General features: G+C 35.6%; 3 protein-coding genes and 1 pseudogene across 6 annotated transcripts in view; 3 read left to right on the forward strand and 1 right to left on the reverse strand.

Annotated features, from left to right (window-relative positions):
- Window positions 1–15,636: 15,636 nt before the first annotated feature.
- LOC148951238 (putative zinc finger protein F56D1.1) lies at window positions 15,637–105,933 on the reverse strand. Of its 2 annotated transcripts, none has more exons than XM_089090749.1 (6): window positions 105,882–105,933; window positions 65,504–66,226; window positions 62,977–63,108; window positions 46,176–46,346; window positions 42,118–42,301; window positions 15,637–20,731 (listed from the first exon to the last, which is right to left on the reverse strand). In XM_089090749.1, exons 2-6 carry the CDS (start codon window positions 66,223–66,225, stop codon window positions 20,525–20,527), a joined length of 1,416 nt encoding a protein of 471 aa, XP_088946875.1. In that variant the 5' UTR covers window position 66,226; window positions 105,882–105,933; the 3' UTR covers window positions 15,637–20,524. The 2 variants fall into 2 exon arrangements, with proteins under 2 accessions (XP_088946875.1, XP_088946876.1); XM_089090750.1 differs by lacking the exon at window positions 105,882–105,933 and adding an exon at window positions 100,547–100,660.
- On the forward strand, window positions 94,785–95,507 carry LOC148951239 (uncharacterized; annotated as a pseudogene).
- Window positions 105,934–108,949: 3,016 nt separating the features above from the next.
- On the forward strand, window positions 108,950–146,730 carry LOC148951240 (cysteine-rich PDZ-binding protein). 3 transcript variants are annotated; one of them, XM_089090754.1, is made up of 4 exons: window positions 108,950–109,007; window positions 116,976–117,263; window positions 130,462–130,522; window positions 145,964–146,124. In XM_089090754.1, the coding sequence occupies exons 2-4, from the start codon at window positions 117,108–117,110 to the stop codon at window positions 145,975–145,977; spliced, it is 231 nt and encodes a 76-aa protein (XP_088946880.1). In that variant the 5' UTR covers window positions 108,950–109,007; window positions 116,976–117,107; the 3' UTR covers window positions 145,978–146,124. The 3 variants fall into 3 exon arrangements, with proteins under 3 accessions (XP_088946880.1, XP_088946879.1, XP_088946878.1); XM_089090753.1 differs by lacking the exon at window positions 108,950–109,007 and having other exon boundaries at window positions 117,243–117,263; window positions 145,964–146,730; XM_089090752.1 differs by lacking the exons at window positions 108,950–109,007; window positions 116,976–117,263 and having other exon boundaries at window positions 130,487–130,515; window positions 145,964–146,730.
- Window positions 146,731–159,644: 12,914 nt separating this feature from the next.
- The window catches only part of LOC148951241 (trophoblast glycoprotein-like), a 219,317-nt gene continuing 90,603 nt past the window's right edge, over window positions 159,645–288,358 (forward strand). The window contains exons 1-3 of the mRNA XM_089090751.1: window positions 159,645–159,699; window positions 234,899–235,456; window positions 283,385–283,768. Coding sequence (XP_088946877.1) covers window positions 159,685–159,699; window positions 234,899–235,456; window positions 283,385–283,768 — 957 coding nt within the window. The 5' untranslated portion in view covers window positions 159,645–159,684. The remainder of the gene's footprint in view (window positions 159,700–234,898; window positions 235,457–283,384; window positions 283,769–288,358) is intronic.

Genomic DNA, 288,358 nt, shown 5'->3' on the forward strand with positions numbered 1-288,358 from the left:
CCGCTAAAAACGAAATTTTTGTGTTAAATAAGTAATTCTTGTATCTTTTAAAAGAGCTTTACGGGGTTTGAGAGAGACTCTGTTCCCTGATTCCGTGTGGTTAGAGGGGGATTCTTTGTGCCGACTAATTTTCTCTTCTGTAAAAAAAAGGGAATTGTTTTGTCCATGCTAAATTTTGCCTTCTTTTTAAGGAAGAGGATTCCTACAATTACTCCCCCCGGAAAAGAGAGCTAAGACTAACGGCACACACACACACACACATGCGCACACACGCTGAAATATTCTTACAGGTCGAAAATACGTTTCTAACCCCTATATACATATTCCATTAGCCTATAAGCTATTATGTCTCTGCAGTCAGATAGAAATGCGCCACGGAAACAAATTATAGGACGTCAAAATTTCTACTTAAAAAATTCTTAATTTTCTCATAACTTTCGATGGATTAAGCTAAACGAAATAATTTAAAGATATTCAAAACCAGCATCCAAATACAATTCAGTTGATATGTATATTGAAAAAATTACAGCACCCGGATCAAACATAAGAAATAATGATATGGAAATATATGCCATTCAATCATTATATCGATATTGAATTTGAACTATCTCAATGAATTATTGAGTAGACGTGGCGCATGCACCCCTCACACACAAACACAAACACACACACACATGCGCACACACTCACACACACACACACACATGCACACAAACTCACACATGCGCACACACTCACACTTACACACACACACACACGCACACACACACACTTTTACAATGTTGAAAAAAATGGCGAAAATGATAATTCATTAAACTATAGAACAAAAGTTTGTATTTTCTATGTGAAATAGCGATTATTTTATAAAGTTAAAAAAAAAACATGTTCATTTTTTCACCCCATCCTCAAAACTCAATTCCTCCTAGAATTATTTAAACTAAATACTTGCCTCCACCCCCCTAGCACAGAAAGTTCAGAAAGACGCAAAAGAGTGCTTTCTCTGCTAATAAAAAAAATGCAATATATTCAGCTATCTCTGAGGGGAGCAAAGAAATTTAAAACAATGGTTGGGGGCTAGGGATTAACATTTTAATATCTCTGACATACACTTTTACGGTGTTGAAAAATGGCGAAAAGAAAATACTTAAAAAAAACAAAAAAAAGTTGGATAGAAATAGGTAGAAGCTAGAGGTGAAAATACTCACATTTCCAAATTCAGACTGCTGTTGAGTGCCGTCCGTTTCTTGCATAGATATGGTGGTGATGTCACTGGCTTTTACAGATGAGCCAGTGGGGCTCCCCATCATGCGAGCAACCATCCATTCTCTTTTCAGCTTTCTACCTGGCTGCATAGGAGTTGGCACTGGTGGGTTTTGGGCAGGCAGCACCGGTCTGGAATGGATGTGAGTGGCCCCCAATGGACCGCCTATCTCCACTTGTTGTATTGGAGCAACGCCGTTAGTCTTAGCTCTCTTTTCCGGGGGGGGGGGAGTAATTGTAGGAATCCTCTTCCTTAAAAAGAAGGCAAAATTTAGCATGGACAAAATAATTCCCTTTTTTTTTTTTACAGATGAAAAAATTAGTCGGCACGTAGAACCCCCCTTTAACCACACGGAATCAGGGAACAGATTCTCTCTCAAGCTCCGCAAAGTTCTTTTAAAAGATACAAGAATTAATTATTTAACTCGAAAATTTCGTCTTTAACGGGTACCAAGTAAAGAAAAAAACAGACAGAATATGACCTCGTTCTATCTTGACCCCCATCAATTCTGAGTTCTTGACTAGAATTTCATACAAAGCCCCCGTCTTAATCACCAAGCTTTTGTTTTCAGATGAGACGCGTTTTGAAATTGGGTTCCAAAAAATGACCCTGTTCAGTAATTATAGACATATATGGTTTTAATCTCTGTGGTAACATGAGCGTGCGAAGCCTGTTCTCCAAAAGTGACCGTTTCTTTTAACAAAGAAGCTTATATTTATATCGGAAAAATATTTTTGATAACTGCAAAAAAAGCACATTTTTGAACTAAATAACTATTTCTACTGAGCAGGGTGGGGGGGGTTTTTGTTTACATAGAGGAAAAAAGCGTACTTTGCGTTTTCTAACGAGTATACAATTGTATGGGTTGTTATTGTTAGGGGTGGGGCGAGGGGGGCTAAGTCCCCCTGAAATTTGAATTTACTGGTAAATGCTTTTTATCTGGAAATAAATTAAGAAATTTAATAAGCCGTACTCACATTGACAATTGACAAATCCATTGTTTTCAAAGTTAATAATATGCAGTGTACTATGCTCGATATGTTAAAACATAATGAAAATTAAATTGTAGTGCATGAACATTTTATACAGTTTTTCAAGGACGAATAAAACACGGATGTTGAGTTACATAATTTCATGCGTGCTCCCAAAACATGTTTGACTACTTTGTAACATACCAGTTTTTTTAAGAAAAAAAAATGTGCACGTGAACTGACGATGTACATTCATTGTGCAATTCTTATCAAAAACAGAAAAAAAACTGTTTGACCACATTATATTATTACGACCATACTCTCAAAAACATGTTTTTGACTACATTATACACTGCCAAATAACCAGTCTGGTAATCTGCCTTGGAAAGGTGCCATGGGAATTGCTATACCCGTGAGCAAATAACATGGGGATTGCTATACCCGTGAGCAAATCCAGACGAGGCACCCTACTAGTATCATACATAATCTGCTACGTTGGAGTATTCCCATTGCAATGTGCACTCCTTCATCAAGTTTTACAGCATTGGCGTTCCTATGGAAATTGAGTTTTGAGAGGAATCTCGGATTTACATTTTGGTGGATCCGACTTTTTTCGGTGTGTGTGTGGGGGGGGGAGAGAACTATAGAAAACATATTCTAATAGCCATTATAAATCGAACTTTAGTCTCATGATTGAGGAGGGGGCATTGCCCCTCCCCCTCTAGATTTCGAAACAAATGCCTCTAATAGGGGGTATTTTCATTATAAAATGCCCTTATTTGGTATTTTTCATCAAAAAACAACAAAATTGCCTCACTAGATTTTCAAAAATTTACCCCCTCCCCCCTAGATTTCCTTATGGTGATGCCACTGCTCAAGATGTCACAATTTTGACTGGTGGGAGTTATGCATCCTTTCCAATAATTCTTGGAAGAAATAATAGTTAATATAGTCCGCAATACCAACACAGTGCGAATATTCTGAAAAATCGATTTAGAAGCAATTCGTTAATGCGGTTATTTTTCGTCGAAGGAGCACAGGTGCACAAGAGCAATTTTTTTTTAAAGGAAGAGAAAGGGGGGTTTAAATTCTTCAAAAAAGATTATTAACATGTAAATTACAGGAAAAGTATAGGCAAATATACAGTGGCGTCAGATCACAAAAATATGACGGGGGAGGGGGCAGTGATATTTTTGAAGGTCTAGGGGGAGAAACTTTATTAATTCTTTAAACATTGAAATCATTTTTTGATGAGACTATATAAAAAAAGGTATTTTTCATAATAAAGGGGGAGGAGAAGTGGAAGCGAAATTCTAGGGGAAGCCAGTAGAAGGCTATCTTATACTCCGAACGGGGCACCAAATATGGGCATAGAGTCCCTAAGGAGATGGTTTTCTCACTGAGAATGAAAAAACAGGAATTTTCTCACTTGAAAAAACATGAATTTTCTCACTTTTATGGATGTTTTCTTGGATGGTTGTGTGTCGGTCAATTTATTTGATGTTTTTCATGGATGTCAACAGCAATTCATGTCTGTTTTATGGTTTTTGTCAGTGAGAATGAAAAAACAGGAACTTTCTCACATTTATTGATGTTTACAGCAATTTAGGTCTATTTTATGGTTTTTGTCAGTTAGAATGGAAAAAACAGAAATTTTCTCACTTTGATGGATGTTTTCTTGAAGGTTTATGTGTGTTGGTCACTTTATTTGATTTTTTTCATTGATGTCAACAACAATTTATGTCAGTTTTAGGGTTTTTGTCAGTGAGAAGGACAAAACAGGAACTTTCTCACATTCATGGATGTTAACAGCAATTCATGTCTGTTTTATGGTTTTTGTCAGTGAGAATGAAAAAACAGGAGCTTTCTCACATTTATGGATGTCAACAGTAATTTATGTCTTTTTTATGTTTTTTGTCTGTGAGAATGAAAAAAAAGGAACTTTCTCACTTTTATGGATGTCAACAGCAATTTATGTCTGTTTTATGGTTTTTGTCAGTGAGAATGAAAAAACAGGAATTTTATCACTTTGATGGATGTTAACAGCAATTTATGTCTGTTTTATGGTTTTTGTCAGTGAGAATGCAAAAAAAGGAAGTTTCTCACATTTATGGATGTCAACAGCAATTTATGCCTGTTTTATGGTTTTTGTCAGTGAGAATGAAAAAAAAGGAACTTTCTCACATTTATGGATGTTAACAGCAATTCATGTCTGTTTTATGGTTCGTTGTCAGTGAGAATGAAAAAACAGGAACTTTAGGCGAACCTAACCTGAGAAATTGATTTAGATAATCGGCGGGGGAATGTATTGATTCACGAAAGGGGAATTAAGAAACATTATGGTTTCTTTGGTCTTTAGGCTAACCTAACCTGAGAAATTGATTTACAAAATATGAGGGGGAATTATTGGTTCACGAAATAGGAATTAAGAAACAAATATTATGGCTTCTTTAATCTTAGATCTGAGGGATAAACGCTCTTTAGGTCAGAGAGAAAAATTAATATTCTATTTTTAAATAGGGCTTCATTGATCTTTAGTGTCAGGAATTAAAAATGACATCACTTGTTATCTTGGAATTATGCGGGAGTCTAAAGAGATAGAAATTCTATTTTTAAATACGGCTTCACTGAGCTTTAAGTCGGAGAGATAAATTGATATTCTAACAAAACCTTAATAGTGTAGCTAGGAACATTTATGAGATGAAGAGATTAACGTAGGAAAGGGTATCCTAGAAATTTGAAATGTGACAGCACATGGATACCAAAAACAAAAGGAACACACAGAAATTACTTTTAGGGGATTATTTGGGTGAAACGGTTTTAAACATTTTAGGGAATTATTTCGGCGAAACAGTTAGAGACATTTTAAAAGATGACTTTAGAAAAGGTTTTAGAAGAGGTTTTGAGTGTGGTCGTTATAGTAAACAAGCTCTATTTGAACAGTGTCGTGAGGTCCTCTACCCCAACCCCAAAGGGCCCCGATCGCCCTACCCCGACCCAAAGGGCTCCGATCCCCATACCCCAATCCCGAAGGAACCCCCCGGTCCCCAAAGGCTCCCCGGGCTCCCACCCGGCCCCCAAAGGCCCTCCCCGGGCCCCGTCTTTCGTTGATGTATGTTGTCTGAAACCTATGATTTGGGGTGTAGGGGTTGCTATTTTTGACTGTTCTGAGTTGGATTTCTTAGTTTTTCATAGCTATGTGTTGTCTGACACCTATGATTTGGGATGAATTGTTTGCTATTTTTGACTTTTCTGAGCTTGATTTCTTAGCCTTTCATAGGTGTGTGTTGTCAGAAAATTATGATTTGGAATGTGTAGTTTGGTATTTGGACTTTTCAGAGCTAGGATTCTTAGTCTCTCATAGGTGTTTGTTGTCTGAAACTTCTAGTTTGGGATGAGTAGTTTGCTATTTCAGACTTTTATGAGCTAGGCTTTCCTAGTATATCGTAGGTGAATGTTGTCAGAAAATTATGATTTGGGATATCTAAATTACTATTTCGGGCTTTTCTGAGCTAGATTTCTTAGTCCCTCATAGGTGTTTGTTGTCTGAAACCTATAGTTTGGGATGAGTAGTTTGCTAGATTTGACTTTTCTGAGCTAGGTTTCTTAGCCTTTCATAGGTGTGTGTTGTCAGAAACTTATGATTTGGGATATGTACATTACTATTTTTGACTTTTCTGAGCTAGATTTCTTAGCCTTTCATAGGTGTTTGTTGTCTGAAACCTATAGTTTGGGATGAGTAGTTTGCTTTCGGACTTTTCAGAGCTGGATTTCTTAGCCTTTCGTAGGTGTGTGTTGACTGAAACTTATGATTTGGGATATGTAAATTACTATTTCGGGCTTTTTTAAGCTAGATTTCTTAGTCTTTCGTTGGTGTGTGTTGTCTGAAACCTATGATTTGGGATTTGTATTTTTGCTTTTTGGACTTTTCAGAGCTAGGATTCTTTGTCACTCATAGGTGTTTGTTGTCTGAAACCTATAGTTTGGGATGAGTAGTTTGCTATTTCAGGCTTTTCTGAGCTGAGGTTTCTTAGTGTTTCGTAGGTGTGTGTTGTCTGAAACTTATGACTTGAGGTGTCTAATTTGCTATTTCAGGCCTTTCTGAGCTAAGGTTTCATAGTATTTCGTAGGTGAATCTTGTCTGAAACTTATGATTTGGGATATGTAAATTACTATTTCGGGCTTTTCTAAGTTAGACTTCTTAGTCTTTCGTTGGTTTGTGTTGACTGAAACCTATGATTTGGGATATAAGGTTCTTAGTCTTTCGTTGGTGTGTGTTGTCTGAAACCTATGATTTGAGGTGTGTAATTTGCTATTTCAGGCTTTTCTGAGCTAAGGTTTAATAGTATTTCGTAGGTGAATGTTGTCTGAAACTTATGATTTGGGATATGTAAATTACTATTTCGGGCTTTTCTAAGCTAGATTTCTTAGTCTTTCGTTGACGTGTGTTGTCTGAAACCAAAGATTTGGGATGGGTGGGTTGCTATTTTTGACTTTTCTGAGCTGGATTTCTTAGCCTTTCATAGGTATGTGTTGTCTGAAACCTATGATTTGGGATTGTTAATTTGCTATATTTGACTTTTCTGAGCTAGGTTTCTTAGCCTTTCATAGGTGCGTGCTGTCAGAAAATTATGATTTGGGATTTGTAGTTTGCTTTATAGACTTCAGAGCTAGGATTCTTAGTCCCTCATAGGTGTTTGTTGTCTAAAACCTATGGTTTGGGATGAATAGTTTTCTATTTCAAGCTTTTCTGAGCTAAGGTTTCTTACTATTTCATAGGTATGTGTTGTCTGAAACTTATGATTTGGGGCATGCAATTTGCTATTTCCGACTTTTCATAACCAGATTTCTTAGTCTTTCGTAGGTGTGTGGTGTCTGAAACCTATGATTTTGGATGTGTGGGTTGCTATTTTTTGACTTTTCTGAGCTGGACTTCTTAGCCTTTCGTAGGTGTGTGTTGACTGAAACCTATGATTTGGGAATGAGTGGTTTGCTATTTTTGACTTTTCTGAGCTAGATTTCTTAGCATTTCATAGGTGTGTGCTTTCAGAAAATTATGATTTGGGAGGTGTAGTTTGCTTTTTGGACTTTTCAGAGCTAGAATTCTTAGTCCCTCATCAGTGTCTGTTGTCTGAAACTTCTAGTTTGGGATGAATAGTTGGATATTTCAGGCTTTTCTGAGCTAAGGTTTCTTAGTATTTCATAGGTGAGGCTTCCACGTCAGTTTTAAGTTCACCAAGCCATACGAAAACTTAGGTTCAGTTCAAAGTTTTTCCATAGAAGATAGAAAAAGTTATAATACGATTTGGATTATTTTCTATGCAGATGGAAAGTTGTACTTTAATTCTAAATTTTCTTAAATTCAGTTCAGACTCTTCTCAAAGAGATGAAAAAATTTAAAGTTCGGCTCCAAATATTTTACACGTTAGTTTTAAGTTCACCAAGACATAAAAAATTTAAAGTTGACTTCTAACTTTTTCCACAGAAGATAGGAAAAGCTATACTATGATTATGATTATTTTCTATGAAGATAAAAAGTTTCACTTTAATTCAAAATTTTCTTAAATCTTAAACTGACGTGACATATGCTTACGGCTCTACCAATCGTACTCTGTGCTTGTTCATAGACACGACGCGACTTTTCCACTGATACTCTATGGCAGGTTATCGACACTACCGAGTTTATTGCATGCATTAAATAAGTATTTTTTACGCAGTGGAAGGATCAACATACAATTCATATCTGTAAAAAGTGAAGATGATTTATTCGACGAAAGTATGTGCACATGAAAAAATCATCGTCGTGTTGAATGCTGACAAGGAGAAATACCTGAACTATGAAACGAGTGCAAGTGGAAATCTTATTGGGAATGTATGCATACGTTGTCATGACAGTGAGGAGTTAAATTCCTTTGGTGTACCCAAGAATTTCCATCATGCAAGTGGTGGATATGCGAGAGTAACATTACCAGAGAAATTAGTAGTCAAAGAGAATGCCAACTTAAAAATAATAGTTCAATTCTAAAAAAAAAGTTCAATTCTAAATTTTTCCATAGAAGATAGGAATGACAATACTATGATTGTGATTATTTACCATGAAGATAAAAAGTTTCACTTTATTTCTAATTTTTCTTAAATTCAGTTCATTCATCTAACCACCAAAAACAATAGGTTAGGTATAAATAAATATTAATAAATAATTAGAAACATCTCTACATGTTTAAGTTAGGTTAACTTATCATGAGCGCTCATGATAAGCTAACCTAACCTAACTTAAACATGGTAAAAAGGTTAAATTAGGTTAGCTTAAGTTAGGTTAGGCTAGCCTACGTACGCGCGCGTACGTAGGCTAACCTAACCTAACCTAAGCTAGCCTAACCTAACCTAATTTAATCTTTTTACCATGTTTAAGTTAGGTTAGGTTAACTTATCATGAGCGCTCATGATAAGTTAACCTAACCTAACTTAAATATGTAGAGATGTTTCTAATTATTTATTAATATTTATTTATAACTAACCTAACCTATTGTTTTTGGTGGTTAGATGAATGAACTGAATTTAAGAAAAATTAGAAATAAAGTTAAACTTTTTATCTTCATGGTAAATAATCACAATCATAGTATTGTCATTCCTATCTTCTATGGAAAAATTTAGAATTGAACTTTAAATTTTTTATTTCTTTTAGAAATTAGGAACTGAAATGGAAGCTTTTTCATTTTTATTGGTAAATTTCAGAATTGAGCTAACTTTTTTCTCTTCTCTAAAAAAATTCAGAAGAGAACTTGTACATTTTGAACTTCTTCGAGAAAACTCAGAATTAAAGTAGAGCTCCATATCTTCATGAAGAATGTTCACAATCAAAGCATTACTTTTCCTATCTTCTATAAAAAATTTATAACAATATTTAAAATTATGTCATCTCTTTGACAAAAATCTGAATTGAATTGGGAAATTTTATATTATTTTAGGAAAACGGAATTGATCAATAACTTATTTCATTTTCATTGTGAAAATTCAGAATCGAAGTTTAACTTTTCTTTTTCCGGGAAAATATTTGGAACAGAACTTCAAGTTTTTTCATCTCTTTGAGAAAGGTCGGAATTGAATTTAAAAAAATTTAGAATTAAAGTGAAACTTTTTACCTTCATGGAAAATAATCACAATCATAGTATAACTTTTCCTATCTTCTATGGAAAAATTTAGAATTGAACTTTAAATTTTTATGTCTTGGTGAACTTAAAAGTGATATAGAAACTTTTTATTTTCTCTGGAGAAATTAGAAATGAATTATGTTCTTTGGTAAAATTCAGAAAAGAACAAGAACTTTTTTATCTTCTATGAAAAATTTGGAACAGTATTTTAAATTTTTTCATCTGTTTGAGAAAAATCTGAACTGACGTGGAAAATTTTTATATTATTTTGGGAAAATAGAAATGATCAATAACTTATTTCATTTTCATTGAGAAAATTTAGAATCGAAGTTAAACTTTTCTTCACTTCTTTGAGAAAATTTAAAATTGAAGTGAAACTTTTAATCTTCATAGAAAATAATCACAATCATAGTATAACTTTTCCTATCTTCTATGTAGAAATTTAGCATTGAACTTTAAATTTTTTATGTCATGGCGAATTTAAAACTGAAGTGGCAGCTTTTTATTTTCTATGGAGAAATTAGAATTGAATTGTGTTCTTTGTTAAAATTCAGAAGAGAACTTGAATATTCACGATCAAAGTATAACTTTTCCAATATTCTATGAAAAATTTGGAACAGAACTTTAATTTTTTTTCATCTCTATGTGAAAAGTCGGAACTGAATTTAAGAAAATTTAGAATTAAAGTGAAACTTTTTTATCTTCATAGAAAATAATCACTAACATAGTATAACTTTTCCTATCTTCTATGGAAAAATTTAGAACAGAACTTTAAATTTGTTATGTCTTGGTGAACTTAAAACTGAAGTGTAAGCTTTTTATTGTCTCTGGAGAAATTAGAATTGAATTGTGTTTGTTGGTAAAATTCAGAAGAGAACTTGAACTTTTCTATCTTCTATGAAAAATTTGGAATAGTATTTTAAATTTTTTCATCTCTTTGAGAAAAATCTGAACTGAAGTGGAAAATTTTTATATTATTTTGGGAAAATAGAATTGATCAATAACTTATTTCATTTTAAATGAGAAAATTCAGAATCGAAGTTGAACTTTTCTTCTTCCGAGAAAATATATTGAACAGAACTTTAAATTTTTTCATCTCTTTGAGAAAGGTCGGAGCTGAATTTAAGAAAATTTAGAATTAAAGTGAAACTTTTTATCTTCATAGAAAATAATCACAATCAAAGTATAACTTTTCCTATCTTCTAAGGAAAAATTTAGAACTGAACTTAAAATTTTTTATGTCTTGGTGAACTTAAAACTGAAGCGGAAGCTTTTTATTTTCTCTGGAGAAATTAGAATTGAACTGTGTTCTTTGGTAAAATTCAGATTAGAACTTGATCTTTTCTATCTTCTAAGAAAAATTTGGAACAATATTTTAAATTTTTCATCTCTTTGAGAAAAATCTGAAGTGAAGTGGAATATTTTCTATTATTTTGGGAATATATAATTGATCAATAACTTATTTCATTTTCATTGAGAAAATTCAGAATCGAAGTTGAACTTTTCTTCTTCCGGGGAAATATTTGGAACAGAACTTTAAATTTTTTCATATCTTTGAGAATGTTCAGAACTGAATTTAAGAAAATTTAGAATTAAAGTGAAATTTTTTATCTTCATAGAAAATAATCATAATCATAGTATAACTTTTCCTATCTTCTACGGAAAATTTAGAAGTGAACTTTAAATTTTTTATGTCTTGGGACTTTTCTTGTTCCGGGAAAATATTTGGAATAGAACTTTAAATTTAAATCTTTGAGAAAGCTCGGAATTGAATTTAAGAAAATTTAGAATTAAAGTGAAACTTTTTATCTTCATGGAAAATAATCACTATCATAGTATAACTTTTCCTATCTTCTACAGAAAAATTTAGAAGTGAACTTTAAATTTTTTATGTCTTGGTGAACTTAAAACTGAAGTTTAAGCTTTTTATTTTCTCTGGTGAAATTAGAATTGAATTGTGTTTTTTGGTAAAATTCAGAAGAGAACTTGAACTTTTCTATCTTCTATGAAAAATTGAGCCTGCTAGTAGTATCATTATCTCTAAAATTATTTTTCTTACATCTGACCTTTTTAATAGATATTCTGAACGTTTGAAATTCTAGCATACCCTAAAAATAATGAACACTTAACAAAATAATGCATTAGATATTTTTAATGAAATAACAACATGTAGAATATTAATATAAAAATATGTTAAATACATTATTATACATTATTAGTACACTTGCGCTTCACTTTCCGTCAATTCATCTTTATATTCATTGATGATATTGTCTGCTAATGTCGTTTTTATTCTGCCTGCGATTTCATTGTCTATTGTCACATTATTTTTAAATAGATAGCAGTTTTGGCACATTGACATGATATGATTTATGATGTTGATTCAGCTGTATGCATGTCTTCTTTTTGCTTTTGCTTTCATTCGAATGCTAACACTGGAAAGATTGCGATAAGATCTATCAACGGCTAACATGCTACCAAAACCATTAGCTAGAAGTTGTCCCTCTTCATCAACTATTATTTTTAAGTTGGCATTCTCTTTGACTACTAATTTCTCTGGTAATGTTACTCTCGCATATCCACCACTTGCATGATGGAAATTCTTGGGTACACCAAAGGAATTTAACTCCTCACTGTCATGACAACGTATGCATACATTCCCAATAAGATCTCCACTTGCACTCGTTTCATAGTTCAGGTATTTCTCCTTGTCAGCATTCAACACGACGATGATTTTTTCATGTGAACATACTTTCGTCGAATAATTCATCTTCACTTTTTACAGATATGAATTGTATGTTGATCCTTCCACTGCGTAAAAAATTCTGATTTAACGCATGCAATAAACTCGGTAGTGTCGATAACCTGCCATAGAGTATCAGTAGAAAAGTCGCGTCGTGTCTATGAACAAGCACAGAGTACGATTGGTAGAGCCGTAAGCATATGTCATGTCATTTTAAGATTTAAGAAAATTTAGAATTAAAGTGAAACTTTTTATCTTCATGGAAAATAATCATAATCATAGTATAACTTTTCTTATCTTCTGTGGAAAAATTTTGAAGTGAACTTAAAAATTTTTATGTCTTGGTGAACTTAAAACTGACGTGGAAAATATTTGGAGCCGAACTTTAAATTTTTTCATCTCTTTGAGAAAAGTCGGAACTGAATTTAAGAAAATTTAGAATTAAAGTGAAACTTTCTATCTTCATAGAAAATAATCACAATCATAGTATAACTTTTTCTATCTTCTATGGAAAAATTTAGAACTGAACTTTAAATTTTTTATGTCTTGGTGAACTTAAAACTGACGTGGAAGCTTCACCTACGAAATACTAAGAAACCTTAGCTCAGAAAAGCCTGAAATATCCAACTACTCATCCCAAACTAGAAGTTTCAGACAACAAAAACCTATGAGGGACTAACAATCCTAGCTCTGAACAGTCCAAAATGCAAACTACACCTCTCAAATCATAATTTTCTGAAAGCACACACCTATGAAATGCTAAGAAATCTAGCTCAGAAAAGTCAAACATAGCAAACCACTCATTCCCAAATCATAGGTTTCAGTCAACACACACCTACGAAAGGCTAAGAAATCCAGCTAAAAAAAGTAAAAAAATAGCAACCCACTCATCCCAAATCATAGGTTTCAGACACCACACACCTACGAAAGACTGAGAAATCAGGTTATCAAAAGTCAGAAATAGAGAATTGCATAACTCAAATCATAAGTTCCAGACAACACACACCTATGAAATACTAAGAAACCTTAGCTCAGAAAAGCTTGAAATAGCAAACTATTCATCCCAAACTATAGGTTTCAGAGAACAAACACCTATGAGGGACTAAGAATCCTAGCTCTGAAAAGTCTAAAAAGCAAACTACAAATCCCAAATCATAATTTTCTGACAGCACACACCTATGAAAGGCTAAGAAACCTAGCTCAGAAAAGTCAAAAATAGCAAATTAACAATCCCAAATCATAGGTTTCAGACAACACATACCTATGAAAGGCTAAGAAATCCAGCTCAGAAAAGTCAAAAATAGCAACCCACCCATCCCAAATCTTTGGTTTCAGACAACACACATCAAAGAAAGACTAAGAAATCTAGCTTAGAAAAGCCCGAAATAGTAATTTACATATCCCAAATCATAAGTTTCAGACAACATTCACCTACGAAATACTATGAAACCTTAGTTCAGAAAAGCCTGAAATAGCAAATTACACACCTCAAATCATAAGTTTCAGACAACACACACCTACGAAATACTAAGAAACCTTAGCTCAGAAAAGCCTGAAATAGCAAACTACTCATCCCAAACTATAGGTTTCAGACAACAAACACCTATGAGGGACTCTGAATCCTAGCTCTGAAAAGTCCAAAAAGCAAACTACAAATCCCAAATCATAGGTTTCAGACAACACACACCAACGAAAGACTAAGAACCATATATCCCAAATCATAGGTTTCAGTCAACACACACCAACGAAAGACTAAGAAATCTAACTTATAAAAGCCCGAAATAGTAATTTACATATCCCAAATCATAAGTTTCAGACAACATTCATCTACGAAATACTATGAAACCTTAGCTCAGAAAGGCCTGAAATAGCAAATTAGACACCTCAAGTCATAAGTTTCAGACAACACACACCTATGAAATACTAAGAAACCTTAGCTCAGAAAAGCCTGAAATAGCAAACTACTCATCCCAAACTATAAGTTTCAGACAACAAACACCTATGAGTGACTAAGAATCCTAGCTCTAAAAAGTCCAAAAAGCAAAACTACACATCCCAAATCATAGGTTTCAGACAACACACACAAACGAAACACTTAGAAATCTAGCATAGAAAAGCCCGAAATAGTAATTTACATATCCCAAATCATAAGTTTCAGTCAGCACACACCCACGAAAGACTAAGAAATCCAGCTCTGAAAAGTCCAAAAGCAAACTACTCATCCCAACCTATAGGTTTCAGACAACAAACATCTATGAAAGGCTAAGAAATCTAGCTCAGAAAATCAAAAATAGTAATTTACATATCCCAAATCATAAGTTTCTGACAACACACACCTATGAAAGGCTAAGAAACCTAGCTCAGAAAAGTCAAAAATAGCAAACTACTCATCCCAAACTATAGGTTTCAGACAACAAACACCTGAGGGACTAAGAAATCTAGCTCAGAAAAGCCCGAAATAGTAATTTAAATATCCCAAATCATAATTTTCTGACAATATTCACCTATGATATACTAGTAAAGCCTAGCTCATAAAAGTCTGAAATAGAAAACTACTCATCCCAAACTAGAAGTTTCAGACAACAGACACCTATGAGATACTAAGAATTCTAGCTCTGAAAAGTCAAAATAGAAAACTATACATCCCAAATCATAATTTTCGGAAAACACACACCTATGAAAGGCTAAGAAATCCAGCTCAGAAAGTTCAAAAATAGCAACCCACCCATCCCAAATCATAGGTTTCAGAAAACACACACCTACGAAAGACTAAGAAATCCAACTCAGAAAAGTCAAAAATAGCAACCCATACACCCCAAATCATAGGTTTCAGACAACATACATCAACGAAAGACGGGGCCCGGGGAGGGCCCTTAGGGACTCTATGCCCATATTTGGTGCCCCGTTCGGAGTATAAGATAGCCTTCTACTGAAGCCCCCCACCCCCTCTTGACGCTCCTACAAAATACAGAAAATGTAGTAGATGTCATGAGATGTTGATGGGACACCGACGATTTTAATAATCTTAAAAGGGTATTTCAAAGGTGAAAACTTTTCCAGCTTGCATCTATCTGCTCCCATACTAGGGTAGATAAGAAAGTAGCGTCCCAAATCGTGTCCCACTAAATACCTGATTTGGCTGGGATACGATTACAAAAAGAAAAACGACCTGAAACTTTGGGAGAATTTTTTATAGGCAGTGAAAACAGGGAAAGATGGAGAAGCAGTGATCGTGAGTGTTTTGGACTCTTGTAGCACAACGCTATGGTGCGTTTGCAGCAACACGACAAGGCTTATTGACGCTCGATTCTCTTTTATGACCAGGCCCACGATTTACTAAAGCCAAGCCCTCTTCTTCAAATTTGAAATCTTCTGAATCTAACCATTTGATTAATTTTTCACACTTATATACACCATTTTCACGGCGTTGACACAATTCTGACATTGAACAACTAGAAATATTAATTTCGAAACAGTTTCGTTGACTAAACAAATTTTATTTCCTATAAATTCAAGTATGTTACAATTTTACACATATTAGAACACACTTCAAATTAATACCAGTCACTGATTCTACACGGCTAGCCGAGATCTGAGTTGCAATTTCAAAACTAGTTGGCACAATCAAATAACTAAATGACAATAAAAAAAAAAAAAAAAAAAAAAAAAAAAAAAAAAATCACAAACAAATCCATCGTAAACCTATTTAGCTAGGTGCAGCAGGATGAAGGGTGGGCCAAAAAAGAATTTTTATTTATTTACACTCAAAGTAGAATCAAAATCATAATATGACTGAGCATAGGAAGAAGGATGGGATGGGAGATAGAAGTTGTTCCCTGAAATTCTTATGCTACTACACATTGTAGAGACAGTCTCATCACAAACAGTCTGAAGCATGGGGAATATTTTATGAAACGTTTTGATATGCAACCACAAATCCGATCAAATATCATAAACTTAATTATTTTGCTAGCTTTAAAGAGGGCTACAAACAATAATATACCAGAAGAAAAGGGACCGTCATCCATGCATAAACACTTAATGTATAGTATGTAGAGAAATGTGAATACAATACTAGCAATATAAGTTAAGCATAAATGCTTGACATTCTAGACTTATCCAAGTAGATAAACATTAATACAATAATAACTAACAATCTACACAAATATCCCAACTTTGTATTACATTTTGGCATTCCAAAAATGTGACTTAGATGACTTGCTTACCGCAAAAAGCGTACGATATTAAGGGGATTCGATGCCTCAGAATCATTTTGCGAGTCAAAGCATCAGCTGGCCGTCTCAAAGAGATAGGGTCCATTAACAAATTCTCCTGGGGACTAGCCACCGTACAGGGCTATTGAGAATATGTGGTTTGACTATGAAATTTGTTTGAAAAGACAGTAAAATTTTATGTTTCCTGTGTTGGCAAGGCTTTCAGTCAAAGCGGGTAGCATCGCATAGAACCATAAAAGTTGCCAAAGTGCTGAAATAATATTTCCTTTGGGCTGACTTTTAGGGTTTTCCTAAGAGGTATCCTAAAACATTTTTAGGGACTGTCCTTTCCGGAACTTTAAAAAGAAAATTCTGCTCCGTTTAATCGAAAAAAAGAAATCAAATTTCCTAATGGTGTAAGTTTCATTAAAACTGATTATCTCTATCTCCAGCACAAAACGGGAGAAGCTAAAGAATTTTTCTAAGATTTCTGAGAAAGTAGGTGTCGGCTTTTTGTTTCTATCGTTTATCCGGATCTCTTATCCACAGGTTATGGCTCTACAGGTTATGGCAGGACCACCCAATCAACTCTAAATACCTTAGTCCCTTAAACTAAAAAAGTTAAAAAACTTTCAGTCCCGCAAACTAAAAAAGTTTAAAAGAGACGATATAGGGTGATCCTTTAAGGTATAGCAATCCCCTTAACTAATTATTCATGCAATTCAACAACTTATTAAAAGTTTTTTTTTTAGCGTTTTTGGAAATACAAGCAATTTATTTTCTCGTTACTTGAAAAGCTTCCTCCAGAAAGTTCAGGGGTTCGGGCACCAGGAGCAGTACAGAAGTGAATCTGAGTTCTCGCTGCAGGTCTGGACGATAGCAGCTCTGGCATTCCTTCCTATTAGCGACGCTATTTCAGCATTTGAAGGTCCCCAAGAGACACTTGTTGCTGATTTTGCCGAGATAGCAAACTATTTTGAAGACACCTATATAGGTCACCTAAGAAGAAATTGGAGGGTCACCCTCCTCTTTCATCTTCTCCTGATATACAGAATAGTTGCAATCGATGTGCCCAGAGCTTTCCGCGAACTAATAATTCGGTGGTGGGCTGGCACTTTCGGATGCAAGGTTTCATTAGCTGCCACCATACGACCGTCGGGAAGCTTTTGGAAATCTCGAGCGCGAACACGGCTATATGAGTACTGTTATTACTCAATTAGCTCCAGGCTTTCTCCCCCCCCCCAAAAAAAAACAACACTTGTATATCTTAATCTTTGGATCAAAAAGATTTTGTAAACGTATGACCACCCTTGCCATTTTTGAAAACCACTGCCTATAATATTAGTAGACAGTTCCAATTTGGCATGATGCCCAATGCTTTTTGTGAACAGGGTTTGACAACTCGTAGGAAATTTTATTTGCAAAACTATTGCTTGATTATCCCAAATAAGGAGTTTTGTCCATTAAATTTGTTTGGTTCTACCTCTGAGTTTGACTGCATGTTATTTAAATTAAATGAAAAACGTCCTTAAAAGAACTTGAGACGGGAAACCCTTCTGATGTGCACCTAGTGGACGCGTTCTCGATCGCAAGAGGTGAACTATAGATGTTGGTGCTATGTCAAGTCCACGGGAATGAATAAATACGTACCTTATAAAAAAAGTACTAAAAATATATTTGTTCAAATTATTTCGTCAGGCTGGAACTGTTTTGGTGATTTACGTTTCCACTTCACCGTAAGCTCCATTCTCCAACCCCCCCCCCCCCGATTCCCTGAAGAAAAATACCTTTCATGAGCTCGCCTAACCAGAAACACGACTGCGAACAGTGTTGTAAGGGACCGTCAAGAGTAGCGCCTCTCGAGGAAACTACAGCTAAGTTAATCACATTCATCACTGCTGGAGTATTGGTACTATAAAAACGAAAAAACAATACTTTGTCCATTTTACTACTGATCCCTCCAAACATCGTCAACTTCTGTTATAAAAGCTGAATTTCAACTAGTTCCAGATTTCCATACGAAAGAAATCTTCAATTATGTTAGCTAAATCATGTCTAGGTGAAAGAGGTCCAGTCTCCTTTTTTTTTTAAAGAGGAAATAGAAAAGTGTACATAAACCAAAATTTGAAGACTAGAATAGACACAGAGGTATAAAAACAGAGAATCCAGGCTCTAACTGAAATAGACTAGAAAAAGTAAAAACTAGGAACATTTGAATAAAAACTAAAAGCACATAAAACTAAAAGCACAAAAGGAGTTCTACAATTCCTGTGACATGAAGGTAGCCTTTTAAGTAGGTAAAGAAGAAGAAGAAAAACAACAAATTCAGTCAGTTTGTAGTCAGTTTAACGTGGATAAATTGTAAATAATGTGACTTGTGTAGCTGAAGATTGAGCCTACTTATTTGTTTCCTCACTTTCTTCATTTTTAAGGACTTGGAAAAGGTACAAACTGAAAATTGCCTTTCTCGACGAGAAAACATTTCATTTTATTTATATCAGTAAATAAAAGATAATAAGAAATTCTTTATTTGTACAGGTTACCCAGGAGCTCCCGTATTGGTTAAACTATTTAATATCAGAATAAATTATAAGAGAATTCTCACCAAATATGGCACATCGTAAGAGGGTAATTTCATATAAATACTAAATAACAAATATTATATTTTATTGTAATAGGCTGTTCCGGCCAGTCCATCAATCAACTAGCCAGTCGACCGAATTCCTGGATAGCAAAACAGTATTACAATTGAAAAGAAAAAGATTCATTTCAAACAAAACGCACAAGGGGGCATTCAACTTTTTTTTTGGGGTTGGGGGGGGGGGGGGGGGTACACAAAAAACTTCAATTATTTGTTTATATGCATGTTGTTACGTTTTTACGAACCGGAAAGAAAATTTGGGAGGTGGGAGGAGGTTCAGACTCTGTAACCCCTCCCCCTGGATACGGTTTTAAAAACACTTCTTATGAAGTGCGACAGATGGATTCATTACAATGCGGATGCATGGAAACTAGGTTAGATGCTGTGATGGTATCTAATACCACTTAGGCCAGTAGTAAGCAATGCAGATATGGAATTGACTGACAAAAAAAGAGACCATTGAGATCATTTCAATGTGCGCGAAGCGCGGATACACATACAGTCAAAAATATTCTAGACAATTTTTTTCGAACGGCATTAAGCATAATAATTTGTAACTACATCACAAAAAAACTAGAGGCACTTGGAATAGATGAGAAGAAAGAAGAGACTATATTAACAGTTTACGCACCAGAAATATCTGACCAGATACACTATGTAAAAAAAAAGAAGAAAAGATTTAGCCACTGAAATAAATATAGGGTCTAATACAAGCTAAATGAGTAAAATTAATTTACAAAAATCGGTATAGTCGAGATCACAAAATTAAAATAAAATTTAAGATGTTATCCTAAACATCATTCCGTCCCCCTTTCAATAGGTATGTGTAAGAGGTATAATCGAGATCATCTAGTACAAAACTAAAAACATTTCGGCTTATTTTCAATAGCATCCACGGATCTTTCCATGGAGAGAAGGGGGAGGATGCCAAGGTTTGAAATAAGTCCTTTTTCACGAAAAAATGTTACACTTGGGTAGAAAGTTATAAACTCATTTACTTCGTATGTAGATCAGCTCAGGACGACAGCCCCCTCTATCTCCCCCGTGGACGTCCTTACTTATATTTAAAACATCACATGACAAATAACATCTCTTTTAACTACAACGTTCAAAGAGTTTGGACGTTTTGGACGTTCAAAAGTTTGGATCAAAGATCATAGACGTCCAAAGTTTGGACGTTCAAAAGTTTGGATAATTCAGTTAAAAATCTAAAACCGACTTCTATTCAAATGAACTAAAGACAATTCAATTTCAATATTGATATTTGGTTAAGCTCCAAGAGACAATAGTTACAAGAGAATTATTTTCTTTCGAAATTAAGCTTCTCCCCATTTCATAAAGAAACTGACAGCATTTTAGTAATAGATTGATCAAATCAAGAGTTTCTTTTAAGAAGAAAATTGAGTCAAAATAAACTTATTTTCAATGATGTCGACAAATCTCACAAACACACAGGGTAAAATGAACAATTTAAAACCTATAATCGAAGGCTTGAAAAGTTTCTTAGAACAAATATTAACTAGGCTTTAAGCGGACAATCCATCTACAAATTCTTTTTCTCAGTTGGGGCAAAATCTGGCTTCAGGGGTAGGTGCCACATGCTTTTATCCAAACAAGACTCTTTCATTTTTCGTATTGTAGAATCGTGACGACTTCGAAGGTGCATTGCCAATGCGGCTTTTGAGGAATGTTGAGAACCGCAAATAAGACACTTGTATGGCTTTACTCCTTTGTGAACATTTATGTGATCCTGAAATGGTGAATGATACAAAACTAATACAGACCCTAAACTTATTGCAGACAATATACACTCGCTGAATCTTTAAAACCAAACAATGGTAACAGCATTTGTTTGTAGTTATCCACAGACCATCCAACTAACGGGGTCCGACGGAAATTAAGAGAAATAAAAAGAACGGAAAAAACGAATAACTGTACATAAGTTATTATGAAGGAGGGGCTGTGGGTGATTGTGTGGGGAGGGGGGGGGCAGACACCTAAGTGAGCGCATTTAAATGCCCGAATTGTCTAAATCTCTATGGGGCTTCAGATAAACATAGGAAGAGGAATGGGGAGGGGGTTGGAATTGATTTATTATCTCCCTTCACATAGACTAAGCATGAGTAAGGGTGATTCGGGCTGATACATCCCTTCTTATTACAAAAAAATATTTCGAACATTCATTTTAAAGTTATACGCAATGATGTGTAAGTATGCATCAGATATTACGAGGGGTCGCAGGACATTTTTAGGCGGAGGGGGGGGGGGGGGGCAGACGCGTCAAAGAGCGCATTTTAATGCCAAAACATTGTAAGTATCATCGAACCTTCAGGTAAATATAGAATGAGTTCTAGGGAAAGGGAGGGAGGGAGGTAGATATTGATATCTAATCCCTCTCGATTACCATGAATATTTCTGGTCAACACCTTTATTATTAGTGATGGAGGGGGGGGGGGGAGGGGGTGATAGTGTTCCCCTTTTTGCGGCAATATTTTTCTATGTGGCATAAAATATTACGTTCACAGGTCTAAAGACACAAAGATGGAAAAGGCAAAACGGCCATCCTGAGCCTTAACAGGAATTTTTTTGGGGCATGGGGGGGGGGGGTCGCGATTTCTACCAGGAGCTTTATTTTCAGCGATTCTATATGATAATATTTCTCTTTTCCTATTTATTAATTCAATGTATTTAAACATGTGTATACAATGCATTAAAATAATATAGAAGCCCTATTGTAGAGGTTGCGACGGTTCCGGCAGCGTAGAAGATTGAGAGTCACGCAGAATTTCAATCCATATAATTAATAAGGCCCCTCTTCGTCCTCCCGAAACTCTACAGTAAAAATATTATCAAGAAAATATTATTCACCGACAATGTCGACTAAACATGCAAATTTTGTCCTAAATGAGAACGACTCCTGAACCACAAGGGTCCGTAATTTGGAATAACAGGCTTATTGAAAGCATTGAAAAGCTTTAGCGTAACAACCAAGGTGTTGAGGAGGGGTAGCCTGAGTATGGAATAACTTTTATATTTATTTCTTTTAATCCTTTTTTTCATGTTTTTTGGGACTGGGGTTGTGATCATAGCAGGACAAGATAAAGCTTCAAGAAATTAATTTGCTTGCTTATTTGAAATACGCATCTACGCATCTTGCTTCTGTTCATATTAAATTTTCTTGATTCTGACTTGAAATTCGAATCCATGTTATTGAAACTGAATAAAAAAAAAACACCTCTTAGCTACTTTAAACCTTACTAGGAGTAAGGAGTTCAGTCAATTTTAAACTTTCTTGGTTCTGACTCAGAGTTTAACGCTAACTAATTAATTAAATGTTAATCAAATTAAAATATAAGAATACCACAAGGCTAGTCTTTATAAATGAGAGTAATTCCGCCCTTCTTATTTCGATGACTGGATACACATAGTCTTTCAGGTTACCTGTGCTCCCTCCCTTAATTCACAATTTCAGGTCCAATTGATATCCGACCCTCCTTGGAAGTTTTAACTCAATCTCCCAAGCAGCTCAGGGGAAACGGCGGACATGCAGCTACGCGTGTCAGGTCCATGGAATACACATGAAAGTTTTGATATCTTCACCTAGCCACTGATCACTAGAAGCTACTATTCCGTCCTAGAGCCTTTTTTGATATTCGGCCCTTTTTTACCCTTTAGGACATCTGATTAACATTTCAAGGTAGCCATTCTGTTCAGAATAGTTGAAAAGATGTACAGAAAATTATCAAAGGATTCGTTCCTTTGAAATTGATCTATGCTCAACCAAAGGGGGCTGAAAAAGGGCAGAACTCTTTCGATTAGCCTGGGACGTGTATGAAACCTTTTTTTTTAATCTTTTTTAGTTTTCGATTACTATTTGATCGAGTCGTTCCTTACTTACAGTTCGTTCACAATATTTTTGATCATGTGATCATTAAGAGACATGATGGGGTTATGAAAACTGGCTTTAACTTTAATGACTCGGCTTCTCTTTGACTGGCAACTACGAATGAAACTGGGTATTGCCATATTTATTTTTTTGGCTTTAAACAGAGATATTTGGGATACTTTATGAACCGTATTTATGATCAATCCTGTTAAGGAAATACTGTAGTTAAAGTGAAAAGAGACGAACAATGATGTTTTAGGGAGGGGAGGGGGAGGGGGGGTACGTCAACCAAATTTTCACTCTTAAATTAATAACTGAGAAGTGTCTTTAGACACCTTTAGTCCAGAGTTTTTATAGATTACGAACAGGCCTTTGATTCAGCTGATAGAAAAGCTTTAGTGAAGGTCTTGTCCTTTTATGATATGATAAAATAAGATATTTATTTAAAAAAATCACTATCACAAGCACACAAGAGGCCGAATTCGAACTTCGGAGTCAACAAATCATATGATTACACGAAAACTTGAAAAAACAACAACGAAAAGAAAAATCACAATGAATATCATTTGTGAGTTAATAATTCAACTGTAAAAAGTCAATTAGTAAAAACTGGTCAAACGAAACTAAACTTTAACAAAGACAAGTCAGAATTTTAAAAAAAAGGGTCATTAAAAAGAAGTGGGGGGGGGGGAAGACAAAATAAGGGAATAAATACAAAAAAGGAACGAAATATGAATATATATATATATATATATATATATATATATATATATATATATATATATATATATATATATATATATATATAAATTAAAAGGGACACTAAAGAGTGTCAATAACTTAATTGCATAAAGTCAATAAAAAAAAAAAAATTAAGATCGAAACTGGTCAAAAAAGGGGAGGGGGGGGGGACAAAAGTAAGAGAATGAACACAAAAAAGATAACAAAATATAAATATAAATAAAAACTAAAATGGACACTAAAAAAGAGTGGGGGGGGGGCGGCAAAACAAGCAAAAAAATTCAAGAACCTGGGCAGCGCGCCATCAGCCAATAAAAAAGAAAAGAAAAAAGGGAGATGCTAGTGGGATATTTTAATCATTTTTTTCTGTGACGAAGGGGACAAAAGTTTTTTTCATATCTGGAAGCAACGCAGCGAATGGGGGACACAATAGGGATGGGCACAGAAAGAGCTCGCGGCGGCCATAATCTGGATGGGGAGTGAAAATACTTGCCGTCCGATGGTTTTTGCAAAATGGAGGCCCAACGAAACTCTCCTGCACTCAAGGGTTTCCAAACTAGCTTTTCTTAGACGCAGGGAGTATGGCACCTTGCCTTCTTAGTAAATTATTAGCACGGCTTATTCTCGGATTGGCTAAATTTTTTCCGACTCTTTGCGTGAAATACCAGGGTGCCAAACCGGATAAGCATATTCGAGATGCGGGTGGACAAAAGACGTGTAAATCCTTAAGGAATGGGAAGGGGGGCGCTAAATTTTTTTAGGAACTTAAGGAGGGCGATAGACACATTAGCTCTATGGGTGATGTCTTTATCGTGGATATCCCACTTTAAATTTGAAGAAATTGGGACGCCAAGTAATTTATAGGACACAGAAATTTCAGGAGGGATAGGATTAAGAAAACAGGGCAGTAGGAATGACACAATTGATCCCACGAGTCACCCCTGCTGCCATCTACAATTTAGTTTAATGCCGACGGGGCTCCATATATGGGCATAGACTCCCTAGGGGAAATGGATTTCCGAGAAATTGATTGCGTAACCTAACCTAAACTAACCTACATATATGGGCATAGAATCCCTAGGGGAACTAAATTTCCGAGAAATTGATTGCCTAACCTAACCTCATGATCTTGTGACGGGGCACCATATATGGGCATAGATTCCCTAGGGGAACTAAATTTCCGAGAAATTGATTTGTTGGTGTTCGTCCAGAAGAATTGTCTCCAGGCGAAGTTTGCACATGCGCTTTCAAGGTCAATTGATTTGTTGGTGTTCGTCCAGGAGAATTGTCTCCGGGCGAAGTTTGTACATGCGCTTTCAAGGTCAATTGATTTGTTGGTGTTCGTCCAGGAGAATTGTCTCCGGGCGAAGTTTGCACATGCGCATTGATGGTGGGGAGAATGTTTTGATCTATGAGATGAAGAGATTAACGCGGGAAAGGGTTTCCTAGGAATTTCAAATTTGACAGCTCAGGGATGCCAAAACAAAAGGAACACGCAGAAATTACTTTTAGGGGATTATTTGGGTGAAACAGTTCGATACATTTTAGAAGATGATTTGGGCGAAACAGTTTGATGCATTTTAGAAGTTGATTTAGAAGAGGATTTGAGGGTGAAACTCCACGAGTACAAAACCACACCCTCTTTCTAGACCAATCATGGAACTTGGAAATACGGCGAGTACAAGATCAATGACCCTTTTTTCAAGGTCGATTTATTTGTTGTTTTCAAGTGTATTGTCTCCGGAGTGAAGTTTGCACATGCGCATTGACGGTGGGGAGAATGTTTTGATCTAGGACAAGTGAATTTCAGAAAAATTGATTGCATAACCTAACCTAACCTCATGAGCTCGTGACGGTACTCCATATATGACCATAGAATCCCTCGAGCGGAGAGGATTTCCGAGAAATTGATTGCGTAATCGAAGGAAGAGAATTTCCGAGAAATTGATTACATAATCGGTAGAACCCTACCAGAAGGTCGTGACGGGAGGCCATATATGGGCATAAAATGACGTAATCGACTAGGGGAAATGGATTTCCGACAAATTGATTGCGTAACCTAACCTAACCCAATATCTCCGAACGGGACTCCATATATAGGCATAGACTCCCTAGGGAAACTAAATTTCCGAGAAATTGATTTGTTGGTGTTCGTCCAGGAGAATTGTCTCCGGGCGAAGTTTATTAATGTCAGATGGATTATATCAAGGTCGATTGATTTGTTGGTTTTCGTCCAGGAAAATTGTCTCCGGGCTAAGTTTGCGCCTGCATATTAACGGCGGGGAGAATGTTTTGATCTTAGAGATGAAGAGATTAACGCGGGAAAGGATATCTTAGGAGTTTAAAATGTGACAGCGCAGGGATGCCAAAATAAAAGAAACACACATAAATTACATTTAGGGATTACTTGGGCGAAACCGTTCTGAGACATTTTAGAAGATGATTTAAGCGGAACCGTTTGAGGTATTTTAGAAGATGATTTGAGGATGAAACTCTGTGGTCGTTATAATACACAAGTTCTATTTGAACAGTGTTGTGAGGTCCTGTACCCGAACCCCAAAGGCCCCCCCCCCAACCCCAAAGACCCCAAAGGTCCTCAAAGTGCCCCTGGGCCCCCAAAGAGCCCCCGTCACTCCTTACTTTCAGTTAAAAAAAACTAGTTTTTTTTTTATTTAATCTATTAAAGGGCCTAACAATTTAGGTTCTGCATAAATCTTTATACACAAGTTATTTAGTGAAATCACATAATAAATCGTCTGGTGTGGGGTTCGAACCTACGACCCCGAATGGCGACCAGATCTTAATTATGGCGCCTTAACAACTCGGTCAACGTGACTTGTAAACAATTCTTGATCATATTCATGGTTTGATTCAGTTTTGTTCCTTTTCATTTTAACAAAACAAGAAATAGCCTCATAAGCTGCCAATAGCTTAATTTCGTCAAAAATCTGGGGGGTAAAGTTGGAGCCAATTTTCCCAAATCAAGTGAAAATAAGTAAAAACTAAAAAATGAAAACATAGTTTTAGCTTGGAGTCTTAGCTTAGAGTTTTTGTTGAAGTTCTAGTTTAGGTTAGTTTTAGTTAAGAGTTTAGAGTTTTACCTTAGAGTCTTAGATTAGAGTTTTAGTTAGAGTCTTAGCTTAGAGTTTTAATTAGAGTTCTGGTTTAGTTTAGTTATAGTTAAGAGTTTAGAGTTTTACCTTAGAGTCATAGCTTAGAGTTTTAGTAAGAGTTGAAGTTTACTATAGTTTTAGTTAAGAGTTTTAGCTTAGAGTCATAGCTTAGAGTTTTTACCTTAGAGTCTTAGATTAGAGTTTTAGTTAGAGTTGAAGTTTAGTAATAGTTAAGAGTTTAGATTTTTAGCCTAGAGTCTTAACTTAGACTTTTAGCCTAGAGTCTTAGCTTAGAGTTTTAGTTAGAGTAGAAGTTTATTTTAGTTATAGTTAAGAGTCTTAGCTTAGAGATTTTGTTGAAGTTCTAGTTTAGTTTAGTTTTAGTTAAGAGTTTAGAGATTTACCTTAGAGTCTTAGCTTCGAGTTTTAGTTAGAGTTGAAGTTCACTTTAGTTTTGTTTAATAGTGTATATTTTCACCTTAGAGTCTTGGCTTTGAGTTTTAGTTAGAGTTGAAGTTTAGTTTAGTAATAGTTAAGAGTTTTAACCTAGAGTCTTAGCTTAGACTTTTAGCCTAGAGTCTTAGCTTAGAGTTTTAGTTAGAGTTTTTGTTGAAGTTCTAGTTTAGTTTTAGTTAAGAATTTAGAGTTTTACCTTAGAGTTTTAGTTAAAGTTGAAGTTTACTTTAGTTTTAGTTAAGAGTTTAGAGTTTTACCTTAGAGTCTTAGCTTAGAGTTTTTGTTTTAGTTTAGTTTAGTTATATTTAAGAGTTTAGAGTTTTACTTTCGAGTCTTAGATTAGACTTTTATTAAGAGTTTAAGTTTACTTTAGTTTTAGTTAAGAGTTTAGAGTTTTAGCTTAGAGTCTTAGCTTAGATTTTTAGTTATAGTTGAAGTTTAGTTTAGTTAGGAGTTTTGAGTTTTACCTTAGAGTCTTAGCTCAGAGTTTTAGTTAGAGTTCTATTTTAGTTTAGTTTTAGTTAAGAGTTTAGAGTTTTACCTTAGAGTCTTAGATTAGAGTTTTAGGTAGAGTTGAAGTTTACTTTGGTTTTAGTTAAGAGTTTAGAGTTTTAGCTTAGAGTTTTTGTTAGAATTCTAGTTTAGTTTAGTTTTAGTTAAGAGTTTAGAGTTTTTAGCTTAGAATTTTTGTTGAAGTTCTAGTTTAGTTTAGTTTTAGTTAAGAGTTTAGAGTTTTACCTTAGAGTCTTAGCTTAAAGTTTTAGCTAGAGTTGAAGTTTAGTTTAGTAATAGTTAAAAGTTTAGAGTTTTAGCTTAGAGTCTTAACTTAGAGTTTTTGTTAGAGTCCTAGTTTAGTTTAGTTTTAGTTAAGAATTTAGAGTTTTACCTTAGAGTCTTAGCTTAAAGTTTTAGTTAGAGTTGAAGTTTAGTTTAGTTATAGTTAAGAATTTAGAGTTTTAGCTTACAGTCATAGCTTAGAGTTTTAGTTAAAGTTGTAGTTTAGTTAAGTTTTAGTTAAAGAGTTTAGAGTTTTAACCTAGAGTCTTAGCTTAGAGCTTTAGTTAGTGTTGAAGTTTATTTTCGTTATAGTTAAGAGTTTTTACCCTAGAGTCTTAGCTTATAGTTTTAGTTAAAGTTGAAGTTTAGTTTAGTTAAGAGTTTAGAGTTTTAGCTTAGAGTTTCGTTAGAGTTCTAGTTTAGTTTAGTTGTAGTTAGTTTAGAGTTTTAGTTTAGAGTCTTAGCTTAGAGTTTTTGTTAGAGTTGAAGTTTAGTTTAGTTTTACTTTATAGTTTTAGCTTAGAGTTTTAGTTAGATCTGAAGTTTAGTTTAGTTATAGTTAAGAGTTTTAGCTTAGAGTTTTAGTTAGAGTTGAAGTTTAGTTTAGTTTTAGTTAATAGCATTATCTTAGTGTCTTAACTTAGAGTTTAGTTAGAATTTAAGTTTATTCATAGTTAAGAGTTTGAAGTTTTTAGCTTAGAGTCATAGCTTAGAGTTTTTGATAGAGTTGAGGTTTAGTTTAGTTTTAGTTAAGAGTATAGAGCTTTACCTTAGAGTTTTAGCCTAAATTTTTATTTAGAGTTGAAGTTTAGATTAGTTATAGTTAAGAGTTTTAGCTTAGAGTTTTAATTAGAGTTATAGTTTTAGTTTGGTTTTGGTTAAGAGCATTATCCTAGAGTCATAACTTAGAGTTTTAGTTAGAATTTAAGTTTAGTTTAGTTAAGAGTTTGGAGTCTTAGCTTAGAGTTTTTGTTGAAGTTCTAGTTTAGTTTAGTTTTAGTTAAGAGTTTAGAGATTTACCTTAGAGTCTTAGCTTAGAGTTTTAGTCAGAGTTGAAGTTTACTTTAGTTATAGTTAAGAGTTTAGAGTTTCAGCTTAGAGTTTTAGTTAGAGTTCTAGTTTAGTTTTGGTTAAGAGTTTTAGCCTAGAGTCTTAGCTTAGAGTTTTAGTTAGAGTTGAAGTTTAGTTTAGTTATAGGTAAGAGTTTAGAGTCTTAGCTTAGAGTCTCAGCTTAGAGTTTTTGTTGAAGTTCTAGTTTAGTTTAGTTTTAGTTAAGAGTTTAGAGATTTACCTTAGAGTCTTAGCTTAGAGTTTTAGTTAGAGTTGAAGTTTAGTTTAGTATTAGTTAAGAGTTTTAGCCTAGTCTTAGCTTAGAGTTTTAGCCTAGAGTCTTAGCTTAGAGTTTTAGTTAGAGTTGAAGTTTAGTATAGTTATAGTTAAGAGTTTTAGCTTAGAGTCTTAGCTTAGAGTCTTTGTTGAAGTTCTAGTTTAGTTTAGTTTTAGTTAAGAGTTTTACCTTAGAGTTTTAGTCAGAGTTGAAGTTTAGTTTAAATTTAGTTAAGAGTTTAGAGTTTTACCTTAGAGTCTTAGCTTATAGTCTTAGTTAGAGTTGAAGTTTACTTTAGTTATAGTTAAGAATTTAGAGTTTTAGCTTAGAGTCATAGCTTAGAGTTTTAGTTAAAGTTGTAGTTTAGTTAAGTTTTAGTTAAAGAGTTTTGAGTTTTTGTTGAAGTTCTAGTTTAGTTAAGAGTTTAGAGTTTTAGCTTAGAGTCTTAGCTTAGTGTTTTTGTTAAAGTTTAGTTTAGTTTTAGCTAAGAGTTTAGTTTTACCTTAGAGTCTTAGCTTAGAGTTTTAGTTAGAGTTGAAGTTTAGTTTAGTTATAGTTAAGAATTTAGAGTTTTAGCTTAGAGTCATAGCTTAGAGTTTTAGTTAAAGTTGTAGTTTAGTTAAGTTTTAGTTAAAGAGTTTTGAGTCTTTGTTGAAGTTCTAGTTTAGTTTAGTTTTAGTTAAGAGTTTAGAGTTTTACCTTAGAGTTGTAGTCAGAGTTGAAGTTTAGTTTAATTTCAGTTAAGAGTTTAGAGTTTTACCTTAGAGTCTTAGCTTAGAGTTTTTGTTGAAGTTTACTTTAGTTATAGTTAATAGTTTAGAGTTTTAACCTAAAGTCTTAGCTTAGAGTTTTAGTCAGGGTTGAAGTTTAGTTTAGTTTTAGTTAATAGTTTAGAGTTTTTAGCTTATAGTCTTAGCTTAGAGTTTTAGTTAAAGTTGAAGTTTAGTTAAGAGTTTATAGAGTTTTAGCTTAGAGTTTCGTTAGAGTTCTAGTTTAGTTGTAGTTAGGAGTTTAGAGTTTTAGCTTAGAGTCTTAGCTTAGAGCTTTAGTTAGGGTTGAAGTTTAGTTTAGTTATAGTTAAGAGTTTAGATTTTTTAGCTTAGAGTCTTAGCTTAGAGTTTTAATTAGAGTTGAAGTTTAGTTTAGTTAAGAGTTTAGAGTTTTAGCTTAGAGTTTCGTTAGAGTTCTAGTTTAGTTTAGTTGTAGTTAGGAGTTTAGAGTTTTAGCTTAGAGTCTTAGCTTAGAGTTTTCGTTAGAGTTGAAGTTTAGTTTTACTTTATAGTTTTAGCCTTGAGTCTTAGCTTAGAGTTTTAGTTATAGTTGAAGTTTAGTTTAGTTATAGTTAAGAGTTTAGAGTTTTAGCTTAAAGTTTTAGTTAGAGTTGAAGTTTAGTTTAGTTTTAGCTATGAGTTTTACCTTAGAGTCTGAGCTTAGAGTTTTAGTCAGAATTGAAGTTTAGTTATAGTCAAGAGTTTAGAGTTTTTAGTTTAGAGTCATAGCGTAGAGTTTTTGATAGAGTTGAAGTTTAGTTTAGTTTTAGTTAAGAGTTTTACCTTAGTGTTTTAGCCTAAAGTTTTAGTTAGAGTTGAAGTTTAGTTATATTTAAGATTTTAGAGTTTTAGCTTAGAGTTTTAGTTAGAGTTCTAGTTTAGTTTTGGTTAAGAGTTTTAGCCTAGAGTCTTAGCTTAGAGTTTTAATTAGAGTTGAAGTTTAGTTTAGTTATAGTTAAGAGTTTTTAGCTTAGAGTCATAGCTTAGAGATTAAAGTTTAGTTTAGTTTTAGTTAAGAGTTTAGTTTTACCTTAGAATTTTAGCCTAAAGTTTTAGTTAGAGTTGAAGTTTAGTTATAGTTAAGAGTTTAAAGTTTTAGCTTAGAGTTTTAGTTAGAGTTCTACTTTAGTTTAGTTTTAGTTAAGAGTTTAGAGTTTTAGCTTGGAGTCTTAGCTTAGAGTTTTAGTTAGAGTTCTAGTTTAGTTCAGTTTTAGTTAAGAGTTTAGACTTTTACCTTAGAGTCTTAGCTTAAAGTTTTAGCTAGAGTTGAAGTTTAGTTTAGTAATAGTTGAGAGCTTAGAGTTTTAGCTTAGAGTCTTAACTTAGAGTTCTAGTTTAGTTAGTTTTAGTTAAGAATTTAGAGTCTTAGTTAGAGTTGAAGTTTAGTTTAGTTATAGCTAAGAATTTAGAGTTTTAGCTTAGATTCATAGCTTAGAGTTTTAGTTAAAGTTGTAGTTTAGTTAAGTTTTAGTTAAAGAGTTTAGAGTTTTACCCTAGAGTTTTAGCTTAGAGTTTTTGTTAGAGTTGAAGTTTAGTTTAGTTATAGTTAAGAGTTTTAGCTTAGAGTTTTAGTTAGAGTTGAATTTTAGTTTAGCTTTTGTTAAGAGTTTCAGCATATAGTCTTAGCTTAGAGTTTATTTAGATTTGAAGTTTATTGATAGTTAAGAGTTTGTATTTTTTAGCTTAGAGTCATAGCTTAGAGTTTTTGATAGAGTTGAGGTTTAGTTTAAGTTAAGAGTTTTACCTTAGAGTTTTATCCTAAAGTTTTATTTAGAGTTGAAGTTTAGTTTAGTTATAGTTAAGATTTTAGAGTTTTAGCTTAGAGTTTTAGTTAGAGTTCTAGTTTAGTTTTGGTTAAGAGTTTTAGCCTAGAGTCTTAGCTTAGAGTTTTAATTAGAGTTGAAGTTTAGTTTAGTTATAGTTAAGAGTTTTTAGCTTAGAGTCATAGCTTAGAGATTAAAGTTTAGTTTAGTTTTAGTTAAGAGTTTAGTTTTACCTTAGAATTTTAGCCTAAAGTTTTAGTTAGAGTTGAAGTTTAGTTATAGTTAAGAGTTTAGAGTTTTAGCTTAGAGTTTTAGTTAGAGTTCTACTTTAGTTTAGTTTTAGTTAAGAGTTTAGAGTTTTAGCTTGGAGTGTTAGCTTAGAGTTTTAGTTAGAGTTCTAGTTTAGTTCAGTTTTAGTTAAGAGTTTAGACTTTTACCTTAGAGTCTTAGCTTAAAGTTTTAGCTAGAGTTGAAGTTTAGTTTAGTAATAGTTGAGAGCTTAGAGTTTTAGCTTAGAGTCTTAACTTAGAGTTCTAGTTTAGTTTTAGTTAAGAGTTTAGAGTTTTAGTTAAAGTTGAAGTTTAGTTTAGTTATAGTTAAGAATTTAGAGTTTTTGCTTAGAGTCATAGCTTAGAGTTTTAGTTAAAGTTGTAGTTTAGATAAGTTTTCGTTAAGAGTTTACAGTTTTAACCTAGAGTCTTAGCTTAGAGCTTTAGTTAGAGTTGATGTTTAGTTTAGTTATAGTTGAAGTTTAGTTTAGTTAAGAGTTTAAAGTTTTAGCTTAGAGTTGCGTTAGAGTTCTAGTTTAGTTGTAGTTAGGAGTTTATAGTTTTTGTTAGAGTTGAAGTTTAGTTTTACTTTATAGTTTTAGCTTAGCGTTTTAGTTAGAGTTGAAGTTTAGTTTAGTTATAATTAAGAGTTCAGAGTTTAAGCCTAGAGTCTTAGCTTAGAGTTTTTGTTAGAGTTCTAGTTTAGTTTAGTTTTAGTTTAGAGTTTTACCTTAAAGTTTTAGTTAGAGTTGAAGTTTAGTTTAGTTATAGTTAAGAGTTTAGAGTTTTAGCTTGGAGTCATAGCTTAGAGTTTTAGTTAGAGTTGAAGTTTAGTTTAGTTTTGGTTAAGAGTTTTAGCCTAGAGTCTTAGCTTAGAGTTTAGTTAGAGTTGAAGTTTAGTTATAGTTAAGAGTTTAGAGTTTTTAGCTTAGAATCATAGCTTAGAGTTGTATATAGAGTTGTAGGTTACTTTAGTTTCAGTTAAGAGTTTAGAGTTTTAGGTCAGAGTTTTAGTTAAAGTTTAAGTTATAGTTTAGTTTTGGTTAAGAGTTTAGAGTTTTAGTTAGAGTTTTAGTTAGAGTTCTAGTTTAGTTTTTGTTAAGAGTTTTAGCCTAGAGTCTTATCTTAGAGTTTTAGTTAGAGTTGAAGTTTAGTTTAGTTATAGTTAAGAGTTTAGAGTTTTTAGCTTAGAGTCTTGGCTTAGAGATTGAAGTTTAGTTTAGTTTTAGTTAAGAGTTTAGAGTTTTACCTTAGAGTTTTAGCCTAAAGTTTTAGTTAGAGTTGAAGTTTAGCTTAGTTATAGTTAAGAGTTTAGAGTTTTAGCTTAAAGTCTTAGCTTAGAGTTTTAGTTGAAGTTGTAGTTTAGTTTACTTTTAGCTAAGAGTTTAGTGTTTTAGCATAGATTTTTAGTTTAATTTCTAGTTTAGTTTTAGCTAGGAATTTAGACTTTTAACTTATAGTCTTATACTAGAGTTTTAGTTAGAGTTCTAGTTTAGTTTAGTTTTAGTTAAGTTTAGAGTTTTATCTTGGAGTCTAAGCTTAGAGTTTTAGTTAGAGTTCTAGTTTAGTTTTAGTTAAGAGTTAAGAGTTTAACCTTGGAGACTTAAATTATAATTTTTGTTAGATTTGAAGCTTAGTTTAGTTATACTTAAGAGTTTAGAGTTTTATCTTAGAGTCTTAGCTTAGAAATTTTGCTCAGAAGTAACAATTTTTTCTTTTATGAGAGCAAGTTTTCTGTCAGAAGTAGCAATTTTTCCTTTCACACTAACAAATTTTCTCATCAAAGTAACAATTTTTTCCTTAACACTAACAGAGTTTTAGTAACACTAACAAATTTTCTCATCGAATCAACAACTTTTTCCTCAATACTAACAAACTTCTACTTAAAAATATCCAATTTTTCTTAGAAGCATAATTTTTTCCGTTCATGATAAAAAGTTTTCAGTCAAAAGTAGCAAGTTCTCCTTAACACTTAAAAATTTTCGCATCAAAGTAACAATTTCTCCTTAACACTAACAGAGTTTTAATTACAGCTATCTAATTTCTCATAGAAGTAACAATTTTTCGTCAGTGATAATAAATTTTCTGTTAGAACTAAAAAGTTTTATGTCAAAGATACCAAATTTTTCATCAGTGATAACAATTTTTTGATTGTGATAACAAGTTTTCTGTCAGAAGTAGCAAGTTTTCTGCCAAAGATACCAATTCTGTCTTAAAAGTAACAATTTTTCGTCACTGATAACACGATTTCTACTAGAACTAGCAAGTTGTCCAGGAAAAAAAAAAATTTTTTCTTAGAAGTAGCGAATTTCTTCTAACAACACCAAGTTTTTCGTCAAAGATAACAAATCTTCTCTTCAAAGTAACAATTTTCTCCTTAATACTAACGAATGTTTACTTAACACATCCCAATTTTTCTTGGAAGTTATATTTTTCATCAGTGATAATACGTTTTCTGCTTGATCTTGCAAGTTTTCTCTCAAAGATACCAATTTTTTTCTTAGAAGTAGCAATTTTCATTAGGATGACTAGTTATCTGTTAGAAATAACAAGTTTTAAGTCAAACATACCAAATTTTTCTTGGAATTAGCAATTTTTTCATTGATGATAACAATTTTTTCTGTCAGAATTAGCAAGTTTTGCTTAACACTAACAAATCTTCGCATCGAAGTAACAACTTTTTATTAATACTAATAAACTTTTACTGAACACTATCAAATTTCTCTTAGAAGTAACAGGTTTTTAACAAGTTTTCTTTCAAAGTTAGCTTTCACTACGTTTAAGTTAGTTTCATCTAACCTCCAAAACCATAGGTTAGGTTAAGTATAAATAAATAGAAACATTTCTCCATGTTTAAGTGGTTTCTCTACATTTAAGTTAGGTTCATCTAACCTCCAAAACCATAGGTTAGATTAGTTATGAATAAATATCAATAAATAAATAGAAACATTTTATCATGTTTAAGTTAGGTTAGGTTAGCTTATCATGAGCGATCATGATAACCTAACCTAACTTAAACATGGTACAAAGTCGACCTGGGGAGTTTTTCCGGCGAGTATGGTTAGGTTAGATTAAGTTATGTTAGGTTAAGTTAGGTTAGCTAAGTTAGGTTAGGATAGCTAGTAAACATTTCTCCATGTTTAAGTTAGGTTAGGCTAGATTAAGTTAGGTTAGTTTAGGTTAGCCTACGTACGCGCGCGTACGTAGGCTAACATAACCTATCCTAACTTAATTCAGCCTAACCTAACCTAACTTAAACATGGAGAAATGTTTACTAGCTAACCTAATCTAACTTAGCTAACCTAACATAACTTAACCTAACCTAATTTAGCCTAACCTAACCTAACCATACTTGCCGGAAAATCCCCCCAGGTCAACTTTGTACCATGTTTAAGTTAGGTTAGGTTAGCTTATCATGAGCGCTCATGATAAGCTACCTAACCTAACCTAACTTAAACATGATGAAACGTTTCTATTTATTTATTAATATTTATTCATACCTAACCTAACCTATGGTTTTGGAGGTTAGATGAACCTAACTTAAATGTAGAGAAACCACTTAAACATGGAGAAATGTTTCTATTTATTTATTAATATTTATTTATACTTAACCTAACCTATGGTTTTGGAGATTATATAAACCTAACTTAAAAGTAGAGAAACCTAGCTTTGAAAGAAAACTTGTTAAAAGCCTGTTACTTTTAAGAGAAATTTGATAGTGTTAAGTAAAAGTTTATTAGTATTAAGAAAAAGCTGTTACTTCGATGAGAAGATTTGTTAGTGTTAAGCAAAACTTGCTAATTCTGACAGAAAAAATTGTTATCATCAATGAAAAAATTGCTAATTCCAAGAAAAATTTGGCATGTTTGACTTAAAACTTGTTATTTCTAACAGATAACTTGTCATCATAATGAAAATTGCTACTTCTAAGAAAAGAATTGGTATCTTTGAGAGAAAACTTGCAAGCTCAAGCAGAAAACGTGTTATCACTGATGAAAAATGTGACTTCCAAGAGAAATTGGGGTGTGTTAAGTAAAGGTTTAATAGTATTAAGGAAAAAGTTGTTACTTCGAAGAGAAGATTTGTTATCTTTGACGGAAAACCTGGTGCTGTTAGAAGAAATTCGCTACTTCTAAGAAAAATTTGTTATCTTTCCTGAAGAATCTGCTAGTTCTAGCAGAAATTGTGTTATCAGTGACGAAAAATTGTTACTTTTAAGAAAGAATTGGTATCTTTGGCAGAAAACTTGCTACTTCTGACAGAAAACTTGTTATCACAATCAAAAAATTGTTATCACTGATGAAAAATTTGGTATCTTTGAAAAAAAACTTGTTAGTTCTAACAGAAAATTTGTTATTACTGACGAAAATTTTTTACTTCTATGAGAAATTTGATAGCTGTAATTAAAACTGTTAGTGTTACAAAGAAATTGTTATTTTGATGCGAAATTTTTTAAGTGTTAAGGAAAACTTGCTACTTTTGACTGAAAACTTTTTATCATGAACGGAAAAAATTATGCTTCTAAGAAAAATTGGATATTTTTAAGTAGAAGTTTGTTAGTATTGAGGAAAAAGTTGTTGATTCGATGAGAAAATTTGTTAGTGTTACTAAAACTCTGTTAGTGTTAAGGAAAAAATTGTTACTTTGATTTGAAAATTTGTTAGTTTGAAAGGAAAAATTGCTACTTCTGACAGAAAACTTGCTCTCATAAACGAAAAAATTGTTACTTCTAAGAAAAATCTCTAAGCTAAGACTCTAAGGTAAAACTCTAAACTCTTAACTATAACTAAACTAAACTTCAACCCTAACTAAAACTCTAAACTCTTAACTAAAACTAAACTAAACTAGAACTCTAACTAAAACTGTAAGCTTAGACTCCAAGATAAAACTCTAAACTCTTAACTAAAACTAAACTAAACTAGAACTCTAACTAAAACTCTAAGCTAAGACTCTAAGGTAAAAGTATAAACTCTTAACTAAACCTAAACTAAACTAAAACTCTAACTAAAACTATAAGTTAAAACTCCAAGATAAAACTCTAAACTATTAACTAAAAGTAAACTAAACTAGTACTCGAACTAAAACTCTAAGCTAAGGCTCAAATCTAAAAACTCTAAACTTTTAACTATAACTAAATTAAACTTCAACTCTAACTAAAACTCTAAGCTAAGACTCCAAGCTAAAACTCTAAACTCTTAACTAAAACTAAACTAAACTAGAACTCTAACTAAAACTCTAAGCTAAGACTCAAAGCTAAAACTCTAAACTCTTAACTAAAACTAAACTAAACTTCAATCTCTAAGCTATGACTCTAAGCTAAAAACTCTAAACTCTTAACTATAACTAAACTAAACATCAACTATAACTAAAACTCTAAGATAAGACTCTAGGCTAAAACTCTTAACCAAAACTAAACTAAACTAGAACTCTAAAAAAAACTCTAAACTCTTAACTATAACTAAACTAAACTTCAACTCTAAATAAAACTTTGGCCTAAAACTCTAAGGTAAAACTCTAAACTCTTAACTAAAACTAAACTAAACTTTAATTCTATCAAAAATTCTAAGCTATGACTCTAAGCTAAAAACTCTAAACTCTTAACTATAACTAAACTTCAACTCTAACTAAAGTCTAAGCTAAGACTCTAGGCTAAAACTCTTAAATAAAACTAAACTAAACTTCAACTCTAACTAAAACTTTAAGCTAAGACTCTAAGGTAAAACTCTTAACTATAACTAAACTAAACCAGAACTCTAACTAAAACTCTAAGCTAAGACTCTAAGCTAAAAACTCTATCCTCTTAACTATAACTAAACTAAACTTCAACTCTAACTAAAACTCTAATCTAAGACTCTAAGGTAAAACTCTAAACTCTTAACTAAAACTAAACTAAACTAGAACTTCAACAAAAACTCTAAGCTAAGACTCCAAGCTAAAACTATGTTTTTATTTTTTATTTTTTACTTATTTTCACTTGATTTGGGAAAATTAGCTCCAACTTTATCCCCCACGCTTTAGACGCAATACAGCTATTGGTAGCGTCTGACGCTATTTCTTGTTTTGTTAGATTAAAAAGAGATAAAGATGAATTACAATATGAATATGATCAAGAACTGTTAACATGTCAGGTTTTCCGAGTGGTTAAGGCGCTAGACTTAAGATCTGGTCCCCATACGGGGTCCTGGGTTCGAACCCCACACCTGACGATTTTTTATGTGATTTCACTAAATAACTTGTGTATAAAGATTTATGCAGAACCTAAATTGTTAGGCTCTTTAATAGATTAAATAAAAACAACTAATTTTTTTAACTGAAAGTAAGGAGCGACGGGGGATCGGGGGGCTCTTTGGGGGTCCCGGGGCACTCGGTGGCCCTTGGGGGTCTTGGGGGTGGGGGGGCCCCTTCGGGGTTGGTGTAGAGGACCTCACAACACTGTTGAAATAGAAATTGTGTTTTATAACGATCACAGAGTTTCACCCTCAAATCATCTTCTAAATCATCTTCTAAAATACCTCAAACGGTTCCTCTTAAATCATCTTCTAAAATGTCTCAGAACTGTTTCGCCAAAATAATCCCTAAAAGTAATTTCTGCGTGTTTCTTTTGTTTTGGCATCTCTGCGCTGTCACATTTGAAATTCCTAAGAAACCCTTTCCCGCGTTAATCTCTTCATCTCTAAGATCAAAACATTCTCCCCACCGTCAATATGCATGTGCAAACTTCGCCCGGAGACAATTCTCCTGGACGAACACCAACAAATCAGTCGACCTTGACATCATCCATCAGACATTAATAAACTTCGCCCGGAGACAATTCTCCTGGACGAACACCAACAAATCAATCGAGCTTGACATCATCCATTAGACATTAATAAACTTCGCCCGGAGACAATTCTCCTGGACGAACACCAACAAATCAATCGACCTTGACATCATCCATCTGACATTAATAAACTTCGCCCGGAGACAATTCTCCTGGACGAACACCAACAAATCAATTTCTCGGAAATTTAGTTTCCCTAGGGAGTCTATGCCCATATATGGAGTCCCGTTCGGAGATATTGGGTTAGGTTAGGTTACGCAATCAATTTCTCGGAAATCCATTTCCCCTAGTCGATTACGTCATTCTATGCCCATATATGGACTCCCGTCACGACCTTCTGATAGGGTTCTACCGATTATGTAATCAGTTTCTCGGAAATTCTCTCCCTTCGATTAAGCAATCAATTTCTCGGAAATCCTCTCCCCTCGAGGGATTCTATGCCGATATATGGAGTCCCGTCACGAGCTCATGAGGTTAGGTTAGGTTACGCAATCAATTTCTCGGAAATTCACTTGTCCTAGATCAAAACATTCTCCCCACCGTCAATGCGCATGTGCAAACTTCACTCCAGAGACAATACACTTGAAAACAACAAATAAATCGACCTTGAAAAAAGGGGTCATTGATCTTGTACTCGCCGTATTTCCAAGTTCCCTGATTGGTCTAGAAAGAGGGTTTGGTTTTGTACTCGTGGAGTTTCACCCTCAAATCCTCTTCTAAATCATCTTCTAAAATGCATCAAACTGTTTCGCCCAAATCATCTTCTAAAATATCTCGAACTGTTTCGCCCAAATAATCCCCTAAAAGTAATTTATGTGTGTTCCTTTTGTTTTGGCATCCCTGAGCTGTCACATTTGAAATTCTAGGAAAGCCTTTCCCGCGTTAATCTCTTCATCTCATAGATCAAAACATTCTCCCCACCGTCAATGCGCATGTGCAAACTTCGCCCGGAGACAATTCTCCTTGACGAACACCACCAAATCAATTGACCTTGAAAGCGCATGTACAAACTTCGCCCAGAGACAATTCTCCTGGACGAACACCAACAAATCGATTGACCTTGAAAGCGCATGTGTAAACTTCGCCCGGAGACAATTCTCCTGGACGAACACCAAGCAATCAATTTCTCGGAAATTTAGTTCCCCTAGGGAGTCTACGCCCATATATGGTGTCCCGTCAAGAGCTCATGAGGTTATGTTAGGTTATGCAATCAATTTCTCGGAAATTTAGTTCCTCTAAGGATTCTATGCCCATATATGTAGGTTAGGTTAGGTTACGCAATCAATTTCTCGGAAATCCATTTCCCCTAGGGAGTCTATGCCCATATATGGTGTGGGGTCACGAACTCATGAGGTTAGGTTAGGTTACGCAATCAATTTCTCGGAAATTTAGTTCCCTTAGGGAGTCTATGCCCATATATGTAGGTTAGGTTAGGTTACGCAATCAATTTCTCGGAAATCCATTTCCCCTAGTCTATGCCCATATATGGTGTGGGGTCACGAGCTTAAGAGGTTAGGTTAGGTTACGCAATCAATTTCTCGAAAATCCATTTCCCCTAGGGAGTCTATGCCCATATATGGAGCCCCTTCGGCATTAAACTAAATTGTAGATGGCAGCAGGGGTGACTCGTGGGATCAATTGGGTCATTCCTACTCAGGGTGAGGATTAGAGAAAACAAATCGGCATTATCATGGACTTAGAAGGGTTTACTGTCATGTCTAAGTCCGAGGCCTCATCTCCAATTTCATTGAGGAAACTCATAGGGTCGCTTATTACATTTCTGATGCAAGTCTCAACAACCGTTAGGTCATCAACAAACTTCCATCGGTCAGGAAATTCCTTCGCGAGGATGAATTGCTGGATGAATTAACGTTTTTAATCAATATTTTGATTTGGGGAGTACCTTTGGTCTAATACTTAGCCAGAGGACTTCATCAAACTTGGATAAACTAGGGACTCGAATGACCTTTGGGTAGAGGTTGCTCTTCGCCTCTTAGTAAAGAACACAACACCGCCACCTTTTTTTCCGAGTTGGTGGTCTAAAGGACGGAGTTTAATAAACTCCGAATAATTTGTCAAGCGCAAGGACCCTGAGTCGTGGGACTGTACTTCAGTAATAGCTATAACATCTATTTCCTTTCATTCGGAAAGCACACCGAGTTCAGAAGGCTTTTCAAAATTAAGACTTTCCGCATTAGGAACAAAAAGTTTAGGAAAAACAAACCGATTGGGGAATCGCGACAGGGAGACTTGAAGAGTTTGAGAAATTCCTGGGTGGGGTTTTAATTTAATATTATGGGGCCTTGGAGAAGTAGGGTAAGAGACGGATTTACCTTTTGGATTTGGAGGTGGGGGGATGGGCGAGGGTATAGAAGAAGCATGATGAGAAAGGTGCAACTTGTTTCCAGTTGACGGGAAGTGACAACAATTAGGACTTATTACAAGACAATTATTAAATACAAAAAGTCTCAGACCTGAGTCACATTGAGGAACTCTCAAACCAGAGTCACACTGGTAGGGTACCTACGGGGAATAAAGTGCCAGGGATTGGGGAAAGGTTTCCTGGTGATACGGGAAGAAGTCAAACTGGGACTGTTCTTTATAGGGGGGATGATAAGGCAAGATGATGCTGGGAAAGGGAGGTAGGGTGGAGGGTGTCTAAGAGTAGAGGGGTCAGGTTTATTTCGGCAAATAGCGGATGGAAGCCAGTTCCAGTTATCAAATTTTTGGACGCACGGAGAGGATCTAAGTCTATGGGATGTGGATTTATGGAATATGACAGAAAAGTACATCAAATTGTTTAATGCTATGTAAGAGAATAATACTCATCTTTCGTCTTAAAAGGGTTCTACAAAATTTTTGGGCTATTTCGGCATCATTCATGTTGCCACTTGCTGATTTGATATATTCAATAAAAAGCATCATTTATGATCTTCTCCTAAGCTATTTTTTACTTAACACGTTCGCACGGAACTTCATTAAAATTATGAAAAAATCAGTGTGCAAGCTTGAAGTACAAAATTTAACGAATGTAACAGTCGATATTATACTCAAGCTCAGACGGGGGGGGGGGGATACATGTTTGAAAATACACGCTTTTCGCGTTTTAATCCACCTAGCTTTCCCCAGGCTCAGACCTATGTTCCTCTAGACTAATAAATTTGGATAAGATGTGATATAAAGAAGACATAAGAAGAAAGACAAAGAAACTTGCCATTAATAATCTGGAATCCTTGAAACTTTCTGTGCAGAGCTCACAGTGAAATAGACGAGGAGAATGAACCTGCTTCATATGCCTTCTTAAAATTGCCTTCGATCCCATCTCTTTACCACACACATCACAGGTACGGGAGCTAGAGGCGCATGCATGGCGGAAAGTCATTGTGTAGCTTGTTATTCTAAAGAAAATACAGAGGTACATAAATCGATAAGTTTGCCAATGGTTTAGATACATAGGAAAAAGGGATATATATTAGAGAAGAGAGAGACAAAGGGGTTAGGGAGACGAAGAGAGAATCCAAGAAAAGAGAAGAAGACGAAGAAGAGAAACGCACAAGAAACGAAACATTTTAAGAAAAAAAAAATTCTTAAAATGTTTAAAGAGAAGACTTATACTAAAAACATACACAAAAATTGGCAAAGGTAAGGAGTAAAATGCATCCCCTAAAAGTTTACTCGCTCATCTTATACAATCAAAGATGTTGTCAGCGAGATAACCTGTTCATTTATGTATATATTAATACAACAAAAACCGAAAACCAGATTTCAAGTGTGGCCAGCTCAGGGGTTAGAGCATTATCGAGGTCATGGTTTTAATTCCGACGTTTTTCTTTTTTTGGGAGGGGAATACATTCCTTTTTGGGAAAATCAACACCAGACTATTTTATGCCTACAAATAGATAAAGAATTCGACTAAACAGTATATGAGGAGCTTTTATCTTCGTAAAAGAGCGTTTCCGAAATTATAAATTTGGAAGACTTACCCTGTTTGTATCATGGCTTGGGGTTCGAGTTAAAATTTCTAGAGATTGTTTTGTTGTGTTGAGTGTGAAAAGGGCAAGGCAACTTTAAATTTTCTGTTGGAGGGGAAGAAGGGATTTTTGCCAATCCCCAAAAAGGTATAATCTAGGCTTTTTTTTTACCTAGCGTCAGACCATCTCTTTGGCTAGTTGTAACAGATTGGAGGCTTTACTGATAGTACGCGATATTGCATTGTGGTTGGACATTTTGACATCTCTTGGTCTTCAAAAAAAAAAAAAAAAAAAAAAAAAAAAAAAAAAAAAAAAAATCCTGAGACATGTGACCTGGTACGTACGTAGGGGAAGGAGTTTTCTAGCCTCTGCCTAAATGCCGAGATTTCTACGATTACCTGTAAGAAAAATCCGAACATAATAAACATCAGAAAATTTCCAGAGAAAAAACACACAACATATTAAAAAATACGGAGAAACTTTTGGGGTGTTACATACTACTCTTTACCTTGGGTATTTTGTGCTGATTTTAAGTTTGAACCTCATAATTTCTAAAAAAAGCTGTTTTGTTCTGTAAATTCTGCTCGTTTTTCTTTGTCTAGTTAAAAACACAGGAGTACATAAACAACAAATAAACAGAACTAAAGGGTTAAATACGTTCCCAAATAGCAGTCTATAACTTGTCTTGTGAAATGTGAAATTGTCTGAACAAAGTAAAAAGTCAGTGATTTATTTCAAAGGCCTGACACCTTCCTGGTGGGACGGGGGGGGGGGCCAGGGAGCAGCTTGGTCAACGCCTGTATGTAATATCTGAAATGTTTTTGGTTTCTTCTTTACCAATTTATGTTGATTCCATCTGGTTGATAATTATGCAACTTCTCCGATGGTTGAAACTTTGTTCAAGTGTGCTTGAACTATACTATGACATTCAAACGTTTTTTTTTCTCTATAATTTCGTTAGCCCACAATATAAATTTTTAGCAACAATTGTGATTTCAAGTATAGAGTATGCATTTTCTTCCGAATATCGCATATGGAAGGATTATTTTTATGGCAGTGTGGATAATTTGGACTGCCGTATTAGCATGGGAGGTGAACCATCAGGCCAGATAGGAGATTCGCAGAACCATATGCTGGAAGTATATTTTTGATGATTTCTGATTGACAACAAGTTTGGTTTTTCTCAATAGAACATTCTTTTGTATATGTACTATGTACTTCCTTTTTTCTTCTTCTATTTTTCTTTGTTCGAAACACTGTACAGATCACGACTTTGCTGCCGTCGGCTGTCCTATTGGTTTTAGTGCCTTTCCTTGGATTCTTCTTTCACTAAAAAGGCTTTTCTCTGCTTTACTACTAAATTTCTCCTTTCTTTACAGTTCTGTTATCTTCCCTCTGTTACTATTAAAATTTTTCCTATCGTTTTTCAAATCTCAAAACTCACTTTCTAATTTGTGATGCGTGTCACGTTCTGTGCAAAATACTTGGCGTTTATGTCCAAATTTGTCATTGTGTGCCGGTTTGTCTCCTTGAACATCTCACTAATGACTGGGCACCGATATCTTATATTTTTTGCTTTCTTCCCACATGAATGAATTCCATTGTTTCCATAATACTTGTTTTACTTTACCATAATATTTAAGAAAACAGCCGCTAGAAAAATTTATGCATTCGATTTAGTCTGGACGTAAGTCTAAAGACTAATGTTCAGAATCAGAATCTCTTTTTAGACTTTGTCCCAACCACCTCTCCACTCCCAGAGTTTTGCGTAAACTCATGGCAAAGAGTAATATTGCTGCCTTGTCTTTTTTTTTCCTCTCCGGATCATATTTATTTTTGGGCATAACCATTTCGCTCTGTCGGTGCTATCCCCCCCCCCCCCGCGAAAAATTTCCCCTGGTCTTAATTTCCTTTTGGCTGCTCAATTTTACATTTGGGGAGAATTTTCCAGAAGGGGAATTTTCCGAAGGGAATAAGCCGGACTCCCCTTTTTCTATCATCGCAAAGCATATCATTACATTGGTTTTCTTGTCCTCACTGCATTACAAAATGTGCCATTGTTTTTCTCGGTTGTTCCAAAAGTATCATTGTAATATATATATATATATATATATATATATATATATATATATATATATATATATATATATATATATATATATATACATATATATTTATTTACTCAAATGAGGGTATCATTACCCTTCCCCGTCACATGAAATATTTTTATTTTGCCCTAGATTATTCTTTCAAGCGGATAAGTTTGACCTCAATAGATAAAACACTTACAGATAAAGACGACGATACTTTTTTTTTCCAATGACTGATAAAAACAATGACAATTTTTACAACAACCAGATATAGCAATGGCACTTGTCCTGTAACAGGAGAAACAATGATGCAGCTTTCCAATGACAAAATCGACGAAAAAAGCAACTGATCCAACGACAAAAAGAACAACGATGATACCCATTGCAATTGTCTGAATAAACAATGACACTGTCAGAGAAAAAAGTTAAAATGCTTCGCAATGACAAAAACTGATGACAATACATTTTTTTGGCGAACTGTATGGACACCTTTAAATTTTACCCTTTTTAAAATTTGTTCTTGTAATCTTTTACGGCCTTATTCATGGCTTTGTTGCGCTTACTCATTAGATTGATTTTAGTTTTACTTGCTATCAATTTAATTTTGACGTAATATGGATTTAATTTTAGCTTTGACCTGACAAAAAAAGTTCTTACATACCTTGCGATACCCTTTTCCTCAACTAATTGGTTTCTATTTTTACATAGGAAAATTAAACATAGATCAGCAGCTTGAGGAATTCTCGGATACACAGAAGACTCGAAAGTATTCCACTGGCACTAATTCGGGAAAACATAATGGGGAAGCGCAATTTTTTTTTCGACTCAAAAGAAGCTATTTTTCAAAATCCAGAAATTGCACGAGGACATTTGCCCCCTTCCAGCCCCTAAACTGGCGCCCCTGTTCTACTTATGCTCTCAGGAGGAGGAGGAAGGGTTCCCTAGGAATCCTCAAACGGACCCCAAGGAAAAATGGACAAACAGTGGTCTAAATTTGCACTTGTTCGAATTTTGACCCCCTCCTCCCCAGAAAAGATAATTCCCTCGCCCCCCCCCCGAATGATTCGATCAGTGTACAACTATCGAGGACCCAAAAAACTTAAAAAGAACTTAATTTTTTTTTTAAAGCAGTAAATAGAAAAAGTAATACGCATAGAATTAATAAAGGAAATCATAGAAACGGAAAGATACAAGAAATGTGGACTATTCACCTTCGACCACATTTCCTGCAGTCATGAGGATCAAAATGCGCTATCTTGTCATGCTGCTGAAATTTCCGAAGAACTCCAAATATTTCTGGACATTTTTCACACTGAAAGATGGAGTCATTGGTTCCATGGGCAGAATGGCAATGTCGAATAAACTCATTGGCGTTCTTAAGCCTAAAATAGAAAGAAAAGCTGCTGCTAGGATGAATTTGATTTCTGGTAGAAATCGATTTTACAGGCCGTTTTTTTTTATGACAAGAACGAAGCTCTCTATAAAATTGTCCCTATCATGAATATGAAGACTACTTTTAGAGAACAATCAGGAATACTTTGAGACAAAACACTTCACCCTTCACTTACAATACAGTACAGCATGGGCGCCCATAGGATGAATTTTAGGGGGGGGGGCTTACCGGGTCTAATCGGCACTTCCATTGCTGTATAATTGAAATCTCAAGACAAAATATCATATGCAGCACGATAGCGCTGCCTAGGTAAAGAGTGATGTGGACACAATATATTGTTTTGTTTTTTTAGACCAGGGCACTTCTTAGTAGAAAGAAATGTCATGGGAACATCAAAAGAGCTCAGGGAGGGCAACCAGCTCCCCTTCCACCACGTCAATCACTTCCCCAAACACATCCAATCACAATTTTGAGATAGCCATTTTGTTCAGCGTAGTTTAAAGGTCCGCAAATTATGACTTTGATAAGGACAACCCCCTCCACACACACACACAACCCTCAGAGCAAGGGCTGTAAGTTATGCCCTGTGGGGATATAAGGTTTTTTATAGGAAGGGTGGTCGCATAAACCTCAGAGGGGGCTCATTTGAATGGTAATCAGAAGTTCTAGAGGCCTTTTTAACTGTCAAAAGTGATTGGAGGTCATCCAGTCCCCCCCCGTACACCAATCATTTCCCAAAACACATTCAATCATAATTTTTTAGATAGCCATTTTGTTCAGTGTAGTTGAAAGGTCCAGAAATTATGTCTTTGAAAATAATCCCCCCCCCCATATAGCCCTCAGGTCAAGGGGTGTAAGTTACGCCTTGGGGGCATATAGGGTTCTTATAGAAATGGTGGTCATATAAACTTCAAAGAGGACTCATTGGATTAGTAATCAGAAGTTATAGTGCTCTTTATAAGAGTCAAAGTGATCAGAAGGCAAATACCCCCCCCCCCCCCCCACAAACACACGTATTTTCCTGAAACACATCTGATATAAATTTTAAGATGGCGATTTGTTGTTGTAAAACTTTGAAAAGGATTAATTTGGTTGGAAATTTAAAGGTGCCTTCTTTAATAGTCAAAAGTGATTGGAGGGCAACCATCCCCCCAAGCCCATGATTTCCCCAAACACTTCCAGTCAAAATTTCAAGTTAGTTATTTTGTTTGACGTAGTTTAAAAGTCCAAAAATTAGATCTTTGAGGATGAGAACTCCCTCATAGTCCTCAGGGCAAGGGTTGTAAGGTATGCCCTGAAGGTATTTAAGATTTTTCTGGAAAAGGTGGCCGTAAAAACTTCAGAGGGGACTCATTGGATTGGAAATAGGAAGTTGAAGAGTCATTTCTAAGAGTCAAATTTATCGGAGGGCAGCTATACCCTCCCCAGTCATATTTTCTCCCAATGCATCCGATAGAAATTTTAAGATATATATTTGTTCAAAAATATTCCAAAGATCTCATAACACGGTCTTTGGGGTTGACACAACCCCCCAGAGTATGGGGATAAGGGTTTTAAGTTATGCCCCGGGGGGAGGGGGGGTGTCAGGTTTTTATGAAAAGGTGGTCTTGTGAACTTTAGAGGAGGCTCATTTGATTGGAAATACATAGTTCTAGTTTCATTTTAATAGTCAAGCATGATGGAGAGAAAATAGCTCCCCCCCCCTTCCCCTTTCCCTGATATCCTCTTTTCCCCAAACACATTTAATAGAAATTGTGAGACAGCCATTTTTAAGCCACTAGTCCAAAGAGAATATAACAATGCCTTCAGTAATCAAATGTAAGAAATATTTAGGCGGACGTTGAACTAAATCAGAACAAACTATGAGCATGTGAACTTTCAAGAAGGTGACAAAGCAGTATCTCAAGAACAACTTATTAAGTTAGATCTTTAAGAATACGTTGTGGGGGATTTTGAACAAGCCAGGAGGCACATGTGTATACTTTTAGTGCTACAACTACAGGTACTGTAAGTAGATTGTACATATGGAATTCCATCGCGCCCCTAGGAATCTCCATGTTATTCTAGCACTGCTCTACACCTTTTCAAAGAGAGTGAGTATCCTCTCACATGGCCTTACATTTCTATAGAAGCTATACGAATTACCATGCTATTCTATGTTCCTTCCATTGTTATTCTATGGGACCTCTACACGTGATTAAACACGTTATGAAACTATGTGCTATTTGCTTATGTCCCTTTGGTACCATTCCAAACGAGCGGGGATTCCCCGCCTGTTTCTAAACATTGCAAAAAAGATAACAGTATGAACGGGGGATTCCCCACACAAATTTGTTTCAACTCCAAGTTTTTCAACCAGACTGTTTTTTTTTACAATCAGAATTGTTTGATTGACAGTTAAAAAGGGGTAATGAGATTTGCGAATTGGAGTGTAGGAGTTGCAAATTTGATCCTAATAAGGATCGACTTGAAATAAAATTTTTTAACAAGAAATGACTGAAAAGTGTTTTGGAGGAGATGGGGTGATTGTGTACTGTATAATACACAAGTGATGTTTTGGACAGTGTTTTCAATTTAAAATAGTTTAGAAATAAAAATTTTTAAACAAGAAATGACTGAAAAGTGTTTTGGAGGAGATGGGGTGATTGTGTAATGTATAATACACAAGTGATGTTTTGGATAGTGTTGTCAATTTAAAATAGTTTAGAAATAAAAACAAATTAACAAGAAACGGCTGAAGTGTTTTGGGGGAGATGGGGTGATTGTGTACTGTATAATACACATGTGATGTTTGGACAGTGTTGTCAATTTAAAATAGTTTAACGTTCCCTCCTTCCGCCATTTCTGAGGGCAGGGGAGGGGGGGGGTCAATTTTGGAGGGAAAACCAAAAATACTCAGAATCGAAAATAAAAGGGATCTGCCTCTAAGGGAAGGCTCAGCGGCCCTTCGTTCCCCCCTTTCTGAGGGCAGGGGAGGGGGGGTCAATTTCGGAGGGAAAACCACAAATACTCAGAATCAAAAATAAACGGGATCTGCCTCAAGGGGAAGGCTCAGAGGCCCTTCGTTCCCCCATTTCTGAGGGCAGGGGAGGGGGGGGGTAAATTTGTGAAGAAAAATAAAAAACACTCAGAATCGACAATTAATTGGATATATCTCAAGGAGTAGGTTCTAGGACCCATCGTTCTCTCCTTTCTCAGGGCAGGGGAGGGGGAGGTCAAAATCGTTGGTAACATAAAAAATACTCGGAATCGAAAAAAAATGGGATCTACCTCAAGGGGAAGGCTCAGAGGCCCCTCCTTCCTCCATTTCTGAGGGCAGGGGAGGGGGGAAGGTCAATTTTGGAGGGAAAGCCAAAAATACTCAGAATCGAAAAAAAAACGGGATCGGCCTCAAAGGCAAGGCTCAGAGGCCCCTCCTTCCCCCTCAGAAAAAGTTTTAACAAGAAATGTCTGAAAAGTATTTTTTTTTGGGGATGGAGCGATGACAGATTGGATGTCTCAGACTAGTGATAGTGCTGTACAGTGGTACGAATTGTTTGTGAAAAACCCAAATTAATTAGTTGAAAATAAAGTTTTAACAAGAAATGTCATAAAAGTATTGTTTTGTGGGGGTGGGGGCGATGACAGAGTGGATGTCTTAGACTAGTTATAGTGCTGTACTCTGTCATGAATTGCTTTCGAAAACCCGGATGAAATAGTTGAAAATGAAGTTTTAACAAGAAATGTCTGAAAAGTATTTTTTTTGGGGGGGGAGGGCGATGACAGAGTGGATGTCTTAGACTAGTTATAGTGCTGTGGTACGAATTGCTTGTGAAAAACCCGGATGAATTAGTTGAAAATAAAGTTTTAACAAGAAATGTCTGAAAAGTATTTATTTGGGGGGTGGGGGCGATGACAGAGTGGATGTCTTAGACTAATTATAGTGCTGTACTCTGGCATGAATTGCTTTCGAAAACCCGGATGAATTAGTTGAAAATAAAGTTTTAACAAGAAATGTCTGAAAAGTATTTTTTTTTTGGGGGGTGTGGGCGATGACAGAGGGGATGTCTTAGACTAATTATAGTGCTGTACTCTGGCATGAATTGCTTTCGAAAACCCGGATGAATTAGTTGAAAATAAAGTTTTAACAAGAAATGGCTGAAAAATATTTTTGGGGGGGGCGGGGGTGAGGGCGATGACAGAGTGGATGTATAGACTAGTTATAGTGCTGTACTGTGGTACGAATTGCTTGTGAAAAACCCGGATGAATTAGTTGAAAATAGTTTTAACAAGAAATGTCTGAAAAGTATTTTTTTGGGGGATGGGGCAATGACAGAGTGGATGTCTTAGACTAGTGATATTGCTGTACTGTGGTACGAAATGCTTGTGAAAAACCCAAATGAATTAGTTGAAAATAAAGTTTTAACAAGAAATGTCTGAAAAGTATTTTTTTGGGGGGTGGGAGGCGATTACAGAGTGGATGTCTTAGACTAGCTATAGTGCTGTACTCTAGCATGAATTGATTTCGAAAACCTGGATGAATTAGACGAAATAAAGTTTTAAAAATAAATGTCTGAAAAGTTTTTTTTTGGGGGGTGGGGGCGATGACAGAGTGGATGTCTTAGAATAGCTATAGTGCTGTACTCTGGCATGAATTGCTTTCGAAAACCCGGATGAATTAGTTGAAATAAAGTCTTAACAAGAAATGTCTGAAAAGTTTTTTTTTTGGGGGGTGGCGGCAATGACAGAGGGGATGTCTTAGACTAGTTATAGTGCTGTACTCTGGCATGAATTGCTTGAGAAAAACCCGGATGAATTAGTTGAAAATAAAGTTTTAACAAGAAATGTCTGAAAAGTATTTTTGGGGGGACGGTGCGATATCAGATTGGATATCTCAGACTAGGTATAGTGCTGTACTCTGTCATAAACTGTTTTCGAAAACTTGGATTAATTTGTTGAAAATAAAGTTTAACAAGACAGGTCCTAACCGTATTTTTTTGGGTGTGGCGTGATGACAGAGGGGATGTCTTAGACTAGTTATAGTGCTTTACTCTGGCATGAATTGCTTTCGAAAACCCGGATGAATTAGTTGAAAATAAAGTTTTAACAAGAAATGTCAAGTTTTTTTTTTTTTGTTAAACACAATTGGCTGAAATAAAATCGGAAGTCTTAAAATCAAAACTCAAGGTCATTAAATAATTCCTTTTTTTTTTTTTTTTTTGTTAAAAACGATTGGCTGAAATAAAAGCGAAACTTTTAAAATCAAAAAAACTAAAGGTCAGTAAATAATTACTTTGTTGTTTTTTTTTTTTAAAAACGAGCTATTGTATAAAATATTATCAAAGTACCAAGTCACATGATAGTTACGCTATTATAGAAAATAATTTCAAAGTACCAAGTCACATTAAAGTTACGCTATCGTAGAAAATAGTTTCAAAGTAAAAAATCACATGATAGTTACACTTCTATATAAAATAATATAAAAGTGACAAGTCACATGATAGTTACGCGATATTAGAAACTAATTTCAAAGTACAAAGTAAAAGTAAACTTAATATCTTATATACAATAATATAATATTACAAATTCACATGATAGTTAATCTCTTGTATAAAATAATTTCAAAGTACCAAGTCACATTATAGTTACGATTTTGTAGAAAATAATTTCAAAGTACCAAGTCACAGGATAGTTACGCGTTTGTAGAAAATAATTTCAAAATATCATGTCACATTATAGTTACGATATTTTAGAAAATAATTTCATAGTACCAAGTCAAATGATATTTACGCTTTTGTATAAAAGAAATTCCAAGTACCATGTCCAATGATAGTTACGGTATTATAGAAAATAGTTTCAAAGTATCAAGTCACATGATAGTTAAGCTATTATAGAAAATAATTTAAAAGTACCAAGTCACATTATAGTTACGCTATAATAAAAAATAATTTCAAACTACCAAGTCACATTATAGTTACGCTTTTGTATAAAAAAATTTCAAAGTACCAAGTCACATTATAGTTACGCTTTTGTATAAAATAATTTCAAAGGAAATTGTCACATGATAGTTACTCTATTGTATAAAATAATTTCAAAGCAGCAAGTCATATGTTAGATACGCTATTATATAAAATAATTTCAAAGTATAAAGTCACATTATAGTTACGCTATTGTAGAAAATAATTTCAAAGTACCAAGTCACATGATAGTTACGCTTTTGTAGAAAATAATTTCAAAGTATCAAGTCATATTATATTTCCTCTATTTTATAAAATAATTTCGAAGTACCAAGTCACATGATAGTTACGCTATTGTAGAAAATAATTTCAAAGTACCAAGTCACATGATAGTTACGATATTATATAAAATAATATCAAAGAAACAAGTATCAAGATAGTTGAGATATTGTAGAAAATAATTTAAAAGTACCAAGTCACATGATAGTTACGCTTTTATAGAAAATAATTTCAAAGTACCAAGTAAAATGTTAGTTACGCTATTGTAGAAAATAATTTCAAAGTCCAAAGTCACATGATAGTTACACTTTTGTAGAAATTAATTTCAAAGTACCAAGTCACAAGATAGTTACGCTTTTGTAGAAAATAATTTCAAAGTACCAAGTCACATGATAGTTACGCTATAATAGAAAATAATTTCAAAGTACCATGTCACATTATAGTTACGCTATTGTAGAAAATAATTTCAAAGTACCAATTCACATGATAGTTACGCTATTGTAGAAAATAATTTCAAAGTACCAAGTCACATTATAGTTACGCTATTGTAGAAAATAATTTCAAAGTAACAAGTCACATAATAGATACGCAATTGTAGAAAATAATATCAAAGTACAAAGTCACATGATAGTTACGCTATTTTAGAAAATAATTTCAAAGTACCTAGTCACATGAGAGTTTCGCTTTTATAGAAAACAATTTAAAAGCACCACGTCGCATGATAGTTACACTATTAAATAAAATAGAATTAAAGTACCAAGTAATATGATAGTTACGCTATTATAGAAAATAATTTCAAAGTACCAAGTGTCAGGATAGTTATGCTATTATAGAAAATAATTTCAAAGTACCAACTCACATGATAAATACACTATTGTAGAAAATAATTTCAAAGTACCATGTCACATGATAGTTACGCTTTTGTAGAAAATAATTTCAAAGTACCATGTCACATGATAGTTACGCTATTGTAGAAAATAATTTCAAAGTACCAAGCCACATGATAGTTACGCTATTGTAGAAAATAATTTCAAAGTACCAAGTCACATGATAGTTACGCTATTATAGAAAATAATTTCAAAGTACCAAGTCACATTATAGTTACGCTATTATAGAAAATAATTTCAAAGTACCAAGTCACATGACTTGGTACTTTGAAATTATTTTCTACAAGAGCGTAACTATCATGCGACTTGGTACTTTGAAATTATTTTCTACAATAGAATAACTATCATGTGACTTGGTACTTTGAAATTATTTTCTATAATAGCGTAACTATCATGTGACTTGGTACTTTGAAATTATTTTCTATAATATCGTAACTAAAATGTGACTTGGAACTTTTAAATTATTTTCTATAAAATCATAAAAATAATGTGACTTTGTACTTTGAAATTGTTATATGAAATAGATTAAGTATCATGTTACTTGGTACTTTTAAATTATTTTATAAAATAGCTTAACTATAATGTTACTTGGTACTTTGAAATTATTTTATATAATAGAGTAACTATCATGTGACTTGGTACTTTGATATTATTTTCTAAAAAAGCGTAACTATCATGTGACTTGGTACTTTGAAATTATTTTCTACAATAGCGTAACTATCATATGACTTGGTACTTTGAAATTATTTTCTACAAAATTGTAACTATCATGTGACTTGGTAGTTTGAAATTATTTTCTATAATAGCGTAACTATAATGTGACTTGGTACTTTTAAATTATTTTCTACAATAGCTTAACTATATTGTGACTTGGTACTTTGAAACTATTTTCCACAAAAGCTTATCTATCATGTGACTCGGTAGTTTGAAATTATTTTCTACAATAGAGTAACTATCATATGACTTGGTACTTTGAAATTATTTTCTATTATAGCGTAAATATCATGTGACTTGGTACTTTGAAATTATTTTCTACAACAGCGTAACTATCATGTGACTTGGTATTTTGAAATTATTTTCTACAATAGTGTAACTATCATGTGACTTGGAACTTTGAAATTATTTTTTACAATAGCGTTACTCTCCTGTGACTTGGTACTTTTAAATTATTTTCTACAATAGCGTAACTATCATGTGACTTGGTACTTTGAAATTATTTTCTAAAATAGCGTAACTATCATGTGACTTGGCACTTTGATATTATTTTATATAGTAGTGTAACTATCATGTGACTTGGTACTTTGAAACTATTTTCTACAATAGCGTAACTATAATGTGACTTGGTACTTTGAAATTATTTTCTATAATAGCGTAACTATCATGTGACTTGGTACTTTGAAATTATTTTCTATAATAGCTCGTGTTTAACAAAAAAAACAAACAACAAAGGAATTATTTACTGACCTTTAGTTGTTGTGATTTTAAAAGTTCCGCTTTTATTTCAGCCAATCGTGTTTAACAAAAAAAAAAAAAAAAAAAAACAAACAAAGGAATTATTTACTGACCTTGAGTTGTGATTTTAAGACTTCCGCTTTTATTTCAGCCAATTGTGTTTAACAAAAAAAAACTTTTCAGACATTTCTTGTTAAAACTTTATTTTCAACTAATTCATCCGGGTTTTCGAAAGCAATTCATGCCAGAGTACAGCACTATAACTAGTCTAAGACATCCACTCTGTCTTCGCCCCCCCCCCCGAAAAATACTTTTCAGACATTTCTTGTTAAAACTTTATTTTCAACTAATTCATCCGGGTTTTCGAAAGCAGTTCATGCCAGAGTACAGCACTATAACTAGTCTAAGACATCCACTCTGTCATCGCTCTATCCCCCAAAAAATACTTTTCAGACATTTCTTGTTAAAACTTTATTTTCAACTAATTCATCCGGGTTTTTCTCAAGCAATTCATGCCAGAGTACAGCACTACAACTAGTCTAAGACCTCCCCTCTGTCCTGGGCCCCACCCCCCCAAAAAAAAACTTTTTCGACATTTCTTTTTAAAACATTATTTAAACCAATTCATCCGGGTTTTCAAAAGCAATTCATGCCAGAGTACAGCACAATAGCTAGTCTAAGACATCCACTCTGTCATCGCCCCCACCCCCCAAAAAATACTTTTCAGACATTTCTTGTTAAAACTTTATTTCAACTAATTCATCCGGGTTTTCGAAAGCAATTCATGCCAGAGTACAGCACTATAACTAGTCTAAGACATCCACTCTGTCATCGCCTCCCACCCCCAAAAAAAATACTTTTCACATATTTCTTTTTAACAATTTATTTTCATCTAACTAAATTAGATTTTTCACAAGCATTTCGTTCCACATTACAGCACTATAACTATCCTAAGACATCCTATCTCACAGCGTCCCGTCCCCCCAAAAAATGCTGGTCATACCTGTCTTGTTCAAACGTTATTTTAAAATCGTTAATCAGGGGTTTTCACCCGAAATTCATACCACAGTACAGCACTATAACTAGTCTAAGACATCCCCTCTGTCATCGCCCCCCCCCCAAAAAAATACTTTTCAGACATTTCTTGTTAAAACTTTATTTTCAACTAATTCATCCGGGTTTTCGAAAGCAATTCATGCCAGAGTACAGCACAAACACTCGTCTAAGACATCCCCTCTGTCATCGCCCCCCCCCCCCAAAAAAATTCTTTTCAGACATTTCTTGTTAAAACTTTATTTTCAACTAATTCATCCGGGTTTTTCACAAGCAATTCGTACCACAGCACTATAACTAGTCTAAGACATCCACTCTGTCATCGCCCCCACCCCCCCAAAAAAATACTTTTCAGACATTTCTTGTTAACACTTTATTTTCAACTAATTCATCCGGGTTTTCGAAAGCAATTCATGCCAGAGTAAAGCACTATAACTAGTCTAAGACATCCCCTCTGTCATTGCCCCCACCCCAAAAAAAAAATACTTTTCAGACATTTCTTGTTAAAACTTTATTTCAACTAATTCATCCGGGTTTTCGAAAGCGATTCATGCCAGAGTACAGCACTATAGCTGGTCTAAGACATCCACTCTGTCATCGCCCCCACCCCCCAAAAAAATACTTTTCAGACATTTCTTGTTAAAACTTTATTTCAACTAATTCATTCGCGTTTTCGAAAGCAATTCATTCCACAGTAAAGAACTATAACTTGTCTAAGACTTCCACTCTGTCATTGCCCCCCACCCCCCAGAAAAAGACTTTTCAGACATTTCTTGTTAAAACTTTATTTTCAACTAATTCATTTGGGTTTTTCACAAGCAGTTCGTACCAAAGTACATCACTATAACTAGTCTAAGACATCCACTCTGTCATCGCCCTCCCCCCCCCCCCCCCCAAAAAAATACTTTTCAGACATTTCTTGTTAAAACTTTATTTTCAACTAATTCATCCGGGTTTTCGAAAGCAATTCATGCCAGAGTACAACACTATAACTAGTCTAAGACATCCCCTCTGTCATCGCCCCCACCCCCCAAAAAAAATACTTTTCAGACATTTCTTGTTAAAACTTTATTTCAACTAATTCATCCGGGTTTTTCGAAAGCAATTCATGCCAGAGTACATCACTATAACTAGTCTAAGACATCCACTCTGTCATCGCCCCCACCCCCCAAAAAATACTTTTCAGATATTTCTTGTTAAAGCTTTATTTTCAACTAATTCATTTGGGTTTTTACAAGCAATTCGTACCACAGTACAGCACTATCACTATTCTTAGAAATTCAATCTGTCATCGCTCCATCCCCCCAAAAAAATACTTTTCAGACATTTCTTGTTAACTTTTTCTGAGGGGAAGGAGGGGCCTTTGAGCCTTTCCTTTGAGGCGGATCCCGTTTATTTTCGATTCTGAGTATTTTTGGTTTTCCCTCCAAAATTGACCCCCCCCCCTCCCCGGCCCTCGGTTATTGTGGACGGTGGGGCCTCTGTGCCTTGCCCGTGTGGAAGATTCCATTTATTTTTGATTCTGAGTTTTTTTGGTTTTCCCTCCAAAATTGACCCCCCCCTCCCCTGCCCTCAGAAATGGGGGAACGAAGGGCCTCCGAGCCGTCCCCTTGAGGCAGATCCCATTTATTTTCAATTCTGAGTATTTTCGGTTTTCCCTCCAAAACTGACCCCCCTCCCCTGCCCTCAGAAATTGGGGAACGAAGGGCCTCTGAGCCTTCCCCTTGAGGCAGCTCCCATTTATTTTCGATTCTGTGTATTTTTTGTTTTCCCTCCAAAATTGACCCCCCCTACCCAGCCCTCAGAAATGGGGGAACGAAGGGCCTCTGTGCCTTCCCCTTGAGGCAAATCCCATTTATTTTCGACTCTGAGTATTTTTTGTTTTCCATCCAAAATTGACCCCCCTCTCTCCCCTGCCCTCAGAAAGGGGGGAAGGAGGGAACGTTAAACTATTTTAAATTGACAACACTGTCCAAACATCACATGTGTATTATACAGTACACAATCACCCCATCTCCCCCAAAACACTTTTCAGACATTTTTTGTTAATTTTCTTTTATTTCTAAAATATTATAAATTTACAACACTTTCCAAAAAAACACTTGTGTATTATACAGTACACAATCACCCCATCTCCTCCAAAACACTTTTCAGTCATTTCTTGTTTAAAAAATTCTTATTTCTAAACTATTTTAAATTGACAACACTGTCCAAAACATCACTTGTGTATTATACAGTACACAATCACCCCATCTCCTCCTAAACGCTTTTCAGTCATTTTTTGTTTAAAAATTTTTATTTCAAGTCAATCTTAATAGGATCAAATTCGCAAATCATACACTCCAATTCGCAAATCTCATTACCCCTTTTTAACTGTCAATCAAACAATTCTGATTGTAAAAAAAACCAGTCTGGTTGAAAAACTTGGAGTTGAAACAAATTTGTGCGGGGAATCCCCCGTTCATACTGTTATCTTTTTGCAATGTTTAGGAACAGGCGGGGAATCCCCACTCGTTTGGAATGGTACCAACGGGACATAAGCAAATAGCACATAGTTTCATGACGTGTTTAATCACGTGTAGAGGTCCCATACAATAACAATGGAAGGAACATAGAATAGCATGCTAATTCGTATAGCTTCTATAGAAATGTAAGGCCATGTGAGAGGATACTCGCTCTCTTTGAAAAGGTGTAGAGCAGTGCTAGAATAACATGGAGATTCCTAGGGGCGCGATGGAATTCCATATGTACAATCTACTACTGTAATTAATGACACTAAGAGTATTAAGGTGAAACTTCTAGGAAGTGTTTAGGGGGCATTCAAATCAAACAAAAAACTGTATACATGCAGGTTTTCAAAAAGACATATAAGCAATATCATAGGCAGCACCACTCTATATTAGCTAGAAATTTAATTGAAACATTTAAAGAAGCTAATTCAATTCAAAATTAAAAGTTCTAGGGTCTCAAGCCGATTTATTTCCCAAACACATCTAGTCAAAATTTTGAGACAACTATTTTGTTCAGCATAGTAGAACGGTCCAGCAACTATGTGTTTAGGGATATTGGGCATGTCAAACCCCCACAATTAAGCCAAACTATAGATTCTTATAGAAAAAAATTAAAGATATAAATATTGTTTTTGCATGAAAATGACTTTGTCAATAAAAAACAAACAGAATTTCATTTAAAAACACTTTTTCACAAAACAAGTTTTTCCAAGAAAATTAAAGAATTCCATTAAGCCAAAAATGGGCAGAAACAAAGTCAAGCAATCATCCAAGCGTAAAACTACCACAAATCACTATCAATAAATAAATGAAACTCAAAACGAACAGAAATTAAAACAAATAGCCAAGTCAAACTCAAAACGAGCAAAATTTAACATTAGTAGGGCTGATAAGCCCAATGCCTTCACAATACCAGAACATAATTTGCGCTTTACTGAAAACAAAATATGTTTAAATGTTTTCACTTTTTTTTTACTTAAATAAGTAAAAAATTTGTGCTCATTTTTATTACCCTTTTTTATTTTAAGGAATGAATTTCAGCATAGGTATATTAAACTGACAATCCACGTTCATTTTTTTCAGTAAGGTCTTTGTTCTGGTCTTCAGACGGCATGGGGGTTGTCAGCAATAGTAATGTTAATTTTTGCTCGTTTTGAGTTTTGACTTGGCTATTTATTATAATTTATGTTCGTTTTGAATTTCATTTAATTGTTGATAGTGATTTGTAGCAGTTTTATGCTTGGAAGATTATTTGACTTTATTTCAGCCCCTTTTTGGCTTAATAGAGGTCTTTACTTTTCTTTGAAAACTTATTCTGTGGAAAGTTTTCTTTTAAATTAATGCAAATATATGACACCATCATTCAGCCAGAGGGGGGGGGGGGCTTCCCCCCGCCCTTGCCCCCCGTATGGGCGCCCAGGCAGTACAGCAACAAATGGTTAGCTGAAAAGCAGGCCTCAAAAAAAGTAAAATTACTACAGATTACTGCTATTTTTTCACACAAATATGTAGTCTACGGGCAATATGCAATACATTGGGATTAATACGAAAAAACCCATATCGTTTCTCAGCCTACATAACATTTATTTATGACATTAGCGTGAATCAAACAACTTACAGTATTTATAGGATTAAGCTAAACCAGCGGCTTTACTGAAAACAAAACAAGATTTTTCTACAGTAGAAACATAAAGCTTAGAAACAGTACAGACGGTAGAAACATACAGTTTGTCTTCAAGGGCTAAACGAAAAGTAGATCGTCCCCGAATGGGGTGGAAGGATGTCGCAACGAAAGAAACGGGGGAAGGGAAACGGAAACTTCTTGGGAGGGTGTAAAGAGGGAGGCTTTGATCAGATCGGGATGGAAGAGTAGCGTACGTAGCTGAGTTGGCCTCAGGCAGCTTAGTGCAGCAGTGAATTGTTAGTAGTAGTAGAAAAATAAAGCACTTCAAGATATTTTTACGAAAAAAAAAGCATTTTAGGTTGCTTTTTTGAGGCTTGAGTTTACTTAATTTGGTAAGATAAAAAAAAAAAAAGTCCAATCCAATGATCGGCTCACTTTTCGTTTTATTTGGCGAGAATATATATATATATATATATATATATATATATATATATATATATATATATATATATATATATATATATATATATATATATATATATATATATATATATAGCATGTCCCAAGCCAGCGGCTTGGGACATATGCTTCATGAAAGCATTTTCTGGCACCCCCACTTTTTTTTGGCACTTTCGATAGTCTTCACAACGTGCAGGACAGCCGTCAAAAAATGAATACACAAGAATAACAAAGTTGGAACTTTCTTCTCCGAACGCCTGAAGACCGTTCAAGAAAGCGTTATGGATTATATGGATGTTGCAAGTACCAATCTTCAACATTCCCTTTTCCGTCACTTTCTTTTGGTCGGCATTGAACCTGTTCCAAACGCTTTTGTTGCCGTTTGGTCCATCACCTCTAAGCGTGATCAGTTTTTCAAGTGGCAGCTGATTCTGCTGAATGGCAGACATAATCTTCCTATACAGGTCATCACTTGTCGCGTGGCCCATAAAACTTGTGCATAAATGTCTGCTCTGGATTTCGTTTCCGTATGAGGATCAACATCGAGAACGTATCTATAACTCTTCCATACCAGCGTTGTTGGTTGTCTCGTCATATTCTAGTACAAAATATGACTGAATGTCCTTGCCAATCATTTGCATACAGTACGGATGCAGCGCATCGGTGATCAGATACGTGAGTTTCTTCGCACATAGGGACATTCTATCGGGAATCTTACCGGGGAACATTGCATGGAAGGTTTCGACAATATGGTCTGAAGAGTTAGCAGACATGGAATTTCATACCGTCTGAAGTGTCCATATTAACTCAGCTTTATAAGCGGCATCACGCTCACAAAACATGTTTGTACCAACTAATGGTTTATCCTGGGTTGTTTCATCAACTCGAGATTGATGAAAGATGATTCACCTGATCTCGAGATAAGGTGAAGCTGTAGTGGATGTAGTTGAGCAGTAACTACGGCTTTGTGTTCTGCAGGTCGCACGTGTTGGTTTAGCTGAGCAACCACAGCTGTGCAACCAAGATTTTTCAAGCAGAGTTTGCAAAAGAACGAGTACTGGTCGTTCCCAGTCTTACATCATTCGTCAATCTTTCTACCGCTGCAATCCGTCCTAGCAAGCCATGAACTATTAAACTTGGTAGGTCCCATACTTAATTACAAAGCATCACTTGCAAAATAGCATCCCGCGATTAAAAGGCCATAAAAAGGAAGATGTGGATATTTCCGAAACTGGGCCGTATTCGCATCAGTCTTTTATAGCGTTCGTTCAGCCAGGAAACGCATAAGTCGGAAGAAAGAACTCCAGTCTCATTAAGCAGAGACTGCTAGCCTATATACTGATCTTCACTCATTTCGGACAGGCCCAACTGACAAACAACAAAACATAGGCTACTAAGCCAACACAACAGCATAGCCTAGGCAGAAGCAGCTTACTAAGCCCAACACAAAGCAGTAGTTAAGTTCAAACAGCTCAACAGTTGTAATTAATTATCGATCTACACCGAAAGACAGCACAGTTTACAAGCAGAGTCAAAAGAAAAGAAAAGCACATCTTGACTTACTTAACGAGCAGTCAAAATTACAAATCATGAGCAATATTCTCAGTGCTCTTCAGCCAAAAATATAGGAATAATAGGATTTTAGCCAAAATATAGGCATTTTGTAGGAGTGCATTAAAATATAGGAATTTATTGGAATTTATAGGCGAGTCCGAACCCTGTAAACACTGTTTTGCATTCAGAAACACAAAAAAAAAAACAGACAAATTTTCTCTTTCACCAATTTTAACCAGATATTCTTGCTTGAATCCAGACGGTACTTGCATTTAGACCACAAAGTAGTCAAGAATTTCAGAATACCTCACAAAAAAGTTCCTATACAAAATAGTGCAATATTAATTCTTACAGAGAAATCATAGCGAAATGACAGTTTTCTTGGCGAAAAAATTAACCGTCATTAAACTCCATCAGAGAGGTAAAAGTGTAAATGTTATAGGAAATGTTCTAAACTAGAGTAGAATTGTTGACTCTCCTGGTTAGTAGTTGCAACTTGGAATTCAAAAATAAACCTAATCAGCCATCAACACAAGAGGTAGAAGCAAGGCAGTACCCAGAAGGGGGGGGGGTTAGGGGGATTGACCCCCCCCCCCCGAAATGTTTGTCAAACTCGTAAAAAAGTAACAAAAATGGATAAAAACAAATTTTGTATGCTTTTTTTTAGTTTTTTTTTGTGTACCCCCCCACCCCTAATTTTTTTTTTAGTAAAACCCCCTCCGAAAAAAAATCCTGGGTACGGCTGTGTGTAGAAGAGTAAAATAGTAATTGCATAGTTTGTTTATTTTCAAGATTAGCCTAACAATATATTGCGTTTATGATATAAAAATGGTTGTCAACTTAATTATAAAGAAATTTAACTTACGTTTCATTTGGGCATTTCTTGCATTGAAACCTCGTAGCATCTCCAAGAACAGGAAAGGAATTTGTTACCTCAGATATATCAAGATGATATGAAATATGAGACTTTCCACACCAGAGATCACACAATGAACATCTGAAAGATAAATTTTGCTGGGGGAAAAAATAGAGAACTATTTAGGTTGCATTAAGAATTTTTTTTTAAAGAAAGGATTTCAACTGAAAAAAAACTTAAAAAGTAAAAGAAGAGTTACACTGCAACTTCTTCCTTACAGACCTTGCTTAAGGACTAAGGGACAACAATATATGCACTAAGTCAGAATCCTAGGAGAGGGTATTGGACAATTTTCCCGAATTTTGGATGATGCAGGTTGAAGGTCTAAACACAAATTGGCACCTTCTTGGCCAAGCTGACATTCTTATCTTGGACACGAGTCACCAGAGGGAGGAACAGGGAAGTTAATTTCCACCAAAATCACATATTGCAAAGAATTAGCCCACAGGCCAAAAAACTTAGCCCTTCTGAAATTTTTTAGAGGCCCCCCTCTAATAAAAAAAAATCTGTAACAATTTAGTTTGAGCGGCAACAGACACTTAGGAAAATCCTTGCTAAAAACAAGTTTAGAAGGATCCCAGCAATACTTTGAAAATTTAAGCCTAAAAGCACACTTCTTGATGGTTTCAGACCTTTCCTTTGGGTTTAGGGGATTATTTTTCCCAGCGAAAGAGACAAATTCCCTTTGAGGGCAATGTGCCTGAAACAAACCTAGCATGCTCATTGTATATCTGACTGCAGGTCGTCTTGCATACTCGAATGGGCAAAGACAGGGGCCTTCTTTAATTTTAGCATTTTGAAAAATCTGTCATTGGTACCAAATCGGTAGCCTATCAATTTCCTTTTGGCAACAAATGTTTGCAACATATACAGTTATTTATATCTTATTGTTCTTTTTTTCAACAACCTTCAACTATTATGAACATGTGACCTATCTAATGAGCTATTTGTCAGCTTTTAATCTAAGGCTTCCTTAATCACAATATTATATCTGTTTAGCGTTTAGTAGTAAATGTCTCACATAACATGGTTTATATTAGTGATCTGATGGGACAACGAACCAGAATCAAGAGTTGGGGTTTTACAATGGATCAACATTGAATGATGAATAAAGTAAATTACTTTGATTCTCAGAATCATTCCTCCGTTAATTTCCACGTCTCGTAAAAAAAGGTTACACACTTTTTTCAAATAAAGCTGTTACTTGAACTCTCTGAGCTGGATATGCAGATTTGCAAGCAGTAATTTGCATGCAGAAATACTGCTTAATTAGCCGACTCGTTATGAAACACGTCAATTTAATATTAAGAGAATGATTACTGTTGCCAGAGGCATAGCTCCAACATTTTTATTGGGGGGACATGAGGGGTTTAGATCCGGAGAGTCAAGGGGCAAGGGCCATATAATATTTTTTTATATTATTATACACATACACCCACAACGACGCCACTGACTGTTGCTTGACAATACTTGTCTTTTATTGGCCTTTTTTTTATTAGTATTACTAAAGAAATTTCGATTATACCTTCGACATTTAACAGTGTTATTGCTCATTAAGTCTACATTTTTTTGAAGGTGTTTTTATCCTTAAGAAAGCCCCTGCAATCCGACAATGAAGTACAGTGGTATTTTTTTCACATTTTGGAATTGTTTTTAAATGAGTAAAAATTTATATAGCCTCACCCAGGCACATTTGCAGAACTTTTCTTGGAGGGGCACACATTTACGAGTAAAAACCAACTTGGGAATATTGACAAATTACATACAAAAATCCAAAGGCCACTGACCGGAACATCCCTTTCCCCTTTGTATGTCTCTGATTAGCTATTAATAGGCCAAACATAAAGTTTGTTAGATGGATAAACCAGCAACGGTATAGAAAATATAAGCACCTATTATGGAAATTCTGGAAATTCAAAAATTATGGAAATTTTTGTGTATAAAAAACGCTATCATGTGATAGTACTCGAGCATCTTCATCTCATTTTATTGACATGGCAACGGTCCTTTTCGGTTTGGTTTTATCTTTGTTGCTTGTAAAACCTCATTACATATGACAAAAACAAATAGAATGATTCTATCAACCTCATATTCAGGATATTCTTCTTTTATCATTATTTAATTGACCATAAATACAAGTAAGGGAGCCTTTAGGACCAGGTTCTCAAGAAATCATGAAGTTCAAATTCCCCATCCCCCTTCTCCAAAATTCTTCTGAGCACATGTTTGTTCTTAGTTTTTAAGCTTGAAAATTGGAAACAGAAAATGATCAATAGTCAGCTGCCATACAAGAACATGTCTGATACCAATTTGATTAGATAATGTGGCCAAAAGTTTGCATTGTTCCGATTAATTGACTAAGAAGGAATGCCTCAAAGAAAAACGAGGGCACAATAATGTACCATGTTGTTTTGGACCCCCCCCCCCCGAAGGGCAGGCAAGCACATATGACAATAAAATAAGCTAAGCATCTTACCCGTTTTCCATTAAATGAGCTTTTATATGGTTTTGATGTTCTTTTGGACTTCTAAACTGTGGACAAAAATTGCAGCTAAGCAAAGGTTTCTCATCTGAATGCCACTCATTAAAATGCACCAAAAATGCATCCATGTTCCCTTCAACAATTGCAGTACAATAATAGCAAATCCATCTGTGGTCTGTTTCTTTGCACATATAAAGCTTGTTATAAACTTTAGTACTACCATATGTATTTCTCATTAGTTTTGTCCATGCAAACTTCTCATAGTATGTAAGCTGCCTCTGAAGAACTTGTTCAATAATTTCAATAGTAAACACAGATTTATCATTCGATTCTTCTGTTTCTTCATGATTTTCATTGCTGCTTCCTGATTCTTCATCAATGCTTAAAGACTTCTCTTCATCTTCATCAATCTGCTTATCACTGGGTATAATCTTATTTAATTGGCTTGTCTCAAGAATCTTCTGAATTTTCCTATCTAATTCTGTTCTTGATTCCATTTCCATAGGAATTACTGATTTGCTTACTACAGGTGTTACTTCAATATCTCCACACAGCAGATCAATAAATGCAGACAAGTCTTTTCTTTGGTAGGCATTCTCTGATTCACTGCCATATTCAACCGAACAAAATGCGATTGGATAAATATCATCTTCTCGTAAAGTTGGACAGCTAAGTAATGGTGATGATATCTTTTCCATCATGTGCATCACCTCCATTCTATTAAGCAAAAAAATTATATTCAAACACAAACAAAAAATTCAAGAAGTGTATTTTGGAGGAATGAAAAAACAGATTGTCAGGTAAAGAGAACTAAAAAAAATTGAACCCTTTTAATGGTCCTCGTATACACACCTGTGCACACGAGAGAGGGTGGGGAATCCAGAGGATCCACGCCTCAAAGGAGAACAGTAGAGAGTAGGCCATAATATTTTTTATGGAAAATTATGTTACAAGCTTAACATAAGTAGAGATGCCTTAATGAGTCCCACCGGGGCTCCTTATATGGGCATAGAACCACGTGGTTAATGGGGTCAATGATCTCTTTCTCCAGGTGTGATTTTGGCACGCCCTCAGCGAATGTCAATGTTGTTATTGATTCCGAGGCAAAATGTCAAGGTCAATGTTGTTGTTGTTTTGAACAGAGTCATATGGAGAACACGTGGTTAATGGGGTCAATGTTATTGCCGTTCGAAGCAAAGTTAATGACATTTCCTTCCTGTTCGAGGCAGATGTTATGATCCGGAAATAGTATTTGTTATTGTTATTCGAGCCAAATGTTGTTGTCGTTCGAAGCAAAGTTAATGACATTTCCTTCCTATTCGAGGCAGATGTTATGATCCGGAAATAGTATTTGTTATTGTTATTCAAGCCAGATGTTATGAGGTTCCCGGAAACAGTTAATTAATGTCTGACAGATGACGTCAAGTTAATTAATGTCCTTGCATTTCCAAAGAGAATTGTCACCGAGAAACAGTTAGATCACACATGATGTCATGATTGATTGATTGGCACAAAAGGGGAATTAATTTGTTGTTCTATAGAGAATTGATTCACGAAAGGGAAATTAATTTGTTGTTTCTAACAAGAGAATCGTTTCCGAGCAGACGTATTGATCTTAGCGCACGAAAAGGTTTCCAAATAATTTGAAATGCATTGGCGCAGAGATGCCAAACAAAAGGAACATGCCGAAATTCCGTTTAGGGTTAATTTTGGCGAAACCGTTTTAGCTATTTTATGGAACTATTTTGGCGAAACAGCTAGAGACATTTTAAAAGGTGATTTTTGAAGAGATTTTGGAAGAGGTTTTGAGTGTGGTCGTTATAATACACAAGTTGTATTTTAACACTGTTGTGAGGTCCTCTACCCCAACCCCAAAGGCTTCTCATACCCCACCCCAACCCCGAAGGAAGCCCCCAGTCCTCAAAGGTCCACCCAGACCCCCAAAAGCCATCCCCGGGTCCCCCAAAGCCCCATCGAGCTCCCGAAGGACCAACGGGATCCCAAAGGCCCTCCACCGGTACCCGAAAGTCCCCAAGGCCCACCACAGCCCACCCAGTGCCCCGAAGGAAGCCCCCGGTCCTCAAAGGCCCCCCAAGCTCTCAAAGGGCCACCGGAGCCCCCAAAGGCCCACCCAGACCCACAAAGGCCATCCCCGGGTCCCCCAAAGGCCCATCGAGCTCCCGAAGGACCAACGGGATCCCAAAGGCCCTCCCCCGGGCCCCAACTGTCCCCCAGGCCCGCAACTGCCCTCCCTGTGCCCCGAAGGAAGCCCCCCGGTCCTCAAAGGCCCCCCAAGCTCTCAAAGGGCCACCGGCGCCCCCAAAGGCCCACCCAGACCCCCCAAGGCCCTCCCCCGGGCCCCCAAAGGCCCCTCGAGCTCCCGAAGGACCAACGGGATCCCAAAGGCCCTCCACCCGTCCCCTAAGGTCCCCCAAGCCCTCAACTGCCCTCCCTGTGCCCCAAAGGCCCTCCCTGTGCCCCAAAGGCCCTCCCTGTGCCCCAAAGGCCCTCCTCCGGCTCCCCAAAGGCCCGCCCACGTCGCAAAGGGCCTCCGGAGCCCCCCCACGCCCCCCCCGCCCCCCAAAGGCAATCCCCCGGCCACCCCAAGGCCCTCCCCAGGCTTTCAAAGGTCCTCCCTCGGTCCCCAAAGGTCCCCCAGGCTCCCAACTGGCCCCCTGGACCCCCAAAGGCCTTCCCCCGGCACCCAAAGGTCCACCGGACTCCCCAAGGACCAACGGGGTCCCAAAGGGCCCCCAGACCCCAAAAAGGCCATACCCGAGCCCCAAAGGCCCTCCCCGGTCCCCAAAGGTCCACCCGACCCCCAACAGCCCTCCCTGTGCCACAAAGGCCATCCCCGGGCCCCCCAAAGCCCCTTCAAGCTCCCAAAGGACCAACGGGGTCCCAAAGGCCCTCCACCGGTCCCCAAATGTCCCCCAGGCCCCCAACTGCCCCCCCGGACCTCCAAAGGCCCACAGGGCTCCCAAAAGACCACCGGGCTCCCAAGGGCCCTCCCCCGGTCCACAAAGGTCCCCCGGGCTCCCAAAAGACCACTCAATCCTCAAGGGCCTCCGGATCCACAAACGCCCTCCCTGGGCCCCAAAGGTCCTCCCCCGGTCACCATACATGCACACACAAACTTACACACACACAAAAACTTACACGCACACACAGAGCTCGATGGGCCTTTGGGGGGCCCGGGGATGGCCTTTGGGGGTCTGGGTGGGCCTTTGGGGGCTCCGGTGGCCCTTTGAGAGCTTGGGGGGCCTTTGAGGACCGGGGGGCGTCCGTCGGGGCACCGGGAGGGCAGTGGCGGGCCGGGGGGCCATTGGGGGCCCGGGGGAGGGCCTTGGGGAGCCCGTGGGTCCTGCGGGCGCGGGATGGGCCGTGGGGGGACCGGGGTTGGGCTTTTGGGGGTCTGGGTGGGCCTTTGGGGGCTCCGGTGGCCCTTTGAGAGCTTGGGGGGCCTTTGAGGACCGGGGGGGCTTCCTTCGGGGCACAGCGAGGGCAGTTGAGGGCCTGGGGGACATTTGGGGACCGGTGGAGGGCCTTTGGGATCCCGTTGGTCCTTCGGGAGCTCGATGGGGCTTTGGGGGACCCGGGGATGGCCTTTGGGGGTCTGGGTGGACCTTTGAGGACCGGGGGCTTCCTTCGGGGTTGGGGTGGGGTATGAGAAGCCTTTGGGGTTAGGGTAGAGGACCTCACATCACTGTTAAAATACAACTTGTGTATTATAACGACCACACTCAAAACCTCTTCCAAAATCTCTACAAAAATCACCTTTTAAAATGTCTCTAGCTGTTTCGCCGAAATAGTTCCATAAAATAGCTAAAACGGTTTCGCCAAAATTAACCCTAAACGGAATTTCGCCATGTTCCTTTTGTTTGTCATCTCTGTGCCAATGCATTTCAAATTATTTGGAAACCTTTTCGCGCGCTAAGATCAATACGTCTGCTCGGAAACGATTCTCTTGTTAGAAACAACAAATTAATTTCCCTTTCGTGAATCAATTCTCTATAGAACAACAAATTAATTCCCCTTTTGTGCCAATCAATCAATCATGACATCATGTGTGATCTAACTGTTTCTCGGTGACAATTCTCTTTGGAAATGCAAGGACATTAATTAACTTGACGTCATCTGTCAGACATTAATTAACTGTTTCCGGGAACCTCATAACATCTGGCTCAAATAACAATAACAAATACTATTTCCGGATCATAACATCTGCCTCGAACAGTAAGGAAATGTCATTAACTTTGCTTCGAACGACAACAACATTTGCCTCAAATAACAATAACAAATACTATTTACGGATCATAACATCTGCCTCTAACAGGAAGGAAATGTCATTAACTTTGCTTCGAACGGCAATAACATTGACCCCATTAACCACGTGTTCTCCCTAATGACTCTGTTCAAAACAACAACAACATTGACCTTGGCATTTTGCCTCGGAAACAATAACAACATTGACATTCGCTGAGGGCGTGCCAAAATCACACCTGGAGAAAGAGGTCATTGACCCCATTAACCACGCGGTTCTATGCCCATATATGGTGCCCCGGTGGGACTCATTAAGGCATCTCTACTAACATATTTGTATTTAACTCATAATCAGATTTCAGATTTTTTCCCCCGTTTTTTTCTTTTCTTTCTTTACAGTAAACAAAAAACAGAAAAGGATCGTCTGTTAAAACGCTTGATACAACAATCTAGAAATACAACTAAGTTTACTTTTCAAAATAGATACAACATATGAAACTAATATTTTTATTTACGTTTTTATAATCAAGGCTATGATTCTGCATAGTAACACTAGGTGACGTTGACTATTGTTTACCTTTTCACCCAAAATGAACTTGAGCTTTCCCTTATTTCAGTTACAGTACTCTTTAGATGAAAGCACATAGTCACTTTGACAAATTCTTTGGGTAGAAGAAAGCAGCTAAAGTAATTAGGAAAACATTGCTACATTAGAACTTATTATATGATTAATTAAAAAAAAACTTTTCCCAAGAAATGTGTTTTTCAAAGAAAAGTAAAGAAATCCATTAAACCAAAAATGAGCAAAAATAGAATCAAATAATCTACCAAGCGTAAAACTTCCACAAATCAGCCTCAATTAATAAATTAAATAAAAAAAATCAAGTTTTTTCCAACTGAAAGTAAGGAGCAACATTAAAACTCAAAACAAACTAAAATTATTGCGTATATGAAAGGAGCTATCCCCTCCTTCCCAATTCCCCCGGGAACTGTGGGGGATTAAGTCATCCCCAAAGATATGGTTATTAGATTTTTCGACTATGCTGGACAAAATGGCTATCACAAAACTTTGATTGGGTGACATTGGGAAAAAAAGAGCGTGGGAGGGGACCAAGTTGCCCTCCAGTTGGTTGGTCACTTAAGTAGTAAGGGCCCTATTCGTTTAAAAGGGACAAGGAAACCTACGCCTGAGGCATGGATATGCGTGTAGTTTAACCGGTACATTGGGTTATCAGGGTCAGTTACCTATTAATATGAACCCTACATGGCTTGGCAGACAGGTTTTCTAGTGTGACACTCATTTTTTTTGTGTCTCACTCGGTTAGAGAAAGCTGGCGGTTACTCCATATGATAACTTGATTAGTTGTTTTTTTAAAAAACTTGGCAAGCTATAATGTACTCAATTACTAAATTAAGGGCCTATAAATCCTTTTCTACCTACTATTTGTTTAGAATGAAGTGTTTTTTATAGCAGATATCAAGATTCTTAGCAGTTCTTAGCTATTATGAGATAGCCAGACACCTAAACTAAGGGCCTATTAATCTTTTTGTATTTACAATTTGTTTAGAATGAAGTGTTTTTTATAGAAGATATCAAGATTCTTAGCAGTTCGTAGCCATTACGAGATAGTCAGATACCTAAATTAAGGGCCTATAAATCTTTTTGTATTTACAATTTGTTTAGAATTAAGTGTTTTTTATAGCAGTTATCAAGATTCTTAGCAGTTCGTAGCCATTAGGAGATAGTCAGATATCTAAAGTAAGGACCTATAAATCTTTTTGTTTCTAAAATTTTTTGAGAATGAAGAATTTTTTATATCAGATATCAAGATTCTTAGCAGTTCTTAGCCATTACGAGATAGTCAGATACCTAAATTAAGTGCCTATAAATCCTTTTGTACCTACAATTTGTTTAGAATGAAGTGTTTTTTATAGCATATATCAAGATTCTTAGCAGTTCGTAGTCATTACGCGATAGTCAGATACCTAAATTAAGGGCCTATTAATCTTTTTGTATTTACAATTTGTTTAGAATGAAGTGTTTTTTATAGCAGATATCAAGATTCTTATCAGTTTGTAGCCATTGGGGATAAGGCGATGACAGAGTGGATGTCTTAGATGTGGATGTCTTAGACTAGTGATAGGGCTGTACTATGGTACGAATTTCTTGTGAAAACCCAAATGAATTAGTTGAAAATAAAGTTTTAACAAGAAACGTCTGAAAATTTTTTTTTTTTTGGGGGGGGGGGGGTGGGGGCGATGACAGAGTGGATGTCGTAGACTAGTTATAGTGCTGTACTCTGGCATGAACTGCTTTCGAAAACCCGGATGAATTAGTTGAAAATAAAGTTTTAACAAGAAATGTCTGAAAAGTATTTTTTTTTGGGGGGGGGGGGGAATCTGAGCTAATTAGGGTTTATGACCGTAAACTCTAGTTTTTTTTGCAAGAAAATTATGGAAAATACAATTCTCTGGTTCAAATGTGAAACTTAAGTCCTTTTTAGGATCGAAAAAATTAAATATTTCTGTAAAATATGAGCTAATAAGGGTTTTTGACCGTAAACTATAGTTTTTTGCAAGAAATTTATGGAAAATACAATTCTCTGGTTCAAATGTGAAACTTAAGTCCATTTTTGGATCGAAAAAATAAAGTATTTCCGTAAAATCTGAGCTAAAAAGGACTTTTGATCGTAAACTATAGTTTTTTTGCAAGAAAATTATCAAAAATACAATTCTCTGGTTCATAGGTGAAACTTAAGTCCATTTTTGGTTCGAAAAATAAAACTATTTCTGTAAAATCTGAGCTAATAAGGGTTTTTGACTGTAAACTCTAGTTTGTTGAAAGAAAATTATGGAAAATACAAATCTCTGGTTCAAATGTGAAACTTAAGTCCTTTTTGGGATTGAAAAATAAAACTATATCCGTAAAATCTGAACTAATAATTCAATATTTTTTTCATAAAAACAAACTATTTTTTTTTAAAATTCGAAATTTTTCAACTTTATTTATTTTTTTCTTTTTTTATCGATCTTAAAATGTCAAAGTATGCTTACGGTTCTAACAATTGTGCTCTATGATTGGTCAGAGACACGATGTGGCTTTCCCATTGGTATTCTATGACCGCTTATCGTCACTACCTAGTCTACTGCATGTATTAAATCAGTATTTTTTACACAGTGGAACGATAAACACATAAGTCATATCTTTTAAAAAAAAGTAAAGATGGAACATTTTAATAGAGTGTGTTCACATAACAAGGTTATTATAGCATTGAATGCCGACAAGGAGAAGTATTTAAACTATGAAACAAGTACAAGTGGTAGCACTATTGGAAATGTATGCATGCATTGTCATGACAGTAAGGAATTAAATTTCTTTGGGATACCGAAAAAATTCAACTCTTATTCAACTCTTACGATGCGCGCACGTAACCTCGTCTAAATGAACCTTAAAAAATGAAATAAAGCTATGTCGACTTTGCATGTTGATTTCATGACATTATTTTAGGTTTTTTTTTATTTACTGACCTTCAGTTGTTGTGATTTTAAAAGTTCCTCTTTTATTTCAATCAATCGTGTTTAACAAAAAAAAACAATGGAATTATTTACTGACCTTCAGTTGTTGTGATTTTAAAAGTTCTACTTTTGTTTCAACCAATTGGGTTTAACAAAAAAAAAACAAAAAAAAGTAATCATTTACTGATCTTTAGTTGTTGTGATTTTAAAAGTTCTGCTTTTATTTCAGCCAATCGTGTTTAACAAAAAAAAACGGAATTATTTACTGATCTTCAGTTGTTGTGATTTTAGAAGTTCTGCTTTTGTTTCAGCCCCTCGTGTATCTCCCCCCCCAAAAAAATACTTCTCAGACAATCAACTTCAGACTAACCAGAATTTTTTTTTCTACTCTAAAAATATGCGCTATTCTCTACTATAGAAAGAAAAACCGGTCTAATCTAAATTCAACGTAAAAACAAATGAAGCCAAAATTAAAAGAAAAACCGGTCTAATCTGTTGTTGTGATTTTAAAAGTTCCTCTTTTATTTCAATCATTCGTGTTTAACAAAAAAAAAAACAATGGAATTATTTACTGACCTTCAGTTGTTGTGATTTTAAAAGTTATGGTTTTGTTTAAGCCAATTGTTTTCAACAAAAAAAAAAAAAAGTAATCATTTACTTATCTTTAGTTGTTGTGATTTTAAAATTTCCGCTTTTATTTAAGCCAATCGTGTTTAACAAAAAAAAACAAAAAAACGACGGAATTATCTACTGATCTTCAGTTGTTGTGATTTTAAAAGTTCTGCTTTTGTTTCAGCCAATCGTGTATCTCCCAAAAAAAAATATACTTTTCAGACAATCAACTTCAGAATAACCAGAATTTTTTTTTCTACTCTAAAAATACACGCTAGTCTCTACTATAGAAAGAAAAACCGGTCTAATCTAAATTCAACGTAGCAACACATGAAGCCACAATTAAAAGAAAAACCGGTCTAATCTAAATTCAACGTAACAACACATGAATCCAAAACGAATAGAACTTGGATTTTATGACTGTTATGTGATGTATCCGATAAAAACTTTGAAAATGAATTTATTCTTTCCGGTACTTAGATTGTGTCAACTTTTTCCGATGTATCCAAGAAATGGATGTTGATATTGAATTTAATCACTCTTATACTTATATTTTGTGAAATTGCTGTTTTGTCTGTCTAGGAAGCGAGTTCAATCGATAACGAATCTTAATAGAGAGTTTCTTCAATTTTTTTTTATAATTTCCAATCATAAAATTTCTGTATTGTGTAACCAAGAGATGAATTCAAGAAATAGTTTGTTACTTACTTACCTACTTACCTACTTCCTACTTACTTACTTACAATTTTTTCATAATGACATAATGACATATCCAACAACGGATGTTGATAAAGAATTTATTCATTCTGATACCTAGATTTTGTCAATATTACCCCATGTGTCTGACAATAGATGTATACAAATTCCTTTTCTCTCATCTCCTATGTTTTAATTGACATTATAAACTTTTGATATGCTAGCTTACTCTAAAAATACTGGATACATAACAATTTAATACATAATATATTTTTAGTAAAATAATGAAATGTATAATACTAATACAAAATTATGTCAAGATGCTTAGTCACGCACCCATTCACTCTTAGACATCCAGAAATGATGGCCCCATGATGTAGAAGAGTTTTTTACAATGTCTTATGCATTTATCACGATCAGGCATGCCCTTAGGTATCCAGTGCGTGAAGAACCTGACCTCGTCTTCAGGACGATGATAAACCCCTTCAAATTTAGGACACTTAAATTCTTCTAGATTGAAAAGTGGAATCCTAGGGTCACACTTTTGAATTAAGACTTTATCTGTAGGTACATTACCCTTTACATAGTGCTTCAACTCCGAAAAAGCTGCAAATTTCACTGACTTCCTCCTGGACATTTCTCAGTTCCTGACCACTATTATTAAGTGGTGTAATCACTATCGTAGAATCCCAGTCTATTCATATGATGTAATGTAGTACTCCACAAGCTTTTATCATACTCAAACATGTTATAGTTCACCATCCAATGATAACAGTCAATTTCTTCGAGTTCCATTGACAATAATAAAAATTCACATTCAAATATAACACCACAAGATGATTTTTTCAAACCGATAAATTCTGTGTCATACAGTCTTATCATCTTGGAAGCTATTAATGTAGTTGTTAAGAAGAGAAATACATCATCAAACTTTTATACCTTCGCTCAAGGTTGAATGGAGTTATGGCTAGGAGGGTGACTCCTAAAACCATCTGAATTCATTGTCGGGAGGAGTCATAAAACCCTTAGAAGTCATTGCGGGGAGGAGTCATACAACTCTCGGTTTCTATTGTTTGCAAATGAAGTCTGGAAATTGCAATTTGTTTTATAATTTCTGTATTGTGTATCCAAGAGGTGAATTCAAGAATGATATTTTGTCATTTTAAGATACGTACAAAAATGTATTTTACATAATTTTCTTACAAGAAACTAGAGTTTACGGTCGAAAAAGCCTTATTAGCTCAGATTTTACGGAAATACTTTTATTTTTCGATCATAAAATAGACTTAAGTTCCAAATTTGAACCAGAGAATTGTATTTCCATAATTTTCTTACAAAAAAACTAGAGTTTACGGTCAAAAACCCTTAATAGCTCAGATTTTACGGAAATAGTGTGTCTGACAATAGATGTACGCAAATTCCTTTTCCTACATCTCCAATGTTTTAATATACACTCTAAACGCTTGATATGCTAGCTTACTCTAAAAAATAATGAACACCTAACAATGTAATATTTTTAATGAAATAATGCTATTTAGAATATTAATACAAAAATATTTTATGATACATTATTAATATCAATGATTAACTTTGGATATTTTGAATATGTTCCATAAAATAGTTCACCATGTTCTCTCTTGATGTTGTAGTTATTGTCTTCTCTTAGTTCGTAATCAGTAGAATAATCATTATTCCATTTTGAATCATACACAATTTTTACTGGTGTCTCATGAACAGGGCTCAATATGCTTTTCGTCTTTGCTATTATTTGATTCATTGACTGTTTGATCAATGCCAGTAATGTTTGCTGTTGCTTTGTTCTTCATCGTTTCATCTTTATATTCCGTAGTGATATTTTTTGACAATGCCATTTTTATTTTTCTTGCAATTTCACTGTCTATTAACACATTATTTTTACACAGGTAACAGTTTCGGCACGTAAACAAGATATGGTTTACGATATTAGTAGCAGAGTAAGTCTTTCTTTTATTAGCCTTTCGTTGAATGCTAATACCCAAAAGCTGATGATTGGATGTATCCGTAGGTAATGTGTTACCTGCAGCAGTACCAAGGAGTTGTCCTCTATCATCAACAATTATTTTTATGTTAGCATTCTCTTTGAGTGCAATCATCTCTGGAGATCTCAATCTCGCATATCCACCATCATAAGAGTTGAATTTTTTCGGTATCCCAAAGAAATTTAATTCCTTACTGTCATGACAATGCATGCATACATTTCCAATAGTGTTACCACTTGTACTTGTTTCATAGTTTAAATACTTCTCCTTGTCGGCATTCAATGCTACAATAACCTTGTTATGTGAACACACTATTAAAATGTTCCATCTTCACTTTCTTTTTTAAAAGATAGGACTTATGTGTTTATCGTTCCACTGTGTAAAAAATACTGATTTAATACATGCAGTAGACTAGGTAGTGACGATAAGCGGTCATAGAATACCAGTGGGAAAGCCACATCGTGTCTCTGACCAATCGTAGAGCACAATTGTTAGAACCGTAAGCATACTTTGAAATTTTAAGATAGATACAAAAAGAAAAAAATAAACAAAGTTGAAAAATTTCGAAGTTAAAAAAAAAAAAGTTTGTTTTTATGAAAAAAATATTGAATTATTAGTTCAGATTTTACGGATATAGTTTTATTTTTCAATCCAAAAAAGGACTAAAGTTTCAAATTTGAACCAGAGAATTATATTTTCCATAATTTTAATTCAACAAACTAGAGTTTACACTCAAAAACTATTATTAGCTCAGATTTTAAAGAAATAGATTTATTTTTTGATCCAAAATTGGGCTTAAGTTTTACCTATGAACCAGAGAATTGTATTTCCAGTAATTTTCTTGCAAAAAACTATAGTTTACGGTCAAAAACCCATATGAGCTCAGATTTTACGGAAATAGTTTATTTTTTTGATCCAAAAATGAACTTAAGTTTCACATTTGAACCAGAGAATTGTATTTTCCATAATTTTCTTGCAAAAAATCTAGAGTTTACGGTCAAAAACCCTTATCAGCTCAAATTTTACACAAATAGTTTATTTTTTCGATCCTAAAAAGGACTTAAGTTTCACATTTGAACCAGAGAATTGTATTTTCCATAATTTTCTTGCAAAAAAAACTAGAGTTTACGGTCATAAACCCTAATTAGCTCAGATATCCCCCCCCCCAAAAAAAATACTTTTCAGACATTTCTTGTTAAAACTTTATTTTCAACTAATTCATCCGGGTTTTCGAAAGCAGTTCATGCCAGAGTACAGCACTATAACTAGTCTAAGACATCCACTCTGTCATCGCCCCCACTCCCCAAAAAAAAAACTTTTCAGACATTTCTTGTTAAAACTTTATTTTCAACTAATTCATTTGGGTTTTTCACAAGAAATTCGTACCATAGTACAGCACTATCACTAGTCTAAGACATCCACATCTAAGACATCCACTCTGTCATCGCCCCATCCCCAATGGCTACAAACTGATAAGAATCTTGATACTTTCTATAAAAAACACTTCATTCTAAACAAATTGTAAATACAAAAAGATTAATAGGCCCTTAATTTAGGTATCTGACTATCGCGTAATGACTACGAACTGCTAAGAATCTTGATATGTGCTATAAAAAACACTTCATTCTAAACAAATTGTAGGTAAAAAAGGATTTATAGGCCCTTAATTTAGGTATCTGACTATCTCGTAATGGCTACGAACTGCTAAGAATCTGGATATCTGCTATAAAAAACACTTAATTCTAAACAAATTGTAGGAACAAAAAGATTTATAGGCCCTTAAATTAGGTATCTGACTATCTCTTAATGGCTACGAACTGCTAAGAATCTTGATATCTGCTATAAAAAACACTTCACTCTAAACAAAATGTAGGTACAAAAATATTTATAGGCCCTTAATTTAGGTATCTGACTATCTCGTAATGGCTACGAACTGCTAAGAATCTTGATATCTGCTATAAAAAACACATCATTCTAAACAAATTGTAAACAAAAAGATTAATAGGCCCTTAATTTAGGGGTCTGGCTATCTCATAATAGCTAAGAACTGCTAAGAATCTTGATATCTGCTATAAAAAACACTTCATTCTAAACAAATTGTAGGTAGAAAAGGATTTATAGGCCCTTAATTTAGTAATTGAGTACATTATAGCTTGCCAAGTTTTAAAAAAAACAACTAATCAAGTTATCATATGGAGTAACCGCCAGCTTTCTCTAACCGAGTGACACACAAAAAAAATGAGTGTCACATTAGAAAACCTGTCTGCCAAGCCATGTAGGGTTCATATTAATAGGTAACTGGCCCTGGTAACCCAATGTACCGGTTAAACTACACGCATATTCATGCCTCAGGCGTAGGTTTCCTTGTCCCTTTTCAACTAATTGGGCGCTTACTACTCACTTAAAAATGGCATAGATTTTTTAATTTCCGTTTGAATGAGCCCTCTAGCGATATTCTATGCCCACTGGGTCGATACGATCACCCCTGGGAAGAAAAAAATCAAATAAACACGCATCTGTGATCTTTCTTCTGCCAAAAAATACAAAATTCCACATTTTTTCAGATAGGAGCTTGAAACCTCTACGGTAGAATTCTCTGATATGCTGAATCTGATGGTGTGATTTTTATTAATATTCTATGACTTTTAGGGGGTGTTTCCCCCTTTTTCGAAAATAAGGAACATATTCTTTTGTTCGTAGCTTTTATGGGTATGACTAAACTTGATGAAACTTATATATTTGAAATCAGCATAAAAGTTCGATTCTTTTGATGTGTCTATTGTTATCAAAATTCCGTTTTTTAGTGTTTCGGTTACAATTGAGCCTGGTCGCTCCTTACTTACATTTCGTTACCACGAACTGTTTGATAAATGAAACCCAAAACGAACAAAAATTATAATAAATAACCGAGTCACACTTAAAACGAGTAGAAATTAGAGTAGGGCTCACAACCCCTATTGCTTCTCAAGGCCAGAATATAATTTGCACTTAACTGAAAAATCTTTCCTAATGTTTTAACGTTTATAACTTTAATAAATAAAAAAATATTAAGATTTTAAGGAAAAATTCATTTATATTATTTTTTTTTAGTGAAGTCCAAATTATGTTCTGGCCTTGAGAAGGCATAAGGGTTGTGAGTCTTAATCATGTTAATTTCTGCTTGTTTTGAGTTTGACTCTGTTATTTATTGTAATTTCTGTTCGTTTTGGGTTTCATTGATTTATTGATGCTGATTTGTGGTAGTTTTACACTTGTAGATTATTTGATTCTATTTTTGGTCATTTTTGGTTTAATGGAGTTCTTTACTTTTCGTTGAAGAGCTTATTTCGTGGGAAAAGTTTTTTTTTTTAATTTATTTCCGTTCGTTTTATTTTGACATAATCTTTTTAAGGGAAAAAGAAAACAATAGTTTAAATCTAAACGTTCCCTAAAAGTTTCAACTTAATGCCCTTAGCGTCATTAGTTACAGTAAGAGAAGTATTATTAAAAGTATACACATAGTGTCTTCTGGCTAGTTCAAAATCCGCCAAAACTTACTCTTAAAGGTTTAATTAATAATGTAAGCCGTTATTGAGATACTGCTTTGTCACCTTTTTGAAATCCACATGATCAGAGTTCGTTTTGATTTAGATTAGCAAGTTCAACATCCGCCTAAAATATTCCTTGAAGACTTCACCTTAATACCCTTACCTTGTATAGTAGCAATAGTTGTAGTAACAGTAGCAGCATTAGTAGCAGTATACAAATAGCATATTTGGGTTTTTTTTTTTTTTAGCATCCCCTTCATCACACAAGTTTCGACTTAATACCATCAAACGTTCGTGAAGCATTGCTGATACGTCCTCTAGCAGTTGGAACAATAATTAATAGTAGTAGTCAGGGTCGTTACTAGCCAAAATATTTGAGGTTGGGGGGGGAGCAAGGGATTTTACCGACTGGTTGGTAATTTTTACCGACTGTCAATAATTGGCATAATGTCCGTTTCAAATACAATACGTAAAATCACTGCACGAGTCAGTAAAACCGCTGCATTTAACGACCGAGATTCAGATTTCGTTACATATCATGTCGCTATTTTAATGCTCTTTTTCAACCAAATGGAAAATTGTGGCGCCATGTGTAAACTCACGGCAGGAGTCGGTAAAACTGCTACGTTTACCGACCAAGTTCGAACTTTCTGCAGATGAGATATCAGTATTTTCGTGGTCCTTATTTAAGCGAACAAAGAATTATAGCGGCGTTGGAAAAATCATAGCGCTTCGCTTCAAGCTAAAGTTTTTTTTTATTGTTTTAAAAAATAGAGTGGTGAGAAAGAGTCAACTTTAGCGTAAAGAGCGAGGCGTTGAGGAGGGGACAGCCCCCTTTTATATACGGAATAATTTCTGTTCGTTTTAAGTTTTAATGTCGTTTCTTACTTTCAGTTAAAAAAAACTTGTTTTTTTTTAGTCTTATTTCTGAACGTTTTTGAATTAATGCAGGTTTTGGTTTTGGCTCACCGTACATGAATAATTAAAATGAAACATGCATATTAATTTTACTTTTTTGGGCTAAATGGCTTTCTCGAAAGTTGTTTGATTTTATTTACGAACGTTTTTATTAGTAATTAAATAAAAAAAACAAGTTTTTTAAACTGAAAGTAAGGAGCGACATTAAAACTTAAAACGAAGAGAAATTATTTCGTATATGAAAGGTGCTGTCCCCTCCTCAACGCCTCGCTCTTTACGCTAAAGTTTTTTATTGTTTTAAAAAATAAAGTTGTGAGACAGAGTCAAACTTTAGCGTAAAGAGCGAGGTGTTGAGGAGCGGACAGCCCCTTTCATATACGAAATAATTTCTGTTCGTTTTAAGTGTTAATGTCGCTCCTTACTTTCAGTTTAAAAAACTTGTTTTTTTTATTTAATTTCTGATCGTTTTTTAGTTAATGCAGCTTTTATTTTGGCTAACCGTCATTGAATAAGTAAACAAAATTTGCATAAAACTTTTACTTTTCTTTTGCTAAATGGCTGTCTCTAAATTTGCTTCTGACGTAATTTACAAAATTAACTTACGTAACGAACTTCTATATTCGTATATTTTTCTACTGGCAAAAAATACAAAGTTGCAGATTTTTGCAGATATGATCTTGAAACCTATGTAATAGGGTTTTCTTATGCGCTGAATCTGACGGTGTGATTTTCATTAAAATTCTTTAACTTGTAGGGGATGTTTCCTCCCTCTGTAAAAAATCAGGTAAATTTTCTCAGGCTCGTAGCCTTTGATGAGTAATACTGAACTTAATAAAATTTATATATTTAGAATCAGCATTATAAGCCCATTCTTTTTATACATTTATTGGCATCAAAATTCCGTTATTAAAAATTTTGATTGCTATTGAGCCGTATCGCTTGTTTTTTTTTTATTGTTTTTTTTATTACGTATATGTTATTACGTATATGATGGGTTTCTACCTTTAGTCAATACCACGCACTTTACTTTTAAAGGTAAAATAAAACATATTAATTAAAAAAAACCAGAATAACAAAGGACGGTTAAAAATAATATATGTATATTGTTAAAGCACGAAAAAAAAAACTTTACCGCAAAGAGCGAAGTATTGACTTGGGGGCGAACACCCTCATATACGTAATAATTTATGTTCTTTTTAAGTTCTAATGTTGCTTCTTACTTTCAGTTTAAAAAACTTGGTTTTTTTAAATTTAATTTCTGATCGTTTTTTAAATAATGCTTGGAAATCTGGCGCGCCCTTCATAGAAATGTCCCTTACCCCAAAGAAACATCCTCCACGGAAAGATTCTCCCGAATAACCCCCTCCTCCAGCCCCCCCCCCCACCAGAAAAAAAATCATCCCTGAAAATGTCTGTATACTTCCCAATAACCAATACAACACGTAAGCAATGGGCAAAGTTCATAACTTGCAGCCCTTCCCCTGGGAACTGTGGTGGATTAAGTCATCCTAAAAGACATATTTATTGGATTTTCGACTATGCTAAACAAAATGGCTATCTCAAAATTTTAATTGGGTGACTTTGAGAAAAAAATGAGCGTGGGAGGGGGCCCAGTTGCCCTCCATTTTTTTTGGTCACTGAAAAAGGCCACTAGAACTTTTAATTTCCGTTCCAATGAGCCCTCCTAAGATATTCTAGGACCACTGTTTCAATACGATGACCCCTGGGGAAAAGAAAAAAAAAAAAAAATAAACACGCATCCGTGATCTTTCTTCTGGCAAAAAATGCAAAATTCTACATTTTTGTAGATAGGAGCTTGAAACCTCTACAGTAGGGTTCTCTGATACGCTGAACATGATGGTGTGATTTTCATTAAGATTCTATAACTTTTAGGGGTCATTCCCCCTTTTTTCGAAAATCAGCCAAATTTTTTCAGGCGCGTAACTTTTGATGGGTAAGACTAAATTTGATGAAGCTTATATATTTGAAATCAGCATTAAAATCTGATTCTCTTGATGTATCTATTGGTATCAAAATTCCGTTTTTTAGAGTTTCGGTTATCATTGAGCCGGGTCGCTCCTTACTTACAGTTCGTTACCACGATCTGTTTGATAAATATACGCAACATACGAATTAACTTACGTAACGAACTTCTATATTTGTATATTTTTATTATGTATATTAGGGGTTTCGCTCCCTATTCAATACCTCGCTCTTTACGCTAAAGCTCAAATTTTGTTCCAATTCTTTAAGAATGACCCCATAATCACAAAGGCCGTTCATTAGAATAAATAGATTTTATGAAAGTACTAAACAAAACTTTATCGTAAAGAGCGAGGTATTTACTAGAGGGCGAACCCAATCATATACGTAATAATTTCAGTTCGTTTTAAGTTTTGACGTTGCTCCTTATTTTCAGTTGAAAAACTTGTTGTTTTTTTTAATTTAATTTCTGATCGCTGTTTTAAATAATGCTGGGAAATCCGGCACCCCCTTCATAGCAATGTCCCTTCCCCCATGGAAAGATCCTCCCACATAACCCCTGAGACCCCCCCCCCCCCCACAACCAGAAAAAATCCCCCTGAAGACGTCTGTATACTTCCCAATAACCAATACTATATGTAAACATTGGTCACTTAAAAAGGGCACTATAACTTTTAATTTCCGTTCGAATGAGCCCTCCCGCGATATTCTAGGACCACTGGATCGATACGATCACCCCTGTAAAAAAAAAAAAAAAAAAAAAAAAAAAAAAAAAAAAAAAAAAAAGCATCCGTGATCTTTCTTCTGACAAAAAAAAATTACAAAGTTCCACATTTTTGCAGATAGGAGCCTGAAACCTCTACAGTAGGGTTCTCTAATACGCTGAATCCGATGGTGTGATTTTCATTAAGGTTATATGACTTATAGGGGGTGTTTCCTCCCCTTATCCTTTTTCCCCAATACTTCTGATCAAGATTTAAAATAGTCATTTTGTTCAAAATGTTTGAAATGTCAAATAACTATGCTTCCAGGTTTGAACCCCTCTCCCCAGCCCATGGGGCAAGGGATGTAAGTTATGCAAGTCACTTATTGTTCACATATAAGGTTTTGTGGAAGGAGTGGTCATGTAAACTTCAGAGGGGGCTCATTCAATTGGAAATAAAAAGTTCTAGTTCGCTTTTTAGGAGCCAAAGATGATCTCAGAGGGCAACCAGCCCCCCCTCCCCCTACCCACACCCTTTATTCCCCACATACATCCAATCAAAAAACTGAGATAGCCATTTTGTCCATAATAGTCCAAACAAAAAATAACTATACCTCCAGGGTTGACAAAGCCCCCCACAGCCCCCAGGCCAAGGGCTGTAAGTTATGCAAGTTGACCATTGTAAAAATACGATGTCTTTATGAAAAGGGTGCTTGTACAAACTTCAGAGGAGGCTCATGCCCTGTTTTCCCTACGTAGATCCAATCAATATTTTAAGAGAGCCATTTTATTCAAAATAGTCCCAAGAGATAATAACTAGGCCTCCAGGGTTGACACCCCCCCCCTCCTTCATAGCCCCTGGGACAAGGGCCCTAAGTTAAACAAGTTGCTTATTTATGTTTGTTTATTTTTCAATCATATATACATAACATACGTACTAAGTATACTAATGTCTGGCAGAGAGACAAGCTCGTTTTGCACAGATAAAACAACTAAATTAATAAATAACAAAATATATGGATAACCAATCAAAAAAAAGAAAAAAAAATTCATAGACAAGAAATTATTAAAATATAGTGATTTATAGAAGAAGGGGTCGTGGAGGGAGCTCATTTGATTGGAAATTGAAACTTCTAGTTCCTTTTTAAGAGTCCAAAGTGACCAAAGGGCAACCAGCCCTCCCGCCATGCCCTTTTTCCTCAAATACATCCAATCAACATTTTGACATTGCCATTTTGTTCAAAATGGCCCAAAGATTAAATAACTATGTTTCCAAGTTTGACCCTCCCCCCAATCTATGGGACAAGGGCTGTATCTTATGCAAGCTGCCCAATGTTAACATATGAGTTTATTGTGGAATGTGCAGTGATATAAACTACAGATGAGGCTCATTCAATTTGAAACTAAAAGTTCTAGTTAACTTTTTAAGAGTGAAAAAATGATCAGATAGCCCCCATTCCTCCCCCATTTCCTCCTCATGCTCTTTTCCTCCAAATACATCCAACCAAAGGTCAATGTATATGACAATTATATGTGTAGAGAATGTTCTGAAAAGGCTTTAAAAACAGGATGCAAATAAAGCTGCTGGGCCAGATAATCTACAACCCAGACTATTAAAAGAAGCACCTGAACAAATTGCTGAGCTACTTGAAGTGATTTTTGGGATGTCACTCACTTCCAAAGTGCTCCCAAGTCAGGCCCAGTGCTCATCAAGCCCATCTTCAAGAAAGGGAGAAAGGATCAAGCCAATAATTATTGTCCTTTAAGTCTCACTTCTGTTGTGTGCAAGGTCTTTGAGAGCATAATAAATGATGCACTGGTCTCTCTCCTTGAAAGAAATCAAGTCACTTTCAAAAATCAGCATGGTTTCTGTAAAGGTCACTCAATCAAAAAACCTTATTGAAACATATGACTTTGTGACCAGACTCTTAGATTATGGCCTTCCAATGGATGTCATATTGCTTGATCAAACAAAAGCCTTTGATAAAGTACAGCATCAACTTCTTCTCCTGAAAATGGAAGCATACAGCATGCATGAGGATATAGTTGCCTGGATTGAAGCCTTTCTTACTGGAAGAACTCAGAGGGTAGTAGTTTATGATGCCACCAGTACAACTGTTTATTCTGATAAAACTCATGTCATTAGTCAGGGCACAATCCTGGGGCCCATATTGTTCAGCATATATATTAACAACTGTACAACTGACCTGAACAACCCATTGATACTATATGCTGACAATTGCAAGCTCTTAGGACAGGTTCAAATTCGCCCAATCACTCAATCATGCAGGAAGATTTTGATCAACTAGCCAGATGGTCATCTGAGTGGGGTTTGTAGTTCAACGTGTCAAAATGCAAAGAAATGCATCTTGGAAACAACAATCCTATACAACCATACCATATTGTAGGGGACCTACTTAAAGCTGTAAGTGAGAAGCAGGACCTAGGGGTTATTGCAAATAATGAATTCAAGTTCCACAGCCACACACAAGCTCAAGTTGCTAAAGCAAACCGACCCCTAGGGCTCATAAAACGAACGTTTATTACCATGAAACTGTGTGTGGTCAAGAAGCTGTACAAAGCTATTGTATGTCCACACCTGGAATTTGGAATGACCCTTGCGCGTCCCCATTATAAAATGGATGTTAAAAGCACTTGAGTGTCCAAAGGCAAATGAGGAATCCCTTGTATCCCTTAAACTCCCCACCCTAGTACATCAAACAAAGAGAGGAGACACAATAATTACTCAAAAACTGCTAAAAAACGACCTCTCTAGTCAAGTTTTCTCCTCATCCCTCACAAATACAACAAGAGGTCATACAAAGAAGCTACAGGTCCCCTGTTGCATTGACGTGAGTGCTGGCAATTCTTCTCTGTACATGCCAGCCTTTACTGGAACAGCATCTCTGAAGCCACCATCCAGCCCCAAACCATAGATGTGTTCAAGAAAGGAGTTGACCAGGACTGGGCCAATGCGGAGTGTAGACTAACCTGGGATGCCAAACCATAGTAATGTCACACCACGAGCAAGATGTTCCACAGGAGGCTCATCACCATCTTATCTTGCTTGACATGCAATTTAAGGTAAAGTTTTGAGATAGCCATTTTGTTCAATATAATTCAAAGGTCAAATAGCTATTCTTCCAATGCAAGTTGCCCATTGTTAACATATATGGTTTCAATGGAAGAGGTAATTGTATAAACTTTCGAGGAGGTTCATTCAATTGGACACCAAAGAATTTTAGTGGCCTTTTTAAGAGTCAAAAGGGGTTAGAGGGCAACCAGCCCACCTTCCATGTCCTTTTCCCATAATACATAGGATCAAAATTTTGAGACAGCCATTTAGTTCAAAATAGTCCAAAGGTCAAACAAAGCCATGCTCTCCCCCATGGTAAGGATTGTAAATTATGCAATTTGCCCATTTGCAGGGTTTATCATTAGGAATATAGGAAGTATTTGAATCTGGGTGTATGCAAAAGACATGAAGGTGAAACTTTAGACAATGTTGAGGGTTATGTTCTACTAAATCAAAAAGGCACTATGTGCATCCATTTTAGTGATAGGGGTTTTTAAGATACCTGCAATGTCTTAAAAACAGCTAAGGGTATTAAGCTGAAACTTTCATGACATGTTAAGAAAGATTTTGAAACAAGATTGGAGGACTACTGTCCCCCCCCCCGCATGCCCTTTTTCCAAATATAGTTGATCAAAACTTGGAAATATATATCTTGTTCAAAAAAGTCAAAAGCTCAAGCAACTATGCCTATAGGGATGACATAACCCTCCACAGCTTTGGAGAGGGATACCAAAGACAATTAAACACACATGCGTGTAGTCAGAGGGAATGTATAATCAATATCTAAGGAACGGTTGAGGATATTAAGTTGAAAATCTCAGGAGATATTGAAGAGCTGCCAGAGGGCAACCAGTCATATTGCCCTTTCTAGATACTCCCTTCCCTCATCACTGACCAAGATTCTGAAAAAGCAATTGTATTCAAAACAATCAAAACATCTAGTAACTATGCCTCTAGGGATACAATACCCCCCCCTAGCCCCCAGGGAAAGGAATAGAAAACTATGCAATTTGCCCTTTATAACATGCAAGATTTGTCATTAGGAAAAAGACGGGGCTTGATTCTAGGTATGTTTGAAATGGCTAAGGGTATTAAGGTGAAACTTCAAGGAATGTTAAAATAAATCTAAAGGTACTATGTGTATTCTGCTTATGAAAAAGGGGGATCTGCAATATCACAAGAACAGCTGAGGGTATAAAATTTAAACTTTCAGGGCATGTTGAGGAGGATATTAAAAAGTGATTGGAAGGGCAACCACTGCTATCCATGTTTTTAAAACATTTCAAATAATGTGGGAAGTATTTCAAATACTTCCCACAGTTCCTATCTACCTCTAGAATTTTTAAGGCAGTAATTTTTTGGGCTATTGACAGTGTTACTGCTAAAGAATAAAAAAAGCCTTTGAGAGTGCTGCTAAAGAACCTTGAGAGTGGATCTAGTGAAAGTTAAAGAATAGTTTTCTCTACAATAACAGGACAAAGACTATTTTTGTGGATGAAAAGTGATAGACTGCTTCATAAGAGACTTGCTGATCCATCCTGGACATTTTTGCACCAAATTTCAGTGGCTTTTTGAAACCTGAGTTCAAGGAAAAAGTGCATATGTGACCTATAGTACCCACCTGATTTTGAACATTTTAATCCCATTTGCTTGTTTGTGACCAGTGCAGAAACTTTGCTCTGCGGTCTTTGTTTGTGTACTCCTGGGTTCTTGGAGAAGAAACAGAAAATGCTGCCCAAAACAAACAATAAGAGACAAAAAACAACAACGATATTTAGAAGAAATAAATAGAATAGGCTTTATCATAATTAATTAACTTTGAGCCAACAGCAACAGCAACCTTATAAGAAAATCGAAATATATTTTCTTGTGATTATTATCGCTTCTAATCAGCAGTTGTACCAAACCAATCCTGCTCAACTCATCCTCAGGGCTATACTGTGGTGTTTATCCTCCCAATAATATGGTGCAGATGGTTTGATATCGTTGTATTTTCCCTTCTTGTTTTAGTTTTATTTTTATGTTTAAAGCTTTTTCCAATAGGCAATTATTAGAAGTCATAAAAAAAAAAAGTCCCCCCAGATCCCAAATCAAATTCCAGTGAAAGTGTCATAGTGAAAGATACCCATCCTGGCTGGTCAAGCACGCTATCTCAAAGTTCTAATGATAGCTCCAATTTGGAGAATAGGACAATGATAAGTGTAGGGGCTAATGTAACCATAAATGATGATAATGGGTTTCAAGAGGTCCTCTCTAGAAGTTCTAAAAAAAGGAAAAAAATCTCCCCAATTAAAAGCATTTCCCCTCTCCCTGCCCAAGGTCCTCCCTCCAAAAACTTAGGAATCTTCCTTAAAATTACACCCACGACCCCCTTTGAAATAAAAATGATAACTGCAATAAGAGTTGCAATTTTTAAATTGCTAAAATCAATGTTTTCTCTTAACATTAACTGTGATGGATCTCTTCTAATAGCCGTAGAAGATCAGAAATCAGCAGATACAATAATTAACCTTAAATCCCTTCTGAATACCCCAATTATTGGATCTAATTGGAACCCAAAACAATCACCAACAAAAATAGTAGTTTATAATGGTCCCCCAGAGATATCTACTCAGGAGTTAAAAGGAGACCTCTCAGATAGGGCTGGAAACACAATCCCAGTTGAGGATGTTACCCAACTTGGAAAACCTTACTCTAATGGCCTAAAAACCAGTAGATCCTTCTCATTCACACTGAAGGATAAAATTGATATCCCAGAAAAATTATTCCTATTTGGGCAAATCAAACCAGACAAGGCATACAAACCTAAGCCTATCCAGTGTCAGAAGTGTTTCAAACTGGGACACACGACAAACAAATGCAATGAAATTCTCCAAGAGTGTAGTAATTGTAAATCGTTCCATCCTAAAGAGCTGACAACTTGCAACAACGCTCAGCCTACATGCATCAATTGCAAAGGCCCACATGAATCTACAAAAAAATCATTATGCCCTGCATACAAAAAAAGAGCTCTAACACTACAAATATCAACAGAGAAAGCCATCCCATACCCCTTTGCAGCAATGAAAACCAATGCTCCCCAACAATACAAAATAAAGCCTGTAATGAACCCAACCAAAACCCCCCCGTCAAATGCCCCCCATGCGTCAGGCACCCTATATAAAACACCTTCTGCTAAGCCCCCTAGCTCAAATCCCTATCAGAAGGAATCACCAAGCCAACAAGCCTCCTTGTCCGGTGAGATGAGGTCAGCCTGGCCCCCCCCTCCCAAGAAGATACAAACCAGTAACACTACCAGGAATCAACTCCTTAACCAACAAACAGGATGCACAACCAAACATGCAATCCCCAAATATATGCTTATTCATTCTAAACTGTAATGCAGTTCAGGCCATGAACATACATCAAATACAGAAAACAAAAATTATTGCAGAATTGGCAAAAATCTACATCCCTGATGATACGCTCATTCAAGCAAAAAAAGATCTTGCTTTACTTTTAACAAAGCTGAACATTGATACACAGTCATATGAAGAATAAATCAACAACATAACATATATCAATACTCCAATGGAATGTAAGATCACTCACAGAAAATAAGCTAAATGGACTAATATCATTAATGAATAATAATTCCATTAATATTGCTTGCTTCCAGGAAACTCATTTAACCCAAAATCAACAAATTAAGTCTCCGGGATATTCTATCCTGAGAAAGGATAGATCTTCAGAGAGAAAAGGAGGTGGGGTAGCTTTATTAGTTAATAATAATATAAAATTTTGTGGCATCAATTTTCCAGATTTTGCAAATGATGTTGATGTAATTGGTATCAGTGTTTGGCTGAATAATTTAAAAACCTACATAATAAGCTTTTATAACCCTAATGGCCAAACTACAAATGCCATGGATTTCTTTAATTATATAAACTATTCTATTATTTTAAAACGTATCATTATCTGTGGTGATTTAAATGCCCACAGCCTTTTGTAGGGGAATAAACCAGCAAATAAAGCTGGTAAATTCATTGAGAATATGACTTCAAATAATAATGAATTAGCTGTTCTTACCCCTCCAAACCTGAACACATATTTCAACCCCAAAAGTGGCAGATTCTCCACAATTGACCTACAAATTGTGTCATCAAATTTGTTGAACAAAATTTACATAAATAAAATTGATAGTCTATGTACTGACCACTTTGCTATAGTTTGCTCCCTAAATGAACCTGCTGAAACTTTATCTCATACCTCCAAATATATGATCACTAAAGCAAATTGGTCTATGTTCCAAAATAAGCTAAATGATGAAATTACAAGTTTCACCCAAAGTTCATGCATTTCTAACACAACAGTTGACACACATGCTGAAGCCTTGACATCTTAACTAGTAAATACAGCTAATCATGTTATCCCCAAGACAACACCTAAGAAAACATGCCCTAAACAAATTCCTAAAGCATGGTGGACAAATGAGTGCCTAAATAAATGGAGGATAAAAAAGGCAGCTAGGACAGAATTCATAAAAAAAACCATCACCTATTACATACTTAAAAAAATTACAAGCAGAATCTAATCTAAAAAGGACTATAATAGATGCTAAATATAAATACTGGAATAATTTTGCAAATAATCTCTCCAGAGAAACTCATGAGCCAATTATACATAAAGTCATAAGCCATATCTGTGGGAAAAAGACTTCCACCAACCCACTCCTGTATGAGCTTATACATAATAATACCCATTATGAAAATGATAATGGTAAAACTAATCTATTTGCAACTCTTTTTGTTAATAAGCTAACATCAGATAATCAGAGCAAACTGTCCACAATTCCTATGAACCCAAGTTACCTACCACGCCCAGGATCCGAGTACATAACCAATCTATTTTCTATCCAGAAATTGAATAATCCAATTCATCATATTAGGACCAAAACTAGCAGCAGTTATGACAATATACACCCTACATGGATAAAGAATCTCACACCTTCATACAAACAAGAACTGCTAAATTGTTATAATCATGCTTGGGCATCTTCTAGGTTCCCCAATATATGGAAATGTTCGTCCCTCATACCAATCCTAAAGAAAAATAAACCAAAAGATAACCCTGAGTCTTATAGGCCCATAATGATTACACCTATGATGGGGAAAATAATGAAGAAAATGATACATCAAAGACTCCTCTGGTTTGTTGAAAAACATAATATGATCCCACACACTCAAACTGGATTCAGGAAACACCACTCCTCAACAGATGCTTTCATTTTGCTAACAAATGCAATAAATGAATCTTTATAAAAAAATAATGTCCGAGTGGCAGCTTTCCTAGATTTTGAAGGGGCATATGATAATGTGAACCACCAAATCCTTTTAAATAAACTTGCAAACCTTGGAGTATCCCCTAAGCTAGTATTCTTTATTAAATTGTTTATTTAAGTGTGAAGTTTCATTATTTGTGTTGGTTCAGCCTCTTCATCCCATAAGACAACAACCAAAGGCCTACCTCAGGGAGCAGTCCTCAGTTGCCTCCTATTTACCCTATATCTCTGGAATATGAACCTACCCCACACGAATCTACAATATGCTGATGATCTGGTTCTACTGTGATCTGGCAACACCTTTCAGATAGCACAGTCAAATCTGCAAAAGTCACTTTTCCAGTTCGAAAAATTCTTTCAACATTCAGATTTACCCATTGCACCCACCAAGTCAAAAATAATCCAATTTCACCGGAAGTGAAACCATGTTCATGCAAAACTAACTCTAAATAAAACAACTATTCCAGAAGATAATCATATTAATTACCTAGGTCTCATGCTTGACCAAAAACTTAATTTCCACCTCCACATTTCAAACACAATAAAAAAATGCTATAGAAAAGCAAATATACTAAAAAGACTGCTTTCCACACCCTGGGGTTGTAAGGAGAAAAGCTTACTCCAGTTTTATAAATCACATATAAGACCCCATATTGACTATGGGCTCATTGTCTATGGTGTATGTGCAAAGACCCAGATGCAAAAAATTGAAATAACACAAAATGATATAATACGTCTTATATTTGGTCTTATGAAACCCACAAGCACCAAGTTTCTGCTTATGGAGAGTGGATTAACAACAATAAGGGAGAGACGTAGCTTTCTCTTGACAAAACATCTTACAAAAATTGAATCACATAGCTCACACACACTACATAATTGGTTAAGAAATCCAGCCATGTATAGAGGTATTGCAGATGAGTATGCCAATATTCAAAAGAAGTTCCCTGTACCTGCAAATTCTATTGCACCTACTTTCCCCCAATCCCCTCCATAGAATTGGTCATTTCCCATAATAAATACTGAATTTTCAAAATGGAATAAAGATTTAACCCCCATTGCTTTTGTCCAGAAAAAATTTGCAGAACTTAATACAATTACCTATAAAAATCATTTCCAAATATTTGTTGATGGGGCAAAAATGAATGAGAAGATTGCAAGTGGTGTTTTCCTTCCTCACCTGAAAATTGCAATGGGTGAGAGATTATTTAATAATTTATCTATAATGTCTGCTGAGTTAAATGCCATAATCATGGCATTAGAATACATTAAGCAAAACCAACCTTTGATTGCAAATTCGAATAATATTATCATCTATTCCGACTCTTTATCAAGCCTTGAGTTGCTGGCCTCAGCTCCACAATATAAGTTGGACATTGACACTTACCACTGTCTCAGTACTATAGATAATCTTGCTTCAAGTGGCATATAAACTTATTTTCAGTATATTCCTGGCCACTCTGGCATAAGTGGTAATCATCAGGTTGATGAAATAGCAAAAAATGCTATAAATATTGACCAGCCAAGTGGGAGACCAATCCCAATTAGAGATATTTTCCGATGGAGGCTATCAGATATTAATTTTAATAAGATTAATCATATCCTTTCCCCCTCTCCCAATAAGTATCTTTCTAAAATCTATCATAGAATTCGTTCTGGAACAAATGGACTAAATTTCCTTGCATTCTCATATAAGCTTTCTAATTCAAGTGGTTCAATTCCCCTGTCCCCTGTTTGCAGGCATTGTAATATGAATAATGAAACAATTGACCATTGCCTATTTGAATGTAATATGCTGACGTCTGCACAACATACCTTGCTTTGTAAACTGTTAAAATACTTCAAACGCCACAAAATCTCACAATCAGCCAAGAGCTTAGCTAACTATACCTGCACACAGAGCACAGAAATCGATATCTATCAACTTATATTTGAACTCCTTGAGTCAAAAGATCTACTGAAAGATATCTGAGAATATCTAATAAATAAGAGACAACCAAGACAGTAGCTCTGTAGCCCACAGAGTGAAGCAAAAAGAAGAGGGCTAAATAGTACCAACTGAATAGCCCGCCTGCAGTGAATTAGAAGAAGAGAATCCAGGTAAGTGCTAAAAAGAACAAGGATGAATATGGTAGTTGTCAGGTTCAACTTGATGAACAGTCTTCAGCCTTATCATGTGATGTTTGTGCACAGAGTGCATTGAAATCTCAAAGTCAAAATACACACTGTTCCAAAAAATGACTGATAGTCTCACATGTGAATGGTTTTGCCCAGTATGTACAGTTAGTAGAAAAAGCAGCCTAGGTTCTGACACCACCTAAAAGCTAATTGAAACAACTGTCTCAAAAGCTGTGACTGCCTTGCTTGATCAGTTCCAAGAAGATCTCAAGCAAGAGCTAGTGAACATGAATAGTAGAATTTTGAACTTAGAAAGTGATGTTGCAAGCAAATGTTCCCTAACTGAAGCAGAAACTAGAAGACATAGTTACAAGTAAGCTGAGCCAGTCTCATAGTGACAGTACTAAGAAGTTTGAAAGTGACGTGAGATAAATTATTAATGAGGTCAGAGAAAAACAGAAAGGCCAGCTTAACATTGTGGCATATGGAATACCAGAATCATGTGAAGAGGCAGCTGGCATTCAAATGTTTGTTCAGGACCATTTTGCCCAATCATACAACCTGCCATCTGCCAATGTTCTGAAGCCACTGCAACTTCAAAACAATTCTTCAAAACCAGGTGACTACCCTAGGCCTGTTCTTTTCCTCACAAACAATTACAAAGTTAAAAAGGAGATTGTGACTGAGTCAAGAGAGCTGAAGGGGGATGTGCAGTTTCACTTTGATTGCACCAAGGCAGAAAGAGAAAAACAAAACAGAATCAGGTGTTAAAAAATGGGGCAGCAATTGAGCACTGACTCCATTGCCCACTGGAACAAGCCCAAGTGTAAATAGTTCATTTTCTAGTAGTTTTAGTGTTGATGATGATAATAGTGATGCTTTCTATTTGTGCTTGTGCTCTAGCTCCACAAACATAGGTTACGGAAGTTTACTGAAAGTGATACATAATAACAACTCAGTCAGTGGAAAGAAAGTGTTGAAACTGTTTTACAGACATTGATACAGTGACAAATAAGCTTCCAGAATTAAAACTGGCAGCCACCACAGAAGATAATGATATACTGTGTAGGCTATTTGTGAATTGACCCCTCAGAACTCCACAGTCCACTGGCAGAAAACCATATCATGATACCTGGATATTGCCTGTTCTCAAATCTGTCTATTAACCGCAGGAGAGGCACTGCCACCTACATAAAGGAGGGAATACAGGTTAGAGATTTATCTTTCAATCATGACTATTCCCCATGAGTTGAGAGTGTTTCTGTCAGTACTATTAATGAGGGAGAACCATTACTAATAGGTTGCACATATAGAAGACCCAGATGCCCTTGCATCAAACAGTTTGTGGTAACAAACTGTAAGTAAGGAGCAACCCAGCTCAATAGTAACCAAAACTCTAAAAATGGAATTTTGATACCAATAGATACATCAAAAGAATCAGAATTTTATGGTAATTTCAAAGATATAAGTTTCATCAAGTTTAGTCTTACCCATCAAAAGTTACGCGCCTGAGAAAATTTGCCTGATTTTCGAAAAAAGGGGAAACACCCCCTAAAAGTTACAGAACCTTAATGAAAATCACACCATCAGATTCAGCATATCAGAGAACCCTACTGTAGAGGTTTCAAGCTCCTATCTGCCAAAAAGTGGAATTTTGTATTTTTTGCCAGAAGAAAGATCATGGATGCATGCTTATTATTTCTTTTTTTTTATCTTCCCCAGGGGTGATTGTATTGACCTAGTGGTCCTACAATATCGTGGGAGGGCTCATTCGAACGAAAATTAAAAGCTCTAATGCCCTTTTTAAGTGACAGAAAAAAATGGAGGGCAACTAGGCCCCATCCCACACCCATTTTTTCCCAAAGTCACCCAACCAAATTTTGAGATAGCTACTTTGTTCAGCATGGTCAAAAATATAATAGGCTAACTACGTCATTAAGGATGACTTAATCCCCCAAAGTCCCCAGTGGGAGGGCTGAAAGTTATGAACTTTGCCCAATGTTTACATATAGTATTGGTTATTGGGAAGTATACAGAAGTTTTCAGGGGGGATTTTTTCTGTTAGTAGGAGGGGGGGGGGGTTATGTGGGGGGGGATCTTTTCATAGAGGAAGGGACATTGCTATGAAGGGGGCGCCGGATTTCCCTGCACTATTTAAAAAACAATTAAAAATTTAAAAAAAAAACAAGTGTTTCAACCAAAAGTAACGAGCAACATCAAAACTTATAACAAACAGAAATTATTACATATATGATTGGGTTTGCTCCCTAGTCAATACCTCACTCTTTATGCTAAAATTTTATTTAGCACTTTTATAAGAGCCATTTATTCTAATTAATGGCCTTTGTGATTAAAGGGTCATTTTTAAAGAATTAGAAGAAAATTCGAATTTTAGCATAAAGACCTAGGTATTTATTAGGGGGGCAAACCCCCCTAATATACATATTAAAAATATACGAATATAAAAGTTTGTTACATAAGTTAATTTATAAGTTACATATATTTATTACTAATCAAAAGGTTTGTAAATAAAATTAAACAACTTTCAAGAAAGCCATTTAGTCAAAAAAAGTAAAATTAATATGCAAATTTCGTTTTAATTATTCATATATGGTGAGCCAAAATCAAAACGTGCATTAATTTAAAAACGTTCAGAAAAAAAAACATGTTTTATGTTGCTCCTTATTTTCAAATAAAAAAAAACTTCTTTTTTAATTAATCTTACCAAGCTCTAATTCAGTTGGCTGAACAAGCATCCAATCATGACAATCAGGGCTTAATTCTTCTGGGAGACCTGAATCTACCAGATGTTAAATGGGTTGAGGGCTTGGGTTATCAACAAAGCTCTGTTGTCAGTAATCCATTTGTCTAATATTGGGGTAGCAAAAGCCCATATTACATAATAGACCTACTAACCCAGTATAAGAACAACCAGATGCCATCCCTACTAGATTTGACAATCACTAAAAACCCAGGATTGTTAGTGAACATTGAGTACCTCCCTCCCATTGGTGCCAGCGACCACGTCTGTATCTCCCATGACTTTCTGCTTAGTCAATGAACAAACAATTGTACTAAACAAACTGACACCGATTACAGCAAAATCAGGGAGATAATACGGGCAATAGAATGGGACCAAGTGATTGTCAAGGGAGACATTGAGCTAGCCAGGCAAAATTTTAAGAACACTCTGCTCCAAGCTGAGAGGACATGCACTTCAAGTTCATTTGTAAAGGCACCAAAAATACTGCCACATCTGAACCAGCCTATTAAAAGGGCTTAGAACCATAAGAAGAAGGCTTTTCCAAAGTATAAGAAATGCAAATGCACACACCACTGGGATTGCTTTGCAAAAACAAGGAATAAACAGAGGCAACTGACAAGGCACTTCATAGGAAGATAACTTGGCATTGAACATCAAAGACAACCCAAAAAGGTTCTGCAGATACATATCTGCTAAAGATAAGAGTAGATGAACTATTTCATTCCTGCTCAGCCCTGAAGGAAAAAATCTAGAAGATCCAGAGGACATTACAAATTTCTTGAACTACACATTTGCATCCAGCTTCTCAGTGGACCGCCCTGACAAGTCACTGTGCCCTGCCCCCAGGGTGGTCAAGCACCCAATCCAAGGAATTTACATCACAATGGACAAGATTAAGAAAAGGCTGAGAAAACTAGACACCAACAAAGCTAAAGGCTCAGATGGTATACATCCTAGGTTCCCTAAAGAACCTGTGGATATAGTGGCCAAGCCACTATGTTTGCTATTCAAGCTGTCCCTTCAAACTAATAACCTACCTGCCAATGACCAAAAAGCCAAAATTACTCCAATATTAAAAAAAAAAGATATGGAACCCAGCCTGAGAACTATATACCCAATAGCATGACCTTGGTTGTGGCCAAACTTAATGAAGGGATAGTTGATGATGCAATCATAGAACATATGACCAAGAATGACCTACTTTTTGGTGGTGAGCATGGCTTCAGAAAAGGCATGTCTATCAAAACAAATCTAACACCAGCTTATGAATCTATAACTGATCTACTTGAGCAGGGTTTCCCAGTTGACATGTTCCTACTGAATCAAACTAAGGCCTTTGATAAAATATCTCACTGCTACCTGATGATCAAGCTGTCAGTACATCAGATAGAGAATGATTTTGCCCAGTAGATCCACAGCTTCTTATCTGATAGACTCCAGATTGTCGCTGTATATGATGAAAGAGGTGACCTAGTCTACTCAACACCAGTTCATGTTAAAAGTGGTGTCCCCTAAGGGACCAAACTAGGCCAACACTGTTTATCCTCTATGTAAATGACGCTCCTGAGGTGGTCAAGAATGGCTTGGAACTGTAACAAAATGATTCCAAACTCTTTGGTTTAGCAGCCTGAACAGAAAATTGCTCTTCTCTATGTAAAGATCTTAACAAACTGTCTATGGGCAACAACCTGGATGGTTCAACCCATGCAAATACAAAGTCCTGCATCTCAGTCCAAACAACCCCTGCCATACTTATCATGCTGTTGACTCTGCAGGTGACAATATACCCATTTAGAGTGTGATCTTTGGGTAACCATTGACAATAGGCTTAAATTTCATAGTCACTGTCAGAACCAAGCAGCTAAGGCAAATATGGTCCTTGGTTTGATCAAGTGCTCAGTGACAAGTCACCAACCAAGACTTATCAAGAAGCTTTACGCAGCCCTTGTTTGTCCTCATCTTGAGTTTGGCATGTTGGTTGCCAAGCCACACTTTAAGTGTGACACAGAGATACTTGAGGAGGTCCAGCATAGAGCAAACCAGCTCACTTTTGCCAAACAACAAATCTCCTATGAGCAAAAACTAGAAAAGCTTGACCTGCCTACCCCAATGTACTGTAAAAAGAGGGGGGATGTCATCATCACATTTAAGATGATGAACAGTGACACCATTAAGCCCTTTTACAATGAATACACAACGAATTCACAGTGAATACACAAGAACACAAGGAAACCCCAGAAAACTGCATCAACAATTTAGCAGAACCCATGAGAAGTTCAACTTCTTCACCAATTGCATTGTTCCACTGTGCAACTCACTCAGCAAATCTACCATGTTGGCCAGATCAGTTGACAGCTTCATGATTGCAGTGAGGCAAGGTCTATTAAGTGTGAATGCTCAGTTATGGCACTCAAGCACCATGTGCAAACTGCCACTTGTCACCCTCTACCACCTGGGCCACTCATCCAAAGTTGCTGTTGTGCTGTGGCCTCAACTTTAAACTGTCCCAATAATGGCTGGCAACTAACAAGAGGGTTTAAATTGTGGAGCTTACACCACCTGAGCCACCTGCCCTTTTAGCCCTCAAACATGCCCAGTTGACAATACAGTTAGTGACACCCAACAAAGAAAACAAATTGTCCTGTGTTATATGTAAATAGTGATGATCCACCCATGAACTAAGAGATGAATATCAAGTCAATGTTACCTGGTGACATCTACAGGTTCTTCAACCATAGTCGCTAGAAGATGCAGTTTAAAGTAATATTTATATCTACAATTCTATTGTTATCATTCAGGCAAAACTAGATTTCATCAAAAATGCAGAAACCCAATTTAACAAAGACACAGGATTGAAAGAATAGAAGAATATATTAGGGTATTGCTCATAGAACTTTGACACCACCAAATCTTAGAAAAAGATGCTGATTATAATCATAGTTTTATGGAAGTGCATAATTTACAGAAGATGTAGAGGAGATATGATCTTGACTAAGAGGTCATTAGCCAGTGACAACCATTTATCTTATCTCTAGCTAGACACCCAGCAAAATACTAGAGGTCATTCATTGGAAGCTGTTTAAGAAGAGAGCAACATATGTACAACCAACTCCTTCTTCTCTAATAAATCATGTCCTACTGGAATTCACTGACTGATGAAACACTAATGGCCCCTATCACCAATGCCCTTAAACCTGGAGCTGATCATAACTGGCAGATGCAACAATAAAGGACAAAGTGAGATACTGCCAATTTGAGTCATTGTCATTGCTCACAAGCACCATTAAAGGATCTACCTAGTCATTGGACAATGCAATTTAAGTTAATAAACATAGACAGTAGGTTTCTAAGCTTAGGTAGGCTATAATGTAGATAGACTACTGGTTTCTTATAGTCAGGATTGGCTGATATTTAAACTTAAACAACAGTTACCTTATATCCTAGCCTATTTAAACATAATTTGGTAAATTTTCTGATTATCTCACTAATGCAATAGAATAGCTAAGAACTAGATACAGCCTACCTTTAGAATCAGAATTTTATCTTGAATCTTAATATCCTCCTGAGATCTGGTGTCCACGTCCATGGACACCCCCATAAAATATTTTTCATGCAAAGGCCTCACCTTCTAGCAAAGGTTTTGTTGTTTCAACATGCTTTTTGGACCTGAAATGCCATCAGTGATTTTTTTCAGAAAGTTTCTGCAACTTTTAGTGGTGTTTTTACAAACTAGAAAAGGGTAAAATAAGGAGGTGAAAAAAAGTAAAGGTAAGAAAAAAGAAAAAAAAGGTGGTGAGAACAAGTTCTGAGGAAAATCAGGTGTACTCTCTTGATTGTAAACAGTGCTTAGATAGTTTTAAAAGCAGTTAGTTTGATAAGTGCCATCTTTTGGAACTTGGGAAACCTCCATGTCCACCTCTGTGGAAAGGCAGTTCCAATTGAGTAAAAAGCTAGGGTTGATTTTTCATAGTTAAAATCTTGATTCTAATGGGGATAGCAGAGGCCAATGATTGTTTTATTTACTAAATTGGCAATAACCTAGCCGCCACTCACCCATAAGAAATTGCCACCCCCGTATAGTATCCCAACCAACCCCTATCCTTTCTCCCATACCCTTTTCTACCTTACGTTATACAAAACTTTTATTCCTTTTTTTTTACAAATAAAATCAACCAAAATCACAACCCATAAGTTTGCCAAAAATTTAAACTGTTTTGTGTATATTATTTTTTCATTTTTGAATATTTGGTTATTTTATTTGTTACCCTTTTTATCTTTTGATACTATGACCTATAAAATATTTTATAATTATGCCCTATATTTATCACTTTTGTATTCTGTATTTTCTGACTGTTACCTGTTGTGTTTTTGTTACAGTGGTAACTATGTGTTGTTATTGTATTTTTTTTTTTACTAAGAAATGCAAATTTGGCCCCCTAGTGGTTTGTGATAGTTCTTTTACCAATAAATATCTATCTATCTACCATTAGTTTTAAGCTTACAGAACCTGTTCCTTCATTGTAGTTTCCCTTGATGACACCCTTGGAATGCTTGATGAGAGCAACCTGGACCTCTTGGATTTAGATGATGATAAAGAATGGATAAAAAACCACTCTTTGTTGTCTTCAGACTCTGATGGTGAACCAGCTGTTGCAGCCATTCCATCATCAAGCAGTTATGCTGTTCTTCCAGATGCTGAAAGTGAAGAATCTGATGATGATGTACCCTTAGCAACCCATGCCAAAGGCTTGAAGGCTGACAAAGTAGCAGCAACCTTGTCCTGGAGGAAGTCTTGGCAGTTCAATAATCATCATGGCCTGGATGTGGGCCCTGCTCATTTCCAGGACCACAACAACTGGAGTACAGAACAATTCTTTTTGCAACATTACCGAGAGAACTTCTTCATATGTACAGCTTTTTGCATGAACTAAAACTATCAGTTGGCCCACCACAAAAGCTTGAATGTAACTCCAGACAAGCTGAAAACTTTTGTTGGCATTGTCATCCTGATGGGGAACCTCAAGTTTCCTTGGATCCACATGTACTGGTCTGAGAAGTTTAAGGTGGAAGCCATATTGCAAAACATGAGTCAAGACAGATTCTTCACAATCCAGTTGAACCTTGTTATTGATTCAGAAACCTCAGATGAAGAAAAAACAAAAATAAGCTTCGGAAGGTGCAGCCAATCCTTGACAACTTCAGGAATATCTGTCTCCAGTTGCCATGTGATAGGAACTGTTCAATTGACAAACAGATGATACCCTTCCAGGGTATGTTGACTCTCAAGCAATATGTCCCTAACAAGCCCAATCCAGTTGGATTAAAGAATTTTGTCATTGCCAGCTCCTCAGGGCTGATACTTGACTTCCAAATCTACCAGGTAGCCACCACCCTGGGAGAACAGCTGGTAGCACATTGCTTGTCAGCTGGGATTGTACTGTGCTTGTCTGAGACCCTACCAGAAGGTACATACCTCTATTTTGACCAATTCTTCTCATCTGTTAAGCTCCTCAACATGCTGGCTGAAAGAAAAACAAATGTGACCAAAACTATCATGAAGAACCATTTGAGTGCCAACAACCCAACACTTTTTACCAAAACAGAAATGAAAAAAAAAGGGCAGAAGACCTCTGTCATGTCTGTGCACTCAGATAGAAAAGTAGCCATGACCCAGTGGTATGATAACAAAGTGGTTCTCCTGTCTTCAAACTGCAAAGGCATAAAAGAGGAGACAGAGGTCAAACAGTATGACAAGCACCAGGGGTCTTACATGCAGGTCGAATGTCCACAAGTAGTCTCTAACTACAACACCTACATGGGTGGGGTCAACCTTGTGGACTGCATGGTCAGCTATTACCAGTTTGAGATGTGTAGTGAAAAATGGACTGTGCATCTGTTTCATCATTTTGTGGATGCTGCACAATGCATTTCATGAGCTGAAGGGCCATGTCCCAGAAGTTTCTGGTGACCTCAAACAGCTCATGGACCTTTGTTTCAACGTGGCCAAGTTTTTGCTCAATTCTGGAAGCTTGGATTCATGAGGTCAAGAAAATAGCAACAAAGAGCTCTTGGGTGAAACTCAGCACTGCGTTTTGAGTGTGAAAAAGAAGACCAATCCCTCCACCACATGCAAGAGCTTCACTGCATCTACCAGAATTTTGTGACTTGGCAAATGCAGCCCAGTGCAGAAGGCCTGGATACTGCAAAAGTTCAAGATGGATGTGCTTGCAGTGTAGAATCATTCTCTGCTTGACACAAGACAACAACTGCTTCAAGAAATTTCATGAAGAGTAATGTTTTGTTTTAAACATTTTGACAAATCTCTTTTAATAGACAAAACAGATTTTTACTATACTCTTAGCTCAACAGGGACCCAATGTCCACGCCTGTGGACATCCTCCAGAGGGAGAGAGGGGGGTCAACTTTTTTTTTTAGTTGTTCAATGGTTGTCAACTACAAAGAAATGAACAAAATCAGAAAAGTATTTCTATGGTCAGGTCTCAGGAGGATATAACATTCCTTTAGCATTGGAGATCAACTTTAGCCCCACCCCTCCCCTAATGTGGAAATATATACACTCAGTTGTATATATATCCTATAATCAATTTTTGGTAAATATTTGACAGTTCATATTATTGACTTATGAATAAAGTAAGCACACCACTTGAAGCCTTTTTTTATGCTCTTTCCAAATATACTAATTGTTTTTGTTAGAAATGAATTTTACCTCCACCCTATATATACCAGTTCAGGGTATATATTTGCACATTAAGGGGATGGGGGTAAAGTTTATTTCTGATACACATGAGAGGTAAGTTTAAACTGAATAAACTAATTATTTTAAGTGAATTATGCTATCTTAAATAATTTTAATAATAACCATATTGTTGCATAGCATAGATTTTTAGCTATTCATTGGCCTATAAAAACTTTTTCTATTCTAATTTGATAACAAGATATGAGGTTTTGAGGGTGAAAATCCACTTAAACTACTTTAGGCCATCTTGGAGAGGGGTTAGATTAGGATAAATAGAACTTTCAGGGATGTTTCTACAGGCTAGAATATGTCCCAGGAAGGTATTTTGAAGTACCTACCTCCACTCCTCCCTCTAGAGGGTCCTGACCTTTGATGACCTTTAAAAATCTTTGTGTTATAAAAGTGAAACCTTGCAAAACAGATCTTCTGCTTAAATGAAGTACAACAAAATTGTTTTCAGCTTCACAACTTTGTTCAATCCCAATTATAAGGTTTTAAAGATATGTATATAGGCTACATTTCTTAAATAAAAAAAAGAAAAACATTGATATGGCTTAAAATTCAGTAAATATATACCAAATCATATTATTGAGTTTCAAATAAAGTGAATATACCATTTGATGCCTTTTTTTGGTAAATATCTACCAAATCATATTATTGACTTACTCAAAAAGTGAATATACCACTTGATGCCTTTTTTTATGCTGATTAGAAACATAATGATCATTTCTATTGGAAATGAATTTCAGCCCCCCCCCCTATATATGCCAATTCAGAGTATATAGTTCTACTTTAGGAGGGGGGGGGGTGGGTAAAGTTTAAACTTACCTCTCATTTACATCAGAAACAAAATTTGCCCACCCCCCTAATGTAGAAATATATACCCTGAATTAGCATATATAGGGGGGGGGGGGCTGAAATTCATTCCCAATGGAAATGATTATTATATTAATAATCAGCATAAAAAAAAGGCATTGAGTGGTATATTCACTTTATGCATAAGTCAATAATATGATTTGGTAGATATTTACCATTTTTTTATGCTGAATACAAATATAAAAACCATTTCTATTGGAAATGAATTTTAGCCCCCCCCCCTATATATGTCAATTCAGAATATATATTTGCATATATGGGGGTGGGGCAGTCAATATATACCAAATCATATTATTGAGTTAGGACTAAAGTGAATACACCATTCTATGCCTTTTTTTAATGCTGATTACGAATATAATAAGCATGTCTATCGGAAATGAATTTCAGCCCCCCCCCTATATAGGCTATACCTAACCTAACCCAGAATGGACATCCATAGGGGGGGGGCTGAAATTCATTTCCAATAGAAATGCTTATTATATTCATAAACTGCATAAAAAAAGACAACAAACGGTGTATTCACTTTATTCCTAGCTTAATAATATGATTTGGTATATATTGACCAGTGGGGCTTAGGTTAGGTTAGGGGGGGGGGGGGGGGCTGAAAATCATTTCCGATAGAAATGATCATTATATTTGTAATCAGCATAAAAAAAGGCATCAAATTGTGTATTCACTTTAATTGAAACTCAATAATATGATTTGGTATATATTTACCTAAAATTCTACTCATATAGGCCTACCAGAAATTGCATTTTCAGTACTGAAGCCATAGAAAAAGACTGATAGGCCTAACTGAAAATTAAGGTAAAATGTTTTGTCAAAATCTCAATGGGTACAGACCTGTCATGTTGACAAATTTCAGGACCATGTAGTGGGAGAAGGAGTGAAGGTAGGTACTTTAAATTACCTTCCCAGGACATATTTTAGCCTGTTGACACATCCCTGAAAGTTTCATTTTCCTGATAACACTTGCCTTAGACTGAAAGTATCCATGATAGAGCTTGTCTATGATTTAAAACTGCTGTAACTTTAAGATCGAATGTCTAATAGCCTATTGGGATGCATTTTTGGGTCAAGTTTAAATATTTGTCCATGACTAGGTTTACTGCTGGCCATCAGTAGCCTACATATCTAAGGAAAAATAATGTTAATAAACATTGTTCAAATGTTAAAAAAGATTTAGTCTGCTGGGAAGGAACTTCAGCAGCCTGCTCATACTCACTTTATATTTGGTTTTAATAGTTCTGTTATGATTAAGATGATAATAATGGGAATTTGCTAAGCCGCGTTTTAAGGCTCAGTGGGTTCTAACACGGTTTGTTCTGGTCTAGTGCATCAAGCGTTTTCTCAAAACGGGTTCTCGAGGAAAACACGGGGTTGAAACTCCGAACCCGCTCAAACTAGACGAAAATCTAGAAACTTGAAACTAGACGAGAACAACCAGTGTTCGAACCCACTGAGCCTGAAAACGCGGCTCTAATAAAATTTAGCGGAGCACTGCCGATAGAAAAGATGATTAGCAGTTTGTAGTGTGAGTCATAAAATATTTTGTTCAAAATTTTTGAATTTTACAGATCATGAATAGGCACTATATAGCAAGCCATTGAACCAGAGTCAAATGGTCTTATCTTTTTTTTCAAATATATACAGAGACTGCAAGGAATTTAAAGAAGTTTTACTGTATTTTAGTATCCAATAAGAAAGTAAACTAGTTGTAATGGGGAAGAAAAGACGAATTGAAATAATCCAAATATATTCATAATTGCTATTTCCGTAGTAGGGATACCTCTGTGCCACGGTTTGTTGATAAAAACACAAGGGGCTCTGCCCTTTGGGGTCCTTGATGCCCTTACACTTGCTTTGTTGTGTGTTTTTTGGCCTTTGGCTTGCTTTGACTGTTAATGTGCTGGCTGCAAACTCTCTCAGATTCCTGCATATTGCAACTACCGGTTGCTTGAAAGGGCTTATCAAACCTTTTTTTTACCCTGCTTTGACATTTAGTCCTGAGCCTGCTTTTGACTTATATTGCTTGCTTAACTTATTATTGACTGAGGGTCCCCCTCTGCTTGTAGCCTATTCATTTTATTTATTTGACAATTTATTTCCTTTTTGTGATTTAATTTAACTTTGTTGTTTAAATTGTTTTAGCCCTTTGGGGTTCTATTTGTGATGACTGACAGGGGGGTTAGTAGTCCTGTCACCTCTGACGGTCTGACCCCAATAACTCTAGTGTAAGGATTTTGGGTTTAGGTATTGAAGGTCCAAAAGAGACCAGTAGGCCTAGGATGTTGATATCGGGCTGTAGAACAGTTATTGCCAAAAAACTGTTTCAATATCTCCATAATCATGAGTGCAGGGGCCATTATCGTTCAATGATGGCTCCAGATGGCTCCATTATCGTAATAGCTGTGAACCAGTCAGTAGCTGCTGTGATACTTTCTATTTCAGATATAGCAGTAAATGGCTGTAAGGTAATGTTTGTGCTTGGTCCTACCTCTAACCCTACTTTAATCAGAAACAGAAAAGGCATTGTATTTATCCCATCTGAGGAGGTCACCCATCTGGATGATTTTTTCAAGGAGCCCCAAGTTGAAGACAAAATTTAACAAGTAACATTGGCCTTTAAATATCCAAGCCCAACAATTGTCCCTTTGATTTGCACCTTTAATCAGAATGTTTTGTTCCCTCTGAAAATCTCTGTTTGGGGTGCAATGTATACAGTTAAGCAGTTTATCCCCCAGCAATTCAGTGTTTCAATTACCAAGGGTTTTGGTCACTTGGTCTCAAATTGCCACAGAGGCAGAAGATGTTTACTTTGTAGTAGACAACACACCCTTGATGAATGCCCCAAATCTAAAATAGTAAAGGAAGATCAGGTACTCAAGTGCCCTAACTGCAATGGTAACCATGCTGCTAATGTCAAGGAGTGCCCAGTATTCATAGAGAAGAAAGCAATTATAAGTTACTCTTTCACCAATAATGTCCCCATGAGGACTGCCGCTGAGGTCTTGAAGAAAGGACTTCCTAAACATAGAGAGCACATCCCCATAGTACACACAGACTCTTTTCCTCCACTGACTCCTAATCAACCTCCAGCTGAGGAACTCAACATGAGGTACATGGGCATGTTTGAAGGTGTTGCAAAGCAGATCTCTGATCTAACTCAGGTTATTACATCTATTTGTGAACTGCTTTCTAAGTTAGCACCAATATCTTTTCAAAATGCAGTCTGTAGCCTAAATAAGTCAGTGGAAAACCTAAATAGAGAAGGTTCATTCCCTTCCACAATGTCAGCAGATACCAGCAGCCCTGACCTAAATAGCCTAAATAAGTCAGTTGATAACCTAATAAGTAGCCTAAAGAAGAAAGTTGAAAACCTAAGAAGAGAAGTTTCATCCCTTCCCACAATGTCAGCAGATAATAGCAGCTCTGGCAAAGCAGAAAGGAAACGTAAAGGAAAGGAGTCTGTACCTAGCCCAGAAGCTACTAAAATAAAACCTAGGGTCAAACATAAGTTGACTTCTTCTCAGATAATTGACTCATTATCTCTCCATTGTTTCCCCTTGGGTTTGGCATGGCTGACTAAGCACAAACTCATTAAGTAGTTTGGTTAAGACTACTGGTTTGGTTCCCTAAATTCATTTTTTTTTTTTTTTCCTGCATGTTTTCTTTTTTAGAGTTGCCCTTACTTGACTATAATTTGATCTAGGTGACAGGTTACAGGTTAAATGTACTATTTATTTTCATAAGGTATTTGCATCATTATGGTTCCTGTTCATAATTGATGGCAGGTGCTGATGGGGATTAACTCCTAAAATAAGCAAGATAATTGGTAGATGTTCTATATTATTTTAATCTTGCTTGCCTTGATGCCCCTCCCATAATTTTTTGTTTTAGAGTTATCCTTTTTCTATTTTATTTGTTTTATTATCCTTATATATGTTTTCATATTTTATCTGGTTAAATTTCTATATATGGAGGTATGTAATAGGGTATAATGTACAAATGTATTATTTATTATAATTGTGTTGTATAGGTATTTTAATTGCTGTATGACTAAGCACAGTTGCATTATTTTGATTCCTGTTTTTCAATGCAGGCAGTTGCTGCAGGTGAATTATCCCCTACCAATAGCAAGATAAGTGATACATGATTAGGTTCAGTGAATATTGACCAAAGTCACACCCAAGCAAGCTAGTGATTACAGAAGGCACAGAACAGTTGAGTGATACGAACGCATATGATCTATTGGTCGAACGCGTCAAACCCCAAACAACAACAACAGCAGTTGTAATAGAACTCGATAATTTTACTGGAATTATCAAAGGCATATTAAAAGCTTAAAATAGTAATTCATGTTTGTTTATTAGGCTTTCAACCTTACGTTTTAGTCCCTGAACCGTCCATAATCATAAATCAAATCCACGTTTGCTCCTCTGATACTTAAAGTCCATTGCCCATGGAAGTAACATTTCCGTCTAAAAGTTTGATTAGTTCGTTGTGCTTGATGTGCCGAAAGCTTGTGAGATGCATATATATTTACGGCATCGGAAAACATCTTACAATGATAAGACCCAAAACACCTTCAGTGAGGCTTTAATCAGCATCTAGTACGCTACAGAAAAATCCTACGAAGGGTTTTTAAGGACCAATTGCCCCAAATAACTAACAAAATAATAATAAATAAATAACTGCAAATAGAAAACACGTGTGCATTGTTATAACCTTTATTGAAATTAATATAGTTGTTCTAAATATCAATTGTAGACGCATATTTATAGAAGAAGCAATCATCTCTAAACAAAATGACAACCAAGCCTTGAGCCAATATTGATGTATGCCTGCCCAGTTGGAGCAGGATTGTAAACTGTCGTACTTTTTAATGCACATTCTTGTTTTGTGAGGCCGTTGTACGCACAACACAAAAAATCAAAGTTTCTTGGCAAGTTTCCAATTAGTCAGGTAAAAATGTGACTTAACAAAGATAGGGCTAAGAGATGAAAAACGAGCAGAAGAAGGCTTGGTAACAGCACAGTTGGGTCCATGTCACCACAATTAAAAATTTACATTTTCATTCGTATAAAAAAAAGCGTTCATATATTTAATCATAGGCAGCGCAATAGCGCTGTCTAAGTAAAGAACGATGTTGGCACAATGTATTATTATTTTTTTGTTTTTTTTTCGTTTTCTTTTTCTTATTCCATACCAGGGCACTTCGTATCGAAGGAGTTGTCGTAGAAACTTCGAAGTGGCTCATTCGATTGGAAATTGGAGTGGCTTGTGCTCTTTTTAATAGTCAAAAGCGACTGGAGGGCAGCTAACAACCCTTCCACGCCCACCATTTTCCCAAACACATCCAATCAAAATTTTGAGATAGCCATTTTGTTCAGCTTAGTTGATTTCCAGATAGAAATTATGTTTTTGAGGAGGACACTCCCCCACAGCCCTCAGGGCAAGGGTTTTAAGTTGTGCCCTGGGGCATATAAGAACGATGTTGGCACATTGTATTATTTTTAATTTTTTTTTTCCTTTAGACCAGGGCACTTTGTATCGAAGAAGTTGCCGTAGAAACTTTGAAAAGGGCTCATTCAATTAGAAATTGGAGTGGCGTGTGTCCTTTTTAATAGTCGAAAGTGATTGGAAGGCAACTAACACCCCTTCCACGCCTACCATTTCCCGAAACACATCCAATCGAAATTTTGAGACAGCCATTTTGTTTCGGCATCGATAAATAAATGAAACCCAAAACAAACAGAAATTACAACAAATAACCAAGTCAAACTCAAAACGAGCAGAAATTAACATGAGTTGGGCTCAAAACCCCTATGCCCTCCCAAGGCCAGAACATAATTTGCGCTTTACTGAAAAAATACAAATGAATGTGTATTGTCAGTTTAATATATATATACTGGTATTCAGTAATCAAAATGTTAATATTATTTGATTTGTGAAAGTTATAAAAGTATTGAACCAAATCAAAAAATTAAGTAAGTCAAGCTAAATCAAACTAATCAAACTAAATCGAGTTGAGGGAAGTTATTTGTATAAGGGTGGTCAAAAGGGCGTAACACAGGAATAACGGAGTATATTAATTTGAAAAATTCAGGAAATGATAAGGGACATGATTAAAAAGACAATTTTTGCATGCTACAAATACTAATACAACTACCACCACTACTACTACCATTACTCTATTTACATTAATGAGAGGAAATTTAAACTAAATCGAAAGACGCCATGTGCATACAGATTGTCAAAATAGTTTATATCAAGAATTGAGTTGGATATGAAGTTGGAATTTTCAGAGAACACTGAAAGGAGAAGATCATCTCACAAAAAGGGCGATATATACACACTACTGCTAATACTACCATTATTGCTGCATTTGATACAACTACTACTTCTATTGATACTACTTGTAAGACTAATAGCCCTGAAAGAAAAATTTGACAACATACAGGTTATCAAAAGGGCATATCAGCAATGTTATAGCAACGGCTAATCGTATTAAGTTGAAACTTCTAGGACTTAATGAGAAGGATGTTCTATTAATCAAAAGACAATATGTTACTACTATTACTAGTAATATCAATACTAATACTTTGGCTACTATTACAACTATGCCCAATGGTATGAAGGTGAAATTTTCAAGGAATTTTGAGGGAGAAGGTGAACTCAATCACAACACGCCATCTGTATGCAGCTTGTCAGAAGAGTGTAATAGCAATATCTTAGGAACAGTTTGGTGTGTGAAATTGAAAATAAAAGGGCTTGTTGTGAAGGATGTTGAACTAAGCAACATAAAGTATTTTCATCACAACGCTACTGCTTCTACTCATATTACTACTACTGTGACTATTAATACTATTTCTGAAACATCTACAGCCACTAAAGCTTAGGCAACTACAGTTAAAACTGCTACTGATGCTAATTCTACTTTTATTAAAGCTAAGGATGTTAAGGTGAAACTTTTGGGATATATAGAAACCAAATAGAACTAGTTCGAAACCCGCTATGCCCACACAAGTTGTCGAGCGGACATATTGCAAATGCTTCAGGAACGGTTGACGGTATTAAACTAAAACTTTCAATTTGCGTCAAAGGGGCTGTTGAGGAAACCAAAGATGCTATGTGCATACTACTACTAATACTGCTGTAACTGTTACTCTTGTGCAAGCTAAGGGTATTAAGGTGAAGCTTTTAAGGAATATTTAGACGGATTTTGAACTGATTCAAAACAAACTATAAGCTTGTGGCGTTTCAAAAAGGTAAAATAGCAATATCGGAAGAACAAAGCATATTATTAAGTTAGATCTTTAGGGGTAAGTTGTAGGGGATTTTGAACTAGCCAGAAATCACTGTATTAGTACTACCACTACAGTTACTGTAACTAATGATACTAAGGGTAATAAGGTTAAACTTTTAGGGAAGGTTTAGGAGGAGTTTCAATTTGACAAAAAAAAATGTATGCATGCAGGCTTTCAAAAGGACATTTAAGTAATATCATAGGCAGCACCACTCTAGAATAGCTAGAAATATGACAGAAAATTTTTATAGGAGCTAATTCAACTCGAAATTAAAAGTTCAGGTGTCTTTTTTAAGAGTAAAAAGAGATCGGAGGGCTAGGTGCCCTTTTATCAAGCCCATTAGACCTTTGATTAATCTAATGTACGAGAATAACACTTTTACGGTTAAGATAAAAATGAGGTTAACAGCTGGTTTGGCATTAAATCAGTAGTTAAGCAGGTTTGTGTTCTATCCCCCTTTATCTGGAGTGTTGTGGCGGACTTTGTCTTAAGAAGCACAGGAAAGGCAATGGAAGAAGAAGGAATCAAATGGGGAGGACAAAATTTCATGGACTTAAATTATGCTGATAATTCAACCATCCTAGATGAAAGTGTGAATAAACGAACGAACTTTTAGAGGTTTTGCGAGTTCAGGATGCTAGAATAGGTGTGAAAATTAATGTTAAGAAGACCAAGTCGCTACGGCTAGGAATAAGTGAAGATGAAAAGGTGACGTTGGGTAACGAAAAGATTGATGATATGGACAGCTTCACTTACCTTGGTAGTATTATTAGTATTGGCGGTGGGAGCAGTGAAGATGTTAAAAGTAGAATAGCCAAGGCTCAGGGTGTTTTTTCACAGTTGAAAAAAGTTTGGATGAATAGGAAGATCAGTCTGGAAACTAAGATTAGAATATTGGAAGCTACAGTCATGATATTGGTCTGAAGCAACTTAAATTGAATATGCAAATCAAGCTTGAAACGAACAAAAATCCCCAAAAACAAGAGTTTGGGTATGACCTCCTTCTCTCTCTGTAAAAGTTTAAAACCTACTGTGTCATTTGCGCTTTACTGAAAAGTAATTTTATGACAAATATTTTCTTTTGTACTTGATATTGAAAATAAACATTAAAATTATAGTAACATTTTGACCTGATGAGCTTTCAGCAATTAATACCATTATGCATCAAACATTCAGTTTAATTTATTAGCTCTTTTTAAAGTTGTTAAAGACGAATATAGTTTCCCTACAAACAAGAGTTTGGATACTGCCTCCTTTCCTAACTGTAAATAAAAACCAAAAGCCTACTGAAAGCAGATTATGTTACAAATATTTTCTTTTCCAGCTCTTACAGTATTGAAAGTAAAAATAAAATTACAGTGAAATAAATTCTTGAACTGATGGATATTTCAACAATTAGTATCATTATTTATCAAATATTCAACTTGATGTTGTTTATACTTTCCAATACTGTTCAAAAAGCATATAGTTATCAGTAAAGCGCTAATGACGCAGTAGATTTTAGAATTTTACATAGAGAGAAGGAGGTCATACCCAAACTCTTGTTTGTGGTGATTTTTATTCGTTTCAAGCTTGATTTGCATATTCAATTTAATTTTCACTCGTTCTAAGATTTATTAATTAATTTACATTAATATCTATTGTATGTCTGTTCGCATTGATTGTTTATTCAAGTTCTGTTCGTTTTTAGTTTCATTTATATTTCAAAAGGAAAATATTTTTTTCTATTTAAGCTTGATATTCATATTCAATCTAAGCATAACTGCCTTTAAGATTTATTTATTTGTTTGTATTAGTGCTTTTTGAGTGGTTTTTGCTATGATTGTTTATTTAATTTCTGTTCGTTTTTGGTTTCATTTATTCTGTAATAGCAATTTCTGGTCGTTTTGAGTTTGAATTTTAAAAGGTATTTGGATCAGCTGAGCTTAATTTTAAAATGGCCTTTACTTTTCTTTGAAAAACTTATTTTTAGGAAATTTTTTTTAAATTAATTTTTGTTCGTTTTTTATAGCAAAAAGTTATTATTTTTAAAAATTACTTTTTTCAAAAGCAAACTTTAAAAAAAAACAAATGTTCATCAAAGTATCAAAACTTATATCAAAGTAACAGTATCAAAGTCAAAAAATGGGTTTGTGTCTACCTCAGAGTATCTATTATCTTATATTTGAAATACTTTAAACAAAATTGCTGTCTCAAAGTTTTTATTAGATGGTTGTGGGAAAAAAGGGCGTGGGGGACTAGATTAAGCTTCAGTCTCTTTTGACTCTTTAAAAGTGAACTAGAACTTTCTATTTTCAATCAAATGAGCCCTCTCTGAAGTTTATACGAGTATCACATCTATAAGAACCATATATATCCCCAGAGTATACCTTAAAACGCCTATCACTGGGTCCTTGGGGTTTTGTCGACCCTGGAGATTTAATTTCTGATGGTTAAACTATTTTTAACAAAATAGGGACCTGAAATTTTTATCGGATGGGTTTATCCATCCGATACACCCAGGCGTGGAGGGCGGGAGATGCTAGTTGCCCTCTGATCTTTTTTTACTCTGAGAAAATGAACTAAAACTTTTAATTTCCATTCAAATGAACCCTCTCTGAAGTTTATACGAGCATACCTTCTATACCTTCTATAAGAATCATATATGCCCCCAGAGTAATACTTACAACGCCTGCCCCGGTCCTGGAGGGGGGGGGGGTGTCGACAAAGAAGTTTTTTCTTGTCGGATCTTTAAACTATTTTTAACGAAATGACCATACGTAAAGGAGTTTTTGTTATATGATCTTTGAACTATTTTTAGCAAAACGGCTACCTCAAATTTTTATCAGATGTATTTGGGAAAAAGGGCTTGGGGGGCAGTTGCCTTATGATCACTTTCGACTCTTAAAAAGGGCAATATAAATCTCGATTTCTAATCGAATGAGCCCTCTAAGAATTTTATACGAGCATCCCTTCCATAACAACCATATACTCCCCCAGGCCACAACTTACAACAGGGGGGCTGTGTCAATACCGGAGTTTTTTGTTATCAGAACTTTAACAAAATTTTAACAAAATGTCTATCTCACAATTTTTATATGATCCATTTAGTGCGTGGAGGAGGGGGTGCTAGTTGCCCTCCCTTCTCTTTTGACTCTTAAAAAGTGAACAAGAACTGTCAATTTTAAATCAAATGAGCCCTCTCCGAAGTTTATACGAGCATCCCTTCCATAAGAACTAAATATGCCCCTAGAGCATTACTCATAATGCCTGCCTCCGGGACATAGCGGGTTCCGTCGACACAAGAATTTTTCTTATCTGACCTTTGAACTATTTTTAATGAAATGGCTATTATAAAAATTTTATCGGATGTGCTTGGGGAAAAGAGGGTGTGGGGGGGGGCTAGTTTTCCTCGGATATCTTTTGACTCTTAAAATTTGAACTAAAACTTTCTTATTTCCAATCAAATGAGCCCCCTCTGAAGTTTATACGAGCATCCCTTTCATAAGAACCATATAAGCCCCCAGGACAACACTTACAACGCCTATCCCCCGGGCTCTTGGGGGCGTTTTTGTTATCTAATTTTTAAACAATTTCCAAAACACTGGCTATCTCAAAATTTGTAGCGGACGGGTTTGGGGAAAAAAGAGCCTGGGGGGGGGGGCTAGTTTATCTCTTGACTCTTTAAAAGAGAACTAGAACTGTCAATTTCCAATCAAATGAGCCCTCTATGAAGTTTATACGAGTATCCTTTTCATAAGAACCATACATGCCCTTAGGGCATAACTTAGAACGCCTTCCCCTAGGCCCTGGGGGGTTGTATTGACACCGGAGTTTTTCTTATCCGACCTTTGAACTATTTTTTTTAACAAGATGTCTATCTCAAAATTTTCATCAGATGGGTTTTGAAAAAGAAGGCGTGGGGGGGGCTAGCTTCCCTCGGATCTCTTTTGACTATTAAAAAGTGAGCTCGAACTTTCAATATCCAATCAAATGAGCCCTCTCTGAAGTTTATACATACAAACAATATATATATATATATATCTGCCAACTATTAAGGCAGATCTTTCCCTTGTCTATGTAAAATCACGATTCCACGATTTCGAGTCTCAGAGATATAACCACCACCTCCTAATTTGTGTGGATGGCTCAAAAACAGAATCCAGAACTGCTTGTGGAGTCCACTTCCCATCTTTAGGTATAGCAGCTACAGGAAGGCTCCAAAATGATGTGAGTATCATGACAGCTGAAACAGGTGCCATCAACATCGCATTGGAAACCATTGTAAAGATGCCAGACCCTCCAAGAAACACTTATAATTTACTCTTATAATTTATTCAGACTCAAAATCAGCCCTTGCCTCAATATCACCAGAGCATTCAGACTACCCAGACAATGATACCTCCACCACTCTTGTACTATTGAACCAACTACTTAAACAAGGTAAATCCACAAAATACCAATGTATCCCAAAACATATGGGCATTAAAGAAAACCGTAAGGCAAATGAAATAGCTAAGTCTGCCTTTTAGCTTGAAAAAATATCTGGAAGACCTATACCAGTAAGAAATATAAGCCATTGACAGTTAAAAATTTATCTAGCAAACCAATGCCCACCAAACCTTTCTCCATTTACATCCGGGAAAGACTCAAAGGTATACCACAGAATACGTTTAATGCTACTAGCCTTAACTGCCAAACTTATCATTATCAAAACACAACCACTCCAACAGTGACGAGCCCTCTTTGCCGCCTATGCCAAACCCATTACGAGACCATCAACCACGTTCTTTTTGGTTGCCCTGTGGCAACTCTCAACCATAAAAAAGAATGGCTAACTTTATCTGCTATATTCAAACACCTTAAGCTAACCCCTAATATTGACCAACTAACACAAAAGAGACACTCTTCAATTGATGCCGAATTGTTCAAAGCTGTCTTTAACTGCCTAAATATAAGTGGTTTCATCAATGATGTATAAATTTCATTATTAAATAATAATAGTCTAATTTTTATATTTGATTTCCCAGGACTCCCCTGACATAATCAGACAATACTCCTCCAACCCCGATGTAGAATTCCAAGCTGTGAATTGTGTAAATAATGTAAATAGGTGTGATACCAAACACGTTAGTGCTATTTCTACGGAAAGACTCTCATCCATGACTAGTGACAGCTCATTCGAAAGTAAAACAAGCTCTGGAAGCTACTACACTGCTAACTCGAAACCGCCAGTGACCACTTTAAGCGGAACAGATGAGGACTCAGGTCAGCCGAGCAACGGGACCAACGACCGAAGTAAGCAGCACCAAAAACGAGTAAGTCCAGATTTATCTGCTCTAATTACTAACGTAGACCAACTTCCTAACAAATTGAATGAGCTGAAATCCGTGATTTATTCCAAAAATTATGATCTGGTCCTATTGACTGATGTTTGTCCCAAGTCAAATAGAAACAGGCTCAAAGATTCCCGTGTTAAGATTCCAGGGTATGATGTCGTGTCTAACCTACAGTCTCCAGAATGCAGACGTGGTACGTTAGTGCTATTCAAGACATGTTATAGTATACGGTCATTATGTCTCTCAGGTAATTCACAATGTGTTGAATCCGTATGGTTCGACTTGTGTGATGACGGCAGTGGAGTAATAACCAGAGTAGGCTGTATTTATAGAAGCCCATTTGCCTCAGATTGCCAAGAAACTGAGTGGACAATAGCAACTATGCGGCATAAAGCAACTATGAATTACACGGGGAACCTACTTAAAGCTGGTGATTTTAACTTCCCTGACCATATATTGAAAGAGGGATACCCGTATATACCTGTACTTATGAACAGAAGCAGAAGCACAAATCTATTCACAGACTGCCTTCACGACCTTAATCTCTACCAGATTGTCGAACAAGCTACTAGAGGCCGACTTTTCCAGAGACCAACTCTACTGGACCTAGTGTTCTTACAGGATAAAGACCAGCTTCAGAACATAAATTACGTACCCCCTCTAGGAAAAAGCGATCATTTAATCCTAGAAGTGAATCTGTCATTTCGTTTGATAAAAAATGATTACATAAAGAAAACTTATGTAGATTACGGGGCAATCAGAAAACGGCTGGAAGGTGTAGTTTGGTCACTTTTCCTTCAAGGGGACGTCGACCAACAATGGGCTAACCTAAAGGACAAGCTACTTACACTTAAAAAAAAAAGCACACGTCAGTAAAACTCACGCCGAAGCCCAAAACACTGCCTTTCATGGCCCCCAAGATACGCAAGGAAAGAAACAGGAAGGGACGGTACTGGAGAAAGTACAATAAAGGAGGGAAAGAAGAACACTACCAAAAGTTTGCGAAAGCTCGAAACACACTAAGGAGCCTAACTAAAAAACTTTACGCAAGTTACGAGTCCAAGCTAGCTGATGATAGTAAGAATAACCCGAAGAAGTTCTGGAAGTACGTATCTAGTAAGGACCATACAAAATATTACTATACATATACTTACAGAGTATATACCCCCACCCCCCTAATGTGCAAATATATAATAAAATTTCATTCTGAACCTAAATATAACCAAATGAACTGAACCCCAACCCCTAAATATATCCAAATCAGGGTATATATTTGCACATCAGGGGGGGTGGGGGAAACATTGATTTGTCATGCGAATGAAGGTTATATTTAGAATCAGAATGCAATTTTGGTTGTATATTTGCACATTAGGGGGGTGGGGGTATATACTCTGTATGTATATGTATATTTATAGCAATATTTTGTATTTTTGCTGCTGCTTTATCTATCATTTAAAAAAAAACGGAATTAACAATGACCAAGATGAATGCTATCTATAAGAACAATTTATAGCAGCAATTTCAAAAGATTTACACATTGTATTGAGAGTGTGGAAAAAATTGTAATTTCTTTCTTTTAAGTTTGAAAAAGAAGAAAAAAAAGACTTGAGGGTAAAGGTTCTCCCCTTGGATAATATGTTAACTAGGATCATTATACATATTTCAAAGTAAGAATTGTTTTCTTAATATGTCTCCTTATCAGGGCCCACAATTCTAAATTTTTACCAAATTATGAGGCTTTGCAAAGCACCACAACTTTGCTGACTAATTTTTTTTTAAACTGAGTGCCAAAAAAAAAAATATTACAAGGTGGGGGAACATCATTGCTACCTAGTGGATGAAGCAAAAAGCTAAAAATAATAAAAGAAATATCTTTTAGGAATTGCTTTTACAAGAAATTACTTTTGATTGATAAAAACAAATAAATAACTTTTTTGTGGAAAATACTTGGCCAAAACATCAGAATATTATAAAAATACGGTAAAATTCTACTTTAGTTACTTTTGGCTATCTTGGAAAGGAGTTGGGTTAGGAAAATGAAACTTTCAGGGATGGATGTACATGCTAAGGTTTGTCCCGGGAAGGTACTTTGAAGTACCTCCCTCCACTCATCCCCCTCTATATAATGGTAAATTACTGCACATTATTAGTTGTTTTTAACTCATATTTCATCCTATATTACTATCATAAATATAAATCACTGTTTACCTTACACAACTTCTGCTTTTAACCTTGTTCATTAAAATATATTCCAAAATGCTATTTAAATCCTAAGCCATTTAATTTTCAACCCATGCTGAGTTTCTCTATGGTATATGAAACCAGGTTTGTTGTGATGTCACACTTGCCTTATCAGAAACCCTTACCCTTAAGGGTAGCAGGCACATGCCAAACAACTCTGTTGATAAGACCATTTAAACTGTATTAATTAGGGAAAGGATTTCACAAGAGAGATCAGTAAAAATAACCTAATCCTTTTTAGAGGACAAATTATGTCATGGGAAGATGTTTTTGAAATTCCCCTTCCACCCGAACTTAAAATTTTCTAAAATTCTACTTTAGAAGCTTTTAAAATATTTCTAAAGTACTAAAAGATAGAGTACTAAAAACATCAGAATCGACTTCAGAGGACACGTTATATCAAGGGAAGAGGTTTTTGAAATCACCCTTCCTCCCAAACTCAAAATTTTCCAAAATTCTACTTTAGAAGGTTTTAAAATATTTCTAAAGTACTAAAAGATACAGTGCTAAAAACATCAGAATCAACTTCAGAGGACACATTATATCATGGGAAGATGTTTTTAAAAGCCCCCTACCCCCAAATTCAAAAAATTCTACTTTAGAAGGTTTTAAAATATTTTAAATATTTCTAAAGCGCTACGACATAGAGCGCTACAGACATCAGAATCAACTTTAGAAGACAATTTATGTCATGGGAAGATGTTTTTGAAATCCCCCCTCCCCCCAAACTCAAAATTTTTCAAAATTCTACTTTATAAGCTTTTAAAATATTTTAAATATTTATAAAGCGCTACGTCATAGAGCGCTAAAGAAATCAGAATCAACATTAGAGGAAAAATTATGTTATGGGAAGATATTTTTGAAATCCCCCTTCCCCCCAAACTCAAAATTTTCGCAAAATTCTACTTTAGAAGCTTTTAAAATATTTCTAAAGCGCTAAGACATAGAGTGCTAAAAACATCAGAATTAACTTCAGAGGACACGTTATATCACGGGAAGAGGTTTTGAAAAATCCCTTACCCCCCAAACTAAAAATTTTACAAAATTTACTTTAGAAGATTTTAAAATATTGCTAAAGCACTAATAGATAGAGTGCTAAAAACATCAGAATCGACTTCAGAGGACACGTTATATCATGGGAAGAGGTTTTGAAATCCCCCTTCCCCCAAACTCAAAATTTTCCAAAATTCTACTTTAGAAGCTTTGAAAATGTTTCTAAAGCACTAATAGATAGAGCGCTACAAACATCAGAATCGACTTAAGATGAGACGTTATGTCATGGGAAGATATGTTTTAAATCCTCCTTTGCCCCAAACTCAAAATTTTCCAAAATTTTACTTTAGAAGCGGTTTCAAATATTTCTAAAGCGCTAAGACATAGAGCGCTACAAACATCGGAATCGACTTCAGAGGACAAATTATAAAAGTTTTCTTGCAAGGGTGCAAAGGTTAGCAGAACGGATATTGGATAGCGGGAGGAGGGGGGGGGGGGGGGTCAACAACCTGCTGGCGGGGCCCTTGCTTATACTAATCTAAGCTGACCATTTCGTTGCAACGTGGTGCACCATAATAGTACTTTAAAGTTGGTCGATAAATTTCCTGTCTAACAAAGTTGTCTGAGTTAGGTTACATATTTAATGTATGCGCTGATTTAGCCCCCACCCCCGCAGTTGCACATATATAGCCCAAATTTGTTTTCTGTTGCTATAACTCACAAATTTTTAAAGGTCATTCAAAGTTTTAGAAATCCCTTTTACCATACATCCCAGTCCCCCTTCATACTCTAAAATCTGGTTGATAATTTGAAAAGCCTTATTTTCCACGGGGGTATTTTTTTGGGGGGAGGGGGGATTTTTCGTGAGGATATTTCCCATGGGGGGGGGGCATTTTCCACGGGGAGGTATTTTCCGGGGGGATTTTCCGGCGGGTATTCGCCAAGTACCACAAATTTGATGGTATGAGTTTTATTAAAATCTTTTACTTTTAGGGGTTGTTTCCCCTTTTACGAAACTCAGACAAATTTGTTAGACAGGCAATTTATCAACCAGATTTTAGAATATTATTCTGGTGCAACACGTTTCAACGAAATGGTCAGTTTACATTAGCAAAAGCAGCGGCACCGCGAGCAAGTTGCTGACCACCGCCCCCGCCCTCCTACTCCTCCCCCGATCAAATCTCCTTTCAGCTAACCTTTGCACCCTCGAAAGAAAATTTCTATATAAGTTCCAACATTTTTTACATATTTTAAATCGCGGATGTAAAAAAGAAAAGCAAAATTTTTCAACATTATAAGATTAAACTATTTGAATATGTTTGATGTGGTTACTCAAAATGTTAAGGGATTTCCAAAAACAAATAATCGAAACGAATATAGATTAATTAGTACTTTTGCCTTATAAATAAACCACCACTATAGACTGAACAAGGAAACCAGAAGTGATTTCTTATTGCATTTACAATACTTAAACTGTTGTTTTTTTGGGTTTAGGGAGGGAAAAAGGTACCTGGGTTAGGTTACGTATTTAATATATGCTCTGATTTACCCCCACCCCCTAATGTGCAAATATATAGCCCAAATTTCTTTCTAAACTATTATATTTTCATCCTATTTTATTTCATTAGCAGTAACCAAACTTAACTTCTTTTGTGTATAGTGGTGGGTTGTTTATAATGCACAAGTACCGAATAATCTATAGTCAAATATGTACTTCTGCCCTCTCTCTCCCCCTCCCTAGATACACTTTAATAACGTCTCGTAACTTCAAGAATGAAGATTGCTACACTAAACTATTTGGACAAAAATATTTGAATTGCTTTAAGAACAAATGGGGTTAGATACCGTAATTGCCAAATTTTCTGTTACAACGTTTTAAACATTAATTAGTAAATAATACTCATAAAAAACAAATTAGTTGGGGTTATAAAGCTCCGATATATATATTTCATGAAATGGTGCATTCTCGAGGAGAGTGAATTTTTTTTTTTGAAGTAATGCTCTGCCAGATTTCCTTCCATATGTGCCTCTCTTCTGCCATATCTGGGTATATTGTCTTAAACGTCACGCCAGCGTCTTTTGATGTTTTGTGTGTGAGCACCTGTTGTAGGGTCAACAAAATTTATACTGTGGTTGACGCGTAAATGCTGATAGCCCTGGCTAACCAGGCAATCTTAGGCCCTCCAACAGTCGCTGATAATTGTTGTCCCTGGCAGGATTCGGTTTTGGATAATTCCCAACAACGTGGCACTACTTCTATCCGGCACAGAAACCATGAATTACCAGTTTCTCGCTTTATTCCACCAAATACCCATTTACCCTTCATGCAAATATCATAGTGTTGAGCCTACATGGTTGACCCAACGATTGCGCCTGTTTAGTCACAGGTTGCATAAATTTAACTTCGACAGAAATTTTGAGTTTGGGGGGACGGGGGATTTCAAAAAAATCTTCCCATGACATAATTTTTCCTCTAAAGCTGATTCTGATGTTTGTAGCGCTCTATGTCTTAGCACTTTAGAAAAATATTAAAAAAAACTTCTAAAGTAAAATTTTGAGTTTGGGGGGAAAGGGGATTTTCAAAACCTTTTCCCGTGATATAACGTGTCCTCTGAAGTCGATTCTGATGTTTTTAGCACTCTATCTATTAGTGCTTTAGAAATATTTTAAAAGCTTCTAAATTAGAATTTTGTAAAATTTTGAGTTTGGGGGGAAGGGAGATTTTCAAAACCTCTTCCCGTGATATAACGTGTCCTCTGAAGTAGATTCTGATGTTTTTAGCCCTATATCTATTAGTGCTTTAGAATTATTTTAATAGCTTCTTAAGTAGAATTTTGGAAAATTTTGAGTTTGGGGGGAAGGGGGATTTTCAAAACCTCTTCCCGTGATATAACGTGTCCTCTAAAGTCGATTCTGATGTTTTTAGCACTCTATATATTAGAGCTTTAGAAATATTTAAAAATCTTCTAAATTAGATTTTTGAAAAATTTTGAGTTTGGGGGGAAGGTGGATTTTAAAAACCTCTTCCCGTGATATAACGTGTCCTCTGAAGTCGATTCTGATGTTTTTAGCTCTCTATCTATTAGTGCTTTAGAAATATTTTAAAATCTTATAAATTAGAATTTTGGAAAATTTTGGAGTTTGGGGGGAAGGGGGATTTCAAAAATATCTTCCCATTACATAATTTATCCTCTAAAGTTGAGTCTGATGTTTTTAGCGATCTATGTATTAGCGTTTTCGTAAAATTTAAAATATTGTTGAAAGTAATATTTTTTAAAATTCTGAGCTTGGAGAAAGGGGGATTTAAAAAAAATCTTCACAGAACAAAATATTTCCTCTGAAGTCAATTCTGATATTTGTAGCGCTCTATGTCTTAGCGCTTTAGATATATTTAAAAAACCTTCTAAAGTAGAATTTTGTAAAATTTTGAGTTTGGGGGGAAGGAGGATTTTCAAAACCTCTTCCCGTAGCACTCTATGTTTTTGCGCTTTAGAAATATTTAAAAAGCTCCTAAAGTAGAATTTTAGAAAATTTTGAGTTTGGGGTGAAGGGGGATTTTAAAAGCCTCTTACCGTGATATAACGTGTCCTCTGAAGTCAATTCTGATGTTTTTAGCACTCTATCTATTAGTGCTTTATAAATATTTTAAAAGCTTCTAATGTAGAATTTTGGAAAATTATGAGTTTGGGGGGAAGGGATATTTCAAAAACATCTTCCTATGACATAAATTGTCCTCTAAAGTTGATTCTGATGTCTGTAGCGCTCTATGTCGTAGCGCTTTAGAAATATTTAAAATATTTTAAAAGCTTCTAAAGTAGAATTTTGAAAAATTTTGAGTTTGGGGGAAGGGGGATTTCAAAAACATCTTCCCGTGATATAATGTGTCCCCTGAAGACGATTCTGATGTTTTTAGCACTGTATCTTTTAGTACTTTAGAAATATTTTAAAAGCTTCTAAAGTAGAATTTTAGAAAATTTTGAGTTTGGGGGGAAGGGTGATTTCAAAAACCTCTTCCCAGTATATAACGTGTCCTCTGAAGTCGATTCTGATGTTTTTAGAACTCTATCTATTAGTACTTTAGAAATATTTTAAAAGGTTCTAAAGTAGAATTTTTGAAAATTTTGAGTTTGGGGGGAAGGCGGATTTTCAAAACCTCGTCCCGTGATATAACGTTTCCTCTGAAGTCGATTCTGATGTTTTGAGCACTCTATCTATTAGTTCTTTAGAAATATTTTAAAAGCTTCTAAAGTAGAATTTTAGAAAATTTTGAGTTTGGGGGGAAGGGGGATTTCAAAAACATCTTCCCATAACATAATTTATCCTCTAAATTTGATTAGGATGTTTTTAGCACTCTTTGTATTAGCGCTTTAGAAATATTTAAAAATGATTTTAAATTTAAATTTTGTAAAATTTTGAGTTTGGGGGAAGGGGGATTTCAAAAACATCTTCCCATAAAATAATTTTTCCTCTGAAGTCAATTCCGATATTTGTAGCGCTCTATGTCTTAGCGCTTTAGAAATATTTAAAAAACCTTCTAAAGTAGAATTTTGGAAAATTTTGTGTTTGGGGGGATGAAGGATTTTCAAAACCTTTTCCCGTAGCACTCTATGTTTTAGTGCTTTAGAAATATTTAAAAAGCTCCTAAAATAGAATTTTAGAAAATTTTGAGTTTGGGGAGAAGGGGGATTTCAAAAGCCTCTTCTCGTGATATAACGTGTCTTCTGAAGTCGATTCTGATGTTTTTAGCACTCTATCTATTAGTGCTTTAGAAATATTTAAAAAGCTCCTAAAGAAGAATTTTAGAAAATTTTGAGATTGGGGTGAAGGGGGATTTTAAAAATATCTTCCCGTGATATAACGTTTCCTCTGAAGTCGATTCGGATATGTTTAGAACTCTATGTCTTAATGCTTTAGAAATATTTAAAAAGCTCCTAACGCAGAATTTTAGAAAATTTTGAGATTGGGGGGAAGGGGGATTTTAAAAACCTCTTCCCGTGATATAACGTGTCCTCTGAAGTCGATTCGGATGTTTTTATTACTCTATGTCTTAGCGCTTTAGAAATATTTAAAAAGCTTCTAAAGTAGAATTTTGGAAAATTTTTGAGTTTGGGGGGGAAGGGAGATTTCAAAAACATCTTCCCATGACATGAATTGTCCTCTAAGGTTGATTCTTATGTCTGTAGTGCTCTATGTCGTAGCGCTTTAGAAATATTTAAAATAGTTTAAAAGCTTCTAAAGTAGAATTTTGAAAAAATTTGAGTTTCGGGGGAGGGGGATTTCAAAAACATCTTCCCGTGATATAACGGGTCCTCTGAAGTCGATTCTGATGTTTTTAGCACTGTATCTTTTAGTACTTTAGAAATATTTTAAAAGCTTCTAAAGTAGAATTTTAGAAAATTTTTAGTTAGGGGGGTAGGGTGATTTCAAAAACCTCTTCCTGTGATATAACGCGTCCTCTGAAGTTAATTCTGATGTTTTTAGTACACTATCTTTTAGTACTTTAGAAATATTTTAAAAGCTTCTAAAGTAGAATTTTCGAAAATTTTAAGTTCAGGTGGAAGGGGAATTTCAAAAACATCTTCCTATGACATAATTTGTCCTCTAAAAAGGATTAGGTTATTTTTACTGATCTCTCTTGTGAAATCCTTTCCCTAATTAATACAGTTTAAATATTCTTATCAACAGAGTTGTTTGGCATGTGCCTGCTACCCTTAAGGGTAAGGGTGTCTGATAAGGCAAGTGTGACATCACAACAAACCTGGTTTCATATACCATAAAGAAGGTCAGCATGGGTTGAAAATTAAATGGCTTAGGATTTAAATAGGATTTTGGAATATATTTTAATGAACAAGGTTAAAAGCAGAAGTTGTTTAAGGTAAGCAGTGACTTATATTTATGATAGTAATATAGGATGAAATATGAGTTAAAAACAACTAGTAATGTGCAGTAATTTACCATTATATAGAGGGGGGGATGACTGGAGGTAGGTACTTCAAAGTACCTTCCCGGGACAAACCTTAGCATGTACATCCATCCCTGAAAGTTTCATTTTCCTAACCCAACTCCTTTCCAAGATAGCCAAAAGTAACTAAAGTAGAATTTTACCTAAAAATACAAAGTGTTCTAAATACGAGAGCCTCAAATTTCCTTCAACAGCTTACTAAAAAGCTTCAAAGTTCTTTACAAATAGAAACAGAATGAAATCTTAATAGAAAAGGGGAGAAAATAAGCAAAGTAATATCATACATTGTGCTGTCTTTTGCTTTTTCTTACATGCCTCACCCAGGGACTTAATGCTTGTTAGAGGGTATAGTTTCCAATCTTTTTGGTCACTTAAAATGGGCACTAAAAGGTTTAATCTCTGTTTGAATGAGCCCTCTCCCAGTATTCTAGCACCACTGGGCCAATATAATCACCCCTAGAAAAAACAATAAACAGGCATGCATGATCTTTCTTCTGGCAAAAAATACAAAGTACTATATTTTTGTAGATAGGAGCTTGATAATGAAAGAAATGAAATTATAATGTCAAAATGCAAAAAATATCAAAAAGCAACAGGATTAACTAATAAAACAAAACTTCTATTCTTCCAAACATATCTTGCAGTAAACTTTGTTCCTTTTGACTTTAAGAACTCATTTAGCTTTATTGCTGATCTGTCATAATTGGTTGAAAGATCTTCAGGGATAGATTGCCAGTGCATTTGCCCCTCACATCCATCACAAGTGACCCCAAGCAGCCACAATCCTTCCATTTTTATGGCAATAAATACAACACCAAGAATTGTTACCATCACCAGAACTTGTTGCAGGCTTATTTTTACCTAAAGAAAAAGAGACAATTTAGCTGAAATATTATTTTCTATGCTTGAAAAAAAGGTAGCTTAATTAAATTAAAATGCTTAATCTCAAAATGTTATTTTTGTTAAGATTGTTTGACTTTTAGGGGGTGTTTCTCCCCTTTTTTTGAAAACCAAGCAAATTCTATCAGGCTTGTAGCCTTTAATGGGTAATACAAAACTTGAAGAAACTTATATATTTAGAATCACCATAATAAATCAATTCTTTTCATGTGTCTATTGGAATAAAAATTCTGTCTTTTAGTGTTGTTACCACGAAATGTTTGAAAGGTTCAATTCCAAATAAAGTATTCATCTTAAAATTATTTGATTAAATCCTAGAAAAATGGTAAAGAAACTTCACAAATGTAATCTTTTTTAATTTGAAAGATTACTGAAACCTTAGGAAAAGGCTGGAAAGGAGAAAATGTTAAAATTTGAGACAGAGCCTTAACATTATCAGTATCCTGAATAAAACTAGATTAAATAATATATCCTGTTATTTGTTTTAAAAACTGAATAGCCACAACTCAAGAGAAAAAACGCCAAACCAATTTTGCAACTTGGCTGTCCATCCAGTTTTCTGTTTAGATTAGAAAAAATGACCATGTTGGAAAATAGGTTTGCTGTGACTAGTAAAGTGACACTGTACCCTGTCAGATTTTTGAAAGGATAATTTTTCATCATTAAGAAAACCAACCATTTAAAAATCACAACATTCCTAAAAAATACTCAACATTTTGTCTAATTAAGATTAATAATAATTATATGCCTTTGCAAAAAAAAAAAAAAATATCAAAATCCTTGCAAAATTCCTAGACTGGCAAAAGTTAGGCCCTTCTTTGTGTCACTAGATGCATCAAACTGAGCTAGAAATTCTGTTGTACAATAAGCATGAGGAAGAAGAAGAAGAAAAGCTGCCATTCCTCAGGAAAATCATAAAGGCATAAAAACTTACTTTCAGTACATTCCTAGCCACTCTGGCATAAGTGGTAATCATCAGGTTGATGAAATAGCAAAAAATTCTATAAATATTGACCAGCCAAGTGGGAGACTAATCCCGATTAGAGATATTTACCAATGGAGGCTATCAGATATTAATTTTAATAAGATTAATCCTATCCTTTCCCCCTTTCCCAATAAGTATCTTTCCAAAATTTATCATAGAATTCGTTCTGGAACAAATGGACTAAATTTCCTTGCATTCTCATATAAGCTTTCTAATTCAAGTGGTTCAATTCCCCTGTCCCCTCTTTGCAGGCATTGTAATATGAATAATGAAACAATTGACCATTGCCTATTTGAATGTAATATGCTGACGTCTGCACAACATACCTTGCTTTGTAAACTGTTAAAATACTTAAAACACCACAAAATCCCACTATCAGCCAATGGCCTAGTCAACTATACCTGCACACAGAGCATAGAAATCGACATCTATCATCTTATATTTGAACTCCTTGAGTTGAAAGATCTGCTGAAAGATATCTGAATATATCTAATAAATATGAGGCAATCAAGCCAGTAGCTCTGTAGCCCACAGAGTGAAGCAAAAGGAAAAGGGCTAAATAGTTATACTGAAAAGCCCGCCTGCTGTTAAATAGAAGAAGAAAATCAGTGAGGTATTAGTTGTTTTCTTCTTCTTTTTTTTTGAGGGGGGTGGGGTGTCGGTTCATTTGTTGGGGGTCAGTAACTGGTTTGGTACCTTAATCACAATTTCAAAATGTTCTCCCCAAAATATTGGTAAATTCCTAGATTGCCCTATAATTTAGCTAGGATGAAAGTGAAAACATCATTTGATGCCTTTTTTATGCTCTTTTAAAATACAATAATCACTTCTGTTGCAAATTGCATCTTGAGCCCTTAAAGGGGCCCCAAAGGTATTTCATTTTTGTAACCAAACAAAGAAGTTATAACCTAACCTGCAAAATACTTGATTTTCAATTCAAACCTTTTTCCTACCATTTCAAGGTTTTCAAATGCTATTGACAAAAATAGTGCTGAATTTTGTGATTCAAAACTTTGCCATCGACAATTAAGGGAATATTCCAATTCAGGGTATATATTTGCACATTAGGGGGATGGGGGGGGGGGTGTTCAAAGTTATGTTGAATTTGCAGTGGGCCATATGATTTTGCTAGGATGAAAGTAAAAACATCATTTGATGTTTTTTTATGCTCTTTCATAATTCATATAAAATATTTTTGGTGCCCCTTTTAGGTATCAAGATGCAATTTGCAAAAGAAGTAATTATTGAATTATGAAAGAGTATAAAAAGGCATAAAATAATGTTTTCACTTTCATCCTAGCTAAATTATAGGGCCACCTAGAAATTCACAAAAATATTTCTCTTGAACTCTGTCCTTATCACTAGTTGTAGCTCTTTTTTTATCTTTTAACTAGGCCCTAGGACAAATACAGATTGACTATTGCCTCTCAATTTATTAATATGCCAGTACAGTATTTTGATAGGCTATTATGCAATCTGGCTGCATTTTCAAAATCTTTGGCAGTTTCATCCATGGCATCCACTTCACAACTTCTTAATTTATATTCTAATGCTTTCTTTACCTTAAATTGCATTGCCCTGCAAAATAAGGAATAACCCTTTAGAGTGGCTGGTCATTCATGATAAGGAGTCATTGACTCAGTTACACTCCACTCTGTCTTTCATGGTTTAATGAACCAACTCCTGTCAATGATAATCTTAAAGATATCAAGAGAGAGCAGTGAGAGCAATTTCAGGTAGACTGTTCCAATGGGTAATCACTCTAGGCTACTGGAGAAGTTATGGTTGTGGATTCTCATATCTGCCCTATTCCAGGACAACTAGCTATACCCCTTTGTCCTGGAGGATTCATCAAATTGAAAGTACCAGTTTTTTTTTAAAGTACCTAGTAAAATTTTTTTTTTTTTTTTTTTTTTTTTTTTTTTTAAGTTTAAAGGATAAATATGAGTAGGTGGTAGTAGGCTCCTATGTTGTTGAATGGATGCGCTTATTATTGTGGCGGAATTTCTTTGTGTGTTAATGTGTTTTTCTTTTTGTTTTTATATTCTGTTCCATTTTTCTGTAATTTGTTTTTTTAATCTTATTTCTTTTTTCAGGTTTATTTTCTTTTTACGGCCGGCCTGTCTTTGATTTGGTGTGAACCAGGAAAAGTAATTGGTAACGTTGTAGTTTTGTTTTGCTGTTCTCTCGCTACCCCTTCGATGAATGGTTATTATTCTAGTTGTTGATTTGGAAAGATTTAGATCAGTTGAGAGAGATTCGCTAAATTTTCAGGATTTAAAAGGTGGTATTCTCCATAGGGTTCTAGATCAAGATTTTTTTGAGGTACCCCCTAAAGCGTATTATAAATGCTCAGTTGAAATTAATAATGTGTTTTCAGGACCCATTCGACTGAATTTGTTATTACGGAATGGTCAAGGTCTAAAGCTCATTGGATTATTTGAACGAATGGTGTCAGTTTTCAAAACTTTATGTGATTGCTCTGACAGAAACTTAATTGAGAGATCATCAACTCTATAAGAAAATTAAAATAAATTTTCTTGTGAATTATTATTGCTTCTAATCAGCAGTTGTACCAATCCTGCTCAACTCATCCTCAGGGCTATACTGTGGTGTTTCTCCTCCCCATAGTATAGTGCAGACGGTTTGATATCATTCTATTTTCCCTTCTTGTTTTAGTTTTATTTTTGTTTACTTTTGTTTAAAGCTTTTTTCAATAGGCAATGTTTAGAAGTCCTACGAAAAAAAAAGTCCCACCAGATCCCAAATCAAATTCCAGTGAAAGTGCCATAGTGAAAGATACCCATCTTGGCTGGTCAAGCACACTATTTCGAAGTTCAAATGATAGCTCCAATTCAGAGAATAGGACAATGATAAGTGTTGGGGCTAATGTAACCATAAATGATGATAATGGGTTTCAAGAGGTCCTCTCTAGAAGCTCTAAAAAAAGGAAAAAAATCTCCCCAATCAAAAGCATTTCCCTTCTCCCTGCCCAAGATCCTCCCTCCAAAAACTTAGGAATTTACCTTAAAATTACTCCTACTACCCCCTTTAAAATAAAAATGATCACTGCAATAAGAGTTGTAATTTTTAAATTGCTAAAATCAATGTTCTCTCTTAATATTAACCATGATGGATCTCTGTTAATAGCTGTAGAAGATCAAAAATCAGCAGATAAAATAATTAACCTAAAATACCCTCTCAAGACCCCAATTATGACATCGAAATGGATCCCAAAATAATCACCAACAAAAAATGGTAGTTTATTTCGTTCCCCCAGAGATATCTACTCAGGAATTAAAAGAAGGGCTCTCAGATAGGACTGGATACACAATCCCAATTGAGGATGTTACCCCACTTGGCAAACCTAACTCTAATGGCCTAAAAACTAGTAGATCCTTCTTATTCACACAGAAGGAAAAAATTTATATTCCAGAAAAATTATTCCTATTTGGGCAAATCAAACCACACAAGGAATACAAACCTAAGCCTATCCAGTGTCAGAAGTGTCTCAAACTGGGACACACAACAAACAAATGCAATGAAATTCTCCGTGAGTGTAGTAATTGTAAAGCTTTCCATCCTAAAGAGTTGACAACTTGCAACAACACTCAGCCTACATGCATCAATTGCAAAGGCCCACATGAATCTACAAATAAATCATTATGCCCTGCATACAAGAAAAGAGCTCTAACACTCCAAATATCAACAGAGAAGGCCATCCCATACCCCTTTGCAGCAATGGAAGCAAATGCTGCCCAACAATACCAAATAAAGTCTGTAATGAAACCAAACAAAACCCCCAAGTCAACCGCCCCCAATGCATCAAGCACCCCATATAAAACACCATCTTCTAAGCCCCCCAGCTCAAATCCCCATCAGAAGGAATCGCCAAGCCAACAAGCCTCCTTGTCCGGTGAGATGAGGTCAGCCTGCCCCCCCCCCTCCCAAGAAGAAACAAACCAGAAACACTACCAGGAATTAATCCCTTAACCAACAAACAGGATGCACAGCCAAAAATGCAATCCCCAATTATATGCTTATTCATCCTAAACTGTAATGCAGTTCAGGCCATGAACATACATCAACTACAGAAAACAAAAATCATTGCAGAATTGGCAAAATCTACATCCCAGATGATATGCTTATTCAAGCAAAAAAAGATCTTGCTTTACTTTTAACAAAGCTGAACATTGATACTCAGTCATATGAAGAATAAATCAACAACACAACATATATCAATACTCCAATGGAATGTAAGATCACTGACAGAAAATAAGCTAAATGAACTAATATCTTTTATGAATAATAATTCCATTAATATTGCTTGCCTCCAGGAAACTTATCTAACCCAAAATCAACAAATTAAGTCTCTGGGATTTACTATCCTCAGAAAGGATAGCTCTTCAGAGAGAAAAGGAGGTGGGGTAGCTTTATTAGTTAAAAATAATATAAAATTTTGTGGCATCAATTTTCCTGATTTTGCAAATGATGTTGATACAATTGGTATCAGTGTTTGGCTGAATAATTTAAAAACCTACAGAATAAGCTTTTATAACCCTAATGGCCAAACAACTGATGCCAAGGATTTCTTTAATTATATAAATATTTCTAATATGTTAAAAAAATATCATTATTTGTGGAGATTTTAATGCCCAGAGCCTTTTGTGGGGGAATAAACCAGCAAATAAAGCTGGTAAATTCATTGAGCATATGACTTCAAGTAATAATGAATTAGCTGTTGCTACCCCTCCAAACCTGAATACATATTTCAACCCCAAAAGTGGCAGATTCTCCACAATTGACCTACAAATTGTGTCATTAAATTTTTTGAACAAAATTTACATAAATAAAATAGATAGTCTATGTACTGACCACTTTGCTATAGTTTGCTACCTAAATGAACCTGCTGAAACTTCATCTCATACATACAAATATATCAACACTAAAGCAAATTGGTCTATGTTCCAAAATAAGCTAAATGATGAAATTACAATTTTCACCCAAAATTCATGCATTTCAAACACAAAAGTTGACACACAGGCTGAAGCCTTGACATCTTTACTAATAAATACAGCTAATCATTCTATCCCTAGGACAACACCTAAGAAAATATTCCCAAAACAAAGTCCTAAAACATGGTGGACGAATGAGTGCCTAAATAAATGTAGAATAAAAAAGGCAGCCAGGACAGTATTCATAAAAAAAACATCACCTACTACACATTTAAAAAAATTACAAGCATAATCTAATCTAAAAAGGACTAAAATAGATGCTAAATATAAATACTAATCTCTCCAGATAATCTCTGATTATTTGCAGAAGATCTCTGCAAATAATCTCTCCAGAGAAACACATGAGCCAATTATACATAAAGTCATAAGCCACATCTGTGGGAAAAAGACTTCCCCCAACCCACTCCTGTATGAGCCTATCCATAATAATACCCATTATGACAATGATAATGAAAAAGCTAACCTATTTGCAACTCTTTTTGTTAATAAGCTAACATCTAATAACCAAAGCAAACTGTCCCCAATTCCTATGAACCCAAGTTACCAACCACGCCCAGGATCCGAGTACATAACTAATCCATTTTCAATCCAGGAATTGAATAACGCAATACATCATATTAGGACCAAAACTAGCGGCAGCTATAACAATATACACCCTACATGGATAAAGAATCTCACACCTTCATACAAACAATAACTGCTAAATTGTTATAATCACGCTTGGGCATCTTCTATGTTCCCCAATATATGGAAATGTTCGTCCCTCCTACCAATCCTAAAGAAAAATAAACCCAAAGATAACCCTGAGTCTTATAGGCCTATAATGATTACTCCTGTGATGGGGAAAATAATGGAGAAAATGATCTATCACAGACTCCTCTGGTTTGTTGGAAAAAATAGTATGAACACTCACACTCAAACTGGATTCAGGGAACACCACTCCTCAACAGATGCTTTCATTTTGCTAACAAATGCAATCAATGAATCATTCTCAAAAAATAGTGTCCTAGTTGCAGCTGTCCTAGATTTTGAAGGGGCATATGACAATGTAAACCAACAAACAATATTAAACAAACTTGCAAACCTTTGAGTACTCCATAAGGAAGTATATTTTATTAATTCCTTCATAGAATGGCAACATTTAATCTTTTGTGTTGGTTCAGCCTCTTCACCCCAAAAGACAATAGCCAAAGGCCTACCTCAGCGAGCAGTTCTCAGTTGCCTCCTATTTGCCCTATATCTCTGGGACATGAACCTACCCCACACGAATCTACAATATGCTGATGATCTGGTGCTATGGTCATGTGGCAACACCTTTCAGGTAGCACAGTCAAATCTTCAAAAGTCTCTTTTATAGTTTGAAAAATTCTCTCAACATTCAGATTTACCCATTGCACCCACCAAGTCAAAAATAATCTAATTTCACCGGAAGCGAAACCATGTTAATGCAAAACTAACTCTAAATAAAACAACTATTTCAGAAGATAATCATATTAATTACCTAGGTCTCATGCTTGACCAAAAACTTAATTTCCACTTCCTCATTTCAAACACAATAAAAAAATGCTATAGAAAAACAAATATACTAAAAAGACTTCTTTCTACACCCTGGGGCTGTAAGGAGAAAACCTTACTCCAGTTTTATAAATCACATATAAGACCCCATATTGACTATGGGCTCATCGTCTCTGGTGCATGAGCAAAGACCCAGATGCAAAAATTGAAACAACAAAAAATGATATAATACGTCTCATATTTGGTTTTAGGAAACCCACAAGCACCAAGTTTCTGCTAATGGAGAGTGGATTAACAACAATAAGGGAGAGACGTAGCTTTCTCTTGACAAAACATCTTACGAAAATTGATTCAAATAGCTCACACACATTACATAATTGGTTAAGAAATCCAGCCATGTATAGAGGCATTGCAGATGAGTATGCCAATATTCAGAAGAAGTTCCCCATACCAGCAAAGTCTATTGCAACTACTTTCCCCCGATCCCCCCCCCCCCCATGGAATTGGTCAAGTCCCATAATAAATAATGACTTCTCAAAGTGGAATAAAGATTTAACCCCCATTGCTTTTGTCCAGAAAAAATTTGCAGAACTTAATGCAATTACCTATAAAAATCATTTCCAAATATTTGTTGATGGGTCAAAAATGAATGAGAAGGTTGCAAGTGGTGTTTTCCTTCCTCACCTGAAAATTGCAATGGGCGAGAGACTATATAATAATTTATCTATAATGTCTGCTGAGTTTAATGCCATAATCATGGCATTAGAACACCTTAAGCAAAACCAACCTTTGATTGCAAATTCAAATAATATTATCATATATTCCGACTCTCTATCAAGCCTTGAGTTGCTGGCCTAAGCTCCTCAATATAAGTTGGACATTGACACTTATCATTGTCTTAGTATTATAGATAATCTTGCTTCAAGTGGCATAAAAACTTATTTTCAGTACATTCCATTCCTAGAAATTTAGGACTTTAAAGTAATTATGAAAAAAACAAAGGAAAGAGACCAGAATAGGGAAAAACCATGGAGAAAATGTGTATTGCCCCATGGTTGGTTGCCTTCCAATGGGCTTTGACCCTTAATAAGCAATATAAAAGTTCTAATTTGTGACTCAATAGTTTTCTACAACTACCCTTTAGGATTACCCTTTCCAGTTTTCTACAAACTTTTTTTCTATATGACTTCATTGGAATAAAAAGTCAAAATTCTTCATAGTAAATAATGGTAAGTAAATAGCAATCCTTATCAATAGCAAAAGCATAAGAACCTAAATATTGATAACACTAAGTCAAAGAATCGGCTTTTTATGGCGATTTAAAATACATATATGTTTTGAGTTTGAAGTTACGCATCCCAAGTTATTAGTACATAAGAAAGTTTGCATAGTTACATAAAAAAGAAGGAAAATAACTTAAAAAGGTGGCAATCTTGATAAAAAAAAATAATACACAATTAAGCTTTGCTTACATTACACAAGTACCCATGAGCTGATATCTGAAGCCCCTTTAAATCAAAAATGTTTAATTCTGTATTTTTTCCATGAATAGATACATGTTTTTTTTGTGTTTTATTATCTCTTTTTTTTTGCATGGAGTTATTGTATTAATCCAGTTGTTCACGTTGAAAAAACTTTAATTTTTTATAGTAATTTTTTATGTTATAGACTTTTTTATAATTGTTTTGTGCGACAAGCTTGTTAAAGCTTACCTATCTTGTATCTTGGTATCTTGGTATTAATAAATAAATAAATAAAGGTGTCAAATATATTTGTTTTTGGTATTTGAAATTAAATTAAAATATCCATATTTATCAGTGATGTTCAACACTTTCAGCCTTTTTCAATCAATACCACCCTGCACTATAAATTCTCATTTGATTTTCTTAGTTTTAATGTTTTACTTTGAAAATGCTTTAATTTTTATAATCACTGAGTCTGAAGGCATTCAATATTTTGAGCTTTTATAACAAAGTTAATTTCTTGTTTTTCTTAAGAAGGCTATTGTTTTGTGTATTTTTTTGTAATTACTTTACTTTTTTCATTTTTATATACTTTTACTTTACTTGACATACTTTTTCAATTGCCTTTAAAAAATGTTTTGTCTCTATGCTTTGCTGCCCATCAAAAACTAAACAGAGATCATTGAAATATTGACTGTTTTTTTCTGTGTTAGCAAATATTGTGTTTTAACTACTGTCAACTGGGGTAACTTTTACATAATTTTCAACTTTAAGGCCCTCTAGGAGTTAGCAGGGTGGCAGAAAAAAAATCTGAAAGTATTGCCAAAAGTGCGAATTATGCTACAAGATGGCAGCCTGAGACACCTAATATTGCATCTCTGATGCAACTATTTCATTTTTAATGATAATGTCAATTATCAAAGTCACCCAGCTTTAGGGTTGCTGTGACAACCAGCTTGGACCATCAGATTTTCTCTAAAACTCGTTCATTGGTATCAAATGTATCAAAAACAATAAAAAACTTCAGTTATATCAAAACTCTTAGAAAAAATAAAATAGAAAATAGCCTTCAAAACTAGCCAAATCAGTTGCTTCAATAAAAGAATAACCCTAGGGGAACACAAAACCAGACCAATCCACCCCAAACACCAACTGACTAGAGGTGGTTGAGGTACTGCCAACCTTAGAAGGCTTTGGCTACACTATTTCTACCTGGCTTGTGTAGACACAACGTGTTTCTTCTGTTAGCACAAACTTATAGCGCAAAAAAGCCGCGCGCTTTAGAGATGTAATTTCTAACTTGATATCGATTCCAGCACTTTTATTTTCATCTTCCGTCAGATCAAATTGTTTGTCAATTCTGGTTACGTATTGTGATATGGACTTCTTTCCAGCCAAATTGATCACAACATAGTGCCCCATCGTAGCCTGACCCTGACTAGGGTCTTATGCAGGTCCCATGCTCATATCAGAGTCCGAACCGTCGTCAAACTGAGGATCCTCTGGTAAACTGTCATAACTGAAATCATCTTGAACAAACTGTGGGGATTTTCTCTTCAAAGGTTTTGACTTCTTACTTCTGGCACTTTGAATTTCATCAGGAACAGTATCATCTGAGTCAGAGCCGCCATTGTCTCTGGCACTAGTCGTCTTGCTTCCCTTTCTTTTTCCACTCCTCTAACTGTGGCATTTGTAACATCTTCAGACGAGATACCTTTTCCTGGCGTAATTTCCAATCTTTGACGCCAACATTGTGGAGCAGTATCATCTTTCCCATAGCGCATACAAGCAAACATCTCTGTAACTGCTTGTCCAACAGTTTTGACAGTGTTGCTTATAGTTGAGTCTTCCCTGGGTATATTTGCAATGACGGTGTCTTATTTTATGGGAAATACTGAACAAGCCTTGAGTCTGTTTTTTATAGTCTCTGCAGATGTTTCCCTCATCTCACCCAATAGACGAGCGATTAGGGTCTTAGAGTGCTCTTTGGAAACTGTGGACTTGTTTGGATAGCGCGTCGTATATTCTGCTAGGCCCTTCCGTCATACGCGTTTCATTTTGATAACTGTCAAAGTCACCCCCGAAATACCCTTTCTCCAAGGGGTGACTTTGACAACTCAACCATCTCCTTCTGTTTAAAGGTAAATCCCTAAATACTTACTGGGCGACTTTCTGATCATATTTACAAGCCTACTAATGCCCCATAAGAGAAAACAGTCACCTATTCTTTCATGATAAGACAAATTTTCAGTACCCTGAAACATAATGAAAAGTACTTACTTTACACAACCAGTTCGCAAACAGACACTCTTTACTCGATGGACGTCATTTCCACACTTACTGACGAAGATAATCTAAAGAGCCATCTAGAATTTTCTCATATTTTTTCATTGCACCATCTGTTGTCAAAAGTCAAAAGAAACGTTTTTCTATGGTTGTGTCAATGTCACCCCTGATTACCAATCTCACCCCAGTTGACGGTTTACCATTTCATGAAATGTATTTAAACAAATAAAAATACTTTTCAAATAAAAGTAAGGAGCAAGTTTAAAACTTAAAACAAATTGGAATTACTCTGTATATAAGGGGGACTGCTCCCTCCTCAACACCTTGCTCATTAAAGAAATGTTTTTTTTTAGTGTTTTGAAAATCTTTTTTTTTTCAATTAAAATTGCTGAAAACAGAGCTTCTGGCAGCATTTGCCAGGCCTAAAAAATTTTTATGGCAGGGCTTATGATGGCCTGCATTGCCCTTTCCACCTCTCTGCTGTTAGATTTGGGCATGCATATTTTAGCTACATAGAGGAACATTTTAATTAATTCCTACTCCCCCTACCTCTTTCAACATTTATCTGAAGGCCCTTTAAAAGTAAGCGTTTTGGCCATTAGAATATGCTCTTTTAGACGTCTATACCAATCCCACTTACACAATGTCTCACCCCCCTTTGTTATAGCTTATATGTAAATTAAACATCTCCAAACATAATTTCACTAAAAATAAAGTGAATCGGCTTGGTTAAATCCAGTACTGTCACCATGTGGCATTACTTCTTTTGTAACTGGGAACCCTAAAAATATAGTTTATTGATACTTTTAAATCAATTACCTTCTCAGAATTTTAAATTGATTTCAAATTTGTCCTCTTTGGGGCAAAGTTGTAGTTTGGGAAGACAGAAAACAAGACTTTCCCCTGGGCCAATCTGTATGTTCACTTTAGAAGAAATTTTAAATTTACATTTGAATGAGTTCTCTTCCAATTATCTAGGACCTTGGTTTTAATACAATCACCCCCTGGGAAAAACAACAAAACCAATAAACATGCATCAATGATCTTTTTTCTGGGAAAAAAACAGCAAAGTTCCACCTTTTGTTGATTAGAGCTTGAAACCTCTATGGTAGGGCTATCTGATATGATGTATCTAATAAAGAGGTTTTCAATAAGATTGCTTGATATTTTGGGGGTGTTTCCCCTTTTTTTGAAAGTCAGGCACATTTTCTCAGATTTATGGTTTTGGGCATGTAACAATAAACTGAATGAATTTAATACATTTAGAATCAGTATAAATAGCCAATTTTGTTGGTGTATGAATTGTCATAAAAAAATTCTGCTTTTAGTTTTGGTGAATATTGGTCCAAGTTACTTTTTACTTACAGTTTGTTATCAAAAGCTATTTGATGAGAATCTCTTATGACAAATTTTTTCTAACATTTTTGCTGTATTCAGTTGAATCGGACAATCAAAAAAAGAGGGTCAGTTTGACAGCTGGATTGTAAGTTTAAGTTTTGGTTTTCTTTTGATATTTTGTAAATGTCTGAAGATATAAGGGATTTCAGTTCAAGGAGCAGATTGTCCTGTTATGAAAGAGGTACATTTTACATGGCTGTTATAGAATCAAAACATGGTATCTATGCAGGCAGGATGAATTTTGAGTAGCCTATCTCTACTCCTTCTATAACCTATTCTAAGGTTTAGGAAATTGCATAAAGACAAGTGTGTAATCTTCAGAAGTAATAAATCTTTCTGTAATTTTGGTTTGAATCTGATTTTCTTTTAAGTTTAAGTGCATAGTAATTAAATATATTATTAATTAAACAGATTGATCCCTTTGCCAGGAATCCTTTTTGTTTAAAATTTACTCAGTTTCGTTTGTTTTGTGTGCAAATTTAGTTGTTCTTTTTTTTTAGAATTTCTTCCTAAATGTATTTAAAGATAAACTTGTCCCTACAAAAAATCCTCAAATATATTCCCTGTCCCCCACCACCATGGCTATTCTGGCGTCTCCCCCCCCCCTATAAAATTTTCTTCTGGTGCCATTGAGCTCTTGTAAATGATGACTCTGCAGAGCCAGTAAGCTTTGAATCATGAGTGTAAAGGCTCAGCTTGCTTGTCGAGCATCACTAATAAATTGTTTTACCCAATATTGTTCCCTGAGACATGCCACTGTCAACTTCTGAGAAGAATTCTTGCCCATTGTCCCCAAACACTGTAAATCTCTGCTTTCTTCCTGTGAAGAACTGCATCACCCATTCTACAACCTCCAGTTGAATGCTGATAGCCATTAGTTTCATCTTCAGCAGACAATGACAGACTGTCAAATGCTTTGGCAAAAATTTAAAAGGATCATGTCAACTGCAGTATCACAATCTAGCAACTCAGTGAAATAGTCATAAGAACCTGTAAGATTTGTCTCAACTGAGCATCCAGATCTGAAGCCATATTGGCTGTCTGTGAACTGTTTTCTGCCAATTAAATGTTTCATTATCGTGGCATTCATGATTCCTTCATGAATTGTACTTGAAAATATAATTCCTACTTCCACCCTTGTGGACAGGATAATATTTGCATTTTGCCAATCTTAAGGAACTTGCTTGGTATCCAAAGACTTTAATTACAGTTTTGTCTAGGGAAGGGCAAGCTCTAAATGTGCCTCTTTCAAGGCCTGTGGATGAACTCCATTAGGACCAACAGACTTATTTGGATTCAATCTTCTGAACCCTAAACAGGTGGTTTTGAGTGCAAATCTTGATAAACTCCTCTCAAGTATGACAAGAATGCTACATTGACTCCATATTTGTTTACAATTTGTGAGCTGACAATGATATGAATACTGCAGTGATCACCAAGGTTTTTGTTAAATTGTCAGCTGATAATGACTTTTTTAAGCAACAAATTAGATCGTGCAACAGCAAAGGGGTGTTTTCTTCTATTTCATGTCACAAGACACCAGTTCTTGCTCAAAGACAGTCTAAGTGCCAGGGAATGAAAATTCTGATAGATCCAATCAATTTAACATGTTCTCAAACCGTTTTCTCTAAGTTATGGCCCCCTATCTTGGAAACAAGGAAAATTGCTTCTTAACATGGTTAGCCTGCATCCCTTCATCTATTTCTAATCCCTTTTTCTGCCAGGGCTATGAGGCTGCTGTAAGACCTCAGAGATATGTTTAAGGGCTCAGTTCAAAGCTGCATAGTTCTAGAATGGCTCAGTTTTAGAGACAGTAGTACTGCTTCTTATAAATTTGTCTTAATTGTTACCATTCACTAGAGGTTTACAAGCCCCAGTCTTTTGTACTTCCCCTCCCAAACCCATTAGCAAGAGAAAATCTAAAACACCCATTTTGAAAAAAAACTCTGCCAAAAGAAAATTCTTCTCATTTCATGAAAATAGTGGAATTTTTGATTTGCAAATTCTCAAATATACCAGTAACAACATGCACCTTGGATGCTTTAGCTATGTGACAAACTTGCACATATCTTGTTGGGTGTGTGTGTAACTGAACCCCAAGAAATTGAATTCCTGCAACTGAACCCTTGTATAGCCAAACCCAATTTAACTGAACCGTCATGCAACTGAACCCTCATGCAACTCAACTCCATTTAAATGAACCCCTGTGTAACTCAACCCCATTGCAACTGAACCCCCAAACATAGTTTTTCAATATTCTTCAAATATGAGGCAATACCATGAGGCAAAACACAAGTCAGAATCTTTACATGTCCAGCCTTGTTAGAATTGTTTCTTTTTTAAAGTCATAATATAAATGTCTGTCAAGATCATTCTTAAATAGCTTTGTTTTATTTGCGCAAAAAAAGAAATTCGGATGTCACAAACTATTAAAGCAGATTTATTTCTCCCTTTTTCAGATGAATAAGACCTTTCCTGAATGTTGAGTAGTAAACATCTGTGTGGTGAATCTTTGAACTATATGAATTTAGATAACGACTTTTGATCAGATGTCTTTGAGGAGATTGCAGCTGAAAAGGAAATGGGAGGGGAACTAGTTGTACTCCAGCCTTTTTCAACATTCCCTCAACATACCCTGAAAGTTTAAACTTAATGCCCTCAGCTGTTCTCGAGATATTACAGATATGTCTTCTTGTAATAATGGATTCACATAGTATTTTTGATTTAGTTGAGGATGCCCCTAAACATCTCCCAAACAATGTGACAGCTGATATCATCAGCCATTCTTTAGATATTGCTGGTATTTTTATTGTATTTGGTATTCTTCTTGACATTTCTCTAAAGTTTGACCTTAATACACCATGCCTTTTTGGATATCCAGGATCACACATACCCCCTTTTCTTAAGAATAGACAACTTGCATAATTTACAGCCCTTGCACCAGGGACTTGGAGTTGTGAACCCTAGAGGCATAATTATTTAAACTTTGGTCTGTTTTAAATAAAATGGTTATCTCGACATTTTGATTGGATGTATTTGCGGAAAAAATGGGCATGGAGTTGGAAGCCTTCCAATCACTTTTGAGTCTTAAAAAAAGGCACTGTAACTTTTGACTTCCAATTCAATGAGCTCCAAAATTGATACAATTTTTCCAATGAAACTCCAAAAACCTTTTCCATTAAAACCTTATGTGTTAGAATTGAGCAGCTGGCTTAGCTTACACCCCTTGCCCCAGGAGCTGCTGGTGGGTTGTTATATTGGAGGCATGGTTATTTTGAACAAAATGGCTGTTTCAACATTTTGATCAGATGCATTTGGGGAAAAAATGGCGGTTAGGAGGGAGAGGCTGGATACCCTCTGATTACCTTTGGTTCTTCAAGAGTGGAACTAAAACTTTGATTTCCAATCTAATGACCTCCTCCAAAGTTTACATGATCATCCCTTCCATAAAAACCATACATTTTAAAAATGGGTAACTTGTACTTTTTTTCAGTAAAGTGCAAATTATGTTCTGGTTTTGAGAAGGTATGGGGGCTGTTGGCCCTACTCGTGTTAATTTCTGCTTGTTTTTAGTTTGAATTGCTTATTTATTGTAATTCCTATTCGTTTTGGGTTTCTTTTATTTATTGATGGTTATTTGTGGTAGTTTCACCCTTGGTAGATTGCTCGATTTTATTTCTGCTCATTTTTGGTTTAATGGGCTTCTTTGCTTTTCTTTGTAAAACTTATTGGGGGGGGGATTTTTTTTATTAATTATAATAAATAATAAATCATTGAAGCCTTGTGGCTCTTTCGTATAGGCAGTGCTACAATGTTGCCTCTGATACGATTCTATTTCATGTGCTTACTATGTTGTTTTCTTGTCTGTGTTTTTTGAGTTGTTGAGACTTAGACAGGTACCGGGGATAAGTTTAGTTTTGCATTGTTGGTAAATTCTAATTACTGCAGCTTGAGCTTATCTTATTTTTTACCAATGGAGAGTTTTATGGCAGTCATTTGGGGAGATGTTAAACAAAGTGATTATAGGGCACCAGGCCCCTCTCACTCCCCTTTTCATTGCCCCCCCCCCCAAGGCCACCAATCAAAATTTTAAGAAAGCCATTCTGTTCAACATAGCTAAAAAGTCCAATAACAATGTCACTGGGGATGACAAGACCACCCACAACCCTTGGATAAGGGCTGTAGTTTATTCAATTTGTTCATTGTTCACTTTTGGGATTTATTTTTTGGAAGATGGGGGGGGGGGGCAGTTGCGTAATTTCGTAAAAATCCTGGGGGGGGTGGGGGAGCAAAGTTGGAGCCGATTTTTTCAAATCAAGGGAAAATGACTGGGGTTGCGGGAAATGAAAACTGGGGTTGGCAGGGGGGGGGGACTGCCACATAGCAAATTATGCAGGGGGCATGTTTATTCTTGGTTAAAAAAAAGTAAGGTATTAAGGTGAAGCTCTTTTGGAATCTTAAGGAGAGTGTCTAGCTGAATCAAAACTCACTATATTCATATAGCTTATAAAAAGGGCATACCAGCAATATTTTAGGAATGGTTTAGGGTATTACGTTGAAACTTACAGGTTGCAATAAGTTGCATGTTCAACCGACCAAAAGGGAAAATGTGCATGCTACTACCGCTACTACCACTACACCATCAGCAACTTCACAATCAATTTATTAAAATTATTCCATTCATCTTCTATACTGTAAAATTTTTAACTCTCCAGTTCATTATTTACCTGTTCCTGGTAAATCTCTTTCAAATTCATATCTTGGAGTCTATCAGTGTTGACAAGAAAACGGAGCTTTTTTATGAATCATCTTGATAGGCATTTATCTATTGACTTAGAAAAAAAAACAAAAAAAAAAACAAACAGTTCCAATAAGGTTGAATATGTAAAGATTCTAACTTGTGTTTATGATGGTTACCTAACATTTGTAGAATGCTAAAAAACTGAATAGGGTTCAGTTGCACAAGGGTTCGGTTACACGAGGGTCCAGTTGCATGGGGACTCAGTTGCACAGGGTTCAGTTGCACAGGGATTCAGTTACACGGGGGTTAAGTTGCACTAGGGTTCAGTTAAATGGGGTTTAGTTGCACGAGGGTTCAGTTACACAAGGCCTCAGTTGAACAGGGATTCAGTTGTATGGGGTTTCAGTTACACAGGGACTCAGTTGCACAGGGTTCAGTTGCAATGGAACCATCTTGTGGGAAAGCTTAAGGAATATAGGAAATAAAACATGCAACTGGTGTCTCATTTTGACAAAAAATAATATTCATTTCTTTAGTTTCATCACCTGAACTAAATAATATTTTTTCTAAAGTCTATTATGTATGTTTAAGAACAACAAAACAAGCCAAAATTTATTTAAAAAAAACTAAGTTTTTCTTATGAAAGCAAAAAGCAAAGTTGAAACTTAAAACCAACAATTATTACTCCTTCGCAGATTGTAGAAGATATGTTTACAAAACTTATTCGGATAGTGGACACGTGATATTTTCCCATATCTGTAGAATTTTAAAAATTAGTGCTTTGCTGAAAACACAAAACTAAACTGAAAAAACAGGATTTCTCTTTTGGAGTAGAAGATTCCATGAGTAACCTAAAAAAAGAGTAATTTGTAAGTCTCTCAATGGTCTTTCACCGATTGTGATATTGATAGCATTTAGTATATAATTTTATTTCTCTAAAAGCTCAACCAAGCTCAATTTTCAGTAAAATGCTAGTTTTTTGGATTCTCTGGATATCAGAAAATATCACGAATCAGTTTCTTTTGAGCCAGAATGTCAGATATATCTTGAGTAATTTGTGAAGTAATAATTTTTGTTTGTCTTAAGTTTCAACTTTACTCCTGGCTTTTGAGAGAAACACTTTGTTAAAAAAAAAATACTTAAAGGCTGTACTATTTTAAAAGTTTTCTTTTCCTTTCAGGTAAAACAGATTGAAATGGTGTGTGAAAAATGCGAGAAGAAACTTGGAAAAGTAATCACACCAGATCCATGGAAATCTGGGGCAAGGAATGTAACTGAAGGAGGAGGGAGAAAAGTTGGAGAAAATAAAGCGCTCACTGCTGCCAAAAATAGGTATAACCCATATACATCCAAGTTTCAATCATGTAAGGTATGTCGACAAAAAGTGCACCAGCCTGGATCTCATTATTGTCAAGCTTGTGCTTATAAAATTGGAATATGTGCCATGTGTGGAAAGAAGATTTTGGATACAAAAAATTACAAACAAACGAGTGTTTGACGTTACACCATGTTTTTTTAAATCTTTAAGCCCAACAGGCTATCCTTCAACTTCATTCACTTATTGAGTAATCAATTCTATTCCAAGAAATCAATTACGTATTTATGTATATCTTCGAGGAGGAAGTAAGATTTGAGATTTCTGTAACAGACTTGGCACAAATAAGGCCCCACCAAAAGACCGTTTTTGACTCTTATATTTTTGCAAAAAAGCTGTTTAGTGTTTATACGAAGCCCTGATTACAGAAACTACCCATAAAAAGGCAACTTCGTCTATTCAGTCCAGTATTTGTGTTTTGTTGAAATTTCTTCTTTTGAATAAAGTAACTACAATTTATACCAATGTAGGAGTTAATGTCACCAGTTTTGTCTGTTTCAAGAAGACATTTCTCAAGCAACAGTTACCTAATACATATATCTTGTCTTAATTTTGAAATAAACTTGAATAATTTTTAATTACTCATCACCTTTATTTTAACTAGTATGAATGTTCTCTTTGCTTGACCGAGGCTGCCGTTTAAGTTAGTTGTGCGTAACTAATTATCGTAATTACATTTAAATAATCATCTTTTGTGTTTGATTTTGATTGTTGAACTTGGTCTGAGAATGGTCTTTGGGCCAAAATTTTAGTTCGAAATCCGTCCCTCCCCTTTGTATGCAATTGTTTAACCTCCCTTTAGAGAACTCCTTATGATTTCTGTAATTTTACAACTTGTTTTTTAAGTTAACTTTTGGGGAATCATAATTTATCAACTAGTCGTGTCTTAACAAAGCAGAGAACGTTGGGAAGACTAACTGGGTGAAAGCCATGCAATTGGAAGATCTGTATAAACCAAGATATATTGCTAGAAAAACAAAGTTCCATAAGTGCACATTTCATAGCTATTGAAAGGGTTCTAAACTAAATATTGTCCTAGGTGGATATATGGAGACGTGATTCTGCCTAAAATAGTTTTTGAATGCTGGATGGCCAGTGTTTACGAAATAATTTGACAGACTTAGCTGCTCTCGAGATATTTTAGAAACGCTATTTTGATAGCATCAGTGATTTCAGGGGCGATTCATAGTTTTATCTGAGTGACACTGTACTACAAAGATTTCACTTGGCCGTTTTCTGATTATTGAGGCGCTTTTGTCAATCAGACGGTTGATTTTCTCTTTGGTTGGGGCTTCCATGAGTTGGATACTTGAAAACTTATTTGAAATTGCGGATCTCTACTTGTTGCATGTTTCGATATTTTTCAGCAGATCGAGGGGAAATCTGGGGTAGCTTTTTTTGGCTGTTGGGGCTTTCGGAGGTGCAGAGAGAGTTCTGACATGACTAGAACGTGGCCTGAGTCAAAGTCACTAGTGGCTAAAGATACTATGCTCGGTATTGACGATTTCCAACGCTTAGGGACAAGTATGTTGTCAATCATGTTTGAGGTCTGGCTGTCTAGGGATCTCCGCGTAAATTTTTTGTGCCGTGTGTGACGAAATATGGTGTTGGTAATGAGGAGTGGGTTATCACAGCTGAAATCTTTGAGCATTTCACCTCTATAGTTTTGTCACCTATGTCCAAACTTGCCCATTACTTCTCAAAACCTTCATTTGACTGTCCCACGACGGCTTTTAAAGTCCCTAGTCACATCTTTCTTGGGCACTTGGTCTACGACGTGCTGGAGCTGGGTATATAACTATTCTCCTTCTTGGTCACTCTGGGATGAGTTTGGGGTATAGACTTGGATGATGGACATGTTAGTAATAGATCCTTTAAGACAGGCAGTGATGACACGCTCGGAGAATAGATTTATGGTAAGCAGAGATTTTTGGCAAGTTTGAAAAGCAAGAAGCAAATTCCTTGGCAGTAAACGCCATTCCTTAGTCCCGAAGTAATGAGGGTTTTGATGTTTATGGTTTCTATCCCATTCAAAGAAAGATGAGCCTTTTATAGGCTAATAATATCCCAAAGGTAAGGGTCGATTTCATTTAGAGGCAATTTCTTTTTTCCCGGTTTAGGTGTTGTGCGCAAGTTTAGTGTTCCAAGTAGCAGTGATGTTTTTTGGATAAATGTAGATGTATTCTACAACTGGAGAGTCGTCAAATCGGATGTAAGATCGTTGGTTGCCCCGGAAACAGTTGTAAAAATTGCTTACCATCGTCATTATCAGCAACAAAATAATTTTCACAAATTGCTTCTATCTAACAGTTCGTGGTAACGAACTGTTAGTAAGGAGAGACTCGGGCTAATAGTAACCAAAACTCTAAAAAACGGAGTTTTGATATAAATTAATATGGTAAGAGAATTAGCTTTTTACTTCTTATTTCAAATGTATACAATTTATTAAGCTTAGAGTTACCCATCAAAAGCTACGAGCCTGAGAAATTTTGCCTTATTTTTAAAAAGGGAGAAACACTCCCAAAATGGCGAGTGGTCTTGATGAAAATCTCACAATCAAATTAAACATATCAACGTTTATTTGTTTCTTCCTATTTCCCAAGGGTCACCGTATCGAATGAATCATCCTAAAAAATTGGGAAAGGATTCATTTAAACGGAAATTAAAAGTTCTGGTGCCCTTTTGAAGTAGCCAAAAAGATAATGCCACGGGATAGTGATCTTTTCTGCCAATTTTCTGGCACCAAACTACGATTTTGCCCAAAGAGGGCCACATTGATATCGATTAAAATTCTGAGATCACTATCGGATGTAAAATATATCAAAAAACTATATGCTGAGCTTCTCAGTCTCAGATGCCACCCAGTGGTGTGTTCATTTAGAAAAAAGTCGCATAGTCTATGCATGGTCAAGGGATAGTATATATATATTTTTTTTTTAATTTCGTTTAACTAAGTTGATCCACTTGATGTTTCATAAAATTATGTATGGTGATGCGCAATTGCGCAGCAGCTATTATGACGGAGGGGTGGTGGGTCATTGTTTCGGCAGGGGAGGGGGTACCAGATGCCTTAAAGAATGCATTTTAAGGCCCAAATTGTCTTAACTGTCCGTGAGCTTTCAGATGAATATAGAGAAGAGTCTGAGAGGGTGTAGGGTGAAGGTAGGAATTAATCTCTAATCTCCCTTTATTGGAACTAAGGTTGAATAAGGCAAATTTTGTATGTAAAATATAAGATTTTGCTCACATTTTTATCGGCGCAAAGGATAGAGAGGAGGGCGAGGGACAATTCATGACAAAGTTAGGAAATTTACGAAGAGTGGGGGGCAGGTGACTCCAGGAACTTTATTTTTATCGACGTTTAAATGGAAATATCGGGTTTTATGATTATATTTATAATAACAATAATAATAGTTGATTTATGCCGGCTCATGAACAAAAAATGACAAGCGGAGTACAAAGAGAGAAAAAGGAAAAAAGCAAAGAAACTACAAAAATCAAAAACATACACACTATAATATCACACTAACTAATCAGCACAGTCATAAAGGGTGTGTGCCGGCAATAACTCGGATAATTTTCGAATGATCTTTTTCTAGCCATATTTTCCAGATCTGGCAGTACTTCGGTCTGGTAACGCAAATTATAGGAGCCTGGGAGACAAGTGTTACGTTCGTATAACGGTAGACGCAGCAAAAATTTTAGATACTTGCAATAAACTGATCGAAGTTTCATTTTTTCTGTTGCCGTTTACCAATCCCAAAGCGGTGAGATATAGAAGATGTGGCAATGCAATCGCTGAATAAAGTCGTGATAGCACTTTTTTATTGTAACTGTACTTGAGTGCTGCTAACTTCGCATAACTAAATCTAATCGCGGTAGATACATTTTCGGTGAAGCAGGGTCCTAGAACGGATGATGCCAGAGCCATACGTAACACCAAGGTAGTTAAGTTGATGCACCGAAAATATTTTCGTTCCAATGATGATGACATAAGGCTCAATTCTAGATACTAGACTACTCGAGGGCGACCGTGGATGAATAACCATGAACTCTGTCTTTTGGGCATTCACTTTGAGACCTAAGCCATTGTACCTACCAATCAGCTGGTCTGGGTTACCGTGGAGGCTTGCAAGGTTGCTACTTATCATAAACACATCATCCGCATAACTCTATTACTAACAACTCTCCGCAGCATCAAGCCGCCTGAGGTCAACATAGCTACGCACGCTCCTCCTCCAGCCCAATCTATTCAAAGCCTCCCCCTTTACACTCTCCCAGGAAGTTCCTGTTTCCTTTAAATCTTTCTTTATGTCATCCTCCCACCCCAACCGCAGACGACCTGCTTTCTGTTCAGCCCTAGACGGCTGGCCGATAAGGACAATCTTTAGCAATATGTCAACCTTCATCGCAGAACGTGCCCTAGCCATCTCAACCTTCCTCTTATCATAGCACTAGAAAGCGGGATTGAGCCACGCTTTTCGTTCAGCCTACTGTTTGAAATACCGTCAGTCAGCTGGGTACCCAAAACAATCCATAGGCAATTTCTCTGGAAAGCATCTAGCAAATCTTAATCCGCTTTTCGGTGCGTCCGAGCTTCAGAGCCATATGTGATCACTGTACCTTTTCATACTCTAATCTTGGTTTGCAGATTTACCTTCTTATCCTTTCAAACTTATTTTAACTGTGAAAAAAATGCCCTTAGCCTGGGCTATTTTATTTTTAACATCTTCAATGCTCCCACCGTCTTACTAATAATACTACCAAGATAAGTGAAGCTGTCCAACTGATAAATCATTTTGTTACCCAACGTCACCTTTTCATCTTCACTTCTTCCGACCTTTAGTGACTTAGTCTTCTTCACATTTATTTTCCAACCTACTCTGGCACTCCGAACTCGCAAATCCAGTAACAGTTCATTAATTTTGCTCACACTTTCATCTAGGATGCTTAATTCATCAGCCTAATCTAAATCCAGGAGAGTATTTCCTTCTAATCTGATTCCGTGGTCTCCAATTGCCTTTCCTGTGCTTCTTAAGACAAAATCCATCAAAATGATCCATATAAAGGGGGATAGAACAAAACCCTGCTTAACTCCTGATTTAATACAAAACCAGCTGCTTATCTCATTTCCTACCTTAACCGCAGCAGTGTTATTCTCGTACATAGCACCAATCACTAAACTAAACTTTACTAAAGGTCTTCTATCAACAGAATCGAACGCTTGCTCACAATCTATGAAACTGAGGACCAAGGTGTTTGATAACTCATGCACTTGTGAATTATTAACCTAAGAGTGGAAATTTGTTCGACACATCCTCTACCTTTTCTAAAACCGCACTGTTCTTCCCTTAAAACTTTGTTTACAACATCTCTTAGTCTAAAATTTATCATATTATTAAGTAATTCGTCGCCTACAGAGACCAGACTAATGCTTTGATAATTACCACACTCATTCTTATCACCTTTCTTACACAGTGGTTTAATTAAGGTCTTCCTGAAATCGCTAGGTACTTCCCCATTTTCAAAAATTATATTCATTATCTTCAGTAGCTTGTTTCTAACCTCAGAGCCTCCATATTTAATAAAATCACTTGCCATACTATCAGTACCTAGGGCCTTATTATTTATTACTCCTTTTAATACTCTCGGTAATTCTTCCTCACAAAAAAAATCTTTCTTCGCAATCAAGGTGTCACAAACTTTTTCATTTTCCTCTATATCTTTTCCTGCAACTCTATCTTGATATTCTCATAATGTTCTACCCATCTCTCTTTAACTCTGTCCTTATCACTAATTGTGGCCCCATTCCTATCTTTAACCGGGACAAGTAAAAATTCATTACTTCGTCTCAATTTATTGACATGCCAGTACAATATTTTACCATTACGCCGTCTAGCTGCATCTTCCAGATCCTTGGCAATTTTATCCAATGCCTCCACTTCACACCTCCTCAGTTCATACTTTAATGCTTTCTCCACGTTCTTTACATTCCTTTTGTTTTCATATAATCCATCACTCAGATAATTTTTGTACAAGCCCCTTCTCTCTATTAAACATAAAGCTTTTTCACTAATATTCCTAGCTACGGTCCTAACTTTCTTCCCTAAGACACCGTCAGCAACTTCATTTGTGCTAATAGTGACTAAAACTCTAAAAATGGAGTCTTGAAAACTATATGTACACTTTAGGAATGTATTTTCATGATGATTCCAAATATATAAAATTTATGAAGTTTAAAGTCACCCAATTGGGTCAAACAACTCGTAATAACAAACTGTTTGAAAAGGTTAACCCTTGCCAATTTACACTGAAACTCTGATAAAACTTTGATTACAATATATTCAACAACAAAATGCATTATTCATTCTGATTCTAATTATTCAAAATGTACTAACTTTAAAACTATTCATGAAAATTTGCATTATTTTAGAAACGGGAAATAAATTCCCCCTCATGCACATCTTACCCCCCCCCCCCCCCCTCTGCAATAATTATTTGTTCTTTAGTTTCTCGAACATTTCGTTCTCTAACATCTTTTCATACGGTAAGAAGTTTAGTCGGAAACAAAACGCCTAAATTCGTCAGTCAGAGGAGCAGGACTGATAGCAAATAATTTTGAAACTAATAAAATCTAATGAAAATTGCACATATGTTTTGATTGAGGATTTAAAATCTGTTTCTTTAAAATTCTTGTCCGATTTGAAGTACCATAGGTAGCGGTGCGCTGCCTAAGTAAAGAACAATGTGGGCCCAAAGTATTATTTATTTTTGGTTCTTGATTCTAGACCAGGGCACTTCGTATCGAAGGAGTTGTCATAGAAACTTTGGAAAGGGCTCATTCGACTGGAGATTGGAGTGACTTGTGCCCTTTTTAATGGTCGAAAGTGATTGCAAGGCAATTAACACCCCTTCTACGCCCACCCTTTCCCCAAACACATCCAATCAAAATTTTTGGGATAGCCATTTTGTTCAGTGTAGTTGATTTCCAGATAGAAATTATGTTTTTGAGGAGGACACTCCCTCACAACCCTCAGGGCAAGGGTTGTAAGTTATGCCATGGGGGCATATAAGGTTTTTATAGAACGCGTTGTCATAGAGACTTCGAAAAGGGCTCATCCGATTGGAAATTCAAAGGGGTACTGTCCTTTTTAATTATCGAATGTGATTGGAGGGCAACTAAGCCCCATGTCACGACCACCTTGTCCCCAAACACAAACAATTAAAATCTTGAGATAGCCATTTTGTTCAACGCAGTTGAAAATTCTGGAAATTAGGTCTTTGAGGATGACAAACCCCCTCCCCACACAGCCCTAAGGGTTAGGGTTGTAAGCTATGCCTTGGGGCCATATAAGGTTTTTTATAGAAAGCGTTGTCGTAGAAACTTCAAAAAGGGCTCATTTGATTGGAAATTGAAATGGCTAATGCCCTTTTTAATAGTCGAGAGTGATTGGAGAGCATCTAACCCCCTTCTCACGCCTATCTTTTCCCCAAATACATAGAATCAAAATTTTGAGATAGCCATTTTGTTCAAAGTAGTTGAAAGGTCCGGAAATTATATCTAAGAGGATGACACTCCCCCCACAGCCCCCAGGGTAAGGGTTGTGTTATGCCTTGGGGGTATATAAGGTTTTTGTTGAAAGTTTTGTCGTAGAAACTTGAAAAAGGGCTCATTCGATTGGAAATTCAAAGGGCTAGTGCCCTTTTTAATAGTCGAAAGTGATTTGAGGGCAACTAACCACCCTCTCACGCCCCCCTTTCCCCTAAACACATCCAATCAAAAATTTTAGATAGCTATTTTGTTCAACGTAGTTAAAAGTTATAGAAATTAGGTCTTTGAGGATGATAACCCCCTCAGAACCCTCGAAGCAAGGGTTCTAAATTATGCCCTGGGGGCATATAAGGTTTTTATAGATAGTGATGTTGTAGAAACTTTAAAAAGGGCTCATTCGATTAGAAATTAGAAGGGGCTATGCCCTTTTAATAGCCGAAAGTGATTGTCGTATAAAAAACCCCTCTTTCATACGTCACACCCACCATTTCCCCACACAAATCGAATAAAATTTGAGATAGACATTTTGTTTAACTTTGTTGAAAAGTCTGGAAATTATCTCTTTGAGGGAGACAACTACCCTCCCCCCCAGTCCTCAGGGCAATGGTTGTTAGTTAATGCCCTGGGGGTATATAAGGTTTTTTTTATAGAAAGTGTTGTCGTTGAAACTTCAAAAAGGAATCATTCGATTGGAAATTGAAACGGCCAGTGTCCTTTTTAATAGTCGAAAGGGATTGGATGGTAAGTAACCCCCGTCTCACGCCCACCATTTCCCCAAACACATCCAATCCAAATTTTAAGAATGCCATCTTGTTCAACGTAGTTGAAAGGTCCGGAAATTATTTCTTTTGAGGATGACAACTCCCTCACAGCCCTCAGGTCAAGAGTTGTAAGTTATGCCTTGGGGCATAAAAGGTTTTTATAGAAAGTGTTGTCGTGGAAACTTCAAAAAGGACACATTCGATTGGAAATTGAAAGGGTTAATGCCCTTTTTAACAGTCGGAAGGGATTGGAGGGCGACTTACCCCCCTCTGACGACCACCATTTCCCCAAACACATCTAATGAAAATTTTGAGATAGCAATTTTCTTCAACGTACAAATGAATATGCATTGTCAGTTTAATATACATATACTGATATTTAGTAATCAAAATGTTAATATATTTGATTTATTAAAGTTATAAAAGTAAATATATTTAAATTTTTTCAGTAAAGTGCAAATTATGTTCTGGGCTTGGGAAGGCATAGGGGTTTTGAGCCCTACTCATGTTATTTTCTGCTCGTTTTGAGTTTGACTCGGTTATTTATTGTAATTTCTGTTCGTTTTGGGTATCATTTAGTTATCGATGCGGATTTGTGGTAGTTTCGCGCTTGGTAAACGATTAGATTTTATTTTTGCTTATTTTTAGTTAAATGGAGTTCTTTAATTTTCTCTGAAAAACTTATTTAGTGGATTTTTTTTTTAATTGATCTAGAAATAAGATGATCGAGACCGTTGCCGAGACCTCTTAGACAAACACTTAGACCAGTGGTTCCCAACCGATTTTTGGCCATGCCGCACCTAGGCATTTCTAAAACCTTGATGACCCCCCCTCGTGATATTTAAATTTGTTTATTCCAAATTTTAAGTGCATTCGCCTGAAGGAAGGTTAAAAGGATATTAACTTGTTGGAACTACCGCTAAGGACAGGTATCCCAACACTTGGTATCTTTTTTCGATTTGTCCGATATTCATACTTCAGATTTGTCAGAAAAAAAATATTGTCTGAATACAACACCTTTATACAATGTATGTCATTGCAATACTGTCATGTATCTCTTTTGGTCTTTAAATGCATTTGAATGTGACGTCATTCGCATTAAAATTGTTTTTATTTTCAAAATTAAAGCTCTAAAGTATAGTCGGCCGAAAGGTGCACTTCCTGCCCATGACCCACCAAAATATTACCATCCCCTCACTGGTAGGGCGTGTGCCCCATGTTGGGAATCACGGACCTAGACAGATGGGTGGGGACTTTGAGCCAGGCTCCCATAAATACCAAGATTTTTTCATTTTCTTGTACGCGGTAAAAAATCCGTTTGTTTTTTTACGCTAAATTATGGTGCAGCAAGTGATCCTTACGCTAAAAAAGCGTACTTTTACTTATGGACGCTAATTTAGTGTTTTTCAGTCAGAGGGTTAAAAAGAAGGTCTTCTTGCGTACATTGTGACTGATTTAACGTTATGGGCGGACCAACTGTATTCGTCACTGCCAATCCTTGTGATTCTGAAATTGCGCTTTTTCAACGCTAAATGACCCTCTTCTGTTGCGAAACCACAGTCATTTAGCGTACTTTTTCGCTGGTTTGGCGTGAGAGGCGCAGACTTCCAGTTCCATCTCTGCCTATCAAGGATGCCTACGCGTCTCGATTTTTAGCGTACATTTACTCTTCTTTAGAGTAAATTGATAATGATTAGCTGGTCGGGGTGGGACAGCCCGTAAAGATGTTTTTTCGGGGGGGGGGGGTATGATTTTTGTGGGGGTCGGAACACATAATTTTCTTGGAGGGGGGAGAATTCTGAGTTGAAAATTGATTTGCAGCTTTTACAATAGGATTAATGAACATATTCGATAGGTACATGTACAACTGTCCAAACCAATATCACTGTAAAAAAATTGATAAAAATAGGCTATAATCTAACAACTGTATTACAATTATAGCTGTAGACGGGTTGTCCAACGACGGGAAAATAGTAGTTTGACTGGTGTACAACACTGGGATTCAACGGCAGTAGCGTAGACAGGATCATATTTCTGGAGGAAGACCTAGAACTTAGAAAATGAAACAAATTTCGAATATAAAAGAGAAATGAATCCTTGGCCACATCAGGTAAAAGTGATTTAAGACGAATGCGGGCTAAGGCAGTCTTAGCAAGATGGAGGTAGGACAGGTTGCAAAATTAGTTCAGCAGTGTTTAAAGAGGCCAGGAAATGCAGAAATAGTAGACCCAAAAAGATAGTTCGGTTTCCCTGAGGTTTTATGCAGGAGTGAAAGAGGAGTGGGTTGAGGGGTTTTATTTTAAAGTGTGGTTGAGGAAGGATTTATCAAAACTTTGGGTGGAGTCGAGGTATTGCTTGAAAGCAAAGAATTATGTACTCGAAACAAAAGTTACCACTTGAAAAATTAGAAGGAATCTAAAACTGACCAAAGGGATGTAAAAATACTTGTTTCTTGGCGGAAACGGGCTAACTTTGAAGTGAAAGCCCAGCTTGTGGCTATTGGCAGATTTAGAATATAAAAAATAATGCATTGTCCGACCTAATTTACTTTTTGGAGGTATGAGCAGTATTTCTATTTGACTAAATTTATATGTATGTAACAAACACTCTTCATGACGGTACGGTACGTATACCTTTTTGCTTCCCGTAATCGATGCCAAACACCCAGTATGACATGAACCATGCAAGTAAGGCCTCCAGCATTGTTTTGCATTCACAGATTTCCACGAGGTCTACGTAAACTACAATCCTGCGTCGAAAGCTTTGCTGACATGAAAGACAAAAAAAAAACACCTGTTTGGAGCGTCTCCTAAGCTTTAGACAGAGATTTCAACAGGAGGAAAACGTTCTTTATCCCAAACGCGTTATGAAGGAAAAATATAAAGGGCAACAGAAACTGTTTTACCATTGTTTTTAAAATAAAAGCATGAATTCTGAAGTAAAAAAGTACACACGAATGAAAATATATATTGGGGATAGCGCGCAGACAAATGTTTCGCAATTATTGTGAGGTTAAGGAGAACATTAACCTTAACGCGAACAAATGAGGAGGAAAAAAAACGAAGAATCCAACCACACCTAATCCATTCAATTAAAAAAATGTACTGACCGATCTTCTTGTCATCAATAAAATAAGTGAAGTAAATCAGGCACCATGCATATTTCTAAGACATCAGTAGGTAATGCAGAAGCTGAATATTTTTGTCAAAGGACTGGAGTTATTGCGCTTGAAGAAGCAGGAACTTAAATAGAAGTCTATTTGACATGTCAAAACTAATTAAATCAGACGGCGTGGAAACGCAATTTAATGAATAACGTGTACTGAGCTATGAATACTCACTTACGGCAATGATAACCGGATCAACGGCATTACAGACATTTTCATCACAAGCATCCCACTTCATAACATTTTCATACAAGTCATGGGGTGTGTACGGCGGTAATGTAAGCTCTGTCACATGAAAGTTGGGTAAAGCATTGAAAGTAGAATTGAACTCCACGCCATTTACAGACTGCTTCCTAACATTTGGGTCGTGCAGCTTGTTTAAAGATTCCTCGTGGGATCCTTTTGTTCTAAGAGGAAACTGACTTTTCCAATAGTCTTTAGCTGCACTGCTTCCAGAGAACATGCAGACTCTTGAAGGATTCTGCACATTTCGGCTAAACATTTCACGAACCCTCCCATAAAATTCAAATTGTTGAGCTGTCTCTACATATACAGAAAACAAAAACTTTGAACCTTGCCCCACTAATCACAATGCCTTCACTGCGAAGAAATACTAATTCATTCACAAACTTTTTGAAGATTTTTTCAGGGCCAAAAATCTTGAAGTTCGATATTAGAACTAGCATAACTAACTGCACTAGATCTAGCCTTGCTCGAAGTCAAGGTGGGAAGTTGAGAACTCTCATATAAAAAGCTAGAGTGCTGTACCTTCCTTACGTAGACTGTTCAAGTGGATTTTTCCTTTGTATCTCATCCTGGTAGAGCTGAAGAAATATCATATTTTTCTTTATATCAGGATCAGAAGCATACAAAAAATCAAAACAGTCACCATCATAAAAGTCTCTATATACATCTTCTTCTGAAGGATGATACCAATCTATCAGAAACAAAATAGGCCCTCTATCTTTGAAAAGATTCGCTAAGTTGGCTGCATCTGAAACTACTTGAACAAATCTCCTGTTTCCATACTTTTCAAGTTCAATGCAGCCTTGCTCTGATACTACAGTACTACAAACTTTTGAAACACTGGTCTCTCATGTACTGAGATCTCAGTGATTCTGTGGTAGGATCTGTAACAAGCATTAAAGGATCCGGCATATAATGACAATCAATTTCGTCATTTGTTTCCTTAAACAAATCTGGCTGAGAAACAGAAGAGATTCTTTTAGCAACACTTTCTTTAAGTTCTTTTGCTACAAGTTCATGAGTCTTAGTAATGAGAAGCCTGAATTTTCAAGAATAAAACTAACAGTTGAGGCAGCTACAGGTTTCCGTTATTCTAATCGAAGGAGAAGCAAAGCAAGTGCTTGCCTTCTAGGCATACCATATATATATATATAGTGTAACTATAACGAGTGTAACTATTCAAGGAATGTAACTGTACTCATCTCAACGTTAATTTACACTTATACTCTAAAACAGCGTACTTTCACGCTAATCTAACAACTAGACAGTACAATGAACGAACGTGAAACAACGCTGCCAACGTGAAATTATGTTTTTTTAGGGTGGAATTTTATATATTTCCAAATAAATTATCTCTTCTTCTTTTTTTTTTTTAATTTTGTACCACCCCGCACCAAAACATATATGTACATGGCTGCTCTGAAACCAAGAGGCATTTAAATTAAAAAGTAATTTACTTTGCAAACGCTTTTTGGAGTCATTTCTTATCGCCTGCGAGAATGCCTACAACAAATCTTTTTAAAGAAATCCCTTTCCATGACTATGAAAAACGATCGGGCTAAAAAAAAAAAAAAAAAAAAAAAAAAAAAAAAAAGGCGAAGAAGGGCACAAAAGGCAAATTGAAAACAGATCATGGCATAGCCCTTGATGGTATTGGCTAAAATTTTGCGAAAGCTCGGAGGGAAAGACCGGATACGTGTTTATTTTAGCTGGCCGTCTCATATCTAATCTGATAAGAAAAGTAAACTTAGAGGTGCACTGATTCAACCAAATCTAAGTGAGCAAAGCTGAAGACTACGCAATGGAGTTAAAATTGGTAAGTTTTTTTTATTCTTTTTTCTTTAATTAAAGCTTTAACGTCTAGATTATTAGGAGTCTAAATTTAACAGCTATATCACATTCAGATTAAGGGTGGAGTTGTAAAATTTCCACAATGGTGAACGCCTCATTCAGGCATGTACGCAGAAGTTTATTTCAAGAGGATGCACACATTTCGGATGGAGTCGGGAAAGTTTGCCCCTCCCCAACTAATAAATTAAATGAAGAATATGGAAAAAATAAAAAAATCGATAAAGTTTGAATATTTTGGGGAGGGTTCACTGCGCCGAAGGTTCCCCTGTGTGTTTACCTAGCTATTATTTGTCTTTGTTTAAAACCATTGAACTTAAAGATATTTGTTAATAATTGCACGTTTCTATATCCGTAAAATAATGAGGAAAGGGAAGGCATTATAGAGTGGGTTATGAGCACTAACCGATACTTGATAATTAACAGAAAAATATTAACAAATGTTTTTCTTGTGAACATAAAGAGTGAAATTCAAATTTAGAACGAAAAAAATTGTAACTTCTAAGCCTATTCGAAAAATATCTTTAAAATTGGCGCAAATAAACTAAGCACTCATACGAGTATTTCTAGATATGTGTAAAATTATGCAAAACTATCGCTTTACTTCAAACGCAAGACAGTGTTGGACTTCAGTACAGTATTAATATGTAGAAAGCGTTCTAGAATGTTTTCTGGAGTAGAAAAATAAAGCGTTTTAAGGGGTCTATAAGGGTTTAAACTCGCTTAATTTGATGAGACCTATATGAACTGAGCCTAATCCAATTGAATATTCTCTTTTTTGGGGGGCGGGGGTTTAAATTGGTACTTTAAGACTTTTTTGTAAATAAAATAATTTTTTTGTTATTGATATAGCATGGGCTTTTGTGTTTTCATTAAACTACTTGTTTTATTATAATCCTATAAATGCAGGGAATTGTCAGCAGTCAATTTATATGGGCTACTTTCATAGATGCAGGTCGCATAGGCTTAAAAGTGATTAGCTTTATTCGTCTTAAGTCTCAATCTCTCTTTACTTTCACCAGGAAAAATTCGTTTTTTTATTTTCATTATTTTTGTCAGAGAATAAAACAACTCCCTTTTCTCAAACTTATGAAATCGCCCCCTTTTTTTCAGGTATTTTCCATGGTATAGTTTTGCAGTTCAAGTGTTCAGAATTTATTTTGCTGAAAGTTGGGAAGATTTTGATATTTTATTTTTATTATATCATCTTTTATCTCTTTCTCAATAGACGTTGTGATTTTCATTAAAATAACTTGATTTTAGGGGGTCTTCCCCCTTTGTTAGAAAATCAGAAAAATATTCTCAGGCTCGTAACGTTTTATCTGTAAGACTAAACTTAATGAAATTTATATATTTGAAATTAGCATAAAAGGCGATTCTTTTGATATATGTATTGGTGTCAAAATTCCATTTTTTAGAGTTTCGGTTACTATTGAACAGAGTCGCTCCTTACTTACAAATCGTTACCACGAACTATTTAATAATTTATGTTAGTTTTAAGTTTTAATCGTGCTTCTTACTTTCAGTTGAAAAAACCTATTTTTTTATTTAATTTCTGATCGTTTTTTAAATAATGCCAGGAAATCTGGCTCCACCTCCAAGAAGAATCCCCCTCCCCAGGGAAATATCAGTAGTATGTTACCTTATATTTCTATGGCCCCTCCGTACCAAACAGGTTTTTCTGATAGGTAAAGATTTCTACAGGTCATTACACCTTTCAAAGAGACGGGTTTTCTATTGTGACATCGATTTTTTGGAAGTGAAACTCATGGATACATGTTTATTTATTTTTTTTTTTTTTAACTGGTATTTTTTCAATGAAGTCCATAGCACTTTGCAGAAACCTGTGAATGTAGGACTGAAAGTCCAATTACTAATCAAATTAGTGTGACCGCCATTTTTGATCTGGTTAAGTGGGTATAATCTGGTTTGGTTTGTTATTGCGAGAGGATTACTCAATTTACATCTTAGTGTTAACTGAGCAATGACCAAAGGAACATTTGAAGGTGGAGAAAAAAAGGGGTAATTAGCGATTGGATAATTTTAAAAAGAAATGACCGAAAAGTGTTTTGGTTTGCACAGTGTTGTCAATTTTAAATAGTTTAGAAATAAAAAAAATTAACAAGAAATGGCTGAAAAGTGTTTTGAGGGAGTTGAGTTGCACGAGGGTTCAGTTACATACGGATTCAGTTACACGGGGATTAGTTAAATGGGGTCGAGTAGCACGGAGGTTCAGTTGTACAGGGTTTCGGTTATACAGGGGTTCAGTTACATGGGGGGTTCAGTTGTACGGGGTTCCGGTTATACAGGGGTTCAGTTACATGGAGGGTTCAGTTATTTTTTCTGATTTTGTGTGTTTTCGCAAGAAAATAACTGGTCTTTTAACAAACTTAGCCATAGCTACCTGAATTGATAGGTGATTTGAATAAAAGGAATTCAAATATTTTGTCTATGAAATAGAAGCTAACTCAATTTGCGAAAAGATATTCCATTTGAACAACTCTGATCTGATTGAATTGTTGCCGACAATGAGATTTAATCGCTGCTAAGCCCATTGTTATTGCGAAAGGGGTTACTCAATTTACTTCTTAGTGTTAAATGACAGATTTCCAAATACGATCATTTTGAAAAGCAGACAAAAAAAAATGGTTTATCCCCTCATTTCTGTAGGGCAGGAGATAACTTAATTTACTTAGACAATGAATGATAATAATTAGTTATTGATTGTATCAGTAGAGAAAAAAAATTATTAAACTGAGTAACAGTTAAGGTAACCCCAAAGGAGCTGTTAACTGAGATAATTTGTTATAAATTTGAAAAATACCTAACGACGAATCGGAAACGTTTGATTAACATTTGCAAAAAAAGGAGTAATGAGATTTGCGAATTGGAGGAGATGGGGTGGTTATGCACTGTATAATACACAAGTGATGTTTTGGAGAGTTAGGGGTCGTGTGTGTCTCTTTGGGCTATGTGTGTCTCTTTGGGAGCGTTTGAATATTTTGGTTACTAAAGTATTATATTTTCATCATGTTTTAGGATATTCGATTAGGATTAACTTAACTTCATTCCTTGAGTGTTGTCGGGGGTAACACGTAAGTACCAAATTTTGAGTTCACTGCAGGGGATTTTCCACAAGGAGAATTTTCCATGGGGAGGGAACTTTCCAGGAGGTGAATTGCTACAAGTTTCACGGGAAATCATCCGTACATAGTTTTTTTCCAAATTTTTAAAGAAAATTTGCAAATGAAAAGAGGATTTTTGCACCAAACTTATGTTAATTTCTGCTCGTGTTGGGTTTTGAGTCGATTTTTTCCTACATTCTTTACAGTCTCATGAAATGTAATTAAACAATTATAAAAGATTTTTCAACTAAAGTAAGGAGCAAGTTTAAAACTCATAACAGATTTTATTTAAAAATTTGGAAAAAAAAGCCAACTTCACAATAAAGAGTAATGAGTTAAGGATGAGACAGACTTTTGATCTTTTACATAATTAAATAAAAAAACACGGGGGGGGTTCAGTTGTACAGGGTTTCGGTTATACAGGGGTTCATTTAAAGAGGTCTCACTTGCACGAAGGTTCAGATGCATGGGGATTCACTTTCTTGGGGTTAAGTTAAACGGGGATTCAGTTACAATGGAACCCACACAAAAAAACAATGAGGGCACACACAACAGCCAAATTAGCCCAGTGGCCTACGAGAAATCATGGGGTGCATGGGGGGTTGACTTGCACGAGGGTTCAGTTAAAGGGGTACAGTTACACGGGGGTTTAGTTAAATTGGGTTGAGTACAAATATAAAAGATTTTTCAACTAAAGTAAGGAGCAAGTTTAAAACTCATAACAGATTTTCTTTAAAAATTTGGAAAAAAAAGCCAACTTCACAATAAAGAGTAAGGAGTTAAGGATGAGACAGACTTTTGATCTTTTACATAATTAAATAAATAAAAACGGGGGGTTCAGTTGTAAAGGGTTTCGGTTATACAGGGGTTCAGTTAAAGAGGTCTCACTTGCACGAAGGTTCAGATGCATGGGGATTCACTTGCTTGGGGTTCAGTTACACGGGGGTTCAGTTACAATGGAACCCACACAAAAAACAATGGGGGCACACACAAAAGCCAAATTAGCCCAGTGGCCTACGAGAAATCATAGGTTGCATGGGGGGTTGACTTGCACGAGGGGTCAGTTAACGGGGGTACAGTTACACGGGGGTTTAGTTAAATTGGGTTGAGTTGCACGAGGGTTCAGTAGCACGAGACTTCAGTAGCATGGGGGGTTCAGTTGTACAGGGTTTCGGTTATACAGGGGTTCAGTTAAAGAGGTCTCACTTGCACGAAGGTTCAGATGCATGGGGATTCACTTGCTTGGGGTTCAGTTACACGGGGATTCAGTTACAATGGAACCCACACAAAAAAACAATGGGGGCACACACAAAAGCCAAATTAGACCAGTGGCCTACGAGAAATCATGGGTTGCATGGGGGGTTGACTTGCACGAGGGATTCAGTTAAATGGGGTACAGTTACACGGGAGTTTAGTTAAATTGGGTTGAGTACAAATATAAAAGATTTTTCAAAAAAAGTAAGGGGCAAGTTTAAAACTCATAACAGATTTTCTTTAAAAATTTGGGAAAAAAAAACCAACTTCACAATAAAGAGTAAGGAGTTAAGGATGAGACAGACTTTTGATCTTTTACATAATTAAATAAATAAAAACGGGGGTTCAGTTGTACAGGGTTTCGGTTATACAGGGGTTCAGTTAAAGAGGTTTCACTTGCACGAAGGTTCAGATGCATGGGGATTCACTTGCTTGGGGTTCAGTTAGACGGGGATTCAGTTACAATGGAACCCACACAAAAAACAATGGGGGCAGCTACATTTTCTTGATTTTTCAAAGTTCATTTTGAATTTCTTTCGTTGAAATGCAAAGTTGGAATATTTCAGTAGTGTTTGGCTGTGGTTTACCTTGTCACAGTTACATTTCCTTGATTTTTAAAAGCTCATTTAGAATATCTTTCGTTGAAAAGCAAGAGAGTTGGAATATTTCAGTAGTGTTTGGTTGTGGTTTAACTTGTCACATTTAAATTTTATTGATTTTTCAAAGTTCATTTTGAATTTCTTTCGTTGAAATGCAAAAGTTGGAATATTTCAGTAGTGTTTGGTCGTGGTTTACCTTGTCACAGTTACATTTTCCTGATGTTTCAAAGTTCATTTTGAATTTCTGTCATTGAAATGCAAGAGTAGAATATTTCAGTAGTGTTTGGTTGTGGTTTACCTTGTCACAGTTAAATTTTCATGATTTTTCAAAGTTCATTTTGAATTTATTTCGTTGAAATGCAATAGTTGGAATATTTCAGTAGTGTTAGGTTGTGGTTTACATAGTCAAAGTTACATTATATTGATTATTCAAATTTAATTTTGAATTTCTTTCGTTTAAATGCTAGAGTTGAAATTTTTGATTATTGTGTGGGGGTGTTGTTACTTGTCTCATTTTCATTTTCTGTATTTTTCAAAGTTCATTTTGAATTTCTTTCCGTGAAATGCAAGATCTGGAATGTTTTATTAGTGTTTTGCTTGTGGTTTACCTCGTCACATTTTCAATTTCAGGATTTTTCAATGTTCATTTTGAATTTCCTTTATTGAAGGGTAAGAGCTGGAATATTTCAGTAGTGTTTGGTTATGGTTCACATTGTCAAATTTACATTTTCTTGATTTTAAAAAGATCATTTTGAATTTCTTTCATTGAAATGCAAGAGTTAGAATATTTAATTAGTGTTTGGTTGCGGTTTACCTTGACACAGTTACATTTCATTGATTTTTCAAAGTTCATTTTGAATTTCTTTCGTTGAAATGCAAGAGTTGGATTATTTCAGTCGTGGTTGCTTTTGGTTTACCTTGTCACAGTTACATTTTTTGATTTTTCAAAGTTCATTTTGAATTTCTTTAGTTGAAATGTAAGATTTGGAATATTTCAGTGTCATTGTTACATTTTCTTGATTTTTCAAAGTTCATTTTGAATTTATTTCATTGAAATGCAAGAGTTGGAATATTTCAGTAGTGTTTGGTTGTGGTTTACCTTGTCACAATTACATTTTCTTGATTTTTCAAAGTTCATTTTGAATTTCTTTCGTCGAAATGCAAGAGTTGGAATATTTCAGTAGTGTTTGGTTGTGGTTTACCTTGTCACATGTACATTTTCTTGATTTTTCAAAGTTCATGTTGAATTTCTTTCGTTGAAATGAAAGAGATGGATTTTTTCAGTGGTGTTTGGTTGTGTTTTACCTTGTCACAGTTATATTTTCTCGATTTTTCAAATTTCATTTGAATTTCTTTCGTTGAAATGCAAGAGTTGGAATATTTCAGTAGTGTTTGGTTGTGGTTTACCTTGACACACACAGAGACGACAACACATAGAGAGACGACACGCACACAGAGACGACAAACACACAGAGACAACACACACACACAGATACGAAACACCCACAGAGACGACACATGCACAGAGACGACACACACACACACACAGAGTCCACTAACACACAGAGAGGACAAACACACAGAGACGACATACATAAATATACTAATCACACACATAGATTACAAACACAAAAAAACGACACAGAGAGATGACACATTCACAGAGACGATACACACACACAGAGTCAACACACACAGAGAGACGAGACATGGCGAATCTGATGAAATAATTTAGGTCTTATGATCAATTTAATATTTTTTTTTAATAAAGTAGTTTTTTTTTAGTAAGGACACTCATAACAACACGCACACAGAGAGAACACACACAGACAGAGAGACGACACCCATACAGAGACGACAAACACACACAGAGGACAAACTCAAAGTGACGAATTACACATAGAGACGACACACACACACACACACAGAGACGAGAAAACACACAGATACGAGACACATAGAGACGGCACACACACACACACACATATGAAAAACACACGGAGACAACACACACACACAAATAGACGACACACACACACACAAACACAGATACGAAACACACAACGAGACGACACACGCACAGAGACGACACGCACACAGAGCCAACTCACGCACAGAGAGGACAGGCTCTTGGTCAGAAATAGAGGATGTTTCCAAAGATTTGGAATAAGAAAAAAATTGTCAGGTGTGCCTACACATTGCAAAAAAGTGACCAGTACGAAAACTCCACGTTTTCAACCCGACTGGTTTTTGACACGACACACAAACAGAGTCATAGTGAGAGAGATATCCAAAAGTTGGGTTAATCTAGGTTCACTTAGAGTGGCGCGCCACTCTAAGTGAACCTAGATTAAACCAACTTTTTGGATATCTCTCTCACTATGACTCTGTTTGTGTGTAGTGTCAAAAACCAGTCTGGTTGAAAACGTGGAGTTTTCGTGCTGGTTACTTTTTTGCAATGTGTAGGCACACCTGACAATTTTTTTCTTATTCTAAATCTTTGGAAACATCCTTTATTTCTGATCAAGAACGTGTCCTCTCTGTGCATGAGTTGGCTCTGAGTGTGTGTGTCGTCTCTGTGTGTGTGTGGTCCCTGTTTGTGTTTCTGATCTGTGTGTGTGTGTGTGTGTGTGTGTGTCGTGTCTTTGTGTGTGTGTGTTTTATCTGTTTCTTTTTCTTCTGTGTGTTTGTGTGTGTGTCTTTTATATGTGTATAGTGTATGTGTGTGTTGTATTCTATTTGTGTGTGTGTGTGTGTGTGTGTGTGTCGTCTCTATGTGTAAGTCTTAACTTTGAGTCTTTAGTCTCTGTGTGTGTGTCTTCTCTGTATGTGTGTCGTCTCTGTGTGTGTGTGTGTTCTCTCTGTGTGCGTTTTGTTATGAGTGTCCTTACTAAAAAAAAATACTTTATTAAAAAAAAAAAATTAAATTGATAATAAGACATAAATTATTTAATCAGATACGCCATGTCTCGTTTCTCTGTGTGTGTTGACTCTGTGTGTGTGTATAGTCTCTGTCCATGTGTCGTCTCTCTGTGTTGGTTGTGTGTGTTTGTACTCTCTGTGTGTGTGTAGTCTCTGCGTGTCTGTCGTCTCTGTGTGTTTGTCCTCTATTTGTTGGTGTGGACTCTGTGTGTGTGTGTGTGTCGTCTCTCTGACTGTGTCCTCTCTGTGTGTATTTCTTCTGTGTGTGTGTGTGTTGTCTGTATGTGTATGTAGTCTCTGTGTGCGTGTCGTCTCTCTATGTGTTGTCGTCTCTGTGTGTGTGAAGGTAAACCACAACCAAACACTACTGAAATATTCCAACTCTTGCATTTCAACGAAAGAAATTCAAATGAACTTTGAAAAATCAAGAAAATGTAACTGTGACAAGGTAAACCACAACCAAACACTACTAAAATATTCCAACTCTTGCATTTCAATAAAAGAAATTCAAAATGAACTTTGAAAAATCAAGAAAATGTAACTGTGACAAGGTAAACCACAACCAAACAATAGTGAAATATTCCAACTCTTGCACTTCAATAAAAGAAATTCAAAATGAACTTTGAAAAATCAGGAAAATGTAACTGTGACAAGGTAAACCACAACCAAACACTACTGAAATATTCCAACTCTTGCATTTCAACGAAAGAAATTCAAAATGAACTTTGAAAAATCAAGAAAATGTAACTGTGACAAGGTAAACCACAACCAAACACTACTGAAATATTCCAACTCTTGCATTTCAACGAAAGAAATTCAAAATGAACTTTGAAAAATCAAGAAAATGTAATTGTGACAAGGTAAACCACAACCAAACACTACTGAAATATTCCAATTCATGCATTTTAACGAAAGAAATTCAAAATGAACTTTGAAAAATCAATAAAATTTAACTTTGACATTTTAAACAATAACCAAACAATACTTAAATATTCCAACTCTTGCATTTAAACTAATGAAATTCAAATGAACTTTGAAAAATCAAAAAAATGTAACTGTGACAAGGTAAACCATAACCAAACACTACTGAAATATTCCAACTCTTGCATTTCAACGAAAGAAATTCAAAATGAACTTTGAAAAATCAAGAAAATGTAACTGTTAAAATTTAAAACAAAACCAAACAATACTGAAATATTAAAAATCATTAATTTAATCTTAATAAATTCAAATTGAACTTTTAAAAATCAAGATATTGTATCTGTTAAATGGTAAAACACAAACACACACTAATTAAATATTCCAACTCTTGAATTTCATAGAAAGAAATTCAAAATGAACTTAGAAAAATCTAGAAAATGTAACTGTGACAAGGTAAACCACAACCATACACTACTGAAATATTCCAACTCTTGCATTTCAACGAAAGAAATTCAAAATGAACTTTGAAAAATCAAGAAAATGTAACTGTGACAAGGTAAACCACAACCAAACACTACTGAAATATTCCAACTCTTGCATTTCAATGAAAGAAATTCAAAATGAACTTTGAAAAATCAAGAAAATGTAACTGTGACAAGGTAAACCACAACCAAACACTACTGAAATATTCCAACTCTTGCATTTCAACGAAAGAAATTCAAAATGAACTTTGAAAAATCAAGAAAATGTAACTGTGACAAGGTAAACCATAACCAAACACTACTGAAATATTCCAACTCTTGCATTTCAATGAAAGAAATTCAAAATGAACTTTGAAAAATCAAGAAAATCGAACTGCGAAATGGTAAACCATAACCTAAAACTACTGAAATATTCTAACTCTTGCATTTCCACGAAAGAAATTCAATATGAACTTTGAAATATAAAGAAAATTAAATTGCCCCCATTGTTTTTTGTGTGGGTTCCATTGTAACTGAATCCCCGTGTAACTGAACCCCAAGCAAGTGAATCCCCATGCATTTGAACCTTCGTGCAAGTGAGACCTCTTTAACTGAACCCCTGTATAACCGAAACCCTGTACAACTGAACCCCCCGTTTTTATTTATTTAATTATTTAAAAGATAAAAAGTCTGTCTCATCCTTAAATCCATACTCTTTATTGTGTAGTTGGCTTTTTTTTACAAATTTTTAAAGAAAATCTGTTATGATTTTTAAACTTTCTCCTTACTTTAGTTGAAAAATCTTTTATATTTGTACTCAACCCAATTTAACTAAACTCCCGTGTAACTGTACCCCCTTTAACTGAATCCCTCGTGCAAGTCAACCCCCCATGCAACCCATGATTTCTCGTAGGCCATTGGGCTAATTTGGCTTTTGTGTGTGCCCCCATTGTTTTTTTGTGTGGGTTCCATTGTAACTGAATCCCCGTGTAACTGAACCCCAAGCAAGTGAATCCCCATGCATCTGAACCCTCGTGCAAGTGAGACCTCTTTAACTGAACCCCTGTATAACCGAAACCCTGTACAACTGAACCCCCCGTGCTACTGAAGTCTCATGCTACTGAACCCTCAAGCACCTCACTCCAATTTAGCTAAACCCCCGTGTAACTGTACCCCCTTTAACTGCACTCCCGTGCACTTCAACCTCTCAGGCCACCTCGGAGTTCACAGATTCCCGTGGGCTCCGTTAGGGGTTGTGTGTGCCCCCGTTGTTTTTTGTGTGGGTTCCAGTGTAACTCAACCCCCGTGTAGCTGAACTCCAAGCAAGTGAATCCCCATGCATCTGAACCTTCGTGCAAGTGAGACCTCTTTAACTGAACCCCTGTATAACCGAAACCCTGTACAACTGAACCCCCCGTTTTTATTTATTTAATAATGTAAAAGATCAAAAGTCTGTCTCATCCTTAACTCCTTACTCTTTATTGTGAAGTTGGCTTTTTTTTCCAAATTTTTAAAGAAAATCTGTTATGAGTTTTAAACTTGCTCCTTACTTTAGTTGAAAAATCTTTTATATTTGTACTCAACCCAATTTAACTAAACCCCCGTGTAACTGTACCCCTTTAACTGAACCCTCGTGCAAGTCAACCCCCCATGCAACCCATGATTTCTCGTAGGCCACTGGGCTAATTTGGCTTTTGTGTGTTCCCTCGTTGTTTTTTTGTGTGGGTTCCATTGTAACTGAATCCCCGTGTAACTGAACCCCAAGAAAGTGAATCCCCATGCATCTGAACCTTCGTGCAAGTGAGACCTCTTTAAATGAACCCCTGTATAACCAAAACCCTGTACAACTTGACCCCCCCCCCGTTTTTTTTTATTTAATTATGTAAAAGATCAAAAGTCTGTCTCATCCTTAACTCTTTACTATTTATTGTGAAGTTGGCTTTTTTTTCCAAATTTTTAAAGAAAATCTGTTATGAGTTTTAAACTTGCTCCTTACTTTAGTTGAAAAATCTTTTATATTTGTTTAATTACATTTCATGAGACTGTAAAGAATGTAGGAAATAATCGAATCGAAACCCAAAACGAGCAGAAATTAACATAAGTTTGGTGCAAAAATCCTCTTTTCATTTGCAAATTTTCTTTAAAAATTTTGAAAAAACCTATGTACGGATGATTTCCTGTGAAACTTGTAGCAATTCACCTCCTGGAAAATTCCCTCCCCCTGGAAAATTCTCCTTGTGGAAAATCCCCTGCAGTGAACTCAAAATTTGGTACATACGTGTTACCCCCGACAACACTCAAGGAATGAAGTTAAGTTAATCCTAATCGAATATCCTAAAACATGATGAAAATATAATACTTTAGCAACCAAAATATTCAAACGCTCCCAAAGAGACACACATAGCCCAAAGAGACACACACGATCCCTAACTCTCCAAAACATCACTTGTGTATTATACAGTGCATAACCACCCCATCTCCTCCAATTCGCAAATCCCATTACTCCTTTTTTTTCAAATGTTAATCAAACGTTTCCGATTCGTCGTTAGGTATTTTTCTAATTTATAACAAATTACCTCAGTTAACAGCTCCTTTGGGGTTACCTTAACTATTAATCAGTTTAATCCTTTTTTTTTCTCCACTGGTACAATAAATCACTAATTAATATCATTAATAGTCTAAGTAAATTAAGTTATCTCCTGCCCTATAGAAATGAGGGGATGAACAAATTTTTTTTTTCTGCTTTTCAAAATGATGGTATTTGGAAATCTGTCATTTAACACTAAGAAGTAAATTGAGTAACCCTTTTCGCAATAACAATGGGCTTAGCAGCGATTAAATCTCATTGTCGGCAACAATTCAATCAGATCAGAGTTGTTCAAATGGAATATCTTTTCGCAAATTGAGTTAGCTTCTATTTCATAGTCAAAATATTTGAATTCCTTTTATTCAAATCACCTATCAATTCAGGTACCTATGGCTAAGTTTGCTAAAAGACCAGTTATTTTCTTGCGAAAACACACAAAATCAGAAAAAATAACTGAACCCTCCATGTAACTGAACCCCTGTATAACCGAAACCCCGTACAACTGAACCCCCCATGTAACTGAACCCCTGTATAACCGAAACCCTGTACAACTGAACCCTCGTGCAACTCAACTCCCTCAAAACACTTTTCAGCCATTTCTTGTTAATTTTTTTTATTTCTAAACTATTTAAAATTGACAACACTGTGCAAACCAAAACACTTTTCGGTCATTTCTTGTTAAAATTATCCAATCGCTAATTACCCCTTTTTTTCTCCACCTTCAAATGTTCCTTTAGTCATTGCTCAGTTAACACTAAGATGTAAATTGAGTAATCCTCTCGCAATAACAAATCAAACCAGATTATACCCACTTAACCAGATCAAAAATGGCGGTCACACTAACTTGATTAGTAATTGGACTTTCAGTCCTACATTCACGGATTTCTGCAAAGTGCTATGGACTTCATTGAAAAAATACCAGTTTAAAAAAAAAATAAATAAACATGTATCCATGAGTTTGACTTCCAAAAAATCGATGTCACAATAGAAAACCCGTCTCTTTGAAAGGTGTAATGACCTGTAGAAATCTTTACCTATCAGAAAAACCTGATTGGTGCGGAGGGGCCTTAGAAATATAAGGTAACATACTACTAATATCCTCTAGACAAATCAATGCCGGTGAAAATTTACCCCGAATAATTACTCTTAACCACTCCGCGTATAAAATTGAGACGAAAAAGAGAAATCAACACATATAGAGAGACGCCACTAGAACTTTTAATTTCCGTTCGAATGAGCTTTCTCCCGATATTCTAGGACCACTGGGTCGATACGATCACCCCAGGAAACAAAACACGCATCCGTGATCTTTCTTCTGGCAAAAAAAAACAAAATTCCACATTTTTGCAGATAGGAGCTTGAAACATATTCAGTAGGGTTCTCTGATACGCTGAATCTAATGGTGCGATTTTCATTAAGATCACTTGACATATCTTTTCGAAAATCAGGGAAATTTTCTCAAGTTCGTAACCTTTAATGGGTAAGACTAAAGCGATTCCTTTGATATATCTATTGGTGTTAAAATTCCGTTTTTTAGAGTTTCGGTTACCATTGAGCCGGGTCGCTCCATACTTACAGTTCATTACCACGAACTGTTTGATAATGCCAATTTAGAAAACAAGAAAATGTAAATACAGCCTTAGACATCACCTGGGCTATTACTGGATTTCCATGAAAGGGGAAATTATATTCTGAAACAATGCTAAATCACCATAGGCGCCCATAAGCTGAATTCCAGGGGGGGGGGCAAACCTTGTCTAATTGGCACTTTTAATGCTATATAATGGAAATCTCAGAACAAAAATATAAAAATAAGGCAGCATCATTCAGCCTGGGGAGGCGGGTGCTCCCTGCCCCCCCCCCTTATGGGCGCCCATGCAAATCACGAATCAAATAAAGCTACTCTTTTGTTACAATACTGCTTATTTCATATTTGGACCAAGATCATCATGTTGTGTAAGCAGGGGCGGATCTAGAGAAAAATCTTGGGGGAAGGAACAATGTGACAAGGGCGCCAATAAGCAAAATCTTGGGGAGCCCAATGTGACAAGGGTACCAATAATTGGCCAAATTGACTAATCTTAAAAAAAAAGAGTAAAAAACGGAAAAAACAAGGAATAAGGGTGTCAGAAAAAATGTTGGAGGGCTCGGGGTCTCCCCGGCTTCCCTGGATCCGCCAGTTTGTCTAAGGTATAGCTGCATCTTTGAACAATATTCTAGGCCTTGTTATTTATAGGACATAAATTAGATACAAATTAAAAAAATATAGCCTACCATTCGATTCCCAATTTAATTTCCTTGTCAAAAATAATAGGCCTAATCACTGCTGTTCCTAGCCTAACCTATATATATATATATATATATATATATATATATATATATATATATATATATATATATATATATATATATATATATATATAATTTCGTTTATTAAGGGGTTGCCCCATTCTTAATAACTCGCTCTTCAAGCTAAAGTTGTTCAGTGCTTTTAAACGAGCTTCTTATTCTAATGAAACCTAGTGTTTCAGGAGTCAATCTTAAAGAATCGGGACAAAACTTCAAGTTTTAGCGTAAAGAGCGAGGCATTGAGGAGAGGACAGCTCCCTAATACTCGGCATAATTTTGTTCGTTTTAAGTTTTAATGCTGCTCCTTACTTTCAGTTGAAAAACTTTTTTTTTTAATTTTACATTTGATTGTTTTTCAGAAGATGACGGGAAATCAAGCTTCCCTCCATAAAAAATTTCTTCCCCCACCGAAAATTCCTCAGCGTAAAGCTCTTCTCGCTTAAAATACCCCCCGTCCACCTTTCTGGAGAATACCCCTCGAACCATTCCATTCTCGCTTAAAATCCTCTAGAAAATTTCTTGCGGATATTTTCAAATTATGTTGTCGGAAATCTCCCTCCTTGGAAGATTTTTCACAGAAATGCCACAACCCCAGTGTATTATTTCATGTCAAAATTCAAGTCACGACTTTTCTTTTTATTTCCGAAAAAAATTACATAATAACTGGTTTCTGAACTGGTACTCTTTCGATTTCCCGGCAAACACTCTACCACAAGGCTATGGGATCCACATTGCCATTAGGAATACTATATACATGAAAAATATCGACAAATTTCACAACTTATTGATTGATCACGCCCTTTTGATTGGCGGGTTAGCTGCCCGCCAATCTTTTCGGTCAATTAAAAAGGGCAGTTTAATTTCCGTTCGAGTTAGCCCTCTGCCCGTCTTTTAGAACCATTGGTTCGATACGATTTCCCTTTTATCACCGTAATTGCACAACTTACAGCCCTTTCCTCAGTGATCATGGAGGGTGATATCATCGCCAATAGCATAGTTATTGGACTTTGAACTATACTGAAAAAATAGTTATCTCAAAATTTTGGTTGGACGACTATGGGGAAGGGGGCTTGAGGGGGGGGGGGAGTCCACCTGCCTGCCAATCTTTTTGGTCACTTAAAAAGAGCACCAGAACCTTTAATTTCCGTCCGAATTAGCCCTCTTCCGATCTTCTAGGACGATTGTGTCAAGGCTTTTTCCCTTATACCATCATAATTGCGTAATTTACATCCTTTTCCCCAGGGACTATGGAGGGTCATACCATCACCAAAAACGTAGTTATTGGACCTTTGAACTCGGCTGAAAGTAATGGCTATCTCAAAATTTGGTCGTATGACTTTGGGGACGAGGCTCCGGGGAGGCAGGTTAGCTGCACCCTATCTTTTTAGTCACGTAAAAAAAGGCACTAAAACTTTAATTTCCTTCCGAATGAGCCCAATGCCGATTTTTTAGGACCATTGATTCGATACGATCACCCCGGGGGGGGGGGGGAGGAGGAAACAAACAAACAATTAAATACACATCCGTGATCCATAAAATAGAAAATTTTACATTTTTGTAGATAGAAGCTTGAAACTAATACAGTAGGGTACTCTGGTACGCTGAATCTTTTGATGTGATGTTCCTTAAGATTCCTTGTCTTTTAGGAGGGGTTTTCCCCCTTTTTCGAAAATAAGGCAAATTTTCTCAGGCTCCTATCTTTTGATGAGTAACGCTACACTTAATGTAATCTTATATATTTGGAATCAACATAATTAGCTGATTATTTTGATGTATATATTGAAATAAAAGTTGTATCTTTTAAAGATTCGGTTACTATTGAGCCGCGTCACTCCTTACTAGAGTTTCCTTGCCGCGAACTATTTGATGTATAGGTTCATACTCGATTCGTTGATCCTCTGCGTGAATATGCTTTTTCCTTTTGGCATCCAGGCATTTCAAGTGAGGAATTGGATAAAATTGAATAGAATTGAGATAAAATTAGGTTGTGTGTCTGTTTTGCTAAAGATGCATTACTCACCATTTCACCAAAAATATTGTCCTCCAAAAGACCCTCCCTGCTCCCTCAGGTATCGTCCACCTCGCAGTGTTTCTCAGCCTGTACTTATCTAATCGCCCGTCGCACTGTCTCGAGGTATTAAAAAGAATTTCCCCCTATATAATTTAGGAAAGTTCACAATCCGTTACCATACTTCTCCATTTTTGTTTTCCTTCTAAATTCATCCTTTATTTTGTTTGATTTCCTTATTGATATGACTGTTCTTTTCATCTTTTTAACCAAGTTTTTGACGTTGTTGAATATTTTTGCTAATTTTATTTCGTATCTATTTTCATTTAATCTCTTGACATGGCCTTAATGTTTGTGGCTGTCAATTAAGGTTTCTTTTTGTGTCCGTTTTGAATCAAAATACATATTTGGACCGTCAAGGCCTGTGATAATTGTATTTTACACAATTAAATTTTATCTTATCTTCTCTTGGCAAATTTTCCATGAATAATGCCTTCGGTATTTATTAGAAAAATTTTACAAGAGATACATGCGAGAGCTTCATTCCCAAACATATTTATTTGGTATTCCTATTTCATATTTCGTGGCATCTTTTTATTGTCTTGTTGTAAAAGCCACGAGTGCCCGACTTTCATTACAATAAAACAAGATGACCCAGAATCTGTAACAAAATTATACATGTCGGTTACGCGATTTCGGGGTAGTAATCCCCTCTATATTTGCGTATGTGTACTCTTTTATTTCTTTGAGTGTGTTGTGTTCTTGAATCTGTTTTGAATTGTATTGATTTGTCTTGAAATTTAGCTTCTTGAATTTTTAGCCAATCAAAGTGATAATTTCAGACCAGTTATTTTTTTATGATTTCAGGAAAGATAAGAAAAAATATATTATATAAAAGGACAACTAAAAGAATCGATAAAAATCTTGAAGGACAGTACCTAATCTTACATACCCAAGATTATAACAAAATGAAAATATGGAAAAAGCACAAGATTTGTTAATAAGACAGTTAAAAAGAAATTGTACCAACAATCTAAGACTAATATTTCTACTTCAGAATTGAAAGGCCTCATTAATGGGGGGTGGGACTTGGCTTGAGCCAAATTATAAAAAAGGCGTGAAAAAAAAACAACAAAACAAATAAGAGGCCAACCAATTGGTGTCAATTCAAGGAAATTTTGGATGGGGGGGGGGTTGAATTTACTCTTTGACATCCAAAAGGGAGGGGGGAGGCAAATTTTTTTTCGATTTTCTATGAAAATATCAAGCCAGTGTCATGAGCAGCCACATTCAATTCTGAAATTTTGAAAATTATACAAATCTTCATTACTCTGCCTGTCACAACGGCTTGTAATGATATTCTTTTTCAAATTAAGCCTAATTAAAACCTATTTAAGGTCAAGAATGGGTGACGAAAGGCTCAGTGAACTGATGTTGGTGTTTAGTGAAAAAAAAAATGTGTGAAATCATTGGATTTCAAAGCTATGGTTAGTATTTTTGGAAAAATGAGACCTTGTTGGATCCCAGTTTTGCAATAAAACTGTGAATTACTTTCCAACTGAAGTTCTCTGTATTTATTGAAAACTCTTGGATTGCTTCTTACTATTATTAGTTGATTTTCGGAGAGGCCTTTGCTAACCACTGTGAAGGAACGTTGCTCTTAAACAACTGTGATCCGGCCGTTTTGGGGGACCCACAGAGGTTGCTTAGCCCCCCTTAGTTCAGTATGAAATGACGTCGCTGATTCAACATAAAAAGCTTTCGTTTCTTTTCCATCCCATAGAAAAATTATGTTTTTTTTTTCCGATTTGATTGCAATAGACTATTAGAAATTATTGTTTTGTAGTGCCAGTGAGAAATATTATGGGCAAAAACAAGAAAGCGATGTCGTTGTATTTATGTATAAATAAAAAAAAAGCCACAATTGAAGATTTTTTTAAAGAGAAGTAAAGAGCTATATTAAACCTAAAACGAGAAGAAATAAAGTCAAATAGTAATTCAAGTGTAAGACTAACATAAATACTATCCAGAAATATGTGAAACCAAAAACGAAAAGAAATCACGTTAGATAATAAAGTCAAACTTAAATGAACAGTAATTGCCATAAACAGGAGTTGGGCAAATGATCCCTGCGCCTTAGAAAGACTAGAACATATATTGCACTTCATCATAAACAAGATTACTGAAGAGAACTAATGAAATATAGATTGACATTTAATACATTAATTTAAAAAACTTTTTTCACAATATAAGTTTTCAAAGAAAAGTGAAGATCTCCATTACACCAAAAATGAGCAGAAATAAAGTCAAATAATTTTCCAAGCTTAAAACGACCACAAATCACCATCAATAAATATACGAGACCCAAAAACGAACTGAAATTACAATAAATAATCGAGTCAAATTCAAAACGAGACGAAATTAACATGAGTAGGGATGACAACCCCCCTGTTTTCTTGAGACCAGAACATAGTTTGCACTTTACTTAAGAAAAACAAAAAACCGAATGAACGTAGATTATCAGTTTAATACAAATATACCGATATTTTATCCATAGTCTTAAAAAAAAATTATTTATTAAAGTAAAAAAATAGAACATTTAAAATATGTCCTGTTTTCAGTTCACTAGAACGTTTAATTTCCAATCGAATTAGCTCCTTTAAAAGTTTCAATGATATTGCTAGCTATTATAGAGCGGCACTATGATATTGCTTATAAGTAGTAACCGTATAATGAATTGAAAGTTTACATACATATCTATGCCTTAGGCGTAAGTTTGAATGTATACTTTCAACGCATTGGAGGGTTACCAGGGTCATTTGCCTATTACAATGAACTCTACATGGGTTGATAGACATGTTTTCTATTATGACACCCATTTTTGGAGGACAACCAGAGAGAGAGAGAGCGACGGTCACACTAACTACTTGATTAGTAGTTGGATTCGGATATAAGGGGTAATTTTCATTGTATTTCATATTAGTAAGAGACTAGAATTCAAAGAGAATAGTTTATTTGAGAGGATATTAGTGGAGAAAAAATGAGTGGTGCATTTACACTTTTGGAGATTAATGATGGAACCGACAGCAGCAGCAGCAACGATATACGAGTACCTACTGTAGCTGTGGAAATAACCGCTGGCTGTAGACTATGTCTTGAATGGGACATTATGTATGCTAGATATGTGATATCATTAAGCAAATTTAAGCAGGAGGAACAGCTGTGTTTTGCTGGAAAAGTAAATATTCTCCATATAAATAAACTTCGGTCAGCATTAGATGTTCTATCGAAATATATTGATGAGAACAAAATGCATCAGTGAATATTATTATTATTGTAATTATGTTCAATAAAACTGTTTCTAAATCAATGGTATTTTTTCTTTTTTCTTTCTAGAGTAGACAAGCGTATATTTTGAGTACAAAAAAGAGATTCTGATTAGTCTGAAGTTGGTTGTGAGAGAGTTAGGACTAAAAAAATGGATAGATTTGAGAAAGATCGAATCATGAGGAATCTAATTCTTATGGAAAAACGTTTGATTCTAGACGATGACTTTATAGAGTTGTCTATTCAAAGGAAGATATTTTCTCGGGGGATGCTTGTAGATGTAATGAAAACTGAGTCTCCATCATTAGACTCCTGCATGAAGCTTATACATTGTGGTCAAAATGCATTTACACAATTTATTGATATATCGATCACGACACGGCAAAACGAAATTGTGGATATGCTTTTAAACATTAGTTTTTAGAAATTTAGGACTTTTTTTCATAATAAAGATAGTGCTCAAGGATGATTTACTCCTCTCTCTCTCTCTCTATCTCAGGTAATTTTTTGATGTTGCTAGCTCAGTTTCATTGTGGCAGTGAGAGCGTTAACACATGACAAAATGTTTAATACATGTCCACTATGTATGTACTCACTGGGCAGCTGGTCATCATGTGAGAATTGCACAATGATTGAGGAGTGTGATGAAAAGTGTAGATTATGCAACCCGTGTAAATTGCATAGAGGATATGCTGTAAAAATTAAAGGTTGTAATTCCTGTCTTGAAGAGGTGTGTGACTCTCATCCTAGAGGTCGCCTATGCTCCAATTGTCATTATGAAAAATGTAAGCAATGGGAGACTACATATCCCGGTATTATTGGAAATAATAACACCCGTTATTTTTGGGGAGTGAGACAAGAGTTTTATATGCGCGGTTTGCGATTGGTAGTTGGATATGACCCAGTCCAAATATGCAAAAGTGTGAACAAAACGAGTCTATAGTATAAGCGTCCGCTCTTCTATTAAAAAGTAGGTTTTAATTACAGGACCCCTGAGTTCTATTTGTCTTTGAAGGACTGTGATTCGACACTTGAGGACACTGTTTGTGACATTGCTTCAAATACACAAATTGAAACATGTGAATTCTATAGAATGAATGCGAATAGTATCATTGACTATACAAAGAGATATGACAAGAGTGAAGTCACACTCTACTGTAGAAAATGTGACCCTGACATTGCAGTACATCAGAATCAGTACACTGTGAATTCAAATAATCTACCTCCACTAGTTGTTGTCGACAAATACCTAGTCGTGGATGAAATCTAAAGAGTAGAAAAGTCGTTTTTTATCATGTATATAATTTTTTTTTTTTATTAATAAAAAATTTAACAAAAATATTTATAAAAATTTATTATTATCGCCATAAAATAAATATTAAATAAAATTTTAAGTATATTATACACTAGAAAGTCATTCAATTGAGGTAGGTCAACGTAGATGTTGAGAAACTGCTTGTAGGTGTAGCCACGACATCTGAACATGAAAAAGAGTAGTGCATGAAAGCCACATGTCTTAGTCGCTAAATCCTGTACTCTTCGTTGATTTTGAATAATGGTTTTCCCACTGCTTTCAATAAAGTTGCTGATGTATGGAACATAGAATTTATACGATAGGCCAAGAGGATCAAAAAATTCAATATTCTTCGCTGTTTGAAAGATGCATAGCCAATGACCGGTCTTCAAAGTCGATGGACTGCTATTAACAATGATTAGGATATTGTTAACACTTGGAATTTTTTCAATGAAGTCCGAGGGTATGCAATAGGACTTGTATTGGGACATGTATGGATCCATACTAAATACATTGATTATTTGTTTTGTGTTCATGGTGCAAGGCCTAGCAGAACACTGCCGTCGGGTGTGATTTCCCAATAGGTTTCAAATTGACTCAGTGATATTAGCGTGATACTCTCAGTCAGAGCATCGGCAAATTTACACTCTAAATGTACATTCCCAGTTCGTACTATGGTCATATCCTGTGTGCCTGACAAGTCCAAAACAATAACCACATGATTTTTTGAAAACATTGATTCAGTTATTCCATTTTCAAATAGTTGAGAGTCATGATCTAGGGATTGCATAGTCAACTCATACAGAGTTCTATAGGATTTTTTGTCAAATGATAGAGTGTACAGTGGAATACCATTCACTTTGCACACAATACTAGATAGACAGAAAAAATTGAAATCATGGGGGGATTCAGTCCAGGATCCAACGGCGCTGCCACTCTTCAGAAAGGCCAACGCCAATTTTGATGAGATTTCTCCATTGATAAACGATGAATCACTATAGCTACGAGAACAGGTGGCACTGTGACGTTGATTGGTGATTGTCTGGGGGACAAGAAGTTTAATATTGTTACCGTTGGCTCTTAGCTTTTTCACTGCCAATGCAACAGAGCTCATAACTTGTTGTTTTCGGACGTGGAGAATTGCCGATGTGATAATAACATTTACATCGGGTGCTGCAGGAAGTGTTTTTCTCAGAATGAAATTCGATGGGGCCATCTGTAACTTTATGTCAATCTTGACATTGGGAGGTAACCATTGTGATATATTGAATATCTCATGATTTAATTTTCCAACTAGATGATACTCCTGGGTCACTGCAGTAGTCAACTCACCGTCAGTATCAACACCTGTTCGATATTCATAGCCCAGCGATTGTCCTCTCATCTCCTTGTACGCCTTTGGCGTCATCATCATAAATTGTATGTAGCTTGCATAGTTGGATAAATTATTGCTAGTGCTCACCAATGTTCCATTAATAAATACATTAATTTGTTTGAAGAGGTTGTGTAGAATACAGTTTTCATAGGAGAGACCATCGCCAGCATTTGGAGTTGTATTATATGACCTTTTCTTCACCACAACATTTAGATCAATAAATGTTGATGACAAATCAATGAAATAGTCTTCATTGGAAAATATTTGAAAGTGTATATTTTCCGAGAGAGGTTGTTGAGGGTGAAATTGTTCATAGTAGCCATACTTGACGCTGACATCAACATTTTCAGCATTAAAAAGATTCAATGAGGAACTGATTGATGGATATGATTCCTTGTGGGGTAGATAAGCCATCTTAAGAGAAGAAATCCTTCTTTGATCTAACAATCTTTTTCTTTTTCTTCTTCTTCAGCTGCTGCTTATTGGTCTTTGTTGTTTTATTTCTCAAAGTCCTTGTTGATGTCCTTTGCTTCCTGCCTGGGTGGAGACTGATGAGTGAATGACGTAAACGCATCCTTTTCAATCCCTCCCCAGTTTGTCGAGATTTTAATTGTTCGCCAACGGCTCTTGCTGAAGATCTAATATTTTCTTTAACACTCTCCATGAAATTCTTGCCCGACCCCCAGTCCTGTACTGTGGAGACAGCAAAATTCGATGCAGCAGGTACAAGATATTATCTGGCAAGGGTTAGTAAAGAACGAAATAGCCTAGCAAACCGGCTACCAAGACCCTAGCCAGACATTGTAGTACGCCCCTTGTAGTATTCCAATCCATTCCCTATTTGACTTGGACTCAAAGCACCAACATAACAGTCAATATCGGGACAGACAAATGGAATTCTTCTATTGTTCATTTTTTAGGTTGTTGTACCGTCGTTTACGTTTACAAAGGTTAGAAAATTACATGTAATCAATGCTAATCCTTTTGAAATTGCTATTGGATCACCTAATTCAGTTCTTATTTTTAAATGACAGAGTTCCAAATAGGAAGTGTTTACGGGAATATACTGAAGATGGTTTATATTGTAGTGGTGAATATGTTCTTGATTGGTTTTTCGTTCAAGAACTCGTAGGAGGGGAACATTTGAATTACCAACCCGAGATGTTTCCACAAATGAAGCGTAGAGAAATATACAAGTGTCCGTGGAGAAGCTGGGTGCATAGTCCGCATAGATAACTTGGTCACTACCACTGAAATTGTCCGTATTAACACTAAGTTTTTGAAAAACAAGAACCTCACGTAAATTCTCATTGAGGACAATTCTTTCATTCTCAATTGGATTGGTAACATAAATTATCATTTGTTCCGTTGACTACTTGAAAGTGAAAAAGCCTTTTTTTCGACTTGAACTTTTTTTTTTGATAAATCTAAACAGTTCATGAATGTTATTGTAGTACCTGTAGGGGATGTTAGCAATAGGGTACTGATTAGAGTCAATAGTTGCCATTGCACCTTCATCACCGAATTCAAACGGTCTTATTTTTATTTCATATTTACGATCCTTTCTCAGTATGTAAGAGGTATTTTTGAGGATACCGTCGACCAGGCCCACTTCATCGGCGCAGTAATATTTGACGGTGGGGGAAAGTTTTGTCAAAAAATTACTGGTACTATTCAAGTCGTTGTAGAGAGGATCGGAAACATTGGATATGAATGCTACATAGAAATCAATGGGCATTGTCAATATCTTCAACGCCAATGCACGAATCAAAATCAGAGTTGTATCCTAGCCACTGAACAAGTAACTGTTTCTTACCCCCACGAGTACGTGTCTTTAATATCTTTTCAATTTGATAGATTTCACTAGCATTTTTAACTTTTTGCAATTCATAGTCATAAAACCCGCCGAGAATCTCTTCATCTTTGGTATCACGCAGGCGATAAGTTATGGGTTTAGTGTCTAGGATTTTTGCCACTTTAAAAAGTTCAGTGGACCATAAGTAATTCCCCTTTTCAAAAACATTAGTTGTTCTATTAATTCGAACAGTATCACCAACATTGAATTTATTCTTCTTCTTCTTCTTGACTTTTGATTCATTGGAATACTGTTTAAGAAAGGTGTCAATTGTATCATGATCAGAATGATGAACTTCCATTGGGGTGGAGTTGGACAATAATCGATGAGGTAGCTAATTATAAATCAACATGATTGTACCAATATCACTAATAAAACCAGATGAATTTTCCAATGTACAATATCTTTAAATTGAAGTTCGAATACTTCTTATCACGCGTTCGGCACAGGAAGCCCTTCTAGTACTTTGGCTATGATAGAGTAGTGTCCTATATTTCTCTAGTAATCTTGAACCATGGGGATTAACAAATTCACTACCCCGATCCGTTTGAATTTTTTTAATACGTATCCCGTTGGAGAATACTTTCAAGGGCCTGAGCAACTTCAACACCTCTCGTTGATACCAATGGAATTGCATATGCATAACAACTATAAACAATGATTGTAAGTAGAATATAATTTTATGGTGTAGTGTGACGTCTTTGAACCTCATCTAGAGTCAGGAGATCTGCTTGCATTATGTGCAATGGGTACAAGGCTTTAGTTTTTCGATATTGATTGGCACGAAGTCTATGATTTCTATGCAGAGTGCAACTTGATTCATTCTGTAGATAGTCTTGTACATTTTTAGTGCGAACACCAGTGACTTTGGAAAGAGTTGTGGGGGAACTTAAACTCCCCGCCTCACCAATATTTTCATAAACACCTTTCAGAACTTCAACCATTTTGAACGTAAACACGTTGTGTAACGTCCGCTACCCTTTTGTATACTGATCCGGGATGGTGGGGGTGATGGTGACCTGATACGTCTTCGCTTTTGTCTAGCTATCAGCTGGGTGCTAGAATTTTCCAAAATTGATTTAAAATCTTCTTCTTCAAGTTCATTTTTTAATGGTGTCAATGTTGTTGTTGACGATGATGACGACGATGATGCATGTTCATTTAATTTGTTTAGAATGTGTCTATTGCTAATAAGGCTTTTAGGGGAGTTTAGTATATTTAGAAAGTTGTATAGATGTGCATCAAATGATAGTAGTCCTGTACGATTTGTTACCATGTCATAGATTAAATCAATTGGATTGTAGCTCTTGCTTCGAATTATAATACCTTCCACATTGCTCTCAACTTGAATGTGATCACTGTCCAAGAGATAGGCTAGGAGTCGTGTTAGTTTTTCACGCTATTTGTGGGGCCTTATATTTACAAATTTAATTACAATAGAATCCAATTCCTCCTTCTTCAATTGTGTTCCAGCAGCAGAATCCTGAGGAGATGATTTTTTCTTGGAATCAGCAGCAGCAGCAGTGGGTTTCAACCAATAGGGCCTGTTGATCAACTCGATAAAATGCGTCTTGTAATACAAACAGTTTTTTATCATCCTCAATATTCTAATTTTCATGAACTATGATCAGTTGTTCTCAAATTGCTACACAGGGGAGAGAACGAATTCTACTGGAGTCGATATATAGGGTTTTGCCATTCTCTCTCTTTAGAGAAAACTGTTTACAAGTCCTGCAATTATTGGCAGTAACAGTGTGAAAAAGCTACCGCCCGCCTGAAGAAGTCGTTTACTTTTGAAATTCTTTCCTTTCTTTTTAGAGGCCAATGTACGTACAATGGAACGATGTTGCTTTGCCTGTTGCTTAACTACTTCTGGCACTTGAACATTACCCTCGATCAAATTTAAACAAAGTTCGGATATTAGATTAATGAAATCGTTGTCAATACCGTGTTTGAGTATTGCTTTCCTGAGTGGAGGTTTTGAAGGGCTTAGAACTGAAAACAGATGTCTATTTTAATGTAGTTTCTTCAGTGTCATGATATTTACTAATAGGTCTGTTTAGTGTTATTGGGTAGATCTAGTGTAATTTCTTTTTAAAAAATATCTGTGATTGCACACAGATCCTTAGGTGTATTTTGATTACGATCCAATAGTATGTAGCGTTAGGTTTCATTAGGTGCATGATTGTACGCGGAGAGCATAAATTGGGAGGCGTCTGTGTATATTTTTTTGTTGAGAGTTAATAGCGAGCGAAAATCATGAACAGCTCTGTAGATGGTATATTAGTTACAGTTCATTACAAGTATTCGCATACATTTCCTCTGATGAAAGAGATTGTGTAGAACCTGAGTAACGGAAATCTGTTCATGTTGAGAGCGAACAGTGATGATTTGTAGCATTTCCTGGGACCAGTGTTCAATAGATTCAGCCAGATAGTCAATAATCAACCAGGAGTTTTGTTCAATAATTTTGAAAACATCTAGTCCCTGTATGAATTATATCTGCACCAACTATGTCGTGGCAGCAATCGCCTTTATTTCATCATATGACTCCTGCCAAATACTATATCACTATTAGATTTTTTTCGGCTTTTCCACAAACATTTTATCACAATTTTAATTATTTTAGTTAAGAGTGTTGTTTTGCCCGACATTGACGGTCCACACAGAAACGATCTGAATGGTGTTTTAAATTGATACATGTTCCCTTCAACAGTTCACCTGGACAACTAACTGTAGACTATGGCTGTATGATGACTAAATAATTTCCCTATTACTACTACTCCGCTCAAGAATAATAACGAGAAGAAGAAGAAGAAGAATAAAGAATAATATTTTCTTTTATTATATACATAGAAAAGGTGACAATACTTTAAAAAATATACTACATTGAAAAAGGCACATTAAACATGAATAAAAAAAAAATACACTTTTTTTTAATTTATTTATAAAAAAAAAAAAAAACATTTACATAACCAATAGAAAAAAAAAACACTTAAATAAATACACTTTTTTTTTTTTTTCTGTTTATTTATTTATTTATAAAAAATACAACATTTATTGGACTAATGCGCACTTGAAATATCATACACTTTTATTTACAACATTTTAAATTGGGGGGTCTCCCCCTCCGGGGGCGGGCGCGGCGGCGGCCGGGGGCGGGCCGGTAAGCGCCGGGCGCGGGGGGGCCCCGGCGGCGGGCCGGGGCCGGCATTAAATACGTTAAAGTTATAGCAAGTGCAAACACACACACACACACACACATATTAAATTTTTTTTGATAGAGAAAAAAAGAATTAAAAAAAAAAAAAAACCTACTTACCCAAAAAAACCTCAACCCCAATTTATACTTTTTTTTTTATTTTGATTAATTAAAATTTTTTTTAAAGATTTTTGTTATGTTCAATTTTCAATCAAATACGGCGTTAAATAAAAAAAGACCCTTTTGCAGAACCATAAAAACAAACTAAAGTACATAGACTTTGTCCGATATGGCAGACATGGCGTGTTTCTCAACTCTAACGGTGTAGTTTTTAAATTGTAAAGAGCGAATCGCAATGACTTTCCCCCTTGGCACTAAACTAAGTTCCACACATTTTCTATACTCACTCATGTCTAAATTATTTTCTACAATGTTTGTAGTTACCCCCTTGCAAACTTTTTTGATATCTTTGCTGTGAGTTTCCACACAGTATACCGTCTGTCCAGGAAACACACCACTTGATATCAGATCGCTACCCGTTTCAGATTTTAACTTTAACAATTGATTTGGGGCCTGGCGTTTCACTAGCTCTGGGTAGAGGGATTCGTCCCAGTTAGTGTAGTCCATTCGTGAGCTAATGGACTCGCCATTTTCCAAATCATTCAATAGATTTTCAGTTTTGACTTTTAACAGGAGTGAATCAGTGTCCCCGTAATAACTTGAACTTGTCCCTCAATCGGCCACTGTACCTTGCATACATTATAATAAAACGAAAGCATGAGTTTCTTGGATATTTCGGCTATTGCTTGTCCGACTTCAATATTTTCATCTCATTTGCCGTTTCTTTTCTAACGGTGGAAAAGCACCATATCAGAGATAAGGCCTAGTGATGAAGGGGATTTTGCATCCGCAGAAATACAGCTATAATCTAACGAGTCGGTAGCCATGGCCCATTGACTTCAGTGCCGTACGCCAATACACATTTTACTATCGTCTGAGTTTAAAGTTAGTGTATATATCTCCTTCTCAAACTTCGTTTTCACTTGTGAACGCTTACTAACAAAGGTGTCAATGAACGTTTTCATGTAAGGGTTTCGATCAAATTGTAGGTCTCTATGTCTCTTCGTGTCTTTTAAAACATTGGACACCAACCCTTACAATATAAAGTGATGAACAACGATATTCTGTTTCGGGTTGAGGTCGGCAATTAGTTTTTGTTTTGAAGGTACCCAGTGCATACTCCCGTCCTCTACTAAAGATAAATTGTAGGGGCTCAGAGAGTCCCTACCCACCGGTCTATTTATGCACGGAAAAACAAAGTCTTTTACCGAGTCATGGATTTCCATGGGTATTTCACCGTCAATTTCAAAAAACCATCCCTGTGCCCCATTCTCCTCAACACTGGCACTGTCGGGGAAATTCGAAGCACAGGGATTGTCAAGCCATTTATAATTGCCACATTGCAAACAGTAGTGAGAAATTGCCGATGGGTACAGAGAGTTCATATCCATAAAAAATGCGTCCGAAATTTAATCGGTGTGCTGCCCACTCGGATCAGTTTTCAAGATATGATCACCAAGACAAACCTAACCAACCCACATTTATCACTCAAAAAACACATGCAGATACACAAAGGCGATAAGACCAAATTAATCTTTTCTGATTTTAATTATAAATTACAAAACCAAAAGGGGAGTGGAAAAAAAATAACCAAAATACAAACCAAAATCCCCATAGATTTTATCCGTATTTTTGCACACAATGTCCAAAAGAGTGAGTACGTCACTAGACAAGTATATTTTACAATAATCCCACCCATTTTTACATCCGCCCTTTACCCAAACCCACTTAGCAAATTCGTAGTCGCTAGTGGTGCACTCACTCTCAGTAAGAGAATTGTAAAAAGCTTCAATGGGCGGTAGTGACTCCTCATCTAGCCTCGAGCCAGAGTTGTAATAATCATATGGATATATACCCTTACACGTTAATAAATCATACATTTCATCATCGGGGCCGCGCTGTTTAAGGAGGGGGAAGCTATCAAAATTGTCACTTTTCTGCAACTGAATAAATTGAATTAAAGATTTGGGGAAGAAGCTGAAAGAGTCTAAAAAACGGATTTTATTCAGGCACGTGTTACCCTTGTCAACTATTTTCCACATGAATTCTAGCAGCAGTAGCTTCTCCGATGATTTGGGTATGATATTATATGAAAAAGAACCATCTATCCATGCGTCATCTACAACTCCTCCCTTGGCAATGTGGGCCAACGCCGGAAGAACAAACTTTAAGTCGTAATTGGAATTGTGTATAAAAACAGGTCCGAAATTTTGTTGTCTAACGTTTAAATTGCATAACTGGTGTGCTACCCCTCTAAAGTTACTCCCTCCCGATGTACTTTCCTGCCACAAATGATCATGGTCGATCACCTTCCTCCTCCCCCAGCCCCAACACCATCATCAAATTCCCCCTTGCAAACCCAACACATTTTACGATTTTTAATGGCCACTATGTCATCTGGTGATAGGACCATAGGATAGTTTGTATAACGAAGGCGCGAAATTGCACTGTTCGCTGTTTTGACTAGACTGACCAATGCCGAGCGCAAACAGTCTTCACCGTCACTCAACATCTCAACTACCTCCAACACTTGCATGGTATTATTGGAATCTCGTTGCGCGTGAGCGTAAGAGACCCCTATGGTTTCGTGTATTTTAACACGATTTGAATTTGATGGATCGCACACGTCTGTCAGCTTAGCCTCCCAGTGCAAAGCTATCTTAGTGCTCTGTAGGAGCGCGTATTGGGATTTATTTAAACTTGAGATCTCTCTATCTGTACTTACCATCTCCACTTCCTCGTACCTATGACGATTACAATGTTTCTTAGGATGTTTTAAATTTAAATCATAGCAAAATATTGAAAGACATGTTTAACAGTAAAAGCATATTCCACCACGCCCCTTTTTACCCTCCTTTGGACACATTCTAAAACACGGGATCTGATCTATATGGCCACTCGTATCAAAGTACTTGAGTGGGTGGTATAGAAGCAACGCAAAGAATGATACAAATTCAATTGCCGGAGCTCGCACTGGACCTATTTTACCCTTTATATTGGATTGCTGGCCCTCTTCAAATTCTGTTTCATACTGTAACACCGTGACACCAATCTTTAAATGTGCATTAGCCCACTCAAAAATATCTATTCCTTTTAGTGTCACGGGATATTGACCATTTAAACAATTAAAATCCACTTTGTGGAACTTTGAACCCTCCCTACCATTAACTGCCATTTTGTCCAACTTCTTCTTAGATGCATCATCGCGCAGAGGTCTGTATGCTGAAATTAAAAACGCATACTTGAAACACTGCAGCCTCGTATCGAAACAGATTCGTTGTATCCCCCTACACCCCTCTAAATCTGAATGATATTTTAAAACTATAGCCCTCTCCCCCCCACCACCTCTTACAATAAAATCCTTTTTAAACCTACAAATGTTAACATTTAAACTTTCTATAAATAAAACCACAGATCCACTACCCCCCTCGTTATAAATTTCCCCCGTAATGTGAATACTATTGACCCAATTTAGAAAAACCTCCCCATAATTTTATAAATTCGGGTGTATTGCCAACATATCTGTGTGCAAGTATTTCAAATACATCTCACCCGCACTTTCATTTAAAAAAAATATTTTTAGTGCTATTGATGCTTTTAATCTGACCCCCACTCCCCACACCCCCCTTTGTTGTTCAAGAATGGCTCGACTCTTATCAGTATATGAATGTGTAATGGCCAGGGGGTCTGTTATTAAATCCCCCGACACTAGAGAGTTGAAAGGGTCACCGAATTTGGCGCTGTAGACCAATGTGTGATGCAAGGCAGAGTTGGAGAGAAAAAAATCCGGAAGAGGGGATACTGTTGCTGTTGTATTACTACTACTTCTATCTATAGCATTAAGTGGAGCGGTGGCGGGTGACAGAGAATTATCAATAACACCACTCCCAGTCTGTTCAATCATATTGGGGGGATGTGGCATGAGGTCCCCCAGCACATATTCTCAGGTGTTTGGGGACAATTGGTCAAGCCAGCCTGTATTGTCCTCTGATCTAATTTCGTTATGAGGACCCGGTTCAGATTTACTTGTAACATCATCATCTAAATATTCACGTATGAAACTATCCGCCCACTCTGGGTCCTCAACCATGTCAATATCACAGCTTAAGTCCTCCAGGCTGGCCATTTCCCCAAAAACATCGTTAAGGAATCCACTTTGCCACTCCATATTCTCTAGGACCAGTGTAGGTTCATCCTTGAACTCTGCTGGTGGTGACAGAATTGATCCTGTAAATAGATGTGCCCCATCACTCAAGGGTGTCTCTGGTGGTTTTTATATATTTTTAATCTGTAGAAAAAAAAAGTTTTATTTTTTATGTAAATTTTTTTTATAGTTAATAGACTTTGTCAATTTCTCATAGCCATTGTCACACTACCATCACCATCACCTGAACAATTAAAAGAACAAGAAAGTTACATTGTCTTATGTCTTTAATAATTTCAACTGAACATTTTAAAAAATATATTTTTTTTTTTTTTTTTATTCAGGAAAATGTATTCTTATTCTAATAAAAAAATAATTGTTTTATTCCAAAAATTTTTTTTTTTTTAAAAAAAAATTCAAAATATTAGTCCAATTCGTTTGTTTGAGCCCCGCTACTATCCTAAGCTCCTGCTGAAGCTAGCTTCAAATATTGAACTTTGTATATTTAAAAACTATAAATGCCACAAAAAGGTATTTTTTAAAAAATAGGGGGCAATTTCTCCTTATATCTCTATGGTCATCACTACTATCCTAATCTCCTGCTGGATATAGAATCGAATCTTGAACTTTGTATTTTTTTTTAAATTATAAATGCCAAAAAAAGGTATTTTTTTTTTTTTTTTAAATAGGGGGCAATTGCCCCCTATATCTAAAGTGTCACCACTACTATCCAAAGCTCCAGCTGACGCCAGATTAAAATATTTAAATTTTTATATTTAAAAATTATAAAATCCACAAAAAGGTATTTTTTCAAAAATAGGGGGGCAATTGCCCCCACTACTATCCTAAGCTCCTGCTGAATATAGTTTCGAATCATGCACTTTGTATTTTTTTTAAAAATTATAAATTACACACAATGTTATTTTTTCAATAATAGGGGGCAATTGCTCCTTATATCTCAATTGTCATCACTAGTATCCTAAGCTCCTGCTGAAGATAGTTTCGAATATTGAACTTTGTATTTTTTAAAAGTATAAACCTCATATGTCGGTGGTTGATGATGCTACCTTCTCAATAATCCGTATTTTCCTGTGTCTTTTGGCAACGGATTTGTTTGAAGTTGACCTGGGCTAAATAAATGCTTGTAAGAGAGAGAAGAACTCTTTTCTCCATCCATATCAACAATTAAAGTGCAATTAAAATGTTGGATGGTCCTTTTTAGAACCCTCCCTCCCCTCCCCTCTCCCGGGGAGGACCCTTGGGAACCGGGAGCTTCCTTCGATGTAGGAGGATCGATACCCTTTCGAGTTAGGGGGATGGGGTATTGGACTTCACAACACTGTTCAAATAGAACAACCTCAAATTCTTTCTCGAAAACATCTAAGTGTTTCAATGAAATGATCAACACCGCCTTCACCCAAATAATGTTTCTTAACACTACCGTGAAGACATATTTGGAAATTATCAAAAAACCTTTTTCCCTGTGTAAATTGCTTATTGAAGATATACATCATGGTATTTAAAGTCCAATTTGCATACGACCCTACTTAGAATTCATATCGGATTGAAAGGCGTGATAGATCTGATAAGTATAGCGGATGTATTCAAATGCATTAGGGACGAAAATACCAGTATAAAAGTTCGCTTTAACTTTTTTTTATATTTTTTTTTAGATTTCGTTTTTTTCAAATAGTTAGTTTTTTTTGTATAAATTTTATTTTTCATTATAACACAAAGTAGTTTTATTTTTATATGTAAGGTTTTTTTTTTTTTTTGTTATTTAAATTAAATAAAAGAACTAATTTAAAAATATAGCTTATTTGGTTAATGAAAGAAAATTAAATAGCTTAAAAACAAATTTTAATTTTTTAAAAAGCTATGCGCCTTATAAAATTTTGTATTATTTTTTGAAAATGTTGGTAGAAAAAAAAAAATATGTATATACTTAAAAAGTACGAGTGAGCATCTATATATTAACTACTTTTTAATAATGTATGGGTGATAATGTCACAATATTAAGTCGGTTTCGCTGAGTAATTATATAATTAAGTCAACTCAATATTAAAGATCCGTCAAGCTGAGATGGAGATAGCACGGGGGTCATAGGTCCCTGTAATTAAAAGATTCACAGTCATTGGCTGGTCTTGTGTAGTTCTAGTAGCGAATTTGATAACTGAAGGTCTTGTAGCTTGCATTAGTACACCTTCGCTATATCGTGCCCTCTTTTCAGAAGGGGGTATTGCATGTGTCCACTTCCTTGAAAAAAAAAAATGCATTTTAGGTTTGGGAAAATAATTCAGTTTATGTTAGTCATTTAAAGTAGTGCAAAACTTTTTTTTTTTAAATATATCAAAGCAATTTTTTTAAAAAACATACCTAAAAATGTTAAATGTTCATTTTAAAAATAAAACCATAAATGAATAGTGGCCTGTATTTATTTTAAAAAAAACCCCTAAAAAAAAAAAAAACAATTATATTGATAAAAAAAAGCAACTGAAATTTATAAAAAATTAATCTTTTTTAAAAATTAATACATTAAAAAATAAACATTTTATTATAATTCCCAAATTAACGATCGAAAAGCTAATCACTTTTTTTTTTTCAAAAAAAACATCTAAAAGACCCATTGATCCCGATAAAAAAAAAATAACACATTAAATGCATCCTGGCCTGTAATTATTTCAAAAAAATTGCCTAGAAAAAAAAAAAACAAATTATATTGATAAAAAAGGAAGCTTATTTAACAATTAATAAATTAAAAAATAAACATTTTATTATAATACCAAATTACCGCACGAAAAGCTAAGAAATTTTTTCAAAAAAACATATAAAAGAACACTTATCATGATAAAAAATCACACTGTAAATTTCAACCTATAAGAGAATTAGAGGTTTTTTCAGTTCCTAAAAACAACAGGCTTCTAAGTGTATAAGTATCCCTTAGTTCTAGTGTAAGGAAAGAATTTCTTCCTTAACTTAATGACAATTTATTTTTAATAATGCTAATTTTTTTTACTCACAAGAAAATGTTTATATTTTTCAATTTTTTATTTTTAATAAAAAAAATTTATAACACGATTAAACACGACTCGAAACTGATTGATAATAAAATAAGGAACCTTATTATATAAAGAAAATAATAGGCGATTAAAAAATAATAGACCCCGTTTTTTTTTAATAAACAAAAAGAATACGTTTAAATTTGAAAGTGCGTCGTTCCAATAGTTTAAATACATGTATGCCTTTTTTTATGAAAATTATCATGGTAACCATACAATGCATTGAAAGTATACATTCAAACTTACGCCTAAGGCATAGATATGTATGTAAACTTTCAATTCATTGTACGGTTACTACTCTTATATGCCCTTTTAAGAATCTGCGTGCATATAGTTTTTTTGTTTAATCGAAACTCCTTCTAAACGTTCCCTAAAAGTTTCAACTTAGTACCCTTAGTGTCATTAGTTGCAGTAACTGTAGTAATAGTGTTAATAGTATACACCTAATAGCTTCTGGCTAGTTCAAAATACGCCACAACTTACCCTTAAAGGTCTAAATTAATAATTTAAGCCGATCTTGAGATATTGCTCGGTCACCTTTTTGAAAATCAACATGTTCATAGTTTTTTTTATTTAGTTCAACATCTGCCTAAATGTTTTTTGAAAGCTTCGCCTTAATACCCTTAGGTTGCTTTTTAGTAATAGTTGTGGTAACAGTGTGCACCTAGCACCTTTGGTTTTCTTCAACATCCCCTTCAACACACGCTGAATGTTTCAACTTTATGCCATCAACCGTTCCTGAAGCATCCTGATACGTCCTCTTGATAACCTGTATGGTCATAGTGTGTTTTGATTTAGTTCAATACAGTTTCAATAATTCTTAAATTTTTTGCCTTGATACCCTAATTTATGCCTTCAAGTAATAGCACTTAAACTGTTCCTAAGATATTGCTGTTGCGCCGTTTTGACAACCTGCATACAGACGGTGTGTTGTGATTCAGTTCACCTTCCACATTCAAAATTCACTTAAATTTCACCTTAATACCCCTAGGCATAGTTGTAATAGTAGTCACAGTAGTAGTATTGGTACTAGTTGTAGTCGTATTAATAATATTAGTTCTAATAGCAGCAGTAGTAATAGATATTGCCTTTGGGTTGAACATCCTTCTCATTAAGTCCTGAAAGTTTCAACTTAATACAATTAGCCGTTAGTAGTAGTAACCTATTAAGCACTTTCAACCCTACATTCAACCCTACAAGAATATGGTCAAAAGTGTAATAGATTGAAAACCTACATGAAAATATACATTGAAATTGCGCAAGAAAAACCCATGGTTGTGTCATTAAACTCACACGTGAATATTTTAAAAGTTGGCTTACTATAATGCATGCTATGAAACTAAAGTGGAGGTTTTTTAAACTTGGCACGGTATAATGTAGTCAAGCATGTTTTGAGAGTATGGTCGTAATAATAATATAATTTAAGCAGACAGGTTTTTTCTGTTTTGATAAGAATTGCACAATGAATGTACGTCATGAGTTCACGTCTACGTTCCTAAAAAAACTGGTAAGTTATAAAGTAGTCAAACATGTTTTGGGGGCATGCACGAAATTATGTAACTCAATTTTATTAACTTTGGAACAATGGATTCGTCAATTGTCAATGTGAGTACAGCTTACTAATTTTTTTTTAAATTTACTTCCGGATAAAAAAAATTTATTTCAACAGTAAATTCAAATTTCAGGGGGACTTAGCCCCCTCTCACCCCTCCAACAACACAAACTCTTAAAATATGATGTGTATACTCGATAGAAAACGCTAAGTACGCTTTTTTCTATTATGTAAAACAAAAACCCCCTCGCCCATTGTTTTGTTAGGAGCATAATTCTGTACTTTTAGCTAATTCGTTCAAAAAATGCCCCTTTTTCCCAATTATCAAAAAAATCTCTTTTCCACTCTAAAAACCGCATGTGTTTATAATTACAGAGAGTCCCTTTTGTAGTCAGAGTTTAAACGTGTCTTATCTGAGTTATGAAAACAAAAGGTTGATGATTAAGACAAGGATTTGTGTAATTCTAAACGCTTTGGCCATTCAAAAAGCGACGATTTCTGTTAAATAAATAATTCTTATAAATTTTAAAATAGATTATTTCGTTCCAAAGCTTGGCTTTTTCATAACCAAAGGTTCACATTTGACCCAAAGAAATGTATTTTCTACAATTTTCATACAAAAACTAGTGTTTACGGTCAAAAAAGCTTTATAGTTTAGTTTTTACGCAAATGGCATATTTTCATTCCAAAGCTACGCTTTTTCATAACCAAAGGTTAACATCTGACCCAGCAAAATGTAATTTATATAATTTTCTAACCAAAACTAGTGTTTACAGTAAAAAAAAAACTTTATAGTTTAGTTTTTACGGAAATGGCATATTTTCGTTCCAAAGCTTGGCCTTTTTATAACCAAAGATTCACATTTGACCCAAAGAAAATGTATTTTCTATAATTTTCTTACAAAAACTAGTGTTTACGTTCAAAAAAGCTTTATAGTTTAGTTTTTACGGAAATGGCTTATTTTCGTTCCAAAGCTGGGCTTTTTCATAACCAAATATTCACATTTGACCCAAAGAAAAGTATTCTATATAATTTTCTTACAGAAACTAGTGTTTACGGTCAAAAAAGCTGTATAGTTCAGTTTTTAAGGAAATGGCTTATTTTCCATTTAAAGGTAGGAGTTTTCATAACCAAAGACTCGAATTTGACCCAGAGAAATATATTCTAGGTGATTTTCTTACAAAAACTAGATTCTGTGGTCAAAAAGGTCTTCTTGCTAAGTTTTTATTGAAATGGCTTATTTTTCGACCCAGAGCTGGGATTTTTCATAACCAAAGATTCACATTTGACCCAGAGAAATTTATTTTCGATATTTTTCTTACAAAAACTAGTGTTTACGGTCAAAAAAGCATTATAGTTTAGTTTTTACGGAAATGGCTTATTTTCGTTCCAAAGCTGTGCTTTTTCATAACCAAAGGTTCACATCTGACCCCAGCGAAATGTATTTTCTATAATTTTCTTACAGAAACTAGTGTTTACGGTAAAAAAAAGCTTTATAGTTTATTTTTTACGGAAATGGCTCATTTTCATTCCAAAGCTTGGCTTTTTGATAACCAAAGGTTCACATTTGACCCAAAGAAATATATTTTCTATAATTTTCTTAAAAAAACTAGTGTTTAGGTTAAAAAAACCTTTATAGTTAAGTTTTTACGGAAATGGCTTATTTTAGTTTCAAAGCTGGGCTTTTTCATAACCAAAGGTTCACATTAGGTTCACATTTGACTAGTGTTCAAATGTGTATGGCTAGTGTTTACAGTAAAAAAAGCTTTATAGTTTAGTTTTTACGGAGATGGCTTATTTTCGTTCCAAAGCTGGGCTTTTTTCTAACCAAAGGTTCAAATTTGACCCAGCGAAATGTATTTTCTATAATTTTCTTACAAGAAACTAGAGTTTACGGTCAAAAACCCTTATTAGCTCAGATTTTATAGGAATAGTTTTATTTTTCGATCCGAAAATAGACTAAAGTTTCAGATTTGAACCAGAGAATTGTATTCTCCATAATTTTCTTACATCTTTGGAAATCATTAACGATAACAAACATGTTTTCGACCAGATGAGTTTTTGAAAGCACATTCAGCATGGCGTGCGCTTTTTTTTATCATGAACCCTTTAGAGACCAATTTGATCAACTTGGAGTAAGTTCAAATAGAATCGTCAGTGATATTGATATTAGTGCGTAAACTACAAACTGACAAAAAATATCTAGAACTTTTTTTTCTTATAGCCTTGACTTTGAAGACATTTCTTCATCTTAATTGGCTTTAGAAATATCATGCAAAATAAAACTAGTGAAATAATTTAGGTCATATGATAAATTTTTTTTTTTTTTAATGCAGTAGTTTTTTAGTAAGGACACTCGATATCCTAAAAGTGTCCGATTAAAACTTTTACCTTGAGCATCGATGTTGTTAGCAGAATTTCAAAAGGATCATTTATGAGTGCTGGCGTATCTGATGAAATTTTCGTTCCAAATCTGGGCTTTTTCATAACCAAAGGTTCACATTAGGTTCACATTTGACCCAGCGAAATGTATTTTATATAATTTTCTTACAAAAACTAGTGTTTACGGTAAAAAAAGCTTTATAGTTTAGTTTTTACGGAGATGGCTTATTTTCGTTCCAAAGCAATTTTCGTTCCAAAGCTGGGCTTTTTCATAACCAAAGGTTCACATTAGGTTCACATTTGACCCAGCGAAATGTATTTTATATAATTTTTTTACAAAAACTAGTGTTTACGGTAAAAAAAACTTTATAGTTTAGTTTTTACGGAGATGGCTTATTTTCGTTCCAAAGCGGGGCTTTTTGTAACCAAAGGTTCAAATTTGACCCAGCGAAATGTATTTTCTATAATTTTCTTACAAGAAACTAGAGTTTACGGTCAAAAACCCATATTAGCTCAGATTTTATAGGAATAGTTTTATTTTTCGATCCGAAAATAGACTAAAGTTTCAGATTTGAACCAGAGAATTGTATTCTCCATAATTTTCTTACATCTTTGGAAATCATTAACGATAACAAACATGTTTTCGACCAGATGAGTTTTTGAAAGCACATTCAGCTTGGCGTGGGCTTTTTTTTATATCATGATCCCTTTAGAGACCAATTTGATCAACTTGGAGAAAGTTCAAATAGAATCGTTAGTGATATTAGTGCGTAAACTACAAACTGACAAAAAATATCCAGAACTTTTTTTTCTTATAGTCTTGAATTTGAAGACATTTCTTCATCTTAATTGGCTTTAGAAATATCATGCAAAATAAAACTAGTGAAATAATTTAGGTCATATGATAAATTTAATTTATTTTTTTAATGCAGTAGATTTTTAGTAAGGACACTCGCTATCCTAAAAGTGTCTGATTAAAACTTTTACCTTGAGCATCGATGTTGTTAGCAGAATTTTAAAAGGATCATTTATGAGTGCTGGCGTATCTGATGAAATTTTCGTTCCAACGCTGGGCTTTTTCATAACCAAAGGTTCACATTAGGTTCACATTTGACCCAGCGAAATGTATTTTATATAATTTTCTTACAAAAACTAGTGTACGGTAAAAAAAAGCTTTATAGTTTAGTTTTTACGGAGATGGCTTATTTTCGTTCCAAAGCTGCGCTTTTTTCTAACCAAAGGTTTAAATTTGACCAGCGAAATGTATTTTCTATAATTTTCTTACAAGAAACTAGAGTTTACGGTCAAAAACCCTTATTAGCTCAGATTTTACAGGAATAGTTTTATTTTTCGATCCGAAAATAGACTAAAGTTTCAGATTTGAACCAGAGAATTGTATTCTCCATAATTTTCTTAAATCTTTGGAAATCATTAACGATAACAAACATGTTTTCGACCGGATGAGTTTTTGAAAGCACATTCAGCATGGCGTGCGCTTTTTTTTATCATGAACCCTTTATAGACCAATTTGATCAACTTGGAGAAAGTTCAAATATAATTGTCACTGATATTCATATTATTGCGTAAACTGCAAACTGATACAAAAAATATATAACTTTTTTTTCTTATAGCCTAGACATTGAAGTCACTTCTTCTTCTTGATTGGCATTAGAAATATCATGCAAAATAAAACTAGTGAAATAATTTAGGTCATGCGATAAATTTAATTTTTTTTTTAATGCAGTAGTTTTTTAGTAAGCACACTCGATATCCTAAAAGTGTCTGATTAAAACTTCTACCTTGAGCATCGATGTTGTTAGCAGAATTTCAAAAGGATCATTTATGAGTGCTGGCGTATCTGATGAAATAATTTAGGTCGTATGATAAATTTAATTAATTTTTTTTTAAATACAGTAGTTTTTCAGTAAGGACATTCGATATCCTAAAAGTGTTTGATTCAAACTTTTACCTCAGGAATGGGATTGTCTTGAGGGAGGAATTTTCCATGGAAGAGTTGGAGGGTATTTTTACGTGAAAAAAACTTCAACCGTGCCCAGCCCCCCACGATCAGAAATTAAATTATAAAAAAAGTTTCTTCAACTGAAAGTAAGGAGCAACATCAAAACTTAAAACGGACAGAAAATAGAGGCTGTTTCAAATGATTTAGGATTCATTAAGTTTTGTGTTCCCAGTCAAAAGCTATTAGTTTGAGAAAATTGCCTCATTATCGAAAAATGAAGAAACACCTTCCAAAAGTCGACAGGAATGGGATTGTCTTGAGGGAGGAATTTTCCATGGAAGAGGTGGAGGTTATTTTTACGTGAAAACAACTTCAACCGTGCCCAGCCCCCCCCCCCGCGATCAGATGTGTGGATGTTGTCTCTTTGTGTTGTCTCTGTGTGTGTGTCGTCTCTATGTGTGTTTCGTATCTGTGTGTGTGTGACGTCTCTTTGTGTGTGTCGTCTCTATGTGTGTTTGTCATTTCTGTGTGTGTGTGTCTCGTCTCTCTCTGTGTGTGCTGACTCTGTGTGTGTGTGTATCGTCTCTGTGCATGTGTCGTCTCTATGTGTCGTTTCTGTGTGTTTGTCCTCTCTGTGTGTGATTAGTCTCTTTGTGTCTGTCAGCTCTGTGTGTTTTTTAAATATTTGGGTCACATACCGGAGACTCTGGGTGGGTGGGCGCCCCCAAATATTGTCCCAAATTCCTCTCTCAATTTAGCACTTGTTCACGGATGCCCAGCGTCTCCAATCACTTTCCCAATAGTATCTATTCATTGTCTCAGCTCAGTTTAGAAAATATGATCCAATTTACACTTTTTCAAATTTAGGGTTACTTGCCAGAGACTCAGGGCAGGTGAGGTGGGCACCTCCAAAAATTTGTCTCAACTTACACTCTAGCCTTAGAACTTATTCACGGATACCTAAAACCGTCATCTGATAGACTGTTGCTCTAGCGGTAACCATGCCATGCTCTACACACATACCGACAATATATTTTAGTTTTTTGTTTTCCATTTTCACAATGGGGTCCCAATCGAGCTCATGTCCATCGCTTAGCTTTCAGGCCTTGACAAATGACGCCCAGATAGTCGGACCCCAACGCTTCAATCTGAACACTGACTAAGATCCCAATTCTGAGCTAGTGAATTTCAACCATTCAGGCTGGTGGACTGAGACTTCCAATACTGAGCTAGTGGATTTCAACCATTTAGGCTGATTGACTACATCTCCAATTCTCAGATGGCGGATTTCTATCTTTCAGGCTGGTGGATTGAGACCCCAATTCTAAGTTAGTGGATTTCAACTTTTCAGGCTGTTGGACTGAGACCCCAATTCTGAGCTAGTGAATTTCCCCCATTCAGGTTGGTGGACTGAGACTCCCAATACTGAGCTAGTGGATTTCCACCATTAAGGCTGGTGGGATAAGACCCCGATATTGAGATAGGGAGTTTCCGCCATTCAGGCTTGTGTACTATGACACCAACTCTGTGCTAATGAATTTTCACCATTCCGGCTGTTGACTCCGCCTCCAATACAGAGCGAGCGAAGTTAAACTAATCAGGCGGTTGGATTGTGACCCCAATTATGAAATAGTGACTTTCAACCATTCAGGCTGGTGGACTAAGAGTCCCAATACTTAGCTAGTGGATTTCCACCATTCAGGCTGGTGGACTAAGACCCCAATTCTGAGGTAGTGACTTTCCACCATTCAGGCTGGTGGACTGGGACCCCAATACTGAGCTAGTGAAGTTCAACCATTCAGGCTGGTGGACTAAGACTCCAATTCTGAGCTAGTGAATTTCCACCATTCAGGCTGGTGGACTGGGACCCCAATTCTGAGCTAGTGAATTTCCACCATTCAGGCTGGTGGACTGGGACCCCAATTCTGAGCTAGTGAATTTCCACCATTCAGGCTGGTGGACTAAGACCCCAATTCAGAGCTAGTGAATTTCCACCATTCAGGCTGGTGGACTGAGACTCCCAATACTGAGCTAGTGGATTTCCACCATTCAGGCTGGTGGACTGAGACCCCAATTCTGAGCTAGTGAATTTCCACCATTCAGGCTGATGGACTGGGACCCCAATTCAAAAAGTTGGGTTGATATAGGTTCACTTAGAGTGGCGCGCCACTCTAAGTGAACCTAGATCAACCCAACTTCTTGGATATCTCTCTCACTATGACTCTGTTCGTGTGTCGTGTCTGTGCGTGTGTCGTCTATATGTGTGTGTCATCTCTGTGGATGTGTCGTTTCACTAGCTCAGAATTGGGGTCTTAGTCCACCAGCCTGAATGGTGGAAATACACTAGCTCAGTATTGGGAGTCTTAGTCCACCAGCCTGAATGGTTAAAATTCACTAGCTCAGAATTGGGGTCCCAGTCCACCAGCCTGAATGGTGGAAATTCACTAGCTCAGAATTGGAATCTTAGTCCACCAGCCTGAATGGTTGAAATTCACTAGCTCAGAATTGGGGTCTTAGTCCACCAGCCTGAATGGTTGAAATTCACTAGCTCAGAATTGGGGTCTTAGTCAACCAGCCTGAATGATGGAAATCCACTAGCTCAGTATTGGGAGTCTCAGTCCACCAGCCGGAATGGTGGAAATTCCCTAGCTCAGAATTGGGGTCTTAGTCCACCAGCCTGAATGATGGAAATTCACTAGCTCAGAATTGGAGTCTTAGTCCACCAGCCTGAATGGTTAAAATCCACTAGCTCAGAATTGGGGTCCCAGTCCACCAGCCTGAATGGTGGAAATTCACTAGCTCAGAATTGGTGTCTTAGTCCACCAGCCTGAATGGTGGAAATCCACTAGCTCAGTATTGGGAGTCTTAGTCCACCAGCCTGAATGGTGGAGATTCGCTAGCTCAGAATTGGGGTCACAGTCCACCAGCCTGAATGGTGTAAATTCACTAGCACAGAATTGGAGTCTTAGTCCACCAGCCTGAATGGTTGAAATTCACTAGCTCAGAATTGGGGTCCCAGTCCACCAGCCTGAATGGTGTAAATTCACTAGCTCAGAATTGGACTCTTAGTCCACCAGCCTGAATGGTGGAAATCCACTAGCTCAGTATTGGAAGTCTCAGTTCACCAGCCTGAATGGTTGAAATTCACTAGCTCAGAATTGGGATCTTAGTCAGTGTTCAGATTGAAGCGTTGGGGTCCGACTATCTGGGCTTTATTTGTTAAGGCCTGAATGCTAAGCGATGGACTTGAGCTCGATTGGGACCCCATTGTGAAAATGGAAAACAAAAAACAAAAATATATTGTCGGTATGTGTGTAGAGCATGGCATGGTTACTGCTAGGGCAACAGTCTAACCGTTGACGGTTTTAGGTATCCGTGAATAAGTTCCAAGGTGAGAGCGGAAGTTGAGACGAATTTTCGGAGGTGCCCACCTCACCTGCCAAGAGTCTAAGGCAAGTGAACATAAATTTGAAAAAGTGTAAATTGGATCATATTTTCTAAACTGAGCTGAGACAATGAATAGATACTATTGGGAAAGTGATTGGAGGCGCTGGGCATCCGTGAACAAGTGCTAAATTGAGAGAGGAATTTTGGACAATATTTGGGGGTGCCCACCCGCCCAGAGTCTCCGGCAAGTGACCCAAATATTTAAAAAACACACAGAGACGACAGACACAAAGAGACGAATCACACACAGAGAGGACAAACACACAGAAACGACACATAGAGACGACACATGCACAGAGACGATACACACACACACAGAGTCAACACACACAGAGAGAGACGAGACACACACACACACAGAAATGACAAACACACATAGAGACGACACACACAAAGAGACGTCACACACACACAGATACGAAACACACTTAGAGACGACACACACATACAGATACGACACATACACACAGAGACGACACACTCAAAGTGACGACTTACACATAGAGACGACACACACACATAGAGACTACAAATACACAGAGACGACACACATAGAGAGAGGACACGCACACAGAGACGACAAACCCACAGAGACAACACACACAAAGAAACTACACACACACATAGATGACACACGCACAGAGAGGACACACACACAGACACGACACACACAAACACAGAGACGACACACACATAGAGACCAACACAGACACAGAGATGACAGACACACAGATACGAAACATCCCGCAGAGACGACACATGCACAGAGACGACACACACACACTGAGTCCACTCACACACAAATAGGACAACAACCCTTAGATAATAGAAACAAAGTGAAGACTCCAACATAGAGAGGACACACAAAGAGACACGACACAAAGAGACTAAACATGCACAGGGATGATGCAAGCTAACAGAGTCAAAGAACACAGAGAGACGATACACACACAGAAATGACAAACACACATAGAGACTACACACACAACGAGACGACACACACACACAGATAAGAAACACACATAGAGAAGACACACACACAGAGACAACATACAGAGACAACATCCACACATCTGATCGCGGGGGGGGGGCTGGCCACGGTTGAAGTTGTTTTCACGTAAAAATACTCTCCACCTCTTCCATGGAAAAGTCCTCCCTCAAGACAATCCCATTCCTGTCGACTTTTGGAAGGTGTTTCTTCTTTTTTCGATAATCAGGCAATTTTCTCAAACTCATAGCTTTTGACTGGGAACACTAAAGTTAATGAATCCTAAATATTTTGGAAACAGCCTCTATTTTCTGTCCGTTTTTAAGTTTTGATGTTGCTCCTTATTTTCAGTTGAAGAAACTTTTTTTATAATTTAATTTCTGATCGCGGGGGGCTGGGCACGGTTGAAGTTGCTTTCACGTAAAAATACCCTCCACCTCTTCCATGGAAAATTCCCCCCTCAAGACAATACCATTCCTGAGGTAAAAGTTTGAATCAAACACTTTTAGGATATCGAATGTCCTTACTGAAAAACTACTGTATTCAAAAGAAATTAATTAAATTTATCATACGACCTAAATTATTTCATCAGATACGCCAGCACTCATAAATGATCCTTTTGAAATTTTGCTAACAACATCGATGCTCAAGGTAAAAATTTGAATCAAACACTTTTAGGATATCGAGTGTGCTTACTGAAAAACTACTGAATTAAAAAAAAAAAATTAAATTTATCATACGACCTAAATTATTTCACTAGTTTTATTTTCCATGATATTTCTAAAGCCAATTAAGATGAAGAAATGTCTTCAAAGTCAAGACTATAAAAAAAAAAGTTCTGGATATGTTTTGTCAGTTTGTAGTTTACGCACTAATATCAATATCACTAACGATTCTATTTGGACTTTCTCCAAGTTGATCAAATTGGTCTCTAAAGGGTTCATGATAAAAAAAAAAGCGCACGCCATGCTGAATGTGCTTTCAAAAACTCATCTGGTCGAAAAAATGTTTGTTATCGTTAATGATTTCCAAAGATGTAAGAAAATTATGGAGAATACAATTCTCTGGTTCAAATCTGAAACTTTAGTCTATTTTCGGATCGAAAAATAAAACTATTCCTATAAAATCTGAGCTAATAAGGGTTTTTGACCGTAAACTCTAGTTTCTTGTAAGAAAATGATAGAAAATACATTTTGCTGGGTCAAATGTAAATCTCTGGTTAGAAAAAAGCCCAGCCTTGGTACAAAAATAAGCCATATCCATAAAAACTGAACTATAATGCTTTTTTTACCGCAAACACTAGTTTTTGTAAGAAAATTATATAAATTACATTTCTCTTGGTCAAATGTGAACCTAATGTGAACCTTTGGTTATGAATAAGCCCAGCTTTGGAACGAAAATTGCTTTGGAACGAAAATAAGCCATCTCCGTAAAAACTAAACTATAAAGCTTTTTTTACCGTAAACACTAGTTTTTGTGAGAAAATTATATAAAATACATTTCGCTGTGTCAAATGTGAACCTAATGTGAACCTTTGGTTATGAAAAAGCCCAGCTTTGGAACGAAAATAGCTTTGGAACGAAAATAAGCCATCTCCGTAAAAACTAAACTATAAAGCTTTTTTTACCGTAAACACTAGTTTTTGTAAGAAAATTATATAAAATACATTTCGCTGGGTCAAATGTGAACCTAATGTGAACCTTTGGTTATGAAAAAGCCGAGCTTTGGAACGAAAATTTCATCAGATACGCCAGCACTCATAAATGATCCTTTTGAAATTCTGATAACAACATCGATGCTCAAGGTAAACGTTTCAATCAGACACTTTTAGGATATCTAGTGTCCTTACTAAAAATCTACTGCATTAAAAAAAAATAAATTAAATTTATCATATGACCTAAATTATTTCACTAGTTTTATTTTGCATGATATTTCTAAAGCCAATTAAGATGAAGAAATGTCTTCAATGTCAAGGCTATAAGAAAAAAAAGTTCTGGATATTTTTTGTCAGTTTGTAGTTTACGCACTAATATCAATATCAGTGACAATTCTATTTGGACTTTCTCCAAGTTGATCAAATTAGTCTCTAAAGGGTTCATGATAAAAAAAAAAGCGCACGCCATGCTGAATGTGCTTTCAAAAACTCATCCGGTCGAAAACATGTTTGTTATCGTTAATGATTTCCAAAGATGTAAGAAAATAATGGAGAATACAATTCTCTGGTTCAAATCTGAAACTTTAGTCTATTTTTGGATCGAAAAATAAAACTATTCCTATAAAATCTGAGCTAATAAGGGTTTTTGACCGTAAACTCTAGTTTCTTGTACGAAAATTATAGAAAATACATTTCGCTGGGTCAAATGTGAACCTTTGGTTAGAAAAAAGCCCAGCTTTGGAACGAAAATAAGCCATTTCCGTAAAAACTAAACTATAAAGCTTTTTTTACTGTAAACACTAGTTTTTGTAAGAAAATTATAGAAAATACATTTCGCTGGGTCAAATGTGAACCTAATATGAACCTTTGGTTATGAAAAAGCCCAGCTTTGAAAATAAAATAAACCATCTCCGTAAAAACTAAACTATAAAGCTTTTTTGACCTTAAACACAAGTTTTTGTAGGATAATTATATAAAATACATTTCTTTGGGTAAAATGTAAATCTTTGTTTATGAAAAAGACAAGCTTTGGAACGAAAATATGCCATTTCCGTAAAAACTAAACTATAAAGTTTTTTTTTTACCGTAAACACTAGTTTTTGTAATAAAATTATAGAAAATACATTTCGCTGGGTCATATGTGAAACTTTGGTTATGAAAAAGCGCAGCTTTGGAACGAAAATAAGCCATTTCCATAAAAACTAAACTATAAAGCTTTTTTGACCGTAAACACTAGTTTTTGTAAGAAAATTATAGAAAATACATTTCTTTGGGTCAAATGTGAACCTTTGGTTATGAAAAAGCCAAGCTTTGGGACGAAAATAAGCCATTTCCGTAAAAACTAAACTATAAAGCTTTTTTTTTACCGTAAACACTAGTTTCTGTAAGAAAATTATAGAAAATACATTTCGCTGGGGTCAGATGTTAACCTTTGGTTATGAAAAAGCACAGCTTTGGAACGAAAATAAGCCATTTCCATAAAAACTAAACTATAATGCTTTTTTGACCGTAAACACTAGCTTTTGTAAGAAAATTATAGAAAATACATTTCTTTGGGTCAAATGTGAACCTTTGGTTATGAAAAAGCCAAGCTTTGGAACGAAAATAAGCCATTTCCGTAAGAACTGAACTATAAAGCTTTTTTTAAATTAAAAGCTAGTTTCTGTAATAAAATTATATAAAATACATTTCTTTGTGTCAAATGTGAATCTTTGGTTATAAAAAAGCCCAGCTTTGAAAAGAAAACAAGCCATTTCCGTAAAAACTGAACTACAAATCCTTTTTGACTGTAAACACTAGATTTTTTAAGAAAATAATAGAAAATACACTTCTTTGGGTCAAATGTGAACCTTTGCTTATGAAAAAGCCCAGCTTTGGAACTAAAATACGCCATTTCAATAAAAACTAAACTATAAAGCTTTTTTGAACGTAAACACTAGATTTTTTAAGAAAATTATAGAAAATAAATTTCTTTGGGTTAAATGTGAACATTTGGTTATAAAAAAGCCGAGCTTTGGAACGAAAATATACCATTTCCGTAAAAACTAAAATATAAAGCTCTTTTTTTTACTGTAAACACTAGTTTTTGTGAGAAAATTATAGAAAATACATTTTGCTGGGTCAGATGTGAACCTTTGGTTATGAAAAAGCGCAGCTTTGGAACTAAAATAAGCCATTTCCGTAAAAACTATACTATAAAGCTTTTTTGACCGTAAACACTAGTTTTTGTAAGAAAATAATAGAAAATACATTTCTTTGGGTCAAAATTGAACCTTTGGTTATGAAAAAGCCAAGCTTTGGAACGAAATAAGCTATTATAAAATGTATAAGAATTGTTTATTTAACAGAAATACTCAGTGTTTTAATGGCCAAAGCGTTTAGAATTACACAGATCCTTGTCTTAATCATTAGCCTTTTGTTTTCATAACTCAGATAAGACACGTTTAAACTCTGACTTCAAAAGGGACTCTCTGTAATTATAAACACATGCGGTTTTTAGACTGGAAAAGAGATTTTTTTGATAATTGGGAAAAAGGGGCATTTTTTGAACGAAATAGCTAAAAGTACAGACTTATGCTCCTAACAAAACAATGGGGGAGGGGGTTTTTGTTTTACATAATAGAAAAAAGCATACTTAGCGTTTTCTATCGAGTATACTCATTATATTTTAAGGGATTGTGTTGTTGGAGGGGTGAGAGGGGGCTAAGTCCCCCTGAAATTTGAATTACTGAAAATTAGTAAGCTGTACTCACATTGACAATTGACGGATCCATTGTTCCAAAGTTAATAAAATTGAGTTACATAATTTCGTGCATGCCCCCAAAACATGTTTGACTACTTTATAACTTACCAGTTTTTTTAAGAACGTAGACGTGAACTCATGACGTACATTCATTGTGCAATTCTTATCAAAACAGAAAAAACCTGTCTGCTTAAATTATATTATTATTACGACCATACTCTCAAAACATGCTTGACTACATTATACCTTGCCAAGTTTAAAAAACCTTCACTTTAGTTTCATAACATGCATTGTAGTGTGCCAACTTTTAAAATATTCACGCGTGAGTTTAATGACACAGCCATGGGTTTTTCTTGCGCAATTCCAATGTATATTTTCATGTAGGTTTTCAATCTATTACACTTTTGACCATATTCTTGTAGGGTTGAATGTAGGGTTGAAAGTGCTTAATAGGCTACTACTGCCGTTGCTATGATATTTCCGATATGTCTTTTCGATAACTTTTATACTCATATACTTCTTGAAATTTTCATCTAAATGCTCTTAGCATTACAAGCGGTTTTAATAGAAGTTGTTGTTGAAGTACTAGTAGTAGTACTAAATGTAGTAGTGGTAGTAGTATTAGTAGTTTTCGTAAATTGATCCTCCTCTTTAAGTATTCTCTGCAAGTTCGAACTTAGTACCCAAATGTATTCTTGAGATACGCTCTTTTGACAATCTGCACGCACACAGTGTCTTTTGACTTAGTTCAATTTTCCCCTCAATATTCTCTCAAATTTTCGAACAGTTTGTGGCAACGAACTGTAAGTAAGGAGCGACCCGGCTCAATAGTAACAGAAACTCTAAAAAACGGAATTTTACACCAGTAGATACATCAAAAGAATTGAATTTTTATGCTGATTTCAAATATATTAATTTAAAAAAACAAAGTTTTCCTGAGGTAAGGAAAGAGCAAAGTTGAAGCTTAAAACGGACAAAAATTATTACTTAACAGCCTATTTAATACATATCAATAAAACCAGTACAAATGAACCAACTAATTATGTTTCCCTATGCTTTTTAAGATTATACAAAACTAGCGCTTTACTGAAAACACTTTCAGGAACGTTTGTTTTTCGATGAGCAAAAAGCTGTTTTTACTCGGCCGACTTCGGCTGAAAAAAGTCATAATGAAGACAGGTCCTTATAAATCGCCTACTGACTAGCAGAAACTAGAAGACTTCTATAACAAAAGAGAGCTTTTTAAGGGCTCATTTAAAAACTTGTATTGATACCTAATCGCTTTTTATAAATTTGACTTGATAACACATTCCCACAAAGTGCACTTTCGGTATTTTCCCCAACTTTTTTAAATGAAACAAGTGCCTTTTCCGATGAAATGACCAAAAAAAGGTGTTTTTCAAAACCTTGGCAAGATCAAAAACTTAGGCAGCAAGGACGTCCCTTTCCCTCAATTACCACCGTTAGAACTAGCACACAGGCTTCATCGCAGAGTGAAGTTTGAAGGTTCAATTCAAACCTGTTGATCATTCAAGCTTAATTTTGCTAGATTTTTATTTTAAAAGTTTTTAGTTTTAGTTAATTTGTTTTTGCAATAATCTTTTACTTTTAAGATGAGTAGGCGATTTATGAAACTTACTAACAGGGTCTGGTGGGGAAGTATATGTGAAGAGTTCTTATAAGCCTCCAGTTACGTGCTTTGGACCATAATCATTGCAATTGTACCGTTTTGTGCTTCCAAATTCTTCCACTTATTTAGTGGTACCAAAAGTATCGTTTTTAGTGCTATATCGCACTTACGAATGGTAAAATTGATAAAAAAAAAAAAAAAAAATAAAAAATACAGGTGTATAAGATCAATAGCTTTCAAATGAGCCATTAAACATCACTCTTATAAGTGCTGCTAGCCCACTAGCCCCAGCTTTTCGACTTGAGACACGACACCAAAATGCTGTTTTTAGTCCCATTTGGAACTTGCTGATGGTGGAATTTATATGAAAGACGTAGATGTGAGCAATATCTTCTATATGAGCTATAAAGGATCTGTTTACGATGTTCTGGTCTGCTAGTGCCACCCTTTCAAAAATGGCACAAACAGTGCCATTTTAGTTCCATATGGCACTTGCAGATGGCATTTGCGGAATTTACAAAAAACACGTAGATATGAGAAATATCTTTTGAATGATGCATTAAGCATCTCTTTATGATTTTCTGGTAGCCTAGCTGAAGTCTAGAAGTCTGGTAGCCTAGACTTGAAGTCTGAAGTCTGGTAGCCTAGCTTCACTAGGCCTGCTAAAAAAAAAAATCGAATTTTCAGATGGAATTTTTTTTACTAGGCAGTTTTTTTTTCAAATCGCGTTTTTTAACTTTTGGTTACTATGGGCTCTTTACTAGGCTGCTGCTACCACTGTGACCATGATACCTTGCCGGGGCATGCTTTAAAAATGAGTCTAGAAAATGACTGAAAAAAAACAACGGATACCGATACCGATATTCCGGATACCATACATGCGATACCAATGCGTCCCATACCGATACGTGTAATATCGATACGCCGGATACCATATACAGCCGTTCCCCAGGGACTATGGAGGGCCATGTCATCATCAGAACTGTATATATTGGACCTTTGAACTATGTTAAACAAAATGGCTACCTCAAAATTGTTATAGGATTAGTTTGGGGGAGGAGGCCTGTAGAGAGGGGGGGGGGAGGTATTGGACTTCCAATCTTTTTGGTCACTTAAAAAAGGGACTAGCAAATTTAATTTCCTTTCGAATGAGCCATTAAACATCTCTCTATGGTGTTCTGGTCATTCGCTAGACCTGGTGAAAAAAAAGAAAAAAAGGAGACATCAGTGCCACCCTTGGTGCAAAAAAGTGATTCTCCCTGTTTCTCAAGGGGGGGGGACTGTAATTATCTTTCAAAAAGTTTTGGACCCTGCTGATTCCAATGGTGCACTTTTTAGTTCGATCTGACGCTATTTTCTAGAGGTTTCAGGCTCTTTTTAGAAATGACCATAAATTTCTGTTCGCAATAAACTTTTACTTTTAAGATTAACCGAAGCAATAGTTACCATTCCTGATTCAGTGTCAGATAGAAATATTTTTTATTATGCAATTTTTTTGAAAACGCGTCTGTCAACTTTTGATTACTATGGGCTGTGGTTCGCTCTTTACTAGGTTGCAGCTGCCGCTGCAACCATGATAAATCTATTCAAGTTTAGTCTTACCCATCAAAAGTTACGAGCCTGAAAAATTTGCCTTATTTTCGAAAAAAGAGGAAAACACCCCCTAAAAGGGATAAAATCTTAATGAAAATCAATCCTTCGGATTTGGCTTATCAAAGAACCCTACTGTACAGGTTTCAAGCTCATATCAGCAAAAACGTGGAATTTTTTAATTTTTGCCAGAAAAACGATCACGGATGTGTGTTTATTTTTTTCATTGGTTTTTCTTGTTTGTTTTTTTTAGGGGTGATCGTATCGACCCAGTGGGCCTAAAACTTCCACAGAGGGCTGATTCTCACGAAAATGAAAAGTTCCAGTACTTTTTACTCTTTACGTTACGCGGCAGGATCCTTCCATGGAGGATATTTTCATGGGGGAAGGGACATTTATATGAAGGGGGTGCCGGATTTCCCAGCATTATTTAAAAAAGGATCAGAAAATAGATAAGTAAAAAACAAGCTTTTTTCAACTGAAAGCAAGGAGCAACATTAAAACTTAAAACGAACAGAAATTATGATGTATATGAGGGGTTCGCCCCCTAGTCAATACCTCGCTCTTTACGCTAAAGATTTTTTTAGTACTTTCAGAAGAGCTATATATTCTAATTAAACGGCCTTTGTGATTCGAACAAAATTCGATCGTATCGTATCTGTTGTATCGTTCGAACAATCCTAAAAAGAGTAAAATTAATATGCAAATTTCATTTTAATTATTAATGTACGGTGAGACAAAATCAAAGCTGCGTTAATTCAAAAACCTTCAGAAATTAAATTAAATTTTTTTTTTTTTAACTGAAAGCAAGGAGTGACATAATAACTTAAAACGAACAGAACTTATTCTGTATATTGAAGGGGGTGACCCTCCTCAACGCCTCGCTCTTTACGCTAAAGTTTGACCCTGTCTCTCAACTCTAATTTTTAAAACAATATAGAACTTTAGCGCAAAGAGCGAGGCGTTGAGAAGGGGACAGCCCCTTTCATACACGGAATAATTTCTGTTCGTTTTAAGTTTTAATGTTGCTCCTTACTTTCAGTTAAAAAACTTTTTTTTATTTTCACCTTAATGGACTTAGCCTTAATAGTACTACTATCATAGTAGTAGTGGTGGTAGTAGGAGAAGTAGTATCAGTATTAACAACAATAGTAGCTTGTACATGCTGTTATTTGGCCAGTTGAACATCCTCCTCATGATACCCGTAAAATTCACCTTGATGCGGTAGGCCACTCCAAAAATATTGCTGATAGGGGGTCATCTTGACCCCCTTTTGACGCCCTTTTCATCTTAATACTCTTAGCCTTACAATTAGTTGCAATTGAAGTAGCAGTTGGAGTAGTTTAGTTGTAGCAGCAGTAGAAGTAGTAGCAGTGAAAGTAGCAGTTGTAGTATTTTTAGTAGAAGCATGCGCATATTATCGTTTTTGTTCATTTGCTTTTCCCTTTAAGCATTATCTGAAAGCTCCAATTTAATACCCAAATCCATTCTTGAGATATGCCCTTTTGACAATCAGCATGCACAGTGTGTGTATTTATTTAGTTCAAATTCACCCTCAATTTTCGGTAAAATTTTCACTTTCATACGCGTAGCCTTAGTAGTACTAGTATCATAGTAGTAATGGTAGTAGTAGTAGTATTGTATTAGTAGCAGCAGTAATAGTAGTTGTGGCAGTATTAATCATCTCCCTTATCATTTTCTCAAAGTTCTAAATTAATGTACTTTGTCATTCCTGAGTTATGCCCTTTTGACAACCCATATACACATAACGTATTTTGATTTAGTTCAACACTCCCTTCATCATTCTCTGAAAGTCTCACCTGAATGCCCTTCGTCTTTTTATAAAGTAAAATCAAATATACAAAGCTTTCTCAATAATATATACTATATGTAAACAATCAATGAATTGCCTTACTTACAGCCCTTGCCCTGAGGGCTATAGGGGGTCGACATCCCCAAAGGCATAATAACTGGACCTTTCAACAATGTTGAAGAAAATAGATGTCTCAAAACTTTGATTGGAGGGGGGCTGGAGTAGAAGGGCCTTATTGACTCCGATCCCTCACCCCTGCTGCCCCCTACAACTTTTTTTTACATAATTTATTCAAGTATTATCGATCGATTCTAATGTGGGTCAAGGTCAATCGATCTGTTGTTGTTTGGCCACGTGCGACTGACATGAGGGTGTTTTACATACTTTCGGTGTGACATTATTGAGTCAATGATTATCGATAGAGTCTTCTGGGGGTGTGTCAAGGTCAATCGATCTGTTGTTGTTTGGCCACGTGCTACTGAAATGAGGGATGATTAAAAGAATCGATGTGGGACTTAATATAAAAAATGATTATCTATAGAGTCTTATGGGTATGTGTCAAGGTCAATCGATCTTAGGGTGTATGTAATTGTGTTAATGACAGGAGGGAAGATTTACATAATTAAGGTTTGGATTATTGATTCACGGGCATGGGGTCTAAAGAAACAATATGGTCTTAGAGTCCCTAGGGAGAACGATTACGTAATCGCTCAATGACCTCTTTTTCCAAGGTCGATTTATTTGATGTTTTTCTCGGCTAGCCTGGCCTGAGAACTTGATTTACATAATCGCTAGGGGAAATTATTGATTCACGAAGGGGGAATTATGAAACAAACATGGATTCATTGTTGTTTGGCTAGCCTGGCCTGAGAACTTGATTTACATAATCGCTAGGTGAAATTATTGATCCACGAAGGGGGAATTAAGAAACAAACATTGCTTCAGTTTTGTTTGGCTAGCCTGTCCTGAGAACTTGATTTACATAATCGCTAGGGGTAATTATTGATTCACGAAGGGGAGACTTACGAAACATTAAGGTTTCTTTAATCTTTAGGCCTGAGGGATTTATTTATTATTGTTGTTTTGGACAAGTGCATGCTAGGGGTGAATGTCAAGGTGTCCTGGAACAGGAAACAGTTAGATCACGTGTTTCCTTCTCAGCCAATCATCGAGTCGGATACATCCTCCTTCTCAGCCAATCAGAGACATGCTTACATATGATTTCCCCGTTACATAACAATTCACCCTTGAGATTTCGTATATAACGGGCATGCAATGTGATTAAATTATCAGAAAGTTCCAGAACACAGTTCAAACAACTAGAATGGATACTATTGATGAAGTTGAAGCCTTGGCAGCCACAATTAGCAATGTAAGTTCTGTTTTCATTTTTTATTTTAAAAATAAATTTGTTTTCCGGGGTCACCACCTCCCATTTTCTGGTACACCGCCCCCCCCCCTATACACACACCACTATATGATGTTCATACTCGATAAAAAGCGTAAAATATGCTCTTTTTTCGTTATGTAAACCCCATCCTTCCTTTCCCCTCTGTTTACGATCACAATTCTGTTTTAGATAAATTCCGTATCTTATCTAAATGCAATTTTCATCTTTATGTCAATCCTTAATAGAGTGTTTTCACCGCTATGGCTTTCACTTAAAGATTTCTCGCAACAATTTAAATAGCTTATAATTACTTACACCCCCTTAAAGTAAATCCGGCTTTGCTAAATCCTTATGAATTTTGATAGCAAAAGCTTCCGCTGAAAAAAATGATACTTTTTCCCGTTAAATTAAAAGCAGTTTCGCGTGAAAAGAGAATGTCAAGTCTAACACCTCCATTGTAAGGTGAAAACAAACTGTTTCTTCGCGTGAAAAGTAATGGGGATTGGGTTTAAGAAAAAGATACATTGCTCTATTATGCGTAAATTGAATAGCATTTTTACCATATCTTTGGGGGGGGGGAGGGGATATTTTTACAGGTCAGGTATCAGGTATATTGTCCGTGGGGTTCGTTTACGGCGTCAGGTGTTCTGGGGGGTGTGATAAATAGAAAACCTAGGCAGTCCTTTTACCGGTTCAGTGAGCTGTAATTCTACGTTCTCATATTCAAAAAGTATGCAATTTGTATATTTCACGAAATTTTTTTAAAGTTGTTGTTTAAAATGAATAGCATTTTTAACATATCTTTCGGTGGGGGGGGAGGGTATATTTTCACATGTATTTTTTCTCAGGGATATTTTCCGTGGGGTTTATTTTCCGTGGACTGTTTTTCTGGGGGTGTTATAAATATACAAACTAGGCCGGCTTTTGACCGGTTCTGTGAGCCATAATTCTAAGATTCAAACGGATGCGATATCTTTCGGTGGTGGGGGGAGGGGGTATTTTTCCATGTCTTTTTTCGGGGATATTTTCCGTGGGGTTATTTTCCGTGGTCTGTTTTTTTCTGGGGGGCGTGATAAATATACAAACTAGGCCGGCCTTTGAAAGGTTCAGTGAGCTGTAATTCTTCTTTCTCAGATTCAAAAAATGATGCAATGATTATATTTCACTAAATTTTTTTAACGTTTTGGTGTAAATTGATGATCATTTTGACAATATCTTTGGGTGGGGGGGGACGGGATATTTTACCATGTCCTTGTTCTCAGGGATAGATTCGGTGGTGGTTTTTTTCCGTGGACTTTTGTGAGGGGGGTTTTATAAATATACAAACTCGGCGGGCTTTTTAATGGTTCAGGGAGCCTTAATTAACTTTTTAACAAGTTTTCTATCTCTTTCGGTGGTGGGGGGAGGTGGTATTTTTCCATGACTTTTCTCAGGGATTTTTTCCGTGGGGTTATTTTCCGTGGTCTGTTTTTTTCTGGGGGGTGTGATAAATATACAAACTAGGCCGACCTTTGAATGGTTCAGTGAGCCGTAATTCTTCTTTCTCAGATTCAAAAAGGATGCAATTAGTATATTTCACGAAATTTTTTTACTTTTTGCTTTTTTAGTGATAAACTAAACAAATTGCATGGATGAGGGTACGAACTTTCTTTCTGTAAAAAAAAGGGGGGCAAATTATTTAGATACTAACTTTTTCTCTTCTTTTTAAGGACAATTGTGAAGAATGCATACCCCCTCCACCCAAGAAAGCAAAAGTGGACGAGGCAGCCACCATACAGTCCGGTCAAAAACCGAAAAGAGAATGGATGGCTTCTTATAATATGGAGAACCCTGCCGACTCATCTATGCAAGATCGTGAAATAGCCGACACAATCGCACAGGAACATAGCGACGCCGTTCCGTCCACCCTCCAACGCTCGCTCCCCGGGGCATCTGGCACCCAAGTGCAGCCGAGATATAAAATGTAAGCATTTTTACCTCTAGTTATAGAAATATCTATCAATTTCATCCAACTATTGTAGGCCTTTTTCCACATGCAACATTTTCGAACATTGCGTAAGATTATATCTCAGTGGGAATATTGAATGATTTTTTCCCCCCAAAGGAAATATAATGTTCCCCCTTTTGAATCACGTCAAGTGCATGCATTCGCCCTTTTGCTAAATTAGATTAGTGAAGCCAAAAAAAAGGCACTATATTCTGGTAATTTTAGGTTTATGTAATTTATTTTGGTATATAAATTAATGTCTCACATTACATATAAAAATATTATAAAAAAAAAACTATATATATGAAGGTTTTTTTTATAATGAGAGGATATTGACACTATAATCACATAATTTTTTTTTTCACCAGAGAAGATAAAATTTATAAATAATTAAAATTATTTTTAGTAATTGTTTGAACATAATAAAAATCTACTATGTCATGTTTTCACACTTTTGCTAAATTATATTAGCGAAGCCAAAAAAATGCGCTATATTCTTGTCATATTAGGTGTTTGTAGTTTAATTTGCTATATAAACGAATGCTTCACCTTGCCTCTAAAAATATTATAAAAAAAACATATATATCTTAATGATTTGTTTAACGTGAGATGAGATTGATCCAATTTTCAAAACATGTTTTTTTTTCCCCCGACCAGATCAAAATTATTAATAATAAATTTTATTTGGATTAATTTTTTTAAAAAAATAAAAAAATACTCTGTCATGTTTTAGATTTTAAATATCTTATACTAATATAAGATATATCGCGGGTCCGGGGGGTGCTGGGGGGGCCAGGTGAGGGACGGGCCGGCGGCGGCGCCCCGAGTCCGGACCGCGTGGGGGGGCTGGCCCCGGGTCTGGTAAGCGCCACGGGATCACGTCGCATCGCGGGACGTGATGCGGGCCCCGAGACGCCCCACTGGGCTATGCTGTGGCTCCGAGAAGTACCCCGGGCCTGGGATGCGCCACAGAGAGGCACTGTGGTAAATTGCCACTAAAAAAAAAAAATTTGAACACTTTTAAAATAAACGACCAAATTGTCGCCTTCTATGTCATATCTTAGATTATCTTCAGTTGAATTAACCAAATTTTATTAAGCAATAATAATCAAAATTTTAAAAGCAGTAGGGGATGATTTTAACACTTTGAAAATAAGCTATTTTTCATTTATAGATCGGTGCATTGGTCCCCTACTCTCCGTCGAGTGACGAAGTGGAGGATGGGGCAATGGACCTTCAGGACAATTCGACCATCAGTGACTGGCACGATATTATTAATTTCATTGATGTACCATTTAATATTGATGAGTTTTTTGATGATTTTTTAACTAATTTAGATAATAGCACTGTTGAGCTGGTAGACTTGAGCCCGAATAATTTACAAATTTTAAATGATTTTACAGGGAACCCTCCAACCTCCTATACCATATCGACTCCACTTCTAACATCTGAAGTGGAGCAGTCGACAGATATTGTTGAACAGCGGGGGGGAGGGGGAACTAGCGCCGAGGGCGTGGGGGGTACAACTCGCCCGGAGTTTCAGCTGTCCAAAAGACTTTTGAATCATATAGTTGTTTTCACTGACGCGTTTGGTGACCGTTTTATTTCGCTTTTGTGTGGTAATTTTGTTTTTGACACTATAGAAATTGTACATAACTATGTAGACAAAATTCGTGCACTTCTGGAGAATCAAATTCAGTTGTGGGGGGGTAGGGATTCAATTAATGTATCCATTGTTTTAAAAGTTTTTTATTTGAATGAGGGAAAAAGTGAGGTTTACTATCATTTTATACATTCCGAGATGCGTTTGGTTTATTCAAATTTAGAAAATTTTGAGGGTGCTTTCATAGATTGGGTCGATCAAATTATAACGCATCTCGAGAACTTTAATGAAAATGGTAGTGGGTCTATAGTTCTTTTTGTTGAAAATTTAAGTGTTAATATTTGTAAATTTAAGAAAGATTTTATTTTAAGAGGTGGGGCAGGCGGGGGATATGAAAGCGATACAGTTTTAAATTATAATCCAGATCTAGGAGGTTTTCAAGGTGTCCAGAAGATCTGTTTTGAAACAGGTCAAAAGTGTTTCAAGTATGCTTTCATCATATCAGCATTCGAGCCTCTAGCTCAGGACGCTACTAAGACGAATTTAGACAATTGGGGTATACACGGGAAGGAGGGGTCCGTTTTCCCAGTTGTAGATTTTTCTTGTTTGGAGCGGAAATACCCAGTAACGCTTCGATCCATTGACATTTTTGAAAGGGCTAATGCCCATTTGAATATCGGCGTTACTGTGGTACAATACGAAACAGAATTTGAAGATGGGACTCGCTCTAACAAGAAGGGGGTGGTTTTCCCCGTAAGAGGCCCCTCAGTTGGTTTGGTTAAACACTGGGTTTGGTTGTTATACACACCACCTAGTCAACCGAACACAATCGGGCATTTTAACCCTATCACTGACATCAGTAGAGTTCTGGGGGAGGGTAAGCATAGGGGGGAATGTTTCTACTGTCCAACATGCCTCTCTAGATTCCGTAATGATATAAAACTACGGGATCACATGAGGCATTGTAGCCGCCACGGCTACCAGTCAGTGGAAACGGTTTCAGGGAATAGGGCAATTCTACGTTTCAAAAATTTTCAAAATACCCTTCTTCAGTGCAACGAAATATCTTTAGACTGCGAGGCTAAGTTAGTGGAAGTGAATGACCCAAAATATCCAAACCTAGTCAAAGAACATCTGGCCATTGCAGTGTCATACGCTCACGCGCAAAGAGACAATTCTAACACCATGTGGTTCTTAGAAATAGTTGAAACATTGGATGAGTAGGAGTGCATGGACAAGGCGTTGACTAAACTGATTGGCACGGCTAATGGTGCTTTTTCTCTATTGATAAATACGCATTATCCAAGGGTGTGGTCTGCCGAGGAGCGTCTCGCTCATAAAAAAAAACCCAGAGGGGGGGTGGGCACGGGGGTGGGGATAGAGGAGGGGACTAACGGGACCCGTGGGGGGAATGGTACAGACAGAGATCAGGACCATGGATGGCACGACCGATCATCTGGGTAGCGACCTGTGCGAGGCCTTGTGCATCACTAGTGTAATTTAAATGTTAGCCAACAGTTTTTTATCACTGTTTTTATTCATAATTCAAATTATAATTTAAAATTTATATTACCGGCAATGGCACGTATGCATAGGAAGGGAGGGGGAGTAGAGTGTCCATGGGTAAATAGTTCATTTATCTACAACATCATTCCCAAATCGGCCGAGAAGCTATTGCTTCTCGAACTGAAATGGCATGCAGTGGATAATGGACATACGCGCTGTAATAAAATTAGGTTTTTAGATTCCTTTAGTTTTGTCCCCAAGGCATTGAGTCAATTGATTAAAGTGCAAACAAGCGACAATTTTGATAGCTTTCCCTTGCTTAAACAGCACTTTCCAGACAGTGAAATGTATGACCTGTTGACCTGCAAAGGTATATATGCATACGATTATTACTGTTCTGGCACACGCTTAAGTGAGGAGAAACTACCTCCAATTGAAGCTTTTTACAATTCACTGACCAACAGTGAATGCACAGCCGCGGAGTATGAGTTTGCCAAGAAGGTGTGGTCCAAGGGGGATTGTAAAAATGGGTGGGATTATTGTAGACTGTACTTGGCCAGTGACGTTCTAACTTTGTTGGATATAGTCTGTAAGAACACAGACCAGATCTATTCAGAGTTCGGGTTAGATATAGGCTACTATTTTTCTACACCCCATTTAGTGATGGATTTAATTTTAAAAATTAGCAGGGAGGAAATAGGCCTAATCACGGATGTAGACCAACACCTTTTTGTTGAACGTTCAATGAGGGGGGGGTATGTTTTTCACGGGGACCGTATCTTATCAACCGATCCGAGCGGACAAAGCAGCGGTGCAAAATCAAATGCAGTGTTCTTGGACATGAAGTCGTTTTACTCCTCGGCAATGTCCAACTACTCTTTGCCGTGTGGGAACTATCAATGGCTTGAGAATCCTTGTGAGGTCCCAGACATTACCACCGTCGAGGACAACGGGCCACAAGGATGGTTCTTTGAAGTTGACGGTCACAGTCCGCTGGCGCGTCACGACTCAGTCAATGATTTTGTCTTTCTCTGTATCACTCGGTCCGTGAGCATGGACTCTCTGAGCCCCTACACTCATTCAGTGGTTGAGGATATGGGGATGCATTGGACCCCCTCTAAATATAAACTGATTGCTTATTTGGACCCTAAGGAGAATGTTGTTGTTCACCATGTGCTTTTGCACTGGATGGTGAGCAATGTTTTCAAGATCACCAAAATACATAGGGTCCTACAGTTCAATCAGCGACCGTACATGAAAACGTTTATCGACACTTGTGTCACTAAACGCTCTAGGGCAAATTCAAAGGTGGTGAAGGACATGTATAAGCTCATTCTAACTTCAGCGTTTGGAACAATGTGTGAGAGCGGACGTAATAGATCTAGCTGTGATGTCGTGACTGACCCTCGAGAGGGTGCACGAAGTATGGCCGACCACAATTTTACCTCGTTCACGAGCATAGAGACCGGCATGGTTCTTCTAAAAAGACGAAAGCGAAATGTAGTACTGAACAAGAATATCGCAGGCGGTAGTTCAGTACTGGAAATTTCAAAAAAGCTCATGTTGTCGTTCTTTTACAATGTGTGCAAGGTGCAATGGCCACGGGAGGGGAGGTTCAAGTTTACTATGGTGATACAGATTCTCTGCTGTTAAAGGTAAATGGGACTGAAGATTTGGATTTATTGGGTGATTTGCTAAAGGGGGAACACCTCAGCTCGCGGATGGATTTCACCAACTGGAATCCATCACTCTACCCTGAGCTGGTGAAACGTCAAGCCCCCAACCACCAATTAATGTTAAAATCAGAGACGGGGAGTGATTTGATATCCCGGGGGGTGGTCCTAGGTCCCAAAGTCTATTGCGTGGAAACTTATAGTGTAGACGACCAGAAGGCGTGTAAAGGGGTGCCTACACACTTTGTAAAGATCAATTTCAATCTGAGCGCGTACCGAGACTGTGTAGAAAGTAGCCTAGTGCCGAGAGCACAAGTGCTTGCAATTCGCTCTCTACAGTATAGAAATTATACTGTGAGAGTGGAAAAGAATGCAATGTAATGTATATCCAACAAGGTCTATGTGCTCGAGAATGGTGTGAGTGTTCTACCCCACGGTCACTATCGTATTTCAGATCGATTTGAATACATAGACTATTGCAATCAACTTGGTCTGGATAAATTAACCTAACCTGACACTAACCATCACCACCCCTCAACCTAACCTCTACATAAATTAACCTAACTCAACTGTTCATCTAACCCAAGCACTAACCCAAGCACTAACCCAACCACTCAACCAACCTAACCCATAGCAGTGACGACAACGATTGTATTTCGCCCCGCGGCTCCCGGGGGGGGTCCTGTCCCGCGGCCGCCCAGGGGGGGGGGGCCCCGCCCCCTGCCGGCCGGCCTTCGGCCCCGCGGCCCTGGGGGGGGGGACCCCACCATTAAATTCATCATGTTCTACTGTGCTATTGTTTCCAAGTGTGTGTGTGTATTTTCTGTTGTATAAAAAGTGTCAGGTATAGAAAAGTGTTTAAGTTGACAAAAAGTGTTGTTGATGATGGACAGAAAAGTGTTGTTTAATTGTACATAAAGTGTTGTACAGAAAAGTGTTTTTAAAGACAAAAAGTGCTTATTTATAAAGTGTTATCATTGTTCATGTTGAACAAATAGAGTTTTCATTTTGACCAGAAATTTTGTCATGTTAAACAAGTGTTATTATTATTTTTATTGTTGTTCATATTGATTGCAAATATTTGTTTTCATTTAGTGCTAAAATAAATGCTGGCATGTAATATTGTTTTTTTGTTGTTGTTCTTGAATAGAAAGATCTATGGGGGAAATTACAACTTAGTCATTGAGCACATATGACTTAGTGTTAGTTGTAGTCTGACTGCTACGCCCAAGATCAGCAGGTATCAATTTAAAACACCCTTCAGATCGTTTCTGTGTGGACCGTCAATGTCGGGGAAAACAACACTTTTAGCTGAAATAATTCAAAATTGCGATAAAATGTTTTTGGACAAGCCAAAAAAAATCAACTCTTGCTATAGTATTTGGCAGGAGTCCTATGATAAAATAAAAGCTATTGCCACAACCATACCACTACAATTCATACGAGGACTTGATGTTTTCAATAGTATTGAATCGAACTCGTGGTTGATTATTGACGATTTGGCTGAATCCATTGAACAGTTCTCATAGGAAATGCTACAACTGTTCACTGTTCGCTCCCACCATGAACACATTTCCGTTACTCTGGTTCTACACAATCTGTTTCATCAGAGCAGATGTATGCGAACCCTTGCTTTGAATTGCACCGTCTATATTATCTATCGAGTCGTGAGGATTTAGATAACGCGCCGAACACTAAAACATCAGATATAACCTCGCACTCCGAAAAGTCTGTTGTCATCGTACACACAGGCAACTAGCAATCCCTAATGTTACATTTTGTTGGATCTTAATCAGAGCACTCCCGAGGATCTACGTGTAGTCACCGACATTTTCAACAATGAAATTACAGTATATCTTCCGGTGAACAGTAGAAAAGACTAATAGTCGCCATTATGACACTGAAGAAAATACACGAACAACGGCATCTGTTTTCCGTTTTAAGCACTTTAAAACCGTTGCTTAGGAAGGATATACTCAAACATGGGGTTGACAATGATTTCATTAATCTAATATCTGAACTTTTTTTAAATTTAACTGAGGGCATTTTTCAACTGCCATAAGGTTTTATAAAACAGAAAAACCAACATCGGACCACTGTACGCGCCTGGTCTTTTAAAAACATGGGGAAAAAATTTAAAATAACACGGCTCCTTCAGGCGGGCGGTAGCTTTTTCACACTTTTACTACCGATAATTGCAGGACTTGTAAACAGTTTTCTCTAGTGAGAGAGAGAATGGCAAAACCCTATAAATTGACACCATTTGAAATTGTCCTCACACCCATCAAGCATTTTGAAGACATTATTCTCATAGTCATCAAATACGAGAATAGTTAAAATGACAAAAAACTTCGTTTTAATAAAGATGCAAATCTAAGTGTTTCACTACATACTACTGCGAGCGTAAGACATGACCTAGTCGTCGATATATCTCAACTGGAAAAATCTCACGATTATGCCGCACCATCAAAGGAGAAGGACTTGAATTCGATTGTATTGAAAATTGGAAACCTATTGCCACTGACCTATCGAGAACAGAGTAAAAGAGTATTATCCTATCTCATGTTGGAAACTGGTGGTGAACATCAGTTTCAAGTCGAGAGCACAGGGAAACAAATTATAATACAGGGAAAAAGTTATAATCTAGTTGATTTAATTTGTGATATGGTGACGAATCTTAAAGGACTCTTATCCTTTGAAAATAATCTATACACCTTTCTGTGTGCAATAAACTTCCCCAAAAGTCTTATTGGCAATAAGCAAATTCTAAAGAAAATAAGAGAATATAGTCCACCAACATCATTTAAAAAAGAAGAAGATTCAATATTTGAAGATACTATCAGCAGCAGCAATGATTTTACAACACCTGTGGCTGCTAGTCAAAAGCGAAGACGAATTGATTCACCCGTCAGTGTTCAAAAAGGAGTGGACATTACACTACATGTCTACACTCAAAATGGCTGAAGTTTTGAAAGGTGTCTATGAAAATTGGCGAGGTGGGAAGTTTAAGGTCTCCCAAAACGCTTTCCAAAGCTGTCTTCGACACCACCACCACCACCACATTGAAAATGTAAAAGAGTATCTAGAAAATGAACCGAGTTACGTGCTACATCGGACTCAAAGGCTTCACAGTAAACAATATCGACAAACTAAAGCCTTTTTCCCTCTGCATATAATGCAAATGAATCTTTTAACTGTAGACGCGCTTCAACAGCGTTACACTGTGCCCTACAAATATATTCTAGTGGCAATCGGTATCTTTAGTCGCTATGCCTATGCCATTCCACTACGGTCAAATAGAGGTGTCGAAGTTGCTAAGAGGATTGAAAGTATTCTAGAACATTATTAGTAGCGAAAACTTCAGTTGGATTTCGGTAGTAAATTTGCTAAGTCTTAGCCGCGAAGAGTTATTTTTAAAGAAATTAGTATACAACATCATAGTCACAACCAAAAGAAATCTAAATTGGTTGAATGATTGATAAGAACGATTCGACAATTAATAACAAGATCTTGCAATTTGAAAAATACACCGGCTTTTATTCATGATTTAGATAAAATCATGCAGATATATAATCAACGACCCCATCGATCTCTGTCCAACTCTACACCAACGGATGTTCACTACAATGAAAATACATTTGATACTTTTCTAAGGCAATACTCCAAGGGTGAACAAGAGAAAAAGAAGAAGAAGAAATTCAATGTTGGTGATACTGTTCGAATTAATATAACCACAAATATTTTTGAAATGGGTAATTATTTATGGAGCACTGAACTTTTTAAAGTGTCTAAAATCATAGACACCATACCCATAACTTATCGACTGCGAGACACCAAAGATGATGAGATTCTCGGTGGTTTTTATGAATATGAATTGCAAAAAGTTAGAAACACAAGTGAAAGTTATCAAATTGAAAAGATATTAAAGAGTCGTACACGCCATGGCAAGAAACAGTTGCTTGTTCGCTGGCTAGGATACAACTCAGATTTTGATTCTTGGATCAGTGCTGAAGACATTAACAATGCCCAATGATTTCTACGTGACTTTCATGTCCAATGTTTCTGATCCTCTCTACAATGACCTGAATAGAACAAGTGATTTTTGGACGAAACTCTCCCCCAACATCAAATTCAATGATGGAAAGTATGAAGTGGCTCTTGTCGACTGTATTCTCAAAAATATCTATGACATCCTGAGAAAAGATCGTAAATATGAAATAAAAATCATACCCTATGATTGGCCGCCACCACCAGGTGATCAAGAACAAATTCCAAAAATCAATTGGATGGATTATCCATATATTGAATTACCCTACGAGGAACTCACCTGTATGAAAGATTTATGTCGTTCTATTAATAAAAGAATTTCCGCTCGTAAAAAAGGAGCTTTCCATTTCAACTATTCAAAGGAGGAGGGCAAGATCTACATTAGTTCACCTATTGCCAGTGAAAAAGTTATTCTCAATGATAATCTAAAGGATGTTCTTGGCTTTAAGCTTAATATAATCAACGGTAGAAGTGCCGGAAACAGTAATTTCATTTTCACTGACTACCCACCTTCCTTCTCCACAGACACTTGTATATTTCCCTACGCTTCATTTGTGGAAACTTCTCGAGTTTGTAACTCAAATGTCCCCCTCCTACGAGTTCTTGAGCGAAAAACCAATCAAGAACATATTCACCACTACAATATAAAGCATCTTCACTATATCCCCGTAAACACTTCCTATTTGGAACTCTGTCAGTTAACACTAAGAACTGAATTGGGTGATCCCCTAGCAATTTCAAAGGGGTTAGCTGTGATTACATGCCATTTTCGAAGCAGCAATGAAAAACAAGATTTCTCATAGAAAAGTGGTATTCACTTGTCCCGATATTGATTGCTATGTTAATACTCTTTGTCCGAGACAACTGAGCAATCGAATGGACTACTACAAGGGACACTCGTTAATGTCTGGCTATGGTCTTGGCAGTTGGTTTGCTAAGCTGTTTCGCTCTTCACTACCACTGGCTAGAAAATATCTTGTACCGGCTGCGACAGATTTTGCATCCTCTACACTATACGATTGTGGCTCTGGCAAGGATTTTAAAAAAAGTGCTTCGGAAAATCTTAGGTCCAGTGCGCGAACCCTTGGCGAGAGATTAAAAGAGAATGGTAAAGGTTTAAAAAGGTCAAGAAACAACGCATCACTCATCAGTCTCCGCTCAGGACGGAAACGTAAGACATCCCTTTTGTCAAAGAAAAGAAGGAAAAAGCTGATACGTAGTGTAACCAGAAGTCCCAGTAAGAATAGAATTGTCAGATCGAAACTAGATTTCTTCTCTTAAAATGTCCTACCTACCGCATAAGGATTCCCAACCTTCAATCAACGCCTCATTGAATCTATTCAATGCCGAAAATGTTGATGTGAGTGTCAAGCATGGATACTCTGAACAATTTTATCCACAACAACGCCTCTCCGATAATATCCACTTTCAAATTTATTCCAATGAAGACTACTTTATGGACATGTCTTCAACATTTATAGATTTTCAAATGAAAGTCCTGAAATCCGATAATTCAATGCCGATTCGGGCTGATGGAATATCCTATGAAAATTGTATATTACATAATTTATTTCGTCAAATCAGTGTCTACATCAATGGCACGCTGGTGAACACAAGCAATAATTTCTTAAATTATACAAGCTATATGCAATTCATGCTGATGACACCCAAGTCATACAAGGAATTGAGAGGCGCCTCCAATGGATATGAATATATTACTAATACTGATAGTACAGATGCACTTAAAAATGCTACAACTAGTGAATTACATATAGTTGGAAAAATATATCATGAAATATTTAATATACCCCAATGGCTACTGCCCAATGTTAAAGTAGATATAAAATTGACGCTTGCACCCTCCAATTTCATATTGAGAAAGGAACTTGCTGCTAATCCCGATGTAAGTCTCTCCCTCACCTCGGCAACACTTCATGTGCGCAAACAGCAGGTTATGAGTTCTGTTGCTTTGGCCGTGGAAAAACTGAGAGCCAATGGCAACAATATTAAACTACTTGTCCCTCATACAATCACCAATCAACGTCATATTGCCGTGGGCTCACGCACCTTCACCGACTCATCCTTTATCAATGGCGAAATTCCCTCGAAATTGGCTTTGGCATTTGTAAAAAGCGCCAGTGCACTAGGATCAAGGACGGAATGTCCACATAAATTTGAGATGTTTGGACTTTCATCTCTTGTGTGCAAAGTAAACGGCATCCCACTCTACAATCTATCTTTTGATAAATCCTATAGAACATTGTACAAGTTGACCATGCAAACCCTAGATCATGATTCGCAACTATGTGAAAATGGTATAACCGAAGATAAGTTTGCTAAAACACATGGTATCATTGTACTGGATTTGTCTGGCACACAGGATATGAGTATAGTACGTACGGGGAGTGTGCGTTTAGAGTGTACATTTGCCGACCCATTGGCTGAGAGTATTGCCCTAATCTCACTAAATCAATATGACACCTATTGGGAAATCACTCCCGAAGGTAGTGTTCTACTAGACTTGGCGCCATGAACACCAGTCAAATAATCAATGTATTTAATATGGACCCCTACATGTCCCAGTTCAGATCCTATGGTCTACCCTCAGACTATCTTGGAAAAATTCAAAGCGCGAACAAGACCTTGATTATTGTTAATAGCAGTCCGTCGACTGTGCTGACGGGTCATTAGCTATGCATCTATCAAACAAAGAAAAATATCGAATTTTTTGATCCTCTTGGTCTACCATATACATTCTAAACACCTCACATCAGCAACTATATTGAGAACAGTGGGAAAACTATTATTCAAAATCAAAAGAGGGTGCAGGCTCTGACGACTGAAAGCTGCGGCTTCCATGTACTACTATATTTTGTATTCCGATGTCGGGGCTATACTTACAAACAGTTTCTCCACATTTATAGTGATAATCCCCGTCTGAACGACTTTCTAGTGGAAAATATCCTCTAAGACCTATACAGTATTGATTTCAGTGCCCTAAGAGTAAAGTGCTTAAAAAATGTTTGTGAATTTGTTTATTAATAAAATGTATATATACAACAATGTATTTAAATCTTTACTTTTATATTTCTTCATCTTCGATTTATAGTCAACTATCGTTAAACACTAATTCCTGTAAATCATTTGGATTCACTGTATATTTATATTGATTGACTGCATAGTCATTGTCACATTTTCTAAAGTAAAATGTAACTTCACTCTTGTCATATCTCTTTGTATAGTCAATTATACTATTTGCATTCATATTATTAAATTCAAGAGTTTCAATCTGTCTATTTGAAGCAATATCACAAATAGTGTTTTCAAGTGGTGAATCACATTCTGTCACAGCCAAATAAAAATCGCTTGTTTTATAGTCATAGTAGGTGTTGTCGTCACAACGACGACGTAGAAACCAAATTGTCTTGTTACCCCAACAGTTGAATCGTAGACCAGCTTCCTCTTCCCAGAATAATTTAAATCCACGACAATACCAATCTCGTAGAAATAAACTAAAATCACATTTAGTATTCTTTCCAATCATAGCGGGGTAAGTATTCTCCCATTGATCACATTTATCATAGTGACAATTGGAGAACAGGTGTCCTCTATTATGAGAATAACACACCTCTTCAAGACATTAATTACAACATTTAATTTTTACCGCATAGCCTATATGTAATATAAAAGGATTACATAATTTACACTTTCAACTATATCCATCTATAATTGTACAATTCACACATTGATTCCAACTGCCAAGAGTGTACATACACAATGGACATATATAGAACATTTTTCGGTTTCCAATGTCAACTCACTCACAGCTAAAACGAAACTGATTCTCTTCGTTCGATAAATTCAACGAGAGGGACGTGGTGGGAGAGAGGAGTAGCTCTGTGACGTTAGATCTTTCGAATGATGGGGGAGCCATCTACATTCAATCCATTGGCAATATTTTCAAAAGTATATCCACAATATGATTCTGCCTTGTTCCAATTAATATATCAATAAATTGACTATATGCATTTGAATCACATTTTAAAAGTTTCATACAATAGTTAAATGGGGGAGAATCAGTCCTCATTATATTGTCAAGTGTTCCCTGACGAGAGAATATCCTGCGTTGAAGTGATAACTCGAGAAAATCATCATCCAAAATCAAATGTTTTTCCATAAACACTAGATTTGATCTAATTCTCTCTTTCTCAAATTTATTCACTTTTCAATCCTTTCACTCCAACTGCTGACTCTAGACTGACCCTGAGTCGTTAACAATGACCAGAAAAGAAAGGGAACATTTTCAATTTAAAAACAATTTTATTGAATAATTACAACAACAACAACAATTATATTTAACATGTACACTCAGCAATACTGTTTATTGTCTTCGATATGTTTCATTAATGCACTTAAAGCACATTGAAGTCTATTCACGTGTGCTCTATCAACTTTAGCGGCGAAACATAATTGATCTTCCATTTTAAATTTGCTCAAGGATATCACATATCTTGCATATACCGCATCCGATTCCAGACAAAGCCGTGACCCTTTCGTGATTTCCACAGCAATATTTGGTGCTCTTGTACTATTATCATCAACTCCACTATCAACTTTTAATAGGGTAAACATTCCACTCATCGCCATCGTCAACACAAATATATATCCAAATGAGTAAAGTCAAACTGTTCTTCTCACTCCTTTGAATTCTATTCACAGACTAATAAAACTATATCAAAAACCCCTTCCTTATATTCCCACCGCTGCTCATATGTAAACAAGCCCTCTGATTGGCTGAGAAGGAAATACGTGATCTAACTGTTTCCCGTTATCGGATCAATAAAATTCCCAATCGATTACGCAATCAAGTTCTCGGAAATTCACTTCCCCCTCGAGTCCTAGATCAATAACATTGTTCCCGTTATAATTCAATGCGCATGTGCAACCTTCGTCCCGGAGTTATTATTGAGCGATTACGTAATCTTTCTCCCTATGGACTCTATGATCATATTGTTTCATAATTCCCCACGCTCGTGAATCAATAATTTCACCATCGATTATGTAAATCACCCCTCATGTCATTCGCACGTGGCCAAACAACAACAGATCGATTGACCTTGACACACCCACATTAGACTCGATCGATAATCCTTGAATAAATTAAGTCCCCCATCGATTATGTAGATCACCCCTCATGTCATTCGCACGTGGCCAAACAACAACAGATCGATTGACCTTGACACACCCACATTAGACTCGATCCATAATCCTTTTATAAATTAAGTCCCACATAGATTATGTAAATCAAACATCGTGTCATTCTCACGTGTCCAAACAACAACAGATCGATTGACCTTGACACACACACATTAGACTCGATCGATAATCCTTGAATAAATTATGTCCCGTCAGCATTAAACTAAATTGTAGATGGCAGCAGGGTGTTCGTACGGGAGTAGCACCCCCCCCTCTACTGGCTGGTTGCCCTTCAATCACTTTTAACTCATAAAAATGGCACTATAACTTCCAATTTCCAATCAAATGAGCCCCCATCCGAAGTTTTACGACCCCCTATTCTATACAAACCTTACATGCCCCCAGGGCATAACTTATAATCCTTGCCCCAGGACTCTAGGGGGCTTTGTCAAACCTGAAGCATTGTTATTTCACTTATCACTTCTTACGTGCTTTTAATATCATTTTGGTTGCCCTCCAAAGCAAGGGATGCATCATCGGTTTCATCAAGGTTGCTAGCTAATATAACTCAGCTCTTCTGCAAATTTGTCCAAATTTGGCTTTTTCAAATGCCGTACCTTTATTTTCCCTTTCCAAATATTTCTTTTTTTCAGAGACAAAATAATTCTAGTGACTGGCAAACGATCAGAGTCTGGATGTACAATCACATCAGCATGGCTTTAATTCGGGTGATTAGAGTTCATAAAAATATTATTAATTAACGCTGCTGAATGACTCGTAAACCTCGTAGGAGCACTGACTAGTGGGTACAGATCATGCAAAACCATAAAATTAAATAAATCAAAATTTTCACTTTTATGATTCATTGTTGACCGGTTTTTAACTACAAGGTTATATTTTGGAAAAGAATAAGGCGAGAGAGAATGGTCACGGCTCAAAAATGTTTCACAAACTCCAAAAACATCAATAGCACTCCTCTTATCTTCAATTAACTGCAAAAGGTCTAAATAACCTGTCGTTATGTGGCAATTCCACGATAAAATGCAAATAATGTTTTCATTAAAATGTACTTTGTCTGTATTAAAAAGCCTAACGCAAGAGCTTTCCTGCATGAGTGGAATCCTTATACGAGAAAAATCATCTCTTTCAATAGAAATATTAAGATGTCGCTCAATTTCGAAACTGATTATTTGTGTGCCGAACAAAGCCTGATCAGTATCCACTAAGACACTTCAAGCAAACCAGATCGAAGAAAATAATTGCAGGAAAAAAAAAACGCAAAAAGAAAAAAAAAATACCATAAATGGAAAGAAACAACAAAACAAAAAAAACGAACAAACAAGAAAACATAAAACAAATACAAAAAAAAAAAAAATGAAAAATACACAAGCAGCTGGGCAATAACTTAAAGCGTATCTGCTAGTGATTTGAGTATATTCTGGTTTGTATCAACTTCTTGTCATACAAGTATGCACCCACGATCCGTTCATACGTTCTTAACGCCAAATTTGTCACTAACAACTTTAAGTATTGATTTTTTTATTTTTGTGAGATACTCGCTCACATAAATTCCTGATTTCACTAATTTTGCCTTAGCTGGGAAAACAGCGTAAGCACTCTCTTTATCAGCAAACCTCACTAGGACCGGGCAACCTTGCTAGACGATTGACTTGGGGCAGTTGGATTTTGGAGTCTGAATCGCTGTACAGTTACTACTTTATCTTTCTAAACAAACGAGAGCCCCGTCTTGTTAATGAATGTATACAACACTGTCGCACTCAGCTCGATCCCTGGTGGTTGCTTTAGTACAAAGAAAACAAGTGAATCCATTAACCGGTCTTGCTCAAAATCATCCACTTTTTCTTCAAGTTTCAAAATTCGAGCCTCGAGAGACTCGATTTGACCTTTCACTCCCAGTATAAGTTTCTCAACTCTCTTTAATTTTCCGCTGCACTTGAGATTCTTTGCGTCATATATCTCTGAAACTGTAAGCTCACTATTTGTTACTTGATTATCTCCAACTTCTTCCGAAACTTTTTATTGTATATCCTGCAAAAGATTTGCTTTCATTTTCATCACTTGAGCCTGCATCCAGATATCTTCATTTTTCCCTTTAGCTTCATTTGACTCACCATTATGAGCCCTAAAGGTTTCTTCAAAATTTATTTGAGTAAATTTTTCATCCTCCGACTCATTTAGAAATCTCTAATGAAAGAATCTTTATTACCCATGCTCCCAGCTTAGTTGAACATCCCAGAGAAGGTATAAATTTGTAAAAATATATATGTCCTTATCCTTCACAGGTTGCTAAGCAACTGAAATTTTTTGTCTTCTAGAAGGTTACTTAAGCAAAAAGTCGCGTTTAAAACGATCAATCATAATGAACCAAGTTCTTACTTAGGAGGAGCCCAGGTGTATTTATTGCACCTGCATAAAAATCATGATCTAGCCATGTAATTTTGACATGGTTTTTATTGTTTCTTCTTGGAAGCAGCGAAAGTGCTCGCGTTCGTATCCTACTTTAACCTATTGTCAATGTGCTCGGAACTTATAGAAGTTGTAACATCTAATGATGCCTGATATCAACTTTTCTATTGAAGTCAACAGGATTTCATGTTAAATTTTATGTTAAATGTTGTCACCGATACTTTGAGATTGTAAGCTCTACGAATGCTGCAGTAGTTAGTTGTCTGTCTTGGAATATCCACCGTAGTTTTCAAATCGATTTTAAAAGAGCTTCACTCGTGCAATCCTATGTTGTGTTTCCAAGAACTTTTATCTTTTTAACGTATATTTTCCGACTGATAACTAAGATGAGAATTCCGGATCATAATTCACTGTAGATTAAAGATAACTTAGGAACTGGATTAAAAATGTTGAAAGTCAATAGATTTAAATTCTCGAGATGATTTTTGACTCCAATGCAAAAGTGTTGGTAAAATAAAACAAAATGAGGGGTTTGAGAATGTAGGTGTTTCTTCTTCTAGAATTTTTGCTGTATATCTACAGTTATTTCAGAAGGTTATGACTGCAGAAAATAATCCTCATACAGGTTTGCATTAAGGTTCTGCAAGAATATGTAGTATTCCATAATGATCTCGACTGCTTCCCAAGAAGGAAAATGGAAGTAATGTGCCAGAGTATATTTGAAAATTGATGGTAAAAATTAAACTACTGAATAAATGGTGATGAAGAGGTAACATTGAATACCATAAAAAACATAATAGCCAAGGCGAGGACTGTTTCTTTGATGAATTACTAGTAAAAGCAGCTGTAATCTATTTTTTGGAATTTGAGCCTACCGTTAGAAAACAAAGGTAAATTGTCAAAATTTTGCAGCCACAAGTTTTTGCATAATTTGCGCTTCTATTTTTCTCACGTTTATCATTATTATTATTTTTTAGGCTGTTTGGACGCTACTGGTGATATTTACTTTATCTGAAAGTGACTATATTTGTAATAAGTGTCAGTGCATTGAGGGAATCCCTATGGTTGTCGACTGCTCTACAGTTGCGAATATGCAGCTACCACTTCTTGAAACAGACTTCAGTCAAGATCCATCAATTCTCTACGATGTGCGGTTAGAACGTCTTGCCTTGGACGAAGTTCAAGTCCTTCCAAACGCATCGATAATGAAACTGTCGTTCCATGACAATGACATTGAAGATATCCATAATGGTGCGTTTCAGTATCTTCTTAATTTGACTGAGATTGATCTTTCACGAAATTCGTTGACATTCGACTCTCTAGGACGTGACACATTTTTGGGACAATTCAGTGCTGAAGAATATTTACCGTTGCAAGTTGTGGTGCTAAATCTTGGATATAATGACCTTCATTCACTCAATAAAGACACTTTTGATCACCTTCCATTTTTGGAAGTTCTACAATTAAATGACAACCCCATTAAAATTATTGATCATCAGACAGCCGTGGCCATAACTACTCTGAGGAACTTAAAGGTAAGATTAAGCGTAAACGGACTAAGATCGCCTCTTCATTTCCAAAACGACTACTTGTTGGTCTTACATTGTCTTGTGGGCCCTTTGTTTTTAAATTTTACGAAAGATCAACTGGAGATCACGGAAAATAAGCCTTTTTTTTAAAATAGGAATAAAAATGCTAATTTTCTTACCCAAGGATATCCTCCTTAATAAAATAAAAATGACAAATAAACAGCCTTATTGGCTCCTAGTTCTGCAATAAGCATACAAATAAATAGAACTCAAGGATACACCAACACTTTTCCTCATTGTTTTTCTTACATATAGATTTCTTTTCAGCAACGTTCACAAAATTAGCCTTAACATGCTATTGTAAAAATATAAAATACACATATCCTTTGGAAAACTAGATTTTTAAGGTACAAAATAGATGTAAATTTGATCCCGCGTACTTTAAAATATATGTGAGTCAAAGTCTATTTTCCCGTGGTCCACATTTTGTACTTTTTGTGTGACTTCTAATCAAACTTTTCGTGGTAAGGAACTGTAAGAAAGGAATAACGCTGCTAATAGAACAACCGACACTCTAAGAAATGAGTTTCAATAACAATACATGTATCAAAATAATTGGCTTCTTATAGAAATTCTAAATATGTAAAATTCATTACATTGAAAAGTTACCATCTAAAAGTTACAAGTCCGAAGAAATTTGTCTGTTTTTTGAAAATGGGGGAAAACACTACAAAAAAGTGGAATTATATTGATTAAAATCAAGTTTTTATCTACAAAACTGCAAAATTTTGTATTTTTTTCCCCAAAGGCAGTTGATCATGGATGCTTTTTCTTCCTGGGTGGTCACATCAAACCACTGATCCTAGAATAGGAAAAGACGGCTCATTCGAACAGAAAATAAAAGTTCTAGTGCCCTTTTCAGGTGACAAAAGATGTTGTGTCACATCAGATTGGTGTTTTTTGCCAATTTACAGCTATAATTATGGCCTAAAGAGGGCCAAATGAAATCGAGTGAGAAGTCTCAAAATAATTGATCGATTTAGAATAATCGAAAAACTTAAATTGAGTTATCCCATTATATATAAAATGTATATATATATATATATATATATATATATATATATATATATATATATATATATATATATATATATATATATATATATATATATATATATATATATATATATATATATATATATATATATATATATATATATATATATATATATATATATATATATATATATATATATATATATATATATATATATATATATATATATATATATATATATATATATATATATATATATATAAACTGGTTAAGATATTATACTTCAATTTGTGGATTTCCTCAATTTAAAGTATGCTGGAAATAAAGTTTAGCTAAAAAGTATGATAATATACGCTTCGGAGATTGTTCCTTTGCTGGCAGGATAAGACACTAAAAGTGTGCTAGAAATCAAAAGCATTGTGTTTCCTGTTATGGCAGGATAAGAACTAGAGTGCTCCCTTTATATATATATATATATATATATATATATATATATATATATATATATATATATATATATATATATATATATATATATATATATATATATATATATATATATATATATATATATATATATATATATAAACTGGTTAAGATATTATACTTCCATTTGTGGATTTCCTCAATTTAAAGTATGCTGGAAATAAAGTTTAGCTAAAAAGTATGATAATATACGCTTCGGAGATTGTTCCTTTGCTGGCAGGATAAGACACTAAAAGTGTGCTAGAAATCAAAAGCATTGTGTTTCCTGTTATGGCAGGATAAGAACTAGAGTGCTCCCCTTTATATATATATATATATATATATATATATATATATATATATAATATATATATATATATATATATATATATATATATATATATATATATATATATATATATATATATATATATATATATATATATATATATATATATATATATATATATATATATAAACTGGTTAAGATATTATACTTCCATTTGTGGATTTCCGCAATTTAAAGTATGCTGGAAATAAAGTTTAGCTAAAAAATATGATAATATACGCTTCGAAGATTGTTCCTTTGCTGGCAGGATAAGACACTAAAAGTGTGCTAGAAATCAAAAGCATTGTGTTTCCTGTTATGGAAGGATAAGAACTAGAGTGCTCCCCTTTATTTATATATATATTTTTTTCAATATCATAGGGAATGTCATCATAAATATTCATTTTTATAACCAGAAACGCAGCTTGTGTTTTGCCCTTTTCAATTTGTTTGCCCGCTGATGCTGCATTAGCCACCTTGTTATCTATTTTAGGTTATTTTATTTTATTAAATTTCTCTCTTCCATGTTTCAAGTCCTAACACTTAACTAATTGAACGAAAATACGGGGTACAAGTAGAGTACTAAGTACAATTTCTAAGGGACCTATAGGAATTACCATGCTATTCTGCGGGACCTCCACACCTTTTCAAAGAGAGTCAGTACTCCCTCACATGGTATACACTACAGTTTGACGTGGAAATTTTAAAAAGCGAGCAATCCTTTTATACCTATAAAGTGGCCAAACACGTTTTGAAACTATAGTCAAGGTTGTATAAGACAATCAGAGTGGTTTTTTGCTATTGATATCAATTGCACAAGGAATTTGACAATTGCCTTTAGTCAAGATTGGTTTGTTAGGAATGTGTTGGCAGATAGCATTTGTGAATTGGATCGTATGAAGGTGGAGAAAAAAAGGGGTTTAGCATTCGTGAAATTGACTATAGGAAGGATATTAATTTAATAATATGGAAAAAATAGAGATACATGGCATTTGCAACTTGGATCGTATGACGGTAGAGAAAAAAGTGGGTTTAGAATTTGCGAATTTAACTATACGACCGATATTAATTGAATAATAGGGAAAAAAACAAAGCTAGATAGCATTTGCGAATTGAATTGTATAAAGGCGGAGAAAAAAAAAGAAAGGGTTTAGCATTTGCGAATTGGACTATACGAATGATATTAATTGAATAATAGGAAAAAACAGAGCTAGATAGCATTTGCGAATTGGATCGTATGAAGGTGGAGATGATAGGGTATAGCATTTGCGAATTGGTGATTATCAGTTAAGGTAACTGCTTGGGGTTGTTAACTCATAGCGTATTTATTATAAATTTGGAACAATATCAATGTATAGGAATGGTTAACGATGATAAAATGGTCTTATGACTTGACCTAGCTTTACTTCTACGATGTGTTCTGTATAATACACAAGTGGTGTTTGAACAGTGTTTTCAGTTTAAAATAGAGTCTAACGTTATAGTACACTAAAAAGTTGATACTAAGAGAGATGTAGATGGCAAGAAAAGAATTTAAATAATGGATAGCTTTACTTCTTCGATGTGTTCTGTATAATAAACAAGTGGTGTTTGAACAGTGTTGTCAGTTTAAAATAGAGTTTAACGTTATATTATATTATAAATTTGACACTAAGAGAGATGTAGATAGAAATAAAATAATTTTAATAATGAAATTCTGAACAAACCTTAGAAATCCTTGCTAATCGAGTAGTAAGGTGTTTGTGAGTAGGAACCCTAATGAGTCATAACCACCAACGACCCTAACCAGCAGAGACATCAACCCCCCGAAGGTTTCCTATCCCCAAACTCGAAGGGCGCCCCCTTTTTCCAAATTTTTGGCCCCCTCCCCCTCAATTTTTTTTGATTTTTTTTTTACTTTTTTTATTATTTTTTTTAAGATGATATATTTTTTCGACTTTTTTCTTACATGTCTTCGAATGAGATGAAACACTTAAAAAAATCACATTTAATATTTTCCAAACTCAAAATGAGAATGGCATAGACATGCTAGTCATGACCTTTACTATTAGAAAAGTAATGTTTGTAGTAGCACTTTTTTTTATTGGACTAAAAAAATTTTTTACTGCGAAATTATTCAACTTTTTTTTACGTATCTTAAAATGACATCGATGACACACCAGTAAAAGTTGTGTATGACTCAAAATGGAATAATGATTATTCTACTGATAACGAACTAAGAAAAGACAATAACTACAATATCAAGAGAGAACATGGTAAACTATTTTATAGATCAGATTCAAAATGTGCATCCTTTGTCGGATATGCTGGATAAAATTGACAAAATCTTTGTATCAGATTGAATAAATGCTGTATCAACATCATTTGTCGGATATGACGGATAAAATTGACAAAATCTAAGTATCAGAGTGATTAAATGCTTTATCAGCATCCTTTGTTGGATATCTCGGATAAAATCTAAGTATCAGAGTGATTAAATTCTATATCAACATCCCTTTCTCGGATACATAGGATAAAATTGATAAAATCAAAGTATCAGAGTGAATAAATGCTTTATCAACATCCTCTAAATGCATTATCAACATCATTTGTCTGGTATATCGGATAAAATTGACAAAATCTAAGTATCAGTTTGATTAAATTCTATATCAACATCCCTTTCTCGGATACATGGGATAAAATTGATAAAATCTAAGTATCAGAGTGAGTAAATGCTTTATAAACATCCTCTAAACGCATTACCAACATCATTTGTCGGGTATATCGGATAAAATTAACAAAATCTAAGTATCAGTTTGATTAAATTTTATATCAGCAAACCTTTCTCGAATACATGGGATAAAATTGACAAAATCAAAGTATCGGATTGATTAAATTCTATATCAACAACCCTTTCTCGAATACATGGGATAAAATTGAAAAAATATATGCGTCAGAGTGAATAAATTTTTTATATCAACATCTATTGTCAGATACATCGATTATAATTGACAAAATCTAAGTATCAGAGTGAATAAATGCTTTATCAGAACCCTTTGTCGAATATACCGGATAAAAGTGACAAAATCTAAGTATCAGAGTGAATAAATGCATTATCAACATCATTTGTCGGATATGTCAGTTAAAATTGACATGTCGGATAAAATTGACAAAATCTAAGTGTCAGAGTGAATAATTTTTTTTTATCAACATCTTTTGTCGGATACATCCAATATAATTGAAAAAATCAGTGTTAGAGTGAATAATTTTTTTTATCAACATCATCTGTCAGATACATCGGATAAAATTTACAAAATCATAGTATCAGAGTGATTAAATGCTTTATCAGCATCCTTTGTTGGATATCTCGGATAAAATCTAAGTATCAGAGTGATTAAATTCTATATCGACACCCCTTTCTCGGATACATGGGATAAAATTGATACAACATAAGTTTCAGAGTGAATATATGCTTTATCAACATCCTATAAGTGCATTATCAACATCATTTGTCAGGTATATCAGATAAAATTGAAAAAATCTAAGTATCAGTTTGATTAAATTCTATACCAACAGCCCTTTCTCGAATACACGGGATAAAATTGACAAAATCTAAGTATCGGATTGATTAAATTCTATACGAACAACCCTTTCTCGAATACATGGGATAAAATTGAAAAAATCTAAGCATCAGAGTGAATAAATTTATTTATATCAACATCTATTGTCAGATACATCGAATATAATTGACAAAATCTAAGTAGCAGAGTGAATAAATGCTTTATCAGCATCCTTTGTCGAATATATCAGATAGTGACAAAATCTAAGTACCAGAGTGAATAAATGCATTATCAACATCATTTGTCGGATATGTCAGTTAAAATTGACATGTCGGATAAAATTGACAGAATCTAAGCGTCAGAGTGAATAATTCTTTTTTCTCAACATCTTTTGTCAGATACATCGAATACAATTGACAAAATCTAAGTGTTAGAGTGAATAATTTTTTTATCAACATCCTCTGTCAGATACATCTGATAAAATTGACAAAATCTAAGTATCAGAGTGAATAAATGCTTTATCAACATCATTTATCGGATATGTCGGACAAAATATTTTTATCAAGGAAATATTTGATTAAGTTTAAGGTATAGTACTAATGGCTTGCAAAAAACTCAACAATATTATGAGAATGAATAAATTCTTTACCAACATCAGATGTCGAGTATGTCGTTCTGAAGAAATTGTAAGTGGGTAAGTAAGTAAGTAACTAACTCTTTCTTGCATTCACCTCTTGGATACACAATGCAGAAATTTAATTAAGGAAATTATGAAAAAAATTGAACACTATCGATTGAAGTCGCTTCCTAGACAGACAATACAGCAATTTCACAAAATCTAAGATTAAGAATGATTAAATTTTATATCAACATCCATTTCTCGGATACATAGGAAAAAGTTGACAAAATCTAAGTGGTAGACTGAATAAATTTTTTTTATCAACATCTTTTGTCAGATACATCGGATAAAATTGACAGAATCTAAGTGTCAGAGTGAATAATTTTTTTATCAACATCCTTTGTCAGATACATCAAATAAAATTGACAAAATCTAAATTTCAGAATGAATAAATGCTTTAACAACATCCTTTATCGGATATGTCGGATAAAATTGACAAAATATAAGTATCAGAGTGACTAAATTCTATATCAACATCCTTTTCTCGGATACATAGGATAAAATTGACAAATTCTTACTGTTAGAGTGAATAAATTTTTTTATCTACATCCTTTGCCAGATACATCGGATAAAATTGACAAAATCTAAGTATCAGAGTGAATAAATTCATTATCAACATCTTTTGTCAGATATATCGGATAAAATTGACAGAATCAAAGTGTCAGAGTGAATAATTTTTTTTATCAACATCCTTTGTCAGATACATAAAATAAAATTTACAGAATCTAAATTTCAGAATGAATAAATGCTTTAACAACATCCTTTATCGGATATGTTGGATAAAATTGACAAAATCTAAGTATCAGAGAGAATACTTTTTTTAACAACATCTTTTGCCAGATACATCGAATAAAATTGATAAAATATAAGTTTCAGAGTGAATAAATTTTCCTTATCAACATCCTTTGTCAGATACATCAAATAAAATTGACAAAATCTAAATTTCAAATGAATAAATGCTTTAACAACATCCTTTGTCGGATATGTCAGATAAAATTGACAAAATCTAAGTATCAGAGTGACTAAATTCTATATCAACATCCTTTTCTTGGATACATAGGATAAAATTGACAGAATCTAAGTGTCAGAGTGAATAATTTTTTTTTATCAACATCCTTTGTCAGATACATCAAATAAAATTGAAAAAATCTAAATTTCAGAATGAATAAATTTATTATCAACATCCTTTATCATATATGTCGGATAAAGTTGACAAAATCTAAGTGTTGGAGTGAATAAAGTTTTGTATCAACTTCTTTTGTCAGATACATCCGATGAAATTAACAGAATCTAAGTGTCAGAGTGAATAAATTTTTTTATCAACATCCTTTGTCAGATACATCAAATAAAATTGACAAAATCTAAATTTCAGAATGAATAAATGCTTTAACAACATCCTTTACCGGATATGTCGGATAAAATTGACAAAATATAAGTATCAGAGTGACTAAAGTCTATATCAATATCCTTTTCTCGGATACATAGGATAAAATTGACAAATTCTAAGTGTTAGAGTGAATAAATTTTTTTATCAACATCTTTTGTCAGATACATCAAATAAAATTGACAAAATCTCTATTTCAGAATGAATAAATTCATTATCAACATGCTTTGTCGGATATGTCTGATAAAATTGACAAAATCTAAGTATCTGAGTGAATAATTTTTCTTATCAATATCCTGTGCCAGATACATCGAATAAAATTCATAAAATATAAGTGTCAAAGTGAATAAATTTTTTTTTATCAACATCCTTTGTCAGATACATAAAATAGAATTGACAAAATGTAAATTTCAGAATGAATAAATGCTTTAACAACATCCTGTATCGGATATGTCGGATAAAATTGACAAAATCTAAGTATCAGAGTGACTAAATTCTATATCAACACCCTTTTCTCGGATACATAGGATAAAATTGACAGAATCTAAGTGTTAAAGTGAATAATTTTTTTTTCCAACATCCTTTGCCAGATACATCGGATAAAATTGACAAAATCTAAATTTCAGAATGAATGAATTCATTATCAAATAAAATAAATACATCAAATAAAATTGATACATCAAATAAAATTGACATAATCTAAATTTCAGTATGTAACAACATGGTTTGTCGGACATGTCGGATACAACTGACATAATCTAAGTATCAGAGTGATTAAATTCCATATCAACACCCCTTTCTCAGATACATGGGATAAAATTGACAAAAATCTAAATACCAGAATGAATAAATTCATTATCAACATCCTTGATCAGATATGTCGGATAAAATTGACAGAATCTAAGTGTCAGAGTGATTAAAATCTATATCAACATCCTTTTCTCGGATACATGGGATAAAATTGACAAAATGTAAGTATCCGAGTGAATAAATGCTATATCATCGTCCTTTAAATGCATTATCAACATCATTTGTGGGCTATATCGGATAAAATTTACAAAATTTAAGTATCAGATTGATTAAATTCTATATCAACCTCCCTTTATCGAATACTTGGGATAAACTTGACAAAATCTAAGTATCAGAGTTATTGAATTCTATGTCAACATCCCTTTCTCAGATACATGGGATAAAATTGAGAAAATCTAAGTATCAGAGTGAATAAATACTTTATCAATATCCCTTAAATGCATTATCTACATCCAATGTCAGATACATCGGATAAAATTGACAAATTTAAGTACCAGAAAGAATAAATTCGTTTTCAAAGTTTTTATTGGATACATCCATCCTTTTGTCGGATATGTCGGATAAAATTGACAAAATCTAAGTATCAGAGTGAATAATTTTTTTATCAGCATCCCTTGCCAGATACATCGAAAAAAATTGATAAAATATAAGTGTCAGAGTGAATAAATATTTTTTGTTATCAACATCCTTTGACAGATACATCAAATAAAATTGACATAATCTAAATTTAAGAATGAAACAACATCCTTTCTTGGATATGTTGGATAAAATTGACAGAATCTAAGTATCAGAGTGAATAAATTCATTATCAACATCCTTTCTCGTATATACTGGATAAAATTGACAGAATCTAAGTATCAGAGTGAATAAATTCATTATGAACATCTTTTGTTAGATGTCAGATAAAACTGACAGAATCTAAGTATCAGAGTGATTAAATTCCAAATACATCGGATAAAATTGACAGAATCTAAGTGTCAGAGTGAATAAATTTTTTTATCAACATCCTTTGTCAGATACATCAAATAAAATTGACAAAATCTAAATTTCAGAATGAACAAATGCTTTAACAACATCCTTTATCGGATATGTCGGATAAAATTGACAAAATCTAAGTATCAGAGTGAGTAAATTCTATATCAACATCCTTTTCTCGGATACATAGGATAAAATATCGGATAAAATTGACAAAATCTAAGTATCAGATTGATTAAATTCTATATCAACATCCCTTTCTCAGGTACATGGGGATAAAATTGACAAAATCTAAGCATCCGATGGATTAAATTCTATATCAGCATCCCTTTCTCGGGTACATGGGATAAAATTGACAAAATATAAGTATCAGAGTGAATAATTTTTTTTTTCGAGATGAGGTTACGTGCGCGCACGTAACCTCGGCTAAATTAACCTTAAAAAATGAAATAAAGCTATGTTGACTTTGTATATTTTATTCAACATATCCGACAATTGATGCTGTAAAAGCATTTATTCACTCTGATATTTTGATTTTGTTAATTATAATTGTTGTAACTGATAAAAGATGTTGATAAAAAATAAATTATTCACTCTGATACTTAGATTTTGTCAACTTTATCCCATATACCCGAGAAAGGGATTCTGATATAGAATTTAATCAATCTGATACTTAGATTTTGTCAATTTTATCCCATGTACCCGAGAAAGGGATGTTGATATAGAATTTAATCAATCTGATACTTAGATTTTGTCAATTTTATCCGATATTTTATCCTATGTATCCGAGAAAAGGATGTTGATATAGTATTTACTCACTCTAATACATAGATTATGTCAATTTTATCCGACATATCCGATAAAGAATGGTGTTAAAGCATTTATTCGTTCTGAAATTTAGATTTTGTCAATCTTATTTGATTTATCTGACAAAGGATGTTGATAAAAAAAATTTATTCACTCTGACACTTAGATTCTGTCAATTTTATCCGATGTATTTCGAATTTAATCCCTCTGATATTTAGATTCTGTCAGTTTTATCCGACATATCCGACAAAGGATGTTGATGATGAAATTATTCACGCTGATACTTAGATTCTGTCAATTTTATCCAATATATCCGACAAAAGATGTTGATAATGAATTTATTCACTCTGATAGTTAGATTCTGTCAATTTTACCCAACATATCCGACAAAGGATGTTGCTTCATTCTGAAATTTAGATTATGTCAATTTTATTTGATGTATCTGTCAAAGCATGTTGATAAAAAAAAATTATTCACTCTGACACTTATATTTTATCAATTTTATTCGATGTATGTGGCTAAGGATGTTGATAAAAAATTATTCACTCTGATACTTAGATTTTGTCAATTTTATCCGACATATCCGACAAAAGGATGGATGTATCCTATAAAAACTTTGAAAACGAATTTAGTCTTTCTGGTACTTAGATTGTGTCAATTTTATCCGATGTATCTGACATGTGATGTTGATAATGCATTTAAGGGATATTGATAAAGCTTTTATTCACTCTGATACTTAGATTTTGTCAATTTTATCCCATCTATCTGAGAAAGGGATATTTATATAGAATTTAATAACTCTGATACTTAGATATTGTCAATTTTATCCCATGTATTCGAGAAATGAATGTTGATATAGAATTTAATAAATCTGATACTTAGATTTTGTCAATTTTATCCGATATATCCGACAAATGATGTTTATAATGCATTTAAATGGATTTTGATAAAGCATTTATTCACTCTGATATTTAGATTTGGTCAATTTTATCCCATGTATCCAAGGAAGGGATGTTGATATGGAATTTAATCACTCTGATACTTAGATTCTGTCAGTTTTATCCGACATATCCGACAAACGATGTTGATAATGAATTTATTCACTCTGATACTTAGATTTTGTCAATTTTATCCCCTGTATCCAAGAAAGGGATGTTTATATATAATTTAATAACTCTGATACTTATGTTATGTCAATAGTATCAAACTAGTCCGACATAGGATGTTGTTTTATTCTGAAATTTTTATTAGGTAAATTTTATTTGATGTGTCAAACGAATGAAATTGATAAAAAAACATTTATTTACTCTGACACTTATATTTTATCAATTTTATTCGAGGTATCTGGCAAAAGATGTTGATAAAAAATAAATTATTTACTCTTATACTTAGATTTTGTCAATTTTATCCAACATATCCGACAAAGGATGTTGATAATGAATTTATTCATTCTGAAATTTAGATTTTGTCAATTTTATCCGATGCATCTGGCAAAGGATGTTGAAAAAAAAACTATTCACTCTAACACTTAGAATTTGTCAATTTTATCCAATGTATCCGAGAAAAGGGTGTTGATTTAGAATTTAGTCACTCTGATACTTAGATTTTGTCAATTGTATCCGACATATCCGATAAAGGATGTTGTTAAAGCATTTATTCATTCTGAAATTTAGATTTTGTCAATTCTATTTGATGTATATGACAAAGGATGTTGAAAAAAAAATTATTCACTCTGACACTTATATTTTATCAATTTTATTCGAGGTATCTGGCAAAGGATGTTGATAAAAAAAATTATTCTCTCAGATACTTAGATTTTGTCAATTTTATCCGACATATCCGACAAAGGATGTTGATAATGAATTTATTCATTCTGAAATTTAGATTTTGTAAATTTTATTTGATGTATCTGACAAAGGATGTTGATAAAAAATATTATTCACTCTAACACTTAGAATTTGTCAATTTTATCCTATGTATCCGAGAAAAAGGATGTTGATATAGAATTTAGTCACTCTGATACTTTCATTTTGTCAATTTTATCCGACATATCTGGTAAAGGATGTTGTTAAAGCATTTATTCATTCTGAAATTTAGATTTTGTCAATTTTATTTGATGTATCTGACAAAGGATGTTGATAAAAAAAATGTTTAACTCTGACACTTAGATTCTGTCAATTTTATCCGATGTATCTGATAAAAGATGTTGATAAAAAAAAATTATTCACTCCAACACTTAGATTTTGTCAACTTTATCCGACATATCCGATAAAGGATGTTGATAATAAATTTATTCATTCTGAAATTTAGATTTTGTCAATTTTATTTGATGTATCTGACAAAGGATGTTGATAAAAAAAAAATTATTCACTCTGACACTTAGATTCTGTCAATTGTATCCTATGAATCTGAGAAAAGGATGTTGATATAGAATTTAGTCACTCTGATACTTAGATTTTGTCCATTTTATCTGACATATCCGATAAAGGATGTTGTTAAAGCATTTATTCATCTGAAATTTAGATTTTGTCAATTTTCTTTGATGTATCTGACAAAGGATGTTGATAAAAAAATTTATTCACTCTGACACTTATATTTTATCAATGATATTCGATGTATCTGGCAAAGGATGTTGTTAAAAAAAATATTCACTCTGATACTTAGATATTGTCAATTTTATCCGACATATCCGACAAAGGATGTTGTTAAAGCATTTATTCATTCTGAAATTTAGATTTTGTCAATTTTATTTGATGTATCTGACAAAGGATGTTGATAAAAAAATTATTCACTCTGACACTTAGATTTTGTCAATTTTATCCGATGAATCTGACAAAAGATGTTGATAATGAATTTATTCACTCTGACACTTAGATTTTGTCAATTTTATCCGATGTATCTGGCAAAGGATGTAGATAAAAAAAAATTATTCACTCTAACACTTAGAATTTGTCAATTTTTTCCTATGTATCCGAGAAAAGGATGCTGATATAGAATTTAGTCACTCTGATACTTAGATTTTGTCAATTTTATCCGACATATCCGATAAAGGATGTTGTGAAAGCATTTATTCATTCTGAAATTTAGGTTTTGTCAATTTTATTTGATATATCTGACAAAGGATGTTGATAAAAAAAAATTATTCACTCTGACACTTAGATTCTGTCAATTTTATCCTATGTATCTGACAAAAGATGTATCTGACAAAATTATTCACTCTAACACTTAGATTTTGTCCACTTTTACCTATGTATCCGAGAATTGGATGTTGATATAAAATTTAATCATTCTTATACTTAGATTTTGTGAAATTGCTGTATTGTCTGTCTAGGAAGCAACTTCAATCGATAATGAATGTTAATAAAGAATTTTTTCAATTTTTTCTTTCATAATTTCCTTAATTAAATTTCTGTATTGTGTATCCAAGAGGTGAATTCAAGAAAGAGTTTGTTACTTACTTACTTACATACTTAGAATTTTTTCATAATGACATATCCAACAACGGATGTTGATAAAAAATTTATTCATTCTGAAAGTATTCTCGTGTTTTTTTCCAAGCCATTCGTACTATACCTTAAACGCATTCAGATATTTCCTTGATAAAAAATTTTGTCCGACATATCCGACAAATGATGTTGATAAAGCATTTATTCAGTCTGATACTTAGATTTTGTCAATTTTATCCGATGTATCTGACAGATGATGCTGATAAAAAAATTATTCACTCTAACACTTAAATTTTGTCAATTAATCTTGATGTATCTGACAAAAGATGTTGAGAAAAAAAATTATTCACTCTGACACTTAGATTTTGTAAATTTTATCCGACATGTCAATTTTAACTGACATGTCCGACAAATGATGTTGATAATGCATTTATTCAGTCTGGTACTTAGATTTTGTCACTTTTATCTGATATATTCGATAAAGGATGCTGATAAAGCATTTATTCACTCTGCTACTTAGATTTTGTCAATTATATTCGATGTATCTGACAATAGATGTTGATATAAATAAATTTATTCACTCTGATGCTTAGATTTTTTCAATTTTATCCCATGTATCCGAGAAAGAGATGTTGACATAGAATTTAATCAATCTGATACTTAGATTTTGTCAATTATATTCCATGTATTCGAGAAATGGGGTGTTGATATAGAATTTAATCAGACTGATACTTAGATTTTGTCAATTTTATCTGATATACCTGACAAATGATGTTGATAATGCATTTAGAGGATGTTGATAAAGCATTTATTCACTCTGATACTTAAATTTTATCAATTTTATTTCATGTATCCGAGAAACGGGTGTTGATATAGAATTTAATCTCTCTGATACTTAGATGTTATCCGATATATCCATCAAAGGATGCTTATAAAGCATTTAATCACCCTGATACTTAGCTTTGTCAATTTTATCCGATGTATCTGACAGATGATGTTGATAAAAAAATTATTCACTCTAACACTTAGATTTTGTCAATTATATTCGATCTATCTGACAAAAGATGTTGATAAAAAAAATTATTCACTCTGACACTTAGATTTTGTCAATTTTATCCGACATGTCAATTTTATCTGACATATTCGACAAATGATATTGATAATGCATTTATTCACTCTGGTACTTAGATTTTATCTCTTTTATCCGATATATTCGACAAAGGGTGCTAATAAAGCATTTATTCACTCTGATACTTAGATTTTGTCAATTATAATCGATGTATCTGACAATAGATGTTGATATAAAAAATTTATTCACTCTGACGCATATATTTTTTCAATTTTATCCCATGTATTCGAGAAAGGGTTGTTGATATAGAATTTAATCAATCCGATACTTAGATTTTATCAATTTTGTCCCATGTATCCGAGAAAGGGATGTTGATATAGAATTTAATCAAACTGATGCTTAGATTATGTCAATTTTATCCGATATACCTGACAAATGATGTTGATAATGCATTTAGATGATGTTGATAAAGCCTTTATTCATTCTGATACTTAGACTTTATCAATTTTATCCCATGTATCCGAGAAAGGGATGTTGATATAGAATTTAATCACTCTGATACTTAGATTTTATCCGAGATATCCAACAAAGGTTGCTGATAAAGCATTTAATCACTCTGATACTTAGATTTTATCAATTTTATCCGTCATATCCGACAAATGACAAAGGATCCACATTTTGAATTTGATCCATAAAATAGTTTACCATGTTCTATCTTGATATTGTAGTTATTGTCTTCTCTTAGTTCGTAATCAGTAGAAAAATCATTATTCCATTTTGAGTCATACATAATTTTTCCTTATGTGTCATCGATGTCATTTTTAGATACGTAAAAAAATGTTGAATAATTTCGAAGTCCAGAAAAATCTTTTAGTTCAATAAAAAAAAGTGCTACTACAAATATTATTTTTCTAATAGTAAAGGTCATGACTAACATGTCTATACCATTCTCATTTTGAGTTTGGAAAATATTAAATGTGATATTTTTTTTGTTTTAAGCATGTTTCATCTCATTCGAAGACATGTAAAAAAAAGTTGCAAAAATATGTCATGTTAAAAAAATAATAAAAAAGTTAAAAAAAAAAATTCCAAAAAAAAAGAAAAATGGGGGTAAGGGGCCAAAAATTTCGAGGGAGGGGGCACCCTTCGAGTTTGGGCATAGGGGACCTTTGGGGGGTTGATATCTGCTGGGTAGGGTCGTTGGTGCTTATGATCCTTGATGGTTCGTACTCACATACACCTTACTACTTGATTTGGAAGGATTTCTAAGGTTTGTTCTGAATTTCATTATTACAATTCTTTTCTTGCCATCTACATCTCTCTTAGTATCAGCTTTTTAGTATACTATAACGTTAGACTCTTTTTTAAACTGACAACACTGTTCAAACGCCACTTGTGTATTATACAGAACACGTCGAAGAAGTAAAGCTATCCATTATTTAAATTCTTTTCTTGCCATCTACATCTCTCTTAGTATCAACTTTTTACTATACTATAACGTTAGACTCTATTTTAAACTGACAACACAGTTCAAACACCACGTGTGTATCATACAGAACACATCGAAGAAGCACAGCTAGGTCAAGTCATTAGACCATTTTATCATCGTTAACCATTTCCATAGATTGATATTGTTCCAAATTTATAATAAATACGCTATGAGTTAACAACCCTAAGGGGTTACCTTAACTGATAATCACCAATTCGTAAATGCTATACCCTTTTATCTCCACCTTCATACGATCCAATTCGCAAATGCTATCTAGCTCTGTTTTTTTCCCTATTATTCAATTAAGATCCTTCGTATAGTCCAATTCACAAATGCTAAACCCTTTTTTTTCTCCACCTTCATACGATCCAATTCGCAAATGCTATCTAGCTCTGTTTTTTTCCCTATTATTCAATTAATATCGTTCGTATAGTCCAATTTGCAAATGTTAAACCCCTTTTTTTCTCCTCCTTCATACGATCCAATTCACAAATGCTATCTGCCAACACATTCCTAACAAACTTATCTTGACTAAAGGCAATTGTCAAATTCCTTGTGCAATTGATATCAATAGCAAAAAACCAGTCTGATTGTCTTATACAACCTTGACTATAGTTTCAAAACGTGTTTGGCCACTTTATAGGTATAAAAGGATTGCTCGCTTTTTAAAATATCCACGTCAAACTGTAGTGTATACCATGTGAGGGAGTACTGACTCTCTTTGAAAAGGTGTAGAGGTCCCGCAGAATAGCATGGTAATTCCTATACGTCCCTTAGAAATTGTACTTAGTACTCTACTGGTACATCATTCGACTTCTTCTTTCGCTGTTGTTTGTTTCGGTATTGTTTTCGGTATTGTTGATATAGCCAGTTAACTCGTGAAAAAGAGTTCAGGAGGAATTAAGTTTTTTTCTGTGTTGATTCGAGTATAGTTGGGTTGTGGTAGCTAATGGAAGCGTACCGCTATACCAAATTTGTTTTGTTGCAGGTCAACAATACTGCTTTAGCATGTTTTTCTTCATTCCCAGAAAAACAGATAGAAATTTGTATTCTTGCCCACTAAATAGTGTAAAAAATAAACAAAAACAAACTCTACTAGTTCCAAAAATTATTATCTTCAGGATCATCTAATATTAGAAACATATAAAGTACAGAGCGTGTTGTTCCTGGGAGGACAAGACGCAAAGGGTGCTCTCAATTCTTTCAGACCTAAGAACCATGTTATGTATATCTTCTAGGTTTTTGGGAAAATTCCATCTGGAAATTCCAAGTTCCAATTTTTATGGAATTTATGATTTTAATTGGATGTTCTGATATTTTTTTCGCATACAAAGCTAGGGCCAAAAGAAGACTGAAACAAGTCTATCTGTTTTCTGACTCATAGGCAAGGGAGAAGGGGTTTTTCCATATCTTGTCAGCAGAAAGGCCCCTAGTACTCGTGACGGGACCTTGTGCTGCCATCTACAATTTAGTATAACGCTGACGGGACATAATTTATTCAAAGATTATCGATCGAGTCTAATGGATAGTGTCAAGGTCAAATTATTTGTTGTTCGTCCAGGTGTAATGACACTGGGGGTGATTTACATAATCGATGGGGAATGTATTGATCTAGGACTCGAGGGGGGAAGTGAATTTCCAAGATCTTGATTTACATAAATGAGGGGGACAGGATTTCCGAGAAATTGATTGCGTAACCGACTACGACAAGTGAATTTCCGAGAAATTGATTTACATAATCGGTGGGGGAATTTTATTGATCCGATAACGGGAAACAGGATCACGTGTCTCCTTCTAAGCCAATCAGGGAGTCGGTTACATCTCATTCTAAGCCAATCAGAGAGTCGGTTACATATGGTTTCCCATTACATCACAATTAACCCTTGAGATTTCGTATATAACGGACATGCGTTGTGATTAAACATTCAGAAAGTTCCAAGACACAATGGATATAACATTGGAATATATTGATGAGCTGGAAGTATTGGCTACAGCAATTTATAATGTGAGTTCTGTTTAGTAAATTTTCATAGTTTATTTTCAAATAAATCATTTTACATAGTAGCCCCTCCAGTAAATTCAAATTCAGGTACCCCTCCCCCCCCACACAATACAAACTCCACTATATATTGTTTATACTCGCTAGAAAGCTTAAAATATGTTCTTTTTTACCACGTAAACTTAACCTCCCCCCTCCACACCCCCCCTGTTTACGACTTAAATTCTTTCATTGGAAATAATTCTGTTTTTGATAAATTTATTCTTTCTGTAGGCCTATCTAAAAGTGAAATTCAACTTCTGTCAACCCTTAGCTATTAATATACCGTTTCCATTTAAGCCGCCGCTAACTTGACTTAATCATTTCCGCAATGATTTAAACAGGTGTAATTATTGAACCCTTTAAAGTGTACATCTAGCTTTGCTAAATCCTTATGAATTCGGATAGCAAAACCTTCCGCTGAAAAAAAGATACTTTTTCCCGTCAAATTAAAACAGTTTCACGCAGAAAGAGATTGCTGTTTATTAAGCTTGTGGGTTCGCAACCTGTATGGAAGAGTGAAACGAGTTATTCCCCAAATTAATTGCTAACAAATATTTTTAGGACATTATGTAAAAGGGGGGGGGAATTATGTGAAAGGGGGAGGGGGGATGCTAACAGCCCTTTAGATTGCATATTTTTTAGATACATCTTGAAAGGTCTCGCCGGAAAACGAGAGCCATTATTCCTTTTTTCTAGCTTTCTTTCGATAAAGTTTCTTTTATATTCCCAGGAGAGAGCGTGTAAACTATGGTTTTTTAACTTTGATATACAAGCCTAGAAAGAAAAGTCTTTAGCAGTTGCATGAAGACTATATTATGTGTAAATTGAATAGCATTTACGTCTAAGATCATAAATTTTAAGCCTCTAAGCTGCTGGGTTAACAATCTTTTTATCTATTTTAAAGCCTATAGACTGGAACATTTAAAAATTTTTCTAAATGGTAAAAATAGAAACATTGATTTCTATCCTAAGGCTGCAAACTAGTGATTGTCAACTTTTATTTTTTCCACAAGCTGTGCAATAAAAACGTATGATTTCGATGCAAAGTATGTTTCTCGCAAATTTTTACTGTTTGCTTTGCTGAAAAAGGGGGGAAGGGGGAATTATTTGCGATAAATGCTTTCTAGACAAAATTATGGTTAGGGGGTTGGGGTACTAATTTTTCTTCTGTAAAAAAGGGAGAAATTATTTCAATACTACATTTTTTCTTCTTTTTAAGGCAAATTATGAAGAATGTGTACCCCCTCCATCGAAGAGAGCAAGAGAGGGTGAGGCAGCCCCATCAGTGCCAGCCCCTATGCAGTCTGGGCAAAAACCAAAAAGGGAATGGGCCATAAGGACGGAGAACCCTGCTGTTTCATCTGAACAAGTCCGTGACATCGCTGGATCGACTGCACAAGTCTGTACCGTCATTGGCCCTACTGTACAAGCCGCAGCCCAATCTGCGCAAGAACATACCGTCGCCGGCCCGTCCGCTCCCCATCATGCTTTACCCGGTCCATTTGACACTCAACTACAGCCGGGATATAAAAATGTAAGCATTTTACCTGGTTATAGAAATATCTATCTATTTCTTCCAACCCTGTTTAACCTTTTCTTTTCACTATTTTTCATCATTGTAAAAGTGTGTCAGAGATATTAAAAATGTTATTTTCTCTATAATCCCCCTCCACACCCCTTGTTTTAAATTTCTCTGCTCCCCCCTCCCTCAGAGATATCTAAATATAATCTAATTTTTGTTTACCTGTAAAAGAAACCGCTCTTTTTTAATCTTCCCTATTTTCTTTGTCTACTGTAGGCATCTTCGCTAGTTTTCAAACTCATAATAATATTTTTCGTTAATTTCTAAGTAAACGCGTGTCAGAGATATTAAAAGAAATTGTTATCGGAAAGAGTTGTATATGGCCAGAAAGAGATAGGTTACCTATCAGAGACCCCGGTTTTTTTTTCAAAGCGGATAAAGAGCAATAATATGAATTATTTGTTGAGGGGTTGATTGAACAAAATCAAAATCTTCTATGTCATCCTTTAGATTGTATTAAGTCGGAACTTTCAGAATATATATAGAGTAGGGAACTAATTTTTTAAATGTTGATGATAGCGCAGTTGAGCAGGAGGACTAAACTTTGCTATGTTCGTACACCCTACAGATTTTGGAGAATTTTACCCGGGAATTAACGGGTAACCCTCCCCCTACTGATTTCATACTTTCACATAGAACAACTGAAATGGCTTCCCATAGCCCTATTATTAAACAATTTTGGAGAGGGGGTGGTGATAATATACAAGAGGGGGAGGAGGAGGAGGGGGGGGATATCCAATTTACTTCATTCCCTGAGTTTCAACTCTCAAACTCAATTTTAAATACAATAGTTGTCTACACTGCAACATTTGGAGACCCTTTTAATTTGCTTTTGGGTGGTAATTTTGTGTTTGACCCTGTAGACATTGTTCATGAATATGTAGATAGAATTCGTGCACTACTAGAAAACTAAATTCAGTTATGGGGAGGAGGTAGGGATTCAATTAAAGTTTCTATTGTTTTAAAGGGGTTTTATTTAAATGAGGGAAAAAGCGAGTTTCATTATCATTATGTACGCACCGAGATGCAAGTGGTCTATCCAAATTTAGAGAATTCTGAGGGTGTTTTTTCGAGTGGATAGGACATATTATTACGCATCTCGAGAATTATAACGAAAATGGTAGTGGGTCTGTAGTTCTTTATGTTGAAAATTTAAGCGTTAATATCTGTAAATTTAAAAAAGATTTTATTTTAAGAGGGGGGCATAGGGTTGCGGGTACAGTTTTAAAATATAATCACGATTAAGATGGCTGTAAAGGCGTCCGGCAAATCTGTTTGAAACAGGTCAAGAATGTTTCAAGTATGGTTTCCTCATACCAGCATTCGAGCCTCTAGCACTTGACGCTACCAAGACGAATTTAGATCACTGGGCTGTACATGGGAAAGAGGGGTCCGATTTTTCCATTGTAGATTTTTCTTGTTTAGAGGGAAAATACCCAGTAACGCTCAGGTCTATTGATATTTTTGAAAGGTTCAAGGCCCATATAAGTATCTGCATTACTCTGGTTTAGTATGAAAATGAATTTGAAGATGGGGTTTGTTCTAAAAAGAAGGGGGTGGTGTTCCCAGTAAGAGGTCCGTCGAATGAATTGGTGGAACACTGGGTATGGCTGTTGTACAAACCACCTAGTGACCCCAATTCAATTGGCCATTTTAACCCAATTACAGACATTAGTAGAGTTCTGGGGGAGGGTAAGAAAAGGGGGTTATGTTCCTACTTTCCGATATGCCTGTCTCGATTTTGGACAGAATTAAAGTTGCAAAATCATATGAAACATTGTAGACGGCATGGCTACCAGTCAGTGGAAACGGTTTCAGGGGATAGGGCTATTTTACCCTTTAAAAATTTTCAAAACACCCTCCTCCAGAGTAATAAAATCTCGTTGGATTGTGAAGCAAAGTTAGTGGAAGTGAACGATCTTCGATTTCCAAATCGAATCAAAGAACATCAAGCTATTGCAGTCTCCTACGCCCACGCGCAAAGAGACAGTTCTAACACTAAGCGGATGTTAGAAAAAGTTGAAACGTTGGATGAGGCAGAGTTCATGATCAAGGCACTTACACAATTAATTGGCACCGCTAATAGCGCTATTTCTCGTTTGAGAAATACCCATTACCCAATGGTGTAGTCTGCAGAGGATCGTCTCCCGATTAAAAATCAAAAAATATGTTGGGTTTGTAAGGGGGAGTTTGAAGAGGGGGATAAGGGGGAACGGACTAACGGGGGGACGGGGAAAGTAAGAGACCAAAATCACTTGTGGCAGAAAATAGCGTCTGGAGGGGGTAATTTTAGAGGGGTAGCGCATCAATAGTGTAACTTAAACGTTAGCCAGCAGATTTTTATTCATAGTTTTTCATAGTATTCCAGTTTTTATTCATAATTCATATTATGAGTTAAAATGTATTTTACCAGGTTTGGCACGTGTGCATAGGGAGGGAGGGGGAGTAGATAGTCCATGGATAAATAATTCATTTACCTATAACATCATTCCCAAATTGGCCGAGAAGTTGGTGCTTCTCGAGCTGAAATGGCAGGTAGTAAATAGTGGGTATACGTGCTGGAATAAAATCAGGTTTTTAGATTCTTTCAGTTTTTTTTCCCAAGTCATTGAGTCAATTGATTCAAGTGCAGAAAAGCGACAATTTTGATAGTTTTCCTTTGCTTAAACAGCAATTTCCAGACAGTGAAATGTATGACCTATTGACCTGTAAAGGTGTATATGCATACAATTATTACTGTTCTGGCGCTCGATTAAGCGAGGTGAAACTTCCTCCAATTTAAGCTTTCTATAATTCACTCACCAACAGTAAATGCACAGCCGAGGAATATGAATTTGTCAAGAAGGTGTGGTCTAAGGGGAATTGTAAAAATGGGTGGGATTATAGTAGACTGTACTTGGCCAATGACGTTTTAACTCTGTTAGATATTGTCTGTAAGAACACAGACCAAATCTATTCAGAGTTTGGACTAGATATAGGCTATTATTTTTCCACACCACACTTGGTGATGGACTTTATTTTAAAAATTAGTAGGGAAGAAATAGGCTTAATAACTGATATAGATCAACACCTTTTTGTAGAAATATCAATGAGGGGTGGGTATGTTTTTCATGGGGATCGCGTTTTGACAACCGATCCAAGCGGACAAAACAGCACCGGTGCAAAGTCAAATGCAGTGTTCTTGGACATGAACTCATTGTACCCCTCGGCAATGCGTCACTACTCTTTGCCGTGTGGGAACTATAAATGGGTTGAGAATCCTTGTGAGTTCCCCGACATTAACACCGTCGAGGACAATGGGCCACAAGGATGGTTCTTTGAAATTGACGGGCACATTCCATTGGCGCTTCATGATTCAGTCAGAGATTTTGTTTTTCCCTGTATCAATCGACCAGTGACCAGGGACTCGCTGAGCCCCTACAATCGATCATTGGTTGAGGATATGGGGATGCACTGGACCCCCTCTAAGCAAAAACTGATTGCAGATCTGGACCCTAAGGAGAATGTCGTTGTTCACCATATGCTTTTGCACTGGAGGGTGAAAAATGGTTTCAAGATCACCAAAATACATAGGGTCCTGCAATTCAGTCAGAAACCCTATTTAAAGACGTTTATCGACACTTTTGTTGATAAACGCTCTCGGGCAAACACCAAAGTAGAGAAGGAAATGTACAAACTCATTCTAAATTCAGCGTTTGGCAAAATGTGTGAAAGCGTACGGAACACTTTCGTTGTGTGAAACATGTGTGTTTTACATGTTTGGAACATGTTTGGAACACACAAAGCGTACGGAACATGTGTGAAAGCGTTGTGACATCGTGACTGACCCTCAAGAGTGTGCACGAATTATTGCCGACCCCAATTTTACATAATTCACGAGCTTAGAGGCTGGCCTGGTTCTTCTACACAGAAAAAAGAGAAAGGTAGTACTGAACAAGAACGTAGCTGGAGGTAATTCAGCTGTTCAAGCTTTCATAAAGTTCATTCTGTCGTTTTTTTACGATGATGGCACGCTACACTGGCCAAGGGAGGGGGAGGTTAATGGGTATTCTGGTAATACAGAATCTCTGCTGTTAAAGGATAAAAACGGGGATTTATTTGGGGATTTAGAAAATGGGGAACACATCAGCTCGCGGATGGATTTCACCAACTGGAATCCTTCCCTCTACTCCGAGTTGGTGAAACGTCAAGCCTCCAACCATCAACTCATGTTAAAATCAGAGACGGGGAGTGATTTGATATCCAGGGGGATGTTCCCAGGTCCTGAAGTTTATTGCGTAGAAACACATAATAGGGATGTAAAGCAGGCGTGTAAAGGGGTGCCTACACATTTTTTAAAGAGCAATTTCAACATGAGTGTCTACAGAGACTGTGTAGAAAGTAGCCTAGTGCCGAGAGCACAAGTGCTTGCAATTCGCTCTCTACAGTATAAAAAGTATACTGTAAGAGTGGAAAAGAATGCAATGTCATGCATATCTGACAAAGTCTTTGTGCTCGAGAATGGTGTAAGTGGACTACCCCATGGCCACTACCGTATTTCAGACCGGGTTGAATGCATAGACTATCGCAATCAGCTTCGTCTGGATAAATTAACCTAAACTTAACCCACCCTTACTCAACCCTAACCCAAACCTAACCCAACCTTTAGCAGACGACTATTGTATACAGTTTTTTCCACAGCGCCCCGGGGGGGGGAGGGTGTTGGGTCCCACCCGTGGCCAGCTTTCGGCCCGTGGCTCCCGGGGGGTGGGGGGTCCCGCCCGCGGCCGGCATTGGGCCCCGGGGCTCCGAGGAGGGGGGTGGAGGGTCCCGCCCACGGCGTTCTCCGTGGCTCCGCGGAGGGTGGGGGGTCCTTTTAAATTCATAATGTTCAACTGTGCTATTTTTTAAAGTTCATGTTTATGTTCCAAGTGTTTTTTTAAGTGCTATTGTACAAAAAGTGTGCTAATGTACAAATAGTGATGCTGGGCAAAAAGTGTTTTTTTATGACAATAAGTGTTAGTGTTCAACAAATAGTGTTATTGTTGATGGACAAAAAGTTTTTTTTTTATGTCAAAAATGTTTGAACAAATTGAGTTTTGTTCTTGTTGAACAAGTGTTTTTTGTATGTTGTTCATGTTGAACAAATAGAGTTTTCATGTTGAATAAATGAATGAAATATTGTTTTTGTTGTTAAGGTACTAGATAGATCTATTGGAAAATTATTACTACTACTTATTCATTGGATAAGTATGGTTTACGGTTAGTTGTAGTCCGATTTTTGTCAACAACAGCAGCAGTATGTATCAGTTTAAAACACCCATCAGGTCTTTTCTGTTTGGTCCATCAATGTCAAGGAAAACGACACTTTTAGCGAAAATAATTCAAAATTGTGATGAAATGTTTACGGAAAGACCAAAGAAACTTTATTATTGCTATAGTGTTCGGCAAGATTCCTACGATCAAATAGAAGCCATTGCCACATCAATACCAATACAATTCATATGGGGACTTGATGTTTTCAATAGTATTGAACCAAACTCGTGGTTGATTATTGATGATTTGGCTGAATCCATTGAATATTTCTCACAGGAAATGCTACAGCTGTTCACCGTTTGCTCTCATCATGAAAAGATTTCCATAACCCTAGTTCTACACAATCTGTTTCATCAGAGCAAATGTATGCGAACCCTTGCTTTGAATTGCACCATCTATATTATCTACCGAGTTGTTCGTGATTCTAGCCCTCTAATAACTCTCAATAAGCAAATATATTCAGGCGCCCCCAAATTTCTGCTGTTAGCGTGCACTCAGGCGACAAATAAGCCCTATGGCTACATTTTGCTACGTCTTAATCAGAGCACACCCTAGGATTTACGTGTAGTCACCGACATTTTCAACAATGAAATTACCGTATATCTTCCGGTGAACAGTATAAAAAGCTAATAGTTGCCATTATGACACTGAAGAAACTACACGAAAAATGGCATTTATTTTCCGTTTTAGGCACTCCAAAACCTCCACTCAGGAAGGCCATACTCAAACATGGTGTTGACAATGATTTCATTAATCTGATATCTGAACTTTGTTTTAATTTAACTGAGGGCAATGTACACTTGCCAGAAAGTTTTAGACAACAGACCAAGCAACATCGTACCACTGTACGTGCATTGGCTTGCAAAAACAAGGGACAAATTTTTTAAAGAAAACGTCTCCTTCAAGCGGGAGTTAGCTTTTTTACACTTTTACTGCCAATAATTGCAGGACTTGTAAACAGTTTTCTCTAGATGGCTAAGCCCTATAAATTGACACCATTTGAACTTGTCCTCTCGCCCGTCGAACATTTTGAAGACAATCTAAGCAAATTCATTAATGATGAGAATATTGCTGATGACAAAAAACTGCTTTTACTTCAAGATGCATTGTGACGTGTGGACAGACATAGACCTTATCGTGAGAGACCCGCTGTTATCACAGATCCCTCTAAACAGGAAACATCTCCTCAAGATTCTGTGCAATCAAAGGAGAAGGAATTGAGTTCTATAGTGTCAACAATTGGAAACCGATTGCCAGTGACCTATCGAGAACAGAGTTAAAGAGTATTATCTTATCTCATGTTGGAAACTGGTGGTGATCATCAAGTTCAAGTCGACAGCGCAGGGAAACGTATTATAATTCAGGGAAAAAGTTATAATCTAGTTGATTTAATTTTTGATATGGTGACGAATCGTAAAGGACTTTTATCATTTGACAATAATTTATACGCTTTTCTAAATGCATAAAACTTCCCCAAAAGTCTTATTGGCAATGAGCAAATTCTAAAGAAACTAAGAGAATATAGTCCTCTAACAACGCCAACACCAACACCATTTAAAAAAGAAGAAGATTCAATCTTGGAAAATATTAGCAGCAACAGCAGCAGCAGCAATAATTTTACAACACCTGTGGCTGCTGATCAAAAGCGAAGATGGATTGATTCACCCTCCAGTGTGTAAAAGGGGAGTGGACATTGCACTACGTGTTTGCGTTCAAAATGGTTGTAGTTCTGAAACATGTCAATGAAAATATTGGTGAAGCGGGAAGTCTAAATTCCCCCAAAACGCTTTCTAAAGTTGCTTCTGACATAGATGGCGGCAGCACATTAAAAAAAAAATTAAAAGAGTATCTACAGAATGAACTGAGTTACACATTGCATCGGAATCGCAGGCTTTGTGGCAAACAACATCGACAAACTAAAGCCTTCTTCCCTCTGAATATAATGCAAACTGATCTTTTAACTTTAGACGCAATTCAACGACGTCACAATGCACCTTACAAATATATTCTGGTGGCAATCAGTGTTTTTAGTTGCTCTGCCTATGCCATTCCATTGCAATCAAAGAGAGGTTTTGAAGTTGCTCATGCTTTAGAAAGTATTCTTGAACAGGATTGCTATAGAAAAATTCAATCGGATCGTGGTATAGAATTTGTTAATCCCTATTTGCAAAAGGTTCTATTGAAATATAATACAACACTTAATCATAGTCACAGCCCGATAAAGGCTGCATTGGCTGAATGATTGATTAGAACAATTCGTATATTAATTTCAAGATATTGAACACTGAAAAATACATCTGCTTTTATTCATACTTTAGATAAAATCATGCAGATACATAACCATCGACCCCATCGATCTCTTTCCAAGTCAAGCCCTCGGGAAGTTCATTGCTCTGAAAATACAGTTTATGCTTTTCTAAAGTAATATTCCAATGGTAAAAAAGAAAAAAATGTAAAGAAGAATTTCAGTGGTGATGATTTTGTTTGATTTAGTAAATCCACTAATATTTTTGGAAAGGGCATATGTTTATGAGGGAACGAACTATTTTAAGTTTCCGAATTCTAAGAAACGAAGCCCCCAACAAATTGACTGCGAGCCACCAAAGATGATGAGATTCTCGGTGGTTTTTTATGAATATGAATTGCAAAAAGTTAGAAACACTAGCGAAATTTATAAAATTGAAAAGATATTAAAGAGTCGTACTCGCAGGGGCCAGAGACAGTTGCTTGTTCGCTGGCTATGATACAATTCTGATTTTGATTCTTGGGTCAGTGCTGAAGATATTAACAATGCCCAATGATTTCTATGTGACTTTCGTGTCCAATTTTTCTGATCCTCTCTACAATGACTTGAATAGAACAAGTGATTTTTGAACGAAACTCTCTCCCACCATCAAATTCGACAATGGAAAGTATGAAGTGGCTCTTGTCGACTGTATTCTCAAAAATACCTACGACATCCTGAGAAAAGATCGTAAATATGAAATAAAAATTAGACCCTATGATTGGCCACCGCCACCCTCAGGTGATCAAGACAAATTCAGAAGATCAATTGGATGGATTATCCATATATTGAATTACCCTACGAGGAACTCACCTGTATGAATGATTTATGTCGTTCTATTAATAAAAGAATTTCCGCTGGTAAAAAAGGAGCTTTTCATTTCAACTATTAAAAGGAGGAGGGCAAGATCTAAATTAGTTCACCTATTGCCAATGAAAAGGTTATTCTCAATGATAATCTAAAGGATGTTCTTGGCTTTAAGCTCAATATAATCAACGGTAAAAGTGCCGGAAACACTAATTTCGTTTTTGCTGACTACCCGCCTACCTTCTCCACGGACACATGTATATTTCTCTACGCTTCATTTGTGGAAACATCCAGGGTTGGTAATTCAAATATTTCCCTCCTACGGGTTCTTGAACGAAAAACCAATCAAGAACATATTCACCACTACAATATAAAGCATCTTCAGTATATTCCCGTAAACACTTCCTATTTGGAACCCAGTCAATTAACACTAAGAACTGAAATAGGTGACCCCCTAGCAATTTCAAAAGGTTTGGCTGTGATTACATGCCATTTTCGTCCCATCGTTCAACAAGATGTCTAATAGAAAAGTGGTATTCATTTGTCCTGATATTGACTGCTATGTTCATACTCTTGACCCAAGACAACAGGGCAATGGAATGGACTATTACAAAGGGCGTACTACAATGTCTGGCTATGGTTTTGGCAGTTGGTTTGCTAAGCTGTTTCGCTCTTCACTACCTCTGGCTAGAAAATATCTTGTACTGGCTGCAACAGATTGTGCATCCTCTACACTATACGATTGGGGCTCTGACAAGGGTTTAAAAAAAAGTACTACGAGAAATCTTAGGTCCAGTGCGCGAACCCTTGGCGAGAGATTAAAACAAAATGGAAAAGGTTTAAAAAGGTCGAAAAACAATGCATCACTCATCAGTCTCTACTCAGGTCAGAAACGAAAGACGTCACGCCTGTCAAAGAAAAGAAGGAAAAAGCTGACACGTACAGTAGACAGTTGAATAAGGAAAAAAAGCCCCAGGAAGAGAATGGTTAGATCGAAACTAGATTCCTTTTCCTAAGATGTCCTACCTACCGCATAAGGATTCTCAACCTTCAATCACCGCCTCCTTGAATCTATTCAATGCAGAAAATGTTGATGTGAGTGTCAAGCATGGATACTATGTGTACCATGAGTAAAACACGATGTATTTAAAATACCAAAATAAAGTTCCTTCTTCCTAAAGATAATTCCGACTCCTATAATTAAGCTAAATCTAGTTTCAAAAATTAAAAGTTCTTAATCAGCAAAGAGAAAAAGTGCAGTCACTTTTGCAGGAATTTTAAACGATAAGAACCGTGTGAACGTCTAATTCATCAAAAATATTTAAGACGTATTATTAGACGAAGGGCTCGTATCCTTGGGCCACGTGAGCCAATTGCGAGCCAGTCCTTGCATCGCAAGACTAAAAAGCTAAGTTTGGTAGTGGGGTAAAAGTACTTTTTAAAAAGATTCGTAAATCAGAATCAGGACCATTCAGATAGAATTCTTAAGTTCTTTCATGTTGTATCTCGGTCACCGTTATTGTCATTTGAAGTGACCCACTGCTGTTCACCTAAATATGTAAGTTCAATAAACCTATTGTTTTTTACCTGTGTTTATTTCATTCTATATGTCCGTATCTAGCCTAATGATAGCTAATTAGTTCGTATGTCTCCAAAGGCACGTTCCCAGAGGAATCTGATCCCCAGATAGCTCAAGAAAAAAGAGGTCACATTTATATGTCTACATATTCTATTTTCTCCCATTAATTGAGGGTGGCGCTAGCCTAGTTGACACAGTCTTTAGCGCAATAAGCGGCGCTATCAGAGAACTTATAAGGTGTAACTTCACGGCTTTCAAAGTACGATTTTAGACTTGATGCGATCAATCTTCATTACCGCTATTAGGACGGGCATAAAAACTTCATCGCTACAAATGGCACAAAACCATTATCGCTACATATGGCGCGGTTCGGAAATTGGAGGAAAACTTACGAACTAATTAGGCTATAAAATTTGTAATTTTAATTACTAGGAACGATACAGACATATCAGTAAAGTAATTAGGCCTATTGCCGCTAAGCTACAACAGGGAAACCCTTTAGATATCTCATAGGAGATAATAGCCTCCCCCAAATAGGTTAAGTGAAAAAAAATTATTTTTAATTGATTAAAAAAAAAAAAACAATGGCGGACGAACTTAATGACTTATTAATAGTGCAGAAGTTAATCGCGAAAAATATAGAAATAGCAAAATCTATCTCGGAATACAATGGTCAATCAGATGTTGACGAATTCAATATCCAATTGGCCCAGTTTGTACAACTAACAAAAACAGACCTAGGAGCGTTAAAAAACATGCTCCTACTACGATTAAAAGGCCAGGCCTTAACCTTTCTAAAACAGATTGAACATACCATAGGCAATAACGCCAACTTTCCAATAAATACGGTCGATAACTTGTTAAAAGAATTTAAAAATAGGTTTATAGTAACCAGTTCCATAACTAAATTAAAACAGGGAACAGTGAGCCTTGACTTCTAACAAAATATAAGGGAATACCTTGATAATATACGCATTTCTGTAGAGGCAAAATACGGAAGTGGTTCAGGGCAACAGTATGAAAAAGTCATACTAAGTACCTTTTTGCAAGGGCTACCCCCAAAACTATATAGAGTGGTAGTATCCAGAAATATTCAGACGTTGGATCTCGCAGTTCAGGAGGTAGAGCGATTGATCGAAGTCGATACGATGGTCGCAAATCATAGTAAAGCAAAAATAAATAGCCTAGGCGATTCAAATGCGAACATAAACTTCAAGGGCGATCAGGCAGCCCCCAATTTCTTTTCAAGGGATAACTCCCCAATACCACAAAGAAATAAAACGCAAGAACTCCCTAGGCAGAAAACAGTACGTTTTCAGCCCATCAAACAATCCAATTACGAAAATAACCCTACAATAATAAGGTGCTATAATTGTAATCGTGTTGGCCATATCGCGAGAGAGTGCCGTTATGTCCCCAATCGCATACCAAGACTTGCTGTCGGTAATAAGCAAAATTACGGCAACCATTTGTTCGGAAGAACAAATTTTAGCATGGGTCGTGCACTAGGCTATAACCAGGGAGGATTGCGCCAAGCAATACCCTACAACACGTACCAGCAAAAATTGTATAACCCTCCCCCCAACAAACAAATTAATTACCGATTTGAAAACCCAAATACTCGCCAAAGCCAATATAATGCGAGAATGCTATATAGAAATCATGAAAACTTGCATACGGGACATGAAAATTTTGCAAGCCAACGGCATTGGCAGTCAGCGCCAGTAAGCGGCACTGACACAAGACATCCAAGTTACCATAATAATATATGGTGAAGGCAGACAGATATAAATCAATTAGATATGCCTACGGAACCTCATATGCCCGAATATCTATTACAGGCACCGTCAAATGAAATAAATCCTCGGGGAAACGTCTCAGGCCCCTCAGAAATATAAATTGGACCCAGAGGGTTTCCGGAATATTTAATAGGTCCAAGACAATATTAGAGCCGTCTTGTAGTGATATTAATAACAAGTTACCTATAATTAATGATTTATGTGTAAAAAATTTTTATTTTAAGGCTTTGATTGACTCCGGTGCAACAATTAGTATCATAAACTCTTGCGTATTTAATATGTTGCCTCTGCATATTAGGCTACAGAGGAACCCTAATAATCCCAATTTAACGAGTGTGACAGGCCATAAATTGCATTCAAAAGGTTCAATTCGCCTAAACGTAAAAAGGGACAATAGGATCTTCCAGACAAATTTTATAATATGCGATAACTTTCCATATGAGGCTATTATAGGCGCAAATTTTCTAAGGTCTAATAGAATACTATTAGACGTAGCAAATGAGAGGCTTGTCTATCCGGCTAAGGTGGGGGAAGAATTTTCTACCTTAAGAAATCGTAACAGAGGTTACGAAGACAACGTAACAGTAAATAAAATTTCTGACGGTATAATTTCGCAATATTTTGAACCTCATGTCTCGCAAAAAGGACATGGCCTAATCAGAAACTTGTCCAATTATTCTGAAAGACATTACAGAGATGAAGTAAATTTAAAAAATAAGGGTATTGAATCTGCGAAAATAAAAATAGGAGATATGCGACAGTACAGGTCAAACGAAATCACGAAAATAGTGGAATTATGGAAAAACATAGTAAAACCCAACTAGACGCCACAAGATGCATCAATGGCGCAACATAGAGCCAATACACATCTAATAAATAATGAAAATAAAAAGAAACATTACGTATTCACGATAAGGGAAACAAAAATCCCCCAAAACGATGCAAAAAATTCAAATATCACAGATGATTGAGCCAGTGGTTAGCAAATGCGAAATATGGTTCGCGACCCCATCTGAAATTCCCGAAAATCTGCTATGCGAGGAACAAATTATATCTTATGACAAATGAGAGGGTTTTATTTGGGTAACCAATAACCATGAAAATGATACAATTACAATTAAAAAGGGGACGTGTTTAGTTCACATCCAGGTTTTAAAGGAGAATGATTTAAATACATGGGAAAATCCTAAAAGAAACCTAGTTAACGGTATTAAAACTTCAAATAACAAATATCCTTTAACTAAATCGCAATTTTTAAACAAATTTAATATGGATCATATTACGGACTTGGAACTTAAGAAAAAATTATGCGAATTATTATGGAATTTTAAAGATGTGTTTTCTGCATCTTAAGATGACATCGGGCTGATACCTTTTTATGAACATTCAATTTTAACGAATGGTAATTCCGTAGCAAAAAAACCATATGGCGTGCCATAGAATGGCACAAAGAGTGGTTAAAAAATAAAATGCAGGAATTAGAAAAAAATGAAATTATACGCCCAAGTATAAGTCCGTATAGTGCACCAGTGATCTTATTACCAAAACAAAATGGAGATCTTAGACTCGTAGTAGATTACAGAGCACTCAACAAAAAAGTAGTAAGCGATAAATTTACTCTACCAAGAATAGATGAAATTCTTGACTCAATTTCAAGCAAAAACAAAATTTTTACTTCTTTGGACCTTACCCAATGCTACCACCAAGTGGCAAGAGCCAAAAAAGATGGCGATAAAACTGAATTTTCAGACACTGACTGTGGTTCATATGAATACTTAAGGGTATTAGTTAGACTTAAAGCAAGTTCAGGCACACTAGGTAGACCCTTACTACACCTGAGAAATGGATTGAAGAATATCATTGATTTTGTTGATGATGTTATATGCGTGGGATAAAACACTGAACAACACTTAGCAACGTTAGCTAAGGTGTTCGAGAAGTTCAGACAAGGCAATTTAAAATGCCGGCCTGAAAGAGTAAATTTATTTCAACCTAAAATTAAATTTTTAGGAGTAGTAGTAACCCAAGGAGAGATATCCCCAGACCCTGATAAAATAAAATGTGTTGAAAACCTCAAGCCCCCAAGAACTATGAAAGAATTAAGGGGAATTTTAGGTCTTACTGGCTACTTTAGAAAATTCGTACGCAATTATGCCCAAATCGCAAAACCCCTCACGGAATTAACTAAAGGGAACTCTCAAAATGTTACCTGGTCCCAGGAAGCTCAAACTTCCCTAAACCCTCTCAAAAAGGCGCTCACTTCTGAACCAATTTTATCACTTCCTGATTTCGAAAATGGAGAATTTGTGGTTACAACCGATGCTAGTTCAAAAGGCATTGGGGCTATTCTTTCGCAAAAAATTCCCATAGGAAACCCTGATCCCTTACAAGGACCTTCTAATAAAAAAAAATAGAAAAAGTTATATGCTATTCGAGTAAAACCTTATCAAAAGACGAAAGTAGTTATTCCGCCACAAAGTAAGAATTATTATCTATAATCCACCACTTGGACTAATTTAGACACTATTTAATTGGTATAAAGTTTATGCTACGATCAGACCATAAAAGCTTGTAGTCCCTGCGCACATTTAAAAACCCCACAGGCATTTTAGCTAGATGGATTATTAAAATCCAAGACCTGGATTACGAACTTGAGAATTTAAAAAGTAAACAAAATGCACCTTGCGACTTTTTGAGTAGATACCCAGAAAATATTCCTTCGGAAGCTGAAGAAAATGAAGTTAACGCTATCAATTCTAAGAGCAAAAACAAATGTAAGAAAAACAAAGTCAAAGACGCAGTAAAGAAAAATAGGATTAACTATTGTCCCTTGTCGTTAGAAAATATAAAAAGAAAGCAAAAAAAGGACGAAATATGTTTGGCGCTTATTAATTATTTTGTGAATGACGATACGTTACCGGATAAATTCCAAACTCTTAGAAAAGAGAGATAATTTTTACTATGATCTTGTCGAAAAAATACTATGTAGAATCGTGACTGCTGAGACAAAAAGAAACCAAACTTCAATAATACCTGTATTACCACAAAACATAATAGTGCCTGCACTTCATTTAAATATTTTCATTCAGATACAGGTGGACATTTAGGGGTAATGAAAACGTTCCATAAATTAAAACGATACTTTTACGTGCCGTTCGCAATGACAAAACTTAAAGAATTTGTAAGTACATGCAAAGCGTGTAACTTAAGAAAAATTCCCCCAGCTTATCCTAATCCTCCAATGGGAAGGATCCCGATAGCAAAGTACCCCTTCAATATTATCTCATTTGACTTATACGGAACAAGTGGAGGCTTGCCTGTTTCTAGCAGAGGCCATACTTGTATTCTTTCGGTTATAGACCACTTTTCAGGATTTACTTTTGCAAAAGCATTAAAAAATCAAGGTGCTTATGCCACCAGTAAGGCATTAGCAAAATTATTTTTACAATATGGCGTGCCTAATAAAATTTTGAGTGACAACGGGAGCAATTTTGTTTCAAAAGTAACAAAAGATTTAATGAGTTTTCTTAATATAGAGAAATTGGTGACTGCGCCGTACCATCAACAAGATAATGTTAAAATAGAATATAGGAATAAAATATTCTCTAACGTATTAAGTATTTATAAAAAAGACAATAGGAATGACTGGGATCAATTCTTACCTTATTTAACTAACGTAATCAACACTGCTTATTCAGAAACAACCAAAGACAATCCATTTTATTTACTTTTTGGTCGTGATTTTAGAATCCCGTATAATGAGATTATTGAATCTCGGCAGTATTATAATAGCTCGGAGGATTACAAACAAGAATTCATAAATAGGATGAGAAAAACTTATAAAATAGTTAGTCAAGAGTTGGAAAAATGTAAAATAAACCAAGAGCTAAGAAACCAACCCAAAGTCAAGGGGAGTATAGATTTCAAAGTAGGAGACTTCGTTTACCTAAAGAAAGAGGCAAAAACGGAAGGAAAAAACTTTCCAACCAATATTCTGGACCGTACAGAATAGTCAAAAAGTACGATAACGAATATACTTTTAAAATCGAAAACCCCGATAGTGGAAGAACTTACAAGGCACATGTTAGCAGAATAAAAAGAGCCAAATTTCCAGAGAGATGGGGATCACATTCCTCCTCTACTGATTCGTCAGATGCAGAAAATAAGCCCCCTAGATCAAGATTGGCAGAGCTAAAATCCTTGAATTTCAAGCAAGACTATTTTGAAGATGACAGTGATGAGGAAAACTTTGAAGAATTTTTAGCTATGAAAAATCTAGTTGTTCCTAAGAAAAAATCCCTAATACCAGGATTTTTTCCCGAAATAAAAACGCCAAAAGATACAAAAAGTTATTCATCGGCGAGCGCAGGAGATTTAGATTATACAATATCTCCAAAAACCCAATTTTCCCCCGATAGAATTTCGACCCCTTGTCCCCCCAACTGATTTCCCGGCGATATGGTTTCCCCTGCATCACCAATAGAAAGGCCCCTGTCTTTACAAGATGAATTAAACAGAGCTGTAGAAACCCCCGGTATTACGGTAAAGAAAACTCCCCCCAAAGATTTAACTGAAACAAACCTGCGAGAAGCTATGGATCTAATAAATTTTCCCATAAAACGAGTCAAAGTACATTGCCCAAGAATTAAACTCTCGAAGATGACCAGCAAGGTCAACATCATGATATAACCGTGTCCTAGGTCAAACCTAAACAGTGGACTTCATGGAGGGGAACCCAAGTGCAAAAAATGCCCCATCCCCCTGAAGACATGGCATTCAAACAGTGGAGGAACCCTGCAAAAGCTATTGATTCCTCCCAAAGCTCTCAAGAATCTTTCAAATCCCCCGAGTTGAGAACTCAAGGCGAGGACTAAGAGAATAAACCTTCTACTTTCAGGGGAGTAGAAATTTACGAAGGAAGTGCAGGTGACACCTCAAAAAGTGCCACCTCTAAAAGTTCTAATCCGGATTCGTCGGAAACTAGTTCCGAAGAGTCTGACGGCAAATCTGACCATATAGTAGCTAAAGAAGTAGGAAAATCAAGACCGACCTCAGCAGCCGCACACGGGAAACAAACGAAATTAAAAGGGAAAAAATTTTTTAAAAAACAATACAAAAAGTTCGACCTTATTTTACAAGAAATACCAATAAGGAAAACACAGTAAGAAACCGAGGATAAAGTCATGATACATTGAGGCAGAACGGTTAAAACACATGACAGGTGGAAATATCTCCAATTTATGTAAATAAAGATCTCAAATCTAATAAATGTAACACCTTTATAAATTTGATAGTGTTAAAGTAGAGTTAATCTAGTAAATATTAATGAAAAAAAAAATAATACAAGTAATATCAAAACATCGGCGATCAGAGAGAAAGGCCCAAAGTAGGAAGCTCGTGGTCGACTGAGAACGACATATGGTGTTGGACCACGTTTTGTGGGAAGCCTGGGGAGGAACTCAAAGCTCATGCAGCTTTTAATTTGTTGTGGGCGTGCTTGCCCTCAGATTTTCTAGGAAAAATCGACCCATGTCGTAACCAAGATGGATATTATCCAAAACAAGAAATTATCAGTACAGAAGCGTCTAATTATATGAATATTTTGTCTCAGATTATAATTATTTTAGGTGTATACATAAAATAGGATACCAGTGTAATTATGTGCTGCATGCTTGCTTATTCATGTGTTTCTTACTTGAGAAATATAATGTAAAATTAAATCGTATAGCGATTATTAGTTACGCTTTAAAGTTATATCTCAACCGGTCATAAAGGCATATAACAACCAAAATAAAGCATGGAAGTTCCAACTTTACTTCCATAACCTATCTAATCCTAAAATATTTATTCTGTTTTACGCCTACAAATCAGTTTTATTTGGCCAATGCCACAAAATGATTACATAATAAGAAATAACCTAAGTAAAATTAAAGTGCCTTTGAAAAAAAATGTAATAATAAGAAAGCAGTAAACAAACGACTTTTGCAAAAAATGTGTTAAATTAATGATAAATTAATTCTAGAAACCAAAAATAAGATGAAGCTTAAGAATATCATAATAATACTCACTGTTCACGCAGTGGCCAAATACATTGTAAAACATGGAGTAATATTCATGCATGAAAATTTATTGCTAGCTCGCCATGACGCATGGAAGATCTTTATGAAATTGGACCCCAAAACCTTCGAGACCTTGTTTCAACAAGTAACAAGACTAGAAAGAAACACGAATTAACTCAAAGAATCGACCAATTTCTGATGGAACATACTATTGGCCGTATGTTTCGTATTCGCGACTTCCCTGACCATAGGAGCCCTATTGACTTGTAATTACGGAAAAAATCCTGAGACTAAGAAGACGAAAACCAAGAGAAGATCACGGGGAAACGGCTGAAATGCAGAGGTTAAACCCGGAGCCCAATGAGAACGTCTAAGCCAAGAAATAGGGAAGACCTTAGAAAACGAGTGAGTATAGAGGTCTCCACTCGTCCTTGTTATGTCTTTTTCCCTCATTGTAGTATTGTTTACATAAAACTGTGTGGTTATGACGCTGCAACATGCGTTTCTTAAACAACACGGACGGGCGTCAACAATGCAGGCATGAAACATGTTGTAAAATTAGACCTCAAAATTTAATCATGTAGCATAAACTCTGTTTAAATGATTATTTCAAATCTAATGTAAAAATAACTAAGTGTTGAAAGAAGTTAAAATAAAGTGTATGTAGTAGTGTATATTAGAAAGTATAATAAGAGACCACACTTATAACGTCGTTAGGCTATAACAACTTAGAAGAAACTTCTATGTATTGACTTTCCCAATTGGAATTATGTCGTTTTATTGTAACCAACACGATAAAAAAAATATTTTTTTTAGTTTTCTGTACTAATATTTGTGTATTTATTGAACCCTGTCTTCATGTACCCGATCAATACGTGACTTATTTGTGCTATAAGTATTTACTTTAAAGAACGTGTGATTCTGCCTTGTTATTTTTATTACAGGAAGTGGATTGACACATTGGATATCGAGCATTACAATGAGTTGCCCAGTACAGATACAACCTAGTAGCATCTATTTTCATCATACCTCAACCAACGAAGAGTACTCTCCATACACTCCAGGCAATTTTCATCCCAGCTTCGTCTACGAAAACAACAGTTACCTTTGATCATTGTTTCTTCGACCACAAACCATATTACGCATCAGGTAACATTATATTTGAATCTCAGTATCCAGTGCTTTATCGAACTATATAATCACATAAATGATATTTGAAGATATTTGAAGTTGAAGTTAAAGACAATTTGAAGTTTAATTCTGAGAACCCCATCGATCGGTACAAGATATAAATACAGAAATATCGCCCTTGATAATCATTATGGACCCCAGAATCATTTGACAGTATAGTGATGATATTTGAAATTAAATGATATTTAACGATATTTTAAGTTAAATGATATTTGAAGATATTTGAAGATATCTGAACTTGAAGTTAAAGATAATTTGAAGTTTAGTTCTGAGAACCCCATCGATCAGTAAAAGATATAAATACAGAAGTGTCGACCGGGATAATCATTATGGACCCCAGAATCATTTGACTGTATAGTGATGATATTTGAAGTTAAATAATATTTAACGATATTTGAAGTTAAATGATATTTGAAGCTATTTGAAGTTGAAGTTAAAGACAATATGTTAAAGGAGTAACTATAGTTTGATGTCAACCCGTCCAAATCCAAACTTCAATTCCCCCGTGATTAACCTAGGAATCACCGCAAAGGTTAATAGACGCAAGCCATGAGCTAAGAAGTTTATAAGAGGCACAAAAGAACAATTTCATATGAATATATATTCTCTATGTGCCTCAAAATATCCCAAAAGATAAGGCACCCTATGAACTATCGAAAAACAGGTGAGAATGAACTCTGATGGCATATTCCCACACCTGTAGTTGGAAGCATCATTTCCCAGTTGACAATTAGAGGAAGCCTGTCGTGTGAACACAATCGTGCTTGAACTGTCCCATGAAGAAACCAAAATGTAAGTGCTTTAAAGAATTTTGCCAAGACGACAAGAGTGAAGGACAATAATTTACAACAGGAGGATTGAGTACACTAAGGACTCGAAGGTAATGAAATAGATGTGAATTTACATATGTTACTTCTTAATAACTTTGATAACTCAAAAATCCCAATAGTGAAAGTGTTTTAATTTTACCAGTGATTATGGTAAACCCAATATTGTGTGTTTTAAATCGTTTTTGTATGTAGTGTTAGATGTTCAAGTAGAATTAGGTGTAGTATTATCATGTTATTCATTTAATGTAGCTTAGATAGAAAGTAGTATGCCATATTAACAGCAAAATAAAAAAAAACCTTGTAAAAAGTGAATTAAAAAAAATGTAAAGGTAGAATAGCCCCAACCTTGTTGGAAATGTAAAAGTAATCAGTGTTAAACGTAGAAGAAAAAAAAATCTTTAGTATAATAGTTAGCCTAGAACCATGAAGACTCTTAGTCCGGTAGATGAATTTTAGATAGGGATGTAGAATAAAATAAGAAAAGTAATAGATAAAATTTTTAGCACTCCTGATTATGCCATAACATAAATATAAAATAATTATGTAGAAGAAATAGTTAATAAATGGCAAACATTTTAAAAGCCCAAAGGCAAGCAATTACTAATGACGGGGCGTCATTAATTTATGGGAAGGGTAATATGTACCATGAGTAAAACACGATGTATTTAAAATACAAAAATAAAGTTCCTTCTTTCAAAAGATAATTCCGACTCCTATAATTAAGCTAAATCTAGTTTCAAAAAAGAAAAGTTCTTAATCAGCAAAGAGAAAAAGTGCAGTCACTTTTGCAGGAAGTTTAAACGACAAGAACCGTGTGAACATCTAAATCATCAAAGCTATTTAAGACGTATTATTGGACGAAGGGCTCGCATCCTTGGGCCACGTGAGCCAATTGCGAGCCAGTCCTTGCAGCGCAAGACTAAAGAGCTAAGTTTGGTAGTGGGGTAAAAGTGCTTTTTGAAAATATTCGTAAATCAGAATCAGGACCATTCAGATAGAATTCTTAAATTCTTTCATGTTGTATCTCGGTCACCGTTATTGTCATTTGGAGTGACCCACTGCTGTTTACCTAAATATGTAAGTTCAATAAATCTATTGTTTTTTACCTGTGTTTATTTCATTCTATATGTCCGTATCTAGCCTAATGATAGCTAATTAGTTCGTATGTCTCCAAAGGCACGTTCCCAGAGGAATCTGATCTTCAGTTAGCTCTAGAAAAAAGAGGTCACATTTATATGTCTACATATTCTATTTTCTCCCATTAATTGAGGGCGGCGCTAGCCTAGTTGACACAATCTTTAGTGATATAAGCGGCGCTATCGGAGAACTTATAAGGTGTAACTTCACGGCTTTCAAAGTACGATATTAGATTTGACGCGATCAATCTTCATTACCGCTATTAGGACGGCCACAAAAACTTCATCGCTACAAATGGCAATTTTATCCTCAACAACCCCTCTCCGATAATATCCGCTTTCAAATTTATTCCAATGAAGACTACTTTATGGACATGTCTTCAACATTTATAGATTTACAAATGAAAGTCCAGAAATCCGATAATACATTGCCAATTCTTGTCGATTTAATATCCTATGAAAATTGTATATTACATAATTTATTTCGTCAAATCAGTGTCTACATCAATGGCACGCTGGTGAGCACAAGCTACAATCTCTCAAATTATACAAGTTACATACAATTCACGCTGATGACACCCAAGTCCTACAAGGAATTGAGAGGCACCTCCAATAGATATGAATATATTACTAATACTGATAGTACAGATACACTTAAAAATGCTACAACTAGTGAATTACATCTAGTTGGAAAAATATATCATGAAATATTTAATATACCCCAATGGCTACCACTCAATATTAAATTGGATTTCAAATTGACGCTTGCACCATCCAATTTCATATTGAGAAAAGAATTTGCTGCCAATCCTGATGTAAGTCTCTCCCTCACCTCGGCAATACTTCATGTACGCAAACAAAAAGTTATGAGTTCTGTTGCTTTGGCAGTGGAAAAACTGAGAGTCAGTGGAAATAATATCAAACTATCTTGTTCCTCATACAATCAAAAATCAACGTCATATTACCATGGGGTCACGCACCTTCACCGACTCATCCTTTATCACGGGTGAAATTCCGTCAAAGCTCGCTTTGGCATTTGTAAAAAGCGCCAGTGCAATAGGTTCATGGAATGGATGTCCACATAAGTTCGAAATGTTTGGACTTTCATCTCTTGTGTGCAAAGTAAACGGCATCCCGCTCTACAATCTATCTTTTGATAAATCCTATAAAAAATTATTGGAGTTGACCATACAATCCCTATATTGTGATTCACAACTATTCGAAAATGGTATAACTGAAGAAACGTTTTCTAAAATGCATGAAATTCTTGTACTTATTTTGTTTGTCGCCCAAAATATGGGTGGAGCACGAACCGGGAGTATGCATTTACAGTTAATATTTACCGACCTATTAGCTGAGAGTATTGCAATAATCTCACTAAATCAATATGAAACCTATTGGGAAATCACTCCCGAAGGTAGTATTCTACTAGACTTGGCGCCATGAACACCAGTCAAATAATGAATGTATTTAATATGGACCCCTACATGTCCCAGTACAAATGCTATTGTCTGCCCTCGGACTTTATTGGAAAAATTCAAAGTGGCAACAATACCTTAATTATTGTTAATAGCAGTCTGTCGACTGTGCTGAGGGGTCATTGGCTGTGCATCTTTCAAACAATGAAGACAATTGATTCATTTGATCCTCTTGGTCTACCCTATATATTCTACACACCCCACATCAGCAACTAAATTGAGAGCAGTGGAAAAACTATTATTCAAAATCGGAGGAGAGTGCAGGATCTGACGACTAAAAGCTGTGGCTTCCATGCACTACTATATTTTGTGTTCCGATGTCACGGCTATACTTACAAGCAGTTTCTCAACATTTATGTAGATAATCCACGCCTGAACGACTTTCTAGTGGAAAATATCCTCTCAGACCTGTATAATATAAATTTCAGTGCCCTAAGAGTAAAGGGCTTAAAAAATGTTTGTGAATTTGTTTATTAATAAAATGTATATATACAACAATGTCTTTAAATCTTCACTTTAGATTTCTTCTTCTTCATCGATGTTTAGGCAACTGTCGTGAACCACTAATGTCGGTAAATCATTTGGATTCACTGTATATTGATCTTGATTGACTGCAAAGTCAGGGTCACATTTTCTACAGTATAATATAACTTCACTCTTGTAATATCTCTTTGTATAGTCAATGACCAGATTCTTCCTCCCAGAATAATTTAAAACCACGACGATACCAATCTCGCAGAAATAAACTAAAATCACGTTTGGGATTCTTTCCAATCATAGCGAGGTAAGTATTCTCCCACTGATCACATTTGTCATAGTGACAATCGGAACACATGTGTCCCCTAGTGTGAGAGTCACAAATCTCTTCAAGACATGAATTACATCCTTTAATTTGTACTGCATAGCCTCTATGTAATTTACACGGATTACATAATTTACACTTTTCACTATAGTCATCAATAGTTTTAAAACTCTCACATTGAGTCCAACTGCCAAGAGTGTACATGCATAGTGGACATGTATAGAACATTTTTTGGTTTCCGATGTCAACTCTCTCTCACAGCTAAAACAAAACTGATCGTTCTTGCTTAATTAATTCAGGGTGGTGAAATGGGAGAGGATTAATTTTGTGACGTCACCTTTTTCGAATGGCGGGGGTGCGCTCTACATAGAATTTATGGCAGTTTTTTCAAAAGTGTATCCACGATATTACTATGACTTTTTCAAATTAATATATCAGCAAATTGAGTATAAGCATTTGAGTCACATCGACAAAGCTTCATACAATAGTCCAATGGGGGAGAATCAGTCCCCATTATATTGTCAAATGTTCCCCGAGAGAATATCCTGCGTTGAAGGGATAAATCAAGAAAATCATCGTCCAAAATCAAATGTTTTTCCAAAATCACCGGGTTTGATCTAACTCTCCCTTTCTCAAATTTACTCATTGTCCAATTCATTTACTCTGACTGCTGAATCTAGACTGACCTTGAATCGTCGGTCTAACATTTTAACACCAAAAGAAAGAGAGAAGTTTCGACTTTGAAAAAATTTTATTGAATAATTACAACAATAATACTAAGCATGTACAATTAGCGATACAGTTTATTGTCTTCGATATGTTTCACTAATGCACTTAAAGAACATTGAAGTCTATTCACATGCGCTATATCAACTTTTGCAGCGAAACATAATTGATCCTCCATTTTAGATTTGCTCAAGGATATCACATATCTTACATATACTTCATCCCATTCCAGACAAAGCCGTGATCCTCTCGTGATTTCCACCGCAATGTTTGGTGCTCTTGTATTATTGCCATCAATTCCACTATCAACTTCTAATAAGGTAAATATTCCACTCATCATCAGCACAAATATATCCAAATGAGTAAAGTCAAACTTTTCTCACTCCTTTGAATTCAATTCACAGACTAATAAAAACTATAGCAAAAATCCTTTCCTTATATTCTCTGCAATCCTCTCCCGCTAATATTTCTGGCCCTCTTATTGGCTTAGAAGGAGGCATAAAATTCCTGTTTCCCCGTTATCGGATCAATAAAATTCTCCCACCGATTATGTAAATCAATTTCTCGGAAATTCACTTGTCCTAGTCGGTTACGCAATCAATTTCTCGGAAATCCTCTCCCCTTCATTTATGTAAATCAAGATCTCGGAAATTCACTTCCCCTCTAGTCCTAAATCAACACATTCGCCACCCATTATGCAAATCACCCCCAGTGTCATTACACATGGAAACAACAAATAAATCAATTGACATTGACCCCCATTAGACTCGATCGATAATCGTTGAATAAATTATGTCCCGCCAGCGTTAGACTAAATTGTAGATGGCAGCACATGGTCCCGTCACGAGTACTAAGGGCCTTTCTACTCTTGTCACTTATTTGCCAGAATGAGTTTTTGACCTTAACCAAACTTTATGGGAAGTAAAGGCAAATGTCCTAGTTGTATCCTTGGGTGTGTTGGTACAATCTGATTTCTGAAGTGAAGGGCAAAGTTTTTGTCATCGAATATATTCTAGAAGGGGTTGTAGAATCTTGCTTGTACAAGATTATAGAAGGGGTTGTGGTCTTTATTTTTGTTTTTGGAGATCAGAACAACATTTTTTAATGACCCGTAAATTATTGTGATCAGGACATCAAACTTACAATGTTGAGATTATTTTTGGGAGCCTTACTTGAGCTGACTTCTTCGTGAGAGATGATCTCTGAATTCTTGTTATTGTTATGAAGACAGCTACCAGAAAGTGTTCTCGAATGTCAATCAAAGTAAGCTGCAAGTAAAATCTAGTTTCCTAATTGTGTTTGTCTTGGTATGTGCTTTATCTTACTCTTCTCGGGCCAGGCCTTGGGAGTGGCTAATATTTTACCGTTATGATATCTGCTAGAACTAAGTTTCAGATTTCAACAAGACATTTTGAAAGTGAACACTAATTTTTTAACTCTGCAATTTACCGTCCATACCCAGTCTAATATTTGTGACGGGGCAAGGCTCCTAAATCCTTTTTGTCATGACATCTACCAGCATATACTGTCGGGTCTCAACCAAATTAGTGAAAGTAAACAGGAAAAAGTTCCTAATTGTGTATTTGGGATGTTAATGGCCAAGTCAACCCTTCTGAGAAAATGAGGAAGGGAACTCTAAGTTTTTATTATTACGACACCTATCAAGAGTTTTTATCAGATCCCAGCTACATATAGTAGGAAGTAACATCTATTTCCGTAATTATGCTTTAGGGAGTTCTGGCCCAATTCCCTCTGAAGGTTTGCCAAATTCTTGTTATCAGGACAGCTATCATAGGTCGATGGTCAGTTTTCAGTAAAACTATGAAAAATAAGAACTAAATCCCTATCAATGCCTTTTGGGGAAAAGGACTTGGTCGAACCTCTGTGGAGGAGAGTTTCATGGACCCGCTAAATACTTGTCAATAAGTAATCTCCAAAAAAAGTTGCCAAATATCTGCAAAACCTAGCAAAAATCATGTCTGGTGGTCTCGGTATGCGTTTTTTTGTCAGTAACCGATTTGAACTTCTTTTGGGAAGAGGAAGGATAAGAGAACAATAAACTTAAGATAGGAAGAACCCAAAGTTCTTGTCATTGCAGTATTTTCCAATGCTTGCCAAAAGGACATCTACCAGACAAGACATCTATCCTAGTCCAGTTTTTGTGAAATAAATGGGGTCTCTAAGTTTTTGTCATCAGGATATCTTTAAGGAGAGGTTGTTGCATCTAAACCAAATCTGGTAGAAAGCAAGAGTTAATGACCTAGCTGTGCTTTTGAGCTATGTATCTAATATGATGTTTGTGGGGAAGGGGTTCCTCCTTCTCTATTATGATACCCTGTTATTATATACTTGATGCTGCGTAGGCGGCATCAGGTGCATGGACGCTTTATCGGCAATTCCAAATGCATTGATTGATGTCGATGCTTCTGTTCTTATAACGCGCACTTTTAATTTCTTCATCAACTTCATTGTGTTACTCCAAGCTTTGAAACGAGGATTCAATCCTTCAATTGTAATTTAAGGATTGAATAATAATTATTAGACTACTAAGAAATATGCACTATAGTCTTATTATTATAAAATTTCTTAAATCAGCAGTAGTCTTCTTGTTGCCCATAAGAGACAAATTCCTGTTTGTAAAGGAGCAAAGCTGCTTAATCCATCCGCCTGTTTAGCAACTATGTTTTGGAGACACATGTGAAATGTCCCACATCTTATGTTCTTCATGGCATCAAAACATCTTGTTTCATATGAAGATGATATCCTTGACATCCTATGGCATCGAAGTCAGTTCAGAACAGTCAGAAATTATATTTTTATTAGGAAGACTATTATTTATCACAGGCTATATTCCCTGGTACCTCCGTTATTACAACCGTAGGCCGTGTCTCTTATCTGGGCCCAGTATTAGCACCTCTATCTGCAACTCTTCCAGCCTCGCCGGACGACCGTCTCCTATACTTCAATTGTTTCTGAGAATCGTCGTTTCAACCGTTTTCACCGAGACAGTCTTTAAAACACTTTTGTGCTGCCTCATATCCTATGTCTCACGCTACTCTGGAAGATTTGAACTAAAACTGATAGAGAAAAATCCGTTCCATCTTTTTCCATTTCTCAAAATATTTACTCCGCGTGCCAATATGGACATGAAACTCAGAATTAGTTAATAAATTTAGCATCGCATATCCAGAAATTGCAGTATCAAAGGTTTGAAATAAAAGGAAAATAATGAACAGAAAGAAAAGAATAAATAAATAAAAAAGCAGATAACTTGTTGTTACGATTCCTGTTTTACTTATAACAGAGTTGTTGTCATTTTTTTTTCTATTGTCTTAAACGGTACATTTACATGTTGTTGTCAATGTTTATTAAACGTCTTTTTTTTACCTTTATTGCTCCGTCTTTTGATGTTATGATTTGCGGGATTTCTAATAGATAATAATAATACAAATTAGAACCAGTACGAAGTAAGCATTCTTGTTCTACTGGTGCCGCTTCGGATCCTGGACTTTATTCTTACTGTACGGGAAGAGTTGTGAGGTTAAATTCAGTTAATCAGTACATTTGGTGGAACAGGCTGCTGGGTGTCACTCAAGATTTAGTGAAAAGATACAATAAACTCCCAGACAATGCCTTTTGGCTCAAACCTGATTCAACCTCCGTAGAGAAGGGACCGTATCAAACAAACTTGTTGAGAGATCTGCGATGATTGTCTTCAGAAAATTCCTTGTTATGTTCTTACATTTTGTTTAATGGGAGGTGAATATTTGTGATCTGGTTATACCATTTGGAGATTTTGGACTAACATAACCTTAGTTAGAGGGGCAACTAAGATCTAATCATCAGAGGCTCTACAAAAAGTGGTTTGGGATCTTACGTAATCTTATTCAGAAGCAAGGGTTATGGTCCCAGCTTTGCTTTTCTAGATTCTAGGATCGATTCGACCTTCAGCAGAGAGAAGTAAGAGAACGTGCAGGTTCCTCCTCTTGAAACATATTTGCATATATCGCTTCACAACTGGTGCTCACGGTTTACGGTTGAATTAACCTTTCACGGAACCTTGACACCGGAAATCTAGTTAAAATCAGTATTTAGTTTAGTCGACTGCCTTCATGCAGCGAACTGCATCCACAGCTGTAGTTAATCTAACCTGAAAATTTTTAAAATGGGAATCAGGATGCATTACAATAACTTAAATAATTGGGGCGGTTCTTTTCTTGATGTGTTTCTTTCTTCATCTTACTTGGCGAATAAATTACAATTTTTTTTTTTTCCAGGTATTAAACCTTTCCTCTACTGGAATTTCAAAAATTCCCGATGGCCTCTTTCACGCTCTTCCAAAGCTATCAGCATTGATTATGTCAAATAACAAGTTTACCACGGCACCTCAAGAGCTAGAGAATGCCAAGGCGCTCGAATTTCTCAACTTTAACAATAATCCCATCATTAACCTTCAAAGGGGAGACTTTAAGGGCCTTGAGAGGCTAAGAGAATTGAATATAAGTGCTATGAATGAGTTAACATCAATTGAAGGTGAAGCTTTTGGGTCCCTCAGATCTCTTGAAGTTCTTCGATGTTCTTTTAACCCGAATTTATCTTTTATAGCCTCTGATGCATTCTTTGGTATAGCGAACGATAAAAACGAAGTTAAGTTGAGAGAGGTAAGTGGATACTTGAATAATAGTTCAAAGCAAGGTCTCAAAGCATCTTCTTTTTGGTTTTGAAGTATGTAGTTTGATAGTCGGGGTGCAATGCTCCTTAAAGGTTAAATAGATGGAAACAATTAATAGCTTGAAACATTCAAGTTAGTTAAGTGCATTTATCTTGATAGAGCATCATTGTTCTAATTATCCGCTTTAATAATGAACTTTCTTATGCTCTGAATTTTTATCACTTAAAATTATTAAGAAATAAAAACAAACCAAAGAAACTATGATAATTTCATTTCATTTCGAAAGCATATTTTAGCAGAGTTGGAAAAGGCGAGACCGCGATATATAGAGAGAGAGAGAAAATCATTTTTATTAAAGACTAACATTCACAAAAAAAAAATCATATCAAACAGACCTACCACGTGAAAATCTATACAGATTTGTTTGTGGCAGGAATCAATATTTTACTCACTTACTACATATATATTGAAAAAAAAGAAAAAGAAAAATGCAATCATATAAATAAATAAAAATAAACCTCATGGGAACCACGAATCAATACTTGCAGAAGACAGAAGACAGAATACAGCCCCCCCCCCCCCACCCATCCTTATTCATCAAGAAACTCTTTACCTTATTTTTAAAAAAGGACATACTCACAGCCATCCTAGTGCTTTCCGGAAGACTGTTCCATACCGAAACACCCTCATGCTTAAATACAAAACTAGACCTAGCAGTGTGTCGTTTCTCTTGTACTAGGTCCGCGGAATTTCTTGTATCATAAGAATGGTACGCAGAATTTGATGATAAAACTTCACAAAAATAATTAGGTGCTAATTTATTTAAACACTGATACACGAAAACACCGGTCTGATAATCCCTCTACTGCCCAACATTTAAAATATTAAAATAGAGATTACAATCCGTTGTACGTTCATATTTTTCAAAATCACCGAGCAGGCGCCGCGCTTTATTCTGCACAATTTGTATCTGTTTAAAATTTACAATAAAATTACTAGCCCACACAGAACAACCGTATACAATGTAAGGATGAATAAGTGAATTATATAAAATTTTCAAAACTGAGACAGGAAAAACATGTTTAAATCTACGAATCAGCCCTAAGTCCTGCGCAACTTTCACCGATACAATTTCACTATGTTTTTTCCAATTTAAATTACAATCAATCTGAAAACCAAGATACCTTGTATCAAATATCTGCTTAATCTCCGTACCATTAAAATTATCTAAACCGAAAACATTATCAATAACTCCAGTACGACTAAAGATCATGTAATTAGTTTTTCTCGCATTCATTGTTAAGCAACCAAGACTAGTAAAATCATGCAGGTTAAGTAGCACTTTATTTGCTTTTGAAACAAGCTCAGTTATAGCTGTCATCCGCAAAGGATGTTATGGCGGCATCAGGAAAGTAGAACCGTAATGGGTCGACGAAAATTAAATATAAAAGCGGACCTAACACAGAACCTTGCGGTACTCCCATAGCACAGGACGAGGTGAAGTGACAATATCCCCCACTACTACACGCATTGATCTACCATACAAATACGAACGAAAGCAATCAATCCAATTTCTTTTCTCGCAATCAACAGTATCAAAAGGTTTCTTAAAATCAATAAAAATAGTTAAAGGAGTAGAGCCGCTCTCGAATACATTGTTTAAAACATCAAGAAGATGGTGCACTGCATGACTAGTAGAATGAGATTTTTGGAATCCGAATTGCGTGTCACATAAAAACCCAAGAGAATTAAGATGGGAATAGAGTTTCTTATGAACAACCTTTTCAAATATTTTTGAGAACAGTGGCAGAATCGATTTAGGTCTCCCGTTTGACATTTCTCTTTTGTCACCACCTTTATGTAAAGGTATAATTTTTGCTTGTTTTACAGCATCTGGGACACTAAAACTTTGTTACTATTTATCATGGTACGATTTTTTAAAATAAAAATTTAAAATGGAAATAAATTGTTTCTTCTCTTTGATTTACTTGTATCCTCTAGTAGCCTAGTGGATTGATCTCTCCTTAACAATATGGGGCTCGGGATTTTATGGCATCTGCCACAAGGTTGGGCGACAGACTTGCTGCCTGTTGGTGTAAAAAAAAAAACAGGGAAACATCGCCAGCTGTCGATCCCCTTGCGCCTCATCAGTGACTCTGGAGCATCTTTTATTTTTTTTGGGTGAATCATGTGGTATAATCTGGGTCATATTCAAGAAAGGACCGTGAAATAAAAAGAATATTACCGTTCTCTACCAAGCCAATTGTTTTTTATCTGTTATTTACTAAGTATTTTGTGCGTGATGGTATTTTGAAATTTTTCAGTGGCTAGTTTTCCTGCGCTACCGTTCCAATATTTTTTTCGAATTTCCTTATTGTATTTTTCTGTTCTGTTTTCTTGAGTCTATGCCTAACTACTCTTTGCTTCTGCCCGTATTGGCTTTATTTTGCATAGAGTTGTTTTTGAATATAACGGCTATATAATAGCCATTTTATAATAAAATGATATAAATAGCCTTGATGAAGTTATAAAATCTGACTTTTAGTGAACTTGACTTCAAGTTTTTTAGAATAAGGCCCTCATGAGAGAGAATGAAAATTTGGCACCCATGCTGACTAGAGTTAACACATTTTCTAATAGGTAGGCAGGCTGCTACCAAAAACCGAAAATTTCTAATTCAGGATTAATGAATTAATGTTTAAAAGAATTAATGTTTATACGGCTTTTTTCAACATGATATTAAAGAAATCCCTTTTTGGTGATTCCTTAAAATGTTGGTTAGATAAGCAATCACATGAACTAAGTATTCTTTATATTATTGCCTTGCCCCTATGTAATTCACATTAATTAATAAACAATGAATAAGCAACAGAGAAATTTCTTAGAGAAAACATGGTGTTCATTCTGATTGTCATTTGCCAACAATCCTTTGGAAAGAATACCCTGAATTCTCGGGGTTTGATTATGTGTTTAAGCGAGGAAAATATACTTCAGTACATTTCGTAGATGTTAATCTTATGTAAGATGTCAATCCTAAAACGAGCAGAACAATGGCTGTTCCTTTTAAGTTTTAATACCTCCGCTTACTTTTTTTTTTAACAAGTTTCAAAAAATTCTTTTCTAATCACCGTAAAAAGCAAAATTTTTATGTATTTAAAAAATAAAGCCTATTATTCCATTTTCAAAAAGCTGTTAATCATGATCCAGAGATTGAATTGTCAATTCATATAAAGCTCTGTGGGAATTAGCAAACAGTAACATATACATGTGAGTTCCTATCACTTTACAAACAAGACTTGAAAGTCCGAATGCATTGAATTCCTGTGAGTTGGTAGTCCATGACCCTAAAGCAATAGCACTCTTCACAAAATTCAATGCAAATTTTGAAGTTATTTCACTACTGATAAATGAAGAATCCGAATACTTGCGAGATCCGGTGGCAATATGACGTTTTTGGTGATTAAATGAGGAACAAGAAGTTTGATTTTGTTTCCATTAACACTCGTTTTTTTCTCCGCTGCCGAAAAAATGGACCTCATAACCTTTTGTGTTCAAACGCGAAGTATTGTAGAAGTGTTGCATCTAGTAGGACGGACTAAGCAAGGGCGGCAGAGGCGAATTAAGGCATAGTCCGCTAAGTAAATAAGTAGTCCGCTAAGTAAGTATGGCATAGGACTAAGGTATAGTCTAGCAGGGCCGGACTAAGGCATAGGCAACCTAGGCACATGCCTAAGGCCTTCTAGTTTTTGGAGCTCCAAAAATTAGGTTTTTTAATTTTTACAATTTATTTTTATTTAACAGAAAATCATGATGTTCGTAGTTATTTTGCGTTGGAAGCACTGACGTGTCCTCTTTACAAGAACAGACTATACAGACAAAGATTGCCTGGAGTAAACTGGGTGTTGTCGACCCCCAGGATATATAATTACCCCAACAGTTGTTTTAAAACTTAATTTACACTAAAATGATTTAACCCGGGAATATATGCGTCATAGTTTTGTAAAAGTGAGTTTTCCAATGTATAGTTTTTTCTGATTTTTTTTTATTATAAAATGTGGTTCTTATTATTTGTCATCAACTGCAGAAAAAATTACGTTTCTTTTATGAGTATTTACATTACTTTTCATACTATTCTCATATATAACATAAAATACCGCAGATTGTGATTTTTTTTGTCATTGTGATATTGTGTGTTATTGTGATATTGTATGATATCTGGATATTTGTTTCTAATGTCAAAATGAGTTCCAGAAAATGTTAAAGTGAAAAAAAAAACGAAAAGCAGATTAAGATAAAGTGGCAAAACAAATAAAAAGATCTTTGGGCAAATTTTTAACTGTAGATGGATAACTCTAGATGGAGATGTGAAGACAGTTCTTCTCTATGGTATCAAATCCTGGCCCATCAAAACAGCTCAGGGGTGCGCATTGGCAGTTTTCGACCACCGTTGCTTGCGTTCAATCTTCTGCATCCGGTTCTCAGACCAAATTTTGAACGACGAAATCCGCCGACGTTGTTACAAGATCGACAGAATTTCAGGCATCATCAAGCTCCGCCGGCTCCGCTGGCTTGGACACGC

Source organism: Artemia sp. Qi Xiang Cuo, chromosome 6, assembly GCF_049724085.1.
Source record: "Artemia sp. Qi Xiang Cuo chromosome 6, ASM4972408v1, whole genome shotgun sequence".
Lineage (NCBI taxonomy): Eukaryota > Metazoa > Arthropoda > Branchiopoda > Anostraca > Artemiidae > Artemia > Artemia sp. Qi Xiang Cuo.

Coding starts and splice junctions, on each gene's coding strand:
- LOC148951238 (XM_089090749.1), bottom strand. CDS start 66,225: ATGGAGGTGATGCACATGATGGAAAAGATATCATCACCATTACTTAGC. Junction 42,302..46,175: donor TGCAGGAAATGTGGTCGAAG/GTGAATAGTCCA, acceptor TATTTTCTTTAG/AATAACAAGCTACACAATGA. Junction 20,732..42,117: donor AGGATTCCAGATTATTAATG/GCAAGTTTCTTT, acceptor TCACCATTTCAG/GATCACATAAATGTTCACAA.
- LOC148951240 (XM_089090753.1), top strand. CDS start 145,979: ATGGTGTGTGAAAAATGCGAGAAGAAACTTGGAAAAGTAATCACACCA.